Raw genomic sequence first — 288,358 nt, forward strand, 5'->3', positions numbered from 1 at the left:
CATTCCAATTCAATTCAAATGACAACTCGTAAATTGAAAAGGAGCCAATTCTGAAATTCTTAATGTTGCCCAGCCCTACCGCTCACATTTCTGTGGGATATTTTTTTTCGACTAGGGGTACACCATCAAAAAAGAATGAGTGCCAACTCATCATCATGCGGTGAATGCTTTTCAAATTTTTCATTTGTATAGATTTGCACAAAATACTGTGTTTCGTATTATCTATTACTGAGCCGGGAGAGAGCACCCACATGACTGTCCAAAGGGAATCAGGCTCTGTTCAGAGGGAGTATTGTTATTTAGAGAGGGCAGCAGACGTCCATTGGAAAGCAGGAAGTCATCTGTCCTGCTGGAGCTCCATAGGCCCAGCAAACCCAGCGTACGGTTGTAGAACTTCTGTGGGACCTCCACCAGGGCGGCCAGCCTGCCTGAATTGCCTCTCCACACATCAACATTTAGCCCCTCCGCATACACCACTGCACAGCGACTCATAGAGGTGCAGCGAACTGCAAAGCCCTGTGCCCCTACATGCACTACTCCTGTAACAACAGAAGACGGCACGTTAACAAGCTGTTCAGCCACCTTGCCATTTGTACTTCTTTATCTGAAACATAAATGTTTAATACACTACCTGTTAAACATTTGGACTGAATTCATGTTTATAATGATCTTAAAAGTGGTTTTGATATAACAGCTTATGCTTAAATTGAAATCAGTTTTTTTTTAATTGATGAGTTGGCCCGGATAGTGAGGGAAAAGCAGCCAGCAAGTGTTCTGCATACAGAACACTTGGCACCTTATGAAGTTGGTTGAGAGAAGCAAAAATATATATATACTTCTATTTGTATTATTTGATATTTTAATGACTTTACTGTTATTCTAAAATGTAATATGTGAAATATGAGTTGATACGTCCAAACTGGTGATTGGTAGTGTACATGGGTAGTCGACATGAAATTCTTTGGTAAAGATGATGTTATACTCCATCTAAAAGTCTTTGATAATTATCATTCATGCTATTTTATTAGGTTATATTAATTGAGAGATTTCATTGAATACTTTCACTTTTAAAAAATTATTTGCCACACAACAGGCCATTTAAAATGATCTAATGAAAGCAAAATGATTATTAAAAATGGTGACCAGTTACATGCCTTAAGATACACTTTCCCTTGTACATTCATAAAAATGCCATCCCAGATGTGTTTGACTTTTTTTCTTCTGCAGAACACAAATAAAGATATTTTAGAAGAATATCTCAGCTCTGTAGGTCCACATAATGCAAGTGAATGGTGACCAGAACTTTGAAGCTCCAAAAAACACATAAAGGCATCATAAAAGTAATTGATAAGACTCCAGTGGTTTAATCCATGTCTTCAGAAGTTATATGATAGGTGTGAGTGAGAAACAGATCAATATTTAAGTCCTTTTTTCCATAAATGTCCACTTTCACTTTCATAATGTTAAAGAATGTGGACATCTATGGTAAAAAAGGACTTAAATATTGATCTGTTTCTCACCCACACCTATCATAACGCTTCTGAATACATGGATTTAATCCATGGATTTATGGATACACTTTAATGCTGCCCTTATGTGTTTTTTTGAGCCTCAAAGTTCTAGCCACCATTCACTTGCATTGTATGGACCTGCAGAGCTGAGATATTCTTCTAAAAATCTTTGTGTTCTGTACAAGAATGAAAGTCATACACATCTGGGATGGCATGAGGGTGAGTAAATGATGAGAGAATTTTCATATTTGGGTAAACTATTCCTTAAATATTGATAAAACAACTCCATGGGCCTGTTGGGTGTAAACTAATCCACATAAATGGACATTTGAACAACTGATCATTAAACATGGTTATTTATTTGCCTTTTCATGTGAAAATGTTGAAAATCTTACCAATAAACACAGGAATGACCTCATCATTAACCAGGACTGTAAGCCCATTCCCAGATTCAGCACATCTCCACTCCACCTTTAAGTGAAATAATTTATAACATTTCAATTGTGAACTGCTCATTGATGCATGTACACCCACATTGTCTCCGTTTGAAATGTCAAACTCACCTCTCCAACGCTCTGATAGAAGGCGGCTAATCGTACCAGAGCAGGCACTCGTTTGGGCTGACCGTTGGTCACCAGAGCAGCTGTCTGCCCCTGCAGGGTGAAGATGTTTGACCCGGTGCTGGAGGACAGACGCACTATAACAAACTCCCCCAACTCCTTGAACGTATACTCACTGCCATCAAAGGTGATAAAGTGAAGACTTCCATACACCATGCCTGCATAAAGGTAGAGAGTGCAACAGAGACTTTTTGAAGCTGCTCTCGTCAACATCAGTTTAATCTTATTTCATGCCATACTAACATTGTACAGTAGTCATTAAAAGGCCCACACAGAATTTGTGCATGCAGAACTCCACAAAAAGCTCCATGGATTTCCACAGAAGAGGAATGTCAGTCGTTTACAAAGTTCCACACATCCCTTAAAGGGATAGTTCACCCAAAAATGAAAATTCTCTCATCATTTACTCACCCTCATGCCATCCAAGATGTGTTTGACTTTCTTTGTTCTGCTGAACACAAACAAAGATTTTTAGAAGAACATCTCAGCTCTGTAGGTCCATACAATGCAAGTCAATGGGTAGCAACATTTTTAAGCTCTAAAATGCAAAACACAGCATAAAAGTAGTACATATGACTCCAGAGGTTTAATCCATGTCTTCTGAAGCAATATGATAGGTGTAGGTGAAAAACAGATTAATATTTAAGTTAGTTTTTACCATAAATTCTCCTCTCTGCCCAGTAGGTGGCAATACGCATGAAGAATACAAATCACTAAAAACAAAAGAAAAAGAGTGTGAAAGTGAAAGTGGAGATTGGTAGTAAAAAAGGACTTAAATATTGATGTTTCTCACCCACATCTATCATATCGCTTCTGAAGACATGGATTTAACCACTGGAGTCTTATGGATTACTTTAATGCATCTATTATGTGCATTTCCGAGCTTCAAAATTTTGTTACCCATTCACTTGCATTGTGTGGACCTACAGAGCTGAAATATTCTTCTAAAAATCTTTGTTTGTGTTCAGCAGAAGAGAGAAAGTCAAACACATCTGGGATGAGTAAATGATGAGAGAATTTTCATTTTTGGATGAACTATTCCTTTAACCCTTGCTTGTAAGTGTATTCAATATTTTCTCATTTCATTATGCTTTCAGCTAAGAATAAGAGTACTCTCAGGCCCGTTTTACAAATTTTACTAAATTTAAATCCATTCTGAAAAATTCTAAAAAAATATATATTTCCCCAAAACAGTCCACAAAATGCTAAAATCTGTAGATTATGTGTGGGCCAACTGAGTGTAAAAATGCATCTAAGCATGAAAATTCAATGCATCGATTACAGATTTTATAATAATATGTTACAAATACTGTAATAATATTCAATGTATTAAATATTCATTCCTTATCCAAACTAAACATTTTGAAACCTACTTTCAGCCGTAAAAATCCATCAAATCCAAATAACCCAATATTAAAATATTTACAGTGTGGACACGTTTGCACCATAACTTTTTAATCGTAGCATAAATGTACATAAATGTAATTTTTGTCACTCCTATTAGTCATGCTCATAAAAATCTCACCCATGCCTGGTGCTCCCCTGTTCCCAGGTATGTTACTGTCAGAGCTGTTCCAGCTGTATCCCTGGCACCGGTCTAGTGGCCTCTTTGCCAAGTACAGATTGCACAGAGGGGACTGAATACAGCACCACTGGAAAGGTAAGAGATCCTTGTCTGAAAGACATGACAAATCCATTCAATAAAGAAGGAATAAGGTAAGAGACTAACATAACTAGATTTTTTACATTTTCACAAGAAAATGCCATTGCAAAACTTCTGAGTGGTTTTGAGTGTGTTGTTATACAGTTGCTTGAGTGTTGTGGGTGGACGACAAGCAGCGTGATTTGAGTTATAATTCATGTCCGTACACATGGTTTGGAATCAATTTAGAACAAACCCCTAAAACTAAATATGTGCAATAATAATAGTAATGTTTGCCTGTGCAAGCAACAAAAATAATTAATAGCCATAACATTGGGATTATAAATTAGAGCTGAAATGTGTAATTTCTGTGCTACTAACATTATTAAGTAGAATTGCAAAAGGTTTCCCAAACACTCCCTCGTCATTCATTGGATGGTCAAACACATAGTCCCGCCCCAACGTTGCTATGTCAGGCTAGACAGGATTGTCAAGCAAACAGAGCAATGTTGTGATTGCACCACAGAGTCACAGTGTTTACAATTTATGGGGTAATTCAACCTACAAACGGCTTACTTACAGCTGTCTCTGCATATTAAGCTGGGATTGGATAAGTATTTAACATAGAAAGAATTATACATCTTTAAGCATGTAATGTTTATAAGAAGAAAATACAAAAAGAATGAATAACTGAGATGACTTCACCTATATGTTGTTGTGCCTTGTCTTCAGTGAAGAAGCGTTCACTGTATCCCGCCAGCAGGGGACCCTCTGCATCATATACACATCTCCTTCCTGCCCTTTGTTTGTTAAAGAGGATGGACTGAAAGACACGGCCCCTGCTGCCACCCCATCTAAGAGCCCTCAGCTCCTTCATGTAAGCCATCTGTTGTGATGGTAGAGTCTCAGGGCCAAAGGCCAGATCCTCCTGTGCCTGAGTTCGGGTGCAGGGACACGGTGCCAGTCCTAACGCCCATTCTTTAGGCTCTGGCTCGTTGAAGGCCCATAGCTGGCACTGCCTCTGAGGATCAGAGCTGGCATCAGTAGATCCTGTCAGGTTGTACACCAGTTGCCCCAGTTCACCTGTGTTACCCATGACAGTCTGGGGGCGATAGTGCCCTCCTGGGCCAAACAGGTTGTTTGGTTGTTTTGGAATCTCATTATGGAAATGGTTCTTGCCATCAGTGTAGCCTATAAGGGCTTCATGATGAGTCCTCTGCCCTGGACCCCAGTTCATGTCACTGTAGCGGAGCAGAGCAAAGGAACGTAGTCCATCGGTGGTCAGAATGCACTGGAACGTGTTGCTCTGTGGGGAACATTGAGTTGGTCATTACTTAGGTGAGCTCTTAAAGGAACAGTTACAAATTTAAATTTAAATTCTGTCATCATTTACTAACCCTCATTTCTTTCGAAAGTTACTATCTTCTGTGGACTACAAAAATAGTTATTTACAGCAGAATGTCCAAACTGCTATTTTTCATGAAAGTTAATGGTGACCATGGCTGGTAAGGCAAGATTTTCAGTGAATAACAACTTTATTTTAAGTCTGTTCCTCACACAAATCTATCATATGGCTTCAGAAGAATTGGAATATACTGTAATGCATAGGTTTTATGGACTCTTTTTGTGATGCTTTAATTGTTTTTTTTTGTTGTTGTTATTTTCTTTAGCTTGACAGTCCCTGGTCACTATCAACTTTCATTATATGGAAGAGAGCTAAACATCTCCTTTTGTGTTCCATGGAAAATGACAGTCATACAGCTTTGGACCAACATGAGGGTAAGTAAATGACATACAAATTTAGATTTATGGGCGAACTACCACTTTAAGGGCATTCACAAAGGATGTGTTCTTGCATTGCATCTGCCCTAGTTTTTTATTGTTTGCCTATATACATGTCAGACCAATCTTTTAGCCAATTGTGAGGCATTTCTCTATTTTTTAGTGTCTTGTGTCATGAATGCCATGTTTTACAAGACCCCTGCATTCTATTCCATTGTGCTCAGTCCTACTGTTATGATCTCCTGTGTGAACCAGGCTTATTATAGCTTTGAATTTTATTTTGTTTGTAATTCTATTTTATTTAAATTTGTCTTTTCAGTTTAGTTTAGTGTTTTATTAATTTTCACTCTATGACTGTTCATTTTAGTTTTCCAGTATATTTATTTTTACATGCTTGTGATTACCTGCGGCACAAGACTGCGGCCGAATCACAGCTGTGCTGATATTTAGTATAACAGCACTCTTGTTTGTATGATATTAAGTGTATCAAAATGCTCATGTGCACCAAAACCTAAACATAAAATGAATTAGTCATCACTTTCCGTTATTCAGTTTATTTTTGCAGTCACAAAAAATGTATTGTAGTTTAGGTTCAGTTTTTTCACATAAACATTTTTTTTAAATCACTTTTTTTAAAGTTTTAACATTTTTATTTCAGTTAACTTAAATGTTTTGTTTTCATTTATTTTACTTTTCACTAACAATAACACTGGTGTGAAAGATCCCTAGTTGTCTCAAATGCTTCCCAGGATTTGTCTAACAATACCAAAATAGGGCAGCGGGTGGGGGGAAGGGTGGGGACAGCAACACTACACGGAGTCCACCTTTATATTACCCATTTCAGGAACTAGAGAGACTGAGAGGGGATGTGGCTTTCATGCGCTGTAAATTGAGACATTAATTCGCAAACCTGTCATCAGTGTATGTGACTTCCTGACAGGAATAACTTTATATGTTCTGGGCTATATACAGTATATTCACATGGCTTATCGTAAATGATGGGCATTTGGAAATTTAATCGCACAGATGTTTTCATGGTGATGGCCTACAGCTCAAAACAGCCAGAAAAATGCAAATAGAGACAATGGAATTAATTTAATTTTCCATATAAGCCAGAAGCATACTACATTGCTTGCAAATTACAGCTATATTTTTTATTTTCTTAAGAAAATGTTAGTGTTTGTCCGTTCAGAAGTCATTGCCATATTGCTAGGTGATTTTGAGTGGCGTTCTTATGGGGTAGCTAATGTGTTTTTTAAGTGAGTGAAAACAGAGACCACCCCCAAGTTGCTATATTCTGGTCACTGCATATGGCTTTGGTGCCTCCTTAAATCTCAATCTTTGGACTTTTTAGGTTGTTGTTGCCATTTTTACAGTCTGCCATGCAAAAATCATAAGTCAGATTGTTTAGAAAAACAAAACACACCTCTCCTCAACAAGCTGCATGGTTTAAAGTATCATTAATGTCTGAGCACAAACAGTGTAGCACTACATGCCGAAGTTTAATACTTAAGGTTAAAGGTTTATTCAAATCCATAAGCCTATTTGAAAGTGATAGTTTTGATTCTTGCCTTAAGAAAGCTCCATTACAGCTACTATTAACCTATTGCCTCGGTGTGTTCATTCATGCAATATTCACCTCAGACAAGTTGATCTTTTGATAAGAGACAGGCAATACATGATCCCATGTGATTTTTACTATCCAGGAGGGAGTGAAGGGGGGGTTGCCCCTTTGAGTCTCAAATTTGGTAACATCTTGTGCTGTGCGATTAAAAACTATCTGAGCATAGACGTCAGATAAATTGAGCTGACTGTATTCCTGTTGAACAGAGAAAGAGAAAAACAGAAAGTATAAAATATACAATTAAAGGTAATAAAAACCAACAAAAATTCTACTTGGACAAAAAATACAATTAATCTGGGGTGAAATATTGAGTTCGAACTATTGATTAAGTAAAAGTTAATGATGTTTCTTTATGTCAAAACTAAAAAACCAGGCAAAAAAATCAATCAATAAATAAAATCACTTCATCTTCTAAAATGAGATCTTTACTACATCTTCATCAAAATATGACTACATAAAATATATTAATAAAACCCCTTATATTAGAGATAAGGCCAAAATATTTTGTATTATATTATGTATTGCAATGCTAACCTGATAAAGCAGCTTTCCATTCCCAAGTGTAAGATCAGCATCATCCCAAAACACTGCCAGCATGGGAAGATTCTCATTACCACTGAAACCTCCCGGGACAGGTGCAGGAAGCAACAGTTTCTCATTCTCACTGGCTGACTGAAACAAGACCAATCCATTATCTGAAAACTGAAAAAATTCATATTGTGTCAATAAAACACAGAGGTAACAGAGGTAAGGTAAATCTCTTTCTGTAATATTATACAAATACAGTATGTATATTCCTGCTATATATTTCCTTATGTGATTCTGTTCCTTCAAACATACAAACAGCCGGTCATATAGTTTGCCCAAGAATGGAAAGCCCATAGGAGGAGTGATATAAGGAGAGTTTCCATCTGCCACTGTCATTGGTAATCCAGCATCACCAACTTCTTCTCCAAATGGAAACAGGCCACTTTCTGTAAAAATATATACAAAATGCACCCTATAACCTTGTATCACTTCTATTTTCATGCATTCTTAACCAAATCAGTGATGTTATACTTTAAAATATGTATTTTGTAAACAGCTCTTTTATTTCTTTTCTTTTTTTTTTTTTTTTTGTCTTCCTGAATGTACATATTACAGCATTAATTGCTCTGCTGCCCCCACCAGTTCTGGAGCACCCACGGCATATGGTAACTTCTCTGGAATTTGAGGTGTTCATCTTAGGTTTCTGTTTATTAGGGGTGTGCACGGTAACCGATTTTAATATTTGGTTAGCTGCGAGGGTTCACAAATGTAAAAATAGCTTAAAAACTTAAATAGCACAATACGTAGATATTTAAATGATAAAATCACTCACATTAAAGTCAAACAAAATAATCAAACCTCCACGGCCAGCAACATAGTATTCTTAACAAACAGAAAATTCATCATTTAAGTGCCAAGCCTGATATGTGCTTTTCCTGGGCAGGTTTACATTTCTGTGAGGCAGCTAATCCTACACTGTTGCAGTTTATTAGCCTCTATATTAGCCGATGCTTTGATTTTTATATGGTTTAGCATTGACATTTTTTTGTCTGCACACCAGAGCAAAAGTGAAAAAAATATTGGCTTCCCATTTATCGAGCGCTGAAACTTTGCCAGATGAAAAACAATATGGAACGATATGTAACAGTGTACCAGTCACTTGAAGTCATAAAGCGCAATGGATGAAACAGAACACAGGTGCTCGAGATGCGTTTATAAATAGTGAAATTCTTTTTAACTTGACATAGTGTCAAAAAATTTGGCGGGCCTGCGCGAGACGATAAAAAAGTGTGATGCAGCACAATGGTCAAAGATATCTGCCTAGCGGATGTATAGAAAGAAAAACTATTGTGTAAACAGTGCACACACACAAAAAAAAAAAAACAAATTTGAGGAGCCCCTAACTCGCCTAATACTTAAAAAAAAAAAAATGACTGAACCTGGACATGCACGTGTAGATTAACCGAAAAGTGATTTTAATATTAAAACAGGCTGGTCAAATTGTTAACCGATTTTTAATTGTTAATCTGTGCACATCCTTACTGTTTATTAACTTAGTCGAATTGAAAGACACAACTGGTCATGTGATCACAAAATGATGGCCACCACGAGGGGGAAACGTGCCTTGTGTAGAATAAAATATGTTTTTTGAGGCCCCTCTCAAGTGAGTGCATCATTTTCTTAGTGCACCATTGATCAGATTTTTTTCAATAAAAATCTTTTATCAATCACCTTTCATGTATCCTTTCTACAATTCTTAATTTATAGAAAAAATTATAAAAACAGTAAGATATATAGATAGAGAGAGAGAGAGAGAGAGAGAGAGAGAGAGAGAGAGAGAGAGAGAGAGAACAGTAAAGGAACTAAGAAAAAAGTTAACACACAGTAATATTCAATGCATGATTGTAATACAATGCCCCACCCATTTGCACCAGTTGTAGACATTGCTTATCATCAGCAGAGCAGGCACAGCTGTAAGATCCAATGAAGTTGGTGCATGTTCTGTTGCTATAACATATGCTGGGTGAGAGACACTCATTCTGGTCTTTACATCCACTCATTCCACGTCCATTTCCAGTTGAGGCTTCCCATCCACTTCCACACTGGCACTGAAACCCACCCACAGAGTTGTAGCATGTGGCAGCAGGATGGCACCCACCCCTATTGTATTGACACTCATCTAGATCCACACAAAGAGAACCTAGTGCAACAAGACCTGGCACACATACACATACATAAGACCCAGGCGTGTTGATGCACTGGCTTGACTTGTGGCAACGTAAGGATGATGTTGAACACTCATTGATGTCCTTACAGTACGTCCCATTCCCAGTATAACCTAAGCGACAGTTGCAAGAGTAAGACCCAACTGTGTTCCAGCATCTTGCCATGGGGTGGCAAACATCAGTGGCACATTCATTGGTGTCGATGCAGGTACCGTTCTCCTCTTGATGTCCCAGAGGACAGAAGCATCGGTATGATCCAGGTTCATTGAAGCACACTTGGTCTGGGCGGCAGGTGCTGTTTGACAGGCATTCATTGATATCAGTGCAATTTGGGCCCTGAACCTCAAAACCAGATGCACATGGACAAAGGAAAGACCCTGCCGTGTTTACACATACAGCATTGGCAGTGCAGGGACTCTCATCTACCAGGCATTCATCAATGTCGAGACACTCTGTTCTATTTAGAAAGAACCCTAAGTTACAATTGCATTTATAAGACCCAAGGATGTTGACGCATTTAGAGTGAGGTTGACATATGGGTTCATTCTTTGATCCTAAACACTCATCTATGTCAAGACACTTTGTGTCATTGCTCCAGAATCCCATATCACACACACAGTGGTATGACCCGATTGTGTTAATGCAAGTCCCATGAGCGCAAAGAGGCCCTAACTGTGGGTGTGAGCACTCATCTATGTCCCCACATTGAGTACCATTGGTGCCATTGGAGGAGAATCCAACATCACAAAGGCACAGAAAAGCACCTTCAGTGTTGACGCAGACACTGTGTTCTGGACACGTAGAATTGTTCAAGCATTCGTCAACATCCTGACAGACTGTCTGATTACCTGTATATCCTTCCCAACATTTACAAAAATACCCTCCCACTGTATTTTGGCAGTTAGAGACATTAGGACACTGTGCTTTCCCTGTAGCACATTCATCAACATCCAAACATAGAGAGTTATTGGAGTATAAGAAACCATTTTTACATGGACACTCATACCCTCCTTCTTTATTGTTACAGGTGCTGTTGAGTGGACAAATAAATTTTCCTATACTACACTCATTTATGTCTTCACAGTGTGTCCCTTTGTATTGGTAACCTTCCCAGCACTCACAATGGAAGGATCCTTCTGTGTTGAAGCAGTGCGAGAACTTTGGGCAAGCTCCCATTCTCTCACATTCATCTACATCCTTGCAATTTCTCCCATTTCCAAGAAACCCTTCAATGCAGGAGCAATAGTTAGACCCAAGGATGTTCTTGCACTCTGCATGGGGGTTGCACACATTGGTGGCATTCAAACAGTTGTCCTGACTCACACAGGTTCCCAGATCATAGACCAGACCAAGGGTGCATGTGCAAGTAAATGTTCCAGGCCTGTTCAGGCAGGTCATGTTGTTTCCGCAGAGTGAAGGTGGCAAGCACTCATCCACATCCTCACAAGTAAACCCATCACCCTTGTATCCCTCAAAGCATTGGCAGATGTAGGAGCCCTCTGTGTTGTTGCACATGGCAAGAAGGCTGCAGTTATGCGCTAAAGATGAGTTGTCCTTACACTCATCCACATCTTGGCAGTCAAACCCAGACCCAGTCATGCCAAAGGGACAGGCACACTTGTAGGAGCCAGGGGTGTTGGTGCAGCTGGCAGCTGGATGGCATCCTCCACTTTGGTATTGGCACTCATTAATGTCTATAAGTCATCCAAAATGGGACAGAGTCAAGAGTCAGCCCTAAAAAGACTGAAAAGAGAGTCCTCGAGCAAGCAAGGATATGCCAAGAGAAAGTCTGTATGGAGAAAAGGGCTTACCAGAGCAGTTTTTTCCATCCCCGGTGAAGCCATTGAGGCAGAAGCACTGATGACTCCCAACAGTGTTGATACATTGTGCAAACATGGTACAGTCATTAACTCCTGACTCACATTCATCCACATCTGAAAGGATGGGAAATAGAGAGTAACACGTCAGAAGAGGAGATTGAAAGATATGTCATTTGATGACCAAATAAGTACATGATAAAATATCAATTAAAAGTTCACTAGCAAAACAGTACCAAAACATACCATGGTAAGACCATTTTTTGGACATGTACCATGGCGGTTCCAAGGAATTCTTTAAAGTACTGTATCTTGGTACTGTACATGAACGTGGTAATATTCCACATACCTGTGCATTCTGTTCCATTAAGTGTGTAACCAACTTTGCACATGCAGGCATAGGATCCTGGGTTATTCACACATACTGTCTCTTTCCTTGGGCAAACATGCTCTTCGCATTCATCGATGTCTGAGCAAGTGAATCCATCCCCTTTGAAACCCACATCGCAAACACACTGATACCCTGTGGGTGAAGCATGACACAATCCACGTGGATGGCAGACAGGATTACATTCACGACTAGGGAGAATGCAGGTGTTATTGTATGCTACAGTGCCATTTAGACAAGAGCAGATATAAGCTCCAGGGGAGTTGACACATACAGATATGCCTGGACAAGTATCATTGGAGAGGACACATTCATTCAAGTCTGTGCAGGTGAAGCCGTCACCTGTAAAACCCTGATGGCATATGCACGAGAAGTCACCAGGGTAATTGTAGCAATGAGCATGAAGATGGCATGTACCCACAATGGCACATTCATTTACGTCCTCACACATACTGCCATTTCCTATAAAGCCACGTTTGCAGGTGCATATAAAGGAGCCCACAGAATTCAAGCAGGTGGCATTGCTGTGACAAGGTGTCTGCTTTTCGCATTCATCAATATCAAAGCATTCTGATTCCTTGGTGATCTGACTGAAGCCTGCTTTACACTGGCATGAATAAGACCCTTCTGTGTTTGTGCACTGCTCATTAGTTCCACAAGATTTTTCAGGCGTCTGACATTCATCTATGTCCTGGCATGTGGTCCGATTGACCAGTTGAAAGCCTGAGGGGCATACGCAGGAGAAAGACCCCAGACTGTTAACACAAGTGGATTTGTTTCTGCAGCCACCGTTATTTACAAGACACTCATTCACATCTGCGCACTGAAACACACCATCACCGATGTATCCCACCATACAGGTGCAGTTAAATGTCCCAGGGACATTGATGCAAAGTGCATTAGAATGGCATTGCTTTGCTACAGTACACTCATCAACATCCCTGCAAGTTATCCCATCACCTTCGAAACCAGCTAGGCATGCACAGTTGAAAAGGCCAGGCAAGTTTGCACATGATGCGTGAGGGCTGCAATGTCCTATGGCACATTCATCGATGTCCACACACTGGTTTTGATTGAAGTTGTAGCCTGGGCCACAGTCACAGTAGAATGAACCTGGCATGTTGACACAAGCAGCGTTGGCTGGGCAAATGTTACTGGCTACACATTCGTTAATGTCATTACACTTTGCACCTTCTCCCAGGAACCCGGTGCGGCAGGAACATTCGTAGCTTCCAAGCAAATTGATACATGCTGCGTTGGGGTCACAACTGTTCTTTCTGTCACACTCGTTAATATCCACGCAAGCCAAGCCATTGCCCACAAATCCCTCAGGACAAGTGCAACGATACGAGCCAGGTGTGTTCGTACAATCAGCAAATGAGCTGCAGAGGTTGATTTCACATTCATTGATGTCCTCACATGTCTTTCCATTGCTTTGGTAGCCACTATTGCAGAGGCAGCTGTAGGTTCCTGGTAGGTTCTTGCAGCCTTTGTACCCGAAGAAAGTGGCGCATACACCAGGTGTCTCTGAACACTCATCAATATCTAGGCAGAGGTAATTTCCATTGCCTTTGAAGCCAGCATTGCATGTACACATATAAGAGCCAGGGTTGTTGGTGCAAGTGGCATTCCAGTGGCAGATTCCTGGTCTAGCACACTCGTTATCATCAGTGCACTGAAATCCATTTCCACTGAAGCCTGGTTTGCAAATACAGTCTCTTCCACCTTCTTTATTAGTGCAAACAGCACTGACATGGCAACCACCATTATTCGTTTGACACTCATTGATATCTTGGCATTGAAAACCATCACCAAAATAGCCATCGATACATGAACAGCTGTAATTGCCCAGTGTGTTACTGCAGACTGCTTTGGCATGGCAGTTGTGTAGACCAGTAGTACACTCATCGATGTCCTGGCACTGAACTCCAGTCCCCCTGTACCCCATTTGGCACATACAGACAAACTTATCATCACGTGTTTTGAGGCATTCTGCATTGGTATGGCATATGTTTCCAGCAGCTGCACAGTCACTGAGATCTGCAACTGTATAGTCACAATGAATTAGAGATGAGCAAGTCTGGTTATAAATTACACTATTCTGTACTGTAACAAGTCATTGACATGAGACTCTATTTCTGACTCACCTGCATTTGTGTACCTGACCATAGTACACAGGCACAGCAGGCACAACTGCAGACTCCTGCAAGAGAAGGTCAGAGAATCTAGTCACATAAAAGATTAAAAGCCACAACAGTATATGTGCACAACATGTAAAAAAACAGTATACAGTGCATCCGGAAAGTATTCACAACGCTTCACTTTTTCCACATTTTGTTATGTTACAGCCTTATTCCAAAATGGATTAAATTCATTATTTTCTTCAAAATTCTACAAACAATACCCCATAATGACAACGTGAAAGAAGTTTGTTTGAAATCTTTGCAAATTTATTAAAAAGAAAAAACGAAAAGAAAAAAAAAATCACATGTACACAAGTATTCACAGCCTTTGCTCAATACTTTGTTGAAGCACCTTTGGCACCAATTACAGCCTCAAGTCTTTTTGAGTATGATGCTACAAGCTTGGCACACCTATTTTTGGGCAGTTTCTCCCATTCTTCTTTGCAGGACCTCTCAAGCTCCATCAGGTTGGATGGGGAGTGTTGGTGCACAGCCATTTTCAGATCTCTCCAGAGATGTTCAATTGGGTTCAAGTCTGTGCTCTGGCTGGGCCACTCAAGGACATTCACAGAGTTATCCCATAGCCACTCCTTTGTTATCTTGGCTGTGTGCTTAGGGTCATTGTCCTGTTGGAAGATGAACCGTCGCCCCAGTCTGAGGTCCAGAGTGCTCTGGAGCAGGTTTTCATCAAGGATGTCTCTGTACATTGCTGCATTCATCTTTCCCTCGATCCTGACTAGTCTCGCAGTTCTTGCTGCTGAAAACATCCCCACAGCATGATGCTGCCACCACCATGCTTCACTGTAGGGATGGTATTGGCCAGGTGATGAGTGGTGCCTGGTTTCCTCCATGCATGACGCTTGCCATTCAGGCCAAAGAGTTCAATCTTTGTTTCTCATGGTCTGAGAGTCCTTCAGGTGCCTTTTGGCAAACTCCAGGTGGGCTGTCATGTGCCTTTTACTGAGGAGTGGCTTCCGTCTGGCCACTCTACCATACAGGCCTGATTGGTGGAGTGCTGCAGAGATGGTTGTTCTTCTGGAAGGTTCTCCTCTCTCCACAGAGAAACGCTGGAGCTCTATCAGAGTGACCATCAGGTTCTTGGTCACCTCCCTGACTAAGGCCCTTCTCCCCCGATCGCTCAGTTTGGCTGGGCGGCCAGCTCTAGGAAGAGTCCTGGTGGTTCCAAACTTCTTCCATTTATAGATGATGGAGGCCACTGTGCTCATTGGGACCTTCAATGCTGCACTCTGTACCCTTCCCCAGATCTGTGCCTCGATACAATCCTGTCTCAGAGGTCTACAGACAATTCCTTGGACTTCATGGCTTGGTTTGTGCTCTGACATGCACTGTTAACTGTGAGACCTTATATAGACAGGTGTGTGCCTTTCCAAATCATGTCCAATCAACTGAATTTACCACAGGTGGACTCCAATCAAGTTGTAGAAACATCTCAAGGATGATCAGTGGAAACAGGATGCACCTGTGCTCAATTTTGAGTGTCATGGCAAAGGCTGTGAATACTTATGTACATGTGATTTTTTCGTTTTTTGATTTTTAATAAATTTGCAAAGATTTCAAACAAACTTCTTTCACATTGTCAATATGGGGTATTGTTTGTAGAATTTGAAAATAATTAATTTAATCCATTTTGGAATAAGGCTGTAACATAACAAAATGTGGAAAAAGTGAAGTGCTGTGAATACTTTCCGGATGCACTGTATTTAACTGAACTGAACTGAATTAGTATTTAAAGAGGTAATTCCCTGAAAAAAATAAATAAATACAAAACTGTCATTATTCACTGATGTTGTTCCAGACCAATATGATTTTTTTATTTTATGAAACTCAAAAGGAGAGGTTAGGTATAATGTTAACATCAGTCACTATTCACACATCATGCATCTTTTTTCCTTACAATAAAAGTGAATGTTGACTGAGGCTAACATTCTGCCTTCTGTGCTCCAAGGAAGAAAGAATGTCATACAGGTTTAAAAAATCATGAGGGTGAGTAAAAAACGACATTATTTTCATTTTAAAGTGTACAATCCTTTTAACTATTACTGATATTTATTACAAGTGGTGCTTGCTTTAGTAATCCGCCACTATAGCTATCACCATGATTGACGTTAAGAGATTATTCAAATTCCCTAACCCTATTCTTATTCTTCCATACAAAACTTTGGTATCTCATCCTGCACTGATTTTAATTAGCAATTGCGCATACAAAGTTTGCCCGGTGAGTGAAAAACGTGAAAAAAATCCCAGACTTAACATTGAAAAGGGATCAGTGGGATCATATCTCTGGATCTCAATGTAATAGAGACTTGGGGGTGGGCTCTTTTGACTCTAGCAAGCAGCCTTTAAGTTTCTCACTGGAAACTGCCTAGCCACACCCTAGCAACCATTTAAAGCACCCTAGCAACCGAACAACATAAACTTATTTTGAAACTGGCTCAGAGGGATATCTTCAGATCAGAATATCATATAGACTTTAGGGTTGGCTCTTTTGACTCTGGCTAGCAAGCATTCTTTAAAGGGTCCTGAAACCCATTTTTTGAGATGTTAACAGACATGTACAGGTTGCACATCACTGAAAACAAAGATAGCACTCATTATGTTTATTGTTATTATTAATTATTTTTTTCATTTTATTGAGCCATTTCGTTCCTCCGGTTTCAAAACGAAAGTTGAAGCAACATCACACAAATGAGGTATATGCGAGTCATGAGTGGCAGGACAGTACACATGTATGTCACTAGATTCTGAGCATTTCTTCACATTATTCATGAGAAGGAGCACTTCCATCCAATCACAGTGCTACCTCATGCATGCACAGGCATTATAGCCACAGTGGAAAATTCAAACTCATGGTAATAACAGCTCTTCCGCAGGTACGAGACTTCAACAGCACTCTGGGAACAGACATGAGAGCGGATTTTTACACTAAACACTGTTATGAGATCTAAATCACTCCACAATACAGATCACAGTCCATATCCGGACCAGTGAGTGGATTTCTTGGCTACAGTTGTGCTACTCACGCTCAAATCATGCTGTTTATGAGGGAGGGCTGTTAGACAGAGCTCTGATTCCATCATTTATTCTTTGTGTGTTGGATCATCGACGTCATAAGATTGAAATCACATGTCAGAATGGACCACAGTCCAGAACCTTTGCGTATTTGGGGAGGCTGTTCTGTTTAGATTGCGTCTTCTTGTCATGCGTCTGATCATAAACAGGATAGCACGATGGATTGTTCAAAAACAGAAGACAATGATGAAAACCGAAAACTCAGTCATGTCAACTATTTTTGACTTTACATCAAGTTTCTGTGATTTACAGCAACATGTTTACTGATGTTACGTCGTCATGAGTTGAAATACTGGATAACTCAGACAAGGTTAGTAAGTGATTTTATCACACTAGTGTCATGTTAACATGCATTATGCTTAAGTATTGTAGCTATACTTTTAAAGACAGTGTGTATTTAATGTTTGAGTTTCAGACCCGTTTACTTTAATTGTATGTGCCTTACTGCACACAATTTTTTTCTTTAGAAAAAAGGGATGAGTCAAAATGATTTTCTGTTGTAATCAACATTGTCACAAATACTGTCAATATAGTTTAACTTTAACATATTAAACCGAAACACACCTTGTAATAAATATCTATGAATTAATGTAAAGTCAAAGCAGTGCTGGCTTTGATAGTAATGTCTGCTCTGAGTGCTGTTCTCACTTTTTTATCAAAAGTTTGAACAAAACATCATCTTCACTCTTCACACTTTTGTCCCATGATTAATATATCTCCATTCATAATGTGAGGTTCAGCCATCTCTGCCTGTTGTGTGTGTTTTTGGAAGTAGCACTTGACCCCCTTTTCTGGCCCACAATACCCACCAATATATTTACCAATTTTCCAGACCATTTCGGGAGTCTTTTTTCAGTGCAAAAAATTGGGGCTTACTGTAATTAGAGGGGGTTTCATGACTCTTTAAGCAGCAGTGGTTGCTGCCTAGCCATGCTGTAGCACCCATCCAGGGCATCCAAGCAACTGCATAGCAACATGACCCAGCCATATCTCGGCACCAGAACATTGTAGAGATTTGAGGGTGGGCTCATTTGACTTAGTACTTTTGTGTACTTTTCTCTCATTTTCCTTATTCCCTTACTGTATATCTAGCATTTATGAAAGGAATACTGACACAAAAGCTGCAACTTATGCAGCAAATAGGCCATGAAAAGGGGCTTTTACACAGACTTTAGGTGGCATTATTGCAGGAATCACTATAACAGGAAACAATGCATCACACTCAAAAGTTGACTGTTGATTCTTGTGCACAGCTGACACTGTAGAACACTATTCAATAAGAATATTATGAGTATTCTAAGTATATATATATAGAATACTATAAGAATGTTTTTGTCATGGAAAATATAGGGTAAAATGGGTCAAATCATCTTACCTCTTATACATTTGTTTATTCCTTCCTAAATATTTTTTGGCTCTATAGTGTTTGGAATTGTTGTTTGGCTGAATGTGAATAGATTAACTTCCTGGTGTACAGTACGTAAGTAAAGTAGGTGAATTCCTGGCTGCTGTCTTTACAGTATGAGTAACCATATCACCCATAACAAAAGCAAAGGTATTATCTTTACTGCGTCTTAATACCAATTTCATGAGCCAAAAAAATGAGGGAATTGACAAGATATGCCCAAAAGACCTACTTACTCCAACAAATCACAAAAGTTATATTCTTAAAAGCCCTAGAGGTGAGCAGTAATTGATTTTACCTAGTGTGATTTTCTATAATCTGTGATAAGCATGGTTTACATTCTTCGTAAACTATAAAGTTGATCACAGCATAGCTCACTGAAATTGTGTTGATGCACTGACTTGATAAAACTTGGCAAGCTCCACTGCAAATTATAACTGGTATCACTGAAAAAACTGACAGAGTGAGAAAGACAGTTCACATGTTTGGTAACTGAAGTCAACGTGGATGGTGCCCTGAATACGAAAAATGATGACAATAATCCCTGACCTCTGATTGGGTTACATACTGAATATTTTGCCACCCTGTGGATCAGATTGAGCCATTGTTTGTCTGAAGGACTCTATAGAAATCTATGGGCTGTTGTTCGTCAGAATCAAATTACATCAAATTACATCAAGACATGTCTTCAGTCTACTTACAATTTACTGGAAAGAACATCCTTCTCAACGTTGAACATTATAACCCAAAAGGCACATGATTAAGATCCAGCTTTAAAGATCCATAATGGTTGCGAAATTGCATATAGAATGTGCCATTATAAAAGACTGGAATGAGTAAAGTTACAACTAAAATTGCTCATTAAAATAAGTTTAAGAAATGTAATTTACTGTAATATAATGAGGATTCTCTAAAAATGTCCTGTCAGTATCAACTGGAATTTTGTTAGCACAAGACTCATAATGCAAATCTTAATTTTCTATTAGTACAACATTCACATTCAGAATTAGCATTACAGTATGATTACAATTAACTATCTAGGAAAATAATGCAGTGATAATGTATCAATCTTGTTAAACACACTTTTCATCATTCATGATATGGAAACAGAATCACTTTCTGTGTAAAATGCTTTTAAAACCATTCTTACATAAATTGTTGATTTTAATTCAATGCAACAATTTACATGAGAGTGGGTTTACAAATTATTTAAACATAAATTTGTTCTGCTCATGTTTCATGAAGGCCAACTGAGTACTTCTGAATAATCTAGTGGTTCCATTGTTACTGCTGAAGAATAAACAATATATTTATACCCGACAAGTAAAATTAAACTAACAAGATGATAAATCTAAATCTGTACTCACTGCATATCTTTGAAGATGGCTGATTGTCCTATAAGGCTGACATTAGGACACAGAGACAGTGGGTCCCTCTTGGGCTGTGGTAGCTGTGTGACTTTCCTTCTCTATTGACTCATGCCCTCCTGCCTAAGTTACACCACTTTGTCCTTCTTGGGACAAAACATAATGACCCATCTCAGCACCTGGGAAATCCTAAACCAGCAGAATAGGGAACACCCATATATTTCAATGGTTATGTTTCACTCTCCTAGTAACTGTACTACTCCCCTTGGGCTTTAATTTGCCTGTGGGTGTAAATTTAATGCTGAAACAATAAAGAGCCTCATTCAGTAGTCAGCGTTTTTTTTTTTTTTTTTTTTAATCCCGAGAATACCTTTACCTCATGCATAAACACTAGATACATTTTTTTTAATCTAATAACAGTGATATCTTCAGAATCTTCTTGTATGGGGTTGATATCAACAACAAAATCTCTGAAATTTTTTATTTGGCTTTTACAAGTTTTGAGCACAATGAAAGGAAATTAAGTTCTCAGTAAACATGCCAAGTATCACTATACCTCCAAACAATACAAATGTATGCAACTTATATAAGATTTGCATAAATGACTTATATAAGGTTCGACTTGCACTAGGCATGCACATTAGACACCATAATATAAAAGTATAAATAATAATGTAATACAAATTATCAATAATGCTACTAAATGGGGCCTGGGTAGCTGAGCAAGTATTGATGCTGACTACCACCCCTGGAGTCGTGAGTTCGAATCCAGGGCGTGCTGAGTGACTTCAGCCAGGTCTCCTAAGCAACCAAATTGGCCCGGTTGCTAGGGAGGGTAGAGTCACCTCCTCGTGGTCGCTATAATGTGGTTCTTGCTCTCGGTGGCGCACGTGGTGAGTTGTGCGTGGATGCCGCGGAGAATAGCATGGGCCTCCACATGCGCTACCTCTCCGCGGTTTCGCGCTCAACAAGCCACATGATAAGATGCACAGATTGCCAGTCTCAGACATGGAGGCAATTGCTTGCGACAGTGGCAAAACTTTTTAGCCACTTGGATTAAAGTTAAAGTTATGGTCAATTTGTAGTACCTAGGAGTCAAAAATATCTGTTTGAAATTGTCCATTACCTATTGACTTCACAGTCTAGTCTCACCTTCAAGCAGATAACTTCACAAGAGAGTCTGTTGCTTCTTTTTGTGTTTTACAGTACAGCCGCTGTCCGTAATGATTAATCCTCAGCGTTGCTGGATGCAGAAGCGCATACTTTATCTTCTTGGACAACAATTCCTTTTTAACCTGTTTGAATTCCTTGCCGTGCTTTGCAAGTGCAGGGCTCAAATCGGTAAAAAACATGACTTGCTCCCCAAGATGTTGTATGGGACTCTACTTGGACACCAAGGCTGCTGTGCATAGAATATGTTCACACTCCTGATATTTAAAAAGTCTATTGAGCACTGGTATCTTTTTTCCGTTGGTTTGCCAACTCGTTCCGAGTGTGCTATACGCTTGAGCAGGTGCTCGTTCTGTTTGTTTAGCTGAGAGACCGTATTATCCAGACCCGTTTGTGTGTCTTTGGCCGTGCTAATTTGAAGTCTGAAATGGTACTTTTAATCTCAGTTAGCTTACAGCTGAATTGGGCAGCAAGTTTTCTGTTTCCCCCTCATATCTCTTTGAGTATACAGGCCACACTTTCTTCTCCATTTTAAGATTTAGACCCAGTGCAAGCTGACACATCTTCATTAACTAAAGGTAGAGAGACACCGCATCACTGGGCTTCATCCTTAACCTGGTATGCATAAGAGTGGTTCTTGACTAAAAGTTTTATCGAATAAATGTCCTATGGATGAGTTTAACTGGTTATGGTTGAGAGCTCCGCAAAACCCGTCTGTCCACTGTGGCTGCAACACGTGACAAATGCAGTAATTTCTAATGGAGTTGCACTGGGGTTCCATGGGAGTTGCATGGGTTCCAATCATCTGAAGATGCATCTTAGAATGCATTGAAATTTTTCAACTCTTGCAACTAGACCGTACGCGACCGCCCGACCGGATGTGGTGTTTGGATTAAACACTATGAGCATTAAGTGAGAAATATAAACTTTTTTGCAGATTGGACAGGTATGAATGTTATTGTCAGAAATTGTTATTATTAATGTTGCAAATAAATAAAAGGCATTTGTAATTAAATAAGTACACCAGTCATTTATTTCTGTGCTTGAAAAACCTTCATATTTATATCATATCTATAAATTTGTATGCATTATTTCCTGAATTATAATAAAAATAATAATAATAATAATTATTAAGCTATTATCAATCCTCATAATAACTATAAAAAATAGTAATAATAATAATAAATAAAAAAATATTTAAAAAAGATTGATTTAATCGATTTGCTTAACAAAATCAGTCTTTACAGTATCTTGCAAGCCAATCTGTACGTAAGCTTTACTTTGAAAATGTCACTGTTAAGAAAATGCCAAATAACATAACTACTTCAACAGTTGCTAACTGACTGTTAACATGCAATGCTGTGTTTATGCACCCATCATTACTCTAAAGATACTCATTCTCATCAGTGCACTGGAACACACCATCCCCAGTGTATCCCAAAATACAAGAGCAGTTGAATGTCCAGGGAACATTGATGCAGCATGCATAAGAATGGCACTGCTTTGCTACAGCACACTTATTCACGTCGTTGCAAGTTATCCCATCACCTTCAAAACCAGCCAGACATGTGCAGATAAACAAGTCAGGTAAGTCTGCACATGGTGCGTAAGAGCTGCAACATCCTTTGGCACATTCATCCACATCCAGACACTTGTTTTCACTTAAGTTGTATCCTGGGCCACAGTCATAGTAGAATGAACCTGTTGACACAAGCAGCGTTGGCTGGGCAAATGTTACTGGCTACACATTCGTTAATGTCAGTACACTTCACACATTCTCCCAGGAACCCGGTGTGGCAGGATCATTTATAGCTTCCAAGCAAATTAATACATACTGTGTTGGGGTCACAACTGTTCTGTCAGTCACACTCGTTAATATCCACGCAAGCCAAGCCATTGCCCACAAATCCCTCAGGACAAGTGCAATGATACGAACCAGGTGTGTTCTTACAATTAACAAATGTGCTGCAGAGGTTGATTTCACATTCACCGATGTCCTCACATGTCTTTCCGTTACTTTGCTAGCCACTATTGCAGAGGCAGGTGTAGGTTCCTGGCAGGATCTTGCAGCCTTTGTACCCAAAGAAAGCAGAGCATACACCAGGTGTCTCTGAACACTCATCAATGTCTAGGCAGAGATAATTTCCATTGCCTTTGAAGCCAGCATTGCATGTACACATATAAGAGCCAGGGTTGTTGGTGCAAGTGGCATTCCAGTGGCAGATTCCTGGTCTAGCACACTCGTTATTATCAGTGCACTGGAACAAACCATCCCCAGTGTATCCCACCATACAGGTGCAGTTGAATGTCCCTGGAACATTGATGCAGAGTGCATTTGAGTGGCATTGCTTTGCTACAGCACACTCATTCACATCCTTACAAGTTATCCCATCACCTTTGAAACCAGCCAGACATGTGCAGGTGAACAAACCAGGCAAGTTTGCAAATGATGCATGAGGGCTGCAACGTCCATTGGCACATTCATCTATGTCCACACATTGGTTTTGGCTGAAGTTGTAGCCTGGGCCACAGTCACAGTAGAATGAACCTGCCATGTTAACACAAGCAGCATTGGCTGGGCAAATGTTACTGGCTGCACATTCATTGATGTCCTCACATGTCTTGTCATTGCTTTGTTAGAGCAAACTGCACTGACATGGCACCACCATAATTAGTTTGACACTCATTAATATCTTGGCATTGAAAACCATCGCCGGAATAGCCATTAAGACATGAACAGCTGTAACTTCCCAGTGTGTTAGTGCAGACTGCTTTGGTGTGGCAGTTGTGTAGACCAGTAGTACACTCATCAATGACCTGGCACTGAACTCCAGTCCACCTGTACCCCATTCGGTACATGCAGACAAACTTATCGTCACGTGTTTTAAGGCATTCTGCATTGTTATGGCATATGCTCCCAGCAGCTGCACAGTCACCGAGATCTGCAACTGTACAGACACAATGAATTAGAGATGAGCAAGTCTGGCAATAAGTAGTCTCAGCCTCAGATGGCGTGCCCACAGACTATACATAGTTTATTCAATGCCCATCCAATGCAAACTGAACAAAAAAATTGTAAAACACTTTCTTGATCTGACAATCTCTAATCTGATTTGCTGGTTTTCCAAAACTAAGGACACACAGGTTTTTTTTTATCATTCTGCCAAGAAACAAAAATGTGTTTACAAGGTACTGGGTTGATACAATGAGCATTTTTAAGGAAGAACTATTCACTGGATTTGCCCAAATATGTCAGGTTAGTGGCATTCTGTGGAGTTTTGTTTGAGGCACGTAGTTAACTAGAAATCCACAAGCAGGACTGTGCATTCTGATTTGTTCTATTTGATATTTCTGTGAAATAATCAGTGCCTATTACTTTTGGACAGACAGAAATTCTGCTCACAAAATGTACATACAATTCCAATTTTTATTCAGTGTTTTCTGTCCAACAATTGGTGACTGTTGTACCAATATTTGAATATTTTTTTCTACACCACTCCATTACTGTGGTAAAAAGGGATCATTGGTACATTAAAACAAAACAAACAGCAGTTTGTCATTTTACAGGTAGGTCCCACGGTTTCTTCTTGTCTAATTGGGCAGTTCTATGCCAGAATAAGCTGCACTGTGGACCAGACCATATGCTGGTTACATGGAATAAGTGTCTATTCTATTCTATTCTATTCTATTCTATTCTATTCTATTCTATTCTATGACTTGATCAATCACATGAAACTCACCTGCATTTGTGTAGCAAGCACAGCAGTAAACTCCTACAAGAGAGATTCAGCAAATGTAAAGTGCCATAAAATGTTGGAAACAGAACATTTTTTGACAGTATTGCTTGACTTGTAAAAAAAAACACCAAGGAAATGTAACTGCACCAAATTAATGTATTTATTCTTAAAATTAATGAATTATTAATCTATTACATTTAATAATGTAAGTAATAACCTCATTACTACAATTAATTTGAAATATAACGCCGTGTATCGCCAGCAGCATATCACTCTGCAGCTCTCGCCTGGTTACCTACTGAAGCTAAGCAGGGTTTAAGGCCCCGGCACACTTCCTATGAAATCGAAGAACGAACATGTGTGATGTCATTTAGAACAAATCTTATCTGTTTTTTACTTAGTTTCGGTGGTTTGTAACAGCTCGCCAGGGCGAACTATCAGGAAAAAATCGTACCCACTGCTGAGCACCTTCTTACTGCCATTGGTCGATGTCATCAGTAGGTGTGACCTAGGTGTGACCTGAAGCTCCACCTACTTTAAGGCAGTCAACTAATTCCCTTTCAGTCAGGTAAGATCTATCAACTTGAACACACCAGCATGTTGTTATTAAGTTATCGAGCTGGAGCAAAATTACCTTAATCGCTATGATTAATGTTGTATGTAAACATGACAAATTACACATTATCTACTGCATATATACATATTACTTTAAATCAGTGAGTGGCTAAAACAGCTTTTTTTTTTTACTGATCTTGTGTGAACTCTACTCATAGAATGAGGCATGAAGACATTGATAACAAATTTTAATGTCATATTATTTGATATTTTACATCAAGTCTTGAGCAAATGTACCTCTAAACACCTCCACCAGCAGTGTGGCCAGCAGGGTTGGGAGGGTTATTTTTGAAATGTAATCCACTACAGATTACAGAACACATGCTGTAAAATGTAATTTGTAATGTATTCTATTAGATTACTCAAGGTCAGTAACATATTCTAAATACTTTGGATTACTTCTTCAGCACTGGTAGATGTTTTCACTTGTTTTGACTATAAAAACTCTGCCAGTACAGTAAGACAAAATACACATGTTAAAAATACATTCTCTGAAAAACCTAAATTTCTTATGCAGTGTTGTTTCTAAAACAAGATAAATCAAATTGATCTTGTTTTAAGGATTTGTAGATATTTTTACAGGAAAACAAAACAAAAATTATTATCAAGAATAAGATTTTTGTCCTAATATCAAAGGTCTTACTAGAAAAAAAGAAATTATGATCCATCGTGAATTTTCTAGATAAAAAAAAAATATGATCGTGCCTGGTAACGTGCATGTAAAATGGCTAGAAATAGTATTTTAGCTTAGTGTAAAGCTGATAATTTACACAAGGTTTATTTCTATTTCTTGTGCTCCAAACTTACTTCAAACTTACTTCTCTGTCTGCGCGTATGAATGTAACACATCATAAGAAAGTGTTTCACCGTTGTTCAAATGCACTTTGGATCGCATCATTTATATGTATAAATGTTTTCCATCTGAAAGGACTAAATATTAAATGAAACAAATGACAATAAAATGCAAAGTAATCTCTTCAGTAATCAAAATACTTTTTGAATGTAACTGTATTGTAATTATCAATGATTTAAACTGTAACTGTAGTGGAATACAGTTACTTATATTTTGTATTTTAAATACGTAATCCCGTTACTTTCACGTATTCCCTGGTTTTTGTCTAGACATTTATGTTGAAATTCTTGTTTAGTTCCCCGTTCCTGTTTCCTGTGTTAATTTTGTAGTCCTTTGTAGTTTTATTTCATGTAGTTTTATTTAGCCCTGGTTTCCCCTGGTTAGTTTGTCAGTCTTCGCATGTTTTGTTTGATGCTCTGTGCTTGGTTCCCTGTGTTTTTGTTTTCTTATATTCTGAGTTACTTTGTTTATCTTTGTTTTATTAAAGAGCACCTATTATGGTTTTTCAAATATTACCTTTCATGTAGTGTGTTATAAAGCTGTTTGTGAATGTAAAAAAGTCTGCAAAGTTTAAAAAATCAAAGTGAAAGAAATATGGAGTTATTGACACCCAAAAGAAAGAACCGATTCTGAACACCTGAAATGAGTCGTTAGTAATTCCAGGCTTACTTCGTGTACTAACCTACGTAATTTGGAAACAAAAAACCCGCCTCTGGTCTGTTTACATGTACAGCCAGTGCAGGCTGTTAGCTGTTAGCCTCTGTTAACCGGCTAACTCACGTTATTGTCAAGCGATATATAAACTAACCACAGAGAAATGTCCTGTTCTCGTCGTGCTTGCGATGGTGGTTCGGGTTGATCTTCCGATGTATTACTATCGGACTCAGGCTCAAATTGGTAAGGTAAACCAGAAATTTTTTCAGACAGAGCTGAAACTCAGATATGGTAGTGGGCGTTTCCTTTCCGACATGTGCTGTAAGCAGTAGACCAATCACAACAGACTGGGACATCTGACCAATCAGAGCAGAGTAGGCTCTCTGAAAGGTGGAGTTTAGAATGAATCCTTTAGAACGGATCATTGGGGGAGTCGTTTTTGTCACTGGGAAAAAAAAACGTAATGCTACAATTTAAATTATGAGCAAATTAAGTGTTTTATGACCTTGGATGCATGTAAATCTATTGTATGAGACCTTTAAAACAAAATGAGGCATGTTTAAAAATCATAATAGGTGCACTTTAAAGCTGCATTTAGATCCTCATTCCTCGCCTGCCTCATCACAGAAAGACTGACCAAAAATGGATCTAGTGGCTGTAAGAATTTTGTTTCTGAAGCAAGGAGACCATCCAGTTGAGGATCACGTCCGTGAGTTTTTAGAGCTAGCAAATTTAGTGCACTATCCAGACCGCTCTCTGGTGGTTTTCTTCCGGACCGGTCTGAATAGTGCACTGAAGGAACTGATGCCTCCGGCTGATCCTCACTGGATGCTCTGCGAATATGTAGAGAAAGCTCTGGAACTTTGCAGATCCCTTTACACAGTGGATTATGGCGGGAACCCTGGGCCAAAACCTGCATCTTCTGCTCCCTCGTCCAAGCCTTCCACGGCTCCTTGCTCCAAGCCTTCCATGGCCCCTGTCTCCAAGTTGACTGCTCTGCCACTGATGTCGGTGCATAGGGCAATGAAGACCCTACCTCACAAATTGTCAGCGCCCACGCCTGCCACGGCCAACGAGCCAATGCCCACGCCTGCCACGGCCAACGAGCTGGAAGCCTTGTCCGTCCCAGAGCCTGCGCTGCCAGCCTCGTCTGTCCCAGAACCAGCGTTGCCAGCCTCGTCCATCCCAGAGCCAGCATTGCCAACTTCGGCCATCCGGAGGAGGAGAAGAAAGGCTTCTGTTCCCAAGTCTCTTCCCGTGTACACGACCACGGAGGTTGTTTCCAAGTCTCTGCCCATGTTCACAACCACGGAGGTCATTTCCGAGTCTCTGCCCATGCCCACGACTACAGAGGTCGTTCCCAAGTCTCTTACCGTGTACACGACCACGGAGGTCGTTTCCAAGTCTCTGCCCATGCTCACGACTACAGAGGACCTCTCTCTCCGTCAGAAGAAATCCATATATCAGAGTTGTGTCTGATATTCAAAACCAGTCAACATCAACAGCTTGTTATGTTAACTTACTCTCCTACCAGCCCAAGAGTCAGCAGGGGGAATAAAGAAGAAGGCAGGAGACGATGTGATGGTAAAAATGAGCAGAGTTTATTGAATAATCTTGAGAGTTCAGTCTATAGACATGCACGCGAGTACTTCAAAACAATGCGCGAGAAATTCAAAACTACAATGGCGGACTACAGGACTGTGTTTGTGCTTCTCAAGATTTTGAGTTTATTGACGCTTCTCCAGCAAAGTAATTGTAGTAATAAAGCATCCTCATCATCCGTCCAGACAAAATTGCTCGATGCTTTCACCATCTTCATTGTTTATATTCACCACTCTGTGGAAGAATGCTTATGTGCGCAGACGCGTAGTGTTCCTTTACAAAGTGACATTGTCAACTACTGGCCTGGCATGCATAATACAGCCTTTTTAGTCGTTTTCGCAGATCCGTGTGAACGGGGATCATTTTGACAACGTTGTTGTCTATATGCGAAACTTTTCAAAACCGCAAAGGAAAAACTTAGTACATCGTTGTCGTGTAAACTTCCCTCAGTCAAAGAGCTGGCTACACGTGTCTAGGAATTGGCTGGTTAGTAGGTCCCCATTAGCCCCTTCTGGTAAAGGCCAAAACTACACCATTTGATGTAAAAAAAAGCGTGTTTCTCCATTGACAGCCATTCAAAATTAGCCGTGTTTTCTGAATAAATAGATTTTTTCCAAAAAAGATTGAAATAGCAATTATTTAAATACATTCTAATATATGCGTCAATAATATTATAGTATGATATTACATATCTAAGTCATGGTGGACAGTCACTGCTGAGCTCTTTTAACATTCTTTGTTCGCTATGATTATGTGATTGGTGAATCTTTATCTGCAGGATCATGGGTAGTGAAGTTCTTCAACAGAAATGCAGTTTTTAATCAACTTTTTAAAAATGAAGTTGAAATAATGCAGACTGATGGCTTCACAGAAGCATATACCATCGACTAAAAACTTGTGAGCTCATTGTAGGTCTGTTTTTAAAAGTTTATAAGTTATCATTAAAAATCAATTCTCCTATGATGAAAATGAATGGAATTTTTACTTCCTGAACCAGACTGCTGCACTCTATACTCAAATAATACTATGCAAATTACATTTCTTTTGCATTTTCAGTTTATCAAAATGTATCAATGCACCTCACTTATACTATTCACTCACAATAATACTCATGAATTGTATGAGTAGTCCACAGCTACTGGGATTTCCCACCCATGAGCTGACTTCTTAGCTCACGTTATTGGTCCATGCCACATTATGTGCCAAGTCTCGGTTACTCAGATTACATTGCAGATTACATTCATAATAACTGATTTATTCATATAACACCACAAACATTAAAGGGATATTTTACCAAAATCAATGACTCACCCTCATGCCATCCCGGATGTGTTTGACTTTCTTTCTTCTGCAGAACACAAAGGTATATTTCAGCTCTGTACAAATACAATGCAAGTAAACAGGGTCCAAAACCAGGATTTTTTTTTTTTTTAAGCCCCCAAAACGTCTTTTCATCATGTATTTTTAGAGTAACATACCTGTTTAGAGTAACAATAACCTGTCTTGTAGTTTGTGTTAGACAATGATCTAATATGATTTACTTAAATTCTATCCAAAAACATTCAACAAGAAATGAGAAGACGTGCAGGCCAAACTAAATTCAACTAATGAGCTAAATAATAATAATTAAAAAAAAAACAAAGATCCCAAACAAATATTACAACCTATATTACAGAACTGCTAAAGCCCCTCTAAAATAGGCCTAGTGACGTCCCTGGCTCTCTCTAATGTCCTAACTCTCAAATGGCACTGAGAAGTCCGTGATTCATTTTTCTTGTTTTAATGAAACATCAAAACGAACCAGTTCGCAACAAACAATTAATAATCTCCCCAGCCCTGCAGAAGACATTCTGGGCGAGTCTGCTCGGCTCACGCGTCTCTGTGCGTGCACAATAAACTCGGTGCTGCCGATCACGCTGCACAACGGCAGCTCTACTCAGTTGTACTATGGGTAGTATCATGTATCGAGAACGAGTAGGCTACATGAGCAAAGTATCTAACCCGATACCAGTCCTATAACAAACACATTATTCCAAAGGATGAAGCTGGTGGCAACTAAAGAGACATGATAGCGACACCCAGTGTTCAGAATACGAATTTCATTTAATTTCTCAATAGCGGGTCAAAATCTGTTCTATTTCCAAAATCTCTCACGGGCCGCATTAGAGCAGTCGGCGGGCTGCAGATGGCCCATGGGCCATAGTTTGGACGCCCCTGGTTTATACTATGGCCAGATGCTCCTAGTGCATTGGTGATGATACCAAGGGGCGGGGCCAGAAGGGTGGCACAGGGTGGCCAGAGCTGTCACCCTATAAATGAGCTTTGCCACCCCAACTCGGACCCTGCTCTCGTCCTGGAGATGGTGCGCAATGGCTTAACCCGTCTGTGCTGTGCATGGTCCACAACAATATTCCGTTCGTGTCTGGTAGGACACAGAATTCCGCTTCAGTAGATTTGTTTAGAAAAGTAGCGGTGAGTTAGAGCCATGCGCAGTGGGTATATTTTTTACAGATGACAACTGTTTGCTCACAGGGACCAAGGTTCAAATGACCCGTGGTCATGTCCCGATTCTATCCCTCCTTTCTGCCTTAACTTTCTTGTCTTTCTCTTGACTGTCCTATAAAATAAGGGCCAAAAAAAAAAAAAAAAAAAAGGAAAGTGAATAAATCTTATGTAATTGTAAAAATAACATCACTGCTTACAGTATAATACAGTATAATTATGAAATAATTGCTTTACAACTATGCATTTGAAGAACATACATAAGTTTAAGAGAGGTCTATAACTTAACCAGTGAGATGTGCTTCAGGCTGTCATCTGGAGTTTTAGAAATGTAAGGTAATGAACATAAATGGGAAAAATTGATGATTGCTGAAAACTAACCAGAGTATGGCCTGATTTGTCCATACAGAATTGGTCACACATTAGAATTTCAGTAATGTACTTTTGAAATATTGTTCAGGGTGTGGCCACATATAAATTATCAAACATACAGTATCACTGTGGGGCAAAAAACATATAAGAGCGCCATCAAGTGGAGGTGTGAAAAAACCACAAAGCCTAACAACAACAAAATACAAATGATTACATAATTTCTTATTACATAATATATACATATGATATATAAATAACATTTTTGGATGTTATATAAAAGTTTTTAAAAAATCATGAGAAAAAAATAAAAAGAATCATATTTCTCTGTAGGGTGAGGCACTATACAAAAGTCATGTTTTTTATCCACAAAGAAATGTTTATATTTCTGACTAATTTTCATCTTTAACATCTTCTGATTGACATCTTGATGATTGATATCATGAAAAATCTTATTTTGTTATGTTTATGTAAACACAAGATGTTTTTATGTTGTATTTATGTATCCACAAGTATGAAAAATGTTATATTTTTGTATCCACAAGTATGAAAAATGTTGTATTTTTGTATACACAAGTATGAAAAAAAACATTTTTTTTTTTTTTTTTTTTTTTTTTTTACATTTTGGCACAGAAATCTAAACTTCCACTAAACATACACAAACCACAATTTGCTTAAACATGGGCAAAAATTGATGTTTTCAACCTTTCCATTTCAGAGGACAAAAATAATTATTTAACAATAAGGTTAAATATGCATGTGAGGCTGCCAAAAGGTCACTTGCAAAAAACACACACATAAAGCACATTTGTATTTATTAACATATTTTAGAGTCTAAAAAAAAAAACAAACTTCTCTCTTAAGAACAAAAGAGATAAATAAAATCACACATTAAATTAGACATATGAGTGCATCAGTTGAAACAAATGAGTGTGATGTTGATCTGTTGTTACTTAGAGATACCACTAAACTACAGAGAGTATGATGTCAGTTTCATGTATGCTGTTGTGGGTATCATTGTGGAAGGGTGTGTCCATTTCCCAAACGGCTGAGCTTTGACAGTGCTGTGCTTCTCATGATGTCATAATACCTGTGGGCTGTGCACATGACAAAGATAACATTTTCGCCATAGTCCAAAATCTGACTTAGCTTTCATAAAATTGGTTTAAAATCGTCTGGTGTAGCGCATACTATGAAAATATCCTGGATGTGAAACGTTCAGACAGTAGTGGCTGGAGGTTGGGCCACCTCTGTCCATACTTATTCACTTGGTTTTCTTTGCATTCTTACAAAAACAAACACAGAGAGAAGTGTTGATGCCTCATTGAATGACTTTACCTGTTACACTGAATGCTCCATAACTGACCAAATTTAAAGCTCATATTGTGTGTTTGTCTTTCATCTTATTGTGCTACTTGTTCCACTGCTGCGTTACAATGTGCCCCTATTAGAACATGCTATTTCATGCAGTCGACAACGTAATTCACATAATTCCACTTTATGTGTGTGGTGTCTTCATCTATTTGCTTGCTTAATTTTGGCCTGTTCTGTGGCTTTGTTGTGTGTTCAATATGTCAGTATTGTATATGGCAATGTTAATCTGGGTTTTATTGACATAATATTTTAGTTTATCGTCTATGAATTTTAATTCAATCAGATACAGTTGTTAGAGGGGGGTTTTAAGCTGTCATATGGCCATGTTACAATTTCAAATCACTTCTCAACTATAATGAAAAAAAAACGTGTATGCTGTTTTCATGAAACCAGACCATGTATTTGAACCAGACATGTGTCAAATTAATATGAAAAAAGAAAAATACTTTGAACCCCAAGTGCATTTACAAAAACTTGAGAAACCCCAAAAGTGTTAGTTTGTGCCCCGCTCTCCCCTATATTTGTATAAAATGGCAGTTATACTGAGTAGGCCTACATAAAAGTATTTTTCATTAAGTCCACAGTGTGCAGGTCACGTTCAAATATGCCAAATATGGTCATGGGCGGAAAAAAGGTGAGTTGGTCTCAGAGTTAATCCCGCCCACATCTTGATTCCACCTGACGTCCCTTTACTCAAACAGGTATACATAACTTGCCACCTGTTTCGAGTTTAGATCAGTCGTTTGCCGGGGAGAACATCGCTACCCGATCTGTTCTTTATTAAGATCAGGAGTCTGGTTGGACTGTTTTATTAGTAAGGACAGCTCAGAGTTTTGTGATTACATACAAGTTGAACACGCAACTACACGTCAACTTTTCTTACTTACGGAGTATTTCCTAACTGACCTCAGTCTCTTGTTTTCCAGTTCTCACCCACAATGAAGGTTTTACTTGCCTTGTTTTTTGTGGTGTTTGTGGATGTGGTCACCTCACAATGTAAGTGTTAAAGTATCAAAATCTTATTATGTGAAAGTTAGATATCTCTAAATTAGGAAATGGTAGTGAAGTAATTAAAGTAGACAGTGACTTCAACAGTTTAACCTAGGTCTGCATTCAAACGTAAAGGTTGAAATCTAGCTAAACAGTGAGCTCTAGGGTGTGGTTCAGTAGGTAAGGGGATAGGGCAAGCTCTCCTAGGACTGGTTTGTAGGCTAATATTCAACTGCTTAAATCAACATTAGCTGGTCTCCCAGCCTAGTCAGGCTCGTTTTGGCCACCAAAGCTGGTCAGACTAGATGACTAGTTTGTTTATGCTGAGCTATTGGTTTACTTGATGTACTTTCAATCTAACAGGTGAGTGCCCCAGCATGAAATGGGCAAAATGTGATGGAACCTCATGCAATTGTACACTTGCGCTGGATGACACTATTAGGCAGGAGCTTGATTGTTCAAAGTGTAAGTTTCCCTTTGCATGTGACTTGTTAATTTGAACCAGTTATCTTACCAAAACTAGTTTTGTTGTGTCTTTTTTTTTTTTCTTATTTTTTATTTACCCCCCTCCCCACAGTAATTCCCAAGTGCTACCTCATGAAAGCGGAGATGTATCGAGCTAAGAAGGGTCAGAACACTCGTTTAATTGGAGGGAAGCCAGAAGAGACTGCCATTGTGGACAATGATGGCATCTATGACCCAGTGTGTGAGAGTAATGGCAATTTCAAAGCGGTCCAGTGTAACGGCACTGATGTGTGCTGGTGCGTCAACTCGGCAGGTGTGCGCAGAAGTGACAAGGGAGACAAAAACATCAAGTGTGAGCCTGTGGATACCTAGTGAGTGTACTTGTGATGTTAAAGTGCTTTTAATGCAAACATGACTGACACATCCAGTATATTGTGGTCTGGAGTGCACCATTGTTTGAAACAAGTAAAGATGGTCTGACAATGTTTTTCTCAGTTGGGTTCGACTTGAAATGATTCATAAAGGAGGAGTTGGAGCTTTGGATGTGGTCAAGTTGAAGACGTATGTACAGTTTTATTTCCCTGACTCTATGAAATGTATTATGGCTTTACTTGGCCATGGAGAGTGACTTTATTCTTAAATTTTGCAGTGGGATTCAGAACGCTTTGCTGGAGCGTTACAAGATAAGTAAGGACCTTGTGAAAGATGTTAAGGTAAGAACCATTTATTTACTCTTCGCAGCTTTTAAAAAAATGATGTCTAAAACAAATCTGAGTAATTACTTTATGATCCCTCCTTTTTCCAGTATGATGACAAAGGCCGTATGATTGTCGTGGATGTCCAGAAGCTTAAAGGAGACCGTACTGTAGACCTGTCCCTCATGACCTATTACATGGAGAAGGATGTAAGAATTTAATTACCTTAGTTATCCATCCTAAAAAGTGCCTTGATTTCAGTTTTTGACTCGTGTTTTTTTTTTTGGTTTTTAGATTAAGGCTCTGCCCCTGTATACTAACTCTGCACCATTTGAGGTCAGTGTTGAGGGAACCAAAGTGTCCATGGAGAACATCCTAGTGTACTATGTAGATGAAGTGCCGCCCACCATCACCATGCGGAATCTGACTGGTGGTATAATTGCTGTTATTGTGGTGGTCAGCTTGGTTGTGGTTGCAGGACTTCTTGCTCTGGTAAGTACAAATTGGTGTTTTTGTGTATGTGTACATTAACAAAGTGTGCATTTTCATTTGGATCTAACTATTCCCCTCTATTAGTTCTTCTTGGGGCGACAAGGGAAGGCCCGGTACAGCAAAGCACAGGTTGGTAGTTTTCCATTATGTCTGTATGGAACTTGCCCAGCATTAAGCAAGCTTATTTTTAATTTTCCTTTTACTTGCAGGCAAGAGAGCTGGAGACCATGTCTTAAGTCATGAATTGTGTGTACTTGAGTCCAACATCAGGAAGTACCCCATGCTGAAGTGTAGACCTGCTGTCATTTGCTTGTGACATTTTTCATATTGAGGGGAAATTGAGTCTGTTACATGCGGGTACAATTCTAAACCTTGTTTTAACTTTTTTGCTATTTAATGTAGGCTCATTTTTCAATTAGATCAATGTTTTAACATTGTACAGTTTGTGACTTGTTTTTAATAAAATCTGTTAGACTTGTGCTATGACTTAATTGACACCTGTGCCATGTACATATGTTTTGCTTTTATGCATATGGGTCAGTGTTTACAGTACATGATATGGTGCTTGATGATATTGAATAGCCCTTTACTTTGTCAACTGAAAGTTTGTTACAAATAAACTGAAGACTTGTATTTTAAACAGGAGTCCATGCACTCCTTACATAATGTTAACCCAGAGCTGTTCATCACATGCACAAGATTTGAACGTTCTTCCAGCTCAGCAAGCAGGAAATGGCAGTGCCACACTTGTTCTCTGGCTTTGAGATTTATTTATTTTTTTCTTTTCCTGAAGTCATAGCAACTCATTCTATAGACTAGTTTTGGACTTTTTTTTTTTTTTTTGGCAATTGCATTTGCTGCTTTCACAGGTTGGAGTAATACACTTAAAATTTGTAGCCCAAAGTCCTTTTTTTATTTTTGATCCTCTAAACCTTTGTACATGCCCTTTTTAAAAGACAAAGTTATTAAACTCAACCAAATGAGTTGTGGGCACAAGACTAGTAATTAAACCCATGAGAGACCAGTGCATAGAGCTGTTTGAAATAAACACAGGTCAGACCTGTTTTTCAAGTTTCAGCCAACAATGTTACTATCTTGTGCTTTGACCAGTACAAAGAAAGCAACCTTCTCTCACAAACCAGAAAACTGTTTACTCAATTTCTGTTTTGGTTGAACAGTTCATCAGGTTTTAACTTGGTATATTAATGAATGACTAGCTTGCAGCAACTTTAAAGCTTTCCCACACTTGATAAGGTGGAAACTCCACATGTTAGACTAGCAGAAGTCTTGCAAAAGCAGTTGCTGTTTTTCTTTGATCCAAGGAAGTTAGCCACATTATACAAGACTTAATTGAGGCAGATGGGAGAAGCACTGGCTTGGTTATTTTTGTAAAGGCATTTCAATTTAATACATCTCCAAACAATGCCTGGTTGGCATTCCCTGTTTTGGCCTTCTGCGGCTCCTCATTTGCCATTTAGTCTAGTTTCCCAGTCGTTTCCCCAGAAGAGAGCACTTGTTTCTTGGACAGGTTTGGGCAGATCACATTAAGCCCTCTCCCAACCACACATGCACCTGAGAGTTCTATCCAACCAGTCTTTGTTTCCATAGCAAAAAAGGATGGATTAAATAAAGCCTATCAGATGAGTGTGGGTCACAGAAGGGAGGGACATGTTTGTGACAATGGTTCCTTTCTCACCTGTTTTGGTGTACATTATCGACGATATTCTAAAGCCAGTTTATACCCGTATGACTTTCTTCTGTGGAACACAAAAGGAGATGTTTGGCAGAATGTTAGTCTCAGTCACCATCCAAAAAATGCAATGACAGAATGTTACTGTCAGTGTAACATTCTGCCAAACATTTTCCACGCAAGAAAATCATATGGGTTTGGAAAGACTTGATTAAATGATGACAGTCTTTTCATTTTTGGGTGAACTATCCCGTTAAAGCCTGGGCTTTACAGTATATAGTTAACTTTTTTGCTATATAAACTCAGCAAAAAAAGAAACGTCCCTTTTTCAGGACACTGTATTTTAAAGATCATTTTGTAAAAATCCAAATAACTTTACAGATCTTTATTGTAAAGGGTTTAAACAATGTTTTCCATTCTTGTTCAATGAACCATAAACAATTAATGAACATGCACCTGTGGAACGGTCCATCACTGGACCAGGAAGGACTTGCAAAAAGTGCTCTTCATTGATGAGTCGCGGTTTTGTCTCACCAGCGGTGATGGATCGGACTCGCGTTTATCATCGAAGGAATGAGCGTTACACCGAGGCCTGTACTCTGGAGCAGGATCGATTTGGAGGTGGAGGGTCCGCCATGGTCTGGGGCGATGTGTCACAGCATCATCGGACTGAGCTTGTTGTCATTGCAGGCAATCTCAACGCCATTGGCATCACCAGGATTGTTTTGACTGTAGCCCCGAATGTAATTTTAAATGTAGGCTACGCAATAATATTGCTCCCCCCACATCTGGGACTTGTTGGATCAGAGGGCTAGGGCCATTCACCCCCCAAAATATTGTCCGGGAACTTGCAAGTGCCTTGGTGGAAGAGTGGGGTAACATCTCAGCAAAAACTGGCAAATCTGGTGCAGTCCATGAGGAGGAGATGCACTGCAGTACTTAATGCAGCTGGTGGCCTTACCCTTTGTTCAGGGACACATTATTCCGTTTCTGTTAGTCACGTCTGTGAAACTTGTTCAGTTTATGTCTTAGTTGTTGAATCTTTGTTCAAATATTTACACATGTTAAGTTTGCTGAAAATAAAAGCAGTTGAAAGTGAGAGGGCATTACTTTTTTGCTGAGTTTAGCTATAGTCTCATGTATTATTATCGAGGTCATGTTCACACTTGGCAATACAGGTGCATCTCAATAAATTAGAATGTCGTGGAAAAGTTCATTTATTTCAGTAATTCAACTCAAATTGTGAAACTTGTGTATTAAATAAATTCAGTGCACACAGACTGAAGTAGTTTAAGTCTTTGGTTCTTTTAATTGTGATGATTTTGGCTCACATTTAACAAAAACCCACCAATTCACTATCTCAAAAAATTAGAATACATCATAAGACCAATAAAAAAAACATTTTTAGTGAATTGTTGGCCTTCTGGAAAGTATGTTCATTTACTGTATATGTACTCAATACTTGGTAGGGGCTCCTTTTGCTTTAATTACTGCCTCAATTCGGCGTGGCATGGAGGTGATCAGTTTGTGGCATTGCTGAGGTGGTATGGAAGCCCAGGTTTCTTTGACAGTGGCCTTCAGCTCATCTGCATTTTTTGGTCTCTTGTTTCTCATTTTCCTCTTGACAATACCCCATAGATTCTCTATGGGGTTCAGGTCTGGAGAGTTTGCTGGCCATTCAAGCACACCAACACCATGGTCATTTAACCAACTTTTGGTGCTTTTGGCAGTGTGGGCAGGTGCCAAATCCTGCTGGAAAATGAAATCAGCATCTTTAAAAAGCTGGTCAGCAGAAGGAAGCATGAAGTGCTCCAAAATGTCTTGGTAAACGGGTGCAGTGACTTTGGTTTTCAAAAAACACAATGGACCAACACCAGCAGATGACATTGCACCCCAAATCATCACAGACTGTGGAAACTTAACACTGGACTTCAAGCAACTTGGGCTATGAGCTTCTCCACCCTTCCTCCAGACTCTAAGACCTTGGTTTCCAAATGAAATACAAAACTTGCTCTCATCTGAAAAGAGGACTTTGGACCACTGGGCAACAGTCCAGTTCTTCTTCTCCTTAGCCCAGGTAAGACGCCTCTGACGTTGTCTGTGGTTCAGGAGTGGCTTAACAAGAGGAATACGACAACTGTAGCCAAATTCCTTGACATGTCTGTGTGTGGTGGCTCTTGATGCCTTGACCCCAGCCTCAGTCCATTCCTTGTGAAGTTCACCCAAATTCTTGAATCGATTTTGCTTGACAGTCATAAGGCTGCGGTTCTCTCGGTTGGTCGTGCATCTTTTTCTTCCACACTTTTTCCTTCCACTCAACTTTCTGTTAACATGCTTGGATACAGCACTCTGTGAACAGCCAGCTTCTTTGGCAATGAATGTTTGTGGCTTACCCTCCTTGTGAAGGGTGTCAATGATTGTCTTGTGGACAACTGTCAGATCAGCAGTCTTCCCCATGATTGTGTAGCCTAGTGAACCAAACTGAGAGACCATTTTGAAGGCTCAGGAAAACTTTGCAGGTGTTTTGAGTTGATTAGCTGGTTGGCATGTCACCATATTCTAATTTTTTGAGATAGTGAATTGGTGGGTTTTTGTTAAATGTGAGCCAAAATCATCACAATTAAAAGAACCAAAGACTTAAACTACTTCAGTCTGTGTGCATTGAATTTATTTAATACACGAGTTTCACAATTTGAGTTGAATTACTGAAATAAATGAACTTTTCCATGACATTCTAATTTATTGAGATGCACCTGTATACTCTGCATTCCTGCTGTAACAATGAGTCAAGACTGGTGAACACACACCAACAAACGGTCAGAGGTTGAAAACTTGTTTGGCTACAATCTGAATTGCAGGGCAATTTTCTAAACAACATAGCAAAATAATTGAAAAATGGAATTGGCTTGATTCAGTGTAATGATATGAGGCAGTCTGTGTCTAGAACAAGGAGAAACACTCCCATAACATGACAAAAACAACTCTTTGCTAAGTGGGAGGATATGGGATATGGGAAATACCCAGTAGTGAATTCTCAGGGCCAGCAAAGCCTTCTTTGCTGGCCTAACATGCCAAATATATATTTTTCATTCTCAATCACCTTTTTGCCTATGTATTTTTAATCGCTTTCCACTCTTAATTAATCCACAAACAAATAGTTTTAAAAGTTTATCCAGTCAGAATTTATTCCTTGATGCTTACAAGCAAAGTGTGACAACTGTTTCACAAATCACATGCCTGAAGCAGCGCATGAGTTTGAGCTCCACCCCGTCAGGCCTTCAGAATTTCTACAGAATCCCTCAACAGTGTAAGTGAATGAGCAACTAAAGTCAGATTGTCAGATTCATCAGCCAATCAGATTGATTGATTTGTTCTTGGTGGGTGTGATCTTTAGGATATGTCCCAGTCGAGGCCTTCTAGCTGGCCTTAAGTGACGCAATCACGCTTTAAGTGACGTAATTTGAAAGCGAAGAGCGCGAGATCATCACTGCCACATCGCCATTGAGAAAGAGATCCTTATGGATTTAAAAACACGAGCTGATCTGCATGAATGTGTGATTGCTTAATTTATTAAACAGGAAAGGAGGACTGATTTTCACTTCAAGTAAATTGGTAAGTGCTTTTTGCATTGTTATAGCAACATTTGTTTATTGTAAATTAGGCTGCTTGAGCATTCAGTGTCGGATCAAGTTTTGAAAAGTAGTGCTGCGTTCCATTCAACTCGGAAAGTCGGATTTTACAACTTCCTACTAGGAAAAGTGCAATGGAATGCATCTTAAAGTCAGAATTACAACTTGTAGGCTTGTGCAGAAATTCTCATCTCGCCGAGATGCAGGGGCATGATGTCACACAAACATGTCGACACTCAGGGAGATATACAAGTAAGTGATAAACATTCACTTTATTAAGTAATATCGATAAATGAGTTTGTTTCCACATTACATGATATTAAAGCTTGTTTAACAAACGCCTGCAGAAACATGTGTATAAAACATTATAATCTCTTTTGATAATCATACACCCGAAGCACAAATGCTAGTGCTGCAGCATTGTTTTAACAGTTTGGTTGCTAAGAGACATCTCAAATGAGAGTCAAACCCCTGCTATGCTAATGGGAGCGTTGCAGTTTTGTTTCCTTAAACGTCACCTTCCAAATATCGGGGAATGGAATGCATTCATGGTCGGAGATATCAAGTAGGAATATCCCACATCCAACTTGAATGGAACGCAGCATAACCGTGTACCCTGACGAAATGAAATTTATTGCAAGCAACATTTAAATCACAAATATCATTAGATACATTTTTCCATGTATTATAGACCTCCTTGGTAGATTTATATGAAAAATTATGATTTCTGACATTTCACAAACAGTCATGCTGCAGTTAAAATTAGTCTTGCTTGAGCATTAAGTGTCGTTTCAAGTTCTGGCTTTCATGCGTGGACATGTTTTTAAAATGTCAGTTGGTATTATTAGTTGACTGCCACATAATATATGATGGGCATATGGTGTCTCATTCATTGTGAAACTGTGTTTACTTAATGGCATGAATCACACTGAAGGCCTAGACTTAAAATGCACGGCCGCGGCTGGAAATACCTAGTTTTTATTTCCAGTGGATTGGGAATTTAAAGCAATTTGGGGACCAATACAGGCAATCTGCCAAAAAAAAGACATTTGACTAATAAGCCAAAAGAGTTTGCATGATGAAAATACTGATGGAAAGAAAACCAGTGTAAAAGCTAAGCCAATAGCTTTCCAAAAAGCAAATGTTCATACATATCTAGTGCAAAGACAAAAATGTTGGATTAATTGCCTATTAATAGGCTTAACTGGTTAAATACATATTCATAACTATTCAGGTGACATACAGATCATACATAATCAAGTTAAATACATCCATCTAGAAATAATTTATAACATACTGTACATACTGTAAATGTTTGTTTAACCTAAAAAAAAAATGATTCATTTTCCATTTTGACAGTAAGGATGTTTATTTAAAGTTGTACACATAGGCCTATAATACTCATAGATAATACATTTTAGAATTAAATAATTATGACATCATCTGTTACAGGGTCCCTTGTTCGAAAGTGTTCGTGGAAAGAGAAACAACACCACAATCATAAAATCTTAAAATATTTGCAGGTTAAAATTACTTAATAATAATAATAATAATAATAATAATAATAAAGATTGAACTAGATTTAACCTTCCAGTTTGTGCTTCACTGCATAACTTGCATTAGAAATGTAAGAGCATGATAGAATTCATATTTAAAATTATTTATAAATGTTATACGGCCTGTCCAGTATCAATCATCCCTCTAAAATCCCCCAGCCATCTTAAATTCTTAAAACCATCACTAGACTCCATGCTTGCTTTTTTTTCCCCTAAAATAACCCCACACATTCTGTCTTTACAATGCACTTCCTGTATCATAATCCTAACATTCTCTATGTATGTACATGCTTAAACATGCTAACGTTTAAGTATTCTGTGTGGGATGTTAAATAGTTATAACATTGCTCATTCTTTCACAGTTCACTTTCATTTACTGGAAACATCTTTGAATTTTTTTACATTGAGTGCACTTTTTGTGATGACAAGAAATGCATTAGTTTTTACATAGAGCCCAAAACTTTCTGTCTTATAACATTAAACTTTGTACAGAATTATTACCGTACCATATTGACATGACAAAGTGTATTTACTGTAGGTGAACATCATCCTCAAACCATTAAAAAGAAATAAGAAACTATTTTGTTTGAAGAAAACAAAGCCTATATTAGGACCATTACGACTTTTGCATTGTGATATTATCGCTACAATGGGCCAACATAACTATATCTGGTACGAAACCTAATTACGTATTTACATTAAAACTTGTTTGAGTCAAAAGATTAGAGTCTCTAGTTTCAGCAGATATGCCATTTTTAAAATTTGAGTGATTTATCCCGAACCTAAACGCATATACAATGTACAGTAATGTGTACTTTAGCAAATTTGTTCCTTTATTTTCTGGGCATTATTACATTGAGAATCAATAGGTTCATCCAAAAGCTGGAAAATGTTGCTTTCAGAGGATTTATATGGAGTTAGGGTGAAAATAAGTTGCATTTTGAAATGTTCTGAAACCAGTGCAGACAGACAGCACAGTGGAGGTTAAGTCATTCACTGAATAGGAAGCATGGGAGCATCCTATTGTACGGTAATACGGTAATACTTCTATGCAGATAAGTGCATTCACTCCTAAAATTCTGAAACTGAACTTTTGGTTGGATATTAGGAGTGAATGTACTTAGCTGCATATAGAGCTATAGAATGCTCCCTATTTAGTGAATGACTTAACCTCCAGTGTGCTTGAATAACCAACACTTCTGAAAACATAATAAACAGTTTGATATAAAAAAAAAAATGACTCTATAGCTTGGTATTATTTAAAATTTCACAACTTGGTGAACAGCGGTATGAATTTTTAGAAAGACTATTTGCAATACATTTTTTTTGTATTTTTGTATTTTTTATGTTTGTTAAGTGCTACTAGTTACAAACCAAAAAGGGAAATGGAAAATGCACACAGCAGTCACGGCTGGGTCTCAGGAGGTTAAGCAAAATATAATTTAAATTTTGGGGTGAAACGTAACCTGGGCATGTTTTTCATGAGATTCTCCCATTTTTGTGTTAAGAACAACTGTCCATGTCACCCTTGGCCCCAACAGGAAGTCACAGCACAATCCTTCAAAATCTGTAGTCCAGCCACTAACATAAAAACAGTCCAATAATGGACGTATTACAGGAGAGTGGGTGCTTTACTGGGTCTGCAGGCCGCTGGTGGAGACTTGCTCCTTGATTCTTTGCTCTTCAGCTCTCCAGACTGGGCCAGCAGCAGGGCTGGGGCAGACAGGTGGTGGGCTGCTGCTTTTTGCTGTTGGGTGCTGTTAATGTAACTGGCTACAAGCAATGTCAGGTCACGAACCTGGGAAACAGAACAACGAAAATCTGTATGCATGTTGAAACAAATTCTGAAGCAGTTTCCTGTTGCAGTATTTCCATTCTCTAGTTTTTTATAAAACAGGTATGAAGTGGCCATATGACTTTTGGTTGAAACCAAATTGCCAGCTCTTGTAAGCCAAAGATGGGCAGCACGGGGTGCCACCCTTCACAAAGCACTCTACTATTCTGCTGTACTGCGCAATAGCTGCCGTTTTATGGGATTAAGTCTACTATACAGTGCATATAGAAAATATTCATACCCCTTAATTTTTTCACATTTTGTTATGTTGCAGACTTTAAATATGCTTTAAATTATTTTTTTCCCCACATCAATCTACATTCCATACCCCATAATGACAAAGCAAAAACCAGATTTTTGATAACTTTGCAAATTTATTACAATTAAAAAACTGAAATATCACATTGTCATAAGTATTCAGACCCTTTGCTATGACACTTGAAATTTAGCTCAGGTGCATCCCATTTCTCTGGATCATCTTTGAGATGTTTCTACACTTTGATTGGAAGCCACCTGTGGCAAATTCAATTGACTGGACATGATTTGGAAAGGCACACACCTTTCTATATAAGGTCTCACAGCTGAAAATGCATATCAGAGCAAAAACCAAGCCATGAGGTCAAAAGGAACTGCCTGCAGAGCTCAGAGACAGGATTGTGTTTAGGCAAAGATCTGGGGAAGGCTACAAACAATTTTTTTGGCTGCATTGAAGATTCCCAAGAGCACAGTGGCCTTCATAATTCTTAAATGGAAGAAGTTTGGAACAACCAGGACTCTTCCTAGAGCTGGCCGCCCGGCCAAACTGAGCAATCGCGGTATTAGGACCTTGGTGAGAGAGGTGACCAAGAACACGATGGTCACTCTGATTGAGCTCCAGAGATCATGTGTGGAGATGGGAGAAACCTGCAGCAGGACAACCATCACTGCAACACTCCACAGGTCTGGGCTTTATGGCAGAGTGGCCAGACGGAATCCTCTCCTCAGTGCAAGACACATAAAAAAGCACCTAAAGGTTCTCTGGTCTGATGAAATGAAGACTGAACTGTTTGGCCTCAATACAAAGCGTCATGTCTGGAGGAAACCAGGCACCACTCATCACCTGCGCAATACCATCCCAACGGTGAAGCATGGTGGTGGTAGCATCATGCTGTGGGGGTGTTTTTTAGCTGCAGGGACTGGTCGGGGTTGAAGAAAAGCTGAATGCAGCAAAATACATAGATATCCTTAATGGAAACCTGGTCCAGAGCGCTCAGGACCTCAGACTGGGCCGAAGGTTCAACTTCCTACAGGACAATGACCCTAAGCACACAGCCAAGACAATGCAAGAGTGGCTTAGGGACAACCCGAGTGCAAGAGTGGCTGGCCCAGCCAGAACCCGGACTTGAACCCAATCGAACATCTCTGGAGAGACCTGAAAATGGCTGTCCACTGATGGTCGCCATCCAACCTGACAGAGCTTGAGAGGATCTGCAGAGAAGAATGGCAGAAAATCCCCAAATCCAGGTGTGCAAAGCTTGCTGCATCATACCCAAAAAGACTTGAGGCTGTAATCACTGCCAAAGGTGCTTCAACTAAGTACTGAGTTAAGGGTTTGAATACTTATTTCAGTTTTTTCTTTTTAATACATTTGCAGATATCAAAAATCAGGTTTTTACATTGTCATTATGGGGTTTGGAGTGTAGACTGATGTGAAAAAAATAGAATAATTTAAAGCATTTTAGCATAAGGCTGCAACATAACAAAATATGGAAAAAAAATGAAGGGGTTTGAATTCTGAATGCACTGTAAGTTCTACCAGCCCCTTTCATTAATTGATTTCTGTCCCAGCAGCCAGGTTACTTTTTTCAAGCAGCTCCCTATGCTGTATTTTCCTTTACAAAATAAATGCAATCATCCACTGTAGGTCATGATGGACTGCATTGATCCCTGGCTGTTTCTAGTCCCAGTCCATTCATGGTATGAAATGCTGAAAATGGTTGAATGCCATCTTTTAATAGTTATACATGACACACAAAAGGTATTAATCAGTCTGTGTGTTTCTGGTTTGCATTCTGTCAGTTTCTATGTTGAAGACCGAACACATCGAAGAGCCATATACTTACCTTAGAGGGGGCCATAGCAAACAGATGCTTCTCAGTGGCCTTATCTTTGGACGTGTTGGTACTAGGACCCAGAGCTACTGCCAGCATGAAGTGCTGACCACACGCCCCAAATGTCACAATGTTTTTATGAGCATGAGATGCTAGTACTTTCTAACAGATAAAACAAAGGATGAAGAGTCAACTTAGGGCTTCACTTACACTTTGAAATAGTTTGAAATAATGTGAAAAACTGCTGTAGTACTGGTGGGAATACTTTGTTTACTTACTATGGAGTTGAACTCCAGTATGCTGACTCCATCTTCATGCACTGCCATCCACACACTCATGTTCTGCTGTGGAGATGAGGTTACAGGCTACAGGGAGAATGAGAGTGAGCTTAAGAAAAATGAATCCTAGCTTACTGGCTGTTGCATACTTTGCAGTATACCGTATATACAGTATACCAGGATCAGTAATTAAACAGAGCTCAGGGCAACAATACTACTGAAAGTGACACAAATACCCCAGATAATAAAAAATGGAAGGCAAAATGCCTCTGTTATATCTAGATATCAAGTCAAGTCAAAGTTTACCTATATTGCACATTTAAAAGCAACAGTAGTTGACCTAATGTGCTGCACAATTTGAACAACATAAATATATAAACAAATAAAAAATCAAAATGTACATATGAAAAAAAAAAAAAAAAAAAAACTCAATTTGTGTCAAAAGCTAAAGAATAGAGATTAGTTTTTAAGCTTAATGTTTTAATAGAGGGAGACGACCTAATGTGAAAAGGCAGATTCCAGAGCTGTGACAGAAAAAACCTGATCCCCTCTAGATTTACACCTAGTGCGAGGAACAGATAAAAGAAGCTGATCACTTGATCAGCCTAGGAGCAGAGTATGGCTGAAGAAGGCCAGATAAGTATTAGGGAGCAAGACCATGGAGGGCCTTAAAAACAAAGATCAAAAGCTTAAAATCAATCCTAAACTTGACTGGTAGCCAATGAAGAGAGGCTAGTACTGGAGTGATGTGTTCACTTTTCTTGGTTCTTGTTAGAAACCTAGCTGCAGCATTTTGAACCATCTCTACACACAAGAGGGATGATTGGGAGTGGGACAGACCAAAGTAAAGAGAATTACAGTAGTCAAGGTGAGATGAAATCAGTGCATGAACTAACATTTCTACATCCTTTTGAGAGAGAAAAGGTTTAACTTTGGCTATGTTTCTCAAGTGGTAAAAACTACTTTTTATAACGGCACTGATCTATTTTTCGAAATTGAAAGATGAGTCAAATGTAACACCAAGATTTTGAGCAAAGTTATGTACAAATGGCAGCTATTGGACCTAAGTGATTAATAAGCCCAGTAATGGAAACAGGAGAACCTAGAAAAATAACTTCAGTTTTCGTTTCATTAAGCTGTAGAAAATTATTCGCCATCCAGCACTTAACCTTGTCAAGACATTACAAGAAATTTTCAACAGAGCAGCTGCTTTTGGATCTGACTGGAAAATAAAGCTGGGAATCATCCGCATAGCAGTGGTATGAGATGTTATGTTTCTGACAGATGGAGCCCAAGGGAAGCATATATAAAGAAAACAAAAGAGGGCTTAAATTGAACCTTGGGGAACACCACAGGAGATGGTGGCAGTACGAGAAGAAAATTTCCCTATAAAACCTGACAAGTTCTGTCTTTAAGGTAGGAGGCAAACCTCAGAAGATCCAAGCCCTGTATGCCAACCATATGCTCAAGACACTGTTAAGAGTATATTATGATCTGTGGTGTCAAACGCTGCCGAAAGATCCAACAGTATCAAGAAAGCACAAGATCCTGAGTCAAGAGAAAGCAGAATATAATTTGTGACTCTAATCAGAGTGGACTCATTGCTATGTAGTGCTCTAAAACCTGATTGAGGGTGTGTTCACACTTGGCAGGTTTGGTTCGATTAAAACGAACTCTGGTGCGATTGTTCTGTCAGTACAGTTCATTTGAACAAGTGTGAACGCTGCCATCCGAACCTTGGTGCGCACCAAACAAGCGGACCGAGACTCCCTGAATAGTGGGTCTCGTTCCGCTTCCAAACGAACTCTGGTGCGGTTCGATTGATATATGAACGCAACATGGACCAAAAACGTCTAAATGGACCAAAAACAGGAAGTAATTTGCCTAATACTGACCTCAAGCATACCTGGTTCTTCTCATCATAGGAGCTATGTGGCCATTACAGTTCGGTGCAGGCGTCAGAACCGCCGTCAGCCGTCCTTGCAGCATATCTTCGTTTGTGTGTGCAACGGAGGAATTATTAGCTCTTCGTTTGTTCTCAGCTGGTAAAAATACCACCATATATACTTATATTAATCTAACGAGCTCATTTAGCCCAGCAGCCAGCATTGTTTTGGATGTTCAGCAAGTTCTGTCGCAAAATATACATCATAAAAGCTGTCCAATCAGGTTGTGACTTTTTCCTGATGCCTTTTGTTTTGTATCTTTAGGTTTGGTGTTAAAAATGCCAGTGTGAACGCTAAGTGAACCAGGACTAAATGTATCATTTTATTTTTTGGTCCGGACCAAGAGGACCAAGAGAACCGAACTACAAGTGTGAACACACCATAAAATTTATCTTGGAACTTGGGAAAAAAACTACCTTTTCAAGAAGCTTTGAAATGAAGGATATCTTTGATATAGGCCTAAAATTGTGAAGCAAAGTGTAATCAAGATCAGGTTTTTTCAGCAAAGGCTGGACTATGGCATGCTTAAAGCTAACCGGTACCACTCCATTCTCTAAAGAGCTGTTAACTATTGCAGTAACTTCAGAACGAACAGTATCAACAGTATCCTTCATAAGGCTTGGAGGTAGGACATCAAGCTGACAGTTAAAGGGCTTCAGATGTAAAATAAAATAAGAGAGGTGGGATGAGGACACCACTTGAAATTTCATTAAGCAACTAGCTGGTTGTAGCACCTCAGACATCTCAAACTTTGAGGGCAAAACCTAAGATAATGAGTTTTCAAAAATTCAAAATTCAAAAACTGTTCACAAGACTCAGATGTGGCAACAAACTTGGAACTGGTAATAGGGTGTAGGACTGCATTAATGGTACTATAAAGAACCCTAGGCCGAAGTATTTCGATTTTGCCTATTAGATATGGATTTAGTGTTATTATATAGTGTTATATTATACAGTGGAGAGCTGAACATAGGGCCAGGCAATTATTTAAAATGCATTCTTCCACAGCATTTATTGTTCAGATCCAGAATTTATTTCAAATAATTAGATTGCAATATTTGAGTTTGATATGGTTTCAGAAACAATACATCCTCGAGGGACAAATATTATCCATTGATTAAAAAATTTTTTTGATTGCTGTAAACTGCATACTATTTTAAATGTTTTTTTTGGTAAAACAGTATTTAAAGCAATGTGCTGTGTCTATCCAATATTTCACATGCCATGCTACGTTGTTGTCACATGATCTCACTATGCATGTTTAATTAGTGAGTGGGGTCTAGGTATCATTATAGGTATCTAGGTATTGCATTAGAACTATGGCTTCCACCAAAAAGCATGGTTACTAAAATATTATTATAGTAAAATCCTAGTTAATTTGACCCAGATCAAACCTTTCTCTCAACTCCTCGACCTTCACCGTGACCAAATCACTGCGAGGAAATTAATCTATATATTTACACAAGGGCCACAGTTTGTCTTCAGTTTGTGCTTTTCCAACAAACTATTGGAGAGCAAATAGCCAAGATGTGTGGCAGGTGCTATTTACACCTAGTGCAAATAGTCACTTCGATAAATAAAACATAAAATGAGTCAATCAATAAACAGATAACATGTTAAATAAAGTTTCATTTGAATTTTGCTGTATTTATGGACACATTTCATGATTTATTCATTCATTGAAAGATATATTGACATATACTGTATACTGATGCTTTTAATTAAAGATTTATTTATTAATATGGCACACTAAGTCCTCCATACAAAAGCATCACCAAAACAGAACTGAAAAAAATATCAACCAGGTTTGCCAAACACTTCCCCTGTCTTTGATTGGTTAGACCAAGAGATAGTCCCACCCACCCCAAACTAATGGCATTGTTTGAGCCAATGTTGCTATGTCAGGCTGGTTGAAATGCTAAAAAAAACAGAGCCATGTTATGATAGTGCCACTGAGCCACAGTGTGGGGGGCATAAACCTAAAAATGGCTTACTTACAGTTGTCTCTGCGTATTAAACTGGGATAAAAGAAAGTATTCAACAGAAATTTAAAATCGCCGATAACCTTAGAAGAATACCATCTCTCACCTCAGCCTCAAATAGTTTGGCTCCAAAAAAGGACCACTTCCGGGCAACAGTCAGGTAGATTCGTATACACTCTGATGAACTCCGACCCCTCAGAGATGCCCAGCGGGTGGAAAGCCTCTGCAGTAACTGCCTGAGTACATAAGTATGTCACAGGTGTAAAATGATTAAAAATAATTTTGTGTTGATATGACAGTTTGTGTGACTGGAGGCATCTGTACCTCAAGTGTTCCTCGGTGCAGGTGTGTCTGTAATGCTTGGGGTAGAAGCGCTCTAGAACCTGTTTCAGGGTCTGATTAGACTTAGTCTGTGCACCTGGACTAGAGAATGGATGCTCAAAATCCCCAAACTCGACCTGCATGAATAAAAAAAAGAGAGAAGACAATAGCCTGATGTTATATATCTTGCAAAAGGAAATGAAGCCTTTTTTAGGACCATACATTTTTTTGCAATGTGACATTTATATTCATGACAATTAAGCGCATTTCCCCTGCAAATTCTTACTATCATGATGCATCTGGATGTTTTTGATCTTTTTCAAAATTCCATTATTCTCAATAGTGATTCTTAATTATTTTTTTTTTTTTTTTTTTACTGTATTACATTATCTACCGTACCATACTACCTTACACATAACATGAAATAGGTGTTGTGAGAAATCACAAAGTGTCAGGGGAGTGGCTAGGGCTGGGCGATATGGGCAAAAATATTATCACAATATTTATCAATATTTATCACGATATACATTTCATACCATTAATGGGGGAGGAAATGCATTCCACATCTTTGTAAGACCTTAAGAATAAAAGTAAACATAACTTGTTTGTTTACAAGTAAACTGTACAGTGTACACCTTTTAATTTGAAGTCCAAGAAGTAGTATACTCGGTTTAGTATTAAATCCTACATAAGGTGTGTGATCTCGCCAATTTCATCGTCTTCAGCAGATGTTTGACTCCACTGAAAGTCTTTCTTGTGACGTGCCACACTCCAGCTCAGTAGGTGGCAGTAATGCACCATAAGCTGGCTTGTCAATCAGTAATAAACATCACAAGAAGAAACATTTTCTTGCCAGTGTCAAAAAATTAACATATGTGACAGTGCTATGGAAAAACATTTAACTAAATAGTAAATAAATAAACCACAATGGTGTTGATGTCGGAGACGATGTTGTGTTCAGTCGATAGCTGGATTGCGTTGTCAGTGCTTTCTTGTTTGGTACACATCGAAATTGTTTTATCTGGATAGCTAAGCTAGGTGCTAGCTAACAGCTACCTAGCCTCATTATTGGTTTATACTGTGTGACAGGGCAATCGATGTGTCCCAAATGACACGCTATATATGGCCGCTAGCCAGCTAATACTTCCTCATACTTCAGGTTGATTTAATGACTGTGATTCAGTTAGCTAGTTGTGTGTACCGAACTCCTTACGCTTTTAGCGACACGCACCTGATCTGATCGGTTATGTAGAACAGAGTCTAAACATCGGAAATGACTAAAAAAATTATCATCGTTATTGAGGAATTTTTCTAAAAAAAATATTGATATGGTTTTATCGCCCAGATCTAGGTGTGGCTCATGCTTTTTTGGCCAATCAGAAATGATCTCTGCTTTTGAGTCATTTAATAGCTGCATCCGAAAGCTAAGCCAGCTGCCTTGCTGCCTAATCAGTAAGGCTTAACCAACAGCGTTTTTGTATGAATGGACCTCCGTACTTCATCCAGCCAATATGTTCTGATTTGCTATCATGTCTTTGGAGGGCGGGGTTTTGACAAGAGGGTGTATGGTTGAACTTATTTAGTGACTAAGTCTGGTGGATGTTAGCAAAACGGCTGAAATCACTTACAGCACCATTAGGCACAGTAATATTTCTCATTTCTTTATTTTGATTTTGGGGTGCAATATGTCATGGAAGTGTTCTTGACAAGTTTCGTGAGCTTCACATTTTGAAGACTTTAATTAAAACACACACAAGGAGAGCAGCGTATACCTGAGCTAGCAGGGCGGCCATCTCTAGAGCGAGCTCTTTGTTGACAGGGAAGTGACCTGCTGTGATTTCCTCATTTGTCTGATATGCAAAAAGCAAACGCTCTCTCTCAGTCTCTCCTCTTGTCTGCTGGGAGAAGTATAACCTACAGGGAACAAACTAGGAGTTAGATAAAAATTACAGCTTGTTAGAGTTACTTTCTATCCTCTGTTTAAAGGGTTAGTTTACCCAAAAATGAATCATTACCCACCCTTATGTCAACCTGCATGACTTTTGTTCTTCTGTGGAACACAAAATGTGCATTTTTTTAAGAATATGATGGCTGTTCTTTTCCATATAATGAAGACTGGGGCTCCAAACTCCAAAAGGCTTAAAAAAAAAAAAATTTGTCATAAAAGTGATCCGCATGACTCATGCGCTATATTTCAAATCTTCTGAAGCCATTCAGTAGCTTTCTGTAAAACTTTTTTGTCATTGTGGAGAATGAACAGGATATTCTTCAAAAGTTCACATTTTCTTTCCATGGAAAAGTCTTACAGTTTAGAATGTGGGTGAGGGTGAGTAAATGACAGAATTTAAATTTTTTGGTGAACTATTCCTTTAAGAGTAAAGTCCCAATCTACACTTTACCTGTTCTTATACGTGAGTTTGACCGTCCTAGCATTCTCTGATTTGCCTGTGTGCTGCTCCTTCGAGGCCTGCTCCCATTTTGCAATAATGTCACAAATCTGAGGACACACCATGTTGCATTTAAGATAAACTGCTACAAAGGCAGTGCAGTTTCAAGAATAAGTCACTGTTCTGTCTTGGTGTGTGCATGACCTTCAGGTTTCCTTGCAGACAGTGTTCAATGTCTCTACCAGTGGGGTCGTCAGAATAAAGGCTGAAACCAGTTTGACCAGTTTTCCTCATGCCTGTGTCCTGGTTCAGTCGGCTCTGAAACTCCTCCACTGTGGTTGAAGCATCAAAACCAACAACCTGGCACACAAAGGCAGATAAAATTACCGTATTAGATGGTGCTTCACCTACTGATTGCTATGTAATGCATTTTTAGAAGAATAGTTCACCCAAAAATAAAACTTATGTCATTATTTACTCATCCTCATGTCGTTCCAAACCTGTTTGCTGTTATTTTTTTCATGGAACACAAAAGCAGAATTTTGACACATTTTCAATAAGCTCTTTTCCATACAAAGAGATAAAAGCGGGGTGACTCATGAAACTAAGCTTGAACCATGGCAGTGAGGATTTCTTAAATAATTGTAAAATTCTGTTTGGAAATTTAAACACAGTAGGTACCCATAGTGCACATAAAGACTGCAAAGGATTTCATGTTTTATTTTAGATTTTTAAATAATTTTCTGGTTAATTTCTCATTACCACAACAGGTCCAGATTCAAATGGAGGACCAGTTGATGTAGTATGAACAAAATAAATAATATATATATATATATATATATATATATATATATATATATATATATATTTTTTTTAAATAATGTATGTTGTACCCAAGATCCAATAGTAAATACAAATAATAAATTTGATGTGCCAAAATTCACTATCTGCATAACAGAATGAACAAACCTTGTACCCATCAAGCCATTTAACTCTACTACTTCACAAAAATTGTACGTTTCGAAAAGGAAGCAAAAAAGTGAAATTAAGATTTATTCTGCCATGATACACCAGTAAGAGAAGTTAAAAAATGGATACCTAGATGCCGGTCACAAAAAATTTCTTTATGACCTGTTTCCGACACTGCATTCTCATTACCGCAACTTGTACAAAATATGCAAAACATTTAATTTAAATTTATAAATTTTGGCCACTAAATTAGTTTTTAAATACCAATGAAAGATGAAGCAATAATTGTTGGTCTCTTGTAATGGTTGCCCCTATTATTTGTGTTTTTTTTTTTTGTGTTAGGTCACCTCATTACCGCAACATTTTATACTCATTGTGGTAATGAGAAACTATGATGGTAGTAATGATAAATATTAGTTTTTCAGTATTTCAACAGAATTAAATAAATATTTTTGGTTCAATACAAGTTTAGCTCAGTCGACAGCATTTGTGGCATAAGGTTGATTACCACAAAACCATTTCAACTCTTTAAAAAAAAAAAAAAAAATGTGGTTACAGTGAGGCACTTACAATGGAAGTGAATGGGATCCATTTTTGGAGGGTTTAAAGGCAGAAATGTGAAGCTTATGATTTTACAAAACCACACACTAATTCTTCCGTTAAAACTCTTGTATTATTTGAGCTGTGAAGTTGTTTAAATTGATGTTTTTACGATCATTTTTTTTTTGTGTGTTTATGGCGTTATCATGGCAACGAAGTTGTAAAATTGGATATAACTTTACACAGAAAAGGTTATTAAGTGATTTTATCACATTAAAATCATGTTAACATATATTGTTTACATCTTGTGGCTATACTTTCGAAACAGTGAGTATTTGAATGTTTATGGATTGGCCCCATTCACTTCCATTGTAAGTGCCTCCCTGGAACCCAGATTTTTTAAGAAAATGAGGGGCGAGTCCATATAAAGTTTTGTGGTAACTAACATTGTGCCACAAATGCTGTCGATTAAGCTTTACTTGTATTGAACCTGGAATATTCCTTTAAGATGTCATTTGAATGCATTATTAATTATTCATGTATTATATAGTTTTCAAGGTTCTAAAGTTTATGACAAAGGATATGTATTAACATCCATGCAAAATTAAAACACAAATTTTTTGTAATTATGATTAAGTGTTTGGTGTATCAAGTAGTCGACTGATGGTGTTTTTGTGTCCTTTTGGAACTTGACAGACTTGGTAACTATGAAATATCCTTGTATGAAGCTGAAATTCTTCCGAAATCTTCTTTTGTTTTCCCCAGAAAAAATAACATCATACGAGTTTGGAATGACTTAAGAATGAGTGATTTTTAGGTGAACTGTTTCTTTAAATTAGGGCTGTTGTGCATGTGTTAACCTGGTATGTGTTGTTAAGAAAGTGCACGGGCACACTGAAAGGCAAGGAGTGATGGTAAGGGTTTCTAAGTAAGATGGATAGAATCTCCATCCGTGAAGAACGAGCTTTCCGATCTCCTTTCAGCTGTGTCCGCTCCAGTGAGCGCTGGCAATAGATGGCATACTTTCCCACTTCCGTCCTGGGAACAATGCAGAGATTAAGTAACTCTCAGTAGTAGGAAGTGTTTGTTTTCCTGAGAATTGCCTGACAAGTTTGTGTTTCAGATTTACCTTGAATCTGCGTGCCTTTTAAGATGCACCTGCAGAAGCCAAAGAATGTGGTGTGTGGGCAGAAAGAGACCGACACACAGAGCCAGGAACTGCCATCCCTGTGTTGTGAAGGGGAGAGAAATTGTAAAAAAAAAAAAAAAAAAAAAAGTTCCCCTGTGGCCTTGTAAATTGCTCCCAAGTTGGGATACTACACAAAACACAAGCAAACACTCCCCCTTGTGGTTTGTATTCACAGTACAACATTAAAAACTACCCAGAACAAGTGTTCTTTTTTAATATGTGTATATTTTATCATGACCTGTAGGGGCCCAGGCTGTCCATGTGGTTGTCTCTTGCGTGTCTGTTTTATAAGCTGGCAGTAGATTTCATTCTGCAGCTCTGGGTGGGTGAGACACACTTGCAAGGCACACTGAGCCAGAGTCACATGATAATCTATGGCTGGAGTGTCAATGGCCACATTAATGAAGAGCTGACATGTCTGTAAAGAGAATAAGAGTTTTTATAAATTATTTATCTAGGTTCATACCACCATAGGTATTGATGGGGATAAGTCATAATATTCAGATTAGGGGTTTATCAATACAGGTTTTTAAATAGCTGATTCTTAAATCATTACATTTGAATCATAAAATAATCACATTAATGATAATTACAAATCAGTTACATTTTAAATCAGCATAACTTTAAGGCAGTACAACAAATACTATACTACCATGATGTATAAATACTTGGCTATTTAATTACTATATGATATTATATTGAAAATACAGTATATTATATACTGTATATTTCTATATATAAATATCAATTACTTTTGAGTTTTTATAATTCCAATTCTCAATGTTGATTTAAATTAGTATATTTTTTAATAAGCAAAAAAATGACAAGTAGTAAAACACATATTACCATGATGTATTAATACTTTACAAATAATTTAATATACATTACATATGAAAGATACAGTATATTAATTAAAAGCAATACAAATTAAATTAATACATTAAAGGCAATACAACAAGTACTATCAAGATGTATAAATACTGTATAAACTGTATAAATGTAATTAATATAATACATAATATATATATCGATATATCGATTATTCATCAGCACATTATTTTATCAATATATTTTTGAGGCATCAATATATTTACATTAGCCGGCATTTAAATTAAAAGCCTAATTTGCTTGCTTTCCAATTCACTTTCCAATTTCCAAACCTTCTGTTTAACAATTTGGCATAATAGCGTTGGGAGACAACAAGAGGTGATATAACATGTACTGAAGCCGGTCGTGGAAAGGTTCACAGCTATCACACACACAGAGGACGAGCAGATGCAGCGCAGCAATTGGCAGTGTTAAGTTATGAAGGTTTTTGTACATCTTCAAGAATTAACAAAGTGACATTGAGTTTTCAGGTTAGTGTATAAACTGCGCAAACTGAACGATTAGAAATGACAATGTTTATTATGCTATTTCTCTGTATGTAGCCATGAATAGGTCTTTCATTCAAGCTGTCAAACCACAAAAAGACATACTTGTTTGTTTTTTGTTTTTTCTCCCCTTTTCTCCCCAATTTGGCATGCCCAATCTCCAATGCGCTCTAAGTCCTTGTGGTGGCGTAGTGACTCCCCTCAATCCGGGTGGCGGAGGACGACCGTCAATCCGTGCATTTTATCACGTGGCTTGTTGAGCGTGTTACCGTGGAGACGTAGCACATGTGGAGGCTTCACGCTATTCTCCGTGGCATCCACGCACAACTCACCACGTGCCCCACTGTGAGCGAGAACCACACATTATAGCGACCACGAGGAGGTTACCCCATGTGACTCTACCCTCCCTAGCAACCGGGCCAATTTGGTTGCTTAGGAGACATGGCTGGAGTCACTCAGCATGCCCTGGATTCGAACTCCCAACTCAAGGGGTGGTAGTCAGCGTCAACATTCGCTGAGCTACCCAGGCCCACCAAAAAGACATACTTGTAACTGAAAATACATTGTGTAGGCTATATGAAAGATACATATAAACAATATATCATCCAGTGATGACTAGAGTAAATAATCGTTGTCCTTTGATAATGATTTGGGTTGCATTTAATGGAAAACTATGCGAGTTGCGCTTTGTGGCACTGCAGAATTCTGACGCTGAGCGTGGCCGTTGTTTGTGTAACTTCGTCGAAAATATAAATTGTTGTGAATTTTAGAATACACCATGTCGTCTGCCAGACGCGTCCGGTGCGCGACCCCCTTTAATTTACCTTGCCGCTCACACTTTACCAAAGTTTAAAAATATGTATGAAATGTCAAAGACTATTGTGCAACGAGCAGCCTTATTCATATCTGAAAAAATCACGATATATATTGAAAATCATTGGGAAAATCTTCCAATTATCGATGCGTAAAAGGTGTCGATAGGTATTGATGCATTTAATATGAACATAGATATTACAGGTTTCATTTTAATTTAAAAATAAAATTCAAATATAATCTGATCTTTTTAAGATGGTTATTGGATGTTTGTATACATATATGATGCTCAACTTGAACGCTTTGTTTTCGAGATTGCACCTATTGAGCTATTTTCCACCAACAGACCAATGGTGAGTAACGGTTCCAGTAGCATTTACGGACTTTTCAGCAGAGAACCATGCTGGTGGAATGTCTTTTGTGATGTGGTGACTCTCAATTGGTCACTTGATAATTCAGTCCATTCTAATCCAGATTTTGCAGCATCACACTGGAAAAAGAAACCGAAACGGCATGGAACTCTAACAAGACCCAGTGGTTGAAAAGCAGCTTTTCACAGACATAAGTCTGCTTATTGGGATGAAATATCATCACCTTAAAGAGCTTTATGGCTTCAGTCTGTAGAGCCTGTGAGGGTAGTGTGCTGAGTGGAGAGGACAGTCCTTCCTTAGTGAAACACAATGTTGTGTGTCTCCAGATCTGAGACCCTAAAAAAGCACAAGACAAACATAGCCGTTAAACAATTTTTACACTTCTGCAGTTTAGGAAGGGCAGTATACAGGATTCTCCACCACCACCATGAAATATATGAACATAATAATGCCAGCTGTCAGACTGTTACCTGGATCTCCCTCCACATTGAGCAGTGTACCAACCAGCTGCTCAAACTCAGTGCCCACCTGCCCCACTGCAGTGCCCGCTGCCACACACAGATGATACAGCCATGCCGTCTAGAGGAGAGGAACACACACAGACATTCACTAGAATGCATACATGACACACTGCTAACTCACACCAAGTGGTTCAATGGAGCTGAAAGCTCTCAGCTCTCACATACTGTCAATGTCTTGAAATGAAATTCATGCAAATTCAGAATAAATCTTTGGCAGGATGGGTTATCAAATAAATTGTAAGATCAGTGTAGATCCAATTAATACTGATGGAGGACTAAAACAACTGAGTAGAAACATGGGGTGAAACATATATATATTTATATATATATATATTTTTTAAAAATATAATAAAGTAAAAATATATCCAAATGTAACATTATTTATCTGCTTTTAAAATCTGTCTGTCTTTGAGTGTTAAAACAACAATTCAGCCCATTTTTTTTTTCCCACATAAAAAAAGTCAGTTAGTAAATTTGAAAAATAAATAAATAAATCCTTTTACAGGTTTCTGTTTACTACTTAGCAGGAGCACACACTTTTCACTTTGATCATAGTAACAAGTTTGGCAGGAAATATTTAATTTATTTAATGTATGTAATTTGTTGTTGGGTCTTATCTCTTTTTTCTTATCTAAATGTAATTGTTTTTTGTTTTTTTGTGATATATTGAAAATATTTGTTATATTTTATTTAATTAAAAAATTTGAATCTCCCAGCATGCCAAAGTCACACAACATGGTAAACTGCAAATGTATTTTACCCATTTTTTTCTCAGTTCCCAACATGTTTAGTGACAGAAGTAACCTCCCAAAAAATAAAAACTTGCAGAAATATGAGATTATTTCCCCCCATTTAGCAAATCATAGATAAGTACTAAATTGTCAAAAAACAAAAAAAATATGCATGTACTCCGAGATCTAAATTTCAACAAAAAAAAATCAATAAACTTGCTACTTGCTTTCAACAAGAAAGTAAGAGTTTGTGCGCATGTACAATGTGGCAAAATGTATCTACTTTTCCCAAAATTCACCCCAAAACAAAATATGCGTAAACATTTTTATAACCGATGACCTCCTAAAAACACTTTCATGGAGAAAATGAAAATACATTATATCAACAATATCAATGCTTGGTTTATTTTCAGCTTAATGTCTACGGACAGCGTCTGTGCATTAAACAGCTGTCAATAACATAGAAGAACATTGTAAGGCTGGCACCAGGATGTCTACACCCAAAAGGCGCCATTTCCGGTAAAAGTCAAAGAACTCTGCGAGAACCAACGTCATAAAACTCTCACACAGGAGACATCTCCACCTGAGACAACACACCCTACTGAGCAAGGACCATAAAATGCAAATCTCTCTCACATCTGCCCCCTCTCTTCCATACCTCACCTCAGGTCACTTTAGAGTCACCAAAAACGAAGTTATGACTTATCCTGTTCTGTAATGTAAAAAGGTTTTCTGATCATACATGTTTGGTATCATCCAAGAGGTCTCAGTGCAACTGGTAAAACGGTCTCATTCCCCTTTAGCAAGGTCAAATCACAAGTAAGATTTAAGAACTTAGTAAAATACTGTATTCTATCAGGGGCATGCCCCTCCCAGGTCTCTCACAGAAAACATATGCTGTATGCATATTAGGTGTATTCTTTGTAAACATCAAACGACCTACTCAATTAAAAGTTTCAAAGGTCTACTTACAACCCCCTAAATTGTAAACCAAATCCTGAATAACATCAAACAAACACATCTGAAATAACAATAGAATCGTTTGGTACTTAAGGAGAGATGGCAAAGGAGCTCGGGGAATCTGTGGTCAGATCTCACACACAATCGCTGTGTGTAGTTTTTCTCTACCAGGTATGCAATTCTTATTCCTTATGTTTTGATAAATGTTTAAATTTGACTTAATATTGTCTAATTGGAATTGATGAATGTATTATTTTACCTGGTAAATAAATTGTTACATTTGAGTTTATTCTGATTTACTCTGAAATCATTGTCTTTAGTAGATTACGTTAAGTCCATGTTTCCGCAAATCTACAACCAGGTTAGTAGCGGACCAAAGCTCAGTTCTGAGTGGAGCATGGGGCACACCGACTGAGACTTTAGAGCTCCGACTAACAGATTGGCATTAGTTCAAGTGTACTTAGAGTGTACAGGCTCGTTATGGAATTTCCATTTAGGACCACATGAAGACGTCGACCAAGCCTAAATAGGATGTAGTCTAAACCTCTGGTTATTGTAATATTTTTCTAGCTAAGTGTGCATAGGAAACTATGGCATGATTATATAAAGCTATATTTAACTTAGGTATTGTTAGTCTATCTTTGTATAGTTTAGTGGTCATGACCTCTGGGTAGAAATAATGTTCCTCTAATTAAGTGTTTACTATCTAAGAGGACTAAACAAAATACTTTAAGATAAAAGGTTAAGGATGAGCAGCCATCTAATTAGTATTTAGTCAATTACCTCTGTCTAATGACCAAGACTGGCTAATTTGTGACCGTGAGATCCGTGTACACGGCCGGCGCGAGACTCTCTAAGCGACATAGGAATCCGAATGAACGAGTACAATATAAAATAAAGAGTTAAATACGATGATCAGATGTTAAACCAAATTTAATAATAATAATAATTAAGATTGGAACATTAATATATCCTTGGAAACTTTTATAATTGGAGTCAGATAAAATAAACGGGGATCATAAAACGAATAATATAGTTATTTAATTGGAATGAAATAACAATGCGCATGACAAGACAGAACACACAGGAGACCTTCAGCCACGCCATTGGATACCATCCTTGGGCCATTGGGTGGCCTCCCCCTTACATTCCTTAATGAAAAATTCACAGCCTTGAGAGGGAAAACATACAGCAGTTATGTTTCAGTGGGGTATTTTCCAGCCTACCTTCTCATGAGGTGAGTCAATGAGCAGGTATGTTGGGCACTGACTCACTGGCTGAATGGAGAGAGTGTACTGAGCAGATACTTCAGATGAGTCACATGCCTTATCAACTTCCTCCACACGAGCCTCCCATAATTTGATCTGACCCAGAGGAAACTGTGGAGTGAAACAAGATATTAATATTTGTGCACATACAGAAGTCCTGTGTAAGATGACTTTGATTTTATGAGACAGAAAACCTTGTCCTCTTGACTTCTGAAGTAGTATAGCATCTTCCCAAACAGCGCACACCACACATGTTTGGAATAGCCATTGTTCACCTTAAAGAGTCAAAGACATTAGAGAGCACCAAGCAAACAATGTTCTCAATTGTGTTTCTTTTAAGTCTTTGTCTCAGATGTTTCTACCCTAATATTCAAAAGGAGAAAGTTGGGGGCAAGTCACACATGTGAAAGTCTCAAGCAAGTCTCAAGTCCTCACCTTCAAGTCCAAGTCAATTCTCAATTCAGCAGTGCATACAGTCAAGCAAGACAAGTCAAGTCAGTGGTTCATCTCAAGCAAGTCAAGTCGAGTCCTGCTAAGAGTCAAGTCAAGTCACAGTACAAAACAGAATCAAGGAAAAAGATTTCTCCCGCAAAATACTTCCTGGTTTAAGGTTTCACAACAGTGCAAAATTGCAACAAAGTTTACATTAAAGGGATAGTTCACCCAAATATTAAAATTCTCTCATCATTAAAAGTGCTGTAAGCAATTTTAGCCGTTCTACTTCCACGAAACTAAGCCACTGGATTAGCCACGCCCCCTCTTTCCAAAACCCTGCACTCCAAAGATACCAAAATTAGCTTTATTGAGGACAGAAACGGTTGTTAAAAAAACAACAGCAGCAAAATAGTGCCATAAAATGACATAAAAATGCATTATGCCTCAATGATTCACTGCAACTACAATACTATGAGAATGTGCAAAATAATTGACAGGCAGAAAGCGTCATTGTCTGTGGACACATTTTTGCTTGCTGTTTACAGAGTCTAGAGCTATCACAGAGACTGGTAAGATATCTCAAGACACATATTTCATTAATATCTTTCAGGGAGTAGGACAATTTTTTGCATACCTTTTCATGACAAAAAAAGAATCGCTTACAACTCACCCTCATGTCATCCCAGATGTGTATGACTTTCTTTCTTCTGCAGAACACAAACAAAGATTTATAGAAAAATATCTCAGCTCTGTAGGTCCATATAATGCAAGTGAATGGTGGTCAAACTTTGAAGGTCAAAAAGCACATAAACACAGCATAAAAGTAATCCATAAGACTCCAGTGGTTAAATCCATATCTTCAGAAGTGATATGTAGGTGTGGGTGAGAAACAGATCCATATTTAAGACCTTTTTTACTATAAATTCTCCTCCCTGCCCAGTACGTGACGATATGCATGAAGAATGTGAATCGCCAAAAACAAAAGAAGAACTCTTAGGAGAGAAGAGCGCTTAAGAGGGATGATTTAAAGTGGAGATTATAGACTTAAATATTGATCTGTTTCTCACCCACACTTATCATATCACTTCAGAAGACATTAATTAATCCACTGGAGTCGTATGGATTACTTTTATGCTGCCTTTATTTGCTTTTTGGACCTTCAAAGTTCTGGCCACCATTCACTTGCATTGTATGGACCCACAGAGCTGAAATATTCTTCTAAAAATCTTCAGCTGTGTTCAGCAGAAGATAGAAAATCATACACATCTGGGATGGCATGAGGGTGATTAAATGATGAGAGAATTTTCATTTTTGGGTGAACTGTCCCTTTAATATACACCGATGAGCCACAACATTAAAACCACCTGCCTAATATCATGTAGGTCCCCCTTGTGCCGCCAAAACAGCGCTAGACGGGCTGGTTTGAGTATTTCTGTAACTGCTGATCTCCTGGGATTTTCACACACAACAGTCTCTAGAGTTTACTCAGAATGGTGCCAAAAACAAAAAAACATCCAGTGAGCGGCAGTTCTGTGGAAGGAAACGCCTTATTGATGAGAGAGGTCAACAGAGAATGGCCAGACTGGTTTGAACTGACAAAGTCAACGGTAATCCAGATAACCGCTCTGTACAGTTATGGTGAGAAAAATATCATCTCGTGGTGCTGTTCTGGCAGCATGAGTGGGACCTACACAATATTAGGCAGTTGGTTTTAATGTTGTAGCTGATCGGTGTATGCTATCTAATATGATCCTAAAATTATGATCATAAACCAAAGACTAAATAACATTTAATTTTATCGTTAATATTTTAACATCCATGATGTACAAAATGAAAAGTTGCTTATTAATGTTTATTCATCAACAACAACAAAAACAAAACCTGGTATAATGAGCTGTGTAACTTGCGATTAGAATAGACTAAGCAGGACTTTCAAGTACTTTTTACAGCATTAATTTTTCATTTTCAAGGACTTTAAGGACAAATACAGATTTCCAATTTGTTTTATGGGTCACATGAATGGTATTTACTAGTCGGACACTCATATTTAGAGTAACTGTGTAATCAGACCATTAACAAATGTATAAAAAAGGTAACCGGCCAGGAAAATTAACACACTCTATATATAGTATGTGAAAGTGTATATTTGATATATTTTTATTTTATTTTTTGTTAGTTATCATTACTATTAACACATTCTAGCTTTTTAGAAATGTAGAAATATTTAATTCCATCACTTAATATGATGTAATGAAATTACATCTTATAATGATGAGCTGTTATTGTTTTAAATAATTTGTACAAACAAGCGCTAAAATTGTATTGTCTCTTGAACAATGGCGGAACACATCACATCACACATAGAGGAGACTTTTTAACGCATTCATACAATGAGTGATTACAATTCATGTTACTTTTTCATTTTTGATCAATAACTGAATGTAAACAATTTTAAGAGACTCAATGAAAATGGAGTGCATGGATATCATCTTTGAAAACACATGGAACATGTCAAACCAAACTTTGACTCTTCGTACAGTATTACAGTAACTAGAGAGAGAAGGTGTGAATGTAACTCACACCATATGCGATTATTAGTGCACTTTAGCCTTTCATAGCGCATAATTTTATAAAACAGGACATAATAATTCTTCATGAAGTAAACATTAGAATACATCAATATTTCTCTTAATGTTCACACTCTTGGACTAATAAATATTGTTCACTGAAGCCTGTTGGAGACAAATCAACGGGAGTTTTCATCATTAAATAGGTATGTCTTTATAACGGTTTCAATTTCTTAACTCTCTCTTTGATGTTTTGTTATGTTGACATAAATGAATAAATTACTCTCATAGTAACGTTTCTATCGAGAAACTGTGGCTAAATATCGAAACTGGAATAATTCACATTTCTAATATACTTGTCATGATTTCAAAAAAGATTACAAGCAGTGAATGTAAACAAACCTTGTGAGGCTGCCGGCAACCTTTGCATGAGAAGTGGTTTTTAAAGATTAGCTTACACTTTTATTGTGTTTTTTGAAGTGTCGAATGAAGTTTTAGTTTGTTGTGGTTGTGTCCGAAATTTTGCCTAAATTCACGTTGCCTACTGTGCATACGGCTGCTCTCTTTTATGGATATTGTCCATTTCAAAGTTTTAATAACCAAGAGAAATTGTCTTTGGGCTGTTTTGCTATCCTCTGTTATAATTAGTGCGCACACGCTGTTTTAGTTCAGTGTGTGTGTGTGTGTGTGTGTGTGTGTGTGTGTGTGCGCGTGCAGAGAGTAATTCATCTCGGTTACATATGTAACCTCGATTCCTTGAGATGAAGGAAACGAGATGTTGCGTCATTAAGCTGACGCTACGGGGAGTGTCCTTCTACATGACCTAGTTGAAACCCTTCTACAACAACACCAATTCTAAGATTAGCTTTGTTGTTTAAGCCCCGTTCTTTTAGGCGCAAAGCTGTCCAGTATAAAAGCGGGCACACAAACACCATTCCTCAGAATTTTCTGATTGAGGGACAAAGAGCGCATCGCTTGCACCTAAAAAAAACTCAAGAGTCTGTAGTGCGGCCATCTTACGCAAAGTCTCGTTCCCTTCATCTCAGGGAACCGAAGTTACATACGCAACCAAGACGTTCCCTTACGACTCGGTTTAATTGACATTGCGTCACTAAGCTGACACTATGGGGAACAGATTCCCATCATGCCGCATTATGCAACATGACCCTCCCAGAGAGGAAAGCATGATGCCGCAGTCCCATGGGACAGCGACCGACATGAGTATGCTGCAAGAAAATGACCCTCATGGTGGGCCAGGAGGAGAACACTCAGAATGGACATATGAATTATAGTCATATAGTATGAATAAACCCCTTCACGAACCTAGTCGGGAAGGAAGTTTTATTTATAATGAAGTGCTTGTGACTTATGAGAAATTACAAAGGTCTGAATGCAGGCGGTTGTGTAAAATGATGGGGAGCCCGTACTTAAAAGGAGGGGCATAAGTATATGTTTGGCCAACGAAATAGCAAGTGCTCTAGACAGAGAGGACTTGTGATGAGAGAGACGTTACGTCTAGACTGTAAAACCTTGCGAATGTGTTTTGAGAAGACCATCCTGCTGCAAAACATATGTCTTGTAAGGACACACCATTCGTCCATGCCCATGAAGAGGCCTTGCCTCTAGTTGAGTGTGCTTTAACAACAACTGGGCAATTCGTAAGCCAGGGCAATCACATCAACGATCCAGTGAAAAAGTCTCTGCTTGGAGACGGACATTCCTTTCGTGCGTCCTCCATAGCACACAAAGAGCTGGTCAGACAGTCTGAACAGGCTGGGAATGCCAGATTGTGCCCTGCGCTTGAGAGAGGAGATCCCTCCTCAGCGGTATTTCCTATGGAGGGCTGTCCAGAATCTCTATAATTTCTGGAAACCAGGACTGATTGGGCCACTTCTGCATAACCAATATAATCGTTTCCTTGTCTTCTTGGACTTTGCATATGACAGAGTGAAGGAGGCACACTGGGGGAAACGCGTATTTGCATTTTGCAGGCCATTTGTGGGCCACTGCATCCACTCCTAGCGGAGCCTGGGATTGGAGTACCAGAGGGGACAGTGGCCGTTCTCCGTGGAGGCAAATAGATTGATCTCCACTTTGCCAAATATTTCCCAAATCCTCAGGACAGTCTGAGGATGAAGTCTCCATTCGCCCGGCATCACTCCTTGGTGTGACAATAGGTCCACACCATAATTCAGACGGCCTGGGACATAGACTATATGGCCAAAAGTTTGTGGACACCATATGTACTTGATGAACAATTGATTTGAAAATCTTAGGCATCAATTTCCCCCTTTGCTGTAATAACAGTTTCCACTCTTTTGGGAAGGCTTTCCACTGTACTGTATGTAGTAACATGGCTGCAGGGATTTCCTCTCATTCAGACACAAGGCTATCAGTGAGGTCAGGAACTGATGTTGGTCGATGGGGCCTGACTTACAGTTGCTGTTCCAGTTCACCCCAAAAGTGATCAGTGGGGTTCAGGTCTGGGCTTTGTGCAGGCCAGTCAATTTCTTCCATGCCAGACACAGTAAACCATTTCTTTATGGACCTCACTTTGTTCACAGGGGCATTGTCATGCTGGAACAGAAAAGGGCTATCCCAAAACAGCTGCCACAAGTTTGGAAGCACACAAAGCCCAAGCCATTACATAAATAAACATTAAGATTTTTCTTTACTGGATTTAATGGAGTAACCAAATTCGTTAATTAGAAGGGGGTGTCCACAAACTTTTGGCCATATAGTGTATGTTGCCCATAGGGAGAGGAGATGGCTCTCGCTCCAAAGGAGGCGGCGATGTGTCAGGCTCATCATTGGCAGGGAACAAATTCCATCTTGGCGGCACCATCACACACCATTGGGGAAATATGACCCTTTTGGCATTCTATATTGGAGTATGTAGCATTGTAGTTCTAAACAATCCCTATCACGTTTTCTGTGAAGAGATTGTGAATTTTCTGCACACCGCACCATCACAGCCCATTTATAATGGACTGTGGATGATAGGACACTATTGGTGAAATGTGACCCTTTTGGCATTCCATATTGGACCGTGTAACACAATGTGTGTGCAACTCTTGCTCTTTTGTGAGAACTTTCTTACTGAACGCAATACACAGAAACAACATTTTGAGTAACATCCCGGTCCCAGAGGAAGGAAAATAATTAGGATGTCACAGACCACACAGGACAGTGACAGCATCCAATACACACCTCAAGTGTGATAAGTAATGATTCATTTCCCTGCTTAGTGAATTCTGGAGGAAAGATTAACATCAAACTCAGAGCAAGGTGGCTGGCGTACGAACTGAATCATGCAGCCGTGTCCGACCATCTTTAAAACCCAGTTGGACAGGGCCATAAGGGCCCGCCACTCATCCACGGAGTGGGAAAATGAGACTGAGCACCGCTCACCACCGGGAAGCGGTTGTGCACAGTATTCAATACGTGCCTCAAAGTGTGATTAGTAATGAGGAACGAAATAATCAGGATGTCACAGACCACACAAGGTGGTGACAGCATTCAATATACACATCTAAAGTGTGATTAATAATAATGATTCATTTCCCCACCTAGTGAATTTGGGAGGGAAGATTAATTTCAAATTGAGAGCGAGGTGGCCTCACTCGCTAGATGAGATTGAACGCTGCTCTCCACCGGGAAGCGGTTGTGCACAGTACTCATCATTTTAGGAGGGAATCACTCGACAACATTGGACCATTGGACCATTTGCATCAACTTCATCATCCGAACCGGCAAACGTAGCGAGGTCCCGCACTCCAACAGAGGACTGGAGCTCGTCACGCATATAATATATAGGCAAAACCGCTTCAAGAGAAGATCGAGGGGCTCGCAGGGCTTGCGCCAGCACGAGATCCACCTCGGATTCATCTAACTCAACCTGATGGCCCCGCCAGGAGTCACAGAAGGGGCAAGTGGGAGAGTGCCTGAGGTGGAATCGTCCCTCAGAACGAGGTTCATACAAAAGTGAATGATCTTGAGACTCATGCTCTCACAGTGAGGGCAATCTGTCTCAGTAAGAGCTGCTTCGGAGTGGCTGCGGGCCAAGCAACGAACACAGTTCTCATGACCGTCTGATGACTGGATGTGCCACTTGGAACACTTGAGGAACTAGCGTACACACAAGTGGCCCTTTTGTGTTATATACAGTATATACAAACACAATATCAACAATAGCTTATGAGGACAAAACTCCTGCCAAAGCGCTGCAGGGAATCAGGATGCTGAAGCTGCCCGTTCACCAAATGTCAAGCGGCGAGGCAGAGTAAATGTTCGCTGGAACACTGCAGGGGAGCAGAGAGTCTTCTGGTTGTCGTGAAGATCACGCCCGCTGACTCGTGTATGTCGACGGCGAAGTTGTAGAGGGCTTCTAGACGAGAGAGATGCTCGCAGTCTTGAAGGAAGAAAATTCTGAGGAATGGTGTTTTTGCACCCGCTTTTATACCGGAATCGCGCCTAAAAGGGCGGGGCTTAAACACCATAGCCAATCCTAGAATTGGCATTATTTTAGAAGGGTTTCAGCTAGGTTGTGTAGAAGGACACTCCCCATAGCATCCGCTTAGTGATGCAACGTCAAGTGAACTGAATCGTAAGGGAACCACGGTTTACATTTTTTGTATCAATTGACTATTGTCGCAATAATATTTTAAAATAGTATTTTACTGCTAGTCATAAAAGTACATAATATGAAAAATGTCAAGTCATTGCCAAGTCATCCACTTCAAGTCCAACTAATTTTTTTTTTCCAAAAACATCTTTATTTTAGCTTTGTTATTAAAGGTATTTTGTGTCAAAAAAAAAAAAAATCTCTCTCTCTCTCTCTCTCTCTCTCTCTCTCTATATATATATAATATATATATGATGTGTGCTATAGAAGGTTTTTAAAGAAATCTGATCAGTAATTCTTCCCAATGGGATACCTTCATCATGTGTCCTTTCATGACGGGCCTAACGTCAGGGTTTGTGAAGAGTGGACTAGCTTTGATTCTCAGTATGCTTTGCAGAACCCTCAGCCACTCTTCCAGGAGGTTTGGAGAATCTGCCTTAAGATTATATACACTCTTACCTGTCACCACCTGAGGGGTATAACATCAACACGGACAGTCATGTGAAACAATATGGACCTGCACATACATCAGAGATCTCAGAAATATGTGAGCAAACTCACTAACTCTAAAATTAAAGGGATAGTTACCCAAAAATGAAAATACTCTCATGATTTACTCACCCTCATGCCATCCCAGAAGTGTATGACTTTCTTCTGCCAAAATTTTGACACTCCAAAAAGTACATAAAGGCAGCATAAAAGTAATCCATAAGACTCCAGTGGTTAAATCAATGTCTTCAGAAATGATATAATAGGTGTGGGTGAGAAAAATATAAATAGTGCTTTTTTTATTTTAAATTCTCCTCCCTGTCCTGTAGGTGGCGATATGCACAAATAATGCAAATCAACAAGAACAAAAGAATAAGAATATGGAAGTGAATGTGAAAGTGGAGATTTATAGTACAAAAGAACTTAAATATTGATCTGTTTCTCATCCACACCTATCATATCGCTTCTGAAGACATGGATTTAACCATTGGAGTCATATGGATTACTTTTCTGCTGCCTTTATGTGATTTTTGGACCTTTAAAGTTCTGGCCACCATTCACTTGCATTATATGGAGCTTAGATATTCTATTAAAAAAAATGTTCATTCAGTTTAAGCAAAAGAAAGAAAGTCACACATCTGGGATGGCATGAGGGTAAATGATGAAAGAATTTCATTTTTGGGAGAACTATCCCTTTAACACGCACGCACGCGTGCACACGCACGCACGCGTGCACACACACACACATACTACCTGAAGCATTTGTTTCCCATCACCACGAGCTATGGTGCTACAAGCATTGAGCTCAATCTGACCTTGGGGTTTACAGATGACATCACTCTATGAAAAACAAAAGTTCAAAAAACAACAGAAGCCAAATTACTTTTTATTAGCAGTTTGCCAACCATATTTCAAGAAAATTAAAAATCCTGTCGTTATTTACTTGCCATCATGTCATTCCATGCAAGTATGCTGTTATTGTTTCTGTAGAACACAAAAGGAGAAATTTTTAAGAATCTTCACATAGTTCTTTTCCATACAGTGTCAGTTTATAGTGACCATTAAAGTAGTCCATTTGAAGCTTTTCCAATGACTCTAGTCTTCTGAAGCCCTACAATTGCTTTTTAAGAGATATACCAATGTTTAAGTAGTTATTAACTAATAATCTTTCCCTCTGCTACAACTCTGAAATCTCTTTTTCCATTCATAGTTGAACTGGCATGACAAGCTCATGTATGAAACACGCGAGAGCTAACAGTCTTAATGACATCAAACATGATGTAATATAATTACATGCTATTTTTTATTCTGAACATGGATGCAAATTACATTTTAGAGCTTCAGTGGAGGGAAAGATTATTAGTGAATAATGACATAAATATTGTTCAGTTCTTCAGAATAGACTCAGAATAGCGCACTAGTCATATGGACTACTTTTACAGTACTTAAATTTATTTTATTCTTTGCTTGACAGACATGATCACTATAAACTGTCTTTGTATCTTCAAAATTTCTCCTTTTGTGTTCCCAAAAAAAAAAAAAAGGGCATATGGAATGACATGAATGTGAGTTAATAATGAAAGAACTTCCAATTTTGGGTGAACTATTGCTTTATGTAGGTCAGAAATATGTGAGCCATTTAAACTGACAGGTGACTTGAAGTACAAAAGCTCCCCATCCTTCAAAACGAACCAGCGCCTCTTCCAGGTTTTCTTCCAAGTCTTGACCCTCTTCAGCAGGTACCCCGACTTCTCCATTGACTCCTGGGACACAACACATTTTCATTTGGTCTTGTACAGTATATGTGATATATGGACAAACAAAGTCTGTGTGTGTTTGTGTCGTACACTCTTGCCGTTGTCAGTGCTGGAGAAGCATGTCTTAGGTAGTTTGTTCTCAGGTTCAGAGCACTCAGTGTCAGTGGAGTACGCATCAGGTGGGATGGCGTAGTCACTTTCAGATGTCATAGAAGACAATGACACGGCTGAACAAAAAAGCAGATGTTTAATGAATTTTCATGCAGTTGTTTTCTATGCAGTGAAAGTGAATGGGGACTGGTGCAGTCAAGCTCTCCAAAAAGCACCATAAAAGCTGTCCAAGTTGTTCCAGATCTTCTGGGGCTATAAAATAGCTTTTTGTTAGGAACACACAAAGTTTAAGTCATTATTCACCTTAAATATTCCCTTCCACCTAAGCTCTCAAATCTCATTCACGCTTGAAAATATTAAAGGGATAGTTCACCCAAAAATGAAAATTCTCTCATCATTTACTCATGCGCACGCCATCCCAGATGTGTATGACTTTCTGTCTTCTGCTGAACACAAACGAAGATTTATAGAAGAATATCTCAGCTCTATAGGTCCATAGAATGCAAGTGAATGGTGGCCAGAACTTTGAAGCTCCAAAAAGCACACAAAGGCAGCATAAAAATAACTCATACTACTCTAGTGGTTAAATCCATGTCTTCAGAAGCTGATAGGTGTGGGTGAGAAACAAATCAATATTTAAGTTCTTTTCCTGTAATTTCTCCTCTCTGGCCAGTAGGTGGTGATATGTACAAAGAATGCAAATCACCAAAAAAGAAGACTGTGGAAGTGAAAGTGGAGATTTTAAGTACAAAAAAGGACTTAAATATTGATCTGTTTCAACCAGAAGCACTGGATTGCTAACCACTGGATTACTTCATGCTGCCTTTATGTGCTTTTTGGAGCTTCAAATTCTGGGCACCATTCACTTGCATTGTATGGACCTACAGAGCTGAGATATTCTTCTAAAAATCTTGGTTTGTGTCTAGCAAGAAGAAAGTCATACACATCTGGTATGGCGTGTGCATGAGTAAATGATGAGAGAATTTTCATTTTTTGCGTGAAATATTCCTTTAAGCACAATCTGATTTTTGCCCTTTACCCTGATTTCGCGTTACATGTAAAAACCTTTACTGGCTTATCCAATGTGTGCAAGTGTTGTGCACATGCTTGTTTATGTTCTGACACCAAAAGCAGAGAATCTCATGTAAACATGGTTTTCTTGATTTTTTTAACATGCTGATTTTTGGTAGTTATCGGTGTATTGCTGTGCATGTAAGCACACCCGATGACTCAAAATACCTTTGGTTCTTGCGTGTCTCGTAACCAATCGCAATGTGCAGGTTTGAAAAAGTCGTATGGACTACTTCTGTGGTACTTTTATGGTGCTTTATTGTCCACATGCACTTATATTATTTCATTTCACTGCACCTCTCTTGAGGGAGCGGGGGCTTCCATGACTGCTGCTCTTGTGTGAGTCTGATGCAGATGTAATAGAGCTGCACACAGAGCTGTCCTCCTCTCCAGACTGACACTCCTCTGAACTGTCCTCCTCCTCCGAACTATACGACTCCTCAGAGAACTGACTATTGCTTAAAATCGTCGCCCTCTATGAGAGTAAAAACAAACATAGCACTCATAAAAACAAAATTATAACATTTCCCACTGTGCCTGGTAAACAATTGTGCAATTTCTATATATAATGCAGAAGTGCACACCCTTATACAAATATGCAGGAATTTTGCATTGACACATGCAAACAATAATGTCAATGAACACAGCTTAGCATCACCGTATGCTAAGCAGGCCAGACAGCCACAAATTCAATACAACAAATAAAGACAAAGATCTGTACCCCTTTGAGTGTGGTGAAGACAGGCGTGCTGGTGTTCCTGTAGATGAGGGATGTGTAGAGCATGTAGGCGGAGCATGATGATGGGTGGGAGGAGTCTGAAAGAGGAGGAAAGGACATTTAGGGTCAGATTTACTAGCTGTCAGTAAATCCACATTCTGATTTAGCCAAGAAGGAAAATTGTTAGCCCTGAAATTTTTTTTTCTATCAAACAATGATGGGCCAATCACCATCCCTAACCCAAACCTAAAACTAAATAAGAGAGACAATCAGAGGCAAATGACGGCTTAAAGTTGCACTCATTAACTTTTGTCTTTGCATCATCTTGGATTTACACTGACACCTAGTGGCTTGGATGCAGCATCATTTAAAATCAATAGTTTTCATTTCCAGATGCCATTGTAGAAATGTATTCACAGTCAGCCATGATTAATTTAATCTAGGAGTGAAAGTGTCCAATAACAGGACGGTTACTGAGATTAAGTGAGTAGTATTCAGCTGGTCATGTGATCCTAACATGTCAGCCCCCATGTGCGGACCCTCTCCATGTAGAATAAAACAGCTTTTATAAGGTTACTGATATGACTGGAGTCTTTATTTTAATGTGAGTGGTCATGATTTCCTACATATATTGCAAAATTGCAATTCATGTTTTTTGGAGTTAAACTTTTTTAATGAGGAAAAAATGAGTGCACCTTTAATAAAAATGCTGTTGAAGCCTCTAACCCTAGTCCTAAGCTTAACCCTGACATTAACCCTAACACTAAAATCTGATTGGTTGTCTGGATTGTTGTTCAAGGTCCAACAATGCTGTTGATCCAGGTGCATATCCTTAGATATTTAGAGTATCTAGGGCCAGTATATATATGCACATGTGCACATTTAGCAGTATATGCGTTATGCATATGTCCTTAATTTTAGAATGAGCTGGTGGAGTCTCTCAATACCATTTGAGATGAAATGAAGGCTGATGAAAATTCTCTCATTTACACACCCTCATGCCATCCCATAAGACTTCAGTGGTTTAATCCATGTCTTCTGAAGTGATCTAGTTGGTTTTGGGTGAGAACAGACCAAAATATAACTTATTTTTCACTATAAATCTTGACATCTGCAGTCTCCTTGGCGATCATGATTTCAAGCTCGATTACACTTCATATAGCGCCATATAGCACTCTGCGCATGCGTCAAGAACTAGGAAGTGTAATCGCGCTTGAAATCATGATTGTGCAAAGAGACTGCAATGACAAGATGTATAGTGAAAAATTAGTTATATTTTAGTCTGTTTTCACCCAAACCCAACTGGATTGCTTCAGAAGACATTAATAAAACAACTGGAGTCTTATGGATTACTTTTATGCTTTTATGAGCTTTTTGGAGCTTCAACATTTTGGTACCTATTCACTTGCATTGTATGGACCTATAGAGCTGAAATATTCTTCTAAAAATCTTTGTTTGTGTTCTGCAGAAGAAAGAAAGTCATACAAATCTGGGATGGCATGAAGGTGACTAAATGATGAAAGAATTTTAATTTTTGAGTGAACTGGTCCATTAATGGAGTTCTCAGTTACAGAATGTCTCATTTAAGTATCAACTCTATCTGACATTTTATTGCAGACCTTTTGATATTTTGCAAATTTGAACATAGCCTGAGACATTGTTGAGATCTGATCTGAAACTCTAGAGGAGACACATGAGATTAATGGTATCTTTTTACAATAACGTTCCATTTGTTAACATTAGTTAACAATATTAGTTAGCATGAACTAACAATGAACAATATTTTTACAGAATTTATTAATCTTGGTTAAAGTACATTTCAGCATATACTAATGCATTTTTTAAATCAAAAGTTGTAAATGTTAACATTAATCAATGCACTATGAACTAACATGAACTAACAATGAACAACTGTATTTTTATTAACTAACATTAAAAAAAGAGTAATAATAATATAGTAAAATATACTGTTCATTGTTATTTCATGATACCTAATGCATTAACTAATATTAACAAATGGAATCTTATGGTAAAGTGTTACCGCATCTTTTTCTCAGGATACAAATCCAAGAAGCAGGAGATTAAACAAATCATTTGCGCTCCATTTAATGTCATTGTTATCTAGGAGAAACAACTGAGATATTGAAAAGATCTCATTTGTCATTTTTCAATGGATTTCTGTTTCGCCGTGGATGTGAGAGATGAGGATATTAAAAAAATAAAGACAAATGAAGGGCAGATGGATAAAGAAGAATCAAAATAGTTCCTTTTAAAGGCAAAAACTAAAACACACCTTTATTAGCTACACCTGTGAATGACGTCTCTGAAAGACGAATTCCAGATTTTGCCACAGCATAGATTCTGCTCTCCTGCAGATAATTTGAAAACAAATGTTTAAAACATGAATTAAAACAACATTAATTCTTGCAGTCCAGGGAATAATATTATTTTTATAAGAACTAATCACTGGATTTGTGGCTTCAAAGATATTCAGAATTTAGTTTGAGGCACTAAGCGTCAAGCAAATGTGCTAAGCAACTGTATTCCACTTTTATCTGTCTGCGAAATAATCAGTATTCATTATTTTGGGTAGACAGAAAACGTGATCACAAAGTCTAAATACATTTTCACTAATTTCATCAGTGTTTTCTGAACACGTTTATGGAGACTGCAGCACCAAGATTCTTCCACACCAGGCTATTATTGTGGCATCATCTATTTCAGATTTACCTGCCCCTACAAGTCTAAGGTTAACTGTAGTTGGTCGCTTTACATGTCGGTCACTGTTTCTTCCTGTCCAAGGAGGCAGTTCTTGTCAAGGAAAATATACACTATGGACCAGACTTTATGCTGCAAGTACACAAGACTATTTCTCTTATAACTCACCCAGGAGGGCAGCCTATGCAGGGGAGGAGTCGGGGGTTTAATCCCAGGTACGGCTGCAGAGACGTATGGTGTTTCAGTTTCTTCAGGTGGCACTTCAGCTGGTGGTTCTAAAGGCACATCAGAATGTTCACGTTCACCCGTCTCCATCTTCTGCTCCTGGTTCAAGTCGATTTCCTGAGGACAAAGAGGACGCAGCATGCTGATGGCATTCCGTGTTCTCCCACGCGTGGCTTCACTGTACAGCGGAGGCTGGCTTAGATGCTTCTTGACCAATGCCAAACTAACATTAAACGCACTGGGATTGCGTAGACGCGGTTGTTTGGACGAAGCTGGGGTGTCATGAGAGTCCTGAGTAGGGGTGGGCCGCTTTGGTGTGAGAGCTGCGGATAGGATGGGACTGGGAGTGTTTGTGTCACTGAAGGAGGACGAGGAATCCAGACATTGGGACTGGAAGCGTTTATTCAGATCATCGGAGTAGCCATCGTCAATGTCCACCTTCTTCGTAGCACTCTTGGGGCCAGGCAGGCAAAGTTTGGAACACACCACATGCTGCATGTCATCATCGAACAGCGAGCTACTGTCGTCAGAGGCGGTAAGATACGTCTCACTGGTGGGTCGGCTAAAACGCAAACCTCCAAACAGACTCCTGTCCCCTTCAGAGGCAGCACTGGAGAGCACAGAGGAGACGCCGCGAGACAGCTTGCCACCCGTAATGTCTTTTTCACCCTCTTCCTCAGACACCAACTTAGAGTAACGGGCAACACACTCGATTTCTGGTCCTTGTTTCATTCCACAATCTGGGTCGGACCAAAGACACATAATTGGTAAATACCTTGCCTTAGTACAATCAGAAATCATCTTAAGAGAAACTTAAAAGGATAGTTCACCCAAAAATGAAAATTCTGTCATGATTTACTCACTCTCACGTTGTTCCAAACCCGTATGACTTACTTTCTTATGTGGAACACAAAAGATGTTTTAATAAATATGGCAGACCGTCTTCTCAATATAATGGCAGTTGATAGTGACTCACTTTAAAGCTTAAAGTCCATGTGGCTCGTGCGTCATATTCCATGTTTTCTGAAGGCATACGGTATGAAACAGCCCAGGATTTAAATCATTTTGCTGAGAATCTTGACATCTGTTATGTGTTCATGAGAGATGCTCCTTCACAGTGGCTTGCGTGTTCAAGCGAATACTTGCGTTGTTTTTAGTGCTAATGAATGACATGGAACAGCATGAGGGTGAGTAAATTATGACGGAATTTTCATTTTTGGGTGAACTATTCCTTTAAGCTAAATTAGGGCAGTGCGATATATTGAATACTTACAATATATTTAAGTATATCAAATTAATAATACCTAAGGACATGTCAGTAAGCCAGTTTGGCGCCCGCTCTTAGTGTCACAAGTCACGACTCATGAGTATGAGAGCGCTAAGACTAATATAATTTAAACCTCTGTAGCAAAACTGGTGAAAGAGTCGGAACGTTTATTTTATTTTCGTAAATCAGTTACCTCAAACTGTCCGTATCAATGAAATGTTCAAAACATCACTCAAAAATGTTTGAAGAAAATAAATGAATAATTCACCATTTTAAGCCATTTCACTAATATATATATATATATATATATATATATGTATATACACACACACACACACACACACACACAACCACTTTACACCTACTTATTCATGCAAATGTCTAATTAGCCAATCGTGTAGCAGCAATGCAATGCATAAAATCATTCAGATATGGGTCAGGAGCTTCAGTTAACGTTCACATCAACCATCAGATTGGGGGAAAAATGTGATCTCAGTGATTTGGAACGTGGCATAATCGATGGTGCCAGACGGGCTGGTTTGAGTATTTCTGTAGCTGCTGATCTCCTGGGATTTTCACACACAACAGTCTCTAGAGTTTACTCCAAATGGTGCCAAAAACAAAAAACATCCAGTGAGCGGCAGTTCTGCGGACAGAAACGCCTTGTTGATGAGAGGGGTCAACAGAGAATGTTCAGACTGGTTCGAGCTGACAGAAAGGCTACAGTAACTCAGATAACCACTCTGTACAATTGTAGTGAGCAGAATAGCATCTCAGAATGCACAACATGTCAAACCTTGAGGCGGATGGGCTACAACAGCAGAAGACCACGTCGGGTTCCACTTCTGTCAGCCAAGAACAGAAATCTGAGGCTGCAGAGGGCACATGCTCACCAAAACTGGACAGTTAAAGACTGGAAAAACATAGCCTGGTCTGATGAATCTGGAATTCTGCTGAGGTACACAAATGGTAGGCCCACTTCTCTTCCTGTCAAAATGCATTTATTTCCTTCTTAGGAAAAAAACAAAACAAACCTTAAGTTACAATACAATGCTTTATTAACATTTTCCAAACAAAGCCTTCCACAATCTAAAGATAAAAATGCACCAAAATAGCCCCAATTCAAGCAACATTAAACATTTTCATTGCAATGCACATTAAATATCTTAAACTCTCATTCTCCACAATATTAATCAGCCGGCAGACTGTGACTATCCACTTTGTTACAGCAATCGTAAAGCCGATTTCATGATTTGCATCAGGGTGTCAGCACCAACGTCAAGCGCCGCTTTGAACTCCTCATGAAAAATGCTTGCAGACAAAAACGTCACATTCTGCGTTTCCGTGATATTTAAGACATGGCGTACTCCTGTGGTAATTAAAATGCTCCTTACTTAGGCCGAAAAATACTTTCAGTCACAAGTTCCATCTAGTCTTGTTTTCTACATCAAAGAGCATTAAGAGGTCCTTTTTCCTATCACTTTATCACTGACACTGAATCACTGCTGTGTGTGTTTGTGGTGTGTGCATCAGTGTAATGACTCTGGACAGGCACATTGCTAAGTTTCCGCCCTTCCAACAAGTGTTTTTGCTGTTTTATGCTGTATTAATGGTTAATGCGTAAATTGCGATGAAGAGAAATGTACACATTAACCTTTATTAATTAATTGCATGTATTAACATGTTCATTTTGACAGCTCTAATATATATATATATATATATATGTATATATATATATTATCCCTAACACTAACCCTGTTTTTATAACTATATTGCCCAGCCCTGCATGCTACATCTAAGGCAAATTTAAGCAATTATTAGCTACTGCTTGTAGTCAAATAACTGAAGATCTGATATCGGTTTTCTGACCAGTAGAGAGTCTTCTGCAGTCTTGATCCATCAGTGTGCTGATGCTCCTCTGGGATGGTTCTAGGCCAGTCAGTACCTGAGGGCTCTTCCCTCTGATTTGGAAACAGCCAAAGGTCAGACTGCTGAGCCGCTGGGCCTCACCCACACTGGACTGGACTAAGCCACCAGAACCCACAGTCTGCTCCATGGCTGAGACACAACACAAACACTTAACAGATAGAAGGGAGGATGGGTCACAGTAAATTGTTGTAATGAGAAATGTTCTTCAAAATTCATTATGTTACATCACATATCACAACCATGCAATATCTCATTTACAGCATATTACAAAATTATGATTAACTTATAAGCAGGCCTACACGAAATCTGTGCAGTTTCTTTACATATTCTGTGCTTATCATGTGCAGAAGGGATTAAACATGATTAAATGGGTTAAATGGAGCAGAGAGTACTACACTCCTATTGGTAGCTGAAAGCATTATCAAATTTCACAAACTATTTAATATGCAAACGTGCGATTTTGTTGAAATCTGCTGATCTGTCAATGAAAATAAGGTAATAATACATACATTAACCTACTTTGTAATGCGTAATAAATTTGAATACCTTGCAGTTGTTTTTTCAGGTCTTGTATCTCAGACTCCTGTTGCTGGTTGATCTCTCTTAAAGAGGCATTCTCTAAATCAAACTACAAGAGTGATAGGTGGCCGCAAACAAACATTTACATGCTTTATCGCTTTCCAAAACACAAACTTGCAAAGAAAGAAAAATTTTAATTCTACCTTTATTTACTCATGTAATTCCAAACCTGTATGCTCTTTTTTTAAATTGTTACACAGCACTTGCCATACAATGACTATGACTGTCAAGCTCCAGTCAAGTACAAAACAACACCATAAAAGTACCATTAAGTAGTCCACACGACTTGTATACTATTTCCATGTTTTCTGACGGCATATGATAGCTTTGTGTGAAGAACAGACTTAAATTTAAGTAAATAATTTAAGTTATTAACTGATAATCTTCCCCTCCACTGAACTGATAGGAAATCCCAATTTGAAAAAGGTGCATCAACATCACTGACACTAAAACTGCTGTGGGTCTCATGTGTGTAGTAGACATAAGCTTCAAGATTATCGAGAGTAGTGACTTCAAATAGGAGTTTCCCATAGTGCTCATTATGAAAATTTGTATGGCAAGAGCTGCATGAAGATTCTTTAAAATGTTCTCCTTTTGTGCTCCAGAGACCAAATAACAGCATAGGGGTGAGTAAATAATGACAGAATGTTTATTTTTTAGGTTAACTATTCCTATATCATACCTCATTCAGCTTTTGCATAACCCATTCTTTGATCTTGGCTGCTTTTTCTTCCACGGTCTTGACATCTTGGATTCGGTTCTGTTTCTGCAGGTGTGAGGAAGAGGTCAGATAGCATGCCAAAATAGATCACACTTTTGATTCAGTTGATTTAAATAGAGACTTTTGTGTCTACCGACGCAAATCTGATGCTGCGAATGTTTTGGTGGTTGGAGGTGTGACTGACCTGCTCCTCCAGCTGTTGCTCTAGGGTGGCAATGAGCTTGTCTTTCTCCTTCAGTGCCGCTTGAAGATTTTGACAGCGTCTGAACAGCCTCAGCTCTGAATCTGCTGACTGGATATCTGATTCCTTTAGACGTTCTTCCATCCATTGCACCTTAAACACAAACACACACACACACACACACACACACACAGTAATGCTCCACAACTATGGCCATCTCATATAGTCATGGGATCCATTGAAATTTCCTGAAATGTGAACAAAAATCTCAAAACCCCAAATCAGCTACTATAAAACTATTGACATTAAATCATTGACTACAAGAATAAAATAGGATATATTAAAAGTCATACATTGCCTGCATCCCTCATATTTACACACAGTATTACATGGACTCCTATTTTATCAGAAGTCCTTATAACAATTATATTTAATTAAACAACAAATTAGCCATTATAATCATTAAAGCTGTGTGGCTGGATTGCATCTGGTCATGTATGCTTTGTATATATCTGTATATACAGTATATATATAAATATATACTTACGCACATATACAGTATACATTGACTAATATCATGTTGGTTCCCCTCGTGCCGCCAAAACAGCTCTGACCCGTAGAGGCATGGACTCTACAAGACCCCTGAAGGTGTCCTGTAGTATCTGGCACCAAGACGTTAGCAGCAGATCCTTTATGTCCTGTAAGTTGCGAGGTGGAGCAGCCGTGGATCGGACTTGTTGATCCAGCACATCCCACAGATGCTCAATCAGATTGAGATTTGGGGAATTTGGAGGCCAAGTCTACACCCTGAACTCTTTGTCATGTTCCTCAAATCATTCCTGAACAATTCTTGCAGTGTGGCAGGGTGCATTATCCTGCTTAAAGAGGCCACTACCATCAGGGAATACCGTTGCCATGAAGGGGTGAACGTGGTCTGCAACAATCTTTAGGTAGATGGTATGTGTCAAAGTAACATCCACATGAATGTCAGGACCCAAGGTTTCCCAGCAGAACATTGCCCAGAGCATCACACTGCCTCCGCCGGCCTGCCTTCCTCCCATAGTGCGTCCTGCTGCCATCTCTTCCCCCAGGTAAACGACACACAGACACCCAGCCGTCCACATGATCTAAAAGAAAACGTGATTCATCAGACCAGGCCACCTTCTTCCTTTGCTCCATGGTCCAGTTCTGAAACTCTGAAAGTGCCCATTGTAGGTACTTTCGGCGGTGGACAGGGGTCAGTATGGGCACTCTGACCAGTCTGCGGCTGCGCAGCCCCATATGCAGCAAGCTGCGATGCACTGTATGTTCTGACACCTTTCTATCATGGCCAGCATTAAGTTCTTCAGCAATTTGTGCTACAGAAGCTCTTCTGTGGGATCGGACCAGACGGGCTAGCCTTCCCTTCCCACACACATCAATGAGTCTTGGGCGCCCATGACCCAGTCGCCAGTTCACTGGTTGTCCTTCTTTGGAACACTTTTGGTAGGTACTAACCAATGCATACCGGGAACACCCCACAAGACCTGCAGTTTTGGAGATGCTCTGACCCAGTTGTCGAGCCATCACAATTTGGCTCTTGTCAAAGTCTCTCAGATCCTCACGCTTATCACATCTGAGAGACATACTCAAGGCCCTTAGCAAATACCGGAGTTTCCGCATTGTGAGGAGATCTAATCAACATGGCGGAGGAGAGAACGTTTTCTATAGTGAATGACTCTTGTGCACTGGCTATTGTGAAACACTCAGGGGGAACCCGCTCGGATGTCTATTTTTACACTGAGAAAATAGGATGTGTTTGACCAGTGTTATGAGGCAGTTGAGTTGACGTGCATCGAGTCAGTAACTACGTTTCCATCCAAGGGTTTTTTTTGCGACAGAAGGTGTAGCGCATCAAAACGTTTACCGATATAGCTGATGGAAACACAAATTATCACTAAAATCTCACAAGTGTCGACATAATATTTTTCTGTTTAACTCTAGCGCATAAACTCTTTCAATACTTCAAAGGTCGAGAAAAACTGGTTTGGAAACACTTTTTGTCAAGAAAATTGGCATTAATGCAAAAATATAGTGTCACATGACAGAATTAGGGACATCTGGGAGGAGAAAGGTACACAGTTAGCGATAAACACACATTTCTGTATGGAAATGGCAGATTTCTTATGCGATAAACCAAAACTTTGGGGGGAATGGCCAGACTTTCCTAATAAAGTGACGTACCTAATAAAGTGATCGGTGAGTGTACATATAAATATTATGTACTTTCGTAGTTTTTTATTACAATTATTATTATCTCTTTTACATATCTTTTCAGTTTAGTTAAGTTTAGTTTATAATTACATGTATTTTTATTAGACATTTTTGGGAAAAGACTAACTAGGGACCTGAGATGCAAATTATCAGGTTTTATAGCTCTTTGTACAATGCATCTTTTTCAGTTTTGCTGAAATCATGTTTTTGTATCATCCCTTCACAAAAAAAAAAAAAAAATGTATTTGTGCGTACCCGAGGAGTAGCCCTTGTTTTACTTGGCCACAGTTGCCTCACTGGGAGGTTTGTAAGGCACTATTCTTTGTAAAGCTGCTATGGAACAATCTAATGTGAGAAGCATTAAACAAATAAATTTAATTGAAATGGACTAAAAGAGAGAGAGAAAAAAAATAAAGAAATATACTTTACATATTTTGTGTAAAAGTACATCAATATATTGCAATGCATCAATTACAGAATTTAACAACTGATTATAATTACTATAAATCCCAACTTATTACACATTAATTTATTTGATTATATACAATACTTGACCTATTTTTAGTTTTAAAATGGTTACAAATTGCACTAAAATATTTAGTAAATAATTTAGCTAAAAATCAAAATTGAATCGAATTGTTGTCAAATACTTAGATATCTGATCAATATTAATACTTTATATTTGATCAAAACACTGAGCACCTGCAAGATTTTTTTCAGTATTTACCTGCTGGTTTGCTTCATACGCTCGATGCTCTGTTTCCAACATCTGCGTCTCCAACTGCTGCATCTGAACAAGAACAAGAGGTAAGAGTGAGATTGTGTTTGTGAGCACATGAGAGTGATTGAGAGAATTATGATTATGAGACTAAGCTGCTTCACGTTCCCTGAAATCTACCATTCTGCTGAATTACTGACAGGCCGACATTTCTGCATTTATTTAAATTTGTTAACCTTTCTGTCTGGCGCTACTTACTCAGCAACCTCCGCGATACAGGTTCTGTTCCCATGGAAACCAGGAAGCAATCGCATGCACATAAATAATGTTGGGCATGATTTGGAGGTTTGTGTATTTACTCTAAAATTTAATTTTTACTCTACTAACAGTTAGGTTTAAGGTTGGGGTTTGGATTAGAGGGTAGTTTTAGTAAAATATACATTGCTGTTGACTGTATTAAATCATTTACAACTCTGTGGACATTTCACCTGGAAAATGGGGCTCATACTTGGCCATTCAACAACACTTCTAGCTTCAGCCACAGGGGGCAGTGGTTCGAGTTTTGGTAGGCAACGGCCAATTTCAACTGAAGAACTTTTAATTCACAGTGCGATCAGTCTGGTAAATCAATATTAGGGTTGGGAACTGAGAATCGGTTCTTGTCCAGAACCGGTCCCATTCTTTACAAAATACAGGAATCGTATGATCTGCATGATTTTCGATTCCGTTAACGGTTCCTCTGCGTGAATTTTCCGCCGATATGGATGAAACACTGTACTAAAATACTCTGAAGCCCCGTTCACACCGCCAGCGACATCGCACGAAACAGCGACACCATCCCATTAATTTTCTTTTCTCCCTTTCTTTTTTATTTTTTTGTGGATTTTCTCCCCAATTTGGAATGCCCAATTCCCAATGCGCTCTAAGTCCTTGTGGTGGCATAGTGACTCGCCTCAATCCAGGAGGCGGAGGACGAATCTCAGTTGCCTCTGCGTCTGAGACCGTCAATCCGCGCATCTTATCACGTGGCTTGTTGAGCGCGTTACCGTGGAGACCTATCGTGCATCACGCTTCACGCTATTCTTCACAGCATCCATGCACAACTCACCACGCACCCCATGAGAGCGAGAACCACATGACAGCGACCACGATGAGGTTAACCCAACCTGACTCTACCCACCCTAGCAACCAGGCCATTTGGTTGCTTAGGAAGCCTGAATGGAGTCACTCAGCCCACCCTGGATTCGAACCTGTACTCCAGGTGAGGTAGTCAGCATCTTTACTTGCTGAGCTACCCAGGCCCCCCATCCCATTCATTTTCAATGAGAGTACAGCAACTTCCAGCAACACGAGCTGTCGCGACTATTGGCGACAGACATTGCAGTGGGGAGCGACAAGACAAGTTGAGAAAATGTCAACTTTATGCAAATGACGAGCGACATTCGCAAGCGACTACCAATCAGAATGAAGACAGAGGAGCTCACGTCATCCATCTCCAGGCAGGGTGAGTGTGAGATACTGGAGTCGACTCAAATGCAGGCAAGTTGGAGAAGTTAAAAGTTTCTGTGAGTGATTTTACTGTTCTGTATCATCTGTCTGTAACCAAATCCATGTATATGGCCTAATAAAATGATGCGTGGAAAACCGTGTCGGCATTCTGAGTGAGTTTGATTCATATACTGATAAAACATTAATCTTGTTTTATGATATGATGCATTAAGCACTGCTGCAGATTATATAAAATGCTCACCCCTGCACAATGAGCATTTTTAGAGGCTGGTTCCTTGTCAAATTAGAATTATATCTTAGTTTTATCGGCGGTATCATCTGTAAATAGCATTTCAAACACTACTATGGCCAATTGTGCAGTCCACCAATAACGTTACAGCGGTGGCAGAAGTAGGAACGCCCACCAGCGACACAGAAAGTCTAGCGACATACTGCCTGCGGTGTGAAAGGGGCTTAATGGTGTTTCTAGCAATGCATTTCAGCAGCAGCGCTGCCCTCTACTGACTTAAAACACACAAAAGAATGACTCTTATGAGCCGGTTCCTTTTAATCTACAGCATGAAACATAAGTCGCTTCCAGTCTAGTCCGGTATAGTCACTGATAACACAGTCTAAACTGTCTCTGGAACTGTTACCGTTATGCCATGTGACTTTAGACCTGTGAGACGTTAATCAAGCAGTGCCGTTACTGACTGGTTGTTCAAGTGACAATGTTTAATTAAAGATACACAAGTTTTATAATACAAGGAATTTTTTATAAAAAAAATGTAAATGAATGAAATATGTCATTTTAAATATAGACTAGTTAGGATCAATTATTGGATTGTATTTATGTCTCTAAAAAGTCAGCAAACACACCTTTTACAAGAACTGTATGAAATGTATTTCCGATTTGTTATATCTGCTCTGTAGAAATCTACTCATCATCTCATCATTTGGCAACAGACTGCAGAGGACAGTAAATCCAAAATTTCTCATTTTCAAATAATTCTTTCTCAAAAGTACTAAAAGAATTACTGGAATCGTTACCAGAACCGTTAAGGAACCAGAAACATTAAGAGGAGTTGGAACCGGAATCGTTAAATTCCTTACGATTCCCACCCCTAATCAATATTTTGTCAAAATTTACACTGGCAGCCAAAAGTTTGGAATAATGTACAAATTTTGCAGTTTCGGAAGGAAATTGGTACTTTAATTCACCAAAGTGGCAATCAACTGATCACAAAGTATAGTCAGGACATTACTGATGTAAAGAACAGCACCATCACTATTTGAAAAAAGTAATGTTTGATCAAATCTAGACAGGCCCCATTTCCAGCAGCCATCACTTCAACACCTTCTCCTTGAGTAATCATGCTAAATTGATAATTTGGTACTAGAAAATCACTTGCCATTATATCAAACACAGTTGAAAACTATTTGGTTCATTAAATTAAGCTTAACATTGTCTTTGTGTTTGTTTTTGAGTTGCCACTGTATGCAATAGACTGGCATGTCTTAAGTCAATATTAGGTCAAAAATGGCAAAAAAGAAACAGCTTTCTCTAGAAACTCATCAGTCAATCATTGTTTTGAGGAATGAAGGCTATACAATGCTTGAAATTGCCAAAAAACTGAAGATTTCATACAAAGGCGTACACTACAGTCTTCAAAGACAAAGGACAACTGGCTGTAACAAGGACAGAAAGAGATGTGGAAGGCCAGATGTACAACTAAACAAGAGGATGAGTACATCAGAGTCTCTAGTTTGAGAAATAGACGCCTCACATGTCCTCAGCTGACAGCTTCATTGAATTCTACCCGCTCAACACCAGTTTCATTTACAACAGTAAAGAGAAGACTCAGGGGTGCAGGCCTTATGAAGAATTGCAAAGAAAAAGCCACTTTTGAAACAGAAAAACAAAAAGAAAAGGTTAGAGTGGGCAAAGAAACACAGACATTGGACAACAGATAATTGGAAAAGAGTGTTATGGATCTTAACCCCATTGAGCTTTTGTGGGATCAGCTAGACTGTAAGGTGTGTGAGAAGTGCCCGACAAGACAGAAACATCTATGGCAAGTGCTACAGGAAGTGTGGGGTGAAATGTCACCTGAGTATCTGGACAAACTGACAGCTAGAATGCCAAGGATCTGCAAAGCTGTCATTGCTACACGTGGAGGATTTTTTGATGAGAACTCTTTGAAGTAGTTTAAGAAGTTCTGAAAAAAAAATTCAAATTGTAATAGTAATTTTTCACATTATTAATGTCCTGACTATACATTATGATCAGTTGAATGCCACTTTGTTGAATAAAAGTACCAATTTCGTTCCATAGAGCAAAATCTGTACATTATTCCAAACTTTTGGCCGCCAGTGTAGTTAAGACTAAAATTGGGTCTCTAAGCCTATGTTCTGTCATGAGACAGATTTAGAGAAAAACAGAGCGTGCAATTCTGATAATCCACAACTGACTTGGTAAAAAAAAAATTTATCAGTATCAGTGTTGCTGTATTTACTTTGCCTTTGAAAGGCAGTAAGTAAGTCTTGGTTGGGCTGGTTGTGTAAAATCCTTTGATTCAGCATGAATGGTTTTCTTCTTTATTAAATAGGAATTCCCCTCATTGCATGACATTGTAAGAAATGCTAAATGTTAGCTTAGAAAAACATTTTTTACCATGCTATATTACTGTTAGATTCCCCAAAGAGAATACATTTCAAATGCTTCAGGTCTTTTATATTTCTGTTTTGGATGGAAAAGCCTCAATTCCTCTTGACATTTAGGGTGTTCGAAAACTGTCCAATAAAAGAGTCCTGAAGTTATGTTGCATTGGGATGAGCAACATTTTAAAATGTCTACACTATATTTTATTTGCTGTCACAATTATTGTTGTGTGTTTATATAAAACAAGATTTCTGTGGTAAATCAGAGTTAATGATTCAAAATGCTGACCATTTTGTTAATGTCTACTGTCATCACATTTTGTGAAATTTCAGGCAGTTTTGACCAATGTATTCCCAGTCTTCATATTTTATTGTTCTTCTGTACTTGCCAATCACACACATATGCATCTCACACATTCTGTGGCTTAGTTGTGGCCAGTAACCAGACTGGAGTTTGCTGAAGTAGTCTAGGAGATCTTACATACACTGGAACAAAAGGCCAAGAAAGCTTGATCTGCAACCACAGAATACAGTGAGGTCTTGTGTATGTCTTTCCAGCACTATTAAAATCTTCACACTGTCCTCCATTCACACCATCTGATTTGACCCTTTGATAAGACCCACCCCCGCTAAAGCTACTTGATTTTGATCAGGGGTGTCTCAGCTGTCTCAGTTGTTGGAGATCTGTCACACAGCAACTAACAATGGAATAGATTAAACAATTGCCTCTGATATTTCACCACAATTCCCAGTCAAATGAAACTCGCTAAAGTAAGAACAGGAGTACTATATGAACTACTGCATTCAGCTATTGCTCATGCAGTGCACTGGCAAAGTTTAGCAAACACCTATTAAAACCTACACACAGGACTGCAGAAGCTGTCTGTGGTGTTCATGTGTGTACTGTATGGTGTGTGTGTGTGTGTGTGTCATAATCTAGAATAGTGTGGTTGTTTCTGCTTTGGCAGGAGTTTCCATCAACAACCTGTTTCTCTTCAGAGAGTTCCCAAAGGAGAACAGTAAAATATGACCTAACACATCACTAATAGTTGTTGGTGCTACACTAATATTTTCCACTGTACGCAATTCAAAACTGTTTTTATGTATTTGTGAGTGTGTCTATGTGACTTAATGATGTTAAAGCTCTGATATTTCTAACATTCTTCTTTACAAGTTTTCAGTTTGCCTCATTGACAAAACTATCCTCCTTATAATCATTTGAAATAGTTTAGTCCAAGTACTCCTTTTCTGCTCTAGTTCTCTTGTCACATTTGGTTGGATTTGGTAATGGTACATCAGTCGGAGCTCCATTAATTATGTAAATGTCAGATTATCTGTTGGAAGGTAAAAAGATTCACAAAGACTCTGGTTAGATTTCCATAAATCCAACGATTAAAGACAGGCAGTATTCAAGGGTGCCTTCCTGTTTTACTGGGCTAGTGGACTAGACCAAAGGGTGTGTCCCAAAAGCACACCGAGCATGCTCAGAAAGCTATGTTCGGAATGTAATATAGTTTACAAATTATGAACAAACGATGAAATAAAAAATGAAACAAATAATGCTGTTTACATTTTTAGCAGTTTTACTGCAGACTATTGTTAAAGGGATAGTTCACCTAAAAATTAAAATTCTCTCATCATTTACTCACCCTCATTCCACCCCAGATGACTTTCTTTCTTCTGCTGAACTCAAACAAAGTTTTTTAGAAGAATATTTCAGCTCTGTAGGTCCATACAATGCAAGTGAATGGTGACCAAAACTTTTTCTCACCCACACCTATCATATCACTTCTGAAGACATGGATTAAACCACTGGAGTCTTATGAATTACTATTATGCTGCCTTCATGTGCTTTTTTGAACTTCAAAATTTTGGTCACCATTCACTTGCATTGTGAGTACCTACAGAGCTGAGATATTGTATTTGTCACATGACCTCGTCAAATTACATGTTTAATTCAGCATGCAACGTACAGTGATCATCTAACCAGTAAAAAAAAATGAAACAAATTTGGACTAATAATGAATTTACTTATGTCAGTCTGTTCAAATATTGAGTCAAGAAAGAGATCACAGTTGATGTAACTTCCAATTCATCCATCATACTTGAAATGGAAGGTCAAGTTGAGCACATTGCATAATGAGATACACAATTACATTTTGGCATATGTAGTAGGTATTCTATGCATACAGAAAATTTGCATACTGTGCACAGAATACATTTTATGTAGTACGTTACATCCTTACACAAACAGCCACTATCCCCGCATACTATTCATACACATGGTTAATGTGTAACTACAGGTATATTCATACCACAATCACTACACAGATGCACATACACACTGACAGGTACAGAAACACAAGTACACACCCAGCCCCATTTGTGGCCCAAGTCAGGCTGTAAGCTGCCACTGCCTGAACAGTACAGATATGCAATAGAAAGGAATAAATAGCAGCGTAATTACAGACCTTCCTAACAGCTGCATAAACTCAATTAAATTTAGGCCACTTCAGCCACAGGCTGGAATTTTGAACATCTGTTTTTGCCTAAAGTGCACTAGTGAATCTGTCCTGGTGAAGAGATATGGCTTTCAAGACTTTCTTTTTCCTGAAACGAGCTCAGTAGATGTTCAGGTTACACTTATGGCAATTTTCCACTGCACGTTACGGTTCGACTCGACTCTGCTCGCTTTACTTTTCTGAGCTTGCTTTTCCACTGCAGTTTAGTGCCGCCTCAACATGGGTGGGATTATAGGCTGATCGTCATAGTTGCGCCGCCTCTACTGCCGTGACATCATCTTAAAGGTGACACAAACATTACTGACCATAAACAATAACACGACCGCTAGCTTTTAGCTACTAGCTAATTGTGCTACATAAAGCAGTTGTTGCATGGTGATTTTACACAAGTGTAACAGTTAAATTGGCCTGGTTGTTTTAGAAGCAAGCTTTCCAGTAGCTGGTCAACTAAATAAATTGAAGCTTTCAAGCAGAATATAGAGTTAACGTAACAAAACGTACCATCCTCCATCATGGACTCCAACAACACCGAGTCCAGGGCACTCTCCCTCCCATTGCTCGCCGGTCTATTGCCATAGATAGCGTCCATTTGGTCGAACCACTTCCACTTTCTTCTGTTTGAACCACTCCAGCTGTTGTGGTCCTTGATGGTTCTGTAGTCACTTAAGTTTTTTTAACTTTTCCATACACTGTTGGTAGGTCCGGTGGTAGCTGTGTGCGGCCAACAGCTGAGACACTTCCTGAAAGAGTTTTTTGTTTCGCATCGTTTCGTTTGTCGGAAAAAAATGATCAGGTACCAGGTACTACCCACAGTTGAAAACCCCCAAAAAGCGAGAAGAGTCGAGTCGAGCTGTACCGTGCAGTGGAAAAGCCCCATTAGTCTCAGCCTCAGATGGCACTTCCACAGTCTCACTGGCTGTCTGATGCATGTTGCATTCAAAAATGGCAAAAGCTGTCTGTAATCACCAGTTCCAATCTGACTGACTGGCGCTTGGTTATGAAGTTAACAAAGGTTTGCAAAGTACCGGGTTGATATATTGAGCACTTTAGAGGAAGAACTAATAACTTTTTCAGGTTCAAGTTTTCCAGGTTATAGTGGCTTCTTTGGGTGTGTCTCAATCAGCTTCCTAGCTCCCTATGTCAAGAATCAGTATAACGGAACACGAATTTGGGCACTGGCAAGGGTGTTCATCCAATGAACATTAGGAGACTTTTGGCTCAATTACCTGCGACATGATAATAAGTTTGCACACTTAAGCACAGCTGTTATTAATCAACACCATCGCTGTATAAATGATACTATCGTTCACTTTCTTGGAGATATTGAAACTTACAGTGTTATTATGAATGATAAATTACATTAAATAAAGAAATACAAATATAAAGGAGTGTATTTTAAACCTACTTTTAAAAACTCTAATATTTAAAAGATTGTTCCCCTTTCATGGTCATTACGGATGAAAGACATTACAAACAACATCTCTTTTAAAGAGAAAATAAGGCTTTGACATCATATATTTACACTTGAGAAACTTCAGAAGACCTGATTACGTTTCCGGTAAGGGAACATAGTGAGCAACGATGCTCCCTGGTTTTTCCGGTGCATTGTGGGATTTTTAAGGGAGCGAATGTTTCAGTGCACTGGAAAGATTTTGCGATTGAGACAGCCCTTAAAATGACTGACTCCCTGATCAGTGCCCTGACTACTGAACTAGGGAGTTGATTGAGACGCACCCTTTGAAAGAAGTTCAGTGTTTTGTTTGAGGTGCTTGGTCAGAAAGAACTTTCCTTTCTAAGTGGGCAATTCTTGACTAGAATAAGCTGCAAACTGGAACTGACTTTATGCCAATAGTGAAAAGTCTGGCTAAACAAGAAGTTTAAAGCCAGTTCATCTGTACAATTTGGCAACAGATACATTGTTGGATCAGAGACAAACTCTCCACAATGTAGAAAAAATATGGAAAGCTTGCACATGTAGCCTGTTTCTTTTAAACTCAATCAGAGGAAACTCCACCCGACCTTAACTATGTAGTTTTTATTTTATTTTTAGCTTTATTATTATTATTTTTTTGTGGCTGTGCTTTAAAAGGGATACATTTAGAAACTAACTTTTCGAAGAGGGTTGTAGTGCATCATCACTTTAAAGCACTGTTTTTTACTGCCATCAAACTATTGCATTCTAAATCCTTCTTAGTAAAATTTCAAGAAGATTACTATTGGAATTTAAAATGCTTGCTGTTAGTAATGGTATTGTTATGCATAATCATGATAGGACCATGATAGGTTTGTGCAATTAAAGGTTAGTCTATCGTTATTTAGCCTTTATAGTTATTTAGATTTATTTGTCTGAATATCAGTTAACCGGGAACCGCTTAGCATCCATATAATAAGAGACATGTCTGATCGGTGTTGGTGGCCAAAACCAGCCTAATCATACAGGGCTTTCTTAAAGGAATATTCCGGGTTCAATACAAGTTAAGCTCAATCAACAGCATTTGTGGCATAATACTGATTACCACAAACAATTATTTTGAATTGTTCCTCCTTTTCTTTAAAACAAAGCAAAAATCAAGGTTACAAATGGAAGTGAATGAGGCCAATTTTTGGAAGGTTCAAAAAGGCAGAAATGTGAAGCTTATAATTTTATAAAAGCACTTACATTAATTCTTCTGTTAAAACTTGTGTATTATATGAGCTGTAAAGTTGTTTAAAGGAGCAATATGTAACATTGACATCAAGCGTTTAAAATGAATACTGCAGTTCAAATTCAAAATATTGGATAGAGTTGCCTCCCCTGCCCCCTCCTCCCCAGACTCAAAGCTCACACGGGTTGCCAGGTTGAGGACACGCAACAGGAATGAGCAAACTGACAATGGCAAGCAGCGAGCCTTACATGTGGATTTTTATAACTCTGTCAATATTAGCTAGATGTATTGCTGGCTTCCATGGCTGCAGAGCGCTGTGTTTGCCCGCTACCTTGTTTCAAATCTGGCAACCCAGGGTGTCGAAATACTATTGGGAAATGGGCAGTGGGCAGAAATTCCGGCCCGGAACGGACATTTCAAAGTAGAATATACTGGCTGTAGCATTGTTTTTGGAGAAGCCAGTATTTCAACTTAGCATGTTTCCTAAATCTCTAACATATTATGATCATTTTATGCTTTATGCTTTAAATCGTAATTTTTACAGATGTTTTATGGTTTGTTGACATTACATTGTCATGCAACAAAGTTGTAAAATTGGCTCTAACTTCACACAGAAAAGGTTATTAAGTGATTTTATCACAATAAAATCATGTTAACTCACATATTTTTTGCGTCTTGTGGCTTTGAAACAGTGAGAATTTTAACATTTACGGATTGGCCCCATTCACTTCCATTGTGAGTATCTCACTGTAACCCAGATTTTTGCCTTTTTTTTTAAAGGAGGGGCAAGTCAAAATAAATTTTTGTGGTAATCAACATTATGCCACAAATGCTGTCAATTGAGCTTAACTTGTATTGAACCTGGAAAATTTCTTTAAGACCAACTAGTTACTAATTATTCAGACAACCTAGCTATTTTGAAAATATTTGGTTTGGCGCATATCTAACACCAACCTCCACTATCATCATTATTCAGCAAATAGACATGTTGCTTCCGAAAGTTGATATACCCTGAAATCAACTTGAGACATAGGTTTTTAACCTGTGGGAACCAGGAAGTAATTGTGTTTACATAAACAATGCTGAGCGCAATTTGGAGGGTGCATTTTGGCACTCAGTAAGTTTTTAGCTGGCTCTTATTCATCCCATTATTACCAGTGGTTTTGGAGTTTATACTGACAAAATAAATAATTTTAAATGTATATCTAAAAAGTGTTATTCATGTCTTTGTGTAAAAAATTTTAATTAGTAAAAACTTACTGAGTGCATCTTTAATAAAATATGCATTCCTGTTGACTGTATTATAACTAAAAATACAACTCGCTTTGGTGCCACCTTGTGGACATTTCCAGGTGTATCTGTCTGCGTCCTGCAAGACGACAAGGGGTTCTTCTTATTTCAGAAATTGTGCATCCTTGTTTCCTTTCTTTGCTTCCTTTCCTCGTTTCCTAGCTCCACACTCTTAGGAAACAAGGAAAGGAAATGAGGACGGAGGAATCGAAGCAAGATGTATTTGTTTTTCTCTCCCCTTTTCTCCCCCAAGTACTCGTGGTGGCATAGTGACTTGCCTCAATCTCAGCTGCCTCCGTCAATACGCGCATCTTATCACGTGGCTTGTTGAGCACGTTACCGTGGAGACGTAGCGCGTGTGGAGGCTCACACTATTCTCTGCGGCATCCACGCACATCTCACCACGAGCCCCACCAAGAGCGAGAACCGCACATTATAGCGACCACGAGGAGGTTACCCCATGTGACTCTACCCTCCCTAGCAACCGGGCCAATTTTGTTGCTTAGGAGACCTGGCTGGAGTCACTCAGCACGCCCTGGATTCGAACTCGTGACTTCAGGGGTGGTAAATCTGCGTCAATACTCGCTGAGCTACCCAGGCCCCCACAGGATGTATCTGTAAAATGAAATGTCCTTGCTCACTCAAGTATGACTTCAGAATGCGTTTTTGCGCAGCTGCAGTACCTCGTCGTGCTTGCTGTTATGTTATTAAAACTTTATTTATTAATATATTCAAAATAAATCCAAATAATTCAAGATGCACTGTTGAAGCATGTGACAGTTATGGTTTATTTAAACTGTAAAGGTGAAACATGAATTAAAACTATTGAACCAGATGTAAAAGGGGAGGAGAATTTAAGCGTGTGTCAGTTGCTTCGACCAAAAAGTCTTCCCCATAGGATGCTCCTGTGCTTCCTCACTCAAGCGTCCACGGTAATATTCCTCCGTCCTCGATCCTTGCGGTGCAATTAGAGAATTGATACGTCCTTAATGATGGCGGACTTTGATCAGGTTTCGGATCACAGGCTCAAGGATGGAGAAGTAAGAAATGAGGATGCACAATTTAAGAAATGAGAACCACCCAAGGAACACCAATACATGGAACACCCACTTCAAATAATGCCCCCCTTGGATCACAAAGTGATTAAATTGGCTGAAAGGACTTTTAAAATTCTATGCAATTGCTATATGATACATGTTATCTTATTTATGTAAATATGAAAAAGAAAGACTTATTAACTATATATCACATTTCATATTATTAAACAGCCGATAAAAATGGTGAAACTGAACATTTCACTGTTCTCTTTTTTTCCCAGTTAGCTCACAAGCTAACTGGTTAGCCTATTAGCTTAGCATCTTCTTCTCCTCTTCATTTTCATCACGTTTCTCCTCACTGTCGCCACCTAGTGGTATGGCATTATGACTGTATTTAATATAAATTTTACGCTGTGGTATATTTAATAATTTTTCAAACTTTTCATTTTTTAAGCTTTGTGGTTAAAGTTAGATAGAGGGGTAAGGTTATGGTCAGGTTTAGGGATAGGTGTAGTTGTTGGGTTGCTGTGGGACTCCAAATAAACACAACTGTGTATGAATGTGACATCTGTTGAAAGACTTCAGAATTTTGACGGTTACTTGAAGGGGGCATAACTTGCAGTGGGCATGCCTTGTAGTAGTCTTTCAGGAGGGGCAGTGGTGGCTCAGTGGTTAAGGCTCTGGGTTACTGATCAGAAGGTCAGAGGTTCAAGCCCCAGCACCACCAAGATGCCACTGTTGGGCCCTTGAGCAGGGCCCTTAAGCAAGGCCCTTGACCCCATCTGCTCCAGGGGTGCTGTATCATGGCTGACCCTGCACTCTGACCCCAGCTTAGCTGGGATATGTGAAAAAAAGAATTTCACTGTATATGTGCAAATGTATAATGTGTGAAAAAAAAAATATATATAATTAATTAATTAATTAAGGATGCCTGTAGTAGACTTGCAGACAGATCCATCTCAACATTTCACCCGAACAACACTTCCATTTTTGGTCACTGGGGAGGCAGTTGTTTGAATTTCGGTAAGCACAGACCAATTTCAGCAGCAGAAATTTGACCTTCTGTTGCCAAATTCAGTGTGATCGGTCTGTCATTATTATATATATATAAAAAAGATTCATTTATAGATACTTTTTTATTTTACATCTGCAAACTCCACATTTTTCATCAACATCTACAATTTCACCCCCACTTCTCCACCCCATATGGTCCTGGCTACAGTCAGCCTTCCATTCCATGCATTCCATCCTCAGCCTTCTGTGGCTGGCCCGCCCTGCACCCCTCATCCAGCCTCCCTTCATCAAGCCAGCTCACAAAGCCTGTCTGTGTGACACCCCTCACTACACCATGGCTCCAAATTCCCCAGCATCACCCTGCCTCTGGTCTCACATTCCACTCATCTGTGTCCTACACACTCAGGAGAAACAGAAGCATGCCACAGATGGAAGCCACAGATAAACTTAACACGGGACTCAATTCTATGAATAACCAGAAATGGATGAAATTCCAAAGTATGCAGAATTAATCCAGACAATTCTGGTTTGGGCCCTTGGGGGGCGGGATCACTGTAATATCTCAACTAGACAGCAATGAGATTAAATGGAGAGCTTTAGAGACTTCTGCTTGAGTGTCCTGCTTCTCAGCAATTGGAGAAGCAAAGCGCTAACCTGATACAGACTCCTACTTTGCACGATGTGCTTTCAGTGTGAGAAAATTAGCATGTATTTGACTTTTTTTTTTAATGTGTCTTTGAGGCACCCTTTTAAACTGTAAATATTCTTGCTGTAAAAGTTTAAAAGAGAAAATATCCTATAAACACTGACAATGGCTTCACAGGCTCCTTCGTGAAATATTTTGAGGATTGCTGACAGTGAAAGTTCATTACCTACTTTCTTAGCATGATGAGTAAATGCTGTCCAATGCCTGGCTGGTTCATTAAAACTACAAAACAGGAAGTAAACTAGACATTTCGCCAAAAAAAAAAAAAAAAAACAAACAAAAAAAAAAAATCACATTTGGAGAAGATTATGGGAAGCTGATGCATGTCCATGTAACATGTCCAGGGACAATATTTATATGAATGTATAAGGGAAAGTGTATATTTTAGACCCTGTAACTGGTTACCAATTTTTAAAAGTATTTCATTATTTATAATGATCTTTTTGCATTCACTAGTTAATTTTTAATGGTTCTGTGGTGTGACAAAGTATTTAATGTAGTCTCTCAATTCATATTGAGCCATAAAAGTTGCACGAATTAAAATGAATTAGCAAAATGCTGTTTAAAAAGGTTTTAGGTGAAGCATGGACCTGTTTCATGTTGCGTCACTCACTGTATGACTGCACCGCCATACTGCTGCTTAATTACCAGAGCCAAATTGTAGTTTTTCTTTCAATACAGTTTAATCTTTTAAGTGACACGGCTTCATTTAGCCAAAGTCAAGCAGTGACGAAAGGGGGAGAGCAGGGATAAAAACATGTGTGGGTCTTTGTTCATTTATTTAGACATGTCAGTTATCTGTACACGTGTCAATTATATTTATAACATCATTGATTCGGATACAATTAAACTGGAAATGGACATAGGACGATGTTATTCATAACACCCAGACTGTATAAAGGTATGCGATAATTGTAACATGTTGTAATAAATAAAAAAGCACTATGATGTGAATATATAGTGTATATTTAATGTGTATATACTAATATTAGTCAATAAACAACACATCATAAGATCTTGAAGCACAGACTGTATTCACACCGCCAGACTACAATGTAAACATATTATTCTTATTCACTAATATGTCTCGGTTGCTTTCTGTGTATTCTTCATGATTTAAAGCAGCTCTTACATTCATACAGACGGGATCATCACAGACATTTTGTAATGTTGTGACCAAATCAGAGCAGAAAACAACACAAACATTTGTTACTTCTGAATGAGAGATGTTTACAGTGATGTACCGATAGGCATGTGCACTCGCGGGTCACACATCACACTTGCCGGCGTACAGAGATGAATCGTGGATAAAATATATTTAAAAGTCGAATTTGGCAATATTTGTGACTTCAGACCTGTATACACCTTTCCTGGGAGTTGGCATGGATCAAAAGCATTTTTTGACGTTTTTCTTTATTGTTTTACGGGTGTTTTTCCATTCACCACCATGGACCCTTTTCACACTTCCGCGTTCGCGAAGCGGAAGTAGTCATAGTTGAGTAAACTATGGTGGTGATCGTGAAGAACAGTAATAACCAGTGCCACTACAGTGTTCCTATTTGCACAAATTCTAAAAGAAAACGTCTGGATTTGTGTGTCCATGTATTTCCAAAAGATGCTAAACTTTGTATGAGCTCGGTGGGTCCAGGCAATTAAATGCAAAGAGGATAACTTCGTTATTAAACAAGGAAGCACTTTCGTCTGTGGACAGTATTTTCAAGATGAGGACTTAAAGCAGTCGCTCACAGTTGGAATTGTGAAACGCTTTAAAATCTGAGCTGTACCATGATGGTTTCAATGGAATGATTACACATCACAATCGACACGAGAGTGTGTGTTTGACAGGGTTAGAAGTCGGATGGAGAGGGACATGGGTCTCTCCACTCCTTCACACCCTGTGTCGCCCCCCCCATCAGGAATTAATTTCACAGTAAGTACAACTCACAGATTTGTTAACTGTGCCCTTTTTTTTGCAATTTATGGTGACAGATTTGTAGATCGTAAATATGTGCCTGCTAATTGAACACACAACCTCTCAATAATAATCTATTTTTATTGATTTACCTTCGTATTTATGCAGATAACCCTCGAAAGCAACTTGTAACCTTTGCTGAATTTAGATTGAACCATTGATGGCCGATGTGGTCAGGGTCTCCAAACGTAAATGCAGGCAAAACTTTTAAGGAGTGTGAAAACACACACCTCGGCAGCGGCCATAGTTGCATTAGGGAATTTAAGCAACAGCTGCAGACGGGACGGCTACGGTGACCGGAAGTAAACTGATCAACCGTCGTATCCAAGAAACAAAAAAATCATTAAGCTGTTATCCTACAGGACGGTGGAACAGAGCATTCAATCATTCAAGTACAAAAATGTCAATGAAAACAGCAAATGAATGGTTGCTTTTAGTGTTACATGATAACATACAGTCAGAAGAAAAGTTTTTATTCTTGTCTAAAACCTTATTATTATTATTATTATTATTAATATTATAGATTTTTTTATTTTATTCAAAGTGTACATTTAACATACTGTATGTTTGAGGAGAATGTGTAGGTTCCTTACTGTGCTGACTTCACAGCATCTCTTATAAAACATTACATTTTCCTACCTAATTTGTCACGTACTCTCGACTATGGCAAAGTAGCGATTCTCCCGTAGTAGACAGTTATAGTACAACGTCAGGAAGAAGCGAATTCCAAGTTGCGCATGCGCACAAGAACATAGAACGCCGTAGCCATCCTGTTGGCAGCTGTTGTTTAAAGTCCCTATTTATCCAACTATGACGACTTGCGCTTTGCGAACGCGGAAGTGTGAAAAGCCAAATGGGTTTGGCTCAAATATACTCAGATTCAGAGAAAATGCAGTGTTAAAATTAAGTAACTACAAAATTCTCACAAAAATTCATAGCCATATATTTGGCAATGGTGTTGGCATAGTTACTGCATATTGCTTTTTTGGGGTATAGCGTATCCAGGACATATCAACTACCCATATTTGTGTGTGTTTTTATCTGCATTTTATATGTTAACTTCCTGTATAGCACACACTGTGTTTACAAACCCAGGCATTTCCTCCCTCGGGAGTCTCAGCGATTAAAGGATAGTTTGTTTTGCCACTCTATTCGTCTGTCTTTCTCCTCTTGTTTTACTCCCTCTCTTTCCCCTTCACTCTCTTATACATTCTTATCCTTCCTATTGGGCACACTTTGTCACTTTCTCCATCTTGTGTCTTAGTCTTTCCCCTTCCTCCTCCTCTGATAAGCAGTGTCGAGTTCCACAGCTCCGATCGCTTCCTCAAACCAGTGTTTCTCAATTGGCCCATCACCCAAAAATGGATCACTGGTCTGTTCTGACAAGGTCGCGGACAGCAGGGAGAAACACAATGCTAAATACAAATAATAAAATGCAATTTAACAATCATGTATAGTTATGATAGCAAAATAAATAGGCTTATCGATCTTCAAAAGGTAGGAGACAACACTTCTGATCTCTTTTGTTTTTGCCATCAAAAGGCTGTACACTAGTAAAAAAAATCTTGTTGTTTCAATTTAAAAAAGTAAGCTGTCAACTTAAGAGGTAAAGCTGTTTAAACAGAACATAAAGCTGACTTAACTCAATATAACACAATGTCTTTTAAAGTAATCTTGACTTTCTTAGTGTAATTGTAATTAAGTTCGAATTGAATATAGAAGTTAAATTATTATATTGTCATGTAATATTATTGATAACTATATAAGAAGTTAGGGCCATCCCATTGTCAGAGGAAAAATAAACTGCTACTTGATGGAAAATTCCCAGTTGAAACATCTGATCCCTCTATCACAAGGGTTCTTAAACTTTCTCGACCCAGGGCCCAAATGAGAAATTTACAAAACCGTACAGTACGCTGTAATTGCTATATCCTTTAACTTATTCACTTTTTTATAACTACAACAAATGTGATATAGACAGACTGTTACAAAAATCATTATTATTCTTTTAAAGACTGTTTAAATTTTTTTTTTTACATTTAAACATACACTCTCAAACTGTAGAAATAAAGACAAAAGATGTTGAAATTGATCAAATCAATTGCATCCATTTTGCATTATATTTTGTAACCCTGACAACCATAGTTCTGCCAAAGAATACCATAGTTACTACAAGTATTGTTAATAAACAATAAAATAAAAAAATGAATAAATAAAGATAAACAAACCTGGTGGGAACTTTTAGTCAGGAAAAGATATATAGATTCTGTAAGCATTTTACACAGTGATACCATATGAATTAAACATTTTATAGTAACAATTATTGCAGTAGCCTAACTATGGTATTTTGGCAGAAAATAAGGTTGCCATGGTAAAATGTTCATACATTTAAATAATAGTTTACACAGAACAGATAAGATGAATAAATTAGTGTCAAGCCGACCATTATTTGTCAAAACTGAACTGATGTCTTTCTATTTATTTATTTTATTTTCTCGCCTTTTCTCCCCAATTTGGTATGCCCAATTCCCAACATGCTCTAAGTCCTCGTGGTGGCGTAGTGATTCGCCTCAATCCGGGTGGCAAAGGATGAATCTCAGTTGCCTCTGAGTCTGAAACCGTCAATCCGCGCATCTTATCACGTGGCTTGTTGAGCGCATTACAGCGGAGACAGCGCGTGTGGAGGCCCACGCTATTCTCCGCGGCATCCATGCACAACTCACCATGTGCCCTACCGAGAGCGAACCACATTACAGCGAGGTGGTTACCCCATGTGACTCTACCCTCCCTAGCAACCGGGCCAATTTGGTTGCCTAGGAGACCTGGCTGGAGTCACTCAGCACGCCCTGATTTCGAACTCACGACTCCAGGGGTGGTAGTCAGCGTCAATACTCACTGAGCTACCCAGGCCCTCGATGTCTTTCTATTTATTAAGGATTGGACTATGAAAAACTTCATGACACAAAACAGTACAGAGTGTTTATTTGTAAGCAACTTACTCACTTATGCCACTTTGATAGACAGTACTCACATATTTCTGTTTATCTTCACCGCTACATCAATTCTTAACTATTTTCCTAAGTTATTTGAACTTTTTGTCTTGCTCTGACAGAATTTTCGCGGCTTTCTCCAAGCTGTGGGTGCTGCGTGAGGAGATGTTGTCTTATTATGAGCGACTCAAAACTTTGAACTTGTGCATTTAACGCTTTGATGGCGATCCTTGCTCTTTCTGATACTTTGTCATTTTTCTGTTTGGCGAGTCTGCACGGTAACAGCGGTGTGTTGTGATGTTAAGTGCAGTGACCTGTTGGCCGCATCACCTCCGCACCTGATTGAGCCTGCGACTCGCTTGATATTGCGGTGAGAGACCGAGTCTATCAAATTATATTGTGGAAAACAGCCGAAAACACGGCAGATGCAACAGCGTAAAAGAGTGCACTGAACAGAGCACATTTGCTCTTAACAATTACTTTTACTAAGGAAATAATTACAGTTATTTCAAAATACGTCGTGACCCAATATGTATGACTATACGACCCAACTTGGGACACGACCCATAGTTTAAGAAACGCTGCTCTATTATGTTTAGACTTAAGCTTGTCAAGGAGACACGCACGGACCTCAACAGCTATTCTAACTCTACATTTTGAGTTATGATAACTTAAAGGCAAAATAATTTTTTTAAGTGCATGTCCAATCAAATTCTACGGCACTTGGGCACAAATTCATCAGTGACTTAATAGAAGTTAGAGATATTTGGCAGATCCCAACCATGGTCAGGTTCCCTTAAAAAAATCTTGAACAAAAGTAAGAAAATATGACCCAGACTACATTACATTTGGGCTGAAATCAAGATTTACATGGTTTGTGCCAACCACAATGTGTTTTGTGCAGTGGATTATTAGCTGCCAACAGCATGAAACCACTGAAATTCAAAAGAAATTTAGAAAGCAAACATTCAGTACATTTGTATATTGTCAGGCCAATCGAGTACATGGTAATATTAATAAATGTTTGATTTTAAAGACATTTTAGATTATTTTTTTATGATTATGACTATTTTGATACTGTGTTGGGTTGCCAATTGATGTCCAATGAAAAAATGGCTCCCTGGTACCCAACAGATCTCCCCAGCAATTTATTTCAACTGCTCAACTGACCCAGGACCTGCAGTGACATCAAGAAAGAGGCCCTATGTAAACATTTAATGGCAGCTTTTAATTACTCCAATAAGAAAATTCATCCATGTGTTAGGCAGGGGAGGTATAATGGATTCTGCACACATACGTGAGTTCAGACACTGCCCAGTAGCTTATAACAACATGTACTGATGCAGGAATGAGAAAGAATTACAATGAGATTCTTATAGGAAGAAATCATATGCATGGCTCAGCATTATAGGGGGTCAGAGGTCGCGCTTACTGAGACTCAGGGATGAACAGAGTGTGTTGACCTATAGAGGAGTCTAATGCTAATTCTTTTGATAATTTCTTAAAGTAGAAATTATTTGTCTTGATCTTTTGAAATGAAAGAGTTAAATGAATTAAAAAGAAGTACTCTAACTTTTAAAACTCAAAAGAAAGGTCAAAAAGAACATTTATTGAAACTAATCTCCAAAAAATTTGTGTTCCATTCACTGTATAGTGAAAAAAAATAATCATTGACTATTAGAAGATAAATGTCACAGCTTGACCTCTAGATTCAATACAATACACAGAATACAAACTTCAAAGTTTCACAGTGGAGAGTAGAGTAGATTGTAAATAGTTAAAAATCCGGAATGAATTATTATTTGTAATTTCTACTTTATTATTTGGGTCATAACCTTATTTGTGTATCATAAAGGTGATAAAAATGAGAAATCTTTTAATAATCTAGTTCAGTAGTCCTCGACAGGCGGCCCGCAAACCATCTTTTTGGCCCACATGATGCTGTCATCACATAAAATTATTTAATGTGCATGAATTTTTAGGTGTCAATTTTCTAGAGCATTTTCAGTAATTCTCAGTATCGATAAACTGCTGGACTGTTTTAGAGGAAAAGAATGTTTATCCTGCAATAACAGAGTTGAGACATGTTCTCCCAAATGCTTCATTATTAGTGACTTGCGTTACTGAACTAAAAATAACTCAGAAAAGAGGGTAATCATACATGGTAATAATTTCTCAATGAAGCACTTCTGGAGCTATATTGGATCTGTCTTGTTTTGAGGGTACTGGTGTGCATGTGTGTGTGTGTGTGTGTGTGTGTGTGTGTGTGTGTGTGTTCACTAGGTAGCCAGTGTGTCATGCCAATCTTTGACAGTGACAACAGAACAGATCAGATCATCTTCTTTCTATATATGGCAATACATTTCACAAAATGTAAATTTTAATTGTACATTGCAATTTTTTTACAATGTACATGAGTGTATTCACAATTCCGACTGTGAGCGACCTCATCTTGAAAATAATGTCCACAGATGAAAGTGCTTCCTACATGTACAATGAGTGGTGCATTCTGCGGCAGTAGATGGCCTACTTGTAAAAGTGTGAATCTTAAATAATATAAAAAATAAAAATGTTTTCATTTCATTTTTGTATCACAGTTTTTTATTTTTTAAAGAACCACACTTTTAAAAGAATTCAGCTATATATCTATATATAATGTTTTAGTTTATTCTTGTTAATTACATGTGTAAATGGTGGATTAAATAGCATATAATGCATAGTCTACATGCCTTATTAATGTAAAAATAAATTCATAAAAATATGTTTTACTTAATAATAAATTAATAAAAGAGTGCTTTCATAGTCATGAGGGTTTTATGCTGTTTTTTGTCACATGACAACAGAATGGCTACCTGCATGTTGCTTATGCCACCTGGCTTTGATTTGGTGGACAAAGGTTTTTCAAATATTAATAATGTTTTAAAACAATATGGTTCCAAAATTGCTTATTTTTAAACAGATAATAATACAACTATCCAAACTGCCAACATTTGTTTTGTTTTTTTAATTTCACCTTTTAATTTAAAATGTATTTATTTGTATTTTTACTGTCTCTGGACGGTTACACCACCTAGCCTGAGATCAAATATCAGAATGACTCTGAACTCAGAAAGAAAACATGTTCATCACAGTAGAGGTGTATTCCAGTCATTGTTTAGTGTGAACCAAATTCTAACCCTAACTTAATAGATCCGGACAAAGAATGAGACAAAAATGATGTCATGCAATTGACCCATTTATTAAAAATTATAGCCCCAGAGTGTGACATCATATCCTGTTGTTGCCCATATTCATTGTGGGGTCTGAAGTAATTGTGCATAGTATAGTGTCACTGCTTTTGAATTAATTTCACATGCAAAGAGGGAGATCAGAGGCACAGCAGGAAAAATTGTCCATAAGTAAAAAAAAACTTTGCCTAACATTAAAAAGCAGAATGTCTCATAAAGTCACTTTTCCAGATCAGCACATTTTGAATTCATGTCAAAGTCCAAATGAAAAGACTAAAAAGAAAAGTTTACAGCATTGCTCAGGTTTTTATTACTCTATGAATAAACACTATGCTATAAATAAAACTTTGAGACCTAAAACTAGTACGAGTATTAAGAAGGAACATTATCACAACACTGTAAAGTTGACTACACAAAATCTAAACTTGACCTCTCCCCAAGCCGCGGCCATTTAAAGCACCAGAACGCATCTCAAATCTGTAATTCCAAGAAGATCCCAGAATGCAGCAGTCTGGAGCCCTGTGGTCAGGTGTCTGTTTATATTAACCCCTAATCTGCTCTCCCTTGAGACAGGCCAAAGAAATAGGCCATGGCACGCATGTACACACACACACTCTTTCATGGAAATGAAAACCAAACATGGAAATGAGCAAACACTTTAATAGGTAGCTTCTTTGCCTTTCCTAGAATCCCCTCTATTGAATATTTGACTGATATAAATACAGACAGGCATTAGAGGGGCCATGATACAGTAGTTACTCACAAATCATATGCCTGTTCTGTTATTACTCTTAAAAAATTGTGGTGTAGTTTTATGTACTCAGCATGCGGTCAAATGTAATGATTTTTAAAGACCAAGGAGCTACAGTGTAAAAGGCAGCTGGGGAAAAGGCACTCTATATGACAGTGAGACTGACCTTTTCTGCCGTGAGCTCCCGGATCACACTCATCTGTCCCCGGAATTTGAAGAGCAGGGCCTCGAGGGCCATATACTTCTCCTTCCATTCATCACCCTCTGCCATGCCGTCACCCCTCAGGCTCTGCCACAACACACACACACAGCATGAGACTGAAGCAGAAAGATATACATGTCCAACATGGAGTGCTGTGTATGATGAGCACTTCAAAACTTACAAAAACATCACTGACAACTCATAACCAGAAAAGTAAATGTTACTTTAGAAAATAGTAGGTAGGAGACAAACTTTTTAGACTTTGGAATGTATATTGTCCACAATGTGGAAACTGTCTTTAGCTTTACAACGATTAAAGGAATAGTTCATCCATAAATAAATAAAAAATCTGTCTGAATTTATTCACCCACATGGCATTTCAAACCCTTTCTTTCTTATGCAGAACACACATTGAGATTTTAAAATGAATATAGCAGTCCTTTATTTCAATACAAAAGCTGTTGATAGCGACTCACTTTAAAGCTTTAAAAAGTGTCATAAAAGTAGTCCACGTGACTCCTGCGTCATATTCCAAGCCTTCTGAAGGTGAGAAACGACACTGAATTTAAGTGAAAATTGTGACGTCCGTTGTGATTTTTTTAAGCATCAAAGTAAATCACTATCAACTGCCACTGGGCCCACGCTATTCATTTAAGGAACAGTTCACACAAAAATGAAAATTCTCTCATCATTTACTCACCCTCATGCCATCCCAGATGTGTATGACTTTCTTTCTTCTGCTGAACACAAACGAACATTTTTAGGAAACTTTCACACCACCACTTATGGTGCACACCAGGGTTGGTGCAACTGCTGGTGCCGCTTGTGCTCACATTGATGACGCAATCAGAGTGCGGTTCGGACCCAAATAGTATAATGTGAACAGAGACCAGCGGGAGCAGGAAACGAACTCGAGTTCGGTCCAAGCAATCGACTTAAATATTGATCTGTGTCTCATCCACACCTATCATATCGCTTCTGAAAATATGGATTTAACCACTGGAGTCTTATGGATTACTTTTATGCTGTGTTTATGTGCTTTTTGGACCTACAGAGTTGAGATATTCTTCTAAAAATCTTCATTTGTGTTCAGCAGAAGAAAGAAAGTCATACACATCTGGGATGGCATGAGGGTGAGTAAATCATGAGAGAATTTTCATTTTTGGGAGAATTTTTCATTTTGAGAGGATAAGACAAATAACCAGTGATGTGTAAAGCTTTCTGGGTTGCTTTGTTTGCTTCTGCTAGCTACTGTATATGAACAGCTTTAGACAATTTAGCTTTATTTATTTTTTTACAGGCAGGTTTCCATACCACATATCCATTACTGAGAAGCCAAAGACAACTTTCAGCGTTGCAGACAATTAAATTTTAAAAGAACAGCAGATTCAGTCTGTCTTCAAAAGACAGAGAAGTGGTTGTGGAAAACCGTTTAAGGGCTGGCCGGGGCCCTGGACAAACTGACCAACACTGTAAAAGCAAAGCTTTCCTAGACTTTACCGATTGTGAGATTTTTAATTATGACAAACACGTGTCAATTGATGTTAAGCAGGAGGCACTTGTTTAACTTTTTCTACAACTCTTTAATAAGATCTCATTATAGCATTGGCATGGACACCAAGAGAGTGCAAACATGTGTTGAGCTCAATTAAGCTTTTGAAGTAAATAAGACTGAGGGTTTGAGTCACAACCAACTTGAATGAAAACAACATGTTTTAAAGATCAACGGACTCATAATGAGGGAAAGTTCCGGATATGATGATAACAAAATCACTGAGCACATGCTGTAGATTATAAATCTAATTGAATGTAAAATGACAGAAACCGAATTGCTGAAAAACTTTTCATAAAAGACAAGACAAATCAGCATTAAAAATGTTTTTTACAGAGTTAGGAAACAATTACTGTATGTACAGGGATCAAAGACTTTCTTTGTTTTGCAAAAAAAAAAAAAAAAAACAGTTACATACAGAGGAGAGTTGTTCATACAAAGAATACATTAATATAGCAAAATAAGTGTCTCTTTATTTTCTTTCTTTTTTTTTTTTTTTGCAAAATGACTATTTTTCTCATTTATTATTTTTCATCTCATTTATAAATCAAAGGTTTAATGACAGAATAATGATATCATATATTTAGGGATGTATCAATGTCAATAAATAGAATACAAAAATAGCCAATGTTTACTTGTAAAGTTCAGACATATTAAATCGAACAATAAGTTATTTCATACAGATAAAGTGTATCATTCAACATATTTTAATAACCTTTATTTATTTATTTTTTTCAAAATGACTAAAAGGATACATTCACACATTCACAAGAAATATATGTACCTTAGTATTTATTTTTATCTAAAAAAAAAAAAAAAAAAGTCAAACCCAAGTGATAATCGTCTCTGTTATAGACAAACACTTTATAATTAATTTCTTTAAAAATACTTCCTTACCCGCCAATGAATGTTATAATGCTGCAGATTCCACTGGTTTCACACCATGATAAAAATAACATTCCGCGTTGACAGAATAGTTATTGCCCTAATGACCTAATTATAATATAAAAAGAAAGCGTTCTGCCAGCTCAAAGTTTTCTCTCCAGCATCACGGTTTGTTCAAGTGGGCGGGATCAGGGGCGTGTCTTTCACGAGCGGGTACAATCAAAGTTACTCTAGCAAGTCAGTCCACTGTCGGCTACGTTTAGAACGCTCTCAGGAGGTTATTTCCAGTCATGCCAGTGCAGCTCGTATCTACTTGAATGGGGAAAGACCACAATTTCAAAGACGGGTTGGTCAAGATTACGATCAAAGAACATATTTCAAATCAGCAATAAAATATGACAATACTGGTGTCATTAATTGTGATTCTTTACCTCATATTACGCTAAAAAAAACGCAATTTTCGCGGCTTGTATAGCTAATGCGCAGGCGCGTTCTAGAGTTGATTGACAGGTGATGTCTGAAAGGTGATTGGCTCTTTTAACTGTAAGGCGGGACTTCCTTTCTATATCTGTTGACAGTTGGGCGCTCAGAGTTCCTTGTTTGAGCGTTCCAATTTCTCCCATTCATTTCAATAGAAGTACCCGTCTCTGCTGAATGTACTCTGGTACAATCAAACCATTGTGGGTGTGGTTACGATGTTTTTGTAGGAAGGTAATGTCATGAATGATTGACTTCACTGTTGACCAATCAGACATCAGAAATATCTTGCTGTGCCGGCGCTGGCTGTGCCCAATCAACTTTGTATTGGGCGGGCTTTAATCACGACTCGGAATTGACGTGTCACACATGTGTTGTGTTGCTGTGTGGAGCCACTGTGTAGCCTACATGTAGCATTGAGCATTTTAACCGGTGTCTGCTTTATTTCAAGGTATGGCGATATGCTTTCATGCTGCGTAATGTATTTAATGAATAGTAAGAAAAGGGTTATCGGTTTAAAAGAGAATGTGGGTTTAAATGTTTGCATGAAACATTGAAGTGAATGACACTAGCTAACCGGTCCACACAAACTTATCAAAAGTGAGCTGTAGTTTACAGTTTATAAACCGAACTGTAGTTTATACAGTTTATAAACCGAACTGTAGTTTATACAGTTTATAAACCAAACTATAGTTTATATAGTTTATAAAATGAACTGTAGTTTATAGTTTATAAACCGAACTGTAGTTTATAGTTTATTGAGCTGTAGTTTATAAACAGAACTGTAGTTTATACAGTTAATAAACTGAACTGTAGTTTATAAACTGAACTGTAGTTTATACAGTTTATAAACCGAATTGTAGTTTATACAGTTTATAAACCGAACTGTAGTTTATACAGTTTATTGAGCTGTAGTTTATAAACAGAACTGTAGTTTATACAGTTTATAAACCGAACTGTAGTTTATACAGTTTATTGAGCTGTAGTTTATAAACAGAACTGTAGTTTATACAGTTTATAAACCGAACTGTAGTTTATACAGTTTATTGAGCTGTAGTTTATACAGTTTATAAACAGAACTGTAGTTTATACAGTTTATAAACCGAACTGTAGTTTATACAGTTTATAAACCGAACTGTAGTTTATACAGTTTATAAACCAAACTGTAGTTTATATAGTTTATAAAATGAACTGTAGTTTATAGTTTATAAACCAAACTGTAGTTTATACAGTTTATAAACCAAACTGTAGTTTATACAGTTTATTGAGCTGTAGTTTATAAACCGGACTGTAGTTTATACAGTTTATAAACCGAACTGTAGTTTATACAGTTTATTGAGCTGTAGTTTATAAACCGGACTGTAGTTTATACAGTTTATAAACCGAACTGTAGTTTATACAGTTTATTTTGCTGTAGTTTATAAACCGGACTGTAGTTTATACAGTTTATAAACCGAACTGTAGTTTATACAGTTTATAAACCAAACTGTAGTTTATACAGTTAATAAACTGAACTGTAGTTTATACAGTTAATAAACCGAACTGTAGTTTATACAGTTAATAAACTGAACTGTAGTTTATACAGTTTATAAACCGAATTGTAGTTTATACAGTTTATAAACCGAGCTGTAGTTTATACAGTTTATAAACCGAACTGTAGTTTATACAGTTTATAAACCGAGGTGTAGTTTATACAGTTTATAAACTGAACTGTAGTTTATACAGTTTATAAACCGAGGTGTAGTTTATACAGTTTGTAAACTGAACTGTAGTTTATACAGTTTGTAAACTGAACTGTAGTTTATACAGTTTGTAAACTGAACTGTAGTTTATACAGTTTATAAACCGAACTGTAGTGTATACAGTTTATAAACTGAACTGTAGTTTATACAGTTTATTGAACGGTAGTTTATACAGTTTATAAACTGAACTGTAGTTATTCAGTTTATAAACCGAATTGTAGTTTATACAGTTTATAAACTGAACTGTAGTTTATACAGTTTATTGAACGGTAGTTTATACAGTATATAAACTGAACTGTAGTTTATACAGTTTATTGAACGGTAGTTTATACAATATATAAACTGAACTGTAGTTATTCAGTTTATAAACTGAATTGTAGTTTATACAGTTTAGAAACCGAACTGTAGTTTATACAGTTTATTGAGCTGTAGTTTATACAGTTTATTGAGCTGTAGTTTATACAGTTTATAAACTGAACTGTAGTTTATACAGTTTATAAGTGGAACTGTAGTTTATACAGTTTATTTAACGGTAGTTTATACAGTTTATAAATAGAACTGTAGTTATACAGTTTATAAACTGAACTGACCATGAGCTGTGGGAAAAGCACTTAATAAATAAAACATAATTAATGTTATTATTATGTCTTTATGATTTGGACTGTAGTTTATGCAGTTTTTTTTTTATTCAAGTTTATGTTAAATATTTAAGCAGCTAGATTGGTCAGGTCAGATCAGTTGATCTGCAGTTGTTGTCTATGATGTTTTGAAGAACAATTGATTTAAGATCCTCATGTGCAGTTATTGTTGATGGCTTAGATATAATCATGGTTGCGAAGAAGAAAGCTCCTAAAGTCGAGACAGTGGCCTTGGATGATGTCAAGCTGAAGAGCCTGAGAGGTGAGCATCACTGTTATTGACTCCGTTGTTTGAAAATTAGCAGCAGATGTAGTTTCCTCTAACATTTCTTTCTCTTTTTCTCTTGCATGCTTTCTCTCAGATGCCCTGTCTGTGCCTGGGGATATTGGATCCACACAACTTGCTCAGGTGCTGAAGGACAGTTTATCCTCCTCTGACCCAGTAGAGCAGATCCAGTTCGTCTCTAAGGTCTGTCTGTCTACTTGCATCAAATTGAGACCTATAATGGGATCAAGACTGCTTGCTGAAGCATTCTTCATACTGGACTTTTCTGAAGTATCTATAGATCTTTTTATTTAGGTTAAAATGTATAAGGGAAAGTGTACCTATATCTCAGTTCCTTTGACTGGTTACCATTACTGTTCAGCTTTTTATTATTTATACACACTTTTTTGCCTTTACTAGTGCATTTTAAATGGTCCTGCGGTGTCTCAAATTAATTTTCAAAAGTACAAATATTCCATGTAGTTTCAAATAATATGAGGTCATAAAAGACTTATGCGTATTAATTATTAAAGGTACTTATATCAGCCAAATGCTGTTTAAAACTGCAGGACATGTGAACTTGCCAGAAGTATTTCATGTCAACGTCGTACTAAAGGTCCATACAATCCTTAAAGGTGATGATAAATTGATATTTGAATGCAACCTGTAAGCTTTTGAGTAGTTATTGATTTGAATGTGGAAAAAAAATTAATGATGTTGAAATATGGTACTGTATGTTGACTATGCAGGCAGGTTCTATGTTGGAGCAGTTAAGAAAGGATGAGTCCCCTTTCGGTCCTTTACTGCAGGCCTGCCTGAACACACTAGCGTTCATATACACCAAACTGCCAGCCAAGAATCCACTGAAGAGAGCCGTAGCAAGGTTTGAAATATTTCCTAATCCTATATAGTGAGTCACTTCTGACTTATTATGAGGCATGTATCTTGTTGTCCATTTATCTTGTTATAACATTCATTATACTGTAGTGTACAGTACATTTGTTGAAGTATTCATACATTGTTTTGGCTGGAGGTTGCCAAGTGGCTTATATTGGACGTTCCTACTGCTGGAGGTCCTAATGTCACTGTAGCATCATTGTACATTTATGTATTAACTTATTTCATTTTCTCCTCCACCATAGTGCACTAAGTAGTGGCCCAGACTGGCTACAGGAGGAGACGGTTGGATGTCTGTCAGAGTGCCTTTCTTCATCTCTCTCCTCTGGAAGCACAGATCACTACTCTCACCTAACAGATTGCATCACTTCCTGTCTGGATGGCTTCCCAATTGGTATGTCAAAGTGTTGTAATTTATATTCATATTTGTTTAGATTGTCATAATATCAGACAGACGTTAGTGTATAATGTTTTTAAATTGTTATACTTGGTTTGCAGGTGAGAAATGTATTCACCGTTTGATAACAGAAGGTTTGTACGCCTCGAGGCTCTACTTGGTTGTATTTTCTCAGTTCATACAACAGTTCAAACATTTAATGTTTGCAAGTTCAATCTGTGATTTTCTTCTCATAGTCCTCCAGTTTTTCCAGAGGGCCTTGAGTTATTATGTGGAGAAGAATAGGTATACTGCTTTCTGCTCTCTTTCTAATTCCTAAATTGTGCTGTATGAGCAGAATTGCTGAAATGTTAACATAAATGCCTGAGATGAGTTTTAGAATCATCAAAAATCATTGTTTTTGCTACAGTGGTCTGGCTGGTCGTCACGTTGCTCAGGCTCAGTTGATGCAGTCTTGTCTAGCGGTTGTGAAGACCTCAATGCTGGTGGTCCAAAGATCTCAGCAGCCCATTAGTGCTGCACTGCTTTCAGCTTCAAGTCAATGTGAACTACAGCAAACGCTCAGTGGACTACTGAACTGCTATACATGTATTTTGACTGACGGTATGGTGAAGACCACTGTATTTACATATAGGTTGACTTTCTGAAGTGCTTTCAAAACATTTCTCTATTTTCTTGAGCATGCCGATGTGTGCAAAACAGCAACTTTGGCTCAATGAATGGCGTGAGTTTGGGATGGGATTGGTCTTTTTGCCCAACATCTGGCAAAGGGGAAGGAGGGGGGTGTTTTGGAAACAATCATTTATTTTTGCAGTTCTCTTTGGTGACGATAGTGGCACAGAAATTACTCTTTAAATCAATAGTTCACCCAAAAATGGAAATTCTCTCATCATTTACTCACTTTCATGGCATCCCAGATGTGTATGACTTTCTTTCTGCTGTTGAACACAAATGAAGATTTTTAGAAAAATATCTCAGCTCTGTAGGTCCACACAATGCAAGTGAATGGTGGCTAGAACTTTGAAGCTATAAAAGATAAAGGCAGCATAAAAGTAATCCATATGACTGTTTCTCAACCACACCTACCAGGTTTCCTCAGAAGACAAGGATTAAACAACTGGGGTCGTATGGATTACTCTTATCCTGCATTTATGTGATCTTTGGAGCTTGAAAGGTCTGGTCACCATTCACTTGCATTGTATGGGCCTACAGAGCTGAGATATTCTTATAAAAAGTAACTGTCCCTTTAGTTACATTACATTAAATGTACAAACGCTTTTGGTTGAGCCAAAAGTTGACATGTCCAACCACTTTAACAAACAATGTGTTGAAAGTGACAGAGAGTGTAACCATTAGTGTGAGTCTGGGCTGGGGAAAAAGCAGTGCTGGGAGTGTTTGGTATAACGTTTGGTGCCATTAGTGCTGCAGAAATTACTCCATTTACACACTTGTTTTGTCGAATTTTTACTAACTTTATGAAAGCAGTTTAGGGAAGTCAAAGTAATTTCAAACACGATGTTTATAATGCATGTAATAATCACTTGCAAAAATTGAAATACTTTCTCAAATGACTTTCCATTTAATTTTTTCCTATCCAGAGGAGTTTGTTCAGTCAGTCCAGAGCACCGCTGGTATGGCTGTTGTTTTGCTCACCAGATCTGTTATGGGAAATGGAGATGATGTGTCTGTCTTGGTGAGTGATCGTACATAATCAATTACGAATTCCCCTTCCCACAATTTTGGAGCTAACATTGCAATCTGTGTATTATCATTATTCAGTTTTAATAAACTTAAGCTGCAATTCTTTTTCAGTTGTTGTTCAATTCAAGCTGAGAAAATATGCTATTATGAATGAGATGTAATCTTAGGTTGCAGGTCTCCTGCAGTGTACAGTGGAGACAGGCAGTACTACCCCTGAGTGGTTGATCCAGAGCTGTGCAGGACTGTTTGAAAGTGGCAGGCCTGCAACAGTAGCTCTGTATCTGAGTCATGGAGCTCTGGCTATGCTCAGCTGGAAAGGAAGGACTCTCGGTCCACAGGCAGAGAAACTGCTACTGCTCATACCTGAAGTGCTCCTGTCTTTAGATATAAGGTATTCAAGGATACTTACTTCAAGGATAACATTTACATTTTAGAGCCTAGTCAAGATGTTGACTATTCTGTCAACTCAACCAGAGGTGCCTGGTTCAAAATGTTGGTTTTGATTATTATTTTGAATAATAATAACATAAAAAAAACTGGTGAAATGCAAATACGAAGATGAAAGCCAAAATATTAAATGTCATGGATCAGTATTAATGGAATAATCCCTACAATTACCTTGTCGAGGGTAGAGTCAAAATGACAATTTTTCATTTTCATTCTTGATTAATTTTAAAGTTAATCAACCTGGAGTAGCAATTAAACATTGCTCGTTAAAATTAATCTGTCTCTCAGAGTGAAGGAGTCCAGCACGGTGATGGTAGTGGCTCGAGTTTTGACTCTTTGGAGTGGCGCTGCGGTCGACTGCGTCCAGGTGGACACCTGCTCCCCTCTCCTTCGCCTCTCCCTGGTCGGAGACTCTCCTCTAACCACACGCCTCCACCACCACATCTACACCTACTGGGAGCACCCGCTGGATGGGGTCCGTCACCAAACACGCTCTCTTTTTCAAAACCTCCTTGTTCTCCACCAGCATTGCAGTGATTATAAGTCCGATCCCATCAGTGACCCTTACATCACCCAGCTCACCCGGAACCTTCTAGCACTGGAGTGGCACATGAAAGGGAAGTACGGTACTCTGGCCTGTCTGGTGGAGCATTTAGAAGCAGAGTATCTTCTAAAGCTTGATGCTGGTCTGCCATCCAGACTGCTGGTTCTGATGGGGGATCAGACAGTGGCACCTTACGCCAGTGATCTGCTGGAGAAGCTGTTTGTGAGTCATAAGGCCCAGTTGTGTGCCCGCTTTGGGGATGGGCATACCTGGTTAGATGGGTGGCATGAGACTTGGGTTTCTCCTCTGCTGCAGATACTGTGCACAGCCCGACTGGATCAAACCACATATATACTAGACTACTTCCTACCAAAGCTGTTACGCTGCAACCCCTCCAGCCTTAGTCACATGGTACAGGCACTGCAGGAGATGCCATCTTGCAAAGAGGGTAAGAAAAAAAGAAGCTTGGTTTCAAATGACACACAATACACTGTGCATTTACGCTGTGCACCTATGAATTTTCAAAGCGTAGTATTGTCTCAAATGACACAAAGTTTTTTTTTTTTTTACAACATGGAAGCATTCGCTATTTTTCAACTGATGGAAGTGACTGCTAACTTGTGTTAGCGAACTCAGTCCCACACTTATATCTAAAAAAAAGTGCATATTTACAAAGCGTGGGGAGATGGTTAAGCATACAACTAACATTTTAGTGTTTATACAATGCTATTACTAGTATTTGAAAGATATTGAAAATTTCATTTAGGAGTATCCTGGACCTTAGTCAGGGTAGATGTCATATTTAAAGGGATAATTCAACCAAAAATGAAAATTCTGTCATTATTAACTCACCCTCATGTTGGTCCAAACCCATATGACTTTATTTCTTTAATGGAACACAACAGGAGATCTAAGGGTTATTATGGTAATTGTGACCTTGGAATTGACTGTATCCCTCACAGACTCCGAATTAAAGGGATAGTTCACCCAAAAATGAAAATTCTCTCATTTACTCACCCTCATGCCATCCCAGATTTGTTTGACTTTCTTCTGCGGAACACAAACAAAGATTTTTAGAAAAATATCTCGGCTCTGTAGGTCCAAACAATGCATGGTGACCGAACCTTTCAATCTCCAAAAATCACATAAAAGCATCATAAAAGTAATCCATCAGACTCCAGTGGTTTAATCCATGTCTTCTGAAGTGATATGATAAATGTGGGTGAGAAACAGATCAATATTCAAGTTTTACTATAAATCTCCACTTTCACTTTCACATTTTGAAAGTGAAAGTGGATTTTTTTTTTTTTTTTGGTAAAAAAAAGTATTGAAATATTGATCTTTTTTATCACCCAAAGTGATTGTATCCCTTCAGAAGACATGGATTAAACCACTGGAGACAAATTAATTATTTTTATAATTACTTTATGTGATTTTTGGACCTTCAAAGGTCTGGTCACCATTCACTTGAACTGAAAGGACCTACAGAGCTGAAATATTCTTCTAAAAATCTTAATTTGTGTTCAGCAGAAGAAAGTCATACACATCTGGGATGGCATGAGGGTGAGTAAATGATGAGAGAACTTTCATTTTTGGTGAACCATTCCTTTAAATGAAATATGGTTTCATCCCTGACTAAGCTCTATTGTATAGTATTTATTTTTAAAGTGCTAAGTGTGTTTGTTTCTCAGGGTTGGCTGGTAGCAGAGGTGCACTGGGTGCTTTGATGACGTGTCTGCGTGCTGCCAGAGCTCAGGGTGTTCTCAAGTCTATAGAGGAGGAGTTGTGGGGTGGCCTGGTACCCCTACCACTAATGCAACAGGCACTGGTGCACAAACATGATCAGGTGAACAGGAGCCACTTTTTAAAGCTACATTTTACTGAACTTACTGAATAATAATAATCAATAATTAATTGTAAATGTCTAACATGTTTTTGGTGTTTGCTAAGGCAAGCATCGTTATAGCTATTGTTCATACTTTGGGTTAGGGATATTAACAAACCTAACCCTAAATATTAAACTTCGATTCATAACTCGCACAGTTTGCACTTCTGACATGAATGGCACCTCAAATCATGTGGCTTGTTGAGGAGAGGCTTGCCATTACTTTTCTAAGTTTCTGACAGATGATAAAACAGGTGAAAAAAATCACATAGACTTACATTGATGGTAGAACCCAAGCCATTTTTATGATATCATATAGTCTTGGGCTCTTTTGACGTGGAGCAGTAAGCATCTACCTAGCAACCACCCAGAACACCATAGCATCTGTATAGCAGTGTTAAAAAAAAAAAAACAACAACACTCGGCACACCCTGGCAACCATGCTGAACATCCTAGCATCGTAGCAGCGGCATTTGCAAGCACCACGTTTCCTCCAGAAAATGTACAAATCTAGTTTTCTCTTACTGTCATTTTGTGTGTGTGAAATCAGGTGCGAATGGATGCTCTGGGTTTGGTATGTGAGAGTCATCGCAGCACAGAAACTCTCTCCAGACAGGAAATGGATCTGATCCGCCACTTCCTGCCCTTTAATCTGAATACCCAATCACCAGGAGTAAGACAGCAGACGGTCAGTCTGTTAAAGAAGGTATCAATCGATGTCAACAGCTTTTCTCTGAACACTCTTTTATGACATTGAAATGTGTTGTCTCGAGATTGGCCAGAGGACCTTGTAAATGTGATCTGATTGGCTCCTGTGTGTTTTGTTATGTGTCAGCTCTTGTGTAGGATGAAGGACAGTGCTCAGCTACTGCACAAAAGAATGTATCAGCATCGAAGTGACAACGATCATCAAGTCCTCAACATGTACCAGGTATAGTCTCACATCTCCCTAGGGCTGTACAATATATATTTTAGGTGTTAGCACTGGTTCTAGTTGGTTAAAGGATTCATTTACACAAATTCAAATGTATTAAACACATTAAAGAATGGTAAATTAATTTATTTATTATTTGTATTATTTAATGTGTTTTGACATGCAACAAAGTGGAAGCTCATTCAAATAATCAGTTAATCACTTTAAACGTATATCACGAAAAAAGTCCCTGTATACATAAGTCAGCAATATGAAGTATCATTTGAAAGCTGAAAAATGAGACATTTTTTTGCAGTTAATCCACAGGATGTATAAGTGGTGAACTTTTAAAATTTTGCGTAAAAAATTGCGGGCAACAGCCCAAAAGTACACCAGAGTTTAAGGTTAATCACATATTCTTCTTTAAATCTGCTTTCATTTCTTTCAAAGATTAAATTTGGCAAAAAAAAAAAAAAAGTTTTATGGACATCTATTTTGTTTTCAAAGTTTCATTTTAAATTTTTGTAGTAAATTAATCAGTTGAGGAATCAACAGAACATTGCGAGAGAGTAGATTAACACTTACAATAAGAACGACCTTTGGTGTTGGGTTCGTTTGGCTTTGTCCATTAAGCAACCACCTGCATTGCAATGTGCAATGCATTGCTAAAAACTTCTCAGAACACCATAGTAATGCCCTGGCGACCTTCAAAAGCAATCCTGGGATTGTGGTAGTCAGTTTTGCATTTGCAGGCACTACTCACATTTGTTTATGTATGTGTTTAATCAGGAGTTCCTGCGCTGGTTCTGCGAGACCCTGTTCCAGGTGCTTCACCCAGGAGCCTCGTTCTCCAGGTGTCTGATGGCTCTGCACCTGCTGGGGCTAATCGCTGAACATTTCACCTTCAACACCGGTATTTCCCAGTCTCCCCTATAAAACACTGCACACATTAACCTGATGAAGCATTTGCATATAAATATTGCCTATTATGTATTCATTTGTTTACTCTTTTCTTTCAGGCTCTGTTGGTTTTACTCTTGGAGAGTCAGTGAGTGTATCTCATGCTCAAGCTGTGCTGTGCTGTCTCGCGAGCAACTTTCTGGAGGTGAAACAGCTTGCCTGCAACCTCTTACAAAAACTGCCCCCCACAGCAGTGCAACTCCAGGTCGGTGTGAATATTTTGGTGTTCCTTTCCAATTACATTCATGAAAACAAAATCATATATTGTGTTTTGGATGCTTCTTAACCAGCAAGACCATACTGGTTGACTAACTTGACCAGCATAAAACTAGGACTAAACCTGCCTAGATGACAGATGTGCTTGAGCAATGTCTTTTTAGCAAGTCTGTCCACTCTGCCCCATCTTTGCAATGCTCCCGGGCAGCTATTTTTCTATGTAAACAAGCGGCATGTAAGTGCAGCTCATATCTAATTGAATGGAAGAAGACTGTAATCTCCAAAATGGTTGGTCAAGATTACGATCAAAAAACATATTTCAAATCAGCAGTTTTATCTGACAGCACTGTAATTGTGCTTCTTTACCTCAGATTTAAATTTTCCTTGAATAGCTAATGTGCATGCATGTTCTAGAGTTGATCGACAGGCGATGTCTGTATCTACAAGGTGATTGGCTCTTTTACCTGTAAGGCGGGACTTTCTTTCTACATCTGTTGATTATTGGTTTCAATTCTCCCATTAATTTTAAAAGAAGTGGCCCGTCTCTGCTAAATAGTCTAAATAATAATACTGGCTTGAGTACCAATGTATTAAGAAGTGACAGCAATATTTGATCATTTGAACACTAATTGCAAATTTTACAACCGGTGTCGGAAATGAACTTTTTTTAATAAAGGAATATTCCGGGTTCAATACAAGTTAATCTCAATCGGCAGCATTTGTAGCATAATGTTGATTACTACAAAAAAATAATTGTGACTCGTCCCTCCTTTTCTGTAAAAAAAGCACAAATCGAGGTTACAGTGAGTCACTTACAATGGAAGTGAATGGGGCCAATTTGTGGAGGGTTTAAAGGCTGAAATGTGAAGCTTATAATTTTATAACAGCACTTACATTAATTCTTGTTAAAACTTGTGTATTATTTGAGCTGTAAAGTTGTTAAAATCAACATTTTTATGGTTATTTTAGGGTTTACAGCATTACATCCTCATGACAGTGAAGTTGTAATATTAGATATAACTTTACACAGTAAAGCTTAGTAAGCGATTTTATCACACTAAAATCATGTTAACACACATATTGTTTGTTTTGTGGTTATACTTTTGAAACAGTGAGTGTTTTAACGTTTACAAATTGGCCCCATTCAATTCCATTGTAAGTGCCTCACTGGAACCCAGATTTTTGCTTTTTTAAAGAAAAGGAGGGACGAGTTAAAACGATTTTTTGCGGTAATCAACATTATTCCACAAATGCTGCTGAATGAGCAAAACTTGTATTGAACCCAGAATATTCCTTTAATTTCTGATAACAATACATCAACATTCTGATGACCTAAAAAGTGGCCACATTTAAAATTTTGAGATTGGTTACAGGGTCATTTTCAGCAGTACCTTGCAGTTCTGATTCATCAGACAGCAATTTGCTCCAACACTAAACAGTGTTGACTTGACAGGGTGACTTTCAGTGTGAGGCAGCAATGAACACGAGCTGCTGTTTCATTGTGATATTATGTCTTTGTTCTTTTAGCGTTGATATTTAAGCAGCAGCAGCAATGTTTATAACATTGTACAGTGCTGTGAAAAAGTATTTGTTTCTTCTCGATTTCTTCTGTTTTTGTTTATATCTCATACTAAATTGTTTTAAAAATGTAAACAAAATCTAACATAAAACAAAGGCAATCTGAGTAAACACAAAATACAGTTTTTAAATGATAATGTTATTTATTGAAGCAAAAAATTAATCCAATACCAACAGGGCCTGCATGAAAAAGTATTTGCCCATTTATTTACTAAATCCCAAAATCTATGAAACTGCATTCATCATTGGGGTTCAGCGTGACTAGACACATCCAGGCCTGAATACTGCCAGCCCTCTTCAATCAAATCAGCACCTAAATATAACTTTTTCCGCAGCATAAAGTTGGCTAAAAGGTCTCACCCAGTAGCACACTATGCCATGGTCGAAAGAAATTCCAGAAATGATGAGGAAAAAGGTGATTGAAATACATCAGTCTGGGAAGGGTTACAAAGCTATTTCAGAGGCTCTGGGACTCCAAACAACCAGAGTGAGAGCCATTGTCTCCAAATGGAGAAAACTTGGCACCGTAGTGAACCTTCCCAGAAGTGGCCGACCTTCCAAAATTCCTCCAAGAGCACAGCGACGACTCATCCAGGAAGTCACAAAAAAAGCCAAGGACAACATCCAAGGAACTGCAGGCCTCTCTCGCATCAGTAAATGTCCCTGTTCATGACTCCACTATCAGAAAGACACTGGCCAAAAATGCCATCCATGGAAGTGTGGAGAGGCGAAAACCACTGCTAACCCAGAAGAACATTAAGGCTCATCTGAATTTTACCAAAACACACCTTGATGATCCTCAAACCTTTAGGGAGAATGTTCTGTGGACTGATGAGTTGAAAGTGGAACTGTTTGGAAGAAGTGTACCTGTACATCTGGCGAAAATCAAACACAGAATTCCACAAAAAGAACATCATTCCTTCGGTCAAGCATGGTGATGGTAGTGTGATGGTGTGAGGATGCTTTGCTGCTTCAGGGTCAGGGCGACTTGAAATAATTGAGGGAAACATGAATTCTGATCTCTACCAGAAAATCCTAAAGGAGATCATCCGGTCATCAGTCCGTGAGTTGAAGCTCAAGCACAACTAGATTATGCAGCAAGACAATGATCCAAAGCATAGGAGTAAGTCCACATCTGAATGGCTCAAAAGGAGCTAAATTAAAGTTTTGGAGTGGCCTAGTCAATGTCCTGACTTGAACTCGATTGAGATGCTGTGGCAGGACCTTAAATGGGCAGTTCATGCTCAAACCCTCCAATGTGGCTGAACTAAAGCAGTTCTGCAAAGAAGAGTGGGCCAGAAATCCACCACAGCGTTGTGATAGACTGATCTCCAGTTATCGGAAGCGTTTGGTTGCAGTTGTTGCTGCTAAAGGTGGCACAACTAGATATTATGTTTAAGGGGGCAGTTAGTTTTTCACATGGGTGATATAGGTGTTGGATAACTTTTTTCCTTCAAAAAATAAAATAAAATATGTATTTGGAAACTGTATTTTGTGGTTACTCAGGTTGCCTTTTTTATGTTATGTCTCATTTGAAGATCTAAAACAAGTTAGTATGAAAAATACACGAAAATAGAAGAAATCAAATACTTTTTCACAGCACTGTATTTCATGATGCAATCACAGTATTTGTTGATATAATAACAACATGATTTTTTGACCAGATCGCGCAGCCCTATTTGAGCACTTGTCCTCCTCTGTTTAGGAACCGGAGAGACTGCAGCATTTGCTGCAGGTGGCTCTGGATCTCAGCACCAGCACTAAACCCTTTGACAGCGTAACTGCTGCTCACCTTTTCAACCTGCTGCTCCATCAGCAGGGCCTCCAGGACGCTTTACACAGCTGTACGCAGAAGCAAGAAGCCCTGCTCCAGCCACCAGCACTGATCCAGTCTGAGACATCTGAGGCTTCTATACTGGAGCAGAACACACTTGCAGGTATAGTAGTGTTAAGATGACCACCACTCACATCTACTACTAGTGATACTAGGGATAGTTCACCCAGTTCAAATAGATAGTGCTGTTTCATTACATGCTTTAGAGTATTTGACTTTTGGTGTTTCTTATACCCAATAGCAGTGCATAATCAGGGAGAGAGAGAGAGAGATTTGGAAAATTTTGTAACACCAGTGTGACCTCGCATAATAATGTAGGGCCCTATGGTTTCTGCGATGTGGAAAACGCAGACAGAATCATAGAATTCAGTCATACAAAATGGAACTAACAGTAAAATGTGGTATTTCAGAGAATTTGCCAAATTTTGGGATGAGATTAATTGATAATTTGACAGTTAATCAAATTCAAACCGCGATATGGCCCAGTGTGATTAAACCGCAAAAGGCTGTGGTGTTTTCAGAGCGCTTCACATAAACTGCTTCTCTGGTGATTCTCTGAGAGCTTGGCTTGAGAGCATTTCAGTATTTCATTTCTAATGGGGAGCTTTTTAAAAACTACCGTCAAAAACACAAAAGAACACAAAGGTCTTAACACAGTTCTTTGCCAAATATAAAAGCAAATGTGACCATTTAGTCGCAGTCTGGATCCCTGAAATGAATTGGTCCAAAGGTGTGAGAACTATGAAAAGTGCTAGTTATTTTAAAGGAAGAGTTCACCCAAAAATTCTCATCATTTACTCAAACTCATGCCATCCCAGATGTGTAGGACTTTCTTTCTTCTGCTGAACACAAACAAAGATTTTTAGAAGAATATCTCAGCTCTGTATGTCCGTACAATACAAGTGAATGGTGACCAAAACTTTCAAGCTCCAAACAACACATAAAGGCCTCATAATAGTAATCCATACGACCCCAGTGATTAAATCTATATCTTCAGAAGCGATATAATAGGTGTGGGTGAGAAACAGATCAATATTTAAGTCCTTTTTTTACTATAAATCTCCACTTTCACTTTCATATTGTGAAAGTGGAGATTTATGATAAAAAAAAAAGGACTTAACTATTGATTTGTTTCTCACACAAAGTGACTGCACCGCTTCAGAAGACATCTATTAAACTACTGGAGTCTTATGGATTACTTTTATGTGGCCTTAATGTGATTTTTGGAGCTTCAAAGTTCTGGCCACCATTCACTTGCATTGTATGGACCTACAGAGCTGAGATGTTTTTCTAAAAATCTTCCTTTGTGTTCAGCAGAAGAAAGTAAGTCACACATTTGGGATGGCATGAGGGTGAGTAAACGATGAGAGTATTTTCATTTTTGTTTTATTGTATTTGTATAAGATAATGTTTTTATTTGCGTTGTTTCAGTGGTGCGTTGGCTGATGGTTTGTCTGAAGGAAGAGATTGTGAAGGCTGAGTCGTCTCTTCTGCGGGCCGCTGCCTCCTGTCCTTTATATGGCAGAGCTCACTGTATCACTGCAGTCCTGCAACAGCTCAACACTGGGTACCCACACAAACACAACAACCTTTATTCTTCTACTTGCGTTCTTCCCTAATATATATAGTATGCCAATGAAGTAGGGTCTCTGAATCCTCAGTATTCATAAAAGAGTAAGCGAGAAATACCCGGATGATCTATTACGTCCACAGAGATTCTGAAGTGCACATCTGCTGGACACTGTGCTATCCCATGATGCCATTGAGAGTGGAGGAGACATCACATTCAAAATGCTTAATTTAAGAAAACAGCTGAGAACAGTGAGTCGAGCGGCTCTTTTAAAATGTAAATTATAAATAAATACCATGAAAGGGGTTCCTTATGATAAAGTTGTGCTTGTTTAACAAAATCAGAGTAGATTATTTTCGCAGTTGTCGTTATTATGTCATGTATTCGGGACAGTGCCCACGTCTGGAAGGTATTCATACTGCTCACCTGCATACCTAAAGTATGTACTTTTAAACCGGCTGAAAAGTGCATTCTTTGTCAATAGCAGTACAGTACTCGATTTTGGACGCAGGGTTTGCAACAGTCTGTAGGTTTTGGCATGCTTTTGACTGATGTATGTGCATGTGTATATATGTGATTTGTATTAGGGATGTGTGTGTTTAGATCACTGGTGCTGCTGTCTCAATGGAGGGTTGTTGTATCAGAGCTCATAGCTCTGTGCTACATGTTGTCTGATGTCGTGTCACCTGTGGTTCAGAGCTCTTCCCCTGAGGGCCTCATTCCCATGGATACAGAATCTGGTAAGTCAAGTCATTTTTATTTATATAGCCCTTTTCAAAACACATATAATTTCAAAGCAGCTTTACAGAAAATTATGCTTTAACAGAAAAAGAAGCTGAAATATTTGTAATGTCTTAGAGTCATAATTGAGCAGTTTGATTAAAAAAACATGTTTGTAAATTGTGCCTTAAAATAAATAATTAAATAAGCAAATAATATTTGAATTTAGACCCCCAGTGAGCAGGCTAAAGGCGTCTGTGGCAAGGAACACAAAACTCCATAAGATGTTGGTTAATGGAGAAAAATAACTTTGGGGGAAACCAGGCTCAAGTTAAATGGATAGTTCCTCCAAAAAATGAATACTCTGTCATCTTTTACTCGCCCTAATGTCGTTACAAACCTCTATGATGTACGTTCTTCCGTTTACACAAAAGATGCTATGCAGAATGACTGCCTCAGTCACTGTTCACTTTCATTGTATGGAAGAAATAATGCAATACAAGTAAATGGTGACTGAGACTAACATACAGCCTAACACTTCTTTTCGTCATATGGGTTTGTAACAACATGATGGTAAATTATGACAGAATTTTCACTTTTCGATTCCTTTAAAGGTGCACTCAGTAATTTTTTTCCCCCTCATTTAATAAGTTTTTCTTCTAAAGAAATGAATAGTAATTTTGAAACATATGTATGAAAACATGACCACTCATGTTAGATTAAGAGTCAAATCAGCAACTTATAAAAGCTCTTTTATTCTACATGGAGCAGGGGCGCCTCATGGGGGCAGCCATGTTAGCATCACATGACCAGCCTAATACTACTTTCTTAATCTCAGTAATCACCCTGTTATTGGACACTTTTATTAATTGATTAAATTAATCCTGACTTACTGTGCATGGTGAATTTATACAAAGGAATTGGTAACTGAAAACTACTGTGTTTGAATAATGAAGCATCCAGGCCACTAGGTGTCAGTGTAAACCAATGTAAGCCACTTTGAAAATAAAATTAGTGAGTGCTCCTTTAAAGGAATAGTTCCCCCCAAAAATTATAATCACTTACTCGCCCTTATGTTGTCTCAAACTCGCATATCAAACGTACGTTTTTCTGTGGAACACAAACAAAGATATTATGATGTAGATATGTTGTGATTCTATCCTTACAATGCAAGTCATTGGGGACCAACACTTCCGAGCTCCAAAAAGGGCATAAAGGCTGCATAAAGTTAAGCCATACGACTAGAGTAAGAGACCAAAATGTACTGTAACTCCCTTTTCACTATAAATCTTGCCATCTGCAGTCTCTTTGGAGTGATCGTGATGTGAAGCTCTGCGTCAAGTGTTAAGCGCATGTAAGTGTTTCACACAAAACCGATCGTATCTCTTTAGAAGACTGCATTTACGTTATTTTTGAGGCTCGGAAATGTTAGACCCCATTGATTTGCATTATATGCATATTCACATCTTGTTTCCATCAACTCTTTGTTTGTGTTCCACATAATAATTTATAGGTGAACTATTCCTTTATTACTATGTGAAAATGTGTAGTATCTTTGTACTTACACAGAGACCTCTGCTGGCCTGCAGAGAATCCTGCAGGAGATCCAGCCTCATGACACCAATGACTTTTTCACCAGTGCCAGAGAGCTTGACTCCAATGAGAGCAAGCAGAAGGAGGATAAACAAAAAGCCAGCAACAATGGTACAAACACAATTACCCATCACCGGTTACAGTTCTCCTACCTCACCACCCCTTACTGTAGTATCAGAGTCAAAAAGCTCCTTTTGAAACTTTAAAATGTTGTATATAAATCCATCAGTATGCCAAAGACTTTATTACAGCACACATAGTTCATTATTGAAACTTACAGTAGACAATAGGGAACTAATCTGACACCAAGCAGAAAACTATAGCCTAATTTTGCAAAGTGTGTTAATAACACACGCTTTTAGTGTAGACCAATTTGTTCTTTGTACTGGGAGTGAACTGCCACTCCTTTCCAGTGTCAACACGAGGTAACTAGTTTGTTACAACTTGACACATTAATGTAGAATTCAGCTGATATGTGGTCACATGTACATATACTGGCTAATATATAAAAACATCAAATGTATTCATATTTAGGATATATCATATTTATTATGTAATGGTTTGCCTCCAAGTTCCAAAAAAATAAAAATAAAATATAAATAAATCAAATGAGATGAAGTACCTTTTATTTGTTAATTATTTAATACACTGGATTGTCGAAAAAAGAAAGAAAATAATTGGCGTTGCCACATGGTGAATTTACTACATAAACATTTTTGGGTTGAATTTCCAGATAAAATAACTAAATTATTATATTTAGAGTTACCTTAATATAAAATGACCCATACTGTGATTATGATATTGATCATACCACTAACACCTTGTGGACAAAGCCATCATTAGATTTAATAATATGGCCGTGAGGTTTGCTGTAATACATATTCTGTCCATGAGAGGCCGATGTTTCATCAGTCTTCTGCAAGTGCTTTGTGTGTGTGCTAACGTTGTCTAGGTAGTGGTGGTGAAGAAGCACTTCGAGTCACCGCTCAGATGGTGTTGGTGTGTTGCTGGAGGTCCATGAAAGAGGTGTCCATGTTACTTGGTCATGTGTGTCAGAGCATGCCTCTGAGCTCTCCTCATACACACACTGATGACCGAGGAGTCATCACAGAGGAGCAGGTCAGCCAAACACACAGACACACACTCAACAGGTTTCACCTAGAGATGTGCAAAACTACATATTTTCACAATCAACTAGTCACTGGGATACCTTAACAACTAGTCAACTAATCAGTCTTTTAGGGATAGTTGACCCAAAAATGAAAATTCTGCCTTCTTTTACTTCTTAACGTGCCTTTGTGTTCCATGGAAGAAAGTCATATAGGTTTGGAACAACATGAGTGTGAGTAAATGATGACGGAATTGTCATTTTTTTTGTGAAGTACCCTCTGGGGTATGCATACTCCTTTTTTTGGGGTCTGAAGTGCATACACATACTCATCAAAGGGAGTCTCTTTTGATGGAAGTCAGTGAATCCAACATCTCAGTTACATAAGCATGTGAGATATAATGGAGAACTGTACCTCATACCTTGAAGTGGAGAGTTTTTCCAGTAAGCTGATCTTTAAGAGCTCAAGGCCGAGAGATGAGACGTCATGGTAATCGCTAATACAGACTTAAATTATGGACTAGCGAACAACCCCTAAAGAGGAGAGAAAGAGTTCTTCGGAAATGTGAGTCTGCCTGAGATTAAAAAGAAAATGTCAAACGTATTTCCAGTACAGACAATTAAGCTCTCTTCCAAACCCTAGGGAGCTGCCTTACTGTGAACTGTTTTCATAGTCCGCTACCTTTCAAAGGCAGCATCCTAACTGTCATGGAGTGTCTTTGGGTGAATCTCACGCAACCTGTCAAGAATATGTCCAGGTCATATTTCAACCCAAAATTAAAAGACTAAACTTTATTTTTATATTTTTATATTATACGTTGAAATTATTATAGCAAATTAAATGTATAAAAACGATTTCATTTAACAAAACTCATTGTAATACAGTAATTGACTGTGATAGAGTGAAGACCCCAAATTCAATGAGAATTGTAAAACATTATCATAATTTGTGGGGGAAAATGTTTAATTGTCATGAAAATAATGTCACCATGCAAAATATAATTTTCTATTTTATTTCAATTGTGACCTGGACATGTTCTTGACAGGTGAGATTCACCCCTTATGTGATTTTGAAACGCTCCACATAGGCAGCAGCTCCATTTTACCGTCACTTACGTGCACGAATTAACCACTGGGCCGATTGGGCCGTTGTCCACGGGTCTTTAAACCCTAGGGGCCTCAAGCTCTAAACCAATTTTATTTTCTTTTTTTAGATATCTATTATAAATCCATGTAAATGTCAGCCTTATATGGAGTACAATTTGTTCGGCCCAATGCGTGCTAGACCACAGCAGCGCAAGCACTCGAGTGCATGCTCAGGGAATCTGCGCATTGGCACAGCAAGTTTATTTGAAAGACTACAATGAATAGCCCTTTATTCACAAAATGCTTCCGAACACAGAGATAAGGTGCAGACTACCCTGGCTGTGTACAATTGGATTAAATTAAGTCCTGCATGCATTAAATGTTTTGAAAAAGCAAAGAGGCCTTAATAGCTCAACTATGTGCATGGTAACCTTTTGTAATATTTGGTTAACCGTGAGAGTTCACAAACAGTTATTCTGTTATTTGTCGGGATCCAGGTATAAAGAATGTTTATTGCCATGGATGCATCAAATACAAACTCAAATTAGCAGGTAATAAAGATCTTTGTGACACCTGCAGTAAAAAAAGCTAGATGCAGTGCAACGAATGGTGAAACAGAACGCAGATGTCTCGAGATGCATTTATAAATATTGAAGTTCTTTTTAACTTTGGTCCTGCGTGTGACGCTGACGAAAAAAGAGTGAGATGCGGCGCAATGATCAAAGACGTCCGTCCAGTGTTTACATAGAAAAGAAATGATAATAAAAAAAAAAAAACCAGCGCAGATGCACGTGTGAACAGCCCCTAACTCGCCAACTTGAGAAACTGACCCGAACCTGGCCCAATACCCTAAGGTTTGTCTGGTACCGTCGGACTCAGAAGGGGTTGAAGACCTCTATTATACGTAAATAAAAAACGAATAGTGATTTGAGGATTTGAATACAGGCACGTCTAACAGTTTACCAAATTCGGACTATCCGTGCACATCCCTATTAATAATGCATGATTTTGGTTCAGTTCATAATTCAGAAGTACATATAATCTGCCATGTAAAATATTGCTCACTTTTTTCACTGTAATAATAACTATAAAATTTTCCAAAATGTTCTACTGTCTATTAGAAAAATCCAACCAAATCTGCCAGTCCTCCTGTAGAGCACATAAAGGTGTATGTATTCATGTAGCAAGTGTCATGCATCATAATTATTATTATTATTATTATCATTGGGCATGGGGGGCCACCATGGTGTACCGGCCCATGGGCCTCTCAGTTCTTAATCCGTCCTTGTCCTCAGAAATTACGCTTCTTGTGAACCGCACAAGAGATTCGACAATCACATTTTATTACAATAAAATTCAAAGTCCAACGTAATCAGCATATTTTCCTAAACTAACACCAGGATGTACTCTACTAACAAAAATGTATAGCACACACAAATATTGGGAAAAGTAGTACATTTTCATTGCGCAGAACTATGTTTTATCATTATGATTTAGTACTGATTAAAATTAGGGCTGTCAAATCGATTATTTTTTTTTTTTACTGATTAATCGCACAGTTTTCTGTGATTAATTGTGATTAATCATGGTACATTAAAACAAGTATTAAAGTATAATCATAAATAGATTTATTTTGTTACTCCTAGAACTTGCAAGAAATTGGCTAGTCATTATTTATTTTATTTATGTTTAAATATGTACATGTTAAAATGTTCTTTTTTCTTTTTTTTTGCGGATGAAATTAAATTAGACACATTTCTACAGGGATAAATCTTTGATAAAAGTATGTTAACTTGCTATAAAATGCTGTCATTAAAAGTTGGGCAAAATCTGCCAATTTCCAGTGGACTTTTTTTAATAATAGGATCAAATGGGCAGATTCAACTCATATCAAACTTTATTGGCAAGATAAACTTAAGTATACATTGCCAATGCATTATTATACACGAAACATACAGATATAAAACAAATTGATTGCTGAAGTTTAAAATCTCAAAACTATTATTTTCTCTGGCTGCCGTGCAGTCTGTATCGCGCACACGCTGGGTTTCTCTAACGCGATTTCGTTTTTGACATTGGTTCAGATGACAGTATGTGAGCGTTTTCAGGTGAAGTGAAGAGATACAGTGAGGCAGCTTGCCTTTATCTCTCCCACATCTGGCTCACCGCTTGCGGGTGAAGTTTCCATTCTCCATACAGTAAATCTGTTCCTGTTTTTATTATGCCCAGGACATGCGTCGCGCGTAATGAATAAGTGTGCTTATCTGTGAAAGATACATGTGGATCTGCCTCTGCCTAAGTTTTCGAGCAGAGCTGTATATTTACACTTACTGATTCAATATAAACAGTCACCGTACAGTATCAGCTGCCTGCGCTTAGTTGGTCGGTTATTTTTCTCTTCGGCGGTAGGATAAACCATGTGAATGCATACGTTATCCCATGCTGTGCCCGCCTTCAATTAGCATCTGCCCTCTTAGTACAGCGCTTTCATTTCAGACCAACATGCTGTTTAACAGCCGACTACCTTCCCTGTCCTACATTCTTTCCAAATAGCTTCCTCTTTCCCTGAAGAGCTGGACCACTTCACAGACAACTCATTCAGCAGGTTTTTACACCTGAGACTCGCTATGATACATAAACAAGAACGTTTCCTGCATACGGGTATGTATTTGAAACCTCTTGAGTGACTTAAAAACATAAGCACTCAGAGTAGAATGAGGACATGTGTTTGTAAAAGTGTTTTTGTATGTTCATCACTGAATAAGGCAAAAATGGCTTAAGGCATAAAGTGAACGTTCCCTCTCACAAATGGGCCTTGTCCTGGAACCTAATGCCCTCACCTTAAAGGAATAGCTTACCCAAACAAGTTAGACAAAATGTTTACTCTGCTCTTTGCTCCAGAAATTACAAAAAGCACCATAAAAGTATCATAAAAGTAGTATATTTCAAGTCTTCTGAAGCCATATGATAGCTTTGTGTGTGAATAGACTGAAATTTAAGTCATTATTCAGTGAAAATCAGCTCTCAAATCTCTTTGCAAACGTTGCATGCACTCACTTTATGGTGTTTTGTCATTTTTCGAGCTCAACATCCTTCTGTCCCCATTCACTGTCCTTGTCCCAAATGCTTTTTTCCATACAATCTGCTATACTTTTGAGTTCCATGGGAAAAATGACAGCCATGAAGAAAAAATGCATTAGTATGTTGAAATGAACATTTAAACAAGATTAATAAATGCTGTAAAAGTATTGTTTATTGTTAGTTTGTTAACTAATATTGTTAACTAATGTTAACAAATGGAATCTTTTTGTAAAGTGTTACAATTTTGTTGAATAGCACATCCCTCGGAGAGAAGATCTGAGCACGTGTCAACTGTTGGTATAAACTCTTATTTTTCTAATTGATGTCTTACGCTATGAGTATAACTTTGGCAAAGACCAGACAACTTGATCAAATGTTCCCACTTTGTTTTCTTTGATGGATTGCTGTAGTTTCCCAATCCAGAAATTAGGCAGGGAGTGAGAAGACCTTGCAACATCATTCGCACTTACAGACAAATGAAGTAAATCATTTGAATTGTTACTTGATATCTGTGCGAAGCCGGAATTTTGGATTGGTCAGCCAGCGGACTTACTGAAAGTATATTATGTGTCAGTCCCAGGGGCCTAGTTTCCAGAGGGGATGGGGGGAGGTAACCCCCCTAATAATCAAAACAAGCAAGTACAACCCCCCCAATATTTATACCATGATCAGTGGAAACATGTAGATGCTTTATGCTGCAACCCCCTCAATATTCAAGCCAAATCTATGCCCTTGGTCAGTCCGATTGTTATTTTCACTGCTCTGGCCTGCTGAATGACCTCAGCGCTTTAACAGATGGAGTGGAATGATTCTGTGATGTCACTGGTGTGGTTACCGTGGCATATTCGCCTGTTATGTAAAGGATGATCTAATGATGCTGCCGGGGTCCACATGGCTTGTGTTTGCGGTTTGTGTTGATGCCTCATACTACATATCTTTTTCCAGACCACATGTCTTTGGATGGCTAGCACTGAGCGTGTATGTTTATGACAGTCAAGGTTCTATTTCCCGAATGTGTGTGTCCTGCATCTGTTATGTACTCCGTCGCCATGAAAACGCGGCACATGTTTTCGGACTGCCGAGGCACCATGGCAACTGCAAACAGTTAGTCACATTTCGATGGTGTTTAATTCCTTGTTTTAATCACTCATGCTGGATACTGAACCATGTGTAAGAGTAAATGCATTCGCAGTAGGGGATTCTGGGATTTTTTTACCATCATTTTAGCACCCAAAGAAGTCATATTCTGGTCATTTGAATGTCATGCACTCTTAAAGGAATAGTAATAATATTTAGGATTCAATACAAGTTAAGCTCAATCGACAGCATTTGTGGCATAATGTTGATTACCACAAAAATGTTTTTGACTCGTCCCTCCATTTGTTAAAAAAATTAAATAAAAATAAAAATCTGTTGCAGTGAGGCACTTACAATGAAAGTTAATGGGGGACAATTTGTAAATGTTAAAATACTTGCTGTTTATTTAGTATTGCAATAAGATGCCAACAAAATGTGTGTTAACATGATTTTAGAGTGATAAAATCACTTACTAACCTTTTCTGTGTAAAGTTATAGCCAATTTTACAACTTTATTGCTATGACGACGTAACGCTGTAAACCCTAAAACGACCATAAAACGACGATTTAAAAACCTTTAATACATGAGTTTTAACAGAAGAATTAATGTAAGTGCTTTTATAAAATTATAAGCTTCACATTTCTGCCTTTTAAAACCCTTCAAAAATTGGCCCATTCACTTCCATTTGTTACCTTGATTTTTGCTTTTTTAAAGAAAAGGAGGGACGAGTGGAAATCATTTTTTTGTGATAATCAACATTATGCTACAAATGCTGTTGATTGAGCTTAACTTGTATTGAACCCAGAACATTCCTTTAAAAGGAATAAGAAACACCATGAAAGACTAATGAAAGTAGTCTATACAACTCGTACGCTGTAGTCCATGTCTTCTGAAGCCATACAATAACACTGTGTGAGGAACAGATGAAAATGTAATCATTATTCACTGACAATCTTCACCTCCATCAAAGCACATGTCCAGCCAATGCCCACATCCAGATTCAAACATGGCACGATGATGCCGTTGTCGTTGTCGGCAAAATGCATTGCGTCTTGCTTCTACAGTAACTGAACTTAACTGAACTGTCATTTAGCTGTTGTATGGCAAGAGCTGCATAAAGATTACTAATTTTTTTCCCTTTTGTGTTCCATGGAACAATAACAGCATACAGATTTGGAAGAAATGTGGTTAAGGGTGTGTAAATTATGACAGAACTGTCATTTTTCGGTGAATTATTCCTTTTACAATCTAACTATTTGCCAGTTTCCTTCGAGTAGACCTCCCTTGAGAAAAACGGTCCTTGTACTAACTACTCCTTTGTTTGCAGATCTGATATTCTTGCTTGTTTAATTTGGATAGATGGGTTAATCTGTAGCTAAGGAAGTGCGATCTGTCTGTCTTGCCCCATGGCTTTGGCTGAGCTGGGGCCTCTCCATCCCCTTTGCACTAAGCTAAGAGAGTTGTGACTAATTTGGATAATCGGGGCACTCAGAAGCTTTCTGCGTTAAGGCTAATTTATATTTACTGGGCGAAAAGACTTCGCTTAGTTCGCCTACAAATGATGACGAAATGCATTGAGGTTTTTGTTCTACCAATGTGTTTGTTTGGTGAGATTTCTCCTGTTCATGCACATCTCTGAAATTCTTGACCCAAGAGAACTCGGCTGGTCGAAGAGCGTTGGTGACTGGCTAAAACTATTCGTGGGTGTGGTTTGGACGTGACTCTTTTTATTTACAATCGCGCATGCCAGCTGAGTTGTTACCTAGATTACTGTCATTAAAATGGATAACTTTGAAGCCCGTCTCTCAGAGATTGTGTGGAAGTATACTTTTTACATGATTTGCAACACAAACTCTACAAAGACAGCACGGCCACGACAAATGAGTGGAGAGAATTTTGAATTTTTAAAAGTGAAAGGGGTCGTTAAAGTTTAATAAAGCAAAGACTTGGCACAGCGCTAAAAGCGGCGGTCCATGGAGAGAAAAATCTGCATTATTGGCTTTACTTCTGGCTGAAACTACATTAAACACCGTGACATCACCGTAAACTAACTAATTTAAAAATTATGTCCCATGTAGTAATACAAAATGTTTGGCCAAATCGGCACTTGACTTTTGGTTTAGATTAGTGGATCTCAGCTGGTTTTGCTTAAAGAGCCAGATTTTACACTCCACATCAAGTGGTGACCCAACACAGTACCAAAATGTTTCATTGTACAAAGGTTAACAAATTTCCTAAAAATAAAAAAAAAAATCAAACGACACTGACATTTATTCATAATATTATGAGCTGTTTAGGCCCATCAATCTGTGCAATTATTAACATTTCAGGCTGAAAAGAAAATTTTAAAATCTTTGACTTTATTTTGCTCATTATGTCAATTTTATTATTTATATTTAATTGTTTTATTTTGTTTTATATTTATTTATATCATTAATTAAATTTAACATTGTTTTTTAGCATTGTCAGAACAGACCTGTGACCTACACAAATTTTGTATTTGCGAAACTCTGCAGTCTTTGACATCTTGCATATTGTACCATCTGTGCCACTTGCAGTCTGTGGCATTTGCATCCCCCTTGTAAATCTCCATTTAACCAGTATTGCCTAATTCTTAGTGGGTTTAAGTTAATGGAATCAAAACAACAGCAAACAACAGCATTAGACATGTTAACCTATGAGTCTCTTAATTCTAGACGAGCAACAAAAGCTGCTACTGTATTTATGTCACTGACCCTGACGTGTAATTAGCTGACTGTGTTGGGAAATGTAAGGCACACGTGGAGTGTAAGCAAAGTTTAGTGGTGGTGGTGAAGGGGGGTTCCAAACAGGAAGCATAGGGGCAAAATAAAGTCTGATTGAAGCATTTAAATGGTTGTTTGGAGTACATGGTAAACAGCTGTTCTGCTGCCAATGCCATGTGGCCCTTAACTGCCATCTGCCTGTGGGATCAAAAGCAGGCCTGGGTTATGTTTTATTCATTTTATTTAGATCATTCATTAGCATAGTTATCCACCATTAATAATTTAATTGAGAATGCCTTTTAAATTTGAATCAAATTCGTGAATTTCAACAGAGCGCAACAATCTGGTTCTGGAAGTAAAAATCCCATTCATTTATCCCATAGATGAATTGATTTTCAATGATAACTTATAAAACTTTAAAGACAGACCTTCCTTGAGCTACAAGATTGTTCATCAATGGGATATTTTTGAGTTGAAACCATCCGTCTGCGTTATCTACATTACCCATGTTACAGGATTTTATTAAAAGTCTATGGAAGAAAATTAATGGGAAAAGTACTTCCGGAACCCAGATGGATGAAACAGTGGGTGGGCACTGTTGCGCTTTATTGAGGTAGCAAACAGGATGCAGAATTAAATTTGAACATATGGAAGTATAATTTAATTTGGAGTTATATTGCTTCTCTGAGTCTAGTTTTTTAATAATGCAGTATGAATTGCCCATAAACATGTAATCTAAATGGACTCTTTGTCTGTCTCTGTCATCAGTTATCACTACTGCACTGATAAATCAACCTTTGGGTCAGCCATAGCTGAATATATCTCTGGTCCAAATACATTCTTATGGAGTCAGTTAAGTCACTGTGTTGCAAACTGCATTTTTTTTTTTTTACTCGAGTGCCTGTTGTCTCTCTCGCAGGTGGAGGCTGTAGGGAAGTATTTTCGGGAGCAGTTACTGCAGTCTCGTCACAGGGGGGCATTTGAACTGGCATACGTGGGCTTTGTTCGGCTCACTGAGATGCTCTGCAGGTAAGCCTTCTAAGCTTTGTTCCAAAAAACCTAATGCCTACCAAGCCTTAAATTGCTGCCTAGTTAGACAAATAGCTAGGTTTTGTACCAGAACTCTAGTATCTGTAGTATGGCACTGTGGAGGAGTACTTACTGACTTGTTAAGATGTGTTAATTAAAACCAAGAGATCGCAAACACCAGTTCGAGGAGATAAAACGTGACCATAAATGTTTTGTTGCCTTTTTACACTATTTCAGCCATGACAACTGTGTGAATAAATTGAAAGTGTTATAATGGATATGACAAGCTGGTCTTGGTTGACTTGATCTGCTTACACTGCTGCTGTTGCAGAGCAAGTACAAAAATTTGCTGCTGCTAGAAAATACACAGACATGCTGTAATGAACATGTCATTCATGCTGCTGCTGCACTATTAGACGTATATAAGACATGCTGCATCAGTCGTTTATAACATGTTGCTGCACCATTAGAAGATCCATACAGTCATCTTAAATCAGATCTAGACTAGTGGTTCTGGGATGGAGGAGGGTTTCAGAGTGAGCATTCTCGAAGTGCGCTGCAGTGAGACCGACTTTCTGCAAACAACTGAGACAATTTAAATGTTTTAGTTTTAGTATATACAATCCCTTTCCCCCAAAAATTGTTCCTACACAAGTGAAAGTTAGAATGTTGCTGTCCAGGTAGGCAGTGAAATTATAGTTTTTTTTTTCCTCAAAAAAAAAAAACAAAAAACATTTGAGTGTTCATTTTATGTTTCTTATTGTTTAAATTTTTTTGATAAATTAAACAAATGTTTTCAGCCAATCAGATTACTTTGGCAGGCTCAACTGTGGTATAATAATGATTTAAACATGCATATTGACTTTTCAGCAAGATAGCCCCCTTGTCATTCCTCAGTCACATTTTCCCACTTAAACCCGAACTGTTTTCAAACTGAAGTCTTTATTCAGAACAAGTGTGCATCTTAGTAAATCAGGGAGTCAGGAGTTAGGAAGGACAGCTCCACCAGAGCCCCTGATGTTGTGCTTGGCAGCCGTGTTTCATACCTGAATCAATCCAACCAACTCCCCTCCTCTTCATCCCTACCTCCTCTCAACTGCTGGGCTGCAAACCAGCGCTGCTCCTCAAGGATTAGCTACAAATAATCAGGAAGTTTGAAAATTGTTAACATCTGGAAATTTGAGATTTAATGATTTCTAAAATGTGGTCTCTGAGCAGAGGTTAAGCGCCACAAGCGTGACATGAATGGGACATTAGGTTTGTTCTGCTTTATAGTTGTTGAGGGAGCATCTTTAATGATCTGACTTTATTCCAGCACTCTGTTATGTTCAAAATTTCCTCTCCTACTTTCCAGCTCTTTGTGGTCTCATTTTGTTTGTTTATATCAAATGCATGCAATTGTTCGTTTGAGCTTAGATGACTGAGAAAACGAAAACCTACAATTATTCTTCAAGGTGCAGGCACGGATAAACACGCAAACACGTACACAATTTGGAGCTGCAGTCTTGTGGGTAGAGCATGTTTTCTGATACTTTGGCTACATTCAAACAGCAGCAGAATACGGTTGCTCTTTAGGATGTTAAATACGATTTTTGTAATCAAAGTTACTTCATTGAATGTTAAGGACTCTGAATAAAATTTTGAGAATGAATTCGGTTGATGGGCAGTATGAACAGAACTAGTTGCCTGTCAAGTCATTGACAAATGGCATGAGCCGCATCCTGTCAAGTAATAAAGCTGCCGTCGCACTACACTTTGAAACTTGAAGCGGAAGACCGAAAACATGAGCTCATGCGTACCAAAGTTCAAACTTGGAGAACTCTCACCTGCAGATTCAAATGACGAGAAGACCTCTGACTAACAGAAGATTGAAACATCACACTGACCTCTTGGTTTAATACAAAAAAAGAAATATTTCAAAGCTTTGTGTTTTTATTGTTGCAGAAAAGTGAGTACTTGGTATATTTTAACATTTTGAATAAAATCGTATTTCTTTTTTGTGATTTATTATTTACTAAATATACTGTAGAAGCCCCTGAGCATGACATCATATCCTGTCCGTTGCCGTGTCCAAAATAATTTCGCATCTTTGAAGCCTAGTGACTGCGGCTTAATGTTAGAACGCCACCTCTCTCAGGTTACTAAAAATGACAGAAATTAGTAGTATTGTGCATATTTAGCGAGACAACACTCTTGTTTTGTAGTGTTTAGGAAGAGCAAGAAGGAGAAAAGTAAACTGGAATGAACTGGACAGCTTTTCGCTGCATATTTAAAAGGTTGAAAGCAGTGAAAGTTACCCAAAATAGTTTGTTAAAAACAAAATAGAAAGACTTGATGTTTACTACTATTATGTCACTATGGTTACAGGCATTACTGAAAGCTATTGCAAATTAATGAAGTGGATCGACTCTGGTTACCTGTCTACACAGACATCCTCAGTATCTGAATATGCATACTGTACTTACCTACTATATAGTATGCCAAAAGCAGTATGTCAATTGAATAGTCAGTATTCATAAAACAGTAGGCGAGAAATACCCGAATACCAAGAAAATTGTTCTTTGTGGTTAAACTGTACTTGTTTAACAAAACCTGAGTAAATTTTTTAGCGAGTATTATTATTATGCCATATATTTGGGTCACCGAACAATACCCATGTTCCCAGATGAAGTGTGTCCAGGAATGTTTTCATTTTACTCACTTGCATACACAAAGAACGTATTTATTAAGTTTTTCCTCAAATGCAGTACATACTCCGATAGTACACAAATTTGGACACAGCTACTATTTGATCTACTTTTGTCTGATGTTGTATGAAGAACAGGACAACTTGAGAGTCACTATAGTCTGTAAATACAGTTGTCAATCCCAAATACTGATTGAGCTGTGGCGCTCAAGCTATTGATGTGAGTTCCAAGCTAATTGCTTGGTGCACATCATCATCGTTTGCATACTATCGGTTACTGTTGATGGGTTTATCAGACTAGGAATGGACGCAGTGAGTGCCTTTCGCACTTCGGGAAGCACCTTTGATGCCTGAGAATATACGCCACCCCTAACCTCTCAAAATAATCGACCATGCCTTTGACTGGTTTTTGTTTGATGCTGCCACTTTAGACCAGTCTACTTTTTTTGCATTAATTCTTTCAGGAAACCCCATATTATTCCCCGCCGGGCTTCTTCCACTTTTGCGGTGTATTGCTCTAAATTGACGGTGGCATTACTTACCGCCCGATTTAGTGTCCTTCGATAGGTTGAGAGTTAGAATCGCATGACCATCATGCCACGAGAGCATAAATACCCACTTGAGACGGTCTTATTGGTCTCTAGCATTAAGTTGGGTCCCCATGCTACAGTGGTCACTTACAATTATAACATAAAAATATATTTTTTTAAAAACAAACTAAAAAAATAACGAGTGCTCATACACATCAAACTAAAAATTAAAAATCAAAAATCCCTCTCCACTGCCCCTCCCCGAGAACTCTCCAAAAAAGCTAAATATCCACCCCACTTCCTATTAAACAAATCCCATTTTCCCAACCTTCTATAAATCGCCTCCTCAAATGCTGCCAACCCACCCATCTCCCCGCACCACTCCCGAAACTAGGGTGCCCCAGCCATCTTCCACCCCCTAAGAATGATTCGCCTGTCAACCATAACTCCGGCCAAGACCCAACCTTTCAAGTGGCTATCCCCAAAATTAATGACTGCCCATCACCCAAAATGCAGAGTCTGGGGCAAAATGAAAATTGTGTGTCCAAAATGTTACACATAAATCTCTGAATCTTCAACCAGAATTCTTGTATCTTAACACATCCCCAAAAAACATGGGTTGTGTCCCCGTCTTCTGATTGGCATCGCCAGCAGGTGGGTGTGTCTTTAAGACCAAGTCTATACAATCTAGAGGGTGTCCAATATAATCGATGCAAAATCTTAAATTGCATCAGGCGCACCATTAAATATCTAGATGTAAACTTTTTAGAATCCTAGCCCACACTCCCTCTCCAATACCAAGTTTAAAACTCTCCCATAATCTCTTGAGAGAAGTTGAAGCTCCGTCCCCCAGACTCTGAATTAGCTGGTAGTGATATACTGATGCCTCATGACCTTTTCCAAAATCAGTAATCACCAATTCTAGAGTATCTGCCCCTTTAGGTGGGTGTATGCTACTCCCAAAAATAATACAGAGCAGGTGGCACAGCTGTAAGTACCTAAAGAACTGATATATGGGAATCCTGAAATGTTGGACCAAATTTTCAAATGATCTCAACACTCCACTCTCATATATGTCACCGAGCATATTAACCTCCCTCACAATCCACTCTGACCAGCAGAAAGGGGACTTAATAATACGAAATTTTGGGTTTAGCCATATGCTCGAGGCAACATTTAAATAAATGTCCGAATTGAACACTCTGGACGCTTTTGTCCATACCGCGTGCAAATGCGAGATAATGGGGTGCGACTTAACTTCTACGGTTAGTTTGATAGAAAGGTTTTGCAGTGGCAAAATAGGGTTAGAACTTCTTGTTCGATGACAAACCAGAGAGGGGCTCTCTCAGGTGGAATCGACCAATGAGCCAAATGTCTGAGACCGAATGCATAATAATAAAACAAAATCTTGGGTAGGCCTAGCCCACCTTTGTCAATCGGCCTATGTAACTTATTGAAATGTAATCTGGGACGCTTACCATTCCAAATGAAGGACTTCACTATGCTATCAGATTGCTTGAAATAAGAGAGGGGGACATCTAAAGGGAGAGGCTGTAGCAGGTAGTTGAATTTTGGAATACAATTCATTTTAATAACATTAACCTTCCCAGACATAGATAAATGTAATGAAGCCCACCTGCCCACATTGCTCGAAAAAATTTTTATTAAGGGGTCAAAATTAACTCTAACTAAATCACACAAATTTGCTGGGAATAAAATGCCCAAATATTTAATGCCCTGTTTGGGCCACTGGAAAGCGCCCGGCTGAAAAGCCGTTACTGGGCAGTATGCTGTCAGAGCCAAAGCTTCGGATTTAGACAAATTGACTCTGTATCCTGAGAACTTAGAAAAGGAATTAATAATTCTGTGGAGGCAAGGCATAGCTCTAGTGGGGTCAGAGACAAATAATAAAATATAATCTGCGTAAAGCAAAAGCTTATGTGCCATACCGCCTGCCATCACCCTTGGAAAATCATCCTCCTGTCTTATTGCGGCTGCTAATATTCCAGGGCAAGACAGAACAATAATGGGGAAAGAGTAAAATAATCTGAATTTAATCCATTTGTTTATACCACCACTACCAGGTGTCTATAAAGTAACTTAATCCATCCAATAAAAGTCTTCCCGAACCCATATATTAACAACATCTTAAAAAGATAATGCCATTCTACCATATCAAATGCCTTTTCAGCGTCAAGTGTGATGGCAGCAACCGGAGTCTGATCATTCGCCACTGACCACATAATATTGATGAAATCCCCACCTTATGACATCTCTTATAGTATAAGAGGTTTCATAACTACTTAACTGATTAGCCAAAATGTTTGACAAAATTTTAATGTCTAGCTGGATCAGGGAAATTGGATGGTAACTCTTACACTCACTTGGATCTTTGTCCTTTTTAAGAATCAGACTGATCTGGGCTTGTGTCATGGTTGGTGGAAGCTTCCCATTCTTTAATGTTTCTGTATAATCTTCTAACAAAAGTAGAGCCAGTTCTGTAGCATAAGATCTAAAAAAAAAACTCAGCAGCAAAGCCATCTGGCCCGGAGCCTTGCCTGTAGACAAGGCCTTAATTACCTCATCAAGCTCCTCCAAGGTTATCTCAGAATCAAGAGAATTGTTTTCATCAGTTTAGTGAGTTCTAATGGTTCCACAAAGTTTCTTATATCTTCATCGGTGGACGAAAATGAGGAACTATAAAGATCAAGATAGAAATCTTTAAAAGCATTATTAATATCAACGGCTGAGGTAAATATTTCACCACCAGCAGATTTCACTGAGGGAATGGTAGAAAAGACTCTCTCTGCTTTATATATCTAGCCAAAAGTTTCCCTGCTTTGTCCCCTGACTCAAAGTATGATTGTCTTTGGATTGACTCCATCTTCCGCGACAAAATAGTATTATATCTGTATTTCAGTCGGGTCAATTCTCTGAGGCCATCAGACGACATTCGGCACTTCAGCTCTGCCTCGGGATTTTTAATATTCCCTTCCAACTCCACGAGTTCTCTTGCTTTGGATTTTTTGATGAATGAGGCATACTGTATGATCCAACCCCTAAGAACTGCCTTAAGTTCCTCCCAAGCCATGCCCACAGAGGATACTAAGGACCCGTTGGTCTCCATATAGACATTGATTTCAGCCTTTAACATTTGTTGGAAATCAGGATTTTTCAAAAGGGATACATTAAAGCGCCAACTATATTATTTATTTTTCTCCGTATGTGGCAACACCTCTAAACTCACCAGGGCGTGATCTGAGACTAAGATGTTTCCAATTGAGCAATCAACAACAGATGAAATGAGGGACTTAGATATCAAGAAAAAATCTATTCTAGAATAAATCTTATGGACTGATGAAAACAATTTATAGTCCCTCCCAGATGGGTTTAAAAGTCTCCAAACATCTGTAAGACCAAGATATTTACACATCCTGTGAAGCGTCAATGTTGCTCTGGGGGGCTTGCACACTTTTGCTTCACTATGATCAAGGACTGAGTCCATCAACAGATTAAGGTCTCCTCCCAATATTATATCATGAAGGGGGCCAACAATTTGCAGCATCCTTTCAAGATCAATAAAAAAGCCCTGATCATCAGCGTTAGGTGCGTAAATATTAGCCCAAATCAACCTTTGCCCCTGAATTTCTGCTAAAACAATAATGACTATCCCTAATTTATCTTTAATCTGTTTGAGACATTTGAATTGTAGATGTTTACTTATCAGTGTAATGACTCCCCTGCTCTTACTTGAGCCAGCACTAAAGAAAACATGTCCACCCCATATCTTCCCAAATTTTTCAGCTTCCTGCAGAGAAAAATGCATTTCTTGAAGAAACACTATATCAAATTTCTTACGTTTTAAGAAAAGAATTAAGCTTCATTTTATGGGGTGCCCCAAACCGTTCACATTCCACGTGGAGAGAGATAATCCACTCATTAACATTTGACATTCTGACACATAAAAAAAAAAAAGATTGTGTGTCAAAAATAAAGTAATAAAGACCACATTCCAACATTAGTGCAACAGTCAGACCCCGAACTTCCCCCAGAACCAAACAAACAGAAAAAAGAAAAACGTGTGCATTAACCCCACGCACGACAGCACCAACCGGCGTCCATCCCTCAAAAAGTCCATGTATGCCTGTGAGAGTCCCCGCGACAACTTTGCCGTTGAATTGCTCAAGTCCGGTGCTTCTATACAAATTCTGCGAGACAGAATTTTATAACAGAAAATAATATATAAAACAAACTCCAGCCAATAGGCAGAATAAGCACAAAGAACGTGAAGATTCATTCACAAAACTGTATCAAAGGTGTGTTCCTCCACAAAACAAATTCCAGCCGCTAGTGGAACCAGCACAAGAACCAGCACCTCGGTCAGTCAAACAAGTGTTCAGCCAATAGGAGGCATAAACAGAAAGAAAGAGCAGTTTCATCCACAACTGTCCCGAAGGAGTGTTACTCCACAAAACAAACTCCATCCGCTAGGCAGAACCAGCACAAAAAGAAACAAAACAGGCACCCAGTTTCCTCGTATGGTCAAGTATATATTCAGCGAGACAAGCTACTTGGGGTCAACGTGAGAAACACACTATGACTTCCTCAGTCCATCGATTTTATGAAAAACATAGGTTTTTGTGGGCATGTAAATATTTTGCGGCCATCTTTAGGATTCTCAATTTAGCCGGAAACGTCAGTGCAGAAGCGATCCTCCATCAATGCAAGAGTTCCTTGAAGGAGTGTTACTACACAAAACATGCTCCAGCCGCTAGACGGAATCAACACAAAAAGAAACAAAATGGCGCTCAGCTTCCTCAGACAGTCGAGTGTATGTACAGCGAGACAGCTCACTCGGGGCCCACATTGACTCTATGAAAGACAATGCTTGATGCGGGCATGTAAATACTTTGCGGACCTCCTTAGTATCTACTCTCAGTTTGGCCGGAAACATCAGTGCAAAAGCGATTTTCTGTTAATGTACGTTTCTTGCATTCCTTGAATCGATCACATTTCTCTCTTGTTGAATTTGCAAAGTCTGGGAACAAGAAAATGCTGTGATTTTTCCAAGAAAGCTTTCCTTTGCTCCTCGCCTTGTGCAACACAAGATATTTATCGGATGATCTCAGGAATTTGGCCAGAATTGATCAGGGCCTGTCTCCTTCAGCGGATCTCTGAGCCGGGGCCCTGTGAGCTCAATCGATTTTCAGCTTGTGGCCTGTTATGTCGAGCAGACTCGGGAAGAGCTTGTCCAGGAATTTCACCGTATCTCAGCCTTCCTCCTGCTCAGGAATTCCAACAATTCTGATGTTGTTTCGCCAGAAAATCCTCCAGTTTTTCCAAAACGCGTTGCAAGTCTATCTTGGTCGCTAGCGGATTAGCAGCTAATTCCCTCTCCAATGACTCCAGATAATCGATCCGTCTCTCCAACTCAGAGAATTTTGTTTCCATCACCTTAATCGATCGACGTATTACAGCAAGATCCTCTAAGTCTGCAACAACCTTCGTCAGCATCACAGACATGCTCGCCAGTTGCCACTGGATTTCTCCCGCTGCACTGTCCAAACCGAGTCCCTGTTCTGCAGGCCTGTCAGAAGTTTGAGCTTGAGCACGTAAGTGTCTTTTAATATCTCCAGAACCCGAGGATTTTGAATTCTTTGCCATGTTAACTTCAAAGAACAGATATGTAGCAGGGTGTATATAATCTCACCGGTTTATGACACAAAAATAACCAAACATTAACAAAGCCGACAATGCCAGGAATGTTGTATTGTGGATTAGAAGTAAGAATGAGACACCAGAGGCCAGAGGTGCAGTTGAATCAATCTATTTGTCTTAATTGAGCTTCACAGGCAGAGTGCAAAATCAAAGTGTTTCAGAAGAACTGAGCTTGGAGCTTTTTCTGTAACTATGTGTGTGCATATGTGTGTCTTATCTATGGTGTGTGTGTGTGTGTGTGTGTGTGTGTGTGTGTGTGTGTGTGTGTGTGTTCAGCCAAGAGCCTTGGGGGCCTTGACAGTTTCTGCTTCTGGTTATCTAGTGTCTGCTAGAGTCTGGCACTGTGTTTCTCCCACACATACCAACCCGTTTCACAGCAGTGAAAATACAGTCTAAGCACAGTATGTTTTACACAGTTCTATATAGAAAAATAGCATATACCACTTTATAGGAAAAATAGTATATACAACAGTCTGGAGAAAGAAAATCACATGGCCTCACCAGTAACCACTGAGCCTGTTATGAGGTGTTGATTGCGGGGCATTCAGCTGCTGCCTTTTTTAGGGTGGTATGTTCCCAAATGTGTTGTGTGTGTGTGTTTGTGTACCTGCCAATAGACTGATAAACCTGCCAGGCCGATAAATTATTGGGATCGACCGATAACTGGTATACCTGCCAATAGACTGGTATACCTGCCAGGCTGATTAATTGAATGCGATTTTTAGATTTTGGCGATTAACTGATAACTAATACACCTGCCAATGTACTGATACCTGCCAGGCCAATTAACTGACTGATATTTTGTGATTATTGGGATCTACCGATGATAACTGCTATATGTGCCAATGGACTGATATACCTGCCAGGCCAAAATATTGACCAATATTTTGAGATTATTGGGATCGACTGATAACTGGTATACCTGCCATTAGATTTATACACCTGCTAGGCCAATTAATTGAATGCCATTTTGAGATTATTGCGATCACCCGATAACTGATATAGTTGCCAGTGGACATAGTGTATGTACTTGTCAGGCTGATTTATTGACTGATATTTTGAGATTATTGGGATTGACCGATAACTGGTATACCTGCCAATGGACTGATACACCTGCCAGGCCAATTAATTGACCAATCTTTTGAGATTTTTTGGATCGGCCAATATCTGAGCCTGTTTGGCTAATAACAGGAACGATTTGTTCCAACAATTGTCAGCTCCAAAATCTACCTAAAATACAGCCTTGTCAATGGACAATGCATATGTTTTGTTTTCAAATATTAGTGATTATTTTGAGTAAATATTCTGTAAAATAAATGTTCATTTAAATCCATCTGTTTTGTGTACATCTTATTTGCTATTAATAAATGTAATTTAATCAGCATTATATTAGCTATTGGTATGGACCATTAAAAAAAACGGCCATTTAAAAAAAAAAACATATCAGTCGGCCACCAAAGGCTAGAGTATGGTGAGCTCATACGGACACGTTCGACACATGCGCACTACGACTGTTTTATGATACTCCTTTAGCACAGTCAACGGCATGCACATGAGCTTACAGTGCACAGAAATGTGGACTGTCCGCGTGTCTAGAAAAATAAGGCTGCACGTGGACAGTCCACGCATACTGTACCAATGACATAATTTGTGTCACAAGCACTGTGCGAAAGAGGTACCGGCATGCTGAAAAATCAAAGTATACTTTGGCCTTAACCCAGAAAACCTAAGCATTGTGGTGTCCACTCACATTTACTTCATAAAATGTAAAATAATAATAATAAATAATATTATTATAAAGTTTTTTATTAAGAAGAGTAACAATTTAGATAGTTGGTATGCTTCAGGATGTGTGCCAGTGTTTAGTCACGTATTAACAACTCTTTGACCAACCTAATAAGTAACATCACAGTCTTGTGAATAAGGTATCATCTGATAAATCCTTTTCCTGTTGCATTGGCTTCAATCACTTTCACAATCCAGGGTTAATAAGAACTAAACCTTTGGTTTAATACTTTAACCATTGTGTCTGACAGTGGCTCACAGTCCCACTGGATTAAGTTCTTTAGGATCAACAATAGAGTCAGCCACCTCTGGATTCTACAAAGACTGTTTTTAAACATGTATGTTTATCTTCAGTATTGTTCCACACAAGTATAACTTGGCTCTAGTCTGCCATTTATTCCTGTTGAGTGTGAACTAAAACTAAAATAAATTCTATTGTTAAAACTTTGCTTTGGGATCACATTTAGATCAAATTTAGTTTTCAGATTGCATAGAAACTAACAGTGAAACTGTTGACAAATGCGGAATAATATCATATTAGAGAACGTATCAGACTATAGGACACTGGGAACCACACAAACTTTGATGCCACAGTGCTGGGAGCTAATGCCATGTTCATATTTCCACAACAAGGAATTATGTGGGTTTGCCTCTAATCTGTGCCCTTTTAATCTGTGTGTGTGTGTGTGTGTGTGTGTGTGTGTGTGTGCGTGTGCGTGTGCGTGTGTGTATGCGTGTGTGTGTGTGTATATACGTGTGTGTTAGGAGTGGAAGTGCTACGCTCCAGCAGCTCCCAGCACACTGGCTGAAGGAAGTTCTTGAGGAGGTGAAGTGCAGCGACCCCTCCTCTAAGCTCTGCGCGACCCGCCGCAGTGCAGGAATACCTTTCTATATTCAGGTCAGTCCTTTGGGCCTTTACATATGATTCAAATTATTTACGTTCACATGAATCAAAGACTCACAGTCACACCAGTGGCCTAAACAAGCTAATTTATTCTATAATGGTGGTCCCCTCTCATGTTGAGATCACATGACCAGCAGAATACTACTCACTTTCTCAGTGCAAAAAAGCAAGGTTTAGAGATGCATAATTATAGTACGTACTATAGATATGGTAGATGTTATAGTGAAATACATCCATAGCATGCATATGTACACAAGATGTGCTGTGGTATATGCATTCTTTGATTTTAAAGATCCGACAGCAAGTAGAAAACTATAGCCTACTTAAAAAAATAATAATAATGGGACCCTTTTACTCTTGATGCATTGTGATACGCCACTCTTTTCCGGTAACTATAGATGTTTACGGTTGCCAAGCAAAGTTGCAGTTTTCATCAGGTTCCAAAAGAAATGATGATAATAATGTGATAAAATCCCTTTTTAGTTTAAATAATTTCATTTTGTTTTTTAAAACAACAAGCTCTTCCAGTGACAGCTTCATAAAGTATAATAAGTTATTTTAATTTAATGCATTGTGACATGCTGCTCGTGGCTGGTGTAGGCATAGTGTAACTTTAGGTTGTTTATGAAGCGGTTGCAACTTAATTTATTAAGAAAATAAAACAATATCCCTAAAGTCCCTTTAAGTTGTTTAAATATTTAATTCACTTGATTATCAAAAACCTACATTACTATGTGGTTGTGTAATATTTAAATAATTTTTGGTTAGAATTTCCAGCAAAAAATAACTATATTGTGATGTAAAGTTAACGTGATATTAAATTACTCATACCATAATATATATTTTGGTCATACCACCCACACCTAGTTGCAGTTTGGCAGCCTCTGAAGATTCCCACCACTAGCAATTAGTTTTATCAGTGTTATCTGAACATCTGTGGATCAGTAATTGATTTTTTTATGAAGTTTTTATGATGGACATCTTCCCCAGTGGGCGGCCCTCTGAGAGGTCAAAATAGCTGAATACTGAAGTCAAGGAAAAATGAGCTTTCAGATTTGGAACACAAGACAAAGAGAGGGATTTAGCAGAGAATAAGACAGGGAGAGGATGGATAAACTCAACACCTTGGCATGAATGTACATTCCTGTGGCATGTTCAGGAAAAGGTGGGCCTGCACTGCGAGTTCACGCACTTTGGTTCGTGGCTCACAGGGACAAAGAAGTTGAGAGAAAAATATAGTTAGATACTGCGAGTCATTTCCCTGTGTCATGCTGTCATTCACTGTCCCCCGTCTAAAAGGAATATTACAGGTTAAATACATGTTAAGCTCTGTCAACAGCATCCGTGGCATGCTTGTGATTACCACAGACCAATTTAACTCCTTTAGTTTGTAAAAATGCACATATAGAAGATTAACAGGCAAGCATGCAACACTGCAGATAAATATAAAAAATATGTAACCACAACACTAAAGCAGACAGTTTAACACAATATTTGACCTGACAGCAAACTTGCATCCTGTGTGCAAGCGGAGTAAAGCGCTCTTTCTCATTTCAAGAGCTCCTTACGAACCTTCTCTTTCTGAAGTTAAATTGAATCTTTCAACTTATGCCATGAGTGGCTATAAAAGTAAGCCTTGCATCTGTGCAAGGGTTCTACTAAGGGATGTGACGTAACTATCTGAAAAGCACTGTTTACATCAAAGTCCGCGCACATGAATTACATTGTATTAACACCTAATATAGAAGTCACTTCACCTAGAAAACTAGTTCCACCTCAAAAAGGCCAATGTATACAACTTCATAGCTCAAATAACAAACACGAACATACCGAAAAATCATCCAGATGCTTTAACAGATTTACAATCTTTACATTTCTGCTTTTAAACACTTCTACACTACTTATCTTGCCTAGTTATTACTGTTGTATCTTAACGTGTCTGTTATGTGAAGGCCCTGCTGTCATCTGAGCCCAAGTCCTCCAGCTGTAGACTTCTGAAAATGACCATGAGATCTCTGACAACATTGGCCATGCCCTCTGATGATGGAGCTACTGATAGCAGCACTGTGCCTCAGGTGGACACACACACACACACACACTCTCACAATCACTCTCACACTTGTTCTCCAAGAGGAAATTCAGTTTGGACTTATTAAGAGTAGTAGGCATTAAAATCTACCATTAGATCTGATCACTTATTGTTTGTTCGACATACAGGTCCACGCTCTGAATATCCTGCGGGCTCTGTATCGAGATACGCGTCTGGGAGAGAACATTGTGCCTTTTGTGTCAGAGGGCATGCAAGCTGCAATTCTGGGGTTCACCTCTCCTGTGTGGGCTGTAAGTGTCTGTTTTAGTCATATTACAAACCATCAACCTAATTAACAATCCCATTTTCTTATTTCTGTACCTCTCATTTTCTATGTCAGGTTCTTGACTAACCAAAAAGTACTATTAATTGTATTAAAGGGATAGTTCAACCAAAAATGAAAATTCTCTCATCATTTATTCACCCTCATGCCATCCCAGATGTGTATGACTTTCTAACTTCTGCTCAACACAAACGAATATTTTTAGAAGAATATCTCAGCTCTGTAGGTCCATATAATGCAGGTGAATGGTGGCCAGAACTTCGATTCTCCAAAAGTCACATAAAGGCAGTATGAAAGTGATCCATATGACTCCAGTGGTTAAATATATGTTTTCAGAAGCGATATGATTGGTGTGGGTGAGAAACCTTTCATAGCATGTAGAATATGAATTGGCCAAAAAAAATAAAAGAAATAAAAGAAGAAGAATGTGGAAGTGAAAGTGAAGATCTATAGTGAAAAAGCGATATGATAAGTGTGGGAGAGAAACAGATCGATATTTAAGTCCTTTTTCACTGTAAATCTTTACTTTCACTTCCACTTTTCAATCCAATGGCATTAAAGTACATTTGCATTTCACTGAAGCACCAGTTCTTTGACATTTTTGAGCTGTGGCAACCACCCGGTTGATGCAGGTTGGAGTCCAGTCTGCAAAGTATTCTGATAGCATTCCCTTCTCTCCCCAATTACTTCCTGCTACTTGTCACTGGATTTGTCCAGAAAAGCGGCAAAATATTAAGTACACATACAGCGACTTCAAAAAGGACAGTATTTGAACATTTAGCCACACTTGAAAATGTATGAAAGTCAGTGCATTAGATAATCAAATATCAAACCAAGTGACATTTCTTCAAGAAAGATAGCACAAGCACAGATTTTAAGCAAAACATTTCATATAAAGAAGTTAGGTTGGGGGGGTGGCGGCCTAGAGCAGTGTACTGTAACTCGTTCCTTGATGCTTGTCCCTCTCTCCTCTCATTCTCACATTGATTTGTTCACCGTTTTCCTTACGTGCACCGCTCTGTCTGGCAGTAACTGTTGCTAAGGTACTGACGGTTTAATAATTAAAGTGAATGAGAGCACAGGGGGACAGGAGCCGTACGTGCAGACACACACACAGCTGTGTGGTGGTCCTGGCCCATTGCCTTGGATTGCTCTCTTTGATCACCTCCACATGGGCAGCACGGCTCCCACAGGTCACCATGGCGACAACTCCAGGTCACATTCCTGCGCCCCCATACCTGTCCACCTCCCTTGCATCTCTTTCATATGTCTGTCCTCACTTCATTTTCTTATCAGTCCATTCTTTTTGAGTAATTTTTCCATACTTCAAGATGCCAGGGGATCTACTACTGTTCTTAGCCAGTTTTCATTCATGCATTATAGCGGAGCTCAAGCCACCAAGCTTTACTGTACAGTACAGTACAGTAAGCCTAATCCTTCCCAGAATGTAGTAGTCAGCCACGGGGAACTTGAAATGAGATTTACACTCAGCACTCACTCAGTTTTCTTGTAGCCTGTGTGGAATGTTTCTTAAGCCGATATAATAATATGATCAAAGTCATGAGACGGCAACATTTCGAATATAAACTTTGATTCGTCCAGCATTACTTTGGACACGAAATCTGGCTTCTTATGTTGCTCCTATGACTGCATGACGTGGGCTTTGTGACTAAGCTCTCTTGGGAACCGTTCAGCTGTAACACCAATTTTTGCATTGAAATCGGTCTCAAGGTTTATCATGTGCTCTCACTTATTGCTCTCTCATGTTAATGTAATACTGTTAGCCAAAGGCTGAATGATACATAGGGCTGGGTGGTGTTTTGAAAATTAAAGCTGAAGTGTTTAACTTTTTCGATGTTAAAATACTTTCTCCTATCCCAGCTTAATATGCATTGACAACTACAAGTAAGCCCTTTGTAGGTACATTTTCTCAAAAACTGTAAACACTATAAAAATTCCTTTGTTTTGAGTGATCAGTCCAGCCCGACACAACAACATTGACTCAACCAGTGGTGTGACTTTGGGAAGGGGCTATCTGTTTGTTTGATAATTGAAAGATGTGGGGCTTATTAAGAAGGCTATTTGAAAACAGTGCTTATTTTTGCAATTTCGTTTAGTGGTGCTAGTAGTAGAGAAATTAAACACTTCACCTTTAATTATATTTATAAAGATTTTGTTTGTGATATAAAATTAAAGTGTAATGGTTGCCAGCTGGTACATGATAGTTATGCAGTGTGTAAACCTCACTCTCCTGGTCTTAAGAGAAGCACAAGCGACCGAGGTTAGAGGCCATGGCTTTTATAGCCTCCTTGCTAGCATGTCCAACTCCCATGCTGGAGATCGTCGGCTCGAATCCTGCTTGGGGCGGGTCGAGTAGGACCGGTGACATAAGCATCATTGTGAATACCTTGATGATTTTAATGAATCTTTAAATTAATCTTGGCCATTACGTTTCATAAAGTCTGTGTCACTAGTTTCACAATCCCTCCCTGTCTCAACTTGCGAATATAAGAGTGTTAAGTCTTTTTTAATTATTATTATTTATTTTTTTATCCCTTTCTCTCCCAATTTGGAATGCCCAATTCCCATTACTTAGTAGGTCCTCGTGCTGGCGCAGTTACTCACCTCAATCCAAGTGGTGGAGGACAAGTCTCAGATGCATCCGCTTCTGAGACAGCCAATCTGCGCATCTTATCACGTGGCTCGTTGTGCATGACACCGCGGAGACTCCCAGCACATAGAGGCTCGTGCTACTCTCCGCGATCCACGCATAACTTACCACACACCCCATTGAGAGTGAGAACCCCTAATTGTGACCACGAGGAGGTTACCCCATGTGACTTTTCCCTCTCTAGCAACCGGGCGAATTTGGTTGCTTAGGAGACCTGGCTGGAGTCACTCAGCACGCCCTGGATTCGAACTCACGACTCCAGGGGTGGTAGTCAGCGTCAGTACTCGCTGAGCTACTCAGGCCCCTGAGTGTTAAGTCTTAAACTTCAGTAGCAAAAAATTAAAAATGTTTTTTGAATAAAAAGTGTAATGATTTTTTTGTCATTACTCAAAAATATTCTTGGAAGTCCCTGTGTGGCACTTTTTAAAAATGTTTGAGCAAAAAATTTGTTGGTAGATATTGTAGTTTATTACTATGTATTGATAAATTAGTGCATATAAATGAAAAAAGATTAAATGTCATTCTTCCGTGTGTTTATTAAATGATAAACTGTTTAGAAAACATGTCTAACATGATTTTTTTTTTTTACTGTACTGTACCTTTAAATCTAATTGACCATAGTGGTTGTTTGGTTAAAATGATAGTTGCTTCGATTTAGAAAAAAATAACACCATTATATATAATGTGATATATAATTTGAGTGTCATCAACTGAAAATCTTTGAGGGAAATATATATATATATATAATAATAATAATAATATACACATACACACACACTGGCAGCCAAAAGTTTGGAATAATGTACAGATTTTGCTCTTATGGAAAGAAATTGGTACTTTTATTCACCAAAGTGGTATTCAGCTGATCACAGTGTATAGTCAGAACATTAAAAACGTGAAAGAATAATATTACAATTTGAAAAAAATGTTCAGAACTTCTTAAACTACTTTAAAGAGTTCTCATCAAAAAATCCTCCACGTGCAGCAGTGACAGCTTTGCAGATCCTTGGCACTCTATCTGTCAGTTTGTCCAGATACTCAGGTGACATTTCACCCCACACTTCCTGTAGCACTTGCCATAGATGTGGCTGTCTTGTCGGGCACTTCTCAGGCACCTTACAGTCTAGCTGATCCCACAAAAGCTCAATGGGGTTAAGATCCATAACACTCTTTTCCAATTATCTGTTGTCCAATGTCTGTGTTTCTTTGCCCACTCTAACCTTTTCTTTTTGATTTTCTGTTTCAAAAGTGGCTTTTTCTTTGCAATTCTTCCCATAAGGCCTGCACCCCTGAGTCTTCTCTTTACTGTTGTACATGAAACTGGTGTTGAGCGGGTAGAATTCAATGAAGCTGTCAGCTGAGGACATGCGAGGTGTCTATTTTTCAAACTAGAGACTCTGATGTACTTATCCTCTTGTTTAGTTGTACATCTGGCCTTCCACATCTCTTTCTGTCCTTGTTAGAGCCAGTTGTCCTTTGTCTTTGAAGACTGTAGTGTACACCTTTGTATGAAATCTTCAGTTTTTTGGGAATTTCAAGCATTGTATAGCCTTCATTCCTCAAAACAATGATTGACTGATGAGTTTCTAGAGAAAGCTGTTTCTTATTTGCCATTTCTGACCTAATATTGACCTTAAGACATGCCAGTCTATTGCATACAGTGGCAACTCAAAAACAAACACAATGTTAAGCTTCATTTAATGAACCAAATAGCTTTCAACTGTGTTTGATATAATGGCAAGTGACTTCTTACCAAATTAGCAATTTAGCATGATTACTCAAGGATAAGGTGTTGGAGTGATGGCTGCTAGAAATGGGGCCTGTCTAGATTTGATCAAAATTCTGATAGATGTCACTTTGTTTCTCCTCCCTGTTCTCCTTCCAGGTAAGGAACTCCTCGACTCTTCTGTTCAGCACTCTCATTACAAGGATATTCGGGGTGAAGAAAGGAAAGGATGAACACTCCAAAAAGAACAGGTGTGACTTCACTGTCTTTCCCAACATCCTCTCCTGTAGCATATCACCCATGACACAGTCTCTACACTGCCCCTGCAAAAACTTCCAAGATCTTTTTCACACCAAGAGTGGAGACCAATAATATGCCAGTTCCGTACATATGATTCAGAAATGTATTTCAAAAACAGGCAGTTCCACCTCTTAAATTCTGATTGGATGAACCACATTCAAAGCCGCTGATAAAGTCACATCAGTGACCACAACTTTTATATTAATGTGCCAAGTTGTTACATTGCTTGACAACCGTAAACAGCGTACAGTTTGTTTAATATACTACTGTATATGACTCGGTGGAAGAATTGTTTAATCAGATTTTTATTAATAATAAATGTAACTATTTTGTGAACATTGGGTTCTTTTATCATATTGCTGTTCCTACAGTTTTATAAAAGCAATAAGCTATGAGAGGCGGTGCGTTACAATGATTTTACCATGGTTAAGGGGGTTGGTTTTAGGCACTCTGTGTCGTGTCTAAGAACTCCCCTTACCCGTGGTAAAATCACTATAACACACGACCCCTCATGGCTTTTTGCTTTAATCTTAATTATCAGTGAGTGTTTTTGTTTTGCCAAGTAAAACATTTGAAGGCTTGGCGCAGCAAAACTTCACTCTCTGTGTAAATAGGCCTTTAGGTTGTTGATCAGGCCAGTTCTCATGTGTGGCCCTGCTCTGTGAGGGGTTGTTCACTAGGGGGCACTGCAATTCTATGCCTTTTCTTTCTCCAGTCTTCCATTCCAGTCATCAATCTCTGTCTTATGTTGGCCTACAGAGCACTGACAACATCCAGCCCCTTAAATGTTCTGGATGTTCCTTCCAACTCCATGTTTGCCTTTATTTGTTGGTGTTCTAACTTTCTCTCCTCATCCCACGTTTATCCTCCTCGCAAAGACTTATTTTTTCCCTCTGTCACTGTTATAGCCTCAACTCTTCATCGTAAGCTTTGAAAGGCATTTGAGTTGAGATTGCTTGTGCACGGGGGTTAACGCTCTAACCATTTATCTTCCATGCATATTTATCTATTTTGTAATAGAGAGAATGCTAACAACATCTTTCTCCAGCTCTCATGCACAAACAAATAGGACAATTCAAAAAGAATGTGTTGCACCCACTGATAGTATTATTTTGCACATGCTATATGTGTTGTTTTAGCACCTGATTAAATAAAGGAACTTTGCAAATCAGGTAACCGCACATGCACATCCAAATAATATATAAAATATCATGACAAATGCAGTTTGCACAGTGCAATTCCCGATCTTGTGGGTCAGTTCTGTGTGTTAGGTTCGATTACCGCCATCTGGCAAACTGTACTAGAACAGTACAACATCTGAATCGACTCTTAAAAATGCAGAAAGTGCACTTGACTACACTGCACTTCTGGATATATGCCAGATTATAATGTTCTTTGCCATCATTTGAACATCTCTGTATTATAAAATTCTGTTTACCGCCTGTTTTCCACAGGCATTAATACCGTAATGTAAATTGCGGCAGGCAAACAATTTTGTGAATAAGGCGCAATGTACAATATAATAAGCCTAATTTAAGGCATGTTTGCACTAGGGCTTGATTAAGTATAGAATATTCACAATATAATTGTGACAATTTTGCTGATGAAATTAAGCAATATTGTGATGATTTTAATGTGCTTTTTTTTTTTTTTTTTTTTTTTTTTGGCTATTAAGTTTCATAAAGAGTGCATCAGTAGACTAATTTCATGATCCTTCAGGGCTGCACAATCAAAATAACATCAAAAAAGCAATATGGTCATATGTGGTTATTTAAATGCAAAAGGCTGCGACGTAACACATGGTTTCATTCACATAATAAGAAATAAAGTCTGATGTTTGTGAATCAAATACAAGCCGTCTCGTAAATTTTGTCAGAGATGGGGCTCACTGTCTAAGACTTTGAAAACCCCTTAACTTGATCGTGGGGTAAGTGAATAAGGCGCAGGGCTTTGGGCTGAAATACCACGCTTAAAAGTGGCGCATCTGTTTAGTGCATTTGCCACACAAACATTGACACACTTGCACTCATCTTGCTCACACCCTTATTAGCTGACAACACAAGTGATTCAGTTGTCAAGCGCCATTCCCCTCCAGTGTGACTGGGTTGACCGTGACTCCTGATCCCTGGAAACCACAGGACGGGCGGGTGGGCCGTGATGGGACCTCCTGCTGTGGTGACTGCTGTGTGTCAACTCTCTAATCTCATCCAAACCAGTGGAGCGTGAGTTGTTGCAAGAATGTACTGGTGCATTCTGGGGTTGCACACAGAGAGGTCATGGCTGCAGTGAGGAAAGACTAAAGAGGAGTGGCTCTGGCCTCGTTGAGATGCAATAATCGCTCACTCATGAGCTCATGGTTTGTTTTGATTAATTGGTGTGCTGATTAGACTTAATTGCGTGCCATTATGACACAAGCCAGCGCATCGGAATACCTCACACTTCAAAGAGCCCATGTGGTCACAGGTCAGCTGACTGTGGCATTTCACTTGCAGATTACCCTGGGATTTGCTAAAAAACTCAAAAAAGCTGTGTCATAATCACATAGTCATTCAACCTTTGCTTAATGTTGTTTTGTTAAATTGCTTTCACTTTATCTGCACAATCTCTCCAAGCCTTTTTTTCTAGAATGGTTCTGGATTATTTCTTATTGGCATGTGTGCTTTAGTTTTTTTTTTGCATGTGTGAGTAATTGCACACTTTGTTCTTGCGTGTCTTATTTCTGCGTACTTGTTTTTTCTGTTCACAGCAAGTTAGTGTTTGTGTGTGCAAGAGTTGTGTTTATGTGCTGATAAGTACTTGCAAAACATTTCAACAAGCAGTCTTTAGTTGTGTCTTCACACTCAAAGGCTGTTCGGAATAACACTACCATACTACTCACTGTTGCTGCAGTATAGAGAATGTTTACTGTGCATAATATGCAAATATATGAAGTATATAGAGTACACTGCACGCAGTACTGTATTCCCACAGTTCTTGCATTTCCAGTGTCATGAATGTTCTGGAAATAATATCAGCCACAATTTTTAACATGTCTGTTGACTCATTTGATCAAGCTGCCAAAAATCGAGACATTTTACACAAAATTGGACTTAAAATGCACAAAAACAGTTTGTTCATGTGATAACAATGCATTCTGTTTCACATACTATATATTAGGCAGTATACATTGTATACTGCATAGTATTCGGTAAGTTGTAAGCTAGTTTTCCTTTCAGAACAAAGTCATAGAGAAGAAAAAAGGGATGTGTGTAACTGTGACCTTTTAGACTCGAACACAAACACACCAAATTATTACAGGCTCTATACCTAAATAATAAAGCCAGAGAGTTTTATAGCCTGTAATGGCATTGGTTTATCAAATCTTAGTGTTTGTTAGTAGCTGCGCTCTTGTGTGCGTAAATTTAAATGTTTGCGTTGGGTTGGTTTTGCTGTTCAAACATGTGTTTGACATTAGTTTTGATGCTTTGCATAACTATAAAACAGTCTACAACAAAGACAAATATTTTGCAAAAATGTTTGAATTGATCTGGATTTTAGCATTATAACAATTATAACGATCAAAACAAAACCAAATGTACAAGGTTCATTTCTTTGCTCTGTTTGAACAAGATGAAAACAAAATGTTTGATATCCATCTGGATAAACAAAACACATCAGTCTTCATCAGTGTTATAATAACTTTTTGTTATACGTGCTATTATGATTTCAGTAGTGCGTAAATTAAGCACATAAACAAAACTAACGCCTCTGATATCATCTTGCATAATTTTAACTAATTTGACCTTTTATAAACGTGTGCCTTCGTAATAGCTTGATTAGCCACTTTTGAATTGAAAACATTGTTTATTCATTTTCGCTTCATCAGAATCAGATTGGACAGACAGATAGTTTGTTGCTCCTCAAACCTTCCTTTGCTGATCAAGGTCAGCTGATGCAAAATACGAAAAATATGTTTGTTTCCTGTTGTTCTGATGTCCTGCGTTTTGACTGTACTGTTCAGTAGATAAACAAATTAGCTAAAGAAATACTGTAGTCTAGCGTGTGGTCAGTGCTTGTGGTTTTAATGTCTAGTGCAACCTGATCTTGTAAACACGCACACACACACGCGCACGCACGCACACACATACACACACATGTTGGTGCGGCTATCCTTATGAGGATTCTCTATAGACATTGTATACTGTATGAACTATAGATTCTATCCCCTAACCCTACACCTAACCCTCACAAAAAACTTTTTTTGTTTTGTTTTTTGTTTTTTTAAGTGATTTGAATTATGGGGACACTAGAAATGTCCTCATAACCACATTTATAGCAAAATACCCTTGTAATTACCAGTTTGTAACCTAAAAATATGTCCTCGTAAACCACCCAAACCCGCCTACTTACACACACACACACATGTAACTCTTTTTCCTAACTCTTTTTGCATACAGTTTTATCTATATTGAAAATCTGATATTCAAAATTTAATTTAATTGTGGAAGTAAATGTGGACAATTTTAAACAAAGCTTCAGATGTAAAATTAATATTAAAGAGTCAGAACGTTTTCTATTGCACTTATCGAATAAGAACATTTGTGACATTGCTGTCAGTTTGTCCAGATACTCAGGTGACATTTCACCCCACACTTCCTGTAGCACTTGCCATAGATGTGGCTGTCTTGTCGGGCACTTCTCACGCACCTTACAGTCTAGCTGATCCCACAAAAGCTCAATGGGGTTAAGATCCTTAACACTCTTTTCCAATTATCTGTTGTCCAATGTCTGTTTTTCTTTGCCCACTCTAATCTTTTCTTTTTGATTTTCTGTTTCAAAAGTAGCATTTTCTTTGCAATTCTTCCCATAAGGTCTGCACCCCTGAGTCTTCTCTTTACTGTTGTACATGAAACTGGTGTTGAGCGAGTAGAATTCAATGAAGCTGTCAGCTGAGGACATGTGAGGTGTCTATTTCTCAAACTAGAGACTCTGATGTGCTTATCCTCTTGTTTAGTTGTACATCTGGTATTCCACATCTCTTTCTGTCCTTGTTAGAGCCAGTTGTCCTTTGTCTTTGAAGACTGTAGTGTACACCTTTGTATGAAATCTTCAGTTTTTTGGCAGTTTCAAGCATTTTATAGCCTTCATTCCTCAAAACAATGATTGACTGATGAGTTTCTAGAGAAAGCTGTTTCTTTTTTGCCATTTTTGACCTAATATTGACCATGCCAGTCTATTGCATACTGTGGCAACTCAAAAATAAACACAAAGATAATGTTAAGCTTCATTTAACGAACCAAATAGCTTTCAACTGTGTTTGATATTATGGCATGTGATTTTCTAGTACCAAATTAGCAATTTAGCATGATTACCCAAGGATAAGGTGTTGGAGTGATGGCTTCTGCAAATGGGGCCTGTCTAGATTTGATCAAAAATGACTTTCAAATAGTGATGGTGCTGTTTTCACAGCAGTGCTGATATAGGGCCATATCGCACTCTTGCTCATGTGGTATTGCTATATATATATATATATATATATATATATATATATATATACACACACATACACACACATACTGGATGTATAGTACATACATACATTCTGGAATTCATATACATTTTTCACTGTCAACTTTTCACTCAAATTGTTATGCTGATAAAATAATTTGTAATGAAGAAAACAAACTATTAAATTACGAAAATGCAACATAGTCACTAGTTGGCTCAGGATTATGAACCCCACTGTATTTGTGAATGTAAATATTTATACAAATGAACTGTGGTTATAGCTCAACAAACTGTATTTATGGACATGGATTTTCTTTTCTTTTTTGTCAGGATGACACTAATCCATACCAAAAGAATGCTAGATTTTATCATGATTTACTCTAACCAAATTTGCCCACGTCAGAGCTTGTGTTTGTGTGTTTGTGTTTGTGTGTGTGTGTGTGTGTGTGTCTGTTGTTGTTGTTAGCATAGAGCATGTGGCCGGGTGACAAATGTAATATTGGATGAAATATTGGCTCTTGAGCTAAAGTTAGCCCTGTATGGGCTGTTTCAGTAAGACACGAAGAAAAAGTGTTTAATTAGAAGGTCTATCTTAAACAGAGTCTTAGTTAAATAAAGATACGTTTATGTGTCACACACATATACATGTCCGCTGTCTGTCTTTCGCTTTTTTAAAGGAACAGTTTACCCAGGAATGAAAATTATGTCATAATTTACTCACCCTCATGTTCTTCGAAACTTATATGACTTTCTTCAGTGGGGAACAAAAGCTTGTATGCTGGTCTCATTCACAATTCACTTTCATAGCATCTTTTTTCAGTACAATGAAAGCGAATAGTGAGTGAAATTGCCATTCTACCTTACTTCTCCTTTTTGTGTTACACATAAGAAAACATGAGGGTGAGTGAATGATGACATAATTTTCAATTTTGGGTCAATTATTCCTTTTAACACATACACATTTGTCTTGGAATGTGTTTCCCATGTTGTTTTCCAGCCAGGCCGCTTTCTAAGGAATAAACAAACAGGGGCCCTGTCCCCGCAGCACACCATCTGAGGTTGAGCTAATGAGAGCTTTATTGAGCTGTAAAGAGCTCAGACTTTCGGAAGTGGTTTACAAACCAGACCTTTTAAAGGTTGCAGTCTTTCTCCTGCTTTCTCTTCTCTCTCGCTGTCTCTCCAATGTGATCTCATGAGAATTTGTATGTATTCTTATGTAAAGTTTGGGTCTAGCAAACGTACATTCTCTTACATTTGCATAGACACCGAAACGTACAATACTGACGTATTGACAGCATCTAAACATCATAATTTTACGTATTAACAGCTATAGAAACGTACAAATGTTTACATGAACTGTTTGAATTGATTAATATTGAATTCATTGAATTAATCAGTTAATTACATTTATAATCAGTGAGATTAGTTAAATGCCATCACATTTATTTAACGCAGTTGACATAATATGACATTTTAATGGTTTAATTCAGTTCTGTGTGATTTCTGCTGCCCTATACAACGTTTTAATGGATTATATCACTTTAACCAAGACTACACTTTAAAATGTTAAAAATGAATAAAAACTTTGTAATCCTTAAATCATTTATTAAGCATTTAATTTTATTTATGTTTGCAATGGGAAACAAAAGGAGTTTTCAGAATATGCAAAAAAGAATAATAATAATCCATAAAATTTAATCCATAAATTTGTTAGCTATGGTCCAAATCATCAGTTTGCTTTTTGTGAAGAACAGACCCAAATTCAAGCCTTTTATTCAACAATCTCCATAGCGCCAGCGTAACCGTCAACCCACGTTGGTTTCATTTTCAAAATTCAAGAAGTATTACGACCAATAGTTTTACGGTAGTGATGTCAAATGCTCATTGGCTCTCAAGTGTCTCGTGAACGTTTGCGACTGCCATATTCAGCAATGTACAGTTGAAGTCATAAATTTACATACACTTAGGTTGAAGTCATTAAAACAAATTTTTTAACCACTCCACAGATTTCATAATAGCAGACTATAGTTTTTCAAGTCGTTTAGGACATCAACTTTGTGCATGACACGAGTAATTTTTCCATCAATTGTTTACAGACAGATTGTTTCACTTTTAATTGACTATATCACAATTCCAGTGGGTCAGAAGTTTACATTCACTAAGTTAACTGTGCCTTTAAGCAGCTTGGAAAATTCCAGAAAATGATGTCAAGCCTTTAGGCAATTAGCCAATTATCTTCTGGTAGGCTAATTAGCTAACTGGAGTCAATTGGAGGTGTACTGTGGATGTATTTTAAGGCCTACCTTCAAACTCAGTCCCTCTTTGCTTGACATCATGGGAAAATCAAAAGACATCAGCCAAGACCTCAGAAAAAAAAAATGTGGACCTCCACATGTCTGGTTCATCCTTGGAAGCGAATTCCAAACACCTAAAGGTGCCATGTTCATCTGTACAAACAATAGTATGCAAGTATAAACACCATGGGACCATGCAGCCATCATACCGCTCAGGAAGGAGACACATTCTGTCTCCTAGAGATGAATGTAGTTTGGTGCGAAAAGTGCAAATCAATCCCAGAACAACAGCAAAGGACCTTGTGAAGATGCTGGAGGAAACAGGTAGACTAGCATCTATATCCACAGTAAAACGAGTCCTATATCGACATAAACTGAAAGGCTGCTCAGCAAGGAAGAAGCCACTGCTCCAAAACCTCCATAAAAAAGCCAGACTACAGTTTGCAAGTGCACATGGGGACAAAGATCTTACTTTTTGGAGAAATGTCCTCTGGTCTGATGAAACAAAAATGGAACTGTTTGGCCATCGTTATGTTTGAAGGATTACATTTGAGGGTGAGGCTTGCAAGCCTAGGAATACCATCCCAACTGTGAAGCATGGTTGTGGCCTGTCCAATCATGTTGTGGGGGTGCTTTGCTGCAGGAGGGACTAGTGAACTTCACAAAATAGATGGCATCACGAGGAAGGAAAATGATGTAGATATATTGAAGCAACAGCTCAAGACATAAGCCAGGAAGTTAAAGCTAGGTCGTAAATGGGTCTTCCAAATGGACAATGACCCCAAGCATACCTCCAAAGTTGTAGCAAAATGGCTTAAGGACAACAAAGTCAAGGTATTGGAGTGGCCATCACAAAGCCCTGACCTCAGTCTGATAGAAAATGAAAAAGTGTGTGCGAGCAAGGAGGCCTACAAACCTGACTCAGTTACACCAGTTCTGTCTGGAGGAATGGGCCAAAATTCCAGCAACTTATTGTGAGAAGCTTGTGGAAGGCTACCCAAAATGTTTGACCCAAGTTAAACCATTTAAAGGCAATTCTACCAAATACTAACAAAATGTATGTAAACTTCTGACCCACTGGGAATGTGATAGAAGAAATAAAAGTTAAAATAAATAATTCTCTCTCCTATTATTCTGACATTTCACATTCTAAAAATAGAGATCCTAACTGACCTAAGACAAGGAATATTTTTTACTACTAAATGTCAGGAATTGTGAAAAACTGAGATTAAGCGCTGTTACGGTGTGGATCAGGAGAAGATTTACAGTGATTAATAATTGAAATTCCACTTCCCACCTCACACAAAGCGGCTGTAATATATATATATATATATTAATATATTGTAACAAAAATTGTCACTACATTAATCTACTTGTTACATGTTTTTATATTGTTGAAAAGTGGTTATGTTTAGAGGTTGTGGTAGTGTGACGGGATCTAAAATATCAATAACACAGTACAAAATTACAAATGTATTTATTATATATTTATGTATTCAAATATATTTTTCATGGATTTGTCAATATTTTACATTTCCAAAGCTGTAAATTTGTAAATAAATAAAAAAAATAAAATAAAAATAAGATGCTTAGATGCTTTCAGACATCCTTATTGTACGTTTTAGTGTCTATCCAAAATAAATACAAAATGAATAATAATAACATTTACTGAATTTGATATTATAATGGTTTTATTCTGCTTTCTAAAGACTTGGAAATCATGAAATTAATCTATGTATGTTTTATTCTATAAACAGCCCTAATTTCTTGCCATTGTTGCCTTTAGCTCCTTCAGTGGGTTTTGTAAGGCAGTAGTTAATGCTGTTTAAGAAGTGCTTTACAAATACATTTGAATTTAACTGAAAATGTTTTTTCTGTTTTTATGCCTCTAATTTGACTCAAATAGTTTTATCCTAAAATGACAATAGAGTATAATGCAGAGCCCCTTAGAGGACAGGGCGGGAACTGTTTTCTCTGAAATTGTTTTGCATGCCCTCACAATAGTTTTGCATTCCTTCGCAATAAATTTACCATGGTTTTACTATAGTAACCATATTTTAACCTTGATATTTGTAGTAAAAACTTTAATAATACAGGAAAATGAAAACTGTGGTACTAAAAATAATAATTTTGTGGCTATTATATATTATTAAAACCAAAGTAACCACAAGAATTACCATGGTTAATCTACAGTAAAACCATGGTTACTATTTGGATACAGTATATTGTTTTAAAACCATGATTTCTGCCAAAAATTGGTTGCTTAACTAACTTTTCATAGTTACTTCAGTATTACTATAGTAAAACCTTAGTTTCTGCCAAAAAAAAAATGTTAAGCCTATAACAGTCATGGTTACTACAATATTGCTATAGAAAAATTATTTCTGCCATTACTACAGTCTATAATATTATTATAGTAAAACCATAGTTAAACTATGATAATTGTATATTTAAACCATTATAACCACAAAATTATGATTTTTATTACCATAGTTTTTGTTTTCCTGTTTTATCACTATGGTTTCACTATGAATATTATGGTTACTGTAGTAAAACAATGGTTATTTTATTGCAAGGTAAAGCAAAACTTATTGCAATGGAATGTAAAACTATTGCGGGGGCACGCAAAACTTATTGCTGTCACTGTCCTGTCACTCTGTCAGTCTGGGTTTTTGTGTTACAAGACCGTGGCATCGTCCCATGTCTGTCTTTGTGTGAGCGCACAGTTTCGGTTGATTTCCCTGCCATGCGCTCTTCGGTCTGTCTTGTTTCTTGTCTAGAGCATGGTGTCTGGATTCTAACTCCCTTGTCTGGTTTGGTTTTGGTCTGTGTTAGGATCCAGACACACATGCTCCATGTTCTGTCTGTTTTTGTTTGAGCGCACAGCTTCGGGTTTGTATTTCCCTGCCGTGTGCTCTTCAGTCGGTCTCGTGTCTTATGTCCGGAGCATGGTATCGGGATCCGGGCACTCATGTTCCATGTCATGTCTTGTACTGGTGTGAGTGCATTGCGCTTGTCACCTTGGCAGGAAGCACTCGCATAAATAATCTGTTCTGTCTCTTGTGATCGCGATCACGCGTTGCGCTCACTTTGCGCTGCGCATCCGGGTCGCAAGCTGTCTTCACGTTGTGCTGAGGTTTGGTCACTTCGGGTCTGAGGTGTCGGGTGTGTTTGTGGCCGAACTTTCGCACAGGTGTCCTGTCTCATTTTGTCGCCTGTTCACTCAGGCTTTGTTTAGTGTGGTAATGTGTGGCATCACTTTGTTTGGCATTGCTACACATTCTCTCGTCTGTTCTGTCGGTTGGCATGAGCGTATATTGCCTCATTGTCTTGGCGATGTGCGCTTATGCCATTCGAGTGTTTTGTTGTCTGGTAAGGGCACGTGGCTTTGTTTTGTTTCTGTATCGCCGCATGTCTCTCTGTCTGGCATCATAACCCGCCTCCTTGTTTGCCCATTATTAGTTTATCTGTTTCACCTGCCCTGTTTGTAAGCTGTTGATTTGTCTCCCTACTTTAGTCTCCTCGTGTGTGCTGTCCAGTGCCAGTTCGTCTTGTATGTTCCAGTCGGTCTTGTCTGTTGGCTGTTTCCAGTTTGTTCATGTTTATGTACATTCCCTGGTTCCTGTTTTGGTCCGGTCAGTCCTTTTCCCCATTCCTCTGCCCCAGCCTGGATTACCTTTTTCCCCTACGGGGTAGTTTATGTTTGTACTTCTAAGGATTCTTCTTTTCGGCACCCCCTTGAAAATGGGCATGTATGGGGGACTCTGTAGCACCCCCATTTTCACTTACAGTCACCAGAATTGGTGCATATATAGATCTCACCAAGCCGGACAACTTTCGCTCTGACAGTCATAAGTTCCGTCCAACAGGAAGTCTGGATTGTTTGAAAAATTTATGCTCTGGAATTTTAAATACTCCTCCTAGGGGATTCATGTTACAGGTACCAAATGTGGGCAACATCATGCCAAGACATTGATGATGCTAAATTGCAAACGGATTTTTGATATTGAACAGTGTTGCCATGGCGACACAATAAATTAACATAAAGAAATGCAATACAAGATGTGTCTCATATCTTCTGTGTGCATCGTGTGATTTACATTAAAATGGAGCCGTATGTTTGGCCTTGCAGGGCTGATCACATTGATGTGGCTATTGTGGGTCACGGTCGTAGAGCCACCATCTGGTGGAAGGAAGTGTGGCACTTTAAACAGACTTTGAAATATCCCTCTTATGTTTACCTGAATTGCTTCAAATCTTTTTAGAATAATGTCAAGACAGTACAGATTTAAAATTCTGAAGGGATTCTTGATATGTTAAAAAGTGTTGCCATGGCAATAATAAATTAAATGTCATTATTCTTTTTTATGTATATTCACATGTTTTTGAGGTACTTGGCATGCTCGAATTTTCATGATATTTTGCACACACATCAGAGTTGTTGACCATTATGCTTGAGCAAAAGTTAACACATGGGCGTGGCCTGGGAGATCTGTAGCACAACCTTTTGACCAAAGTGGTGGGGTCAGTTTCTTCTACGGTCACCAACCTTGCTACATGTATTGTTCTCATCAAGCCGAACAACTTTCAAAATTATAGTCATTAGCTCCGCCCAACAGGAAGTCATTTTGGGTTGAATGTGCATTTTTTGAAAATTGCAGGCCCTGAACTTTTGAATACTTCTCCTAGGGGATTCATGTGATTGTCACCAAATTAAGGCAATATTATGCCAAGACATTGAAGTTGCTAAATTGTGAACAAATTTTTGATATTTTGAACGGTGTCGCCATGGCGAAGCAATACATTTATGCTGAAAAATTGAAAACAGGAAGTGTCATATCTTCTGTGTGCATTGTGTAATTTTGGTGAAAATTCAAATAAAATAAAATCAAATCACATTTATTGTCACACAGCCATATACACAAGTGCAGTGGTGTGTGAAATTCTTGGGTGCAGTTCCGATCAACATAGCAGTCGTATGCTATGAATTTATGCTATGTTAAATTCAGCTGTATGTTTGGTAATGAGGGCTGATCACATTGATGCAGCTGTTATGGGTCATGGTCATAGCGCCACCAACTGGCAGCAGGAAGGATGTCTCTAAACAGGCTTTGAAATAGCCCTCTTGTGTTTACTTGAATTGCTTCAAAATTCTTTAGAATAATGTCAAGATACTGTTGATGTAAATTTGTAAAGGGATATTTGATATCTTAAATACTGTTGCCATGGCAACACATTCATTGTTATTATTCCTTTCTTCCTATATTTGGGTGTTTTTGAGGCACTTAGCATGCTTAAAATTTCATGACATTTTGCACACATATCAGAGTCATCGGCTATTAGGGCTGGGCAAATTTTTTTGGGGGGGCGTGCATGCAGGGGGGCTCTGTAACACCCCCTTGAAAATGGGCATGTAAAGGGGGCTCTGTATCTCCCCCATTTTCACCTACAGTCACCGAACTTGGTACATATATAGTTCTCATCAAGCCGAACAACTTTCATACTCAGTTATTAGCTCCGCCCAACAGGCAGTCGGCCATTTTTTATTCCTTGGGTATTCATGTGACTGTCGCCAAATATAGGCAACATTATGCCAAGACATTGAAGGTGCTAAATTGCAAACTGATTTTTGATATTTCGGACAGTGTTGCCATGGTAAGGCAATAAATTAATGGCAAAAAATAGGAAACAGGAAGTGTTTCATATCTTCTGCATGTATTGTGTGATTTAGATAAAAAATTGAGCTGTATGCTTGGTAATGGGGGCTGATCACATGCATTTGGCTACTGTGGGTCATGGTCATAGAACCACCAACTGGAAATAGGAAGTGTGGCACTTACAACAGACTTTGAAATAGTCCTCTTACATTGATCATAATCGCTTCAAAATAATGTCAAGACACCGCTGATGTAAAATTGTTTTCCCAGGGATTCTTGATATCTTGAAAAGTGTTGTCATGGCAATGGATCAAATTCTATGATGATGTAGTGTATTCGGGTGTATTTAATTATCTTTAATCTTTAATTATACATTGTCATATGAACAACCAGTCAGTAGCTACACTGCTTGATTTTTATAGAGACATAGGTCATCATTAAATAAACAGTAATAATTCCAGAGACAGTTTAGACTGTGTTTTGTAGCCAAATGTTGTACTTGGCTTGTGAGTCTTCAGCAGTTCTTATTTAATTTAGAGATGGATATTCATAACTTGCACATCAGTATAAGATTACATGTATACTGGAAGCACCATATGTTTTGCGCTGTTGATTCAAAAGAACTGGCTCCTTTGAATAATTATTTTGGGAATCGAACTGTCACGGAAGCGCATATGTTTTGCGCGGTAAAAAAAGCTGGATCGAGACTCATTCGATTGGGAATTAAATACACTGGTGGAACTGTGTGTTTTTACGCTGTAGAGTCAGAAGAGGGCAGAGATGTGCTGCTGGAAACACTGTCAGAGTATATGAGGACGGTGTTCCAGTCACATCGGCAGAAATGTGCACACTGGAGAACCGTTTACAGAACCGAAAGTCACGAAGATCATACGATTCCGGTATTTTTTAAAGAATGGACAAGAACCGGTTCTCGGTTCCCAACCATTTGCCACACACATCAAAGTTGTTAACCATTATGTCTGAGCAGAAGGTAAGACAAGGTGTCTGTCTTGTTTACTTGACCAAATGCATGTCCATCATGCATTGTTTTCCGAAAGCCACTGGGTGGAAATGGACCCATGGTGCTTGGGCCCATCATCGCTGCTTGCAGCTATATTTTATTGTTATGCTTATAAGACTATCACATAGTTAGCTTAGTAACATGCCAACAACAACATGATTGAAATCTATTGTGTTTTTTTATTTTTTTTATTTACTCATCCTCACGTCATTCCAAACCCATTTGACTTTTTTCCATGAAACATAAAAGGACTAAGGGTCTGTTCACAGCGAACACGTTTTGCATCCTTTCGCACTGTTTTTCAACTGTTTTTCATTTAAACATGGATGTCTTTGAATGTTGCGCCAAGTCAAGCTGTTTTTTCAGCTTCTCACACAGAAGCACCTAGTTTTTTTAGACACTGTGTTACACCATATCCAAACCTGACGTAATGTGATAAGATTCCAGCAACAAGAAATCTGTCTGTCGCTCGTCAAGTGCCGCTGTTGTAGCTGGTTAGGACACAGTGTCAGGTTTAAAGGAATGTCAATGCGTCTCATAACTCCTGCATTCTGTTAGATGCGTTTTGCTAAATCTAGCTGCTTTTTTTTTGTGCAAAAAGGCATTTGGTCTGAACGGCCGCTAACTCTGCACAATGACTAAGCAGCTCTTTTCTGCTGTCAAGCTTTTAAAAAGACAAAAAGCACCATGAAAATAGCATAAAAGTATTCCATATGACCTGATTTAGTTGTCAAGTTTAAGTCATTAAAAATCTTGCCCTTCGCCTTCGCTTTCAAAAAGCATTCGTGCTTGCATTCAGTTCAAGACTTTCAAATGAATTGTGTTGGTGACGAAACACTCGAAAACCAGTGTCGTTTGACATCAAACTTGGCGAGACGAAACAAAGTTTCAATGCTCATCAACATTCTGTTAAATGTTTTATTTGAGTTTCACCAAAGAAAGAAAAGCATGTTGTTTGGAACAATAAATGTGAGTGAGTGGATAATGACAGAACTTGATATTGGGATGTTTAGATATTTTTAATGGAAACCAAGATACTGATTACAATAGGAGTTTTGCAGCATATCAACACTTGTTTCCTGTTTATGTAAGAATAATATAATTTATTTGTTATTTGTGACAGATGTGGGCACACTCAACTGATTACGCAATGTCTTTGTCTGTTTCTCTCTTTTCTCTTGACAGGATGACAGGCAGAGAGTTTTTTACTCGTTTTCCCACCCTCTATCCTTTCCTCCTCAGTCAGCTACAGGAAGCTGCAGCTTCAGTCAACAGGTGAGAACATGCATGCACTTGTGCATGCGTGTTGCACGCTTTGTTCCTCTAATATCATCACAGGAACCCCGCAATGTGGCTGCAATTTGTGTCGGATGTTGTTTAACAGTTGAAGTGTTCCAGCATTCGCTAAATGGACCCAGTTCTTCTCACCCTGCTTTAATTTCTCTGGGGCCCTTATTTAAGCTTGTTTAAGTGGCTCATCAAACCTCTTTAGACCTATTAGGCACGCCTGAACATACTTATGGACAGATTCCTAGCTCAGATACCTCAGATAAGGAAACTGTGTGTGGGAGTGATGGCCATGTTGGATCCAGACCACGCTCTTCAGAGACTGTGAAAACATGTTACTCTCTTATCTCCCTCATTTAATTTCGCCACAGTCTTCCAAATAGCACACACATTGCGAAAGAGGCCCTTGAGCCAATATTATCTTAATATGTATCAAATTATTCTAATGCGTTTTTAGTCTGCTGTTCTCTTCTTTTTGCTTAGAAAGGTCTGACTCTTTCCCACGGCCTAGTCTCTCAGTGTTCTGCTTGCCAAGCCAGTCAGACTCCACAACGCTCATATTTTATATGGCCGATAAATCATTTCACATATAAATAAGAGTAGAGAGAACTTTGAAAAGGTTGAAAAATCATCAATGTCCTCGTGCCACCCACCTTTACCAAATGAGAAAGGATCATCATGGGTTATCTGGCGGGAGAGCAGGGTAAAATTACGCCATTTATCATGATCAAGAAGTGATTCCTATTGAAGTTCAGTCCAGAGCATTACGTTTATCTGGATGCAGGCTGCATTAAGCATGTGGGCTTGCTGGAATATGGTTTGACCCTCTGCAATATGTAAAGTGGTTCATGATAAGATTTTATGAGCACCGTGTCCACTAACTAAACCATAATTCTTAGGTTATGTTCCAAACCCTAGCAAGCTACCTACGTAGGCACCATTTTTAGGAATTATATTGCTTATACCCAACTCTGTTGAAATAAATTGTTGATCGAGTCTCCCTTGCAGACCACTTGTAGAAGTATGAATGGGAGAAATTGTACCAGTCAATATGCCGGCTGTAGAAATGGAAGTCCAACCTTTCAGTTAAAAAAGCCATTCGCCTTTTTGGTAGAGTTTGTTTACTCTAGAATGTGCATGCACATTAATTGGACCACCCTTCAAAATAAATGTTTTTAAGCATGTTTGGAGCTAAAAAAAAGAAAAAATAGACAACATGAAGATCACATTGTCGTCGGACCTGGGTAGCTCAACAAGTAAAGATGCTGACTACTACATCTGGAGTTGCGAGTTCGAATCCATGGCGTGCTGAATGACTCCCGTCAGGCTTTCTTAGCAACCAATTGGCCTGGTTGCTAGGGTGGGTAGAGTCACATTGGGTTAACCTCCTCGTGGTCGCTATAGTGTGGTTTTTCACTCTCGGTGGGGCCCGTGGTGAGTTGTGCGTGGATGCCGCAGAGAATAGCGTGAAGCCTCCACTCGCGTTACATCTCCACGGTAACACGCTCAACAAGCCTCAGTAAGCCACGTGATAAGATTCGCAGATTGACGTCTCAGATGTGAAAAATCTTTGAGACACCTGCGTTCTGTTCTATTCATTGCACTGCGTCTGACATTTTTAAGTCCAAGAACGCGTTCAGTATGAATAGCAGGCAGCTCACTAGGTTTCGGAGCAGAGCATGTGAGAGTGTCCTCAAACAAAATCGTCATTAATAATTTTCCTTGGCCTGAACGATTGCATAGTGGTTTTATAAACATTTTGAACATTTAACATGGGAAATGAGTACTGAGAGGGTTCAGTTGGACATGCACCAGAGATGAAATGAGATGAAAAGACTGAGGCAAGTGGAGCCAGGACTGAACTCTCTCTTTGTTCCAGCTCACGCACTTTGCTAATCTCACATTGGCTTCCAGTCTTTTTATTTATTTATTTATTTTTTTACTAACTATATATTGGTCATCTCTTTCACTCCCTCTTCCATTGTTTTCTCTTGAATGTCCATTAAATTTAGCCCTGTTATCATATTCGTCGGTCAATACGTTAAGAAACGTAAATTAGTTTACTACATTAGTTATGTTAGATAAGTCAAAAGAATTTATGCAAGTTTTGGAAGCAAGTTAAGGAAGTTACGTTAAGTTTATTATGTTAGTTCATGAAATATCTCAAAAAACTAAGTATAGGAAGTTGTGTTAAATTAGTCATTAAGTTAGTTTTGCTAGTAAAGTAAGTTATGTTAGTGAAGTAATTTAAAGAAGTTTGTTAGTTAAGTTTATTATGTTAGTTAATATCTCAAGGAAGTAAGTCGCAGAAGTTGGTTAAATTAGTCAGCAAGTTAAGTAAGTTATGTTAGTCAGGTTTACATTTAATATGGTCATTAAGGAAGTATCTCAAGGAGCTAAGTTGAGAAAGTTAGTTAAGTTAGCTTGTAAAATAAGTTATGTTAGTTGTGTTATGTTTTGTTGGTTGGTAAGTTGATGACGTTAGTCAAGGAAGTAAGTTGCATTACTCCTTCCAGCATTTTCTTTTGAATGTGTGTGAGGTTAACACGTTTCAATTTTTGGAGATGATCTCAGGGTCTTGGCTGTCCTGCACTGTGCCTGACTGAAATCAGACTCTAAACACATTACCCGGGCCCTGATTAGCGAAATAGCATTTCCTGTTCTTTGGCTCGGGGTCTTCAGGCTCCTGGGACGGCTTTGGTGGGGAGATCGGCCATGTTTGATGTAATAATGACAAGCGTATCCACAGCTGGCAGCTGCACCATGGAAACCTCACGGCCTATAGAGAACAGAACAGATTTTGGCCCTCTGCGAGTAATAGAAAGTTATGAGTCATTAACATTTGTGTGTGTCTGTTTTTTTTTTTTGTTTTTTTTTTTTGTTGGTGTCTGCTCTGGCAAAAGTCCTCTCTTTCCGCTGTGCTCTCAGAAAAAGAACAGCCCTGTGCAGATATGCAAAGAGAGAGAAGGGAATAGAAGGGCTGTTGTTTTTTTTTAATGATGACCATGTGTATATGTGCATGTCTTACATTGAAGTTTTATGTGGCTGATAGCTGATTCTGAATCCTTCAGCCCATTGTACATTGATCACAGCCCTTTTTTTATATCTATATCTGTTAGTCAGTAAGTTAAGCTAGTAGTAAGTAAATTAACATGTAGTAAAATAATTGTGTAAGATAAGTTAGTGAAAGTTATGTTTGTTTAGGAAGTAACTTAAGGAAGTTATATTAATTAATAATTAAAGAAGAAAGTCAAGGAAGTAAGTTAAAGAAGTTGTGTTTAATTTGTCATTAAGTTGTTTAAGTATGTTGTGCTAGTCATAAGTAAGTTGGGGCAGTTTGCAACAGACCTTGATCCTAGCCTTGTTCTCATAACTACACTGGCGGCCAGAAGTTTGGAAAAATGTACAGATTTTGCTGTCTCATAAGGAAATTGGTACTTTAATTCACTAAAGTGGCATTCAGCTGATCACAAAGTATAGTCAGGACATTACTGATGTAAAGAACAGCACCATCACTATTTGAAAAAAAAAGTCATTTTTGATCAAATCTAGACAGGCCCCATTTCCAGCAGCCATCACTTCAACACCTTATCCTTGGGTAATCATGCTAAATTGATAATTTGGTACTAGAAAATCACTTGCCATTTTATCAAACATAGTTGAAAGCTATTTGGTTTGTTAAATGAAGCTTAACATTGTCTTTGTGTTTGTTTTTGGTTGCCACAGTATGCAATAGACTGGCATGTCTGAAGGTCAATATTAGGTCAAAAATGGCAAAAAAGAAACAGCTTTCTCTAGAAACTCATCAGTCAATCATTGTTTTGAGGAATGAAGGCTATACAATGCTTGAAATTTCCAAAGTGCGTGAGAAGTGCCCAACAAGAGCTAATAGTTAGTTAATAGTTAAGGAAGTAAGTCAAGGAAGCAAGTTCAGGACATTTTGTTAAATTAGTCAGTAAGGTAGTTAAGTATGCTATACTAGTCATAAGTAAGTTAAGGAAGTTTTTAATGTTTGTCATGTACCTTGATCCCAGCCCTGTTCTCATATCTATACCTGTCAGTCAGTAAGTTAAGCTATTTAATTAAATTAGTGTAGCTAGTTAGTTGCGTTTGATAAGTTAAAGAAAGTTATGCTAGTTTAGGAAGTAAGTTAAAGAAGTTGTGTTAAATTTGTCATTAAGGTTAAGTATGTTGTGCTAGTCATAAGTTGGGGCAGTTTGTAACAGACCTTGATCCCAGCCTCATTCTCATAGCTGTATCTGTTAGTCAGCAATTTGAGCTAGTTAAGTAAATGTGTTTAGTAAGTTATTTGTTAGATAAGTTAAAGAAAGTTATGTTGGTTTAAGAAGTTAGGAAGTTATGCTATTTATAGTTAAGGAAGTAAGTCAAGGATGCAAGTTCAGGAAGTTATGTTAAATTAGTCAGTAAGTTAGGTAAGTATGTTATGCTAGTAATAAGTAAGTTTAATAAGTTTGGCATGTGAGTCATGTTGGTTGGTTTGTTGGTTGGTTGGTTGAGGAAGTACAGTAAACCGTGTATGCTGAGTAAGTTGGCAAGTCAAGTAAGTTATGCAAGTTGTCTGTCAGGCAATTATTTAGTTAAGGAAGTTGTGTTAATTAGTTTAGTCAGTATTAAGACAAGTATGTTGGATAAGTCAGCAGTCAGGTGCTTTGAATGTAACCTGTGACTTAGCTCTTGTATGTATTTCTCTCTTTCTTTTTCAGTGATTCAGGGCAAGTCAAACTGCACCCCAGTCTTTTCTTGTTGTTGTTGGTTTTAGGACGTCTCTACCCGTCTCCTATGGATGGTTCATCCTCCCCTCTGGGCTTAGCTCCCTTCATGCCCTTAATCATCAGGTAAGCTTACACATACCTTTACACAATATAGTTTGCCTTTAAATATAATGCAGGTTAGTTGGTGGGATGCCCTGAAATTCTCAACCTAAAAATAAAATATTGACCTAATTCAGCTATTTCTCAGTAATCCAGTCTTTCAGTCTGCTTCCTTTGCACATCCTCCCATCCTTCAGTTCAGTGAATCCATGCCTGCAATAGATTTATTCTGCAATAAATTTATCTGTAACCTCTAGACGTGCACTGCTGAGTAAATCTGCCATTTCTGCTCCCGTTCACATTCCAGTGAGTCACGGAACACTGTGTTCCTTCAGCTGGGGAGCAAAAGATGTGCTCGGATGAAAGAAACAATAGCAGGATGGTGTTTGTTTTGCCTCAAAATAAGGGTGGAGAAGTCTTGCTTCCACTGCTGGCTCTGATGACACAGCTTCTGGCTCTGTGTCTCAGCATGGATGCTTGCTACACACATCGACCAACACCATTTGAAATCCCATTTAGAACTGATGATGATGTTTTACAATTTCAGCACAGTTTTCAAGTAAAATACCAAAACCAATAAAACCTTTTTACCAAAACCTAGTGAGCTTCCTATGTAGGCAGCATTTTAAGATATCTTAGGTGCACTTCTGATGCAAAATCTTCAACTTTCCAAAGTTATACAGAATAATTATGCCACGTCCACATGTTATTCTTAGGCCACGTCCACACTAATATATATTTGTTTGAAAACTTAATTTTCCGGTTCCCTAATATCATCGTTTTCCAAAGTATGTTGTTCTAGAGAGCATTTTTTATGGAGTAAAACTACCAGCTTTCACTACCAACACAAGTTTCTTTCAGTAATTTGTCATTTTTGTGTCAAAAACGTTGGCCACATAGGGGCCTGGGTAGCTCAGCAAGCAAAGACGCTGACTACCACCCCTGGAATCACGAGTTCGAATCCAGGGTGTGCTGAGTGACTCCAGCCAGTCTTTCAAAGCAACCAGTTGGACCGTTTGCTAGGGATGGTAGAGTCATGTGGGTTACCTTCCTTATGGTTGCGATAAGGTGGTCTTCGCTCTTGGTGGGGCACGTGGTGAGTTGTGCATGGATTGCGCGGTGAATAGCGTGAGCCTCCACACACGCTAGGTCTCCGCTGTAACGCGCTCAGCAAGCCACATGATAAGGTGTGCGGGCTGACTGTCACAGAAGCGGAGGCAACTGAGATTTGTCCTCCAACCACCCAGATTGAGGTGAGTCATTGTGCCACCATGAGGAATTAGAGTGCACTGGGAATTGGGCATGTCAAATTGGGAAGAAAAGGGATAAAAAAAAAAAATATTTAAACATTGGCCACATGTGTAAATTTATCGGATAACCACACCAGCTCTTGCTTAGATTGACACGATGATGCTTCACCAGCAAGCTTACTCTTAAAATTAACTGATATATTTTTACAATGAAGAACATCAAGTGTAAAAAAACTTCTGCTGAAACTTGTGGTCCTGATAATGATGCATTTCTTACATAAACTGTCAGTAATTGCTTTCATTTTCAGATCAGCTCATTAAATGACAATCACATGAGCACATTCGGTACAGGTGTGCATACATGGAAAATCGCTGATGCCTTTCATTTTGGTGACCAAAAGCCTTGGCCTCTTACCAATTTCCCTTCTGTGAAATTATTCTGTTCTCTTCTGTGTTTATGCCTGCAATTTTTGTCCCCCCTCTCATGCACGTGCACACTCGGAGAGAGTCAGGCAGGAGTTTGTAGTCTTCATGAAACTTTTTTGGCCTTCTTTTTCTTCTAACACAGACTTTTCAGACTTTTTACAGACATCATTTAGGGTCTTGGATCACAAAGATGGGTGATTATTTTGCCTTTGCGACAAGTACTAGCCTTCAATGAGGTTCTGATACTGGTTCGCAGTCCTGCAGTGTAACTGCACCTACGACTGCTGTCTAATAAACCAATAAAAGCACAGCAATTGATGACATATGTCAGAGAGAGAGAGTGAGAGACATTCAGTTAAAAATTGTAATACTAGCTGGTCTTTATAATATGCAACATAAATATTTAGTTATTTAATGCTGACTTTTTGAACATACTATCAAAATTACCTCAAGTTTGCTTTGCAGAATGAGCAGTCCAAAAATTATTTTGCCCAGCCACTACTCAATCCAGCCACTTCAACTTGTTGTCTTTTCCAGGAAAATATTGTCAACATTAGTGCAAGGGTGTGCTTGGGTTTTGTCACATGACCATGAGGATGTCAGAACATGTTAACACAGATTGATTGTACAATTCCCAATCAACGCTGTCAATCATGACCAAAATCCTAAGGTCTATATTGTGCATTCTGACATAAAAGGCTGCACAAAGTACAAAGTCTGCCTTGGCTTTTACCCAAGATGTCTTTTGAAACCATATTGCGCAATCTGACAAGCAGCAATGGTAAAGGAAAGAAAAAATACACGCGCCTTAATAGAGCAAGTGTGTTTCGAGGCCCTGTGTGTATTTTTGTGTGTACAGTGGACATATGAAGTGGAGCAGAGGTGTGTGGGGGCTGTAGAAAGGATCAGTTCAAGTCCTCAGGGCTGGAGCACAGATAACATAGAACACAGAGGATCAGAACTTTCATTTAGATCAAGCTCGCCGGCCCGCATGCACCCTGACTGATCAGTGTCATAGCTAGCGAAGGCCTTTGCACACCAGAGGTGACGCGGTAATCCTAAACTAATTGCCACCGAATGGCCCTTTCACATTAAAAGCAAGGCGAATGTTCGCCATTAATGCATTCACGCCTTTACAATAGGTGGCACCAATCGACAAGCAATTTTACCCTGGTACTGTAGGTTTTTGTAAAACCACCATGGAACCGCAATATGGAAGACAAGCAAGCAAGTGCTCTAATGAGCAGAGTGAAAAAAGAAAATGTATATCTCTACAAGCTGTAGTAGCGATGACGATTTTGTTGTTGATTTGTTTAACGAGGAAGAAAACATTCGAGACACTTTCTCAAACTATTTCAATTAACCTGCTGGACAAGCTGACTGACAGTATTATCATGTAGACACAGTCTGAGGGTTGATTAGAAAGAATAGAGTGTAAAAAAATAATATTAATGGTTATCAGTTGGAAACAACACAAATACCACTGTCATGCATATTGTATATACTTGTGTTATGTACAGTTGTTTAAAATCACTGCATAATGCACACTCATAATGACTGTTAAAACAAAAGTTGTCAATTGGAGCAATACTGATTGTATCTTATAGCCATGTACATCTATTTCTGTTATACATTTTGTTCAAAACCCTGCATGTTACGAATTAAACGTGATTGTTTAAATGCTCCAAGAGTCTACAGTATATAATCCACACAATAAAACACAAATCCCAACCAACATCACCACATTTTTGGTATACAAAGGCACTTTGATACAAAGACATATATACAGAGTCACAGCAATAATATTAATATTATTAATATTTGGCGAAGAAAATACTTACACTCTGTAATGTTGATAAAAAAAAGTGATAAAAAGGTGTTGCGATATATTATATTAGAGATATAAGAGAACTCACGTAGGATTAAATGTCAAGGCAAAAAACACAACAATATGGAATACATTATGAAGACAATCCACATAAGATCATTAGATCATACTTATTTTTTTTATTTAAAGGGATGCAAGGCAGTGATGCAGAAATATAATTTACATGTTAAGAGAACCCATTTCAGTTATTATTTATTTATTTTTCAAATTTTAAGGCATTTAATGCAAATAAAATGCACCTCCTCACTGCAGGTTCAGGATTTCTTTTTTGAGGATAGCTTTTAATGTCGGTGGTCAAAACAGCTTTCTGTGCTTTAACGCTACCAGTTGTGCTGTTTTGGTAATTGGTTGGTTGATCAGTTTGTCGGTTGGTTGGTCGGTAAGTTTGTCAGTTAGTTGGTCAGTTTGTTGGTTGGTTGGTTGGCAGGCAGGTTGGTTAGTTGGTCGGTCAGTCGATTGTGTGGCTGATTATTTTAGTCTTGTTAGTTATGCTATTTTAGTTTTGTTGGTTGGATGGATGGTTGGTTGGTCAGTTGGCTGGACAGTTGGTTGATCTGTTAGTTGGTGAGTTATGTTAGTCATGTTAGTTATGTTAGTTATTTAATTACGTCAACTAATATGACTGATGTATGCCATAGCTAGCGCCCTTCTTTTCCCAGCCTCCATTAAGAACAGCACCAAACCTCACTGCCAGATATCCATGATCAACAAAGTCCCGTCTGCAAACACATGACAAGCTGATAATATAACTTTGGATGGTCAGACATCCAGGATGGATGGATGGACAGATGAACAGATTAAGAGAGGGATCAGAATCAATAAATCAATGCAGCTCAGCCTCTAGATGCAGGGTTGAAAGGGTTAAAGGACTGGTGGATCAGGGGCAGCCTGTTTCTTGTCAGTGGAAGTATGCAGACCCATCCACCCAAATGAAGCCCACATGTAGAAGATGTTAAATATAGCTGGGTCTTGGCTGCCAAGGCCTACTTCTCTCCTCAGGCATGTGTGTTTGTGAGTGTGTGTTTGTCCGGTGTTGATCAGGCTCCTTTGTCCAACAACACATCTGTTCTCAGCACTACACTTAAGGAATCTGTGCAGTTAATTATTATGCTGGTTGACAAATTAGACAACCCATGATTAGTTACCTGAGTAGAATGTGATTTCTGTTCCACAATCAGTGTTTAATTCTACTTGCAGATTTAGATTGTGCCCTCAGTGTTGTCAGCACAGTAATAAATCCTAGAGATCTGATCTCTTTGGTTGTCACACTCTAAATTTAGTATAGTGTGTTTAAGTCTTGAAAGCCTTGCCTTCGTGTCGGGTAGATCTGTAAAGATTTACTCTGTGAAATATTTGAAAAAGCAGGCTTTGTTGGGTTTACGTTACAAGCCACTCTCTGTTATCCAAGACTGTAAGCAAATATGGGTTCATTTAAATTCTGCAGAATCCTAATATAGTGAAAATCCATTTGCTAATATTTTTACATGGTATGCAAACAATGGTTTGCACACTGAAACATAAGTCATTCAGATATATTGGAGCCAGGACAGAAAACTTAAAAAACAATTATAATTATTATTTTTTTTTAAAAAGGTCACACCAGATTAATGTGGTCAAGTCATTTTTGTAATATGATAGCTGTTTTGATGCACTTACTAGCTTGACCAAAATTATTTACCAGGTCCACTAGCTGGTAGTCCAGCTGATTGTTCATTTAGACCAGCTTGGACCAGCTGACAACCACACAAAACCCCTACCACCTAAAGGTCAACATTAAATTACATTAGCTAGCAATTTTACATCCATAATGTGACATTTCTGAGTGAAACAGAATATCTAATGTGGAAAAAAATGAATGGTGGAGAGGATGAAAATGTTCAGGATATATTTATTTGTGCCCCTAAATAGCTGCCTTAATAGCTATCACTACTTTACTGGCTATTGGTTAACAGTATTTCCCCCAGCCACTTGATCTATTTGATGACAGCCGGAAACTAAAGTCATTTCAGACACAGGGCAAGTTATTACATTTTGACGAACTATTAGATTTTGTCGGTTGTTTGGTCAGTTAGTTGTTCAGTTAAGAATAACATGCACTGGTGAATTGTGCACAATATGGTCAGTTGGTTGGTTGGATGGTCGGTCAGTCAGTTGGTTAGTTAGTTAGGAATAGCTAAAGTCTTTGTAGCAAGTCAGTCCACTGGCGGCCATCTTTGGAACGCTCCCAGGAAGCTGTTTCCAGTCATGAAAGTGAAGCTCCTATCTCTTTAAAATCAGCTTTGAAATCTCAAAAATGGTTGGTCAAGATTACTTCCTAAGAACATATTTCAAGTCAGCAGTAAAATCTGACAGCAGTGGTATCATAAATTGTGCTTCTTTACTTCGGATTACAAAAAAAAAAAAAAAAAAAAAATTATCAGGCTTGTATAGCTAATGTACATGCGTGTTCTTGAGTTAATCTGTATCTAATTTTAATTTCTGTATCTAAAATGTTGATTGGCTGTTTTACCTGTTAGATGGGACTTCTTTTCTACATCTGTTGGCCACTGGGCGTTCCAGTTTCTCCCATTAATTTTAATAGAAGTGGCCCGTCTCTGCTAAATAGTCTCTGGAATAATGTGCACTGTTGTATTGTACACAATATGGTTGGTCGGTAAGTTAGTTAGTCAGTTCATTAGAAATAAGGTTCACTGATGAATTGTGCACTATATGGCAAATCGGTCAGTTGGTTGGTTGGTCGGTTAGTTGGTCAGTTAGTTAGGAAAAGCGTGCACTGATGAATTGTGCACAGTATGGTTGGTCGGTCAGTTAGTTAGTCAGTTCATTAGAAATAAGGTTCACTGATGAATTGTGCACTATATGGCAAATCGGTCGGTTGGTTGGTTGTTTTTTTTAGTCGGCCGATCAGATGGTTTGTCGGTTAATTGGATTGTTAGGTAGGAATAATATGCACTGATGAATTGTGCACAATATGGTTGGTTGGTTGTTGGGTTGTTTGGTATGTTGGTCAGTTAATAAGGAATAGCATGCACTGATGAATTGTGAACAATAGGGTTGGTCAGTCAGTTAGTTGGACAGTTAATTATAAATAAGGTTCACTGATGAATTGTGCACAGTATGGTTGGTCGGTCAGTTAGTTAGTCAGTTCATTAGAAATAAGGTTCACTGATGAATTGTGCACAGTATGGTTGGTCGGTCAGTTAGTTAGTCAGTTCATTAGAAATAAGGTTCACTGATGAATTGTGCACTATATGGCAAATCGGTCGGTTGGTTGGTCGGTTTTTTTAGTCAGCGGTCGGATGTTTGGTCGGTTAATTGGTTTGTTAGGTAGGAATAATGTGCACTGATGAATTGTAAACAATATGATTGGTTGGTCATTGAGTTGTTTGGTAAATTGGTCAGTTAGTTAGGAATAGCATGCACTGATGAATTCTTCACAGTACTGTATGATCAAGAGTGTATTTTAAGAAAGTAAATGGGGACAATTTTTATTTCATGTTGGCCTTTATTTGGATTTAGCTGGATATTCTGGTTGGAAGAACATCAAATTCAGCCCTTGCCTCACTAACTAAACTTCATTAAAATTAGCACTTGTCCCTGAATGTCAGATATAGCTGCACATTCTTAAAAAATGTCAAGTGTGTTTATTTGCAGATGTACTTTCTGGAGTTCGAAATGGCTGCATGTACTCTTTCTTATTTTATTTCTCAGAGTCAGTCTCATGTGCACCTCAAGAGCCAGAAGTGCTTGAATATATGGGATGTGTTATGGAGCTCTCGTACTGTCCATCGCACTCTCGGCCAAGACTCTATGTACTTTTGGAGCCAGGCTGAGATGAGGTTTGTTTGGTGATTGCAGACTGCCGAGTCATACTCTGGGGGGGTGGGGGTGGGGGGGGACTGTACCACCAGACCTAACAAGAGCCAGATGGCCTTTGAGCCGTAATGGCAAGTCGAGACTCAGAAAGCCCCCTGGAGATGGCTCGCCTCAGACTGCTATGTTTCTAAAATTACACCCTTCCAAACTCATTTCCTCTCCAAAGACTTTTAATGTGACAAATTAGCAATGATAGTTAACATATGAGGCCAAAAAAGGGGGAACAGAAGAGGCTTTGGCAGTCATTAGATCGAAATACGTGTATGTGCCGATGTTTTTGTGGCATGCGCTTTGATGCGTTTCTCCAGTTCTGTATTTACATTAATGCATAAAAGAAAGAATGAACACAACAGGTTAGGCTGGTTTTGTGTGTGATGTGTATTTTCATTCACAACGGGTCTCGGTTTGTGTGTGTGTGTCATGTGATGAGTTGTCTGTTGACTGTTGCCATGATGTGACTGCTAAAGGCAACATGTACAGTACATGTGTGTGTGTCTGTGTGTAAATGTGGAAGTCTAAATGTTGGTGGAATTTGAACCCAGCAGGTTAGGGTTCATATATCTGGCTGGCTGTTAGAGTAGGTGATTGATTGAAGTCATCTATTGGAATATTTGAAGACAAACAATACCAGGATTTGTTTTTGTTTTTCTAAGAAGGAGAAAAGGAGTAAAACTGATAGCTTGTTCCAGATCCAGACCTAAAACTCCTGATTCTACTTTGAACCCTGATAATCATAACTTATTTATCCAGTGTAAGATAAATTCCAAGTATGTAATTGGTAATTCTTAATTAACTGCAAATATGTAGTCATCCCTGCGATGCTATATTGATTTTCACACTCCAGCAATATTTTTAGATAAATTATTAATGTCAATGTCTTTAGGAAGAAAGGAGCTTGACCACCATTCAGAGCAAGTTTTAGAAGGCAACTGTAGCATTAGGTCAGATCAACACATAACTATTTCTGTTCAGCCAAAAATAACTCCAAAATAATAAATATACAGGTGCATCTCAATAAATTAGAATGTCGTGGAAAAGTTCATTTATTTCAGTAATTCAACTCAAATTGTGAAACTCGTGTATTAAATAAATTCAGTGCACACAGACTGAAGTAGTTTAAGTCTTTGGTTCTTTTAATTGTGATGATTTTGGCTCACATTTAACAAAAACCCACCAATTCACCATCTCAAAAAATTAGAATACATCATAAGACCAATAAAAAAAACATTTTTAGTGAATTGTTGGCCTTCTGGAAAGTATGTTCATTTACTGTATATGTACTAAATACTTGGTAGGGGCTCCTTTTGCTTTAATTACTGCCTCAATTCGGCGTGGCATGGAGGTGATCAGTTTGTGGCACTGCTGAGGTGGTATGGAAGCCCAGGTTTCTTTGACAGTGGCCTTCAGCTCATCTGCATTTATTGGTCTCTCGTTTCTCATTTTCCTCTTGACAGTACCCCATAGATTCTCTATGGGGTTCAGGTCTGGTGAGTTTGCTGGCCAGACAAGCACACCAACACCATGGTCATTTAACCAACTTTTGGTGCTTTTGGCAGTGTGGGCAGGTGCCAAATCCTGCTGGAAAATGAAATCAGCATCTTTAAAAAGCTAGTCAGCAGAAGGAAGCATGAAGTGCTCCAAAATTTCTTGGTAAATGGGTGCAGTGACTTTGGTTTTCAAAAAACATAATGGACCAACACCAGCAGATGACATTGCACCCCAAATCATCACAGACTGTGGAAACTTAACAGTGGACTTCAATCAACTTGGGCTATGAGCTTCTCCACCCTTCCTCCAGACTCTAGGACCTTGGTTTCCAAATGAAATACAAAACTTGCTCTCATCTGAAAAGAGGACTTTGGACCACTGGGCAACAGTCCAGTTCTTCTTCTCCTTAGCCCAGGTAAGACGCCTCTGACGTTGTCTGTGGTTCAGGAGTGGCTTAACAAGAGGAATACGACAACTGTAGCCAAATTCCTTGACACGTCTGTGTGTGGTGGCTCTTGATGCCTTGACCCCAGCCTCAGTCCATTCCTTGTGAAGTTCACCCAAATTCTTGAATCGATTTTGCTTGACAATCCTCATAAGGCTGCGGTTCTCTCGGTTGGTTGTGCATCTTTTTCTTCCACACTTTTTCCTTCCACTCAACTTTCTGTTAACATGCTTGGGTACAGCACTCTGTGAACAGCCAGCTTCTTTGGCAATGAATGTTTGTGGCTTACCCTCCTTGTGAAGGGTGTCAATGATTGTCTTCTGGACAACTGTCAGATCAGCAGTCTTCCCCATGATTGTGTAGCCTAGTGAACCAAACTGAGAGACCATTTTGAAGGCTCAGGAAACCTTTGCAGGTGTTTTGAGTTGATTAGCTGATTGGCATGTCACCATATTCTAATTTTTTGAGATAGTGAATTGGTGGGTTTTTGTTAAATGTGAGCCAAAATCATCACAATTAAAAGAACCAAAGACTTAAACTACTTCAGTCTGTGTGCATTGAATTTATTTAATGCACGAGTTTCACAATTTGAGTTGAATTACTGAAATAAATGAACTTTTCCACGACATTCTAATTTATTGAGATGCACCTGTATTTGCGCAAAACACAAAATTTCAATGCAGATGAAGGAGAAACAAGTGAGTAAAAGATCGCAATATATCATAGTTTTGAATAGCTAAGGTTATAATTCATTTTTCCACCTGACTTTACATCTTGTGCACAGTTGTGCTTTGTAATGCTCTTTAGTACAGTCAATTCTAGGCACACGCGCAGATGACGCACACAGAAATGAAGAAGTACGTGCAGTTACATAAATTGGGCTGGAAGTGCACACTGCACAGTCCATGCTGTTTACAAAATTTAAGTGCACTGTGCCTGAAAACAGACAGGTACGGGTCAGGAGCTTTAGTTAATGGACACATCAACCATCAGAATGTGGAAAAAATGTGATCTCAGTGATTTCAACCATGGCATGATTGCTGGTGCCAGATTAGCTGGTTTGAGTATTTTTGTAACTGCTGATCTCCTGGGATTTTCAAACACAACAGTCTCTAGAATTTCCTCTAAGTGGTGCCAAAAACAAAAAACATCCAGTGACCGGCAGTTCTGTTGACGGAACCACCTTGTTGATGTGAGAGGTCAAAGGAGAATGGCCAGACTGGTTCGAGTTGACAGAAAGGCTATGGTAAATCAGATAACCACTCTGTAGACAGGGTGTGACAGTTATGTTACCCAACATGCTAAATCAAATGGGCAACTTTAGAAAATTTGAAATTTTGGCATTTATTAGGGCTTGTTGGGGCAGTGTGAACCAGTTTTAGTGAGGTTTCATGTTTCAGTCTTCTTGCTCCAATGTCAATACACTGATCATAAGGCAAGTTGACATTGCAACGCCCCACCCTCCCCTCATGTATTAAACAAATACCTGCACCACATAAACTGCAAAAACTCTGTCACGTGTGCAGTATCTAACATACATTTAGTATACTGCTTATTTTTGTGATGCATTACAAGCCTATAACTCATTTTTTGGCTGTTATTGTAAGGTCACTGCCCAAACTTCACATGATGAATGACCCTGTGGCCTACACCCACTTGTGAAAGCATTAGCAATAGTTTGATAACTCTTGAACAAGTGAAATGGTACAGGTTGCTGTATTATGTAGGACCAACCAGTGGCTCTAGAAGCGTCATACCCATTCAAATTCAGGGCGCACATGCAGTGAATTTCGAATGCATACTCAATTTTGTATCTTAAAGTCGCAGTCTCACTTATCTCAACTAGTAGGCCAACAGATGTTGACACAGTGCGTTAAATGTTCATGTGTCATTTACTCACCTGTGATAATAGAATTAGAAATAAAAATCAAATCTAAAATATATTTATGGACTAAAATAAAACTAAAACTACAATTCATTAAAAAACTAAACAAAAACCGACAAACACAGTTTGCGAAATAACTGAAACTAAATAATAATTTTAAATTGAAAATTAAATAATTAAAACTAGTGTATATTAAAACTCAAAAATATATATAAAACCTTGATTATATGAAAATACATTATATAAATAGTATATACACCGATCAGCCACAACATTAAAACCACCTGCCTAATATTGTGTAGGCCACCCTTGTGCCGCTAAAACAGCGCCAACCCGCATCTAAGAATAGCATTCTGAGATGATATTCTTCTCACCACAATTGTACAGAGCGGTTATCTGAGTTACCTAGTAGACTTTGTCAGTTCTAACCAGTCTGGCCATTCTCTCATCAACAAGGTGTTTCCATCCGCAGAACTGCCGCTCACTGGTTAAAGTAAATCGGTTAAGAACATCAAACAATGTCTTAAATATCCTACATTTATTTCAGTTTCAGTTAAAAAGAGCACTCGCGCTCCATCTCCCCACACTTACACACGCTCACACACGCACACACACATTGAGACTCAAGTCGCGGCCAACAAATAGAGCCGCACCCTCATGACTTGATCAATACAACAATTTCTATTATCCAAAATAACTTTTAATGTTTCAATGTATTTTGCCCTAATCAGCATCCTTGGTTGCTAGTTCTAAAATTAGCAACAAAGGCTTGAGCTGTAACAAAGCTAGATACACTTGATCAATACAACTGTTTCTATATTATCTGAAATATATGTGGGAAACACTCTTGTGCTCCCCATCTCTTTACACACTCCCACACACATGGACACACATTATACGCGTAATGTACACACTTAAGGCCCAGACATACTCATGAGAGAAAAACAGAGTTGTCATGTCAGCCCACTCCTGCATCTCAGTGGTGATGGAAAAAAAAGTTGTTAAGGTTTATAATGGGAATATGGCGACATACATCTTGGCGATTTTGAAGCGATGTTACTTCTGACGAGAGCTGCAACAAAAAAAAGGTAATCCCAGAAGCGAGATATCTCATCTCATTTTCTGAGTTTCTCTCTTTCGATCCCTCAAATACAAACTCACACACACATGAACAAACACACTAACTTATTACTCCGGTAAGTGCTCCAGCAAAGCAGCGCAAGCCTCTGTTTTCGAATTAGCAATGAAGGCTTGAGCTGTATTAGAGTGGAATAATTGACTCCGGCCCATTGAATTGTTAAAAAACAATGCACATCCGAGGTGCAACGGTCACTCCGCTGCGCGTCCTCAGGTGTGCATAATTTTCAACAATTCAACGGTCTGTCGTAAATTATTCCTTACATATATATAAATACATAAATAAATACATATATATATATGTACGTTCAGAAGGAATTTTGGAAAATTCTTCTTTACAGAACTGCTTCAGCTCAGCCATATTCTTATGATGTCTGGTGTGAACAACTCTTGAGGTCATTCCACAGCATCTCTATTGGGTTAAGGTCTGGGCTCTGACTGGTCCACTCCAAAAGGTGGATTTTCTTTTTTTAAGCAATTCTGTATGGTATTTACTTCGATGTTTAGGGTTATTGTCCTGCTGCATTACCCAACTACTGCTGAGTTTTAGCTGGCGCACAGCCACCCTGACATTATCCTGTAGGATATCTTAATAAACTTGGGAATTCATTTTTCCCTTGATGATGGCAAGTGGTCCAGGCCCTGAAGCAGCAAAGCAGCCCCAAATCAAGATGCTCCCACCACCGTACTTAGCCGTTGAGATGATGTTTCCATGTTGGTATTTCTGTGTGCCCTTTTTTATGCCATACATAGTGCTGCATGTTCTTGCCAAACAATTCAACCTTAGTTTCATCAGTTCACAAAACATTTTCCCAGTAGCGTTGTGGAGTGTCAAGGTGGTCCTTGGAAATGTCAGGCACACAGAAATGTTGTTGTTGGAAAGCAGTGGCTTCCTTTGTAGTGTCCTGCCATGGACACCATGCCTGTTTAATGTTTTCCATGTAGTAGACTCATGAACAGAGATGTTAACCAGTTCCAATGATTCCTTCGAGTCTTTAGCTGTCACTCTAGGGTTCCATTTTACCTTATTGAGCATTTTGCGGTGTGCCCTTTGAGTCATCTTTGCTGGACGGCCACTTTTAGGGAGAGTAGCCACAGTACTAAATCGTCTCCATTTATGGACAGTTTGTCTAACTGTGGACAGATGAATATCTAAGCTCTTTAAGATAACTTTGTAACCCTTTTCAGCTTTATGCAAAGCAACAGTTCTTGATTGTAGGTCTTCTGAGATCTCTTTTTTTGCAAGGCATGGTCCAAGTCAGCAGATGCTTCTTGTGAATAGCAATCTCAAAATGTTTGAGTGCTCTTTATAAGTCAGAGTAGCTCTAACCCACACCTCTAATCTTGTTTCATTAATTGGATACCAGGTTTGCCAACTCCTGACTCTAATTAGCTTTTTTGACATCATTAGCCTAGGGGTTCACATACTTTTTCCAACCTACATTGTGAATGTTTGAATGATGAATTCAATATGTACAATAAAATACAATAATTTGCTAGATATTAATTGAAACGGAATGTGTTTTAAGACAAATGTATACATAAATGCAGTTGCATCCAAAGGGTTCACATACTTTTTCTTTTCTCACACACACACACACACACACACAATGTATATATTCTAGGGAACCTACCTCTGGCTCTTTGGGTTTGTTTAAGGGAATGCAGTGATATTCCATCCAGTCATGCATTGTACCATGTTTTCCTCCTGGGAACCATAGTAACAAAACTTTATATTTCATTTGTTATGACGTGGGTTTAATAAACCCCTTCAAGAAGGTGTTATCGTACAGTGTGTCTCTTTCAAGATACAAACATCATTCCTGGTTTGAGGTCAGTGAAGTTAGAGTTTTCTAACTCATTTGTTCAGGGAGAGAATGCTAATATTAACTCTAACTTGTACCTTCATTTCTATCCATTCATCTCTCAAACATCCATTTGTTAATCTACTAACATGATTTTTTGACCCTACTTAATTTTTCTATTTTTATTTTTTTTCCTGTCCCACATTTTTAAGATGGATATTCCCTATTTCATGTCTTGCAAGCTTTTTGGAGGAGTTTCCAGAACTTCTGATAACCTTTTTTGATTTAGTAATTGTAAACCACTTATCTCAGTTATTGGTTTGCTTTCAAAAGTTCAGCTACACCTGACTGAATTAGTTTTACATGATCTTACAGACCTTTTGATCTAAAAGCCTATGCTTAAATGCTTGAAATTAGATTTGTAGACAAAAAAAAAAATACTGTGCCTTTTATTGGAATTCCTTGGCTTAACTAAAAATATGTAAGGACATAAAAATATGCAAGCATGCATGGGAACTCAGTCAATGCTGTTTAAAAAGCACCCTAGGTAGCACCTCATGAATTTGGTTAAGAAATGGCCCAGAGTTGTAAAATTGGCAAAGGGTGGCTACTTAGAAGAATCTAAAATATAACAGTTTTCATTTAACATTAGTCACTGCATAATTCCCAAACTTCAATTTGTGATATTTCATAGTTTTGATGACTTTATCATAATTCTAAAATATGCTCCTAAACTATCATTTTCAAGCCTTTACAAGGATCCTTTCGAAATTCCTTATTTATTCCTTAAGTTACTCTGAGTTGGAGGGTTCATGAAGTGACTGAAATATAATTGTGGACCTGTTTTCCCTTGTATTGTGTGTTTAGATGTAGTCGATCTGCTGTATACCGTACTCGTGAAATGGCCGCGAGAGCCCTGGTTCCATTTGTTCTGGTGACCCAAGTTCCCTCCACCATCCAGACTCTACTGGAGGAGCTGCCTCAAGAACCTGGACCAGGAATCCAACAGAACCACATACATGGAACATTGCTGCAGGTCTGTGAAGCCTCCTTAGCCACACGATCTACACAGAAACCAATTCAATTTTTTTATTACGAACTGCTGTTACATTACGTATACTTGAATAATGGTTTTCATGCCAAATACTCGGTGTGAGTAGGTCTTTTTTTAATGTTTATTTTTTACCTTTTTTTCCACTGTAGCCCTTCCCACTTTGAATTCTCATTGGTCCAAAATCCAGCTACGCATAACTGTCCATTAAACGTTAAATATGTTCTCATCGGCTGTGATTGTCACGTCAAGAACAGTTTCAGTTCAGTTTGGACAGACAGATTCCTTGTTACTGGAATCTTATTGCATTACATCTGGTTAGGACACGTAAGAGGGGAAGGGCTGGATTTAGTGTTCTTTCATGCTGTGGCTGCAGTATATCTTCATGAAGCTCCTGCAGATGTGGAAGGGTATATCTGACAGAATTTCGAGTGAGAGATGTTGTGTGGGTGGGTGTTCTGGTGACAGGTGGTGGCAGATAACTCTCTTCTGCTGCATTAAATGTGGAAATGGGAGAAATTCTTCAAGTCTTTATGTGAAATGCCTGCTGGGGCTGGATGAAAATATTGATTTAACGATGCATCACAATCTTCATTTAAACAATCTTGTTATCTATTCTTAAATTCCAAGATCGATCTTTTACTCTATGCACAACCCTCTACAATATGAGTAAATCACTTGCATATGCAACCAAAATTCACTCTATGCAACTAAAAATGTCTGAGATTAGCCACTGGTTGGTGAATGTTCAGATTTCGCTCTCCAGTGATTGAGAAGTATATTGGTGAAGAAGTTCAACACCAAGATCCTATTATTGCGTGTTGAGAGTAAAAAGTTTGGTTTTAGTTTGACCCGTTCTGTGTAAGCAGACTGTAATGCGTGTACAAACACGAGATCCACACAATCAATTATATTTATTCTTTTCTTTACAGTTGTCAGTTGTTGATCAGAAAAAACAAAAATAAACATTAGCACAGATGCGTCCTCTCTTGTCTATTTGTGTGCGCTCAACCAAAGCACATACACACTTTAAGAGACAGTACCGGTTTTTAGCAAGTGTTCTACAAGTCAATGTAAATACTTATAAATAGTACAAATTATGCATGTGAACAATAAACAGTTAACAAAATATAATGTATGCAATATAATATATGCAATTTAAAGAAATACGTGGATGTGTACATTTTTAAAAAGCTAAAATGTGGCAAATAATGAAGAACTAATGATAAAATCAAATTTGTAAAATTTATATTTTTGTAACATACCTAGTTACAAAGTCCCCTTTATAAATAACAGCATTAGCTGCATAATGGATAATTATAACTGAAATATACCCATATGAATTGAATCGAGAGGTTGTGAATTAATTTTCAAACTTCCAGTCTTCCTCTCCCTTGCGGTTTTGTTTTGTTTTTTTCTCATCATCTTGTTCCAATATGCACTTTTTGTTATCAGACTGTTTTGCTTTATTAAAAGAGTGTGCGTAGCAATAGGTGGTGGTCTAATTTACATCATTTTGACCCAATGCCCTTTTTTCTTTTTTATTGTTATTATGCATTATATTAAATATTTGTCATTGTAAAACTTTTTATTAAATATTAATAAACATTTTATTTTATTTGTAATAGTTTATTTTGATTTTTAAAGTGCATACTGGATTAGTAAATGTTTGTTACATGTTTTTGTGAGAAAATAAAAATTACAAATAAAAATTAAAAAAAAGTATATGCAGGATCTAGGTTAAAGAAAACTAAGGAATGAGAAAGAGATAGAGAGCTCTTTGTTTTCCTCTATGTAACTATGTCGTTTTTTATTCCCTGAGACACAGTGGCTTGCTCTTTACTCTTTGAATATGGAAATCATAGATGTTCATGACTGTTTGTATAAAATAGGAACAGATAACAGATTCTGGGTGTAATTGTGTGTGTGTGTGTGTGTGTGTGTGTGTGTGTGTGTGTGTGTGTGAGAGCGAGAGAGAGAGAGAGTGTGTGAGTGAGTGAGTGAGTGAGTGAGTGAGGGGGTGTGAAGCATGTTGAGATCAGCTGGTGATAGTGTCATAATGTTTTTATTGGAGATCTTCCCTTACTGGTATCTGATGTGAATACCTGAAATGCATGCAGGACTGGTGTACGTGTGGACTGAGGCATCAGCAAAACAAGAGATAGAGGTGGCACTGCCCACGCATGACTTTTGTGTGTGTGTGTGTGTGTGTGTGTGTGTGTGTGTGTGTGTGTGTGTGTGTTCCTATGCCAGTAATGTATCAGTATGTAATTTCTGCATCATTATCAGTAAATGAAATTGTAAAAATAAATTTTTTATAAATATGAGTGGTACTTGGCACAACTTGCCACTTGCGTATTGATACAGATTTCCAGATTCTATTCCAATTCACACACTTTTGATTCGCTTCCGATTTAGTTTGGGTATATTTCTGTTATAATGACCATTTTGCTTACATATGAAAGAAATTCACCCTCAGCTAATGCTGCTAATTATACGGGGGACCTTCCAACTTGGTACATTATGAAAATATTAATTTGACAAATTTGGTCACATTTTTGTTCGCTGAATATAAGCAAATGTTACAGTGTGTTGTCATTTGAACAGAAAACAGACATGGTGCAAGAAAGTGAAAGAGGAAAACAAAAAACAGAACTGGAACTGTGGGGTGGTGGGGGGTGGGCAGGTTGCAGATGTTGTTGTTCAGACTTGAATTAAAGACTTTTTGTTGTTCTTCTGAATGAATTATGTCCAAGCACGCTATACAAATAGCTTCAACATATACAGACCTCTGCTAAGTTTAAATTACGTAGCACACCCTCACTTTCACACTACAAAAAAAAAAAAGTATGCCACAACCCTAGATTTGCATTACTGCCTTTTCATATCAGGACAAAATGAAGTCAGCAGTGTTTCAGAGTGCCATTTTGATTACAAAACCAGCTTCGCTGAGTAAAACGCTTGAACCCCACTGAGTTCACCAAAAAATCCCTGTTGACCCAACTCACCGTTCTCTTTAGAAACCGGCTAATGAGGAAAACAGATTGAGCAGCACTAACCAAACCTGAAGCTTCTGCCCCTTCTTAAGCATTCTCATAGCACTGCCACTCACCCACACTCCAACAGCGTCTTATTTAGACGTCCTGTGGAACATCCAGGTCCCATGGGGAAATTCATCCACTGTGTGTTTTCAAAACAATAAATCAGATCAGCTGACATGGTTCACTCAATGGGGGTTGAGCATGCATACACACATACTTTTAAGGGAAAATACTATAGTGTGTGCTTCTTTTGTTGGGCTTGTGACCTCTTCACTCTAGTATGTCTTAAAAAATGTTTAGTGCATGTATATTAGTTTTGAAGCCATCTGTATCCTAGTGTACGACTAAAAGTAAAAGAAATAATTACAAAAAATAAATGAATAACTATCAGCAGATATACACATTTTAAATTTGCATTATTTCTCTTCCCTGGGAACAGACTAAACAAACACAACAAAGTGACAAGGGATACAAGCTATCTCTAAATCTGACATTTTGAAATTTGGGAAATGTTATTTGTAGCCCCGCCCACAGTGAAATCTCAGTGGTCGGAAAATCCTGCTCCACTGTATTTTAAACATCAAATATGTTTTATTGTCTGCGATCGTGTTGCGTCACACGGCATTTTTTGGCTTTCCTTGTAGACAGGCAAATTACTTGTCACTGGAAACGTGTTGCATTGTTCCTGATTAGGACACCATGTAAGTGTATCAAGATCTTTATGTGTTTGTTCTTTGTTGTGCATTGCTGGCAAAAGCCTAAATTCTGTGGCTGCTCCAATCACTACCAGCCTTTGAAATACGCTTACACAAGCTTTGTTTCTGATGTCGGGAAAAGCCTGTAAAATAAAAACATGTCAAAGTGATGAGACAAATGGGCCTAATTAGATTCAGATTGTGTCAAGACTTTCCAAAACTGCTCGTATAAAAGCATCTGCCCAGAGGTTGGCTTTTACAAAAATTCCTTGTTTGATTACCAGGCAGACATTGTTAATGTGTCAAAGGTCAGCATCTAGCCTACACTGTCCTCCAACATTTCTGGTGTTCATTTGTGCGTGCGTCTTTTCTATATGCGTGCATGCATGCACTGTGTACACCCTGTTGAATTATGGACCTCAATGGGGTGTTTGTTTTTGCTTTTAGCCATTGCCTTTGGTTTGTGGTCATTCACTAGTTGTGTAGTTTGTCACTATAAATACATGCACTTCCCTCCGAGGGAGCAAGAGAGGCCAGCCATCACAGGCCTTCCCCCTGACGGTGTTAGCAGGACTGGACTAAATGTGTGGGAGACTGGGTGTGGGCCGCCAGTGTTGAGGGGTGTCCGCAGCTGGAAGGCCTGGCCTGGTATTTCATGGTCAAACTTGTTTTGCCCTGTGTCTCTCCCGCTCAGGGTATAATGAATGGCTTCCATGTTTTGGCCGCAACCCAGTAAAGAGACTATTTCAGCCCAGCATACACTTTTTAACTGGGTTATCATCAAATAACCGTCTTCTATCCATTTGCTATGTTTCTCTACTGTCCTTCTCTCCATCTCTCTCTCTCTCTCTCTCTGATTTCTCTGTCTGATCTTTCTCTCTTTGATTTCTGGCTAATCTCTCTTTATGATTTTTGTCATAAATCTTTGATTTTTCTGTCTGATCTTTATGATTTATGTCTGATCTCTGAATTTTCTGTCTGATTTCTCTGATCACTCTCTATGACTCATGTCTGATCTCTCTATGGACTTTGTGTCTGGTCTTTCTCTTAATGATTTCTGTCTGATCTCTGTGACTCCTGTCTGATCTTTCTCTTTGATCTTTTTTTTTTTCTCAGTCTCTTATTTATCTGTCTGATCTCTATGATTCCTGTCTGATATCTTATTTCTCTTTTTGATTTCTTTGATCTCTTATTTCTCTGTCTGATCTTTCTGATTTCTCTCTGACTACTGAATGATCTATGATTTCTGTCTGATCTTTCTCTTTTTGATTTCTCTGTCTGATCTCTCTCTCTCTCTGATTTCTGTTTGATCCCTTTCTGTGATTTCTGTCAGACCTTTATCTCTCTGATTTCTGTCTGATCTTTATCTCTCTGATTTCTGTCTGATCTCTCTTTGGTTTCTGTCTGATCTTTATCTCTCTGGTTTCTGTCTGATCTCTCTTTTTGATTTCTCTGTCTGATCTCTATGATTTCTGTATGATCTCTTTGATTTTTCTGTATGATCAATATGATTTATGTATGATCTCTGATTTGTCTGTCTGTTTTTTCTGATATCTGTAATGTCTCAATATTTCTCTTTATGATTTCTCTGTCTGATTTCTGTGATCTCTGTAATCTCTCTCTGATTACTCTCTGTGACTCCTGTTTGATATCTCTCTGTGATTTCTCGGTCCGCTATCTCTCAATGATTTCTGTCTGAGCTTTCTTTGCTTGATCTGCCTGATTTCTCTCTATGATTTCTATATGATCTCTGATTTATCTGTCTATTTCCTCTGATCTCTCTATCATTCCTCTCTGATCTCTCTCTCTCTATGATTTCTCTGTCTGATCACTGTCAATGATTTCTGTCTGATATCTATGATTTCTCTGATCTCTGCAATCTCTTTGATCTTTCTCTGATCTCTCTCTATGATTTCTGTCTGATCTTTCTCTGCTTTGTCTGCCTGATCTCTCTCTCTCTATGATTTCTGTCTGATCTCTTTTATGTCTCTGTCTCATGTCTCTGATTTATGTGTAACTTTTGTCCTGCCCTGTCTTTCTCTTTATAATTTATTTGTGTGATCTCTCCTATCACTATGATTTATTTGTTTGATCTCTCAATGATTTCTCTGTCTGATTTTTTTTCTGATCTATGCAATCTCTCTGTCCGATATTTCTTTCTGTGACTCCTTTCTGATCTCTCTGTGATTTATCTGTCTGATATCTCTCTCTCTTCCTCTCTCTCTCTCCCTCTGATTTATCTGTCGTATCTCAATTATTTCTCTTTCTGATTTATCTGATTTCTGCAATCTGTCTGGTTTTTTTTCTGATTTCTCTCTGTGACAGCTGTCTGATCTCTCTCAATGATTTCTGTCTGATTTCTATGATTTCTCTGTCTGTTTTTTTCTGATCTCTGCAGTCTTTCTCTAATTTCTCTCTGACTCATTTCTGCTCTGTCTCTGTGATTTCTCTGTCTGATCTCTCTGTCTGATCTCACTCTCTCTCTCATTTTCTATTTTTCAATTTAAAGTAATTTATTGCATGATTGTGTTTACATACAATATTGCCAAAGCTTTAATAGACAAAACAGATAATGACAAGATATAAAAAAGAATAAAACTGTAACAAATAACAATAAAAATTCAAATAAAGTGCCTAGTAATTACCAAAAATAAAATAAATAACAATAATAACAATACACACTATTCAATATAATACGATTAAACATTTAGCAAGACATTATGAACAAAAAATGTACAGATGTACATTAACACCCCTTGTTTATATTGATCAAGGCAGTGATTTGTTTCTGAGGGTGTGCAGCTCAAAAATGTATTTTTCCGCAACGGATACATGATTGTCCTCCTCCAGTAGCACCTGCATCTCTCTGTCAGGTCTTTTTCTGGTTTCTCTCTGTGGCTCCTGTCTGATCTCTCTCTATGAGTTCTCTGTCTGATCTCTCTGAACTTTCTCTTCTTTCTTCTATCTCTCTAGCTCATTCTCCTAATAAAAATAACCTATCTTATCTACAGGTGCTGTCGCTGCTACGTTCCTACCTGACAGACACACACAGACCCCAGTCTGGAAGTGAGGATGACTGTGACATCTCCCATGCCCTGTTTCCACGGCTGTGGCTCGCCACAAGGTGGGTACTGTCAGTCCTATATATTGATTAATTTTTTAATAATATTTAATTATTTGCATGCATAGCAGCCAATGTGGTCACATGCACAAGCAGAGTTCCGGCTAGCCTCCTGCTGAGGGGCTGTACACACACCTCTGCCCAAGACTCACTCATTTGTGTAAAGCAAGCTCTCTGTGTTCTGTGCTTCTGTTTCAAAGGCTGCTTTCTGCTCACTGACCCAGCACACGAACACAAGCACTACAGGGTGCTTGACACAGCAATGTGCCCTTTGACCACTCTCACTCATCCATACTGATGCTTTATTGCAAACGGCTTAATGAGAGAGAGAGAGAGACGTTTAGGAACAAGTCAGCAGAGATATCCATTTTCCACATTTCAGAGTTATAGTAGTGATTGAGTAGGTGTGTCCAAACTTTTAAGTGGGACTGGTTCTGCATACTGAATTTAAGAGAGAGAGAGATAGATTTAGGTCATGTTCAGTGCATGGTGGTAGAAGAATGAAAGAAAAAGTGGAGATAAAAAGGAAGTGGAAAAAAATGACATTTACAGATACCCAAAACCACAAATAATACAGGAGTCCGGCTGTTTGACTTGGTCTTTCTATGTATATGGGTAATCCTGTTAATTTGCATTCTGAGCTGCAATGTGCATTTAAAGAGAGCAACAGTGGGACACAAGCAGATGAAGCCAGACATTCAGAGAGAGGCAGTGTGTTATTAATATCTAAGTGATGAAATACTGACGTCAGCTATGAACACTGGCCCTCTTGTTCTCACCCAGGCCCACGAGCATTTGCTGCACTGTGGTCTGTCTCTCTCACAAACACACACATTCCCGCAAATGTTAGCCCTGCAATTGGTGTGAGATACAGGACCCAGAATTCTCTTTGTGCCCATGGGCAGCACATATGATGCGTCACCCTCAGCATCCCCAACTGATTTGGGCTTGTAACATATGCATTGCTTTCAATTACTTCTCAATTTGATATTCATACACTATGTTTGTTTGGACTTCCACAGTGACCCAACCCCTAACCCTAACCTTTGCAGCAGCAAATGTTAAATGTAATAGTTTCTCAGAACAACAAGTTTTATGTAAGTACAAAGTAATTAAAGACACCCAGTATAAAGTGTGAAGTATTGCATATGAACCTATCAGCTGAAGAAAAATGTTTGGTGTTAAAACAAAGAAGTACATTAGTTTTGTGAGAGTATTTCGATTTTTAACATGATTACCACACTCAGAAGTGGTATTTTAAAACTTCTAGATCGTGGGTGGCTACTAAAAGGGAAGTACAACAACCCTATTCAATCCCCTGAAACCAGAGCACAAGCTTATGAGCAGTGTTTGGCTAAAAAGACTGCACATGTAAATTAAGAAGTTTACCCTTTGTTTAGAGTTCCTTTTGATTGACAGTATTGCTGAATAATACTTTTTACTTGGCTTAGGATCGAGACCGTTTTCACACCAATAATCGGAAGATTTTCCTGATGATTATCAATATATATCGTGATTTTTTCAGATATGAATAAGGCTGCTCATTGCACAATAGTCTTCGTCTTTTCAAATATATTTCGCAACACAACTTTGGTAAAGTGTGAGCGGCAGGGTAAATTAAAGTGGGTCACGCACCAGATGCATCTGGCGGACGACATGGTGCATTCTAAAATGAGAAACTATTCTTTTCTATGAAGGTACGTTTGTGCACACCGCCACCGCCCGCCATCTCCGGAGGCTATTAAAAATTCTGCAGTGCCACGGAGCTCAGCTCACATAGTTTTCCATTAAATTCGACTCAAATCATTATATAATGACATTATCTAGTCATTACTGGATGATATATTGTTTATATGTATCTTTCATAGAACCTACACAATGTATTTTCAGTTGCAAGTATGTCATTTTTTGGTTTGACAGCTTGAATGAAAGACCTATTCATGGATATATACAGAGAAATAGCATAATAAATGTTGTCATTTCTAATCGTTCAGTTTGCACAGTTACACCAGTTTCATACACTAAGCTGAAAACTTATCAACGTCACTTTAATTCTTTGAGATGTACAAAAACCTTCATAACTTTGGACTGCCATCAGCTCGTATCTGTGCCTTGTCCATACCGCGACCGGCTTCAGTAAATGTTATGTCTCCCCCTTGTGGTCTCCCAAAGCTATTACGTCAGACTAAGCACACAAATTAGGCGTCTAATTTAAATGTCGACTGATGTCAATATATCGATGACTCAAATGTATTGATAAAATAACTTGCCGATCAATAATCGATATATCGATATTTTATGACATCACTACTTTTTACAGAATGTCACTTCAGTAAAAGATTTGTCGTTCACTGTTTGTTAACAATTATTTATGCAATTCGGATTGCCGATGCTAGTTAGTGTTGGGTAAGTTCCTCAAAAATAGTAAACCACTACAAATTAATAATTACCTAAAAATGTTATCAAATTACTTCACTAATTACTTTGTGAGAAAAGCCATCAAAGTACTAATTCCTTAACTTTTAAATTACTTTCTAAATCTTTTCACTGATGTTAATAGTGCAGATATCGCACAGTTCAGTTTAAAGTGTGGCTTGAGTGTCCAGATATTTTTGGGGCCATGGTATGAGTGACGTACAGTATGCCGGTGAGTAAATACAATGACATACTGTTGCATAAATAATAATAATAATAATTATAAACACTCTCTCTCACCCACAAATACACAGACGGAATCCATGTCTGGTGACACGTGGTGCATTTCTAGACCTGCTGGGCTGTCTTTGTGGTTATCTTCCTGTTCCTGTCTCAGGTAAGAGCTGAAAACCCCATCTGTCTCAAAGGAAAGACCAATATTATGTGCTTTTTTTCCAAATGCATAACCTCCAGTCTAGTTTATATGCCAAAGAAATTTTGTGTCAAAGGGATAGTTCACCCAAAAATGAAAATTATGTCATCATTTACTCATCCTTATTTTGTTCCAAACCCAAATAACTTTATTTATTTCTTCTGTAAAACACAAAAGGAGAAGTTTCAGAAGAATGTCTGAGCTGCTTTATTTCATACAGTTAAAGTGAATAGTGACCAGTTGCTGTCAAACTCAACAAAGGACAAAAAGCACCATAAAAGTATCATTAAAGTCATCCATATGACTTGTGCACTATATTCCAAATCTTCTGAAGCCATATGATAGTTTTGTGTGTGGAACAGGACTGAAATCTTGCTTGACAGCCGTGGTCACCATTGACTCTTTGAATTGAAAAGAGCTGCTTGGACAATCTGTTCTAAATCCTGTTGTGTTTCACAGAAGAAAGAAAGTCATACAGGTTTGGAACAACATAAGAGTGAGCAAATTATGACTGAATTTTCATTTTTGGATGAACTATCCCTTTAATTGTTTAAGTTTTGTGTGTGCTGGAGGCTTATGGGTTTTTGATATGAGAATGCTAAACTGTGCAGATGGTGCAATTGTGCCGGTGTGACCCAGATTAAAGGAGGGCGGCCCCTGCGTGTTTGTGGGCCTCATGTGTCGCACACATGTGGGTATGGTGGCAATATTTATCACTTTAAACAAGCACACTTTACAGACCCACCCGCCTGCCATCACTTACATAACAACCGGTGGGCAGGAATTAGAGCACACACAATCGCCTTGTGCTGTTCACAGATAAATTTATACATTCTGCAGTCTTTACAGCCTCTTAATCTCTGTTTACCTTCCTTTTTTCTGTTTACATAATTTCACTAAATCCATCTCTATATTTCATATTCTATGTGGAATTTTTGCTGATTTCTGTTTTTTCCAGATAAAAGAATAGACATTTTCTCATCATGATCTCATACTAATGTTGTTTTAAACCTGTGTGACTTTCTTTCATCAATGGAGCACAAAAGGAGAAATTTTGTAGACTGTTCACGCTGCTCTTTGCCATGCGATGAAAGCATTCAGTGACCACTATCAATTGGCTGCCAATTTCTAAAAACTCTTCTGGAGCCATATGATAGCTTTGTGTGAATATCAAAACGAAATTTAAGTTGTTGTTTGTTGAAAAATCAAATTGACTAATTTTATTGTGCTTTGTTATTATTTTTGGAGCTTGATATTCTTTCATTGTCTAAAAAAAGAGCACTGTAAACATTCTTTAACTTTGTGTTTCACAGAATAAAGATAGTAATACAGGTTTGAAATGTAATGAGAATTATTAAATCATGACAGAATTTTCATTTTGGGGGGAAAAAGTCAGACCTTTCCAAAAAAAAAAGAAATAAATCCTACCACTCTTTTTATTTCTTCTCTGTTTATATCTCTCCCTGGCTCGCTCACTCACTCTCTCTTTCCTAAAGTGTGCTATTCACAGGTGTTTGTAGTCTCAGTGAAGAAGTATTTAAGAAATTAACATTTAAACTGTCACACTTGAAGCTGGAAAGGACCTGAACAATCTGCTTTTTCATTAGTCTTGGAAGTCTTAAGTAGGAGCTTACATTTTTTGGGCAGTTTCTGTATGTTTTTCCATCCTGATGATCGTGTGTGTGTGTGTGTGTGTGAGGCAGAGAGCTCTTAGTAGTTTGGCACTGAGACTGTAAGCAGAGTTTGTGATGGTGGTTTAGCTGGACATGAGAGAAACAGGTTTTTGAGCTTGTGTGGATCAAACACAAGAGGAATTCTGCCCTCTCAACACACACCACCACACATTCTGTCTCTCCCTCTCTGGCTGATGGCTTGATGCATAATAATCTTCATCCACATCCAGATTTAACACTCAAGTGCCAAATGAGTCTAAAAATTTGTATTTGATTTTGAACTGAATTTTTTTTTTTTTTAAATGCAACATAAAATCATGTAAACATTTTTGTTTGAATAAAATTGGGAGAATGATAGTCTGACCCTCGCTGAGGTAAGTGACATGTACGGTTCAAATCAAAGACATACAAACTGTCTACTTAAGATAACATCTCTTGTGACTTGTGAGTCTTCTAACAACTTTTACCAACAAAAGTTTACCAACATACAACATACATTTTTTTTTTTCAATAAATCCATCTGGCGACACATTTTCTGAATATTCCTCACATTAATTCACCAGAACAAAAATAAGAGGGAAAAAAATCATAATATTGTTTTTTATAGGAATAGTTCTTCCAAAAATAAAAATTCTCTCATCATTTACTCACTCTCCTGCCATCCCAGATGTGTATGACTTTCTTTCTTCTGCAAAACACAAATGAAGATTTTTAGAAGAATATTTCAGCTCTGTAGGTCCATAAAATGCAAGTGAATGGTGACCAGACCTTTAAAGCTCCAAAAGCACATAAAGGCATCATAAAAGTAATCCATAAGACTCCAGTGGTTTAATCCATGTCTTCTGAAGCAATATTATCAGTTTTCGTGAGAAACAGATCCATATGCAAGTTCTTTTTAAAAAAAAAATTTTTTTTTACTATAAATCTCCACTTTCATTTTCAGAATGTGAATTTGAAAGTGGAGATTTATTGTAAAAAAGGACTTAAATATTGATCTGTTTCTCACCCACATCTATCATATCGCTTCTTAAGACATAGATTTAACTACTGGAGTCTTATGGATCACATGCTGTTTTTCAATTCCAAACATCTGTAACCACTAGAAGTTATTATACAAATCTGAAAATGTGACACAGTATCACAGAAAAAGGGATGACAGCATTTAACCAGATTTGAAATGAGGAGCAATGTAAACTGGTAAATAAACACTTCACTTTCTGCCAAAATAAAGGTTCCAGGTCCACCAAAATAAAAGCTCCAAGTGAATGTGAAGTAAATATGACACAAATATATTACTATTAAATAAAAAAAAATCTTATCCTCAAAATAATAATAATAATTCAGCATTATTTTATAATAATAAACTGAGTCTAAGAATAGACTGAGACACACACGATTGATAATATTATTAATAATATAATAATATAATATTCAAATGAGTTCCAAAAAACGTGAGTGAAGTTTTATATGTTCTATAGTTTTTGTACATCCTGTAAATTCACAGAAAATGTGTTAGTAATAATATACAGTATGTAGTCAAATGCTGCTAGGCCTGCTGTATTGATGCAAACAAATACAAATTATTTAAGATTCTTCCTTCTGTTTATTTAGTGAAAAACTGCAGAGTACATGTCTTTATTTTTTTGACCATGCATTTTGTTGGAATTATGGTTTCTCTGATTTAAAAAAAAAACAACTTTTGTGCCATTTCAGAGCAAATACAGAGTTATCGATATTAAATATTGAATATTGTCAGTAGGCTGAAAAAAAAAAAAACGGAGATTCGATTTGTGTTTTTGTTTTTTTAACCATATCACCCAGCCCTGTCCTGTGCTAGGCTTACCACCATGCCAACTAGCCCAAGAAATGCTACTACCACTACCATGGCGATCTTCGTCTCCATCTCTGGAAGTCCCTGTAAAAGCGACCGCTTCATTGCTGGCTGAAGTTATGTGGTGTCTCAGAACAGTGGTTAAGCACCACTCATAAAGATTTAACGAAGATATTTGCCTGATTTAGCAAAAATATAGCTCCGATATAGCAAAAAGTTCACGTGTGGCAAAACAGCATGTATCATTGGATTTGGTCAAGCCCACAGTTCAAGGAGGAGCTCGTTTGTGCTCATGTTTGATGAGAGCCTTAATGAGTGCACGAAAAAAACAAATGGATGTTCAAGTCAGATTTTGGGAGAATGGCAGCCAGTCGTGGACATAAGCATAAGTAATGAACTTTAATAACTACTGTAGATGTCTGCAAAAAATACAGAGTAGGCACACATTATCAAACCAGCTCGTCTACTCTCGTATTAGCTATGCGTCATTTAAATATGTGATTTCATGTTGCATCTAGTGGTGAGTAAATATATGCATGAACACAATACATTTTGTTGCAATGTACCCCGATAGTGATTGAACTGACGTGCAGGTGTTACTTTTTTTCTTCTTTTGAAATGTTATTAAAAAGTATTAAACTGGAAGTGTTGATACCTGCAGATAGCCTGCAAAAATATAGGTATAGTTACCTGAATCTATAAGACCAGGTTGTTTATTGTGCAAAACCTTCATTTTTGCAGTATATCCCCCATATTTATGTCTTTTAGGGCAATACGTAAATCATGAATAGCTCTTGCACACACACACACACACACACACACACACACACACATTCATCAGTAGGTGGTTGGCAGTGTGGGGTCACCCACTGTGGGAAAGCATTTTCATGCTCGCATCTGGTGTGCACGTTCCTGAGCCGTCTGGGTTTTGTTTTTCACAGTTTGGGTAATGATGGGAGAACATGATGTGAAATCCATGTGTGTGAGTGTGTATGTGTGTTGGCACGTGTGTATCGGTGTGTGTGTTTACTACTGTAGTGAGTACAGACAGCACACAGTTTTCCTGCACCATAAACTCAAGCTAAACACTCTGAAACAAAAAGATCGCACACATACTTCAACAGCTAGTGCGTCATAACATCTTTCTTCAGTATTGAAAATTGGATATTTTGAAGAATGGTCATGCTGTTCTTTTCAATGTAATAAAAGCATTCAGTGACCAGGGGCTGTCAAAAAAAAAAAAACTACTTAAAAATAGCCCATACTGCTCGAACACTATATTCAAAGTCATAAACTTTGGTCTGTTCCTCCCACAAATATATTGTTTGGCTTTAGAAGACTTGATATTGCACAAGTCACGTGGAATATTTTTATATAGTGTTTTTTGTCATTATTGGAGCTTAGAAGAATAGCAAGTACCTTCATCGGAACAGCTCCAGAAGAATGAAAGAAGAAAGTAAATCTTATGTATTTGGAATGACATAAGGGTTGACAGAATTGTTATTTTGGGTGAACTATCCCTTTTGTTTTTTCATCTTAAAAAAAAAAAAAAAAAAAAGATTTTTGGAGAGGCCAAAGGAGAACAGCTAATGTTTGATTTTACTGCTGTGGGTTTTATTTTCTATTGCCAGTGACTGTAATGCTATTTTTATGAGAGCACAAAGTTTGGTCATTGAGACTTGGTGGTCGTGGCATTAATGAAACCACAGTTTTCTCTGTGAGTCAGAATTGATGGTGTGTGTGTGTGTGTGTGTGTGTGTGTGTGTGTGTGTGTGTGTGTGAGACTCTCTTTGGATGTTTCACTGTGGGTTATTCAATGTATTATAAAGATTCCAACACTTCTCCAGAACTACTGTTTCCAAACTCACACACATGTTGTCTGCCTGCTGAGAAATGCTTTTCATTTCTGAGATTAATCATTGCTCTCTCCAGAGGGAGGCCTATTTTATAGTGACGCATTCTCTATCCACAACACACCTTGTTTGTTCTTACATGCTCTTTCTTCATATTCTGTTGCACTTTCCATGAATACAGTGCAATTTTGTTGTCCCATGACTTTTAAAAAGCATTTGAGGCACAAATCTGAAGTAGCAAGTTATAAATGCACAAAATGTCAGTCTTCATATTTAACTATGTTCTACATTTTGCATGCAACCCTGTTGCCATTTAATTTTCCTTGTTAGAAAAAAATTAGCATTCAACATATATATAATACACACTCACTGAGCACTTTATCAGGAACACCTGTACACTTATTCATGCGATTATCTAATCAGCCAATCGTGTGGCAGCAGTGCAATGCATAGAATCATGCAGATACAGGTCAAGAGTTTCAGTTAATATTCACATCAACCATCAGAATGGGGAAAGATGTGATCTCAGTGATCTGGACTGTGGCATGATTGTTGGTGCCAGATGAGCTGGTTTGAGTATTTCTGTAACTGCTGATCTCCTGGGATTTTCACACACAACAGTCTCTAGAATTTACTCAGAATGGTGGCAAAAACAATAACCATCCAGTGAGTGGCAGTTCTGTGGACAGAAATGACTTGTTGATGAGAGAGGTCAACAGAGAATGGCCAGACTGGTTTGAGCTGACAAAGTCTACGGTAACTCAGATAAGCACTCTGTACAATTGTAGTGAGCAGAATAACATCTCAGAATGCACAACACATTGAGCCTTGAGGCGGATGGGCTACAACAGCAGAAGACCACGTTGAGAACTTTGTGTTCCTAATAAAGTTGCTTAGTGAGTGTATATATGACACACAAGAGGCGACATCATTTGCACCGTATCTACAGGATTGCAGGATGTGAAGTAAATTATCTCATTCCATTTTCTCAATTTGTACAAATAATTATTGTGGTAGTTGACTGCATTTGCAAAGTTCAACACTGTTATCCAAGTTATTGTAAGTATAAATACGAACAATAGGCATGTGGCGGTATTCGGTAATATGGTATATCACGGTAATTAACATGCACAATATTGTTATCGTGAGCACTTAAAAAATACCATAAATAATTCAAGATAACCTTTTAGCCAGATTGTTTAGATGTTTCTGTTCGCACAGTAGTTTTTTCCATCAATGATTCAAAATTCACAACACTGCGTGAATGCAGCATAAATGACACATGCGCACTCTGATGTAAACAACACCAACGTGGACGAAAAGCATGGCTGAAGGAGGAACGCAGCTAACACTTTATCCGCTGTCTAAAAGGGTCATAAGTTTAGAAGTAAATTTAGGTTGCATAAAAATGCAGAGGGATTGTTGGTTGAAGATGTTTTTCCTATGTGTAAAACATGTGGCAGAAAAGTGGCAGCGAAACACGGGAACACCTGCAACATGTACGCTCGTCTGCTCTTTTTTTCAAACTGTTTTTGAAAACTGAGAGACAACACCCCAAGAGACAACTAAGACGAAAAAGAAAGTGAACTGTTGTTGCCATTTGCAGAAAATGTGTAGCTTGCTACAGTGGCTGAAGAGTAGTTCGCTAAAAGTCCGCTAGCTACAGAGTAATGTTTGCGTCTTGTAGTAACAACTAAATAAAAAATTGTAATCAGCTAATACTAAGTCCTGTAATTAATAATGGAAATGTGGCACAATGAGGATTCCAATATTAAGTTCAAGTTGGAATGCAATGCAATTGTACGCTGCCATACTGTATGGTTAGTGCCTAGGTATGTATTAGCAACTGTTAAGCGTGTTTAACTGTTAATGAACATTACAAATCAGGGTTTTAACTGTATTAAGATTTCTTGGATGTTCCCAAATGTTGGTAACATAATTGCAAAGATTGCAAACCTCATATAAAACAGCTTAGGTTTCTACTTGATGATAAACATTTACTGAAGGTTAAGCACCTTATTTTACTAAACTTTTGATGAAAAAAGTTTCAGACCCTATTTTGTATACTATACATGGAAATTGCATAGTATTTCACCCTCTTTGTATCCCAGAGTCCGAAGGAGATGGTGCGAGAGAAATAAATCAGCATTGTTATCCAAATTCTGTCTCACGACTGACTAGTTCTCGTCTCCCTTCCTCTGTAAATGATGTTTTTCTCTCTGTGTTGTTTTGTGGTACTGAGAACTTGGCTTGAGTTTAAAGGGATGAATGGAGCATCACTCCACTTGTGACTCACTCCAGTTTTGTTTTTAACTTCACCTTTCTCTCGCTCTGAGTAAAAGCAGCGTTCTTAGTTTACTTATTGAACCAAGGAGGTCTATAATACCTGGAGAGAGCGGGTTGTTAGCCTTCCCATTCATCTCAATGGCGGTGACCTTGATTTTGCCAAGTAGAACATGTCCCTGGATCCACATTTTTGCTGGTCCTAGTACAGCATTCTCATTGACCAATTTGATGTTAGGGACAGTGAAATGGGTAGGTTTAGGGTAAGGCTTAGGACTGGGATCAGGGGTTTGTATATTTTTCATATCACCCTATAATTTCCCTCTCATTTTAGGTGATTTTTAGGTATGGCTAGGTTTAGATTTGGGAATAGGGACAGGATTAGGATAATGTGTTTCTTTGATATGAATGTTGTTCCTTAACCAACTAAAGATGTTTTTTGAGCCAATCGTCTGAGCCCTAATTGTCATGTGAGGAATTACTCTAGAGCCAATGCATCATGACAACGCTGATTGGCTAATTGCTCAACAAGAACGTATAGAGTCTCAAGTTCTTCAATACTGACCGTCAATGGAGAAAGTTGCTTTTTGCAACTTGGTATAGCTTCAGGCCGGAGATGGGGGCGGAATCTCCAAAATAGGATGGGGTTACTCCAAAAGGGTGTTGTGCCAACTCCAAAATGGGGCGTCACTACCACACAGGATTAAGGCTAGGGAAAGGGTTAGGTTAGGGGCTCCCTATATCTTAAATGGCAGTTTGGAGCTTCCGCTCCTTTTTGGAGCTCTGCCTGCAGCTATATCCTTCTCGCTTTTTGGGCCCAGCTAGTGTAGTTACTGGATCTTCCAGCAGGGGCTAACAGGGCCATGCTAACCAGCCAAACCTTGACCCCTTGATTTGTGCATGATGAAAGGTTTTCAAGGAATATCCAAGTCTACAGATGTTTGTGCGTGTGGTTGAGCAAAGCAAAAAAAAAAAAGAAGGAAAAAAAAAACGATTATGTAGAAGAGATCCTTATTATAGATTACTATTAAAACAGCGTGCCGGCCATTTCTTAGATTGATGTTTTGTTGCCGATGTCTCTGTCAGGGTTGTAGTGAAGTATTTTCCACATACAATTAAATATTCTACTGTAGTTCTCATTACTATAAACTTTTTTTCTACATCTCCACCCTGATTTTAACACATGCTTTCCCACCACCCCCATTCTTATAATAACAGTCTGGCTCGGTGTGAACATGCCAACAATTAACATTATTGAAACCAGTGTTGAGCAATGCCCATGCCCTAAAGAGACATGCAAGCACACACACAATCCCTCGAACCCTCTCTCACACTTAGCTAAGTGTGGAGTGTGGTTTGCGGTAGCTGTGTTAAGTCAGTCTGAGCGTGCTCATTGAGGTGTATGAGAGCTTTTTTGATGCTGGAGTGTCACGGTAACCAACCTCATCTCTTGGGGAATGCAGTATGGTCCCGCCCCCTGGTCTACTCCTTGTTGAATCATGTGCAGGACCAGATTAGTTTGCAGTGTGGGCGTTTCAATGGGTCCTTAGAAGTCCTTGGATGAGTGGGTTTCATTTGGAGTTCAGAAGAATATTGTGTTCTTAATAATTCATTTAGGAAAAAAGGATGTTTGAACCCCTAAAGCACTTGTAATTCTCAGAATGTTTATTTTTTTATTTTTTATTATCTCAACATAGTGATGTCATGGAGAACCCCAATCAATATTTAGTAGTGTTAGTCCAAATGGTAGTATCTTTCACTAAAATACAACAATCAAAGTAATTCTCTCAGTGCAAAGTTCATTATTAAATGCTGTCAAAGATCAATTATGCATTAATTTTAGAACTTTTCTAAATGTAGTTCTTCCTTAAACCATCACATGTAATGGAGTATATTCATTGTTTTTTCTGCTCTAGATTCTCAGCTGAATAAGCTACGTAAAGAAACTCTGCACATTCTGATGGTCTCAGAACTTGTGGCTACTGAAGGACCCCGTGAGATAAATGTATCAGTTCCTGGCACCACACAGTACCTGCAGAGTCTGGCTCATATAGCCATCAGCATCTGTGTGGAATCGCCTCAGTTGTGGGAGTGTCCTGATTCTGACGGGCTACAGAGAGATCTCCTGATGTGTATGCTGCAGTGCCAGCACTATGAGGTTCGACTGTTTGCCCTGGATCAGCTCCTCAAGAGACTTCAGAGGACACAGGAAGAGTCTCAACATGGGGGTCAGGGCCTCATGCTCTTTAACCTTGGTGTGTCCAGCCTAACCCACCTGGCCCTGCATGAGACATACCCTGGGTGTCAAGCAAAGGTGAGGAAATCACCCTTTTACTTAGTGTCTCAGATACGCTCGAAAATTAATCAGGATATTACAACCTTATTCAACCTTTTAAAAAAAAATTGCATCTCAGTACCCCTGCATTCGGTTGTGCTTCGTCCAGCTGTCAAGAACGTGTCTGTCCTGTGCAGATCTCTGGAGCTCATATTTGACCGGCTCTCATTCTGTGGCTACGCTGCTTGTGAGGTTTGTTGAGGCGCCCTAACTGCCCCTTATTGATGAGGCTTGTGAAAACACAAAGTTACATGTACTTCAAGCTTGAATTGCTCCAATGGTAGGAAAATATGCACTTTTATTATGGAATTTATGGATGGGTCAAAGGACATAATTGTGTTCCTTTTTTTAACACGTTATTTTTTTAATAATTAATTTCACTAAATTAATGCATTAAATTGCTACACACACTAGAGAAGCAGTGAAAGTTATTGATAATATTTGGAGAACTAAATATTTTCAGTGTTGCAATGGTGCTCTCTGTCCAATCACTTCCTTCACTGTCAGCATCATGGATGTCGCAAATTAAAATTGATTCCAGTTAGTAGCCAAAACCATGTCTACTAACCTAGGTGAACTGAGGTGAAATCCACCCATCGATCTCTGTGATCCTTAGATTAGAGAATCCAGCTGTTTTTTATTTGATTTACAGAATAAACAACTGCACCATGATAACAACCTTCTAAACAAGAGCTACTGGCAGCTGAATCTCTGAATAAAAACGTCTGATTGTTGTTTAATTTCCATTCACAGACTCAATATACACACATGTACTTTCAACTCAGAGCTTTGGCCCGGTGAATTGAAAAGGCAAGTTCCTGTTTAGAAAAAGGGATTGGATTTCAATTCCTCAGAAACACTCAACCAACCATCAATTACTCCCCTGTTTTGTTGTTCCTATCATTAAGCCATGTTCAAACTGACGGGAATGGGCTTCGCTGGAAGTGTGCATGTTTGTGTCTGGAGATGTGTGTTTTTATGTGTCTGTGTATGTATTTATGTCTGTTGCAGTGTTTGTGTGTGTTCTTAAAAGCCGTTTTATTGGCCAACTGTTAATGTTTAAAGTGCTGCTATTAAGCTGCTCCTAGTTGCTCCAGGCTTTCGATATGGCCTGATTTCCATGGTAAGTCGACTGCTCCACCAAAGCATTCTGGGAAGAAATGAGGAAAGTTAGGTTAATTTCCTCTGCGTGCTTAGTCGGCTACTTTAATAAGAAAATATGCAATGAACTGCAACTCTAGTGTCTAAATCCATTCTGCAAATACTCATTTATGTCTTAAGACCAAATCCACACTGGTTTCGTCATGTACTTAGGGAGAATTTGTTTGAACACGTGAGCGGTGTGGCTGTGCCGTAATTTAAAAGTCTGAGGCATATTAAAGAGCAGAGGCCATAGAAAGCTGTTAAAAAGACCCATAAAATGACCTTATATAAGGCTCTAATAACACTTGTGCACTCTAAGAAAAAATTATCAACCAAATATGTCTGAAGAATGTCAACAAACCCCTGTGAGCTACATGGCCTGTCACAGTAAAGGAAAGCAAAGACAGCAGGGGTCAGAGCAGAAGAAAAACAAGTCTTCCGTTAACTCCCTTGCTCTGCTGAGACCAGTGTTTGGGGGGAAGCCCGAGGGCCAGAGCTGAACCAGATGTGCTTTATGTGCAGGGGGATGAATGGATGGATGGGGAGGGAGGAATGTTACTTACAGACAGGGGGTGAAATAAGGGATCGGTCATATGGATGAAAGGAAAATGAGTTGAGAGGTGTGGCTGGTAAATGAAAGTACTGAAAATATTCTCTATTAAGACAGATAAACATGTCCCAGGCCAGTGGTTCTTAACTAATTTTGCTGAAGTTGTGACCTAACGCAGTACCATAATTGCTTAATGCAGAAAAAGTAAACCAAAATGTCAAACATTGCAATTTATTACTTTTGCCATGAACTGCATAATATTGAATCTTGAATTGAATTCCAATGGTTTCATGCTTTTAGCAGCCAATAATTTGCTCGTTCCATATTCGTCCTTGTTGCAAGTGAAACCATATTTAATTTAGTCTGGGTCTTATTTTCTTTGAACTTGTGTAGTTGTGCTCATTGTTTGAGAGAATGTGGGCATGTCATACAACCTGTCCATGTTGGCATCTGACTAATTTGTCTAGCTTGTGCCAAAATACCGTTGGGTTTCATTTGAAGCCTTCAGCCTTTGACGTCAACAACAAAAGAAATTGGAAGTGTCTTCTCTGGCCTTTTAAAAATTCATAAGCCTATTTATTTTGCTACCCTAATGATTATATGGTATGTTACATTTTATTATTTGCATTTAGCATTGTCTCTGCTGTCCATGACTCTATCAGAACAGACCTGTGGCCCATTTTTGGGTCACGACCAACCAGTTGAGAATCAATAGATTTTAACACTTTATTATGTCTCTCCTTCTCATTATATTCTCAGTGACCACGTTTACATGCACTTAAAAGTGCTGTAAGCGATTGTGGCAGGGCGGAGGTTGGGCCGGGTCCTAATTAGGCTGATTAAGCCTGAGAGGGATAAGGCCGACCGGAGACGGCAGTGCGACAGAGAGAGAGTTATGGACAGCTGTCCGACACCTGTGTTTGTCTTTTTGGTTAAGTTTATCATTAAACCTTTATTTATATCGTCAAGCCGGTCCTCGCCGCCTCCTTTCCATTGAATGTGTTACACTGGTGCCGAAACCCGGGAAGGAGGAGGGATGCGCTGTAGTAGAGTCCTCGCCACTACCATCCACCCCAACGGAGCAGCCGCGGCCATCCGCCGGGGGACGGAGGAGCCCGGCCGCCTGAGAGTGGAGGAACGGCCGCCGACCACGAGGGGAGGAGGGGCTCCTAACCGACCGCCTGGAGCAGTCAGGGCCGCTGCCAGGGGTGGAGGAGACCCCTTCTGTCCACTGAAAACGCGGCGGGGCATTCCGTTCACCAGGGGCCGGAGGACTGCCTCCAATCTGCCCTGGGAGGCGCGGCTGTCGTCCACTAGAGGCTGGAGGAGTGGCCGAGGACCAGGCTATGGCGTATCGGAGAACCGGCGAGTACGTTTTTTTTTTTTCTCTCTCTCTCTCTCTCCCGCTGCCACTCCACATTGGCCTTTCCCTCTTTTAAAATATTATTATATTAAGTTGGTATCATCGGCCGTTACGGTGTGTATGTACTATGTTTTTTTTTATTGTTGTTTCTCTCACCTTGTCACCCTCCCAGTTCCAGGAAGGCGGGGATGACCTGCCGGCAGACGGGGCCGGAAGGGCACGCCTCCCCCCAGGGAAGGGGGGGGGGGTGCGTATGTCATGCCGGGGGCTCCCCGGCCTGAGAGAATGAGGGTGGAATGTGGCAGGGCGGAGGGCGGGGCCAGGTTGTGATTCCACACACCCGGCCCATAATTAGGCTGATTAAGCCTGAGAGGGATAAGGCCGACCGGAGACGGCAGTGCGACAGAGAGAGAGTTACGGACAGCTGTCTGACACCTGTGTGTGTGTGTTTGTCTTTTTGGTTAAGTTTATCATTAAATTTCTATTTATATCGTCAAGCCGGTTCTCGCCTCCTCCTTTCCGTTGACTGTGTTACAGTGATTTTTTTTCATGGAAAGGTATGCAAAACAGTTTCCTACTCCCTTAAAAATTTTAATGAAATAAGTGTCCTGAGATATCTCACCGGTCTCTGTGACAGCTGTAGACTTTGTAAACAGCAAACAAATATGTGTCTGCGGACCACAGACATTGATACTTTTCACCTGTCAATAATTTTGCTTGTTCTCATAGTATTGTAGTTGCAGTGAATTATTGAGGCTGACTGCCATTTTTATGCCATGTTGTTCATAACAGTTGTCTGTTGAGGGCGCTATCTTGCTGCTGTTGTTTTAAACAACCATTTCTGCACAATGTCGATCTCAATAAAGCTCATTTAACGGCTCAGTCTCGTGGAAGTAGATTGGCTGAAATCGCTTGCAGCACCTTTAAGAAAATGGCTTATTCCATGTTTTTTGCAGAAAGTGATATTCTGAAAGGTCATGTGAATGAGAATGCTGATTTCTTTATGACATTTAAGGGATTAAGAGAAAGCGGTTTAACAAACCAAGGTTTCACCTCGAGAATGCAGCTTAATGTGACAATTTAAACACATAAGCACCATTTTGATGGGTGTTTGAAGAGTGCACATGTGCATGAACAGACCAGATATGTCATAGGATATAGCCCTAAAACAAGTAAACACAGTGGAAAGAATTCAACATTTCTCGGAGTACAGTGGGAAAAGCACATACACTATAAACTATACCAATTTTTATACACCAATGTAAAATATAGACGGTCCCTCATGTTTGCATATATGCACTTGTGCATTGGGGGAATCCCAGAGTTTTACGCAAGAGGGAAACCCCACTATTGCAGTGCAGTTCTGCTGCAGGTCACGATGCAAAGTTAAAGGAATGTTCTGGGTTTGGTACAAGTTAAGCTCAATTGACAGCCTTTGTGGCATAATGTTCATTAGCACAAAAATGTATTTTGACTCATTCCTCCTTTTCTTTAAAAAAAAAAAAAAAAAAGCAAAAATCGGGGCCTGGGTAGCTCAGCGAGTAAAGATGCTGACTACCACCCCTGGAGTCGCGAGTTTGAATCCAGGGCGTGCTGAGTGACTCCAGCCAGGTCTTCTAAGCAACCAAATTGGCCCGGTTGCTAGGGAGGGTAGAGTCACATGGGGTAACCTCCTCGTGGTCGCTATAATGTGGATGCCACAGAGAATAGCGTGAAGCCTCCACACACACTACGTCTCCGCGGTAACGTGCTCAACAAGCCACGTGATAAGATGCTCGGATTGACTGTCTCAGACACAGAGGCAGTTTGTATTGAACCCGGAACATTCCTTTAAGGAAACAAAAACAGCAACAACTCTGGAATATCTGCAAATAAAGCGAAGAGACAGAGAATAAAATAGCAACGTTTTTCTCAGATGCCATTTTTGTTATTTACACAAGTATCATAGGTAAATTACATTGCTGTGGAGAAATTGTTTTTCACCGCATGTATATGGGAGTAAAGTGTACACCGCTTATACAGTGCATGTAAACCGGAACGCTGCATTCTCGCAATAAACCGCTTTCTGGTGTCCATGCAAACGTAGTCAGTATCTTGTCTTTTCTTGGTCTCTTACAGGTTTTACAGGTTCTTGCTGCCCTCCCTCTGTCCTCTCTCCTGCCCTGGAGAGATGGGACAATGTCTCTGAGCTGTCAGGAGGTTCTTGAGCATCTCGTCACACTGACTGAGACCTCTAAACACAGGTGAACACACTGTGAACACTCAAGTAGCACAGTTCTCTTGTAACTTCTATATTCTTCATATAACACCTCAAACTGGATTCCCTTACATTCTCAGCATTGATTGTAAATCTTAAAAGGTGAAAAGATTATTGTTTTCTTAGATCCTTTTACTTCTGCTAGAGGCACAAAAAGTAAAATGTTAACAACAATAGCTATTTAACTTAATTTTAAAGATTTGAACTTAAAAGATTCCACAGACATGCTAAAAACACCCCAGTTATTTTCTCAGCAGCTGTAGACCTTAACGAAACTTCTTATTGTTGAGGTAGTGGTTTTGGGGTGGTAGATATCCCTCTAGGAGGCGAGAGGTACTCTGTTGAGCAGCTAGCGCTGTTAGCAGAAACCGTAATGGCTCTAGATGTGGGCCCTGACAACAAAAGAAACCACACATACCTGTGGTCTCCAGCTGCCCTGCATGCATCAATCTCCCTTTCATACCTACAGCAAAGCGAGAGGGAGATTGATTTACACATTAAAGGGCCACAGCTACCTGTGCTTTCAATTGAGTGTGGATGTGTTTGTATGCCTTCATATAGGGTAATTCCCTATAATTTGTGGGTATGTATATGCTTAGAGGTGGTGTACGAGTTCTAATATGTGTTTATGTGGCTGCACACTATGGCAGCAGGTGCAGTTAGTCTGTTGTTTTTGGCTCCTCGGTGCCTGTAGGGGCCCCTGAATAACAGACACCTTCACATCCCAGTGCGCTGTGAACACAGGCTTCAGTATTACATTACAAAGACTCCACACTCACGCTTTCAGTCTCTCCCCTCACGTCCAGTATGGCAAAACACTTGGTGTTGTATTGTTATTTGTGTGATGTGACATGATACGAGTCTTTTGTAGCTGGGGCAGTTGCCCTGTGATTAAGCAGTGCCGTAAGACTTGCCGTGTTTGTGTTATTGTGTAATGCAGTCGGACAAATGTAGTGTTGTGTAATGGCACATTTGCTGAGTGTATTTTGGGAGCCATGTTCTGTTGTACAACACATGCTGAATTACCCCTTCTTTGAGATCAAGTTAGAAACAGCCCCTTTACACTTGGCCTGGGCCTCATTTTAGAGTGTGTCAGCATGTTGTTTTGTTTTTACAGTATTATGCTAGTTTTGTTTAGAACATCATTACATTTAAAGGAACTACAAATCGGTCTATGTACCGTGAGGGTGCATGGCCGGCACTGAGTCAACTAATCAGCGGGAGAGAGAGATAAAGGGGAGCTGGAGACGCCAGTTCGGGAGAGAGAGACACACGCGGCCACGTTTCATGTGTGTCTGTTCGTTTATGTTGTTTTAAGTTGATTTATATCATTAAACCTTTTTGTTGACTGTTCAGCTGGTTCCCGCTTCCTCTTTGCCCTCCTTATGCTGTTACAGTGTTTATTTGTTTTTGATTTTTAAAATCGAAAAACAAAATATAAATTTTGCTTTGAATTTTTCTATTTTCATTTAAAAAGAAATGGGCAAAATTACTTTAATTACTAAAATTACTAAATTACTAAATTGAGTTGATTTCTCATTTTTACATTTGTTAAACAAAGCAAATAAACAAAAAAATCCTTTCATTTGAGAAAACGAACGTTCAAAGCATAATTTATATATTTTTTACTTTTGAAACAAAATCAACGCAATGCACACAACCCCAAACCATTATCTTGCATGCATACCTGCAGTTATATCTGGTCGATATATTGAATATTTATATTTTCAGTATTTTGTTGGTCATATAAAATGAAGCAACATTGTGAATATTGTGATGATTTTTATGTGCTTTTTAATTTCCACTTAAATTTCTTAAAAATGTAAGAAGTAGGCCAGTTTCGCACCCACTCTTTCCATCAGTATGACAATGCAAAAGTGACAGATTTGTGTGTGTGTGTGTGTCTCTCTCCTAGTGTGGAGCTCTACTGTGCTGCTCTCTCTCTAACGTCCCAACTGGTGGTGCACCTGGCTGAATCAACACTGCAGGTAAGGAAGAAGAAAAGAAACGAGAGCGATTAAATGAAAGAGGGATTCAAGATACTTTTTGGCTGCAAGATGATTTTTCTTTGTTGACAATGTGATTTGAATGTGATCAAGACTTCAATCGAAATTTTGGACACACCAACTCATTCTTTATTGTGACTTTTTTCCCAGAATTTAAGAAATAGATGAAATTACTGTTTACAATCATATTCTAGGAATTGGCACTTCCGGGTTCTTTTGGCACCCCAGAAAAGAACTGCTGTCGATGTGTGCTTTGTTCAAATTGAGCTGAAAATAGCCAAAAACACTGGTGTCTGGGGCTGAAACACCCCAGTTTCCAAACAATTATTAGAGATTTGGGCTTCTAATTTAAATTTATTTTAAAATGTCCATCAGGAACAGTGGATTACGACAAACTAACGCCGGGTTCACACATTCTCCGTGAGTGGGGTGGTCGCGTTGGACGTTCACATTGGATGTTCACATTAGCAGCGCCTCTGAGCAGAAAATAAATTTATCTATGGGATAACTCTATGCCAAATTTTTTCTTTAATAAGGTCATAATAAGCTGAGGTTATTGCTGCTTCAAGGACAACAGCGGACAGTCATGTGCACTTCATCTTTATCAGCACACTTGGTTGTGATTGGTTAATGATGTGTCTATACTGTACACTTATATACGCAGAATGGCAAAACATCCAGCAGTTTATTAATTATTTCCTTTAAGTTTCTTCTTTCTTTATGTAACTTCCTATTAAGTTATTTTATTGGGTTTACGTGCATGCAGACACATAAATTGTAGTGTACTATAGGTTCGGTTTGAATCATTTTGATTTGCTTTTGTGTCTTTTCAATGATTATTTTAGTATTGTACTGCACCCAGAGCCGCTGAGCTCAGCGTGAGCCGCATGGCAAAAATAGGCTCAACACTGAAACTGTCCGTTCACTGCCACTTCTGGGACCCGTCACCTCATGACTCACGCTTGCAGTGTAAATGGTGTCATCTGTTATTATGGACGCCGAAACGAAAACGCGCTGCTCACGGAGGATGTGTGAACCCGGCGAGGATTTGATCACCTTCATTACTATTGCATCTACTTTTTTTTAGACCAATTTGCTTCGCAACTGCTGTTGTTAGATTTAAACTTTTCACAAATGAATCGCACAAACTTTTTTTTGCAAATGGCTGTTTTTAATTTCCAAAGTGCAATTGCTGTGACAGATTTGAGGTCAAATATGATCTAACAGTTATCTTATACCACCATGGAACAACGCCACAGGTAAGGAAGGTAACCGCAGGTAACCGGACGAGCGTCCACCACCACAGCACATAGTGTTTGAGAAAGGATGTGCAAATAAAAATAATGGAATACTTCTAAAATAGTCTTTTTGCATTTTTTTTTAATGCAGTAAGTAACTTGTTCAATCAAAACCGACTGTTATTAAGTTTAAATATTGAATATGATGATATTGACATCCAATATTATTATTTACTGTATGTGGACCAATAGTTTGAGCAGAAAAGACACATTGCATGTCTGATGGTAGTTGTAATTTTTATATGCCACATTTCTCAGGCTATAGAAGTGTGTTGAGTGTGTATTTATGGTGGATGTGTATTCAAGTTAAACTGGTTTTGTCAACAGTTCAAAAAGAACCTACATTTCTTCACTATAAACCATAGATATCCCTTTATAAAAACTTTTATTGACATATACTAGCATTATTCGTGCATAAAATAAAACAGATTATTAAAATTACATCACTGCTGGTCAAAAGAACCCTGAAGTGCAAGTAATGTAATTAAAACTATGAAATAACACAAATGGAAATTTTGGTAATTATGTAGTGGTTAAAAATGTTTAACCATCCTATAATTTAGATTCTTCAAAGTAGCCACCCTTTGCCTAGATTACAGTTTTCTCAACTAACTTCATGAGGTGCATCATGTGATGCTTTGTAAACAGTATTGAAGGAGTTCCCATGTATGTTGGCTTGTATGCTACTCTATCCGTGTCCTCTTTGAAGAAGTGTACCACTTGCAAAGAAGGAACATGGTAATACCGTGATACTTTGGAAGTGTAATATGATACTACTATGTTTTTTTGGACACTACCATAATGGTATTCTTTAAAGTACAATATAAATACCAAGGTATATGAATAAGGTGATCTTTCAGTACTGTGGTATTACTATCTATTATCATCACTGTACCATGGTACCACCATCACGGTATGTTTTTCACAGTTTAATAAAGGCCATATCAGGGAAGTATTGCTGATGTCCCCTCAGTTATGTGTATTATATTTGTGTGTGTGCGTGTGTTTGTTTGTGCACGCAGCAGGAGCTCAGTGAGGATGCAGTAGCCTGCTTAAGTCAATGGGGGGCGTTGGTCGTGCAGGGCTGCGGTGAGGAGCAACCTGTAGAGGTCAAACTGATGTCAGCGGAGGTGCTGGTGAAGGCCGTCCCCACCTTACTGACAGCACCAGCACTGCCTCTGGGTGAGCGTTCAACTATAGTTAAAAATAAGTAAAATAAAGACTAATTTTTTCTTTCTTGTGCTTACTATTAAAACAGGAACCAGTTTGCATAGGATATATCAAAGGGCTCAATAGCCTTTAAAGGGATATTTCACCCAAAAATTATAACTCTCTCATTGTTTACTTACCCTCATGCTATCTTAAACTCGCATGACTTTTTCTTTTGCGGGACACAAAAAACATTTTTTTTTTTTTTTAAGGATATATGTGTTTTTGTTCATTCATTCAATGGGGTCCAAATGTTTCAAGCTCCAAAAAGCACCTGAAGGCAGCATAAAAGTAATCCATGTGACTTGAGTGGTTTAATCCATGTCTTCTGAAGTGATACAATCACTTTGGGTGAGAAACATACCAAGAAATAAGGCCATATTCACTATAAATCTTGACATCTGCAGTCTTCTTGGCACATTCATGAGAGAAGTTTGTTCATACACTTCCACGTGCTTGACACATACGCAAAACGCTGTACACATACCAGTCTCAGTGTTGCCAGGTTCGCCATTTTCACAACCCAGATGGGCTATTTTGAATCTCTGTCTTGAAACCTGCAATTGTTTCAAGTGTTCCAACTGGTGTTCCAAAAGTGTTCCAATTGGGCTGGATGTTAAGATTTGTAGGGAATAAGGACGTAAATTTTGTCTGATTCTCACCCAAAGCGATGGTATCATCACTTTGGGTATCATACATGGATTAAACCACTCAAATCATATGGATTACCTTTATGCGGCCTTCATGTCCATTTTTGGAGCTTGAAAGTTTTGGACCCCATTGATTTACATTGTATGGACAAAAACAACTCATGCATCCTTCGAAAAATCATTGTTTGTGTTCTGCAAAAGAAAAAAGTCAGAGTTTTAGACAGCATGAGGGTGAGTAAATGATGAGAGAGTTATCATTTTTGGGTGAACTATTCCTTTATGTCAGCCCTGCAAAACCATAATTTGCTCCTGGTATTTGTAGTCAAAGTCAGGTGGTTTTAAGGGAAGGGACATTCTCATTCTAGAGGACATTCGATTGGACAAAAATTTGGAAATGCCCCAGAATGCAAGATGAGTCATCAATATTTGTGGTCTGTTTTCCTAAAAGAGAAAGACTGAAAATGTTAAATGCTTATATCTTCCGAAAGTTCATTTTGTCAACTGAGTACACTAGCATTTGTCTGGCTAAAAGACATGGACCAAAACCATTTTGATTTCATGGCATGTGTTTTTTGTGTTTCAGGTATCACACACACTGTGGCATTATGGAGGAGTCTCTTTATATTATTACAGGACGAAGATCAGGACGTGAGGGACAGAGCTGCTGATTTCACTTGCTATATCCCAGCCCACTTACACAACAAAGGTATACACATACACAAACACACACACACATACATATTATAGGAATGTTGTGGGTTCAATACAAGTTGAGGTCTATGGTCAGATTTTTTAAGCATTATATGTGTTAGCATGAAACTTGTGAGATTAAATCACTCCTATTACATGTTTTAAACCTGGAACATTTCTTTAAAGTAATGGGGATGATGATTTTACCAAGCCATGACTTGCATGAAACAAACCCAAAACAACACTCAAAAGAGCTCAAAGAGATCAGATTGAGACTGCTGGAAGGGGCGATGTTTGGGAGGGATGGGTCGGTGTTGTTTACAACCTTGCTTGACTGAGCGACTGAGCAGAGGTGTGAGGAGAGGCGGAGGAACGGCAGTCCTGCTCCTTTGAAATAAAGGTGTGTGGGTCAGTGGTACACAGAGGAGCAGCACCTCTGTCCCATAAATCAGTCACATCAATACCACATCATTAACACATTCCCTCACATACTGATATCCTGCCTAACAGGGGCAAGAAAAACAAGAGCAGGGAGGAGAAAGAGACTGAAACCTCATTCACACTGGGCTCTGATCCCGGGATATTGGAGGGATCTATGCCGGGGAGCCTTCTGTGTGAACGCAAGCCGGTGCCGGAATGCCTGAAAATTTGATCCCGGGATCAGACCCTAGTAACATTACCGGGGTCAATCCCTGGACGTGTCTGTGTGAACAAAAGCAGAGCCGATACCGTGAAGGGTGTGTGTCGTTGTGATGACGTAGTTATCATGCGAAGGAGAAAGTTTGAGTGCAGAATAGAGATTCAACAGATTCACGGTGTTTAAAAAACATATGGTTGTCTTAAACTGTTACTATTATTTTTTCATTCACGGCACTGTGCGAGTCAGGATTTCTTTTCTGTTTTTTTGTTGTTTTTTTTAAATACGTGTAAAGACACTCCAAACCTAAAATAGGGAGAGCTGTGGCTTTGTTGTGTATTCATTTTTAAGTGTCAAAATTACTGCTATATCCTACATGACAAAGTTAATGACTTCTATTGACATAATATTTTAGTATATCTTCTATTTATTTGAATTAGATCAGATACAGTTGTAAGAGGGGGATTTTACGCTGTAATATGGTCACGTGCCCCGCACCTGTTACAACGTGCCCCGTAGGTGGTTGTAACCCGTAGGTTGTAATATTTCATTTTCCTTTTTTCTAGGTAGATGCCAAAAAAAGTACACGCTGTATTCTTAAAGCAAGGACACATATTTGTACCGGACATGTGTAAAAAATTATGTAAAAAAGACACTTTGAACCCCAAGTGTATTTACACAAACTTAAGAAAAACAAAAAGTGTTAGATTGTGCCCCACTCTCCCCTACAATATCCGTGAACATCATTCCACAGAATTTGCGAAAATGAATGTAGACTAAGTGAAAATACGGTAGGTAGGCTAAAGACCACCTTACAAGAGAAACACAAACAGATACAGTACACTTTTACCAGTTTTGTAATGACTCAGTGTAGCTTTTTAGCTCGCCACAGTGCTTGCAACATTACGATAGGCCTTAGGACCACAGAGTTCCAAATAAAGTGCTCAATGAGTGTAGACCTGTGATGTAGTTGAGTGCACTTTCACTGTTTTAAAGAGGTAATTCAGGTGTCTGGATCACAGTAGTGGGTTCAATACTGTACACTCCCAGTACAGACAGGTCGTGGAAATCTGTTTGTTCAACTGTTTGAACTATATGAACTGTTTGTTCATACATTTATTTTCTTAACCCTATAAAGGGCAAGAACATAACGATACATTAAACGTATTTATTGCTATGTTCCAACACATTAGGTTCCAAATGATAAATTTCAGTTTTTCTCCAAAAGTAGATTTTTGTTTTTAGTTTAACCATACGCAATTTATTTGTTTAGTGGGTGACCATACGTCCTCTTTTTCCCGGACATGTCCTCTTTTTTGGACCTTAAAAAAGCGTCCGGCCGGGATTTGTACATTTGCGAAAATGTCCGGGATTCGGCTTTAGTTGCATTATGATGTGCATCTGGACTAATACTTCATTGTGTGTGCGTATATTTGCATTGCTTTAACCCCTCTTTGTAAGTCCCGCCTTCTCGCACACCAATTGGTTGATTATAAGGGGCTTGCAGCAACTATTGGCCAAATTCCTGCCTGTCAATCTCTCCACGAATGCACGAAGCGCTGTTGTGTTCGGCATCAAACAGTTGCTTGACAGTAGCAGCAAATGACAGCTGAGTGGAAACAATGCCCAAACGAAAGTGCAAATTTACAGAAGATTTGCACAAAAAATTCCCATGCTTTCGTCCAGGTCGAGATCCGTGGGAAGCAGGATGTATGACATGTAAAGCTGGCACTTATATGTCAGTTGCTAATAAAGGTGCAAGTGATTTAAAAGCACAAATTAGCTCTGAGAAACATAAAGGGTCAGCAAAAGGTGAAAGTTCATCAGGTAAATTAACGGACTACTTTTTGCGACCAGGTAAAATTGTTATCACATTGCTTCATTTTCCATGGCCATTCAAAATAATAGTAATAGTAAATGAAGGTACACTCGTGGCATCAAATATTTTATTTTAGTACATGGACATTCAAAAGAATGTTGGAAATTGTTATTTATTTATATATATTTATGTTAAGCTAATAGAGTGTCTTTTTCACTATATTGAAGTTTGCATTCATAGTAACACTGTTTTGAACCCTATTATTATATTAATTTTGCAGTCCCAGAACAGTTACCGGAAACGACTTTTCCCAGGGTTAATACCGGGATCTCTGTGTGAAAGGGGCTTGAGAAGAATGCCTGGTCCCATAAATCTCTCTCTTCCTTTGTCGCCATTCTATGCCTCTTACAACTCAAATCAATATTTTGTGTTCATTTTCTTTTTGCTAAGTAGCTATATAATAATGTATAGTCAGACGGTCATTATTGCAAAATTACACCTTTGGGGCGATACAAGACACCTCAGGGTCCTGATCACCCTGTCTGGGTTTTATTTGGGATAGTGACTGACTGACTGTACATTATCCCCCACATGTTTATTGAGCAACAACATGGAATATTTGTACTTTTAAAGGTCCATTTGTCACTACGCAGGAATGTTTAAAAAAATGTTTCAGGTTCAATACAAGTTAAGATCAGTCAACAGCATTTGTGGCATATAGTTGATTACCACAAAAAAATTAAATATTTCGACTCATCCCTCCTTTTAAAAAAATAAAGCACAAATCGAGGTTACAGTGAGGAACTTCCAATGGAAGTGAATGCGGCCAATTTTTGGAGGGTTTTAAAGGCTGAAATGTGAAGCTTATGATTTTATAAAAGCACTTACATTAATTCTTCTGTTAAAAACTTGTGTATTATTTAAGCTCTAAAGTTGTTTACATCATTTTAACAGTCATTTTAGGGTTTTAGGGTTTACAGCATTACGTTGTCATGTCAACAAAGTATTAAAATTGAATATAACTTTACACAGAAATGCTTAGTAAGCGATTTTATCACACTAAAATCATGTTAACATGCATATTCTTTACATCTTGTGGCTATACTTTTGAAACAGTGAGTATTTTAACATTTACAAATTGGCCACATTCACTTTCTTTGTGTCTCACTGTAACCCAGATTTGTGCTTTTTTTTTTCAAAGACAAGAAGGGGTGAGTCGAAATTAATTTTTGTGGTAATCAACATTGTTGCTTGCTCTTAAATTGTATTGAACCTCAATATTCCTTTTAGTGAAATGCAAAAAAGCAAAAAGGTAATTTAAAAAATGGTCAAAAACTACTGTAAATTGTGACTGGTCACGGTACCTAACATATACACGTTTCCTTATACATATACTGTATGTCAATAAAAATAGAAAAAAGTCCTGGATATGTTATTGGTCAACTAGCAATTTCCAGTTTTCAGACAGAAACATGACCCTTAAAAAATACGTATACTCTAAAGCAGTGGTCACCAATTAGCGGACCGCGGTCCAGGTCCGGAACTCGGCTTTGTTCCATCCAGACCACGAGACAATTTGATATTTGCTACCCCATCTCACCGTTTCTATACTTCCAGTGATCAGCGTGGCAAAACAACGGAGCAGTGTACAGCGCAAGCGCTCGGGTGCAGATAGTACTGATCTTTCAACGCTGTATCCTTGAATACTTTTCTCTTTTACAGAACACGCTTTATCTATACCCTTTCAGGTGCTGCGAACAAGGCCTCCTATGCCCCTTGAGTATCTAAAAATATTCAAACACAAATACTGGACTGTTGTCCTTCAGCTTCAAAATAAACAGTTGATTTGATCTTTTAATATTAATAACAAAGTGTTCTCGATTGATGAACTCCATTTAAATATTTGAATCTTTTGGTAGAAGATCCCCCAAACCCCAAAGCTTTGGCTTTGTCTCTGGAGCCCCAATGTCCTAATCCTTGCCCGGATTTAAAGAGACTGTTTTGACTTTGATGTTTTGTTTTTTTTTCTTCTTCTTTTACAAAGTACTATGACTGCCAACTTGAAAATTTACAATTAGGACTACTATTTCAAAAAATGAGCATTCCTTATGTCATTTCATAGCTATACTGACTACTAACACCATGTAAGTTATTGTTCGGACCTGTGCTGAGAAGGAAATCCAGAGACCAGACCTCTTGGAACTTTAACTGAATACCCCTGCTCTGAAGTAGCTAACTCTAACTTGATCTCCCACTGTAATCACATTTCTGGATTTGTACTTGGCCCTCTCTCTTTCCTCTCCGCCACAGTGAAGTCTTTGTCAGTACACGAAGACCAAATTTAATTAAACACTTTTATTCCTCTGCTATTTCAATACAAATTGCGTTGGAAATCAGAACCCATGGCATCACTTGACAAGGCTTTTAGGGGGTGAGAGGTACATCTGATAATAACATTAAGAGGGAACAGGACTGTATTCTCAAGGGGAAACTCGGGAATGTAATTGTCCAAAGTGCTGAAAGCTTTTCTCCTGTATTTACAAGATTTTTTGGGTAACAGTGCAGTCTCCCGTCAGTTACAGATACATAGCCTAAAAAGTGTAACTAGATTTCTACATTTTCTGAAGAAAGGATGTACCCACCAGTGCCACAATGCTAGGCTGTTGTGTGTGGTTGCCAATGCATTGCAGTGGTGGTGTTGTTGGTTGCTAGGTCCCTGCTTACTAGCCAAATAAGCCCAACCCCTTGGTCCCTAGATATGGCTTGGGTCCCTCCTTCAAAGTAATTCTACAGTGCAAGGAACTAAAATGTAAATAAAGGACTTTTTTTCTAGTTTTATCAGCCGTGAGGCGAAAATTGTACGTCTGATTGCTTTGGAAAATAATAGTACCCTGCAACAAGCCGTATTTAAGTTATCATTCATGCTTGTAGTACAAACGGTGCGGGACGGGTTACATGCCAAAGTTCAGTGCTTATGGTGAAGGTTTGGTTGAAATCCCTAACCCAAGTGCCATTAATTATGTTGCCTTGATATATTATTATTGTTGTCATAATAATGTGAATCGCCATAATAATGATTGTTTTTTTCCACTACAGAATCTTTATTAACTTGGCATGTTTATGTATTCAGCAATATTACTGTTATTAAATGTAAATGGCAACACTTCCCCCCACCCCTTATTATATCCAAGTGAAACGTGCAGTCCAAAAGTTTGAACATTTGTTGCTTGCATTACTCCAGTTGGTATTGGTTTTGGCTGGCCTAGTTTGATTTTTGAGGACGTTCTCACCATTAAATACAGAATCAGCTAATGTCTAACTCCAATGTTGTGTGCATAATGTCTTTAACAGTAGATGCCCTCTAGTCATTCATGTAATGGATCACAAGGATGGATCTGAACTGATCCATGGATCATCCATCCATTAAACTTGCGGTGTCCAAATTTAGCACAAGGGTGCTCAATCATTACAGACAAGAGATTTTTTTTTTGGCAGTAATAGTTTATGCATATTGACCTTGTGTAACTTAATTTAGCTTGTACGTTTACTATTAACATGCAAAGGTTGCTAAGAAATAATGTTATAAGGATCTTGAGGTACCATATACAGGTGCATCTCAATAAATTAGAATGTCGTGGAAAAGTTCATTTATTTCAGTAATTCAACTCAAATTTTGACACTCCTGTATTAAATAAATTCAATGCACACAGACTGAAGTAGTTTAAGTCTTTGGTTCTTTTAATTGTGATGATTTTGGCTCACATTTAACAAAAACCCACCAATTCACTATCTCAAAAAATTAGAATATGGTGACATGCCAATCAGCTAATCAACTCAAAACACCTGCAAAGGTTTCCTGAGCCTTCAAAATGGTCTCTCAGTTTGGTTCACTAGGCTACACAATCATGGGGAAGACTGCTGATCTGACAGTTGTCCAGAAGACAATCACTGACACCCTTCACAAGGAGGGTAAGCCACAAACATTCATTGCCAAAGAAGCTGGCTGTTCACAGAGTGCTGTATCCAAGCATGTTAACAGAAAGTTGAGTGGAAGGAAAAAGTGTGGAAGAAAAAGATGCACAACCAACCGAGAGAACCGCAGCCTTATGATTGTCAAGCAAAATCGATTCAAGAATTTGGGTGAACTTCACAAGGAATGGACTGAGGCTGGGGTCAAGGCATCAAGAGCCACCACACACAGACGTGTCAAGGAATTTGGCTACAGTTGTCGTATTCCTCTTGTTAAGCCACTCCTGAACCACAGACAACGTCAGAGGCGTCTTACCTGGGCTAAGGAGAAGAAGAACTGGACTGTTGCCCAGTGGTCCAAAGTCCTCTTTTCAGATGAGAGCAAGTTTTGTATTTCATTTGGAAACCAAGGTCCTAGAGTCTGGAGGAAGGGTGGAGAAGCTCATAGCCCAAGTTGCTTGAAGTCCAGTGTTAAGTTTCCACAGTCTGTGATGATTTGGGGTGCAATGTCATCTGCTGGTGTTGGTCCATTGTGTTTTTTGAAAACCAAAGTCACTGCACCCGTTTACCAAGAAATTTTGGAGCACTTCATGCTTCCTTCTGCTGACCAGCTTTTTAAAGATGCTGATTTCATTTTCCAGCAGGATTTGGCACCTGCCCACACTGCCAAAAGCACCAAAAGTTGGTTAAATGACCATGGTGTTGGTGTGCTTGACTGGCCAGCAAACTCACCAGACCTGAACCCCATAGAGAATCTATGGGGTATTGTCAAGAGGAAAATGAGAAACAAGAGACCAGAAAATGCAGATGAGCTGAAGGCCACTGTCAAAGAAACCTGGGCTTCCATACCACCTCAGCAGTGCCACAAACTGATCACCTCCATGCCACGCCGAATTGAGGCAGTAATTAAAGCAAAAGGAGCCCCTACCAAGTATTGAGTACATATACAGTAAATGAACATACTTTCTAGAAGGCCAACAATTCACTAAAAATGTTTTTTTTATTGGTCTTATGTATTCTAATTTTTTGAGATAGTGAATTGGTGGGTTTTTGTTAAATGTGAGCCAAAATCATCACAATTAAAAGAACCAAAGACTTAAACTACTTCAGTCTGTGTGCATTGAATTTATTTAATACACGAGTTTCACAATTTGAGTTGAATTACTGAAATAAATGAACTTTTCCATGACATTCTAATTTATTGAGATGCACCTGTATGTTACAGAGGAGGAATTCACTAAAAACGCTTTTCTACTATCGGGCCAAACGGTTCTGAGCACGGTGAGTAACGGTTCCAACAGTATTTCCAATTGAGCATGGTTTGGTATGGTTTTAGTTAACCATGCTCAAGACAGAGAATCGTCTGGTGGAACGGCTTTAGTGATGTGGCGACTGATGATTGATCACTTGCTCAATCCTGATTTAGCAGCATCACAATGATATAAGAAACCGTAAACGTGTCAACAAGCCTAGATCAGTAAAGAACAGCACAATTCTGCAACAAGAACCATTCAGGTCGATGGTGGAAAAGTACTTTAAGATTGAATTTGGTCCGCTGATAGCATGGTTTATTTGCACATGCTGTCTGCATTGATTTAGCACACTATTCACTAAACGAATTATGTAAATCAAGTAACATTGCAAATGGCTAAAAATTTTGCCCTGAACGCAAATTGCATGCCGCACTTTCCCGACATGTTCTTCTGCTGTTGTAGCCCATCCACCTCAAGGTTCGACGTGTTGTGCATTCTGAGATGCTATTCTGCTCACTACAATTGTACAGAGTGATTATCTGAGTTACCGTAGACTTTCTGTCAGTTCGAACCAGTCTGGCCATTCTCCGTTGACCTCTCTCATCAACAAAGCATTTCCGTCCTCAGAACTGCCGCTCACTGGATTGTTTTTGTTTTTTGTACCATTCTGAGTAAATCCTAGAGACTGTTGTGTGTGAAAATCCCAGGAGATCAGCAGTTAAAGAAAAACTCAAACAGCCCGCCTGGCACCAACAATCATGCCTCAGTCGAAAGCACTGAGATAAAAACAATTTCCATTCTGATTTATATAGAAAGGATGCATACTTGTGCTTAAAATAATGAAAATGGCTTAATTTAACTACTGCGCACCACTGTTTCAGTGCATTTAGCGCCTGGTTAACTAGGTTGGAGGTGGTTCGTGAATAAGACGCAGGTTTTTGCAATGAAATAGAGCAAAAAAGTGGCTCAACTGTTTGGTGAATTCCCCTCAGAATCTCTTTCCCATAAATTTTGGAGTCATGTGACCGTGTGCCAGGCCTTTTAACCAGCAAACACCTGGGTGATACTGTAACACTCCTGTTAGACAGGTTAGGCTGATGTGAAGAACTCTAAAGAACTCTAGCAGACGTCTTAGTTTTGGCATAAATGTGTCAGATGAGATCTGTCTCCAGTGCTTTACCTGATACTGCTGACCTACTCAATGCCCAAGGTCATAATCATGGCAGTACATTAGGAGGAGAAATGAGTTTCATGTTCCTCCAAAACGGTGAGTGTGTAAAGGTTTGGCTATACTTGTATGGGCCAGGTTTTTTTTTAAATGTCCTTACAAATGTAGTGAAACATGTCAAAAAGTGAATTCTGGGGATATTATCAGCGGTCATCACTATATGATTTAACAGATTTGGGTGTGTTTTGGGTATTGCAAATCATCACAAATCATGTGTAAAACCATTGTGTCTATAAGATGTCCTCACTTGAATATAGTGAAATCAACATGTGTGTTCACTTGGCTATAATTTAGGGAAACATTTGTCCCCAGAAGTGAGCTAAATTTACAACTTCCCTTTGGGGACATCCCGGCTATAGGATTTATAATAGTATGGAATTTATAATTAGCTTCATATAAAAACAATAGAAGTCTTTTTATGTCCTCATTTGGTAGGTAGGTAAACACGTGTGTGAGAATGCTTGCATGTGTACATGTGTTTGTGTTTGGGTATGAGCCTACTCTATTTCCTGGGTTCTCATAAGTCTCTAAAGGAAGTTAGAGCTGTAAAGTGTGTGTGTGTTCGCACCTTGGCACCACTCTCGCCCACACCAGCACTTCCTGCTCTCAGACTTCTTGCACCTTGCTTTGGGTGTGTGTCCACGTGCGCACATATGTTTGTGACAAGAGTGCACGGATGCACATGTGGTCATTCCCGCATGCACAAAGATAAATCTCTGCTGACATACAAAGCTCTGTGTCAGCAATTTAAAACTTGTTCAGCCTGTAAGTGAGAATACACTACTAGTCAAAATTTTGGACACAACTGAATTTATGTTTCTCATGATTGTAAAAGCCTCTTGATCTGCAAGTGCATGAGCACAACAGTCTGGTTTCAGAAGTAAAAATGCCTTTTTTCATAGGGGAATTGATTATTAACAATAACTTATAAACCTGTAATGACAGACCTACAGTGAGCTCTGTGGATAATCGATGGAATAAGTAATCAGTCCATGTTATTTCAAATTCTTTTTTTTTTATTTATTTTTTTTTATCGTGTTTAATAGCGGAATTCCTGGTGAAGAACTACATAAAAAATTCACAAACATTGCTGTCTACAATATAATGATAAAAGGTCTAGCAAAAATGCATTTTTGTTTGTTTTTTTAAATGCAAAGTGGAAAAAAGTGCAGTGTGTAGTGAGTTAAAAAAACAGCCTTGCAAGTAAAGGTTTCAGCCCATAGCTTTCTTCAGTGCACCAAAACAACAACACATACCTTTAATAGACACATAATAAGGGATTGAGACCAGCTGGGCTTGATCAGAAAAAAGAAACACTCTTAAAGTAACAGAACTGATATAAAACTTGGATATATTTTTTGCACACTGCACTTCTATCCACTATGCAGTTGGTATCCCAACACTCAAACTGCTTATATACAATTTTTGTATATATCTGGATATTTTACAATACACTATATATATATATATATATATATATATATATATATATATATATATATATATATATAGATTCTATATTATCAACAACCTTAGTTTTTAATTTTTTCATCAATTACATTATTCGCAGTGTTTAATGGGATCGTAGTTTATCTTTTTTCCAATTTGCTAATACTTTTTTGCATCAAATCAAAGTCTGTAATGCTGTGATTCACCTCGGAGCTTGTTACTTTGGTTCATGGCTTAGAACTTCTGTATAAAGACTATTTTGAAATCACTATGGAAAATAATGAAGGGAAAAAATTACTTTCGGAAGCAAGACAGCTGAAAAAGTGGGCAAGCACTGATGCGCTCTATCTCCACTGTATTCAGTGGTTTAAAACAGTTTCAAATCCATTGTGAGAACCACTAACTGCCAGTAGCATTATGAGTATGGTAGAACTTAAAGAAAGGAAGGATTTAAAGAGGTCATTCTTATGCATCTTCTCTGATCTCAGCACCCCTCTCGTTCACCCAGCCCGTCTTCCTGCTCACCCACCAGCCCTCCCTCACACCGACACCCAACACTCTCCCAGCTGCGCTTACTCACATCCCAGGTTTGCTACACACTAAAGCCCTCTTGCTCTTGTTATTCACTAATTTTTTTAATTAGTTCCAGTCCCACGACTCCCACAGATCAATTATGGGAATGAAATGCCCTCCTCTTTCCTCTGGATTCTCAGCACAATTGTGCAGGAAAATCTCCTTGAAACACCTCACAAACATCTCCGCTGTTGAGTCTAGAGCCAAGATCAAAATGCATCTTTACTTAAACTGTCAAGTCAGTTTATGAAACACATTCAGAATGTTTATAGATGTGTTTTGTTTTCCTGTAAGTCAACTGGTATTCTAGCAACCCCAAGGTCACGGGTTTGATTCTCAGGAAACACACATACTAATAATGTGAAACTTGAATGCTAAGGGACATTTCACATAGGACACGTTATTGCACCTATCTGTGCTATTTTTGAATTGTTGATTATGTAAATATGCGCAAGACCGATACATTGCATCTCGCTAGCTGCCTTTCCACCACTAGGCCAAACAGTTCTGATTGCGGAACCGTGCCGTGCCGTCCCGTACCGATCAAGGCTAGTTAGCACAGTTAAGGTTTTATTTTCCATTGTGTTGCTGCAAACTCAGGAATAGAATGGACTGAACGAGCAGGTGACCAACTGTGATTCGCGACATCTCTACAGGGGTTCCACCTGGATGGTTGAAAATGCTTAGATAACCATGCTGAACAATTAAAGCCAGGAACGGTTTGTAATCGTACCAAACCATTCTCAAGTGGAAATGCAACTGGAACAGTTATTGTCTGTGTTCAGACATCTGTCTCAAGCCGTGAGCCATGAACTTTTAAAAACACGCCTCGAGATCCCAAGCATTGTGTTCCATTTCATTGTATTCTGTCTCACTGTTTTGTAAATGCAAGAACACGTCCTGTGTGCCCCTTAAGACACTTTTGTACAAAAGTGTGTGCCAAATACATACATGAATGTAAATATGTTTTCTAACTTTAAAATGGCAAGACATCATGTATTTACCATAAATACCACATGTATTAAAACTCACTTGTCATCTGCAGATAGTCATATTGAAGCTGCTCCTAGAACCAAAAGCATTAACCTCATCACGTGAATTCCAGTGCAATTCAAAATAAAGCGCAGAAATAAATGTTCTCAAACTAGACATATCAAAGCTGAGTACAAAAACACCAGCACCTTTAAAGTACTCGCACTCTTGCAGATAAAAACAGAACATCTTGTTGAGTAAGCACAGAATAGATTGGGAAATCATGTGATTGAAGTGTGAAACCACAGAAAAGGGACAAAATGGAAAGGAGCTTGAGTTTCCTATTATGTCTTAAGGTCTGGGTGCTGGGTATTTGGTTAACCCTGAACTGCATCCAACACCTAAGCCTGACACTTTTTCACCCCATGGGGGATGAATAACTCCTCTGACATCAGAGCCCTGCAAAGCAAGAGATGGGATGACCCAAAACATCACCTAGCGAAAGGACCATGTCACCCTCTGAGTCTACACAGTCAGTACCTTTCTACCTTGTAACATCAGCCGGTGGCCCTCCACTTAAGTTTGCCATGGAAAGCCGATCCGTTGGTTCTTGTGCAGCGATGTTTTTCTAGGAGTTTCTTTTGGGGGAAGGGATGGATCAGAGGCCTTTAATGTGTTGCTTTACTTTCTTTCCCCAAGTTTAGTTTTGACTAGCACCTCCTGGTAACTTTTGTAGTTGCCATAGTAATTTGCATGTCAACCTCTGAATGGGGAGGAAGCACAATGGAGGAAAACCAGAGTTCAGAACAAACTTCTGCTTCAGCTTTCTCACGTTTTCACATTGACTGCTTTGATGCATGAACAACTTGGGTTGTTAAAGCCAAAGGGAGTTAAGATGGCCGTCTTGGATGAGTGTTTGTTTTGTTGCTTCTGTAGCACTTAAGTGCATCTTTTCTCACTACCCTTATCTTGTGTCTTGTGCCTCTATTCTGAGATTTAACTTACTCGATCATTGTGTTAAAAGGCTCTGGCCTACCTTGAAACTATGTGAATGCCTGTGTTCATGCATATGTTGCCTTGTGGTTTCGAATGCGCATGTTTTGTTCATGAGTTATAGTTTTGTTTCTCTCAAATGGGTTCCATCCCAGGCAAAGATGGAAACACAGTCTAGAGAACAAAAAGAGAGCAAACCATCAATCTTAGGCTGTTGCTTTACATCCAACACTCTGGCAAATCTCAGATTGGGAGCAGATTGCATTGAGGGAATGCACGACCTCCCTGCATGAACCCAGTAATGCTTTGGAGACTAAAGAAAACAGAATAAGATTGAAATTGCTTATTGAATTGCTATATTAAAATTTTCCATTTGTGCGTTCCAAGTCTTAAGGAATCCTGTACGCAACGTCAGAGATTATTTATCAAAATTGTAAACGTTTTGAGTTCTATGGGCCAGCGTAACAAATCCACCTATTGAAGTTGTGCCACATTTCTAGGTGTTACCTTGGGTGCAGTCTCTCCTCCTGTTGCCCTGGAGATGGGGGTGGGTGTTCTGTGCCAGCTGTTCCAGATGTGGGACCAGGTGTCTGCTGGCATTGTAAACTTGATAGAATGGCTCCTGGGAGATGAACAGTTGGAAACAAGTTCTGAGGAGTCACCTGAACTGGTAAGTAGCCCTTTTGCCCTTTATTTTTATGTCTGTAGGCACAATAATTTGTGGTGCTTGATAAGGCAACATTACTATTATTATTGCTCATTCTTTTTTTCAAATCCTAAAACCAAAGGACATGAATGATACCTTAAATTGTGTGCTGTATTAAGGAGTGTTATTACTTTTCCAAGCAATCAACGAAAAACTAACGAAAAAAACAAAAATCCAATAGACTAACAACCTGTCTACACCGGACGCGAGCAACACAGCGCGTCGTGTCGAAGGCAACTGTTGTGACGCCGACAGTGGACACATGCCCCGTTAAGAGCTACTCCAGCCACTTTATTATCCTGTCCATCTGAAATAAAATGATTTTACTTACCAATTATCATAGGAGTGAATCTTTCTGCAATTAATTTCACTTGTTACACATTTAAAAACCTTCTGACGGGCCCCATTTACACCTTACATTAACGTGTTTCCAGTGTTCAGATTGCAATTGGATAGGACTTGACCACATTTAATGACAGTGTAAATGCACCCAAGATGCATTGCGATCGGATCACTGAAACCACATGTGGAGGCGGTCAGGGATGGATTCTGACCACATTCAAAAAAGTTGTAAATGCAAATGCATTTTCGTTATCCGGATACAATTACGTAAGTAATTAATTGTGCGACGAGGTTACGCTAAAGTCATCTGTTGTTTAAGTGCTGTGTTGTGCATTTAAGCCTTTCTCTGTTTATTCTGCAATCACAAGGGAAAAAATCACAATTTATTACAATCACAACAGACAACAGTATTGCAATTTTGTCACCTGAACAACTAACATTATCCCATAAATTATTCCATTGGAATACACTTGGAATATCTCATCTCTCCCCTTAAATCCCCACTCGCTTTCATCTCTCTCCTGTTCACTCACGTGAAACCAGGCTTTACTCGCGCGTTTCAGATGAGAAGCATATTTAGCACTTATAAAGCATTGAATGCGAGATAAATATCAATAAATTTGCTTCAGCGATTGGTGGCCGCCAAAAAATCCTGAGTAATTCAGTGTTTTTAAAATTTGCTGAAAGACAGAGAATTCAATTGCCACAGCCTCTGATGTAATATGTATGTCACGTTTTTCAATTTGCATGGGTAACTTTGATCGGATCTCTATTGGATCTAAGCAATCAAACTAGTGGACGAAAAAACATGCAAAAAAATCCCAAAGACCAACACTGACAGAGGGGTCCCAGCCATATCTAGAGGCCAGAATATCAGCGTTAGCCCTTTTATGACTTTTACAAGTAATCATCCACTTAGTAACACCCTGTCCATTTAGAAACCACTTTGAATGCCGTAGCAACCACATCAAAACACCCTGAATGTCTTAGAAACTGCATAACATTTCCCTAGCAAACACCACAGGCACGCACAACTCACATTTTCATTAGAAAATGTAAAAAATATTATTAATGTGGGTCTGTCTTCTAATTGTCCTCTTTAACCAGGATGAAGAGTTCCTTTTTGAGAAGGGAGATCTAAACCTGTGGGCAGAGCCTATGGTATGGGCACGGATGTTGCATGGACACCTTTCTGCCCTCTTAAGTGTGCCACTCTCCCCTGGCGTGAGTCCTGCAGAGCTGGACAGATTAGCAGCCATTGCAAACCACAATGCCCTGGCTGTTCAACAAGCAATGAAAGCCCTCCCTACACTGCCCCAGTTTTCGGCCACCATTGAGTATGCCAAGATAGTGTTGCTACAAGAGAGAACCTCACTCGCTCAGAATCTTCAAAAAACACTGAGACAAGTTGACACTTCTCAGATAAATTTGTAAGATACAGCTATTAGTAGTATATTATGAAATTGTTTTAATCTCAAAGTGGTTTTCCTGTTTAAGAGAAGTAGTGTGCACAGGCATGACATTGACCGCAAACTTTTTTTTAATCGAAATAAAGTGGTTTTATTACAATCATTTGACTATTTGCTTACTACAATTGTGTGTATGTTTGTGGGTTTACTTACAAGTAATTATTCTTTTGGGATATATTTGTCACTAGAAGTTGGTCAAATCTGACCAGAAACTAATATATATACATACACACACACACACACACACACACACACACACACACACAGGCAGCCAAAAGTTTGGAATAATGTACAGATTTAGCTGTTTTGGATGGAAATTGGTACTTTAATTCACCAAAGTCACATTCAACTGTTCACAAAGTATAGTCAGGACATTACTGATGTAAAAAAAACATTGATTTTTGATCGTTAGATTGGTTCGTTAAATGATAGTTAGAAATAGACACCTCACATGTCCTCAGCTGACAGCTTCACTGAATTCTACCCACTCAACACCAGTTTCATGTACAACAGTAAAGAGAAGACTCAGGGGTGCAGGCCTTATGGGAAGAATTGCAAAGAAAAAGCCACTTTTGAAACAGAAAAACAAAAAGAAAAGGTTAGAGTGGACAAAGAAACACAGACATTGGACAACAGATAATTGGAAAAGAGAGTTATGGATCTTAACCCCATTGAGCTTTTGTGGGATCAGCTAGACTGTATGGTGTGTGAGAAGCGCCCGACAAGACAGCCACATCTATGGCAAGTGCTACAGGAAGTGTGGGGTGAAATGTCACCTGAGTATCTGGACAAACTGACAGCTAGAATTCCAAGGATCTGCAAAGCTGTCATTGCTGCACGTGGAGGATTTTTTGTTGAGAACTCTTTGAAGTAGTTTAAGAAGTTCTGAACATTTTTTTCAAATTGTAATAGTAATTTTTCACATTATTAATGTCCTGACTATACATTGTGATCAGTTGAATGCCACTTTGGTGAATAAAAGTACCAATTTCTTTCCATAAGAGCAAAATCTGTACATTATTCCAAACTTTTGGCCGCCAGTGTGTGTGTGTGTGTGTGTATATATATATATATATACACTGATCAGCCACAACATTAATTCCACCTGCCTAATATTGTGTAGGTCCCCCTCGTGCCGCCAAAACAGCGCCAACCCACTACCCTGCTATTCTTCTCACCACAACTGTACACACTTTGTCAGTTCAAACCAGTCTGGCCATTCTCTGTTGACCTCTCTCATCAACAAGGCCTTTCCATCTGCAGAACTGCCGCTCACTGGATGTTTTTTGTTTTTGGCACCAGAGTAAATTCTAGAGACTGTTTTGTGTGAAAATCCCAGGAGGTCAGCAGTTACAGAAATACTCAAACCAGCCCATCTGGCACCAACAATCATCCATGTGATTATCTAATCAGTCAATTGTGTGGCTGCAGTGCATAAAATCATGCAGATACGGGTCAGGAGCTTCAGTTAATGTTCACATCAACCATCAGAATGGGGAAAAATTTGATCTCAGTGATTTCGACCGTGGCATGATTGTTGGTGCCAGACAGGCTGGTTTGAATATTTCTGTAACTGCTGATCTCCTGGGATTTTCACACACAACAGTCTCTAGAGTTTACTCAGAATGGTGCCAAAAACAAAAAACATCCAGTGAGCGGCAGTTCTTTGGACAGAAATGCCTTGTTGATGAGAGAGGTCAGCAGAGAATGGCCAGACTGGTTTGAACTGACAAAGTCTACGGTAACTCAGATAACTGCTCTGTACAATTTTGGTGAGAAGTATAGCATCTCAGAATGCTAATCAGAGATACGGGTTGGTGCTGTTTTGGTGGCACGAAGGGGACCAACACAATATTAGGCAGGTGGTTTTAATGTTGTGGCTGATTGGTGTATATAGCTGTGTCAAAAAGTGGCATATATCAATTTTCAGGAGGTACAAGCTCTACTCGACTTCACATTCTAGCACAGAAACTGATTGTGTGGAGCAGTACATGCTTATTCACAACGCACGATGCATGTCCCGGGCATAATAAACACTAGAGCGGATTTACTGTATGGAGAATGGAAACTTCACCCGCAAACGGTGAGCCAAGTGTGGGAGAGATACGGGCAAGCTGCCTCACTGTATCTCTTCGCATTGCCCGAAAACACTCACATACTGTCATCTGAACCAATGTCAAAAACGAAACCGCGTTAGAGAAACCCAGCGTGTGATACAGACTGAACGGCAGCCAGAGATAATAGTTTTGAGATTTCAGCATTTAATTTGTTTTATATCTGTATGTGAAGTGTCTAATAATCCATTGTCAATGTACACTTAAGTTTACCTTGCCAATAAAGCTTGAATCTGCCCATTTAATAAAAAATAAATAAAACAATCTACTGCAAAACGGCAGAAGATTTTGCCCAACATTTAAATACAGCATGTCCACAGATTTTTTTTATTTTTTTTTAATTTTTTTATGTATAATACATATACTTGTATCAAAGATTTATACCTGTGAAAATGTCTAATTAACTCATTAACTAATTAACATTGTAACATCTACATATTTAAATAATTAAAATAAATTATGACTAACCAAGTTCGTGCAAGTTCTTTGAGACGAAGTATAAAGTAAATATGTTTATGATTATATTTTAATGTTTGTTTTAATGTACATGATTGATCGCAATGACAGAAAACTGTGTTTTATAGTTATAGTTAAAAAAAAAAAATTACCCACAGCCCTAATATATACTATTTCAAAATTAAATAAATATACAATGATAGTTAAAAATAAGTAATAATGTTTTAATCATTTAAATAATAATAATAATAATTAAGGGTTAGTCTGTTGTGTTTATAATCAGCTTTTTATACAAAAAACAATTTAAGTCTATGGTATGTCCGGATTTAAATTGCAAAGTAAACGTGTTGTGTCTGTGGGGTTTCACATTGAGAGAGAGAGAGAGAGAGAGACCAGCCATTGTCTTTCATGAAGGTGAGAAGTGTTATCTCAGCTGTAATCTCTGTCGAGCCATTCATCCTCGCTTTCCTCACAAGAAATAGTGGACAGCACAGGTAGTCCTTTCAAACAGCATTTAACCAAAGGCAACACTGAAAATCTGACACATTTTTTATGATTATTTTCCTCGACTGCGTTTTAAAAGTCCCACTTTCACACGTTGTGTGCTTGCGCTATTTGAGCTTTTAATGCACAGTTGAAGTGTAGTATAACGCTCCTCCTGCACACACTACGCAATCACAACACAACAGTCTGGTTTCCGGAACAGACAGCTGTGCTGCCTTCAAGGGTTGTAGCGGCAATGTTCCCCGTTTAATGTAAACTGACTTCATGTTTTGGAATGTCAGCAGCCCATGCCTGTCACACACACACACAGAGGTTGAGTAAAATAATATATATACCGTGTTCTTCTCCTGGTTTAGGGTTTGTTTTTCTATTAATGAATAGATTTACTTTACTGAAAACTTGAGGTCGACTTATTAATTTTTTTGTAATGCAAGAGGGCCGCTTGAGATATCAATGGAGAACGACAGGAAAAACACACAAGGCACTGTGAAGGGAATTTACGTGTGTTATCGTTTTGCCGGTAGGTGTCGCCTGATCCTTTCTTTTCGACCATAAGCGCTGAGAACTATAGGGGGCAGTACTGTATCGCTTTGGCTACTTAGTTATGTTTTGAAAATGACTGGTATGTTGTATCTGCATTTTGAGTTCTCAGTTAAGGATACAAATAACATAAAAAATATGGATATTAAAAATTAGGTTAATATATTTCAGCTCTAGAATGCATTAATGAGCTCTTTTAATAATAATTATAATAAAAAGTTATAAGCATGCTCAAAAGGCCTTCTTACATGCTCAAAAGGCAGTCAGCTTTGCAAAGCTTCTTGGTTTCTCACTCCATGCATCAGATCTGGCACAACTTCAAAGTTTGCTATTGGCCTAGATTATGCAATCGCACTAAACATTTCCTCATATCAGAGTGACCAGTCTCACACACCGTGTGCGTGCCTTAATCTCGTGCACAGTTGTAACCAATCTACATAGTGTTGCAATATATGTATTATTAATCCCACTGAAACCAAGTAATTCGTTTGTCCACTGTTGTTGGCTAGAATTGTGTGTGTTAATATTTATGAGATCATATGTCACTGTTTATGTTCCAGTGTTTCATAAAGAGGACGTCATTTTTTTCTGAAGAAATGTTTTGGGGGTGTGGCCAATATTATATCATGACTGTATGTCAGTTACAAATAATGTGTTATTATACATTTAATAAATACAACTATATAACCTAATATGCAATGTTATGTATTTATATTATACCCAGTGTTGGGTGTTACTCTAAAAAAGTAATTCATTACTAACTACTAATCACATCTTCTACAGTGTAATTAGATTACTGTACTAATTACTCTGTCTGAAAAGTAATTGCATTACTTATTACTAATTACTCTGTAAAACCCTTATCAACCTTGACCAGATGAAAAATACAAGGATAGATATGAAACTGTTCTTTTAATTCTTTCAAATAAATCATATAAAATCAAATAATTTATTCATGAACTGGCCAAAGACTTTAAGGGGGCAGCGTTAAATTAGAAAACATACATTTTAACATTAGACATTAAATTTTGATATTAAATTCACTATTGTTTTAAATAGAATTATTCTAGAGTCTATTCAGTATTTAACGCAGTTACATCAGAAGTAACTGTAATTAAGTTAATGAAAAATTAAGAGTAATCACTTTTTTTAAAGAAAAAATACAGTAATTAATTACTTAGTAATGCATTACACCCAGTACTGATTATACCACAACATACCCAATATTATACTATATTGTTTTACAATTATTTGTAATATGTTTGTAATGCAACAAAAATTAAAGTGATTTAAAAACAAACTGTAAAAAAAAAAAAAAAAAAAGAAAAAAAAAAAAAAGTCAAATCCTGTAACCTGAGCTATGTTTTTATACAAGTGACCTGTGTGTGTGTGTGTGTGTGTACAGGAGGGGTGTATGATGCGACCAATCAGCTCGAGAGGCCCGGCAACACTTGAAAAGTGGGGCGTAACTTTAAGGCAACTTTTGCAGTAACTTTGCGAGCTCCTCCTCTATTTACGCACTGTCCTGAAGCTTATATGTGCGAGGAAAGTAAAGCAGACACTTTACTGTTCTGACTCGGCATTGCACGGTGGGAGAAAACTCAAGATAAAAACACAACACGAGAGTTTCAGACCACATCTGAGACTTGCCTTTTTTATTTCGCATCTCTTGCACAAAACCCAGTCGTGGCAAATTAAAACCGGTTGCTTCAAAAGTGATCCAGGTCGGTCCTCAAATGAGAGATCATCTGCGACTGTCTCCTTCTGAAACAGAAATGTCTGCAGCAATCCTGTCCGCTTTCTACGACATCGACATGCTGTACAAGGTAAACGCTTTAGCGTACACATGCATCTGATCTCGAGTCAGAGCGTGCAAAAACATTTCGAAAAGTTTTGAGATGCACAGAACTTTGCAAAGTTCAGAACTTTTCAAACTTGCTTGCAAAAGTATAACCAGGTCATGCTTTGAATTCTTTCCCCCACAGCAGGAGAAGAGCCTCAACATGAACGCGTTTCACATCAACAGCATGCTGGATAAGAAAGCAGTCGGGGCTCCTGTAACGACTTCGAGCAGCACCAACAACTGCAACTCCTACGCGTCAGGATTTTTCCGTCGGAACTCCACCAGCAACATGGAGTCCATGGCGAACGGCAACAAGTACCCCGCCAGCTCCTACAACAGCATGAAGGAGAACGCCAGCACAGCCATCATGAACAAGGAGAACAAGTTCCGCGACCGCGCCTACAGCGAGAGCGGCCAGCAGCAGCAGCTGCAAGCGCTGCAGCAGAAGCCAGGCTCGCAGATCAACTCCACCCGCTACAAGACCGAGCTGTGCAGGCCTTTCGAGGAGAACGGCGCGTGCAAATACGGCGAGAAGTGCCAGTTTGCCCACGGCTACCACGAGCTGAGGAGCCTGTCTCGCCACCCGAAGTACAAGACCGAGCCCTGTCGCACTTTCCACACCATCGGCTTCTGTCCGTACGGTCCGCGCTGCCACTTCATCCACAACGCCGACGAAAGACGACCAGCGCCGAGCAACGCCAACAACATGCAGGGAGAGCCCACCAAGGCCGCTCGGGGGGAACCTGTGTGCGGCTACGGGCAGCAACAGCAACCGCAACCGCAGGCGGCGGGAGCCTTCAGGGACAGACCCAAACTCCACCACAGCCTCAGTTTCTCGGGGTTCTCCAGCCACCACCACGGACTCGACTCTCCCCTGCTCGAAAGCCCCACGTCCCGCACTCCTCCACCCCCTTCCTCCACCGCTCACTTTTACGAAGACGTTCTGTCGCCCATGAGTCGCTGCCTGAGCAACAGTGCCTTCTCTTTCCCCGGGCAAGACCTAAAAGCCCTGCTCGCGCCGCTGGCCGTGCACGCGCACAACGGTTACGCCAGCCAGTCCAACGGTGCTTACTGCGGAAACATTCAGGTGAACATGGGCGGCGGCCCCCCATCTCCCCCGTACGGTCTAAACCACCTGCAGTCCCTGCACCGTCTGTCAGAGTCGCCGGTGTTCGACTCACCCCCGAGCCCGCCTGACAGCATCTCAGACCGGGAGAGCTACGCCAGCGGCTCGCTGAGCTCCTCTGGAAGTCTCAGCGGCTCCGAGTCTCCGAGTCTGGACGGCGGGAGACGTTTGCCAATCTTCAGCAGGCTGTCGATTTCTGATGATTAATCGCCTGTTTTATTTTTATTTTTTTATTTTATGGGATATTATCTCCCCTTATTTTCTTTATAGTGGACTTTTTGGTGGAATTTTTCCCGATTCCTTGTCTCGCGTTAGAGGTGTAGTTCAATAACAGACTTTAATATCCGGGGAGATGGATTTGTCAGACCCTTGACATGGCATTAGTTGATCTATTTCTGTGTGAGCTGCTTCTCAACAGAAGGCATTCCAACGGTGATATTTGTGCTGCAAGTTTGTTGCATTCTCTTGGTCTTTTTGGACCAGTTACTTTCCAGATTTGTACAAAAGACTTTTTTTGAACGTGAAAGACAGAGCGGTTTCAGATTTTCCTACATCCTTGCCAAGAATATGCCTTGACACAAAAAGTACACCAGTTTTTCAAAGTAAATATGCGCTTTTGAAAGCTTTCAAGAACTTCCATTCCAAAAGTTTATTTTTCAAGTGTCACAGCAGCGCCACCCAGTGGTTCGATTGGTTTGTGCAGTTTGAAGCTCTTGTTTGGCTTGTTGGGAAATCACTGCTGATGGTTGACTTATTTTTTTATTTTTTATTTTTTTTTTAGCTGATTTGAGTGATTACATAGCAGTGCATAACTGGCTATGATCTATTTAACTTATTTATTTTATATTGTGAAAAGTATAGGCTGCATTGTTAATTGTGTCCATACTGTATTTATGGAGTATGATGAAGCAATAGATCTATATTCTTTTTATTATGTTTAAATTATGATCGCCATTATTAATCTACATAAAGTGGAGTGTATGTTCTTTTCACAGTAATATATATTTTTGTTTGGTCTCTTTTGTAACTTCACTTTGTTATTTTATTGTAAATGAGTAAAAAAGAAATCTTAATTTAAGAGATTGTTTGTGATTTATTTATTTCATTAATTTTGTTTCCTTGTTTACGTTCATTAAAAAAAAAAAAAGGTTTGTGTGATTGCTGTTCGTTGGGTTGTTACTTTTTGGAAGGGTTTTGTTATTTTTGTTTGGTTTTTGGAGAATCCAGAGACGTGTCCCTTTAAGTATGTCTGTAGAATGTATAAACTGTGGTTGGCAGAGGACCGTCCGAACGTGTACTAGCCTTAAATTTTCATAGAAATCAGATTTCAAAGATCCCAAGTAAATCAATTAACCAAAAAGTATTTAATTTACCTTTATATATATATATATATATATATATATATAAATAAATAATGCACAGAGTGAGGCTGTGACTCCAGCCACGTGCATGAGAATGTAGCAGTCCAGTGCCCCAGTATTATTGCCTAGTGCCTGTGGGGATTCACCATCTTACATTGCCTTATGATTAACCAAATAAAGTATTTTCATACATGTTATTGTTTTACAACAAGAGGAAATGAATGTAGTTTGTAATTTAAAACTTCTTGGAAGGTTGTTACCACTTATCAAAGGAGAGAGATAGAGACTTAGCAACAATCTGAGTTTTATTTTTTCTATTACTCATTTCATTGTTTTGTACTTGTCTTTTTGTTCTCTTGCTTTCCTACGATATGGTAATGGTCGGAATCTTCCAAACTTGCTGGACGGGGAAGAGTTTGAACACATTTATTTTGTACATAGTAGGTACAGGGGATTCGCACTATGTACCTTTCTTGACTACTTTATCAGAAGTAAAGCTTTTTGAATGTAATATCAAAAAAAAAAAAAAAAACGACAAAAAGAACAGGACTTGTAACATATTTGTTTTGGGGAGTCAGTTCACTACAAACTGCGTGTGAGACTGTTAACTTTGTACTGTACATTTTTGTAGTTCTCCCAATAAAATAATTTTTGACAAAAAGTAAATGTTGCAATGTTGTCCATGCGATTTTCATTGTACGACTGGAGCAGAATTGCAAGTGAACATACACGTCACTACATTCTTATTTTTCTGAAAACACACGCTCTCACTCTTTATACACACACACACCTCAGTGATTGATTGATTGATTATTGATTGATTAATACTTCGTCTCATTTCTCAGAAATTTTTTTCGGAGAAATCAGACAATAAAGTATTCAATCAATAATCAATCAATCAATCACACACACACACACTGATTTTAACCACACTGTTCTGCATTCTGTCTGCAAGTGATAGTTGCTTGTGAAAGGAATTAAGGGGGTTGCCCCTGACTGCACCTCCTCTAGTAGTTTTGTTCTCTATGGCGGTTGACTGAGATTGAACTGGTCCGTGCAGTGCCAAAATTGTTGCTCAGTGTACAAATCCATATTTCTAACAATACTTGATTCATGACATGACTCAGATTGCTAGCTTTGTTTATCTGAATGAACTTACACAACTGTGCATTCTCTAAAATAAACAGAATAAAATGACTGTTCCCTCCAGATAGGATGAGAGCATTTGGCATGATGCCATTTACAGTGCCCAGGCCCTCACATCTGTGCATGTAGATCCCAGAAGAAAGCTCCTCATATGTCCATATTGCTGGAATGGCTGTAATTCACAAAGATACACACGCCGCCCACCTATGTTTGCTTATTAAATGTTCTGATTAACCCTTAAATGAATGGAAATTTCACCAAACACTATTACATATTCAGGTCCTTAGAGGAACACCACTTATATCTTTCACAAATGGAACTACAAAATTCCCAGATAGTGTAAAATTTTCCAAATATGTTCAAGACAATTAGAAAATAATAGAATAAAATACACTGATGAGCCTAAACATTATGACCACTCACAGGTGAAGCAAATAACGTTGATGATCTCCTAACAAGGCCACATGTCAAGTTCTGGGTAGATTACATGGTAAGCGAACAATCAGTTTTCGTAGTCAACGTGTTGAATGCAGGAGAAATGGGCAGGAGTATAGACTCCTGTCCAGACTTATTATGGCCAGACGACTGGGTCAGAGCAACTCTGAAACGGCGAGGCTTGTGGGGTGCTCCTGGTCAGCAGTGGTGAGTACCTACCGACAGTGGTCTGAGGAGGGACAAACCACAAACCGGCGACAAGGTGTTGGGCACCCAAGGCTCATTGATGTGCGAGGACAGCGAAGGCTATCCCGTTTGGTCCAAACCAACAGAAGGCCTTCTGTGGCAGAAGTCACAGAAAATGTTAATGATGGTTATGGGAGGAATGTGTCACAACACAGTGCATCTCACCCTGCTGCGTATGAGGCTGTGTAGCCGCAAACCGATCAGAGTGCCCATGATGACCCCTGTCCACCATCGAAAGCACCTACAATGGGCACACGAGCGTCGGAACTGGTCCTTGGAGCAGTGGAAGAAGGTTGCCTGGTCTGATGAGTCCCGTTTTCTTTTACATCACGTGGACGGCCGTGTACATGTGTGCCGTTTACTTTGGGAAGTGATGGCACCATGATGCACTGTAGGAAGACGACAAGCCGGTGGAGTGAGTATGATGCTCTGGGCATTGTTCTGCTGAGAAACCCTGGGTCCGGATGTCAATTTGACACGTGCCACCTACCTAAACATTGTCGCAGTCCAGGTACACCCCTTCCCGGTCACAGTGCACACATTGTTCAGGAATGGTTTGAGGAACATGTTGAAGAGGTCAAGGTGTTGCCCTGGCCTCCAAATTCCCCAAATCTCAATCTGATTGAGCATCTGTGGGATGTGCTAGAACAAAAAGTCTGATCCACGGTAGCTCCACCTCACAACTTACAGGACTTAAAGGATCTGCTGCTAATGTCTTGGTGCCAGATACCACAGGACACCTTCAGGGGTCTCGTAGAGTCCATGCCTCGGCGGGTCGGCACTCTTTTGGTGGCACACAGAGGACCAACAGCATATTAGGCAGGTTGTCATAATGTTTTGGCTCACCTGTGTATATTTTGATGTTTTATTTTTCATATATCAAAGAGAAAATGCAACAAATCAGGACAAATCTAGAACAGGATTCGTTACTTTCACACTGAAATTTCATGAGACACAACTGGCTGTCAAACACATATTAAGCTACACATAACACATAAAATAGACATAAGAATTTTCTCAGGCACTTATTGAGTCTAAATAGATGCACAGCTTTCATAATTTCAGTAGTACACCCAAATGACAATAGTCATATCACACATATCACATGTTGTACTTGCTATAGTTAACTTCCATGTTGTTTCTTCATCCAATGGCAATGTCAAATGGAAATCAAGTCAATGACTGAAACAACAGCACCATAATGAGTAAGAAATAATGTATATAATATGTATTTGTACACGCATATGGAATACTGATAATTCACCATTGTCACACAGAAAATCAACGTGATATAGTATTCATTTGTGTGAATATAGTACTCATTTGTCTTGTAATAAACAAAGAAATAGATATCCTGTGATAGTAAACGTATATAGATATGAAATAATCATAAAAATATAATTTATGGAAGTGCAAAGAAAAAACCTGAATCTTAATATAGGTTTTGCAGGTTTGGCTTTTGTGTGTGTGTGTGTTACACTATTTAAAAGAGATAGATTGAGGAATACTAAAGAGGTGTGGGTACAACTCCAAAAAATAGATGAGGTACAGGGTGTGGAATAAGGTCCCGGGTCACTAAAGACCCGATGTATGTATTTAAGGGTTAGTTTGATTTTGCTTTCACCTACCATTAAGAATGCAGTCCACAAACAATCTTTCTGCAACACCACTCAACTGATGGACTATGAAGGCCATATGAAACACTGTTACATTTTAGCAATGTTTTCATTAATAATATGACTTAGTGATCAGTGCAAATAGAAATACGAACTGAATAACACTAGACTTCACGAGTTCCATTTTATCATATTATCAAGATTAACCCTTTTGTACCGTTCCGGTCATTTTTGACCTGTTAAAAACAGTGATCAACATATCTTAATCTTGTATTTGGTCAAAATGCCTTTGGATTCTCCACAACAATGACAAAAAAGTTGTATTACATTTTTATGATACTTATTTATAGCCTATTTATGCAATGTCAGGGTGTTTGGGGTGGTTGCTAGGACATTACTGAATTGATGCATGATGGCTGCTTACTAGCCCAAGTCTATAAAGACTATCCCAAAGTGTCTACAATATCATAATCCCTAGATATGGAACTTTTCAATGTAAATCAATGGGATTTTTCACAAATTTTCATCCACCAGGCTGACGTTTCTATACTAAAATCAAAATGCTTTTGAATAAATAACAAAATTCCATATTTGTTTCAAACTGATATAGTTTGTATAATAATTATCATGTTATTTACTCCAAATGAAGGGTTTACTGTATATCTACTGTAAAAGAATAGTACCACCACTGACATATAAGTGCCACTCTTTTCAGATGAAATGCTACTAAAAAAAGCTTGTGTTCAGTGTGAAAAACAAGTCTATGTCAATGTTCATGTTTATAATCAAAAGGGAGGTGCTGTATATCTATTGTACTTAACTATTGTTTTTATTTTTTATCTTTTTTAACAAAACGGTTGTTTTTTCTCCCAAAACAGAAGGGTTAAATCCATTCAGAATGCAGAATTCCACAGATTTCTCCTCAAAATCAGTGCAGACAATGTGACTATAAGTCTTCCAATTCCACCAGGTTCAGTGCCTAACAGTCATATGTAGACAAGACACATTGCAGGTCATCCCTGATTGGGTTTAGTCATTCAAAGCTGTTTGTTTTTGCCAGCTTTCTGCAGGCACTGCTGTGACTTCAATGGAGTATTTGATAAAAGCTATCACCACTAATAAAGTAATTTAGAAAATAAAGGGCCAGTATTGAAAGCACCGCAAGATAAGGAAGACTGATAACACTGGGGAAATATTTAGCAAGTCTCATTCCTTTTAATGATTAAATGTTTATCAAGAGCCACAGGGAGCACATCAATGCCAAATGGTCAGCGCATACCTACGTCTGCCTGTTTTTTATGTTAGTGTTTCTCTTGTATTGTAACATTTGTCCGTCTGGAATCTGAGTTACCTCATCTCAGTGTTGTAAATCTGTACGCTGTGCTTCTATTTGTGAAGACAAATGGCTGTGTGTGCATGTCAGTGTTGTAAATGGCCCTGGAGCCCCTACAATGACAGGAAATGCTCTGACTTCTGATTATGGCAGGAAAGACCCAGTTCCTCTCCACCTCCCATTTCCAGCCTCTCTTTCCTCTCTCTTGCTGGTTTTGTCATCTTTATTAGTATTGTCTTTTTGGGACTTCCAGCTTCAGAAAGTTTCTATTCGTGCCACAGTGTGTTTAACAGGAATAGCTGGGGAGGTGTGGCAGGGTCTTAATACAATGTTGTCATGTCCCGCAAAAGAAAAGAGGTCTGAGATTTGAATGTGGCCCAAAGGAGGATTCTGCATTTAAGGCCAGAAAACGCCCCCTAGTGGAACACACCTTTGTTATTATCAGTTATTTAGAATCAGGTTACATTTTTGCAAAATTATATCTCTTCCTTCTATATGCTTGCACAGTAGATACTGACAGTGTCCAGTAGGTTTTGGTGGAAGCTTTATCGTTTTGTTCAGACTGAGGTTTGTGGTGGGGTGTAAATCAGGGAGCAGGAAATCACATTAAGAGGAAAAGAGACCTGAAAGAAATCCTGTTGTCATTGTATAGTCAACGTGGGTTGCAGCTTGCCTAATTGCAGACTTTATTTGTGTTGTTGTTATTGTCATTACTGTTGATTAATGGTTGTGTGGGGATGTTAAGAGCTCCTTTTTTACTTAATGATGTTTGTTGAGTATCACTATTACTGAGGTTTGTGTATCAAGTGTTGACATCTATGTAATTATGTGCCTCCAAATCAAACTATTACACATGTAGCCTGTGTCTCGCAGAAGAGACCATCCTGCAATGCAAAACTTCTAGGGTTTACTTGAAAATTAAAGTTATGCCGCCCACACACTCTACGACTTTCAAAGTCGTCGGATTGCTGTTCTTTTCACACTACGCAACTGTGTATCTTGTCTGTATCTTGAAGTTGCTGTGGTTTGCACATTACACGAGGGATCGGCGACATGGGGTCACACATTACAAAACATTTCACTAGGAAGAATCCCCGACAACTCTGTCTGGTCTCCAAATTTGTTTCACAACAAAACGCACAGAAGAGATACAAGAAATGACGTAAGATGACGCGTGAGACAGGACAAGCTGTTTGTGCGCTGATTTGCAGCGAATGGTTGGGGAGACCCAGGCAGCAAGGATTGTCTGTTCTGCAGAGAGAGTTGGAGGTAAACAAATAATTTTGCAATGAACGCGGGTAGCTGTTTGTGCTTTGCTTTTGTTTCAAATAATTGAAAAGCTTATGTGTACGCGAATTTATTCTGATAGAAACTGTATTGAAGCCAATTTATTCTGATAGAACCTATATTATTGTGCTCACCATACAAATAGATGCATGATAAGAGAGAATCAGGGAGAAACCAAACACATTTCACACTGCAGGACTTGGAGTCGCAGACAGGTCTAGATATTTAACCTGCTAAATATCTCTCGGGCATCTGCGACACATCGGCACATCTCTCAGATCGTGTCTTTGAAAATGCATACACAGTGATCGTCGCTCATGGGAGCGAGCACCAATCTGCCTCTGATTTCGGGCTTTTGTCGGCGATCTCCATTTACTGTCAGCAAGTGGAAAATCAGGGCTTAAAAAGTTGTTCGAATTTACCCCAATTGTTCAACTAACTAAAACGATTAAGTTCAGCTAAATAAACTGATGTTTTCACAACTACATTCAATCTGTTCAGATTACTTCTTAATTTGTGAGATAAACATATCCATTAAGTCAGTTAAACTCAAAAAAGCCCATGGGCTCAAAGGCACTAAATATAATGAGTTGAATCAACAGTTATTATTTTTATTTTTTTTACAGTGAGTGAGTGTTTTTGGGCGATGTGAAGAGATACAGCAGTTTGCCCATATTTCCCACACCTCGCTTACCGCTTGCGGGTGAAGTCTCCATTCTCTGTACAGTAAATCCGCTCCCGTGTTTGTTATGCCAGGGACATACGTCGCGCATAATGAATAAGCGTGCACTGCTCCACACAATTAGATTCTGTGCTAGGATGTGCAGTTGAGTCGAAAGTGTACCTCCTTGAGATTTATGTATGCCAATTTTAGCCACATGAAGTGCGGAAAAACACTGTGTCAGTTTTAAGCGAAAAAAACAAACAAACAAAAAAACCATACTACATTAATTGCATACATGACCCAAGTTCAGCCATGAAACTCTATTGGGAGCAAGCCGATAGGCTTTTCGAAAGGGGTTTAGTTTCAGCCCATTTGCTCGCTCACACATGACATGTAAGCCAATCAGTTTGCTTGGCGTAATCATGGTTGGTTCCTTCAAGTGTTTTCAAGGAGCCAGTCAGCTCGCATCTCTCTCTTTGCGTAACATTTAAATAGCTCAGTCTTGCGATAGCAGTTCAACGCAGTGTGCTGAAAGAGCTTCGCTCTGAAACCCACCTCCATCCCCAGCTCCCACATGTCTAGGTCTGCTACAGGGGATGTAATGTATGCCTAATTGTGCATTATCATGTCTTTCAGCATGTCTTTTGCAGCATTTTGTGCAGCAGCAGCAGCATGATCACATGCTAACTCAGTATGTTTATTTACTAACAGTAGCAAGACTCCGTACTAGCTTTGCAGCTGCAGCGTAGCAGATCAAGTCCACTAAGACCAATATCATATCTACATGCCTTACCTATATCAACATGCCAAACTTTTCCAAGAGTTGTCACGGCTGAATTGTTTTAAATGCGTAAAACAGTCAACAATTAATCACAGAAATAACGTGTTTAATTTCCCAGCACTTATTTAAATATTTATATAATGATTTCATTTTGAGTCATTTGGCCCTCCATACTAAACAGCCAAATAATCCCCTGCATGCTATGCATGTCTTACTGAAATATAGCTATATAACTAATATATCTATAACTTACAACTTATTTACGTGCTTCTACAAATAATTAGTGGTAAAGATATGTGTGTGTGTGCATATGTACATTCCTTTGTACTAGATAATTACTCATTGCTCTCTGAGCTGATTAAATTATGGGCGTAGTTTAATCAGTTCCGTCGGTCACTCTAGAAAAAATAGATTGATCTAAATTAGCCTGGGGTTAAGGGATTAGGGAGAGAACAACCGTAGGTTATTCATGCCAGTAAACGTAACAGTAAAAACACCTCTGGCTTTGTTTCATTATGTTATTCAGTGACATACACAGAGACAACTCTATTTGATACCGTGGCCAAAAAAACACTTAAGTCACTTAAAAATGTATGAATGTCACTGCATTAGATTATTACATTTTAAACCATGTGGCATTTCTTTAAATGAAAAGATAGCACAAACATACTTTCAAGCAAAACATTTAGCAAAAAGAAATTTGTGAGGTTTTATATGATAAAAATATAAACAGAATGTATTTGGACAATTTCTTGGGCACTCATTCTCAAATGTAAGTGAAACATGCCCATAGTTAATGTAATGAACTACACCTGTGGTTACTCTGCTAGGACACCTTGGGAACTAACTTCTTTCATCCACTAACAATCACCTTTGTGACCCGTTGGTTTAAAAAGTCATTGCAAAAATGGCTCAGAAAAGTCGAGTTCTGAGAAAAAGTAATCAGTTGTTTGCAGATGCCATTTGGTTTAATATTTTGTATCAAATTAAATGATATTTATAGTATTTAGAGTCACTTTATCTACAATGCTTCGGTGAAACAAAAATCAAGATCATATCCAAAAATTCCAGTTGAGTTTGCTTCAGTAATTCCTCTTCAACTGGATAACTCCATGTTTCTTTGTCTCCTCATTGTCTTTGTCATCATCTTGAGTTTACATCTGTCAGTCAAGATGTTCCTGCTGTGGTCCGGACAAACATACCCTGCTCACATGTGGATAAGGCTCCTAAATATTATAAAATCAAACCAAACAGGCCATTTTTTATATTTAGGCTTGGAATCGATGCTTCATTTACTTTTTGTTGGGGTATTTTGTGTTTCAAATGGACTAAGACAAATACAGATATTTACTGTACTTACAGTACTTTACTCTTACACACACACACACACACACACACACAAGGGTTGGACCTACTTTGCCCTATGTACTGTGTGTGCGACTGCAGCTTTTAAGTATTACAATGTGTGCATTGTGCAGACGTTTTTGATAAACTGGAAGGAGCTCGCCTTTGTTTTAAGGAAGTACTCAAGTTACAATAAAAAGATGTGACTAAGTGTGAAATTTTATGATCCTGAGAAACAATCTGAATCATTGTTCTGAATCTTATGTATGAATCACAAGCCATATCAAACACAGTTACATATTAGCAATGTTTTCATTAATAATATGATTTACTGTTCAGTGCAAATACGGCCTCAAAATCAGCCTCAACAGTTAAAGGAAGTGAACACATATTTCAGTTTAATATGCCATTTTAGTATGCGATTGTTACCTGGAGAGTTTCGTTTTTTAAATTATTTTTTTTATTTGCAAGAACATACTATACACTCACTGAGCACTTTATTAGGAACACTATGGTCCTAATAAAATGGCCGACATGTTCTTCTGCTGTTGTAGCCCATCTGCCTCAAGGTTTGACATGTTGTGCATTCTGAGATGCTATTCTGCTCACTGCAATTGTACAGAGTGGTTATCTGAGTTACCTTAGCCTTTCTGTCAGCTCGAACCAGTCTGGCCATTCTCTGTTAACCTCTCTCATCAACAAGGCATTTCCATCCGCAGAACTGCCGCCCACTGGATGTTTTTTGTTTTTGGCACCATTCTGAGTAAACTTTAGACTGTTGTGTGTGAAAATCCCAGGAGATCAGCAGTTAAAGAAATACTCAAACCAGCTCGTCTGGCACCATCATCCATGCCACAGTCCAAATCACTGAGATCACATTTTTTCCCCATTCTGATGGTTGATGTGAACATTAACTGAAGCTCCTGACCCATATTTGCAAGATTTTATGCACTGCTGCCACACGATTGGCTGATTAGATAATCGCATGAATATGTAGGTGTACAGGTGTAATTAATAAAGTGCTCAGTGAGTGTTGAGGTAAATGAATGAATTGATGTAGTAATAAATATTTGCTATCATCAACGATAAAGCCAGTTTGGCTTTATGAATGTTGCCATAGAAACATATAACGGTAATTCGGAGCGGTAATTCTAACAAGATGTGAATGCACCATTAGGCCGTGTCCACACTAATTGCTTTTGTTTGAAAACACAGTAATTTTGCTACAGAACGCCTCTAATACACCCTTGAGATTTCTTCCACCGAAGTTTTCGCAAACACACTCCATTACCGCGTACTTTGGAAAACAATGACTTTAGGAAACTGAAAGCAGATTTCTCAAACGAAAACTTAGTGTGGATGTGACCTTAAACACAGCCAGTTATTTTGTTTATTTTTGCTCTATCGACAAACAATTGTTCGAAAAGAAGCCAAAAAAGGATCAACTGATGCATAACACCGATCAAATAAGTTTTTCAAACAGTAATATAATGCTTGTGCAAACAACAGTATTGGATGTAATCTGATTACAAAGTAATTTGTTACTGTAATCTAGTTATTTTTTAGTCAAAGGTAGTTTAACATTTAAAATTCTTGTTTACAGATTACAATCTTACAATTAGGTTAATTACTTTTAAGTACATTACTTGGGTTAAACATTTCTAAATAATATTATTTATGTAAAATAGTAATACATTTAAAACATCTGTTTGCATTTCTGTGACATCTTAAAGGTGTGTCTAGGCATTATAACAGATATTATTTTGAATTTGTTTAGTGTAAAAACAAACTGTTCTGTGAAATGTGGTTTAAAAAGTAACTTGAGGGTTATACGTACATAGTAATGTGATTACTTCCCCAAAGAAGTAATCAGTGAAGTAATGTGATTAGTAGTCTGTAATAGATTACATTTTTGAGTAATTTACCCCACACTGGAAATCAAATAGTAGGATTGTAACTAACCGTAGTATTAAGATTATTTATGGCATCAGAACACTCAAGTTGTTGCCAGATATTTTGGAAAACATGCCTCAGTGTGGTGGTCCATTAGCTTGCAAGTAAACACACACTCACACTCTTCTGCTCTGTACATACACAAATTCAGTGGATCATAAAATCGAGCAGCTCATAAGTGGAAGCCTTATTTGAAGACGTTTAATTGGCACATGCACTCAGGCTGTTTGTTGGCAACGTGACGTGGATGACTGTACTCGTTTGCGTTATTACTGAGTAAACAGTTTTTTCTGCACCCGAAAAGAAACCCTTGAGGTCTGTTGGTTCACGATGGAGTGTCTCTCTGTGTGAGTGTGTATGAATTTGTGTTTATGGACCGCACAGTAATTGCATGTAATCATCCAAAATGTTTATACTGTTCTGTTACTGTAGCTAGGCTGAGAGTTGGGGTAGAGCACTTGTGAGAATGCAGACCCAGAATGCAGAAGGTCATTATCTGCTGAGTTCTGGGTGACATTGGTTTGCAGCTGGCGAGAAAGTCTCACTGGAACATTTGCGAGAAAGAGGCACAAGGTCAAGTTTCAGTCTGTATTTGTGGGAAGTTAAAGAGGTCAGAGGTGAAGCCTTGACGGATATTAGGAGAAGTTGAGTCCAAGGGGAAAGGAGGGCGGGGGACACCAAAGCGGAAGGTGCCTTAGAGGTGGTGCGTTTGGCCATGTTGAGATTTCATATGGACCGCTTGTCGAACAAAGGCGGCGTTGATAAGGTCTATAAGGGAAATGAGGGCTGGAAATGAATGTTTGTGCACTTCAGGATGTTTCTCTGCCTCTAGTTCCATGTTTCTGCTGTCCTTTTCAATATATTCCTCTGTTTTTCAGTGGCTTCTATTACCTTAAATGCCAACTGTTTTTGCTTCAGGACTCAATGGAAATCAAGTGGTGACCCAACATGCAGCAAATTTTAACTAAAAAAGTAAATAAAATTGTACTTAAACCATACATTGGAATGTATTATATATTTGTATTAAGATTTATCAATAAATGAATTAAAAATTCTATATAATTTATTATATACATATTAAATCTATGCTAATGTTAATTTATTCATATTACTTTATTAATATTACCATGAAAAACTTTTGAAAAACTGGCTTGTATTCATAATTTGAGTTTTTGGTTTCTAAATTGTACAATTTCAATGGTTTCATTCTCTTATTTACATTTAGCTTTAAAGTGCTGTAAGCAATGTTAGCTATTTTGCTAACTTCTGCCAAAGTTAGCCACTGAATTAGCCGTTTTCTCCCCACTTTTAAAAGTATATATATATATATATATATATATATATATATATATATATATATATATATATTTTTTAGTTTATTTTTATATTAACCTAAGCAGAGTATATGGTTAGTAATATTTTATTATTTGCATTAACATTATTTATTTTTTTCTCTGCTGTCCATGACCCTACCAGAACAGACCTGCGACCAACCAGTTGAGAACCACTGTTATACACTATAGGGTTTGATGCTTAACATACGGGAACAGTCATGAAATAAGGGTAAAAGTTGGTCTTGTTCTTAGGCTTTCAAGGGGGATTGGGCACATTGCCCTTTCCCAGATCTGACCCTCGAGAGTCCGTATCGCACCCTTAAAAAGACCCCGAGTAAATTGGGTTAAACCACGTAAGGTATCCTATTGGAAGAATGTCTTTAAATAAGCTATGTCCTATCTCCATGCATGCTACACGCTCACGCCCACTCAAACACACCACAAATAAACTTCTATCTCCCAGTCCACATACACCTCATGTACTGACACATAAACAACCCTTAGCTATTACGGCTATCGTACAAGCACTCTTGGCCACACATGGAAAACACAAACACTGTTGCATTGACTTTCAGCCTTGTATCTGTTCTATTCAGATTCAATCAAAACTATACCATAGCATGCAAACACAATCTTTTCATTCAGTTGTTGTGGTCAACCCATCAGCGGACGTACCTTAGAGGATCTGCCCAAAATGAGGGAAACAAACATGTTAGTTAATCTCAAATGGGACAAAAGTAGCTAATGAATTCTCATAAATGCATTAAAGTTTAAAAATGTACTTTTCGTAGTAGCTTAAAAGTGCTATAAGCAGTTAGCCACTTTGCTAACTCCTGCCACATTTAGCCAAAGAATGTAACTGCCTCAAGCTTCTATCCAAAGCAAACATGCTAGTTAGCATCAAGTGGGGATCTAAATTTATCATGATCGAAATCTCATACTTGCATTTTTTGAAAATTACTTTTTGTATTACCATCAAAGTACACGATGGTACTTTGTTGTTGTTTTTTTTTTTAATTTATTTATTTATTTTTTTTGTTTTGCTGTTTGCAGAGATTAGGGCTGTCAAAGAGACTGGTGTGATTTCTCACAAAACCTGTTTCAGTGACATCTGTCAGGTAGCACCTTGCAGCACATTTTAAAGCACAGGGATGTGGGTCAACTGAAAGTGTGGGTGTGTGAGGCAAGCTATGCTATGCTAACTATGTCAAGTGTTGATTTATCACTGTTATGTATGGTTTAACGTCCAAATAACCCACTTTAAAATAGCAGCGGTTGTTCATTTCGCTCCCTGGTTTTCCCCTGGTGCAGAAATGCAGCTCATGCCATTGAGGAAAGCTAGATCATGTACTACTGTCATCAATGACTCCTTCACAGGTCATGTGACCAAAAAGGCCAGGCGATCTGTCTCATAGATCGTCTTTATGCTGAGACTGAGGCAGGTCATTCATGGAGTGAGGCAAGGGAGCTTTCTGCCATGTGTATGTGTGTGTAAGCACTCTGCTTACTCTCCAGACCAAGCAAAGAGATCGTTCTGCGTCTGCCAACACACACACTAAGACACACAAATGTCTGTTTCTAAGTAAGCATTGATTGCATGTACATATGTATCCCCAATCAATTTTCTAAATATGCCCCTGATAGAGTCCTAATATAGAGTGTAGTGCACATCCTATGTGGAAAAGTGGATAAGAAGACCATATTTCTGAAATAAAAGCTGGGGACATTTCTAATTCAATGGTCAATTTATCTTATTATCTATGAATTAAAAATCCCTGGAAAATAACTGGAAAATTCCAGTTTTACTTTGTGTATTTTGACCATGGTAAAACGTAGTACTGTGATGAACTATGGTATATCAACCTCTGTCATACTACTCTAGATTACATTTAGTCATTTATGCACAATTATGAACTGTTAAGATGCATATAATAACAAAGTAAAAAATAGGGACATTTCTGAGGACAGCTCCAGCAAAAACGGGGACTTTCCCCAGAAAACAGGGATGTCTGGTAACCTTAAAAGTGGATTAAAACACTCAGTTGTTAACTCAACCTGACCTTGACAGACTTGATGGGGCTTTTTTCAGAGTGCAGCTGCTCTGTTTAACCTCTAAACCCCACACAATTTCAGTAAACAAAGTTTGATCATTAACATTTCTGCTTAAATTGCATCAGTTACTTAAACAACAATACCGAGATCCCTAAAAACATTACTGCCACAGTTCTGCAATGTCTATTCTCCATTCAAGAGCTGTTGTTAGGAAGCGCACTAACCTGAGTCCACAGAACTGGGAGTCATGCAAATATCATGGTCAGTTAGGTTTTAACCTAATAAAGGAACTTATGTAAGGCCCTAAAACTCATTTCAGATAACCTAATTAAAAGCCTGCAGACTTTAAAATGTTGCAATAAGCTGTTGCACACCAGCATGGTTGGCTTAAGAGAGATCTAATCACAGGAACATAGTGCTTTATACTTTTAGAGCTGGTTAAAGTCTTCTCAAGAGCAGATATTGAGATTGGTCCATTTGTCTGTGGCAGTAAAACTGAGGTCAAAAGTGATATTGAGAAATTATCCTAGACTGTCTTAATCATATCTGCCGCTCATTCTCAGGCAGAGTGATCAACTTTTCCCATTTTCTCAGGGGAACAGTTTGTCAAAAATGAGAATCGTCATTTACTTTCCGTATTAATTTCTTTCTTCTGTGAAACACAAATGGAGATGTTTAACAAAATGCCCAGGCTGCTCTTTTCCATACAATGAAAACATGTAGCGATCTGGATCTGTCAAGCTCCTAGAAGGCCAAAAAGCACCAAACAATTAGTCCATACTTATTGTGTGCTATATTCCAAGGCCACATGATAGTTTTGTGTGAGGAACAGACTGAAATTTAAGTTCTTAAAAGGAATGTTCCCGGTTCAATACAAGTTAAGCTCAATCAACAGCATTTGTGGCATAATGTTGACTACCACAAAAAATATTTTCGACTTGTCCCTCTTTTACTTTCAATAAAGCAAAAAGCGAGGTTACAGTGAGGCACTTACAATGGAAGTGATTGGGGCCAATTTTTGGAGGGCTTAAAGGAAAACAGGTGAAAATTATAATTTTTTAAGAGCACTTACATTAATTCTTCTGTGAACACTGGTTTATTATTTGTGCATTAAATTATCATTTTTTCTGTGGTTTTAGGATTTACACCATTACATCGTCATGGCAACTAAGTTTAAAAATGGGATATAAATTTGCACAGAAAAGATTAATAAGTGATATTATCACACTAAAATCATGTTAACAAAAATATTGTTTATATTTTGTGGCTATACTTTTGAAACAGTGAGTAATTTGTTTGCTTATGGATTGTCCCCATTCACTTCCATTGTGAATACCTCAATGTACCCCAGATTTTTGCTTTTTTAAAGAAAAGGAGGGACAAGTCGAAATACATTTTTGTGGTAACATTACCACTCAAATGTTGTCGACTGAGCTTAACTTGTATTGAACCGGAATCGAGATATTCCTTTAAATTAATGTTATTAAATAAGAATCTTAACCTGCTCCAAATTTCATTTGCATTTCTGCATATTTGCAAATCATGGTTAGTTTTAAGACACACAAGAACCATTCGTGTTTGGTGTCATTATGGTGTCAGAAGTAACGCAATCTTGACACACCATGTTAGAATGTTTGCAAAGTGAATGAGATTTAAGAGCTACTGTGGAAGGGAAGATTGTCAGTGAATAATGACTTTGGGTCTGTTCCTCAAGCAAAACTGTCATATGGCTTTAGAAGACTTAGGATATATTGCATAAGAGGCTGTTCATGCCGTTATTGCACTAAAAAAAAGCTTCAGATGCGTTTTTAAAATGGAAACTTCTAACCGGCTTTTAAACACCTTCTTGCCGCCATTGGTCCATGTCATCGGTAGGTGTGACCTGAAGCTCCACCTACTAATTTATTTACGTTTTTCAGTTAGTATTCAACAAGAACACACCGGTGTGCAAGACCATGTCATGCGATTTTTTTTGTTTAATTAGTCTCAAATCAAATCTACTCAAATACTCTCAAGTGCTCATTCACTCATGTGCCATCTGCAGCGAATGTCATTCACACATCTGCCCAAAGTAAGATATGCCTCTGTTGCCATTATTTTGTGTGTTTTCTGAATATTAACAAGCATCTTTTTTATACACCCATCTTTGCAGTAGTATAGGTGTTATCATAAATTACAATAACAGAGTATAATCAGCGCATATTATGGCCAAATATAGCATGTTGGCGCATTAGCGTCATGATTTCAGAATCTAAACAAGACAAATTAAACAATTTCTACTGCATATATATTACTTATTAAATCATCATCTGTGGTTAAATCAGCTTCTTTTACTAATGTCATGTGAATTCTACTCATAGAATGAGGCATAAGGTCCTTGATAACACATTAATGTTCCATTAGTTGAGGTTTTACATTTAGAGTCCTCATATTTAAATGATCCTCTAAACGCCTCCCACAGCGGTGTGACGGGTGTCTGAATGTTTGCAAATAGTATACAGTTGCTCGGCTGTTTAGAACTTCTTTCTACCCCGGAACGAAGAATGAAAAAGAACTTCTCTGGAAGTATATCGGGGTCTTTAAAGTGCTTTTTTACCTTTCTGGAGCTTGGCAGCCCCTGGTCAGCACATGTTTTCGTTGTATGGAAAATAGCAATGTGAACATTCTGCTAAAAATCTCCTGACATGAGGGTAGGTAAATTATGACAGAATTATTCCCTTAGTGTGTGTCATGTGTGTTAATCATTCCTACATGCTGCACACCTCCTGCTTTCTGGTGATGAAACTGTCAACATGTGTGTCAGCAGTGCTGAGCTATTATCACACACAGACCTACGGTCTACTGTGGAGAGGTGGGGTAGGTGAGGCAGACAGGTTTTTTCTTTTACAGGAGCCATAATGCATGTTTGTACAATAATGATGACATAGGAAAATATTGCACACTACAGAATGCACAAAGTTCAGAAGGAATTTTGGACCATTCTTCCTTACAGAACTACTTCAGCTCAGCCATATTCTTATGATGTCTGGTGTGAACGACTCTTGAGGTCATTCCACAGCATCTCTATTGAGTTAAGGTCTGGGCTCTGACTGGGCCACTCTTAAAGGTGGATTTTTTTTTTTTAAGCCATTCTGGAGTGGATTTACTTCAATGTTTAGAGTCATTGTCCTGCTGCATCACCCAACTTCTACTGAGCTTCAGCTGACGCACAGCCACCCTGATATTATCCTGTAAGATATCTTGATAAACTTAGGAATGAATTTTTCTCATGATGATGGCAAGCGTTCCAGGCCCCGAAGCAGAAAAGCAGCCCCAAATCATGATGCTCCCTCCACCGTACTTCACCGTTGGGGAGATGTTTTCATGTTGGTGTTCGGTGCCTTTTTTATGCAATAGTGCTGTGTGTTCTTCCCAAACAATTCAAACTTAGATTCATCAGTCCACAAAAATATTTCCCAGTAGCGTTGTGGAGTGTCAAGGTGGTCTTTGGCAAACTTCAGGCAAACAGCAATGGTTTTTTTTTTTTGGAAAGCAGCGGCTTCCTTCGTGGTGTCCTGCCATGGACACCATGCCTGTTTAATATTTTCCATATAGTAGACTCATGAACAGAGATGTTAACTAGTTACAATGATTCCTTCAAGTCTTTAGCTGTCAATTTTTACCTCATTGAGTCATCTTGGCTGGACGGCCACTTCTAGGGAGAGTACTAAATCGTCTCCATTTATAGACAATTTGACTAACTGTGGACAGATGAATATCTAAGCTCTTTAAGATAACTTTGTAACCCTTTCCAACTTTATGCAAAGCAACATTTCTTGATCGTAGGTCTTCTGAGATCTCTTTTTTGCGAGGCATGGTCCAAGTCAGCAGATACTTCTTGTGAATAGCAAAATCAAAATGTTTTAGTGCTTTTTATAAGTCAAAGTAGCTCTAACCCACATATCCAATCTCGTTTCATTAATTGGATGCCAGGTTTGCCAACTCCTGACTCTAATTAGCTTTTGTTGACATCATAGTGAATATTTGCACTGCACTGTGAATATTTGAATGATGTTTTCAGTATGTACAAGAACAATAGAATAATTTGTGTTTTATTAATTAAAAACGATTGTATGTGTTCATTATTGTAACTTATATGTAGATCAAACCAGATTTTAAGACAAATTTATACATAAATGCAGGTAATTCCAAAGGGTTCACATACTTTTTCTTGTGACTGTGTGTGTATATATATATATATATATATATATATATATATATATATATATATATATATATATATACACACACACACACACACACACACACACACTGGTGGCCAAAATTTGGAATAATGTACAAATTTTACTGTTTCGGAAGGAAATTGGTACTTTAATTCACCAAAGTGGCATCCAGCAGCCATCACTCCAACACCTTATCCTTGAGTAATCATGCTAAATTGCTAATTTTGTACTAGAAAATCACTTGCCATTATATCAAACACAGTTGAAAGCTATTTGGTTCGTTAAATGAAGCTTAACATTATCTTTGTGTTTGTTTTTGAGTTGCCACAGTATGCAATAGACTGGAATGTCTTAAGGCCAATATTAGGTCAAAAATGGCAAAAAAGAAACAGCTTTCTCTTGAAACTCATCAGTCAATCATTGTTTTGAGGAATGAAGGCTATACAATGCTTGAAATTGCCAAAAAACTGAAGATTTCATACAAAGGTGTACACTACAGTCTTCAAAGAAGGCCAACTGCTCTAACAAGGACAGAAAGAGATGTGGAAGGCCAGATGTACAACTAAACAAGAGGATAAGTACATCGGAGTCTCTAGTTTGAGAAATAGACACCTCACATGTCCTCAGCTGACAGCTTCATTGAATTCTACCCACTCAACACCAGTTTCATGTACAACAGTAAAGAGAAGACTCAGGGGTGCAGGCCTTATGGGAAGAATTGCAAATAAAAAGCCACTTTTGAAACAGAAAATCAAAAAGAAAAGGTTAGATTTGGCAAAGAAACACAGACATTGGACAACAGATAATTGGAAAAGAGAGTTATGGATCTTACCCCCATTGAGCTTTTGTGGGATCAGCTAGACTGTAAGGTGCGTGAGAAGTGCCCGACAAGACAGCCACATCTATGGCAAGTGCTACAGGAAGTGTGGGGTGAAATGTCACCTGAGTATCTGGACAAACTGACAGCTAGAATTCCAAGGATCTGCAAAGCTGTCACTGCTACACATGGAGGATTTTTTGATGAGAACTCTTTGAAGTAGTTTAAGACATTCTTAATTTTTTTTTTCAAATTGTAATAGTAATTTTTCACATTATTAATGTCCTGACTATACACTGTGATCAGTTGAATGCCACTTTGGTGAATACAAGTACCAATTTCTTTCCATAAGAGCAAAATCTGTACATTATTCCAAACTTTTGGCCCCCAGTGTGTGTATATTTAGTATATATATATATACATAGTAACGATGTATAATGCTTTAACTATTAAATGGTATAACTTTTTTCCACATTAAAGTTATGTATATTGCTGTTATATTAAATCAGCTTAAATTAAATTCAACAGTACAACAAATACAACCATAATGTAAAAGTACATTCAGTAATGTTCATTACAGTAATATAATGTGCATTGAATTTGGAGAGAAAATATTACTTAAATGTCTTGTAAATAATGTAAACAAAAAAAATCTTAATGGTCTAAAATATGCAAACATTTCATTATTTTATGCAAAATATAATGGTTTTGATATGGCAGTGAAGTATGACCCACAGGTTTTGTGAGATTGACGCATCTGAACTCTGAATTGGGAAATTGTCTAAACTGACACAGACACTGAGGTACACTAGTATGGTACTGTGTACGTGCTTTGGCTCCTGTTGGAATCTACAGATGAGCCTATTAACCAGATCGTGTTTGTAAACATCCCGACCATGGAGCCAGTGTTTGACTTATTAAATAGTGTACATTCCTTACTGTGATAAACATACACTCTCACATGCACTGACTGAACTCTTAATACAAGAGCGTAAATACTTGGATGCTAAAGGTAACACAAGACTGTGGTGCATTCCAGCACAAATTGTTCTGAATGATAATAAAAAAAATATTTCTGTAGACATGGGAATCTGTGAAGCTTTTCTCTGTTTTAAGGTATGTTGAAATTACTCATTCTGTCATTTCTGTTTCATATCACCCCCCTTAATATTCTTAATTCATGTACACAGTCAGAACAGGAGGCTGGTTTCCAATGTCTGGAAACTGCCCCCAGTATCTGGCAGAATATGACATTCAGACACTCTCTACAGTCTCTCACCTCAGTCCAGATCCATCTAAACAGCTTTTTTTTCGCTGTTTACATCCCTCATCCCTCACCCCATTCCTTGCTTGTCAAAGATTCATCTTTACGGCAGTCAGCAGCAGTCATATTAAGTATTAAATACATATTAAATACATTTTTGTAAGATTTTAAACACTCTGTCAGATAAAACAAAGTGTATCATTGTTAATAAATTGCGTTATGACAACTAAATGAATGCATTTTAATACAGTATAAGATAGGACAGGATAATGCCTTAAGAAAGGTAACAGGCTTAACTATAACAGGGCTGACACTTTCATTTGACATTAAAAGGTCATAAAACTACATGGAAATGTAAGCACAGTGTAGTTCTAGCGGGAATACTAGCAGCTGTACATCATCGCACCATTAGCTAGTTGTGCTAACATCACAACCTCCACCACCCCACCACCACCAATCGAGTCCCATCCTGCACGGGGTTGGCTCCTCGCCCCTGCCTCCTATCTCCGGCAGGATATGATGGTTCCGAGTACAACTTCTTCGGCCCGCCAGACGGGGGCTTATGCTAAAGAGAACTATCTACTTTTCAATTACCATTTTTTCCCCTCTACAAAATCATGGTTATATTTATAGGATAGTTTATAACTTATAAGAAGTTCAAACTATGATGATAACAGGTTGGCACATAACAGTGATGTCTTTTTATTCATTACAAATAATAATAATTTTTAAATGAATAAAACTTGTTTTGAAAAAAAAAAAAAGTTTTACCGTACATGTAAAAAGCTTAATTCAACATTAATATTAGACCTCTCTCACCTACAGTTGTGCTCAAAATTTGCATACCCTGGGAGAATTGGTAATATATGTACCATTTTTAAAGAAAACATGAGTGAGCAGGCAAAACACATTTCTTTTATTTCTTATGGGATTCATATTCAACTGTAGGTTATAACAGAATGGCACAATCATAAAACAAAACATGGCAACAATGAAAAAAAATGAAATGACCCCTGTTCAAAAGTCATCATACCCTTAGTTCTTAATACTGTGTATTGCCCCCTTTAGCATCAATGACAGTGTGTAGTCTTTTGTAATAGTTGTCTATGAGGCCCCAAATTCTTGCAGGTGGTATAGCTGCCCATTCGTCTTGGCAAAATGCCTCCAGGTCACGCAAAGTCTTTGGTCGTCTTGCATGAACCGCACATTTGAGATCTCCCCAGAGTGGCTCGATGATATTAATGTCAGGAGACTGTGATGGCCACTCCAGAACCTTCACCTTTTTCTGCTGAAACCACTGGAGGGTCAACTTTGCCTTGTGCTTAAGGTCATTGTCGTGCTGGAAAGTCGCATGCGCAGCTTTCGTGCAGAAGAATGCAAATTGTTTGCCAGTATTTTCTGATAACATGCTGCATTCATCTTGCCATCAATTTTCACAAGATTCCCCGTGCCTTTAGAGCTCACACACCCCCAAAACAGCCACCACCATGCTTCACAGAGGGGATGGTACTCTTTTCACTATAGGCCTTGTTGACCCCGCTCCAAACATAGCGCTTATGGTTGTGACCATAAAGCTCTATTTTGGTCTCGTCACTCCAAATTACAGTGTGCCATAAGCTGTGAGGCATGTCAAGGTGTTGTCGCACATATTGTAACCAGGCTTTTTTGTGGCATTGGCGCAGTAAAGGCTTCTTTCTGGCAACTCGACCATGCAGCTCATTTTTGTTCAAGTATCATCGTATTGTGCTCTTTGAAACAACCACACCATCTTTTTCCAGAGCAGTCTGTATTTCTCCTGAGGTTACCTGTGGGTTTATTTTTTGTATCCTGAACAATTCTTCTGGCAGTTGTGGCTGAAATCTTTCTTGGTCTACCTGACCTTGGCTTGGTATCAAGAGATCCCCAAATGTTCAAAGTGATTGAACAGTACTGACTGGCATTTTCAAGGCTTTGGATATTTTTTTATATCCTTTTCCATCTTTATAAAGTTCTATTACCTTGTTACGCAGGTCTTTTGACAGTTCTTTTCTGCTCCCCATGGCTCAGTATCTAGCCTGCTCAGTGCATCCACGTGAGAGCTAACAAACTCATTGACTATTTATACACAGACACTAATTGCAATTTAAAAAGCCACAAGTGTGGGAAATTAACCTTTAATTGCCATTTAAACCTGTGTTTGGTCACAAACATAGCGCTTATGGCTGTGACCATAAAGCTCTATTTTGGTCTCGTCACTCCAAATTACAGTGTGCCAGAAGCTGTGAGGCGTTTCAAGGTGTTGTCGGGCATATTGTAACCAGGCTTTTTTGTGGCATTCTGGCAACTCGACCATGCAGCTAATTTTTGTTCAAGTATCGTAGTATTGTGCTCCTTGAAACAACCACACTGTCTTTTTCCAGAGCTAAATATAAATACAATTTATAGTTAAGTGTGTGAAGGCCTTTCCAATGCGTTCTACATTAACAAATATTACAGTATTAAAAACTTCTCATTAAAAGAAAAAGCACAATGTACACAATTTGTTCACTTTTGAATGCAAGTCTGTGGTGTGTGAGGCTGGAAATGCCAGGGAGAAAAAATATTTGTGAGAAAGAAAAGATTGCTTTTTACCATAATGCTTTAAAAGTATAATCATGTGCGGAATCTGAGTTTCCACACCCACTGCGCCACTATCAGAAGGGCACGCATGTGCTGACAACCTCCTGAAACTTACTGACATCTACCTGAAATAAACTAACTCTGGAACATAACCTACTCTGGAGCAGGATATGTTCAGAGAGTAAGTTGCTTTGACTACTAACATACCCTGAAAGTTACCTCAGTTTTTGGAACTGAAAGCTGAAGTTATCCACTTACTCCGAGTAAACTTACCTGGGTAAGTCGCTTAACCTGCTTTCTGGAATACCCCCTTGTTGGTCAGCTTAGCACTGTTTTCTGATTATCTCCCCAGATTTGGTTCCAGTGCTTTCTGTTTGATTTTTTTTTTCCCTTAATTTATTCAGTTGTTTAATGTTAGTGTTTTCCCTCTCATGGGGTTTTTGGTTTCCCAGCCAGGTTGGCTTTGGTCTGGATTTCTGTTGTTTTTGTACCCAGGTTTTGTGTTATTGTTAATAAAAGTTATTTTGTTTAATTTCTGGTCTGTGACTGGGTTCATCTGTCCATGAATGTGACAATTACATGAATGTTATACTACTTTTACTACCACTAAAAGTAAATACAGTAATTACTTTGTAATCAGTTTACACCTAGCACTGATGGGTAGAGGCCAAAAAAGTAAACTATTTATTGTTTTGTTTTTTTCCCCACATGTATATGATGGACACAAATGGCTCAGTTACAGTCATTGCTGTACAGTCAAACCTTCTCTCAGTTCTGAGAATCTCATATCTCAGATTTAAACATCATTATCCATGTTTCCTTGGAAATTAAGGAGTTAAAATGAAACCCATTGTGATGCAGAGGATGTTAAGAAACATGGACAATCTGAATCCCGCTGTTCTGTTCCTGTACTACGTGCATTGAGGAACAGCTTGTGTATAACTCGTCACACAATGTTCAAGAGAGGGATGTAAACAACAGCTGAGCTCAGACCTGCAGTTGGGGTGTGTTGTCACATATGGTGCGGGCTCCTCACCCTGAAATGAGACCTGCCCTGACCACACATGTCCAGAACCGAGGCTGCGTGGCAAATGAAATGCTTCTCTGGACTCAGGCACTACTGCGGCCAGCAATCGTTCTTGGGTCTTATTTTGGTGACTGTGAGCTCCATTCAGGAAGTATGTAGTATAGGGAGAGAAAGAAGATAGAGACATTGGCACTATGTACTAAGTACTATGAGTCCCATTCTCATGAGGTGTCACACTAGGAGCGATTCTAGGATTTCAATGTGCACATTTAATGTATTACACTCTATTGCATAGATGGTGCAAGGTTTATTTTAACTGTGTTAACATCATTCAAGCTAGCCAGCTAATATTAATTCAGAATATTAACATTTTCAAAATAAACATTTAAAAAGCTGTAAAAAATTACTTTAACCGCTTGAATATAACTGTCTATTTATAAGCAACATGTTTAATTTGTCCAAATCATTCCTTTTTTTATCGTCCATTTATTAACAATAATTATAGAACATGAATCAATCACTTTGCAACTTCTATAGTTTAAAGTTATATCCAACACCACAAAAACATATGTGGCAGCGGGGGCGTGGTCAAGCATCTCTCCGGAGAGAGAGAAAGCGGTAAGGGCGCTTACACCTGAGTTAAATTATGTCTAACACCTGTCTCTAATTTCAGTGAGCACGGGGAGAGCGGCATAAATAGAGCCACACAGCAGGTAGACGAGAGAGAGAGCCTGGGCACCAGAGAGTGAAGCGAAGATTTAATTATTGTAAATGTTGAGAGTTTATTTTGTGAAGTGGCTTACTGAACAACATAAAAAGCTCTAAGAGTGTACACCTGCTGTAGAGAGAGAAATAAAAAAAAAATCCTTACCTGAACCAGTAAATCTGCTTCTCGCCGCCTCCTTCCACAGAGAAGTGTTACAACATATTACAACAAAAAATGCCACATTTAATTGGAGTGAATTTACTCCAGATGATGTCTTTCTGTCTGTCATTATCTCCTGACTAGAGTATATTGAATTTGTTTGCCAGATTCGTTCACTGAAGTCATTGTAATGTCATCAGCCATTCATAATTCACCCAGCCCCTTTCTGTCCTTGTTAAGCGAGATTACCTAACTAAACGAACAACATTCCTCCTCTCATTCACTCGGTCTACAGATCCTGATCCTTACTCGTTTGCGAATGAGATGACTGATTGGTCTCGCTCAGACTCAAATGACCATTTACTAAAGGGGCGTATTCGTTCGATGCCAATGAAATGCTCATTCACAGCTGGCACTCGAATGCCATTAGCTCGTGCTATAATCAGTCTTTGCAGGCAAGAAAAGTCACCAAAGCTGTCTCCTGCTGCGAACTAGAGCTCACAATGCGTGATCACAGATTTGATTGCTGAAGCCTCCCTAAATAGGGTCTAGAAATGTCAATGTGTCATGCATAAATTGACAAATAAATCCTTTCTGTGAGTTGCTGCCTTTGTAGGCAACTCATTAGGTTTTGGAACAGAGCTTCTTTATATCTGTTTTTCTCTCCTTAACTTTTGTTCTTCCTCATGTTTTTTTAATTATTCACTCCCTCCATTTCTTCTCACTTAAAAAGAGTATTTGCTTTTGGGCCATTTTCATTGTTTGCTTTCCTTCATTATGAATGTTGAGGTGTTTTTGGGTTTTTACCTTCAATGGGGTTTCCTCCTTTCACGTCTAGAATGAACTGTATCTTACATTGGACACCTCAATAACTGTGTATAGACCTTTTACAATCATCTAGTGTATATACACACATATTGAACCAAAGCCCTCACATACACTATATTGCCAAAAGTATTCGCTCACCCATCCAAATAATTGAATTCAGGTGTTCCAGTCACTTCCATGGCCACAGGTGTATAAAATGAAGCACCTAGGCATGCAGACTGCTTCTACAAACATTTGTGAAAGAATGGGCCGCTCTCAGGAGCTCAGTGAATTCCAGCGTGGTACTGTGATAGGATGCCACCTGTGCAAGTCCAGTCGTGAAATTTCCTCGCAACTAAATATTCCACAGTCAACTGTCAGTGGTATTATAACAAAGTGGAAGCGATTGGGAATGACAGCAACTCAGCCACGAAGTGGTAGGCCACGTAAAATGACAGAGTGGGGTCAGCGGATGCTGAGGCGCATAGTGCGCAGAGGTCGCCAACTTTCTGCAGTCAATCGCTACAGACCTCCAAAGTTCATGTGGCCTTCAGATTAGCTCAAGAACAGTGCGTAGAGAGCTTCATGGAATGGGTTTCCATGGCCGAGCAGCTGCATCCAAGCCATACATCACCAAGTGCAATGCAAAGCGTTGGATGCAGTGGTGTAAAGCACGCAGCCACTGGACTCTAGAGCAGTGGAGACGCGTTCTCTGGAGTGACAAATCACGCTTCTCCATCTGGCAATCTGACAGACGAGTCTGGGTTTGGCGGTTGCCAGGAGAACGGTACTTGTCTGACTGCATTGTGCCAACTATGAAGTTTGGTGGAGGGGGGATTATGGTGTGGGGTTGTTTTTCAGGAGCTGGGCTTGGCCCCTTAGTTCCAGTGAAAGGAACTCTGAATGCTTCAGCATACCAAGAGATTTTGGACAATTCCATGCTCCCAACTTTGTGGGAACAGTTTGGGGATGGCCCCTTCCTGTTCCAACATGACTGTGCACCAGTGCACAAAGCAAGGTCCATAAAGACATGGATGAGCGAGTTTGGTGTGGAAGAACTTGACTGGCCTGCACAGAGTCCTGACCTCAACCCGACAGAGCACCTTTGGGATGAATTAGAGCGAAGACTGCGAGCCAGGCCTTCTCGTCCAACATCAGTGTCTGACCTCATAAATGCGCTTCTGGAAGAATGGTCAAAAATTCCCATAAACACACTTAAACCTTGTGGAAAGCCTTCCCAGAAGAGTTGAAGCTGTTATAGCTGCAAAGGGTGGGCCGACGTCATATTAAATCCTATGGATTAAGAATGGGATGTCACTTAATTCATATGCGTCTAAAGGCAGATGAGCGAATACTTTTGGCAATATAGTGTATGTTGGGCCTCATGTATTCATATAGAAGACAAAGGCAGGCCTAACACAGTCGTAAAACCTGACTGAGGCCCACACACTCCGTCATAAATCTTACTGATAAAAACCGCGCCAAAATCAAACAAAGGGAGTCCAAAACAGACTACAAATCCCATGAAGCCTTGCTCACTAAAGGATCGATCTCTCAACTCCTACTGGATGAGGCACACAACAGAACGGCCCTCAACCATGACGTCATCGGGAGTAGAAATAACTCTGAAACCCTTCCGGGCATTGCTTCCAGCAACTTTGCTCACCGTGTGTAGATGCAGCTCATTGCTGCTCTCAGGTGTAGCCTCGTGGCACAAGGAAGTAACATCCGACTTGAAACTGTGGCCATACAATCTCCATCTCGCTGGACGAGTTGAGATTACTCTGTGTTCCACTGAACACTCTAACGGATCCGAAGGAGACCGCCGAGCAATCCGCATCTTCATCCGTTTGCCTGCACAAGTGAAGAGAAAAAGATTTATCTTCCCCCTTCAATCAAGTCGATGTTGCTGATTTCTCCGCCAGCCCGCCGAGAATCAGCAGCCGTACCGCCCGCCGACAGAGCAGTACAAAGGGTGAAATAGATCGAGCCTCGAGGAACCGAGTCGGAGTTAAAGGACGGATGAACACACATTCTACCTGCATCTTCATATGATTCAAGTAAGAGGTTTACGTCTGGGCAGAGATAGAATATTATAGTGTGTTATTCTTGTGTATCAAGGTTATTGCTTGTACAGTTTACGGACCGCCGAATCCGCTCATTGCTGCTAATAATACTCAAGGTATTACTGTAATGTACTGTTATCACGAATGAGATCTGCTGTGTTGTAGTCAAACCACACTGGACTGTTGTGTATTTCCGCAATCACGGGTGAGACCGGCACACTGAGTTTATCCATTAAAAAACCGCGGGACGGTTTACGAGCCGTCCACCATGTCTCTGAGTGATAAACTAACAGCTGCTTTCTTTCCCACGATTGCGAAACCGGCTTTGGTGCCACCACTTTATTCTCTCTCTCTCTCTCTCGTACTAACCACACACACACGCGACCCCTCTCAAACATTCTCACGCACACTTTTGGCTAGTAGATAACTTTGTGATAAAGCTCAGCTTTTTAACCGGCTTCTCTCCGCCCACATTCGCGCCAATATTCTCTGGCCGGAAATCTCGCGGCACACACACACACACACACACACACACACACACACACCTACCTTCCTCTCATGTGTTATAGGCTTATTTTGGATACATATCTAATCATGTCACTGTTTAGTTTGTAGTTGTAAGTCGGAAGTTTATTGACTACATTGTATTGATTATTAATTGATATTACTGCATAAATAAACTTTGTTATATTTCAAAGAGAAGTGTTTTGGTTTGTTTTGCATACACCTGTGTCAAATGCTGGCAGGGGATGTCAGTGCTCGGATTCAAACCTTCATTGTTTCCTTTTTGAATGTCGATTTTCTTAAGAGAACAATCTAATATTGAGACTGTTATACTGTCTGGTTATTAGTCCCTGATTCCAGGGTGGTGCCCTGGCGATATTAATCCTTATTAATATTCTATTGATTTTGATAATTGATAATTATCTTTGATGATTGTTGAATTTGAAGGATCAATAAGCTAGTGTTAATTCTAATCAATGTTCCATTGATTTGAATAATTAATGATTATCTTTGATAATAATTAATATTCTATTGAATTTGATGGTTATCTTTGATTGTTGATGTGAAGGATTAAAAGAGCTAACATTGATTCAAATCAGTGTTCTATTGATTTTAATAACTGATCATTATCTTTGATAATTATTAATTATTGCTAATAACAAAACCCACTCCTGAATGTAGCGCACTACGTTTACTGGTGCCCCGTATGAGGCTTTCATGAGTTAGATTCTATTATTTAATTTAAATATTAATTAATAACTAAAGAAATAATTAATTATTTCTGATAGTAACACTGACCTAAACAACCAGTAGAACCTACACATATCACATATTGTGTAGAAGGATATAGGACATTAGGAAGGACTTGGAACCTTACCAGGTCATATGTCTTGTATCTCAAAAGGCCTTTTATTATGCTATTTAGTGGCATGATAGTATAAGAGACCATAAAAGTATTTTGCCTCATTGAGAATCGTGAAACATTCAGGGCAGAGGTCGGCCTTAATTGGCTTATTTGTCTGGGCATTACCCATGGAAATACCCTGGGATGAGAAGCACACATCCTGTCTTTTATTGGTGGTAAGTGTTTTACCTTATCAAAACAAAGGGTGAAATAGGTCAATTTTATTGTAAATGAAACATAATTTTTTTAACACAAATTACAGACCATATCTACAAGGCACACCACCAATATCAAATGGCAGATCATCCCTTGAACTAATTTACATTTGGAATGTAAACAGATGTCAAAAGAACATTGGAAACACAAGGATGTGGACCATAATGTACAGTAAAATAGGTAAGAGGGTATAAAGAGTTAGTCTGAGTTCTGTCAATCATCTGTATGTGGTCTGATGTATGAAGGCCATCAGTGTGAGATGAGGGGTTTGTTCTCTGCTGTTGTCTGTTTTATCACAGTTAATCATTAGCTTCCAGAATGGTCTAGTGTCTGGGAACTGTAATAAACTATCCCACACATATTGCAGTAAAACGCTGAATCACATTTCTCCACACTCAGACAAATGACACAGGTGTTCAGGGGTGTGAAGTGATATTTCCTTCAATAAGAGATTTATATTTGAATCAAAATATTTGGAGGAACAGTACATCCAAACATAAAAAATGTCAATATTTGCCCACCCAAACCCATATGCTGTTATTTTTCAGTGGAAAACAAAAGGATATTTTTGGAAGAAAAGTTATGCAACTCTTTCTCATACAGCAACATTTTTCTTTTCTGTCAAGCTCCAAATAGGACAAAAAACACTATGATAGCACCAACAAAGTAGTCCATACAACTCATGTACTATAAGGTTTTCCTCCATCCGCATCCATGTTCAGATTTAAAAATGGTGCAATGACATGCCGCACCTAGTTTGATATAAAAACAGTTCTTGTGTATCTTAACCAAATGCAAATACGCAGAGATTGACTGATATTTTCAGTGAATAGTGACCTAAATTTTGGTCTGTGCCTTACAAAGCTATCATATGTCTTCAGAAGACTTGGAATATACCTTTAAGAATATATTATTTTCTCATAAGTAATAGCACACGGGACGTGTGCTTCAATAAGTTGCACAATTAGGCAAGGCAAGGCAAAATTTATTTATGTAGTACATTTTATACACAATGACAATCCAAAGTGCTTTACATAGAAATGATAACGAAAATACAAGATAGAGGGCCTGGGTAGCTCAGCAAGTAAAGACGCTGACTACCACAACTGGAGTCATGAGTTCTAATCCAGGGCGTGCTGAGTGACTTCAGTCAGGCTTCCTAAGCAACCAATTGGCCTGGTTACTAGGATGGGTACAGTCATGTTGGGTTAACCTCCTGATGGTCCTTATAATGTTGTTCTCGCTCTCGGTGGGGTGCGTGGCGAGTTGTGCGTGGATGCTGCAGAGAATAGCGTGAAGCCTCCACATGCGCTAGGTCTCCACAGTAACGCGCTCAACAAGCCACGTGATAAAATGCACAGATTGACTGTCTCAGATGTGGAGGCAACTGAGATTCGTCCTACGCCACCCGGATTGAGGCGAGTCACTACGCCACCATGAGGACTTAGAGCGCATTGGGAATTGGGCATGGCAAATGGTGGAGAAAAGGAGAGAAAATAAAAAACAAAAGAAAAAGAAAATACAAGATACATCAAAATTAATTGTAAAATTCAATTAAGAACAATATATAAAAAATAAGAATACAAAGTAATACAATAACAAAAAATAAAAAATGTACACAATTGGTGTGGGACGAGGTACTGTACGCGCTAAAGCAGAGGATGTTACAGAGCAGCTGATATTTCTAAGTACTAAGTACTTTCAAAGTATTCATCAGAATCACACAATTCAAAGAAAGAGACAAGAGAATCTCTTTAAACACTGAGTAGAGAGATGATGCGTCAGATTTTCAGATCATCAGAAGTTGCATCAGATTTGCAGCAGCTATACAACTGCATTTAAAGCTGCACAACGTAAGATGTCTGTGGTTACAATTAACCAAAGTCCATTACTGAGTGTGAACATAAAACCATGTTCAAAACCCTGTTCTTGTCTTACCCTGATCACTACAGTAAGCCTACAGTAATGATTTATTTTGAGTTGTAGAGTCGGATGTGGTGCGAAATCACAAGCATACATCATTCGACCATGTGTGTTTATGTCACAAAAAAAGGTATTGCCATTTTCTCATTTCTTTCTGAATCGTTTGCATTCAGAAGAACTTTATTTGTCGACTGGAGTCTTGTGGATTATTTTGATGTACCCTAAATATGCATTTTGGACCTTCAAAAAATGGAGTACATTCACTTGCATTGTTTAGAGGAGGAGGCCTGAAATGAAATCCTAAAAATCTTAAATTCTGTTTTGATGAAGAAAGAAACTCAGATACATCTTGGAGTAAATTATAAGCAAATTTTCATTTTTGGGTGAACTATTGCTTTAAATCAATTGTTTAATCCATTCTTTATTTACCCTGTATGTGTGTGAAAGGTTAGGGGGCTCACATGTGTGTGGAGGCAGTTGTTCTGGTCCACATAGATCATCTCAGGTACACACACCACACCTTCAGATACACACAGTGAGCTCCATCTTTTCCAACTGTGAAGGACACAGGATACAAACACTTGGGCTTGAGACAACAGACTTGGCAAACAGTATTCAGTATTCTTAGAGAGAGAGAGAGAGAGAGAGAGAGAGAGAGAGAGAGAGAGAGAAGGCCTGTTACAAATGATTTGTGACTGACATTCAAGAGAGATACCTAATTGGCGGCAAGTCCCATCTCTTGTTTTCATTATTGTAGTTGTTGCAAACACTCACTCACTCACTCACTTGTCTGTCTGTCTGTCTGTCTAGCTAGCTACCTACCTACCTGCCTACACACATACATCTAGACTGTCTATCCATTTATTTCACATTCTACATTTTCTAGACCAAATAGTTTTCCTAAAATGTAATGCCCACATATGTGGACAGAGGGACTAAGTTGTGAAATTTGGTCAGGGAGGGAATGCACTTAGGTGCATAAAGAGCTATAGGATGCTCCCTTGCTCCCTATTTAGTGAATGACTTAACCTCCAGTGTGCTGTCTGTCTGCACTGGTCTTAGAACAATTCTAAATGCACCATATTTTCATCCTAACTCCATATAAATCCTCTGAAATCAACATTGTTCAGCTTTTGGATGAGCCCATTTATTCTCAATGTGATAATGCACAGTGAATATAAGAATGCATTTACTAATGTTAATGAATAGAACCATATTGTACAGTGATAACAAAATAAAATATGACAATTTATATTAAAATGAAGTGAAATGTCCTACAGATGTGTTATTACTGAAAGTTATTCAAAACAACATCTTCTGAGGGAATAATGTCCCAAAATCCATGTATGTGGACATCATGTTTATCAGCGCGCTGACACGTGAAAACTGAACAGATTTTTTAAAGTGGCATATCAAACGAAATTAGAGACGCTACTCTTTACACCCAAACAGGTTTCAATGGAAAAAACGTGAAGAGGTTTCTGACCAGATGCAGTTATGTTGGCTCTGTGCCCATAGAAGCGCTTCACAGAAACCAATGTCATGTTGTTGTGTCACATGACTCGATGTGCCAGACGTTTAACCCTTAAATGACAGTCTAGAGTGTTGTGAACAGTATTCAGTTGGTTTAAATTTATTTAAATTATGCGTTGCGTATAATGAAGCCAAAATACAACGTCCACGCATGTTGATGCAGGGTCGCACAAGGATATACTGTACATGCTCAACGTTATTTAAAATTTTGTACGATCACAGACTACAGTATTTGAATTTCAAGCAATGTTGCTAATTATCCTATTTAAAGTGTTTTCCACAATTAGTACAAACTGTCTGTTATGAAAATATACTGTAAGTAATTTCCATTTCAAATACTAATCCTTTTTTATATCCACGCTTGACACTTGATCTTGGCATTCAACATACTCTGCATCCTCTTAACTGTTGTGCAACAGCAAAACTGGTTTATCAGAGACAAGCAAAACATGTCAAATGAAATTGGCTTTGCAGGTCAACAGAATGATGTCAAAATAGCACACATAATGCTATCTTAAGATTACATCACCCCCCAACTTTTTGTATGTTTGGGTGTGGCTGCACATGTGTGAAGGCTTAGTTACCAGGTGCAGCAGAGTCAATTTGCTTTTGCAGCATTGCACAGTCACAAGACAGTCACAGCCACACACACCCTTGCAAACACGCGCAGTAATTCAAACAAGTAAGATTCACCCCCATATACATACTTCCCTATTTTTATCCATCCATCCATCCATCTATCCATTCATCCATCCATCCATCCGATTGTACTTGCTTTACAAAGGGAAAGCAGTTGTCTCTTGCCCTGTTAGCATTCGCCCTCTAACGAAAATTAAAGTGGTCTTCTAGTGCAGAGTAGACGCAATCTGTAATTGGTGTCTTACTTAGTGGCCCCAAAATAGCCCTGTGCCCAAGGCCCAACATTTGTGCTCCGACACTGTGACCCAGGCAGTGGGTTTGCGTGTCAGTAGGATGTGGTGCGTGTCATTAAATCTATGTAGTTTATGTCTTTTAAGCTTTGGACACAGTCACAGACCAGCACCTTTGAAGTCCCTAATCACTTTTATTATGGGTTGACTGGGCAGCGGTATGGGTGAGAGTGTGAGACACTGTCTAGAGCAGTGTTTCTCAACTGGTTTTGCTGCAGGACCAAGATTTTACACTGGACATCAAGTGGTGAACACACACAATTCTTGTGAACACAATATAATTCTGGACACACTGTGTAGAATGTGTTGAAGAATTTGATAAACTCTCCTATTCTGCCTGTTCTAAAACACATCATCTTAGTGTCGATGGAATTACAGCTACACACTGGGTGTGTGTTTATGTGAATGCTGGTGTGTATCAGGTGACACTTCTGTTTAAGATTTTTGATGTTTTTATGGTTTATAAACAGGAACTGTTGTTCTTTGCATTGTGTATGGGAGCATTTACTGTTTACTTGTGTTTTGGTGTATTTGTAACCTGTATTCTAATTCTCACCCTCTTATGTACGTCTGATATGGGTTGGTGCTGTTTTTTGGTCTGTTATATTCAGAAAAAGACAGTGAGACAGTGGCACTGTCAGTGCTGAGTCAAAAGGCTGTGTTTCAGAAAAAAAAATATCCCTGCTGACCACACACACACACACACATACTAAACCCTGATTAAACACTGTGTTGCTTGCTCAGATTATTCATTGACGCATAACCTAATTATGTAGTTATTCCCTGTTTATTTTGCTTATATTTATATACAAGATTATTATGAGTTGATGCAATTAATTTAGGAATGAAAAATACCTTTTGCTTCAGTTCCCGGCAAACAAATGACATAATTAAATGAAATCATGGATTCACAAAATTTACTGAGGTTTGTATTTAGAACAAGAAAAAACAAGTTGCCAATGGGATAAAATAAACTTAATTTTAATATATATTCTCTAAAACTTACACAATTTTGCTTCTCAACTCAAATTTAAAATCTTGTTTAACCTCGTGTGACCCCAAGTCGCACAAGGTTAAAATGTTAAAATGTTAAAATGTATCACACACATACATGCGTGTATGGCTGGGCGATATGGCAAAAAAATAAAATCTCGATTTTGATCAAACTTATGGACTATTCACGATTCAAATTTTTTCAACTTTTAAATGTACTCCAACATGATTCAAACTGTATGTTCTTTATTAGAATGCAAATTCTTTTCATTATAGGAAACAAAGGTGTGCAAGAACAATATACAAATACACCAAATGCACCACAGGGGGGAAGTTGTTATATTACAATATGTAATAATTTACCATTACAATTCAACTTGCAAAGTCGCAAAATGATCGCTTGCTAAATGTTGGCTATAGATGCAGTACACTTGAAACACATCACAGAACAAATCAATAATTAGTGATCTATCCGAATTATCATGGCAAAAGGAGTGGCAGATGTTTGAGTCTCCCATAAACAGCCTCTCCATGATTTGAAATGAAGCGCCCATAACTGTCACGTAACTAACGCTTTTTTATGGATAAAAAGAAAAGGAGACCGTTCACAGATGCGCACGCCAAGACCAGTTATGATCTTAAGCAGGTGTATACCTGCATGATGGATGAAGCTGAGCTACAAGTGTGTACAATCGTACTGGGAATATTACCTCTGTCTTTTATATCAGTCTCCGTGTTGTTAACCTGTCAAGTTCATTTGGAGCGCGCCACACACGTGCAGCTGATCAGATCGGGAGTGGCATTAAGACAAGCGCTGTGAATTCTTTTTCTCTTCCTTATTCAGCCTTTGGTGGATTTACAACGGATCTAACTATAGCGTTTGCAATATTTTTTGCAAAATCTCGATTTCTCGATTTTAAAAAAATTTAAAATCGTGTCAAAATGCAATTTTGAATTAATCGAAAAAATCAGAAAAACCACCCAGCCCTACATTCGTGGATATTGTATTGTGGCTTCGCTATACGCAATGCATAATTTAAATTAATGTGAACCAACTGAATACTGTTCACAACACTCTCTAGACTGTCATTTAAGGGTTAACCTTCTGGCGCACCGAGTCACGTGACACAACAACATGACGTTGATTTCGGTGAAGCGCTTCTATGGGTGCAGCGCCAACAAAAGTGCCTCTGGTAAGAAACCTCTACGTTTTTCCATTGAAACCTGTTTGGGCGAAAGAGTAGCATCTCTTGTTTCATTTGATGTGCTGCTTTAAAAAATGCATACATTTCTTTTGCATGTCAGCACGCTGCTAAACATGATGTCAACATACAGTATGTGGATTTTGGGACATTATTCCCTCAGAAGATGTTGTTTTGAATAACTTTCAGTAATAACACATCTGTAGGACATTTCACTTCATTTTAATATACATTGTTATATTTTATTTTGTTATCACTGTACAATACGGTTCTATTAATTAACATTCGTAAATGTTATTCACTGTGCATTATCACATTGAGAATTAATAGGTTCATCCAAAAGCTGAAGATTTTTGCTTTCAGAGGCTTTATATTGAGTTAGGATGAAAATATGATGCATTTCGAACTGTTCTGAGACCAGTGCAGACAGACAGCACACTGGAAGTTAAGTCATTCACTAAATAGGAAGCAAATGCTAGCAAATCCTAGCTCTAAATCTGATCAAAAGTTCAGTTTCAGGCTGCAGATGATGTTTGGACCACTCAATATGGCAGAAATGGGACAATGGTAATCAGTACATAGATTCAGAATGTGAAATGTATCATTTTATTTTAACATGGATGGCAGTAATTGGATGATGTTGGCCATGACTTTGAATCAGAATTAATTATGCTAATTTCTGATGTGATGTCTGTAACATCTCAAAAACATAAATAACCAACACTCCTGGAAACATAATACACAATTTAATGAAAAAAATCTGACTTTCTATAGCATGGTATTATTTAAAATTTCACAACTTAGTCCTGCTGTCCACATATGTTGCCATAAATATTTGCTCTAGCTTTAGTTTTGCATGTTTATTAGATGCTACTATTTACAAATCAAAAAGGGAAATGGAAAATGCACACAGCAGTCACACTCGGGCCTCAGGAGGTTAAAGTAAAAATATTTTTCCAGAAAACAAGACAACAACATTCTTTTAGGAAATTATTCTTCGCAATGTTCAGATACACTATATTGCCAAAAGTATTCGCTCACCCACCCAAATAATTGAATTCAGGTGTTCCAATCACTTCCATGGCCACAGGTGTATAAAATGAAGCACCTAGGCATGCAGACTGCTTCTACAAACATTTGTGAAAGAATGGGCCGCTCTCAGGAGCTCAGTGAATTCCAGCGTGGTACTGTGATAGGATGCCACCTGTGCAACAAGTCCAGTCGTGAAATTTCCTCGCTACTAAATATTCCACAGTCAACTGTCAGTGGTATTATAACAAAGTGGAAGCGATTGGGAATGACAGCAACTCAGCCACGAAGTGGTAGGCCACGTAAAATGACAGAGTATGCTGAGGCGCATAGTGCGCAGAGGTCGCCAACTTTCTGCAGAGTCAATCACTACAGACCTCCAAAGTTCATGTGGCCTTCAGATTAACTCAAGAACAGTGCATAGAGAGCTTCATGGAATGGGTTTCCATGGCCGAGCAGCTGCATCCAAGCCATACATCACCAAGTGCAATGCAAAGCGTCGGATGCAGTGGTGTAAAGCATGCCGCCACTGGACTCTAGAGCAGTGGGGACACGTTCTCTGGAGTGACGAATCACGCTTCTCCATCTGGCAATCTGATGGACGAGTCTGGGTTTGGCAGTTGCCAGGAGAACGGTACTTGTCTGACTGCATTGTGCCAACTGTGAAGTTTGGTGGAGGGGGATTATGGTGTGGGGTTGTTTTTCAGGAGCTGGGCTTGGCCCCTTAGTTCCAGTGAAAGGAACTCTGAATGCTTCAGCATACCAAGAGATTTTGGACAATTCCATGCTCCCAACTTTGTGGGAACAGTTTGGGGATGGCCCCTTCCTGTTCCAACATGACTGTGCACCAGTGCACAAAGCAAGGTCCATAAAGACATGGATGAGCGAGTTTGGTGTGGAAGAACTTGACTGGCCTGCACAGAGTCCTGACCTCAACCCGATAGAGCACCTTTGGGATGAATTAGAGCGAAGACTGCGAGCCAGGCCTTCTCGTCCAACATCAGTGTCTGACCTCACAAATGCGCTTCTGGAAGAATGGTCAAAAATTCCCATAAACACACTCCTAAACCTTGTGGAAAGCCTTCCCAGAAGAGTTGAAGCTGTTATAGCTGCAAAGGGTGGGCCGACGTCATATTAAACCTTATGGATTAAGAATGGGATGTCACTTAAGTTCATATGCGTCTAAAGGCAGATGAGCGAATACTTTTGGCAATATAGTGTATGTGTATATGTATAATGATGTTATAATACATACTAAGAAAATGCTTGAAAAACGTCACTCCATCAAATATAAGCACGATTAACCCATTTGAAAGCGATTAAGTACATTTTTTTTTTTTTTTTTAAGTTGTCTAGACTGATTTTCTCATAGTTAGGCCCTTTGACAGTCACCAACCAATCTGTATGTTAATGTGTTTGTGACTAAAATTTAACCCTCTCAGTTCTTACTCATAGTGTCTTCTAATGCGCCCACTGACGGTGTGACAACTCTCAATTTCAGTCACTCTCATGTCCCTGCTGATGCTGAGGGGAACCATGATCATTTCTGTGTGGATGTATTTTCTCAGAAGAGTTTTGAATATACAGTCGGCACATCAAACATAAGGATGCTTTTTAGGGTGCACAAGGAGCCGCCATACTCCTGCTTCCCCCACATACCACGTCATATCACAACTGCTGATTTAACTGGGTGGAAATGTGAGAAAAATATTTGAACTAAAAAATCCTACATTTAAAGTAAATAACTCCCCCTCTTTCTAAATAACAATTATTCTAGGAAGAAATCCCCCCCCCCCCAAAAAAAATTAAGATAATAGGACTTGTTTTCAGAGAGTACAGAGTCTCAGCCCATTTGCAATATTTTCTTTTTTTTTTTTTTTAGAATATAAGCTTACACAAAGAATTTTCTTTTCTATTTATGCTTAAAACCAAGTTTTATTACATCATTTTTCTCACTGAGTTTCCAATCTATGCCACATTTACATAATGTTGAACAATGTTTATGTTTAAAAACTTTTATGTTTAAATTGGGTTAGCACTCCTTTAATACTGGCTTATGAATCTCTCTAAGGGGCTGTTCACACAAATGCATTTTTGTTTCAATTGTTTTCCTATAAACACGCACCAGACAGACATGAGGCATCTGTCCATTGCGCCGCATATTGCTGATTCTTCTGCATCTCATGCAGGAACGGCACGTTTTTTTAGATGTTCTGTCAAGTTACAGTAAAAAGTACTTCAACTGTTAAAAATGTGTCTTAAAACACCTGCATTCTATTTCTTTTATTAAGCAGTTTTGGGTAAGTTACTCAAAAGGAATTGAATACTAATTACAAATTACTTCTCTAAAATGATAATCAGACTACTGACTTTACTGATTACATCATCTAAAACGATCATTAATTTTATGTTACTTTCTAAAACACTTTTCACAGAAAACCCAGCTAACAAAAAAAGGTCACCAGAATGTCCCTTAAAAGGCCACAGTGAACGTTCCCTGAATGTCTTCGTGTATGGTTTTTAAACGTTAAAATGACGTTCAGGGGTACGTTTCAGGGACATTTAGGGAACATTTGCTACCAGTCCTTTGAACGCCCTTTTCATTTTACTTTAAAAAGAACCATGGACTTTTCAACATTGTGACGCATGGGGACAGTCATTATTGTTTGTAATGAATGTATCAATTTGACCACTATCCATTTGTAATATTGACACTGATACTTTTAATATATAACTTTACAATGGTGTCTGTTTCCATTGCACTGTTGCTTAATAATTAATGTATACTCTGTGGTTCACATTGTGGCAGATTTTTAACTGACCACATCCTTAAAATCCTGGCATTCCAACATACTGTTTTGTTGTTTGTGGTACAATAAAGTTGCTGAAAAATGAACAAGGTGTCAGTAGGTCAAATGAGAGAAGGCAACACAAGGATAAGATGGATACATTTTGCAAATGTTTGGAGGTAAATACACCCTTATCTGTAAAATGCATCCCTACAATTAAAAGCATCCGTGCAACGCAAGATCACTTCATGTTGTAAAAACTTTGGTTGAGGGACCGAAAATCAATAGATGTTAATGGGACGAAACAGTGACGTTTGCAAATGTCCCAGAAACTTGGTTTTCAGAACATTTCAACCAGACAAAATTGGGACCTGTAGCGAACGACCAAAATGGCCTGGGAACATCCTGCGATGATTGTTACAAAATTAACCAAATGCAGGTCTAAGCAGACTGTGTCTATCACCCAGGGGACGTCCCCTGCTTGCTGGGAAGCTTTTGTTTTTACGCTCAACAAATTCAAAATAATGTCTATTTTCCTCCTTGTTCATCGAATCGTTAGGGGGCGCATGCCCTTCAGCTGCCACAGAAATGTAAACAGATGTTTTAAATGTATTCTACATATTTAAAATTATTTTAGAAATATGTGAAACCCAAATAAAGTCATTAAAAGTAATACACTTAATTGAAATTAAGTATCTGTAATCTGATTACAAGAATTTTAAATGGAATGCATTACAGTACTTTTTGTACTAAAAAGTAATTAGATTACACCCAACACTGAGTGCAAGAACGCATTTGGTCATATGGCATACTGTTTGACCCAAATTGCACTACAAAACAGTGTTACAAAATGTAGTGCTAGAATGTAATGGCGGACTGTTTAGCAACAGATAACCAATCACTTATTTTGCTGTTTGTTGCTTTGGCACCTACCAAGATCACAAAATGTAGACATCACTTGTTTGTGTATTTGTAGTGAGTGTGTTGGCCCACATCTTAACTTATGACCCCGCCCCCCCCCCCCCCACACACACGCTGACACAAACACAGATGTGTCTGTCACTGTCTCTGAGAGCTTCCCAGAAGCTGACCATGACAATGAGGAAGTCATGAAGATTTTGTGGTAACAGCAGACAGACACGAGCACATGAAAACAAAGCCAAGAACATCTTTTGCCAAGGGCTAAATCGCTCTTACTAAACACATTTCTAGCAGACCCAGGCTCATCACTTAAAGAAACAAAAGACATTTCCATTTACACCATTTATAAAAATGTAATTTCCGTTATTGTGAACTGATTAATAGATAAAGTGCAATGGGTTACAAAGTCTATTGCTTCTACTCAGACTTCTACTTGTGCATACACATATCTATTCTAAAAACTCTTGAATCTTTAATCTTAAATATTGTTCATAATGGTCCATTTGTGTCAGTGGAGCACACCCATTTTCCCATTCATAGATATAGAAAAAATACACACACATGCACGTATGTACACTCAGAAACACAGTACCTCTCTGTCAGCATGCTAACATGAAAGCAAGGAAATAATACATTTAACCACAAACACATACAATGGCAGAAGACTAAGTTTGAAGATTGATAACGACACACATTCACACATTGGGTATTGAATGCATTGCAAAAGCATGCATGCTGCAATCTGAACCAATAATAACCACCGCAGTCACATGGATAACCAGAGATGTTCAAAGCTCCAATAAATTTAGAAGTGTACACAATGTTCTGTTATGTTGTTTATCTCACCCCACATCACTTTGAGTTGGTTTAGACAGTTGAT

General features: G+C 38.6%; 4 protein-coding genes across 8 annotated transcripts; 3 read left to right on the forward strand and 1 right to left on the reverse strand.

The window, feature by feature from the left end:
• Nucleotides 1–33,733: 33,733 nt before the first annotated feature.
• Nucleotides 33,734–36,324, forward strand: LOC127412181 (epithelial cell adhesion molecule-like). 3 transcript variants are annotated; one of them, XM_051648337.1, is made up of 10 exons: nt 33,734–33,872; nt 33,985–34,054; nt 34,412–34,513; nt 34,626–34,884; nt 35,009–35,074; nt 35,163–35,226; nt 35,319–35,417; nt 35,503–35,700; nt 35,785–35,829; nt 35,910–36,324. In XM_051648337.1, exons 2-10 carry the CDS (start codon nt 33,997–33,999, stop codon nt 35,934–35,936), a joined length of 918 nt encoding a protein of 305 aa, XP_051504297.1. In that variant the 5' UTR covers nt 33,734–33,872; nt 33,985–33,996; the 3' UTR covers nt 35,937–36,324. The 3 variants fall into 3 exon arrangements, with proteins under 3 accessions (XP_051504297.1, XP_051504299.1, XP_051504298.1); XM_051648339.1 differs by lacking the exon at nt 34,412–34,513; XM_051648338.1 differs by having other exon boundaries at nt 33,773–34,054.
• A 6,675-nt stretch (nt 36,325–42,999) lies between these two features.
• Nucleotides 43,000–109,613, reverse strand: LOC127412165 (pleckstrin homology domain-containing family H member 2-like). The gene is made up of 30 exons (XM_051648309.1): nt 109,466–109,613; nt 106,981–107,103; nt 84,521–84,583; nt 81,544–81,693; nt 81,321–81,404; nt 80,606–80,687; nt 80,000–80,188; nt 76,807–77,603; nt 76,214–76,289; nt 73,924–74,018; nt 73,500–73,677; nt 72,111–72,247; nt 71,913–72,026; nt 71,017–71,103; nt 70,088–70,243; nt 62,343–62,423; nt 62,107–62,259; nt 59,139–59,247; nt 58,892–59,004; nt 56,350–56,529; nt 56,052–56,149; nt 55,783–55,960; nt 53,618–53,773; nt 53,426–53,523; nt 52,799–52,940; nt 51,030–51,163; nt 50,812–50,941; nt 46,778–46,864; nt 46,512–46,661; nt 43,000–44,373 (listed from the first exon to the last, which is right to left on the reverse strand). Exons 2-30 carry the CDS (start codon nt 107,083–107,085, stop codon nt 44,188–44,190), a joined length of 4,308 nt encoding a protein of 1,435 aa, XP_051504269.1. The 5' UTR covers nt 107,086–107,103; nt 109,466–109,613; the 3' UTR covers nt 43,000–44,187.
• A 674-nt stretch (nt 109,614–110,287) lies between these two features.
• Nucleotides 110,288–238,993, forward strand: LOC127412164 (thyroid adenoma-associated protein homolog). 3 transcript variants are annotated; one of them, XM_051648306.1, is made up of 38 exons: nt 110,288–110,381; nt 112,492–112,572; nt 112,673–112,779; nt 113,325–113,458; nt 113,718–113,866; nt 113,971–114,003; nt 114,106–114,154; nt 114,279–114,472; nt 115,468–115,562; nt 115,738–115,961; nt 116,306–117,009; nt 118,253–118,407; nt 118,997–119,152; nt 119,282–119,377; nt 120,149–120,272; nt 120,379–120,524; nt 123,819–124,050; nt 125,379–125,514; nt 126,121–126,257; nt 127,807–127,941; nt 128,783–128,949; nt 137,847–137,956; nt 149,441–149,573; nt 151,532–151,654; nt 151,797–151,919; nt 156,508–156,599; nt 172,293–172,382; nt 177,119–177,250; nt 192,294–192,462; nt 199,225–199,337; nt 202,064–202,146; nt 211,739–212,136; nt 217,332–217,456; nt 219,386–219,458; nt 221,797–221,956; nt 223,217–223,339; nt 236,717–236,886; nt 238,372–238,993. In XM_051648306.1, exons 2-38 carry the CDS (start codon nt 112,500–112,502, stop codon nt 238,696–238,698), a joined length of 5,790 nt encoding a protein of 1,929 aa, XP_051504266.1. In that variant the 5' UTR covers nt 110,288–110,381; nt 112,492–112,499; the 3' UTR covers nt 238,699–238,993. The 3 variants fall into 3 exon arrangements, with proteins under 3 accessions (XP_051504266.1, XP_051504268.1, XP_051504267.1); XM_051648308.1 differs by having other exon boundaries at nt 221,800–221,956; XM_051648307.1 differs by having other exon boundaries at nt 110,340–110,381; nt 112,474–112,572.
• A 4,872-nt stretch (nt 238,994–243,865) lies between these two features.
• On the forward strand, nt 243,866–247,343 carry LOC127412178 (mRNA decay activator protein ZFP36L2-like). Its single transcript, XM_051648331.1, has 2 exons — nt 243,866–244,173; nt 244,333–247,343. Exons 1-2 carry the CDS (start codon nt 244,084–244,086, stop codon nt 245,521–245,523), a joined length of 1,281 nt encoding a protein of 426 aa, XP_051504291.1. The 5' UTR covers nt 243,866–244,083; the 3' UTR covers nt 245,524–247,343.
• Nucleotides 247,344–288,358: the final 41,015 nt, after the last annotated feature.

The sequence above is a fragment of the Myxocyprinus asiaticus genome, chromosome 21 (genome assembly GCF_019703515.2).
Source record: "Myxocyprinus asiaticus isolate MX2 ecotype Aquarium Trade chromosome 21, UBuf_Myxa_2, whole genome shotgun sequence".
Taxonomy (NCBI): Eukaryota; Metazoa; Chordata; class Actinopteri; order Cypriniformes; family Catostomidae; genus Myxocyprinus; species Myxocyprinus asiaticus.

Coding starts and splice junctions, on each gene's coding strand:
- LOC127412181 (XM_051648337.1), top strand. CDS start 33,997: ATGAAGGTTTTACTTGCCTTGTTTTTTGTGGTGTTTGTGGATGTGGTC. Junction 35,075..35,162: donor GATGTGGTCAAGTTGAAGAC/GTATGTACAGTT, acceptor TAAATTTTGCAG/TGGGATTCAGAACGCTTTGC. Junction 35,227..35,318: donor ACCTTGTGAAAGATGTTAAG/GTAAGAACCATT, acceptor TCCTTTTTCCAG/TATGATGACAAAGGCCGTAT.
- LOC127412165 (XM_051648309.1), bottom strand. CDS start 107,085: ATGGCAGAGGGTGATGAATGGAAGGAGAAGTATATGGCCCTCGAGGCC. Junction 76,290..76,806: donor TGCATAGGCTGCCCTCCTGG/GTGAGTTATAAG, acceptor AATTATCTGCAG/GAGAGCAGAATCTATGCTGT. Junction 73,678..73,923: donor TCTTCACCACACTCAAAGGG/GTACAGATCTTT, acceptor TTACTCTCATAG/AGGGCGACGATTTTAAGCAA.
- LOC127412164 (XM_051648306.1), top strand. CDS start 112,500: ATGGTTGCGAAGAAGAAAGCTCCTAAAGTCGAGACAGTGGCCTTGGAT. Junction 120,273..120,378: donor ACATTTCACCTTCAACACCG/GTATTTCCCAGT, acceptor CTTTTCTTTCAG/GCTCTGTTGGTTTTACTCTT. Junction 128,950..137,846: donor GAGTCATCACAGAGGAGCAG/GTCAGCCAAACA, acceptor TCTCTCTCGCAG/GTGGAGGCTGTAGGGAAGTA.
- LOC127412178 (XM_051648331.1), top strand. CDS start 244,084: ATGAGAGATCATCTGCGACTGTCTCCTTCTGAAACAGAAATGTCTGCA. Junction 244,174..244,332: donor ACATCGACATGCTGTACAAG/GTAAACGCTTTA, acceptor TTTCCCCCACAG/CAGGAGAAGAGCCTCAACAT.